This window comes from Oncorhynchus keta, chromosome 8 (genome assembly GCF_023373465.1).
Source record: "Oncorhynchus keta strain PuntledgeMale-10-30-2019 chromosome 8, Oket_V2, whole genome shotgun sequence".
In the NCBI taxonomy this organism is placed as follows: Eukaryota; Metazoa; Chordata; class Actinopteri; order Salmoniformes; family Salmonidae; genus Oncorhynchus; species Oncorhynchus keta.
Genome location: NC_068428.1, coordinates 4,544,001 through 4,763,706, shown reverse-complemented (window position 1 = coordinate 4,763,706; position 219,706 = coordinate 4,544,001). Strand labels below are relative to the sequence as shown.

Here is a 219,706-nt window from a genome sequence, read left to right as displayed (position 1 = left end):
CAAGTGTGTACCAGCGCGTCCAATCCCAGTGGTGTATATCCTGCTATCGCCAAGAACAATAAACACGTCTTTGTGCTGTGAAGAGATCTACGGCAGCTAGACCGTATCACTCCCAGATCTGGTTCACCACCTGGGGATGGAGTCTACCCGTAACAGGTTCCCTCTGGACAACAAGTAATGAGAGAAGTCGTGCGTAATGAGAGGAAGTGTGCCCTGCTCCACAGTCTTGACAGCTAGTCTGTGTCCTTGCAGAGCTAGTGACACCCTGGTGTGTTGATGTATGCCACTACAGTCGTATTGTCTTGTCCTGACAAGGATATGATAATATCGAAGGAAGAGCAAAAAGTTGATCAGTTTGAATAGAACACTGTCAGCAGTTCGAGGTCATTTATAGTGTGGCAGAGCTGTGGGGATCCTCGTGCACTTCACCCCACCCTGTTCATGACGACACTACCCCAAGGGGAGTGCGTGAGAAGAAGATCGAGGGGCTCCAGTTACGGAGCGCTGAGAGACAGTCTGTGACAGTGGAAGCTCCTCAGAGGAGGAAGGGGAGGACCATCCTCCTCAGTGAATCTCATGTATTTATTTATTTTGTGTAACATTTAAAAAGTTAGCCTTTTTAGATAAAATGATACAAAATATATTCACAAATAATTTATTCAAACACGCTGTGTTTGCAATGAAGGTCTACAGTAGCCTCAGCAGCACTCTGTAGGGTAGCACCATGGTGTAGCCGGAGGACAGGTAGCTTCACCCTTTTCCATAGACTTACACAATAATTATGACAACTTATGGAGGACATCCTCCAACCCATCAGAGCTTTTGCAGCATGAACTGACATGTTATCCACCTAATCAAAATATCAGAGAATGAATCTAGTACTAAAAGTACAAGCTACAGCTAGCTAGCACTGCAGTGCCTAAAATGTGGTGAGTAATAGACTCAAAGAGAGAGAAAGACAATGGTTTTGAACAAATTAATCTCTTAAAAAAAGAAGTGCAGTTCGGGACACGAAGTGAACTGTTGGATGCCCCTCACTGCCGCTGGAGACGTACCCCTAGGTAGGACGTCCCTTCTTTCCCCGAGGGAATTAAGTGGGCGGGATCTCAAGGGTGAGGCAGCTCGGGATGGCGCCGCCCCCGGCCTCTGTTTAGAGTCGAACAAGGGTTCGCAGCCTGGTGCGTTGCTGAAGCGTTGGACACAATCCCCCAGCGTTTTTTTACGTGTTATTTCTTACATTAGTACCCCAGGTCATCTTAGGTTTCATTACATACAGTCGAGAAGAACTACTGAATATAAGATCAGCGTCAACTCACCATCAGTACGCCAAGAATATGTTTCTCACGCGGATCCTGTGTTCTGCCTTACAAACAGGACAACGGAATGTTGCAGCGACCCAAGGAAACGACTACGAAAAAGAGGGGAAACGCGGTGAGAAAAGGGCACATCGCGCACCACTTCCCAGATTCTTCTTGCCAATGTCCAGTCTCTCGACAACAAGGTTGATGAAATCTGAGCAAGGGTGGCATTCCAGAGGGACATCAGAGACTGTAACGTTCTTTGCTTTACGGAAACATGGCTTACTGGGAAGACGCTATCCAGGGCGGTGTGCAGCTAACGGGTTTCTCCACGCATGTCTCTGAGGGCGGGGGGCGTAGCACCATGACTTGGTGTGATGAAGGAAACACAGGAACTGTTCACCTGATTTAGAATTCCTCACAATCAAATGTAGACCGCATTATCTTCCAAGAGAATTCTCCTTCGATTATAATCACAGCCGTATATATCCCCCCCAAGCAGACACATCGATGGCTCTGAACGAACTTTATTTAACTCTTTGCAAACTGGAAAACATTTATCCGGAGGCTGCATTCATTGTAGCTGGGGATTTTAACAAAGCCAATCTGAAAACAAGACTCCCTAAATTTTATCAGCATATCGATTGCGCAACCAGGGGTGGTAAACCTGGTTACTCTAACTTCCGCGACGCATATAAGGCCCTGCCCCGCCCCTTTCGGAAAAGCTGACCACGACTCCATTTTGCTGATCCCTTACAGGCAGAAATTAAAACAAGAGGCTCCCACGCTGAGGTCTGTCCAACGCTGGTCAGACCAAGCTGACTCTACACTCCAAGACTGCTTCCATCACGTGACTGTTGTATCAGGCCAGATGGGAATATTGACGAATACGCTGATTCGGTGTGCGAGTTCATTAGAACGCGTAAGATGTCGCTCCCATAGCAACGATAAAAACATTCCCTAACCAGAAACCGTGGATTGATGGCAGCATTCGCGTGAAACTGAAAAGCGCGAACCACTGCTTTTAATCAGGCAAGGTGTCTGGCAACATGACTGAATATAAACAGTGCAGCTATTCCTCCGCAAGGCTATTAAACAAGCTAAGGTCTACAGGGACAAAGTGGAATCTCAATTCAACGGCTCAGACACAAGAGGCATGTGGCAGGGTCTACAGTCAATCACGGACTACAAGATGAAATCCAGCCCAGTCACGGACCAGGATGTCTTGCTCCCAGGCAGACTAAATAACTTTTTTGCCCGCTTTGAGGACAATACAGTGCCACTGACACGGCCTGCAACGGAAACATGCGGTCTCTCCTTCACTGCAGCCGAGGTGAGTAAGACATTTAAACGTGTTAACCCTCTACCAGACGGCATCCCCAGCCGCGCCTCAGAGCATGCGCAGACCAGCTGGCTGTGTTTACGGACATATTCAATCAATCCCTATACCAGTCTGCTGTTCCCACATGCTTCAAGAGGGCCACCATTGTTCCTGTTCCCAAGAAAGCTAAGGTAACTGAGCTAAACGACTACCGCCCCCGTAGCACTCACTTCCGTCATCATGAAGTGCTTTGAGAGACTAGTCAAGGACCATATCACCTCCACCCTACCTGACACCCTAGACCCACTCCAATTGCTTACCGCCCAAATAGGTCCACAGACGATGCAATCTCAACCACACTGCACACTGCCCTAACCCACCTGGACAAGAGGAATACCTATGTGAGAATGCTGTTCATCGACTACAGCTCGGCATTCAACACCATAGTACCCTCCAAGCTGCTCGAGACCCTGGGTCTCGACCCCGCCTGTAACTGGGTACTGGACTTCCTGACGGGCCGCCCCCAGGTGGTGAGGGTAGGCAACAACATCTCCTCCCCGCTGATCCTCAACACGGGGGGCCCCACAAGGGTGCTCTGAGCCCTGTACTCCCTGTTCACTCCACGACTGCGTGGCCACGCACGCTCCAACTCAATCATATCAAGTTTGCGGACGACACAACAGTGGTAGGCTTGATTACCAACAACGACGAGACGGCCTACAGGGAGGAGGTGAGGGCCCTCGGAGTGTGGTGTCAGGAAAATAACCTCACACTCAACGTCAACAAAACTAAGGAGATGATTGTGGACTTCAGGAAACAGCAGAGGGAACACCCCCTATCCACATCGATGGAACAGTAGTGGAGAGGGTAGCTAGTTTTAAGTTCCTCGGCATACACATCACAGACAAACTGAATTGGTCCACTCACACTGACAGCTCCGTGAAGAAGCAGTGGAGGCTGAAGAAATTCGGCCTGTCACCAAAAGCACTCACAAACTTCTACAGATGCACAATCGAGAGCATCCTGGCGGGCTGTATCACCGCCTGGTACGGCAACTGCCCGCCCTCAACCGTAAGGCCTTGTGAGGACTGCACAACGCATCACCGGGGCAAACTACCTGCCCTCCAGGACACCTACACCACCCGTTGTTACAGGAAGGCCATAAAGATCATCAAGGACATCAACCACCCGAACCACTGCCTGTTCACCCCGCTATCATCCAGAAGGCGAGGTCAGGCATCAAAGCTGGGACCGAGAGACTGAAAACAGCTTCTATCTCAAGGCCATCAGACTGTTAAACAGCCACCACTAACAGTGAGTGGCTGCTGCCAACACACTGTCATTGACACTGACCCAACTCCAGCCATTTTAATAATGGGAATTGATGGGAATTATGTAAATATATCACTAGCCACTTTAAACAATGCTACCTTATATAATGTTACTTACCCTACATTATTCATCTCATATGCATATGTATATACTGTACTCTACATCATCGACTGCATCCTTATGTAACACATGTATCACTAGCCACTTTAACTATGCCACTTTGTTTACTTTGTCTACACACTCATCTCATATGTATATACTGTACTCGATACCATCTACTGTATGCTGCTCTGTACCATCACTCATTCATATATCCTTATGTACATGTTCCTTATCCCCTTACACTGTGTATAAGACAGTAGTTTTGGAATTGTTAGTTAGATTACTTGTTGGTTATCACTGCATTGTCGGAACTAGAAGCACAAGCATTTCGCTACACTCGGTTTAACATCTGCTAACCATGTGTATGTGACAAATAAAATTTGATTTGATTTGATTTGATCTGCAAGGCCTTGGCTCATGGAAGGGGAGAGCGGGTTACCCAGATCTTGGGGACAAGCAGAAGTTAAAGGCTTCGCCTACCTTACAAAGATCTTCTGTATCAGTTATGATGGCGACAGGCCTAAACAGTTCCTTCGGTGTGATAGGACTATGGAGGAAATCTGCCTTTTCCTTGTTCGAGAGGCTGGACATGTTGAGCCACAAGGCTCCACCACTGCAAGGCTCATGGCGCGCCCACAACCTTGTATGACGACTCTGGAGGCCCGGAGGTTGAGATCTGCAATGACAGATCTCGTCCCATAGGTACTAGATGACTGTGCCTTTGCCTAAGATATTGCCTAGCAACAAATTGGCCTGGTAAGCCAACAGTAGGGACATTACGTTCAATTCACATACAGAACATGCCGCAGATATGTAGACCTTATGGAATATGGAGGCGGTAAAACGCTTCAGGGAGAGCAGTGCTGGTCATTGACGAGGCACTGGGGCTGAGTTGGTTAGCCAGTGACGGCTCGACCACCGGCGGCTTGTCAAAGCCCTTGTCCTCCTCCACGATCTTGAGTCTGATCACTGTCCGTCTGCAGACATCGATAAGTCCGAATCTGTCTTTGGGTATCCTAGCTCCGCTGAGGTAGGAAGAGGGCCTCAAGCCTGGGGCTTCCTCTTCCCCCTCTTCTTCCTCTGGGAAGATGCCAGTCATTTCCTCGTCATCAAACTTGTCAATGACAAGGTCCCCTTCCCCTTCCCCCGCTGCAAGCTCATCAAACAGTGGTTTGAGGTCCTCTGGGTAACTCTCTGCTACCTCCACCCATGTGGGTTGAGGTTGCGTGGTAGCCTCCTCGCCTGCAGGCTGTGAGGGTGATAGGGCCCACAAAAGGACTGCTCTTCACAGCCTTCACTTGAGGGCGGTCTTGGGAAAGTCCATACCGTGCACAGGGTGCACGGGAAAGCGAGTGCTGACTTAGCATATTACCCAGCTTAGTTAAGTCTTCCGGCGAGAGCTAGCCCGTTGTAGTGTTTTTAGCTAGCTTTCGGGCTCGCTAGACAAGAGACAGGAGCTAGCAATGTTACCTTTGCAGGTAGTAATGCTGGTGTGTTTAACTAACTTTCCAGCGAGCCTTGCGGTGTGGGCTAACTAAGTCTCGATAGCTAGCTGTATACTCAAAGCAAAACTTTTCTTTTGATCAGTACTCAACACCATCGACAGGAGCTGAGGCCCCAAGTTTTGCAGTGTTAACCTTACTGTTCGCTTGAGAACAGTTTAGTAGGAAGACTTTAGTGAGCATAGTGAGCATAGTCTCTTCCGCAAGGAAGAGAGGCGAGAATGACCAGTGGGCGGGCGAGTGGCGCCTTATAAGGAGACCTGTCTGTCTCCAACAGACATTGTGTTGTGTGATTGGTTCTTTGAGCCCAGTGATCAGGCGAGCCAAGTATTTGAAATTAAACCTGCTTTTCCAATGCATTTAGGCTTATCCAATGCCACATTGATATGACATCTGTTTGGAGTTAAGCCTAATTTCAACCAAAACCTGGAAAGGTATATCCTACAAAAAAAGGCTTTACAAAATGTAATGAGGGTGTTTTTATAATGTAATGATAATAACAATTCAAGTGCTCACACATAACAGAGACTCATATCTTTGGTAGAAGCACCAAATAGTGTTTTTAGGGCCCCATGAATGGCTGAAAATCAAGTTGATTAAGATTTTCCTCCTATCAATAGCCCATCATCAGCTGTTGGAATATCAAAACTGACCAGCGGATCAGTAGTATTTCTCTCTATTATGGTTACCTTTGACCAGAAAGATCAGTGAACACAAACGTTGGTCAATAGAGAGCTACAGATCACAGGGTTTTGTTCTAGCCCCGCACTAAGTTAGGTAATTCATTTCAATGAGATCATGAAGTTGATTGGTTGAATCAGGTCGGCAGGAGATGACATGGTAGGCTATCTGCCAGAGCCTACTGTTAGTATACAGTATGTGGTTCAGTGCTGGGCTGCCCCTCCACAATGTTTGGCCTCTGAGGCCCCTCTCAGGGCCCGCTCCTCCTTTAGGTTAGCCTCCTTTAACTCCTCTCTGGCTCTCTGCAGCAGCTCTGGGCACAGCAGCACATCCAGTGCTGTCATGGCCAGGGCCTTGGCCGCCCGCAGGGTGTAGAACTGAGCTTTATCATCACCTAGACAATGTATTCAGAGACACACACAAGTAAGCCTATGTGAAAAATGGTTGAATACTATATTACATAATATACAGTACCAGTCAAAAGTTTGGACACACCTACTCATTGCAGGGTTTTTCTTTATGTGTACTATTTTCTACATTGTAGGATAATAGTGAAGACATCAAAACTATGAAATAACACACATGGAATCATGTAGTAACCATAAAAGTGTTAAACAAATCAAAATATATGTTATATTTGAGATCCTTCAAAGTAGCCACCCTTTGCATTGATGACAGCTTTACACACTCTTGGCATTCTCTCAACCAGCTTCATGAGGTAGCCACCTGGAATGCATTTCAAATAACAGGTGTGCTTGTTAAAAGTTCATTTGTGGAATTTCTTTCCTTCTTAATGCATTTGAGCCAATCAGTTGTGTTGTGACAAGGTGGGGGGTGGGGGGTATATATATAGAATATAGCCCTATTTGGTAAAATACCAAGTCCATTTTATGGCAAGAACAGCTTAAAAAAGCAAAGATAAATGACAAGTGATCATTACTTCAAGGCATGAAGGTCAGTCAATCTGGAAAATGTAAAGAACTTTGAAAGTTTCTTCAAGTGCAGTCGCAAAAACCATCAAGCACTACGATGAACGGCTCTCATGAGGACCGCCACAGGAAAAGAAGACCCAGAGTTATCTTTGCTGCAGAGGATAAATTCATTAGAGTTACAAGCCTCAGAAATTGCAGCCCAAATAAATGCTTCACAAATTCAAGTAACAGACACTCTTTGCACACTCTTGGCATCAAGAGTGTTACACACTTTTTTGGTTACTACATGATTCCATATGTGTAATTTCATAGTTTTATTTCTTCACTATTATTCTAAAATGTAGAAAAAAGTACAAATAAAGAAAAACCATTGGTGTCCAAACTTTTGACTGGTACTGTACCTATATTTTCACTGGACAGCTACTGTAAAACAGGGGTAGGCAAACCTGTTTTTATTTCATACATATTTTTTATTTTTATGCTGCACTCATATTTGCCCTTCTGGGACAATAAAGACTTACTGAACTGAACTGAGATAAAAGTATTTTTTTCTCCACCTAATGGAGTAGACTACAGCTCATTCAGAAAGTATTCAGACCCCTTCCCTGTTTCCACATTTTGATACGTTACAGACTCTAAAATTGATTCAATGATTTGTTTCCCTCATCAATCTACACACAATACCCCATAATGACAAAGCAAAAACAGTTTTTTAGAAATGTTTGCAGATTTATATATATATATATTTTTAAACTTAATTACATAAGTATTCAGACACTTTGACATCAGACTCAAAATTTAGCTCAGGTGCATCCGGTTTCCATTGATCATCCTTAAGATGTTTCTACAACTTGGAGTCCACCCGTGGTAAATTCCATTGATTGGACATGATTTGAAAAGGCACACCTGTCTATATAAGGTCCCACAGTTGACAGTGCATGTCAGAGCAAAAACCAAGACATGAGGTCAAAGGAATTGTCCGTAGAGCTCCGAGACAGGATTGTGTCGCAGCACAGATCTGGGGAATGGCAACATTGAAGGTCCCCAAGAACACAGTGGCCTCCATCATTCTTAAATTAAAGAAGCTTGGCACACAGCCAAGACAGCCACTCCTGCGTTTCGGGACAAGTCTCTGAATGTCCTTGAGTGGCCCCAATCCACCCGGACAGAGCTTGAGAAAATTTGCAGAGAAGAATGGAAGAAACTCTCCAAATACAGGTCTGCCAAGCTTGTAGTGTCATACCCAAGAAGACTCAAGGCTGTAATCACTGCCATAAGTGCTTCAACAAAGTACTGAGTAAAGAGTCTGAATACTTATGTAAATGTTATATTTCAGTGTTTTATTTTTAATACATTTGCTACAATTTCAGAAAACCTGTTTTGGCTTTTTCATTATGGGGTATTGTGTATCGATTGATGAGGGGAAAAAACTATTTATTCCATTTTAGAACAAGGCTGTAACATAACAAAATGTGGAAAAAGTCAAGGGGTCTGAATACTTTCCGAATGCACCGTGTCTACTGTGTTTCTAATTGATTTCAGGTGTATGACAAAGACATACCAGCAGCTACGGTGTATTCCTCTGTGTGGTTTAGAGCATCTGAGCCAATGTAAAAGTAAGGGTGGATTCCGGGAACAATAAAAGACACATTGCCAAAGTCTGTGGAGCCTGTGGAGATTACAAACAAGCAAAGGTCTTTCATTCTACATTACAGCATTACAGTTTCATTGCATAAGAAGAACATTGCCTCCTAGTTCTTCCAATGACCACAATACGGCCTGTGGAAAGCACAGTGAGGGATGCACCATTGAGATGCTGTCTTACCAGAGGTGTTTTTGAGGACATCTTCATCTGTAGTGAATTCCATCCCCAAAGCCTTGCCGTTTACCTCATACAACCCATGCAGGGTGGGATTCCGCAGGACATTGTGAAAGGCATTCCTTGCGAACTCCAGTTCAACCTTTAAAAAAATATATATTTTTGGTGAATCGCTTTGGATCAGGGTTAAGGTCAATTTGGAATTTCTGAATTTAATTATATTCAACTCATTGGCCACACCCAACAGGAATCAGAATTTGAATATCCTGTAAAAGTAACTGCCTCTTTACTGCCGTATCATGTCCCCTAATCTTTTGAATGGGCTTGATGATTATATTCGCAAATTCGTGAAAAACGCAGTCATTGATATACAGTGCCTTCGGAAAGTATTCACAATTCCTTACTGTTAGAGGAAATTATGATTGAAATGATTAATTATGTATACATTATTGATTAGAACCATTTATTCTAATACTATTATGTTATGGTATGAAAAGTAAAAGTTATTGGTTAAGCTGTTACTGAAAATGTAAGCAGAACGAATTAATTGTCTGTGTCTCTTGGGAAGTGAAAAGGGGGAGTGATGCTATGGCTTTTCAGACAGATAAGAAATGTCTGGGAGATGTTCCAGACCTAAAACAATGGGTTCTTGTGAGAATCGGAGAGAGGGTGGGAAACTGATGATGTCATGTTCAGTTTATAACCTGTGGAAATGTGTGTAAGCATTTAGTACTCTCTGGAATTAAACGCTCTTACCTGGCTTTTAAGACTGGTCTCGATCTACTTCATGCATAATTAATGAACTTACACCTCATTAATGAATTGGAAACGAGTGCGAAATTGGTTTTGGCAATTAAAACATAAAGGAATTTAGAATTCCTCTATCAATTTGGTCCTTCGAGGAGCCGGATCTAAATATCTCTACCTGTTATCTGAAGGTAATACGCTGAAAATCGTGCACGGACGAGTTTTTGACTGGTTTTACATTTACATTTACATTTAAGTCATTTAGCAGACGCTCTTATCCAGAGCGACTTACATAGACAACCTGGTGGTCCCGGGCTCCCCCAGGAACACCATATCGATACAGAACTTAGTGTGGACACCTGTTCGACGTAGTGTGCTGCAGCCCAGAGCTCCTCAGCTCACTTGATCCACCAACCTCAGCCTCCCAGTGACTTGGATTACAGGCACATGCCACCGCACCTGACCTTTGAATTGAGGTTAAAATTGAAACATGCCTGCATATTATCACAGAGGACAGAGAGGGTGACTAGATTCAAACGAACAATGCTTATCCCAGTCGGCAGCAGGTAAAGTAGCCTTTATTCTTGAATTTGGGAGGGATTATTTAGGATATTTATTGATTAAAATGTTATGAAGGAGTTGAATTTGATCAATAATAGGTGCTTGAATATTCCGAACAAATAAAATGGGTTTCTACCGGGGTATTAACCAGGATATCGATAAAAGGAAGCAGGTCCGAAATTCACCTGAGGTAAGGTGCGCTACCATCAAATAAACTAGAGCTTAATAAAGCCTGGTTTTGCAAGCCAAGGATTATTAAGGAGTGATATAGTACGCATTGGAGAATTAGGACGCTTGTTCCGTACAAATAGGATGGCCAATAATTCAATAAACATACCTAAATAAAGTTTTTACCTAATAGTCTATCTGTATATGGGAAGCTGACTGCGGAAAGTAGCAGATAGATATGTTAAAACAGGTGAGGATAAATTAGGCTTGGTGAGAAGGCAGGGTAATTCTAGGCGAACAGAATAAATGAACCTGTACAATGCTGAAAGAAATTAATATCAAATGATAAGTGATTAGTCTAGAGTAGTGAGATTTGAGACATTTTACGTTGAAAGTCCCAAAAGGAATATCCTATGGGTGAAATGTGATGTCCGATCAAAAGTCTTCTATGGACGCGGTTCACAGGATGGAAAATACATACTGATTATTTTTAAAGGAACACACACATAGGCAGACAGGATAGTAACTAGAAGTAACTAAGTAACGGTAAATTACAAATGTATAGAACTGCACGCACATAGAATTTAAAATTATATAGAAAGGCATAGATAAGTGTTTAAAGACATTGCTACTAGTAACGGTAAGGATTAAGAATGGGGAGATATGCCACAAAAGAAGCCCCAGAACTAACGGGAGACGAGCGTTACATGGCACAGAAAGAAAAGAGAAACATCGATTTCTGTCTAAGATGGAAAAGGAAATACGATTTTGATGGCCGTCTAAATGTAGAAAAGCTAGAATCCCTTATAAAACAGATACATAAGGAATGTGGTAATAATGTGAAAAAGCAGAATAAACAGGGGTTATACACAGCCGGAGTTTGGCATTCGGAAGCAAAAAAGAGAAAGAGACGCGCAGAAAACGAGAATTCTAACTGAGGGAAAACTTTGGGAGTTAAATTGGGGCTATTTTCTGTTGTCTAGATGTCGGAGTAACAAATACAGATAACTGTAAAAATGGGTATATTTGCGGAGAGTCTCGGTCAAATTCATAGCTCTGGTAGTATAGTGGCGAGCGCAACAGTCTCACCAACGGCAATCCACGGTTCGCTTCCCGGCCGAGCTTCCCGGTTTTAATTACACAGGCGACTATTTCTATTGTAAGGATAAAGGGTTCTTTATGTCTAATATGGTATGACCTTTTGACCTTATCATGACTGGCTTCTGAGGTCTGATCAGCCTCAGGGGAGAGTCATTTGTATAATGAATGGGGTCATATTGAGTTACTAGTGTTAAGGTAAATTCATTAGAAATGAAGCAGTTTTGGTTGAGGGCTTAGAATTACTGTTTGAACCGCAAATGAGAAAGTGGTTCAGGATTCTGTCTTATAACATTAGCTGTGAAGTTTTTTGAATGGGCTATTAGTCATTTGGTATTGTAACAGAGAGAAAGTCATATTTATCATTGAGAATAAATAGGGGAAGATTACATGATAACCAACTTGGGACAGTTCTGGGATTGGAGTAGAGGATATCCTTATAGCATTAGGGAATCCCACAAAGGTGGATAGGTTTTCCATGATATGGGGGAAACCTGGGAGCAATGTTGAACTTTGTAAAGGTGATGAAATCCTACTAACCATCAAAACTATTAAGCTCTCTGATGCAGGCACTTACATCCTCGGACTACAAAGGACCGTGACAGACACGATGGGTGTGTTTTCTATTAAGGTACTGCCAAAACCAGAGGTCCCAGACGAACCAGGGCCAGGCACACTCCTCTACCACCCCTGCCACCACTGTGTTAAAAATCCTATTCAGGTCATTTATGTTAGACTATTCAGCTATTGATCAATTAGGCACGGAGACTGGTTTTGATGGTAGGGACAATTTGCGGCTGTCTTATACAGAATAGACTTGCTTAGGATATGCTTCTTGCTAGTCAGGGGGGGCATCTGCAAGATGTTCGGTGAACAATGTTGTACGTATATCCCTAATAACACCAGTCCAGATGGTAGTATATCTAAGGGCCTTAATGGGCTTGATGCACTATCTGCTGAGATGAGGACCATGGCAGGGGGTGGAGGAGTCTGACTGTTCTTAGTTGGGAGCCTGGTTAGGTAAGTACACTGGTATGGTGGTTACTGGATTTCTGACCCTAATTCTTGTATTATTTGTTATTGATGTGATGTGCTGCTTGCATCATACCGTATTTTAAGAAGTCTGTTACAGATGTGGTGAAGGCTTCAGGCATGATGCCTTTGCTTGATGCTCCAGTTGGAGAGGCTGAGGTGAAGCATGCTTTCAGGGGAGGATGAGACTGACTGAGGATGACCCATGTATGGTTGTTCTCCCTGTCGTGAGGGGTGGCATGGTGCCCACCTGGTGCAGGATAGGAGTAGCTGAGAGGACCAGATGGGTGATAAGAATGCTTTGTTCTGCTTTACTCTGTTTTCCATGACCAAAGTTTTATTCCACACTTTGCAACACATATTAAATCCATGTTATTGTCAGATAGAATACTGAGGGTCCCCAAGGAGAGGGCTTGTTAGTGTAGGAAGGATTTTTAATATGGTTAGCATTTATTAGATTATACGTTTTTAAATAGTATTATATTTAACAGGAATATAGGACATCTATGATGATTTAGGATTATTGTTAGGATTAAGATATATTGATTAAGGAATTTGGAGAAAAGCCGCTCATAGACATGTTTTTTTTCTAAAAGAGGGTCCATGGGTTTGGATGGAGCCAAACAGTGAGACATGTAGTTCAAATTTGGAAAACATGAGAAACATAGCTATAGACAGATAGGGGAACAGGCAGACAGAGGAGCCCTCCCCCGCACTGCAGAGACCTTGAAGGTTGTAGAGCAGAGGAGTTTTAGAAGGGGAGCCAGGATGAGCAAAGATAACATAGTGTGTAGATAAACAGTTACTGAGTGGAGACCAAAGCGAGAATTGGACATGTGGAAAATGAAAGGGACACTCCTAAATGAAAATGTCAGACATAAGGATAATTCACTAAAATCTTACCTAAGTCATTGTGTAAGAATAAGGCAAGGTTGTTACCTGGGCAGAGCCAGGTAACAAAAGGGGGGATGGGTAAATAGTGTTCTAGAATAGGATGTGACCTACGGGATAATTAACTAATACATTTTTTTTAGCTAATTGGTTTGACGAATAAGAAACTGTTTTATTAACCAAACCTGTATGTCCAAGAGTTTATGCACTACAGGTGAACTACAGGTGAAGACACTCAATCCAGTCCTGTGGGCCACCCGGATTCATATCGCACTGCGGGAGGGTAAGATACAATTTTCACTGTCAGAACAATAACAGTGTTCGAGAGGAGAACTGGAATTAACAGAATTCCGGGGGCCATCTCTCGAATGAAGTAACCCTCCCTGTCCTGTCACCCCTGTTTTTGTTCATAGAGGTGAAGATGTGTCTGGCTCTTGCTAAGTGATGTGTTCTCAGGGAAAGGGTGGGGTTTCACATGGAAGCTGTTCGTCTGAGCTGTCTTATCGTGGGTGACATATTCCTGATACAGCACGTCCTACTTGAGTATGCGGAGAGTGGTAATTTGACCCATGGTTTAGACGATGAGGATTTTGTTCCAGAATAAGCATAAGAGATCCCTAGATTTGGGTAGACAGGAAGTTAGAGTAGAGGTTGGGAAGGATCTCTCAGTAGAATTTTGTGTAGACCAATTGGGGTCATTCACTCCTTGGCAGTCTAGAATCATGGGACTCTATGGGAAGTATTTGTGTAAATCACCGTGTAAGTCGTGGAGCCAGGTCATAGCTCACACTGAAAGGGATGGCTACGTAAACCCATACACTCAATTTGGGACCAGGTGGAGTATAGTAAGGGTTGGCATTTTGGACTGTGTTCCCGAGCAGAGGAAGTATTGTATAAAGGTGCGAATTAACATTAAGGTGGTCAATACTCAGGACCTCGGGTTATGGTATGTGGGCTTCGACCAGTTTTCAACTGATACTATGGTACCGTTCCAGGTGGCAGAAGTTAGAGTCGATAAGGAGAATATGATTGGCCGAAGTTCAACCAATCCCTCTAAAACAACGGCTATTCCTAGTGTAATCATCCAGGGTAAAGGAATATTACCACTGACGAGACCATGTCTGATTTGACAGGCTGGTTGAACTCTGGGGATTTCAATATGTTGAAGTGGGCCAGGGCGACATCTGGTGGTTGTGCGGGGGAATGAGTTTGTGGCCAGTATTGCCGACTGATTGGACTGGTTAGGAATGCCTTTTACACTCATACAACAACAAGACATGAAGTTAGACAAACGAGAGAGAAGAGAAGCTCCATCTGGGTCTTTTGACGACAGAGTATATATTGATACCATTGGGGTTCCACGAGGGGTGCCGGATGAGTTCAAGGCAAGAAATCAGATATTAGCAGGATTGGAGTCAAGCATTTTCTGGTGGTCTACTCTCAAATAAGAATGTAGACTGGATTAATTATAGTTACCAGAAGTGTTATTAAAGGTTTTGTAGAACAGACTGAAGCAACCAGCTGGAAGACCTGACAGAATAGAATTGCATTAGATAAAAGGGGGAAGTGGGCGTGGTAATCAGGACCATGTCTTACATCCCGGGTAGCACAGCTCCGGACGAATCAGTGCCCGAAGCCTCAGCTGGTTTGATCACCCTGGCTCACGGGTTGGCAGAAAACTCTGGGGTGAATACTTCCCTGCATAATTGGTTTGATAGTATGTTTGGAAAATGGAAAAATGTTATAATCACTGTGTTATGGACGGCATCCACCATGCATGACTGTTTTAAATTTATGCGGCTGTTGTCTAATTCCCTGTGTGCGAGGCCTTGTTTCCAGGACTCTGGAGAGATCAATGACACTACAGATGGTGCGTTATGGGCCGATTCCAGGTTCTGACCTGTGGAGGACTGAAGGCATGTCTACAGAGGAAGTGGGACGAATCTGGATCTGTCATTTGTGGGGAATTTATGTTTGATGAGGCTAGTGTTGAGATGAAGGGAATTAGATTGTAATTTGTTTCCATGATTAAACTGTTTTTTTAATGAAGGTCGTGACGAAAATTCGGAAGGAGGAGTTATGATTCTGATGTAGGTTTAAAACCAGTTGGAGTTAAGGTTAGATTTGATTAATGATGTGTGAAGAATCTGATAAACCTCTATAAAAAGGTTAGTTAAGTTCGTTTATACTTTTATTTTTATGATTAAATGTAAACTAGATGTAGGTTTGAATGTATAATATTTGATCAAAGGGAGGATTGTTAGAGGAAATTATGATTGAAATGATTAATTATGTATACATTATTGATTAGAACCATTTATTCTAATACTATTATGTTATGGTATGAAAAGTAAAAGTTATTGGTTAAGCTGTTACTGAAAATGTAAGCAGAACAAATTAATTGTCTGTGTCTCTTGGGCAGTGAAAAGGGGGAGTGATGCTATGGCTTTTCAGACAGATAAGAAATGTCTGGGAGATGTTCCAGACCTAAAACAATGGGTTCTTGTGAGAATCGGAGAGGGGGTGGGAAACTGATGATGTCATGTTCAGTTTATAACCTGTGGAAATGTGTGTAAGCATTTAGTACTCTCTGGAATTAAACGCTCTTACCTGGCTTTTAAGACTGGTCTCGATCTACTTCATGCATAATTAATGAACTTACACCTCATTAATGAATTGGAAAAGAGTGCGAAATTGGTTTTGGCAATTAAAACATAAAGGAATTTAGAATTCCTCTATCACTTACTTTTTTCTACATTTTGTTGTGTTACAGCCTGCATTTTTAAATGGATTTTATTGAGATTGTGCCTCTGGTCTAGTCTACACACAATACCCCATAATGTCAAAGTGGAATTTGGTTTGTAGAGAAATTTATTTTAAAAAATGTAACTTAATAATCTTGTGTCAATAAGTATTCAAACTCTTTGTTATGGCCAGCTTAAATAAATTCAGGAGTAAAAATGTGCTTAACATATCGCATAATGAATTGCATGGTCTCATTCCGTGTTCAATAAGTCCAGAGCATCTTATCTGAGTTTGACAGTCGTTTCACTGACTTTGCATCACTTGAGCCTATTGCCACTTATATGTGCTTTCCGTTTGGCACAGACATAAATGTGGAAGTCATTGCCTCCAAAATGGGATCACATGTTCAGTTGGACACAACTATAGCAGAAACTGAAATTCTCATCCTTCAAAATGACATTCAGCTGAACTCCAGGGCAACCACTGAGATGAAGGAAGAGTTCTGGGAGCTACTGCTAGAGAAGTATCCCAACATAAGAAGATGTGCTCTCAACTTAACAGCCCCTTTTGGATCAACCTACCTCTGTGAGTCTGCATTTTCTCACTTTAAGTACAGATCTACTATGACTGATGACCACTTTGTGGCCTGCATGAGACTTGCAACAAGTTGCTACAGCCTTGACAATGAAAAACTACTAGTATCCACGCAATGCCAAAAGTAACACTAAGGTAGGAAATTAAATTAGTTGCACTTATTTGTGGAAAACATGTTATTGGTCCACATTATATTTGGGTATCAAATAGCAGCAGGTCCATGCTCAGTGGTGTGTTGCGTTTCATACATGCTGTTGGTTCGTTTAGATTTAGAGACTGGTAGATCTCATCAGACTGACAAATGAAAAAGTAGATCTCACATCAAAGAAGGTTGAGTACACCTGCTCTACAGAATAAAAATATTCCAAAACATGCATCCTGTTTGCAACAAGGCACTTAAGTAATACTGCAAAAAATGTGGCAACGAAATGAATAGAATGTGGTATGATTGGGGCAAATCCAACACAACACATCACTGAGTACCACTCTTCATATTTTCAAGCGTGGTCGTGGCTGCATCATGTTATGGGTATGTTTGTCATCGGCAAGGGCTCGGGAGTTTTTTGGGATAAAAAGGAACTGAATACAGGCAAAATCCTAGAGGAAAACCTGGTTCAGTCTGCTTTCCAACAGAGACTGGGAGACAAATTAATCTTTCAGAAGGACAATAACCTAAAAGAAATCTACACTGGAGTTGCTTACAAAGACGATATAGAATGTTCCTAAGTGACCTAGTTACAGTTAACATAAATCGGCTTGAAAATCAAGACTTGAAAATGGCTGTTTAGCAATGATATTCAAAATAACTTGACATAGCTTGATTTAAAAAAAAAAAAAAAAAAAAGAATAATGGACAAATATTGTACAACCCAGCTGTGCAAAGCTCTTACTCACCTAAAAAGACTCACAGCTGTAATCGCCGCCAAAGGTGCATCTACAACAAAGTATTGACTCAGGGGTGTGAATACTTCTGTATATTATATATTTCTGTATTTCTATTTTCAATAAATTTGATAACATTTATAAAAACATGTTTTCACTTTCTGATTATGGTGTATTGTCTGTAGATGGGTGAGAAAACAAAAATATTTAACCAATTTTGAATTCAGGCTTTAACACAACAAAATGTGGAATAGGTTAAGGAATATAAATACTTTCTGAAGGCACAATTATATTTGTGTGTGTGGATATCATTCAAAAAGCCTACACCAGTTAAAAGACTAGGAAAATTATGCATCACTTGCTTAGCATATTGAATTTGAATTGAAGGAAGTAGAATTTAATTCAAACCAATTCAAAGAAATCAATGGAGACATGAAGCATGAGTCTCAAACATTTTGCCAAAAGCATCTGCCACTTATTACTGCAAAGAATATAATGTTTGTGTTTTTGCCATGATGTGTTAGGTTGCTCCCTTCAATTCTAGAGTGTTTGATCTAACGCATTCTGGGAAATTATTTTTCCCCATAATATTTTATAACATGTAAGTGAATTATGAATTATTACAGACAACCTACAAAATGTTCTTAGAATTTTCCCATCGGACTGTAATTATTTTAATAGACTTTAGGATGAGTTTTAAATATGAAATGTTTCACGAACATGTTAAACATAGTATTGGTAACCATACATGATGTCAAAATAAACATGTGCGTAATGATGTATGCAATAAATTATCCATTTTAATTTCAATGAATTAAATTCTACTTCCTTTCAATCAAATTCTATTAAAAAAATGCTGCTTCCTGTGGAGTGAGGCCAATTAGAATGTAATTCAAATTCAAGGATTTAATTTTAATTATAGACTAATTCATAACTCAATTCAGAATTGAATTAATTTTCCTACTCTGGAAAATTATGTTGAGGAAATTTGTTCGTTAAATAAAACAATAATTTGTGTGACACGCAAAAAGATAAGTTATTCACATATTTCTCTTAAATTATTATTTTTCTTCTTTGTGGTGATTTTGTCATTGTGCTTACTTCACAGCCAGTTGCCATGGCAGCGGCTCTAAAACACATCTCAGCCTTGGCCTTGATGGTGGGCAAGTCTTTACGTAAGGGAGTTCGGAGATAGTACTCCAGCTCTGTGTAGGCAGGGATGATGTTGGGTTTCACCCCTCCATGCTTGATGATACCTGCACAGGACCACACAAGGAAGCAATGTAGAACTATATTTGGTAAATGTTTGCTGCATAGAGTTTGCAGGCCTCCCATTCCTTCTGCGTAGAGTTTAAAATGGCTCTGAAGTTGTTATTGTGGAAATAAATATTACTCTTGAGGACAAGATCAGGAGGAACATACAGTACGTGTTTATGTTAACTGAGCTGTTCCTCACCGTGGATTCTCCAGTCTGGTTTGAGTTGCTGTCTGAGCACTGAAAGGTTATTGTAGGCAAGGACAGCAGCGTCCAGCGCGTTGACCCCTTCCCAGGGATAGGCTGCAGCATGAGATGCCTTGCCATGGTATCTCACTATGACACTGGAAATAGAAAAATTGTGCCAAAACGTTGGTCTTTACCCATAAAATATTGGGAGCATATTTAGAGTGAGTGTGTGACTATCTGAATATATATATATATTTTTTTTACACAAGTTTACTATTCTATTAGTCAGTACCACTTACAACATTTTTGAGTGTGTATCAACTTATGCCTTTCACTGGTAATGAAACAAGAAACCAGACCTAGGCCTCAGAGTCATGACGTTGGTCTGGTTTATTCTGAGATTCATCAGCGGTATCTCACATGTTGCAACTGGTCTGACTGCAGCCTGAAATAGCACTGCAATGCAGCCAGGGGCCCCAGTACAGAGTTCATGCATATTTTACAAGGGGTTCTCTGCCAACAATGGATTGCACTCTACAACATGGATCTCTACCTAATATGTTTTCCGTTCTAGCAGCCATTAACTATGACAAGTGGGATTATGAAAGATTGCGTACGTTTCCCAAATGTACCCTTTTAGTAGTGGGCTATAGAAGGAATGTGGTGCCATCGGGTGCACACAAAAATACAATTAGACTGTTGTGTGTGAGCCCTTGAAATAACCTTACTCGTGTTCAGCCACATCTGGCAGCCAGGAAGCATCCTCCTGTGAGGGATGAGCCATGAATACCACGTCCATGCCATCAAACGCTCTCTCCCTTATCAGGTCGATTTTACCCCCTCCATCCTCTTCTGCTGGGGTTCCCAACACTGTCACCTGTGGAGGAAGAGTTGGCTGGTCAATGTGTCTGGTCAGGTTCATGCAAATCCTATTTTACAATGCACTCAAGAATGATGCTTCAGGTTATTGGATGTGTAAGGGAGGTTACCCTAGAGTTGGGGGTTTCAGTGAGGTGGCAACAATGCAGAGATGATTTTCTTTCCCAGCATGAGGCTTTTGTTTGCATGTGGAGATAATAGCCAGCTATATTTATAGGCAATTATTTTTTATAAAGACTTCCTCATATGCGTTCTCCTGTTCTATTGGTTTTCTTTCCACGTTCTTTCATTGTCAAGCAGCCAAAGGCATTATCCTAGTCATATTTGCAACCCATGATAGTTGTATCTTCAAATCCCCCCTCTTTCTAACGGATATTTCCATATCTGTCGATGAAACCGCTTGCATGTGCGGTGCGCATTTTAGAACGTGTTTTCCCGCAAATTGCATTTTTGAACATTTACGTTTAGGCCTACTGCCGTGTGTACATTGTTGCGCCTAAAATGTGAATAAATAATAGTTTATCAACATTTTAAGCTAAACATTCCAATCTGTTCTATCAGCCCTATTAATTGATACAGCATATACCTCCACTACACTACATTGATGCGTATCAGTGGAGATTAAGAAGTGAGTTTACACAACGCCCACTGAAACATAAGTGGGTATACAGCGTATAACTGCATATACCCTCCACTACACCAGTGACAGCATGGTTAGTACATAATAATAAACATCATGGCAGCCTATTTTGACTCACTTTAATATACACTTGGTGGCCAGTTTATTAGATACACCCATCTATACTGAACAAAAATATAAATGCAACATGTAAAGTGTCAAAAGATCCCAGAAATGTTCCATATGCACAAAGAGCTTACTTCTCCAATTTTGTGCACACATTTGTTTTTACATCCCTGTTAGTGAGCATTTTGTGTGGCATATAAAGATGCTGATTAAACAGCATGATCATTACACAGCCGCAAACCACACGTAACCACACCTGGGGGACAGCTGATGAAACTGAGGAGTATTTGTCTGTAATAAAGCCATTTTGTAGGGAATAACTTATTCTGATTGGCTGGGCCTGGCTCCCCAGTGGGTGGGCCTATGCCCTCCCAGACCCACCCATGGCTACACCCTGCCCGGTCATGTGAAATTCATAGATAATTAATTTATTTCAATTGACTGATTTCCTTATATGAACTGTAAGTCAACACTCCAAACACCATTACACCCACCACCACCAGCCTGTACCGTTGACACGAGGCTGGATGGGGCCATGAACTCATGCTGCTTATGGCGCACCTGTTAGCTTGCACGATTCGTTCCATCCTCCTTCGACCTCTCTCATCAAAGAGCTGTTTTTGACCCCCAGGACTACAGCTGATTGGATATTTTGTGTTTGACGCACCATTCTCTGTAAACCCTAGACACAGTTGTGCTTAACAAACCCAGGAAGCCCGCCAGTTTCTGAGATCCTGGAGATGGCGCGCCTGGCACAGACGATCATACCATGCTCAAAGTCGCTTTGGTCACTTGTTGTGCCCATTCTAATGTTCAACCAAACAGTAACTGAATGGCTCGATGTCTGTCTGTCTGCCTGTTTTAGCAAGTCACGGCCACTTGACTCAATGTCTGTCGGAACAAACCATTTTCGTGAACGTTTGAGTAGCTAATAAACTGGCCACTGAGTGTACATTATATAACACACTCAGTACCGTTTCTTTACAATAAATATGTTAAATGACTAACAGCAGACTCCCAGGAGGAGAACATGCACCCTCAGGCAGAGGTGGCACCACAGGTCCCAGGGTGGTGAACTTGTTTATATGAATTATATTTCAAAACTAGACTAGGGGGGTTCCTTTACGCAGAGAACAACCGGACAATAGAACTCACAGGGCTGAGCTTGCATTATGCAGGTTTACATCGTGTAGGCCTATGCAACTGCAATTAAAAAAGCAACTCACAGTCTATGCCATCACTGTTGTGTTTTTTTTTTAACATTCAGGTAGGCTAATAATTGTGGATTGAAAAGGTCAAGGTAGCCTAGCCAGCCCAAGTTGAAATATAAACCAAATTCGATCACATTCACATTTTCAGAAAATGAATTGATGTATTTGTGTTTGCGTTAGGATAAAACAATTTTTATCCGAACACAAATAAATTGGCTATAAATACACAACATTACAATGTCTTCATCCTTGCCAGGGGGGACGGGGGGGACGGACGTAAAGTTATACTGTTACATTGATGCTGTTGACCTGGGGGGACGGACGTAAAGTTATACTGTTACATTGATGCTGTTGACCCGGATTACTGGTTGCTGCGGAAAAAGGAGGAAGGTCAAAAGGGGGGTGAGTGTAACGGATGTGAAACGGCTAGCTTAGTTAGCGGTGTGCGCTAAGTAGCGTTTCAATCGGTTACGTCACTTGCTCTGAGACCTTGAAGTAGTAGTTCCCCTTGCTCTGCAAGGGCCGCGGCTTTTGTGGAGCGATGGGTAACGATGCTTCGAGGGTGACTGTTGTCGTTGTGCGCAGAAGGTCCCTGGTTCGCGCCCGGGTATGGGCGAGGGGACGGTTTAAAAATTATACTGTTACATAGGCATACTTTCTCATTCTTGTTAACGCTTTTGAATCAACATTTTCATGAAACTGTGAGCATGCACGTAAAATATATCTTCAAACATTTTACCTGTACAGGGACGGGGAAATCGGGTGTGTTTTCTACCAAAGCTTTTAATCCGATCGCTGCAGCAGCTCCTATTTCCGCAATGAGGTTATGGCCACATGCATGTCCAATGCCTGGCAGTGCGTCGTATTCACTCAAGAAACCAACATTTATGACATTATTGTTCTCCTTGCCACCGACAGGTCCCCATATGGCACGGAATGCTGTCTCGAGCTTAAAATGACTGTCCACAGTCCATCCCTTCTCCTCTGAGAAAAATGTAACTAACCTGTCGTGGGACTTTCTTTCTTCATATGCGAGTTCTGGGCAACTCCATATGTCTTTACTAAGACGATGAAGCCTGTCCTTGGCTTCGTCGATACAACTGCCAACTTTTTGTTTTAGCTCCAGGAGCGTATCTGTAGCGTGCTGAGCCATTTATAACGAGTCGACTGGGTCAGCACTAAACACTGGACTGCAGACAGTAGGGAATCTTCATTTGCTCAGATTGACTGGAGTGACGACTGCATTTCAACACATTTTGCCATGGTGCATTGAAAACAATGTGCTGTTTTATAATGCTATTCTATACATTTTGTAATGAGGCTAAGTGAAAATGCTGCCGTTTTAAAGCATATTTTCTGCAATTATACAGTTTTTTCCATGGGGCAGAGCGTTTTTTGTTGCTATTTTATAGCGCATCTCATGCTTTTGTTCACATTTTGCCATGATGCTGGGAGAAAATGTGGCAGTTTTAAAGTTAATTTCCTGCTAGTCTACACCTTTTGATATCATATATCTGCCCCCCCCTAAAAAAATTAATATTATCCTACATGAAGAATAGCTCTATAGTTGTGGCCAAAAGTTTTGAGAAAGCCACCAATATTAATTTTCACAGAGTTTGCTGCTTCAGTGACTTTAGATATTTTTGTCAGATGGAATACTGAAGTATAATTACAAGCACTTCATAAGTGTCAAAGGCTTTTATTGACAATTACATAAAGTTGATGCAAAGAGTCAATATTTGCAGCATTGACCCTTCTTTTTCAAGGCCTCTGCAATCCTCCTTGGCATGCTGTCAATTATCTTCTGGGCCACATCTTGATTGATGGCAGCCCATTCTTGCATAATCAATGCTTGGAGTTTGTCAGAATTTGTGGGGTTTTGTTTGTCCACCTGCCTCTTGAGGATTGACCACAAGTTCTCAATGGGATTAAGGTCTGGGGGGTTTCCTGGCCATGGACCCAAAATATCAATGATTTGTTCCCCGAGCCATTTAGTTATCACTTTGCCTTATGGCAAGGTGCACCATCATGCTGGAAAATGCATTGTTCATCACCAAACTGTTCCTGGATGGTTGGCAGAAGTTGCTCTCTGAGGATGTGTTGGTACCGTTCTTTATTCATGGCTGTGTTCTTAGGCAAAATTGTGAGTTAGCCCACTCCCTTGGCTGAGAAGCAACCCCACACATGAATGGTCTCAGGATGCTTTACTGTTGGCATGACACAGGACTGATGGTAGAGCACACCTTGTCTTCTCCGGACAAGCTTATTTCCAGATGCCCCAAACAATCGGAAAGGGGATTCATCAGAGAAAATGACTTTACCCAGTCCTCAGCAGTCTAAGCCCTGTACCTTTTGCAGAATATCAGTCTGTCCCTGATGTTTTTCCTGGAGAGAAGTGGCATCTTTGCTGCCCTTCTTGACACCAGGCCATCCTCCAAAAGTCTTCACCTCACTGTGCGTGCAGATGCACTCACGCCTGCCTGTTGCCATTCCTGAGCAAGCTCTGTACTGGTGGTGCCCTGATCCCGCAGCTGAATCAACTTTAGGAGACGGTCCTGGCGCTTGTTGGACTTTCTTGGGCGCCCTGAAGCTTTCTTCACAACAATTTAACCCCTCTCCTTGAAGTTCTTGATGATCTGATAAATGGTTGATTTAGGTGCAATCTTACTGGCAGCAATATCCTTGCCTGTGAAGCCCTTTTTGTGCAAAGCAATGACGGCACGTGTTTCCTTGCGGGTAACCATGGTTGACAGAGGAAGAACAATGATTCCAAGCACCACCCTCATTTTGAAGCTTCCAGTCTGTTATTCAAACTCAATCAGCATGACAGAGTGATCTCCAGCCTTGTCCTTGTCAACACTCACACCTGTGTTAACGAGAGAATCACTAACATGTCAGCTGGTCCACAAATGCAGTGAATTTTTTTTTGTTTTTTTGGGGGGATTCAGTTCATTTGCATGGCAAAGAGGGACCTGCAATTAATTGCAATTAATCTGATAACTCTTCAAAACATTCTAGAGTACATGTAAATTGCCATCATACAAACTCAGCAGACTTCGTGAAAATGTATATTTGTGTCATTCTCAAAACTTTTGGCCACGACTATGTGTGCCAGATCAAATGTTCTTCAGGCTGAGTAAACATGTTGCATAATGATATATGGTCAGAGGGGGCACTCTCATCCATTTACTTCAGTCTAGAACAGCAATTCAGATACATTCAGCCTGGTTGAATTAAACAAGGTTAGTTGCACTGTTCAAAATGGGCACACTGTATTACATTGTCGCTAGTTTATTTTTCACTGTTGTGTAACTTATCCTCAACCACTACCATTAATACTGAAACTAGAGTACTACTCGTTCTCTGATGTTGTATACAGATGTAGGATCTTCATTTGTGCAGGTTTGCAACAGCAGGAAAATAATGCTGCAGCAACAGGAAATGTGAACTATAATTAATGGACATTTTGTAAGGGTTGATACATTTTCATAAGGAAAAATCAAGTCTGAAATTGCAAAGTGGAAATTAAACTTCAGAAGCCTTTTTAAACAAAACCCACACATTTTAAAATGTCCTGCCTTGGAGGAAAGTTCTCCTGCAACAGGGTGATCTGATTAAGAGCCTACATGTGTAATATATATTAGATTAATATAACACATTAGATGTAGTGTAATAAACCCATACATTTATGAAAGACTGACTGGCATTATGAAGTTTGTGCCATCAGCCTTTTCAACCGAGACATTTTCTGGTGAGAGCTGGTAGGGAACAGACACAACATATTGGGGGTAGACAATATTTTAATGTCAATTTAGATATTAAATGCACCCCAAAAATGTTTTTTTCCCCTCTAATTACCATGTGGGGGGGGGGTGTTTAAAAAAAAACATGAATACAAATTTAGTGACTGGACTAAAATCACTTTTCTTTTAACAATTGCAACAACATGAGTCGATCTTCGGTACAGTAATACAATTTCATCATTGTGACATCACTAAGAGTCAAGGAACACGAACTAGCAGCTGCCTGCCTCCAGAGGTCAAATCACCTATCTTGGTCAATGAGAGAAGATTTGAAATAGACAAGATGGTGGCATACACATTGATATAAATTTAATAACGGCACACTTTCTAAATTCAAACAAACCCCCTGCAACTCGACATGGATGTTTAGAAGACACTGGTTGTCAGGAATTGAGGAAGTGTCGCCACGTTAAGGTTGGTCAAAAATTCTCTGTGTTACGCCAAACAGTACCTAATCTGTAACAGCTAATGGAGCATCAGGATCTTATCACATTAGTCCGTTACAATCTGTTAGCTAGGGTCAAAGGTGTTACATAATAATCAAGATCACTTCGGGTAAATATAATTCTGTGCTTTAGATGGGAAAATGAAAGACATGAAATAAAAACACAAAGCATTTAAAAAAACAAAACAGAAATGAGTCGGCGCTATAGATTTAAAAGAATAAGCACTCAGTGCTGAATGTCTGTTTTCTGCAGCAGCAGTTGTCCTCTTCAAAGGTAATCACTGATTCTGAGACTTTCACATTGCCACTCCATCTTCTTAATCTCGCCCACCCAGCCAGCTCAATCGGCCGTTGAGCTGGCAAGATTATTTTTGTACTACAGGACGAAAATGTGTACTGTAGTACAGGAGTTGTGAAACAATCTTCCTTCTAGAGAATTCTATCCTCTACAGTGCTTTGAGGGCAATAGCAGCCACAACAGGTGGGGTGAGGTTCACAGAACCCCAAACCGTCACAACTCTATGCTCGCCGCTATGGGGACCCATGTTTTGTTTTTCAGTCAGTTTTGTGCAAATTTGTAAAGTTTTCTTACGTTCAATGCCCCTTAAAATGGGAAATGCAGCCCATTATTTACAGTAAAAAAGTGCACCCATTCATTGTGAACATTATTTTGGGCTTCAGTAACAAAACTATACTTTCTGTTAAAATAACATGAAAAATATAGTAATTTTACATGTTTACAGAAGTTCATTAAAAATCAAATAAAAACAAGCCTGCTTGCTCAAAACTATGTGAAATTGTATTACAGATCAAAAACTCATTACATTCGGTTGCTGTTAAGTTATCGGTCCAGTTTTTCAGTGCCAAATGTGTTGTCATTGATCGGGTATAGAAGGATCGTTCCAGGTTTCCATCCATTGTGATCATGGTTTATCTTCAACCTTCAGCAAAGACTTCAAATGAAAAGTCATTTTCTCACGGCTGTGGTCGGAATGTTGGGGCACAGTTTCACCAACCCAGTGACTGGGTGGTTTGGGCAGGACACTTGGAGACGGGGGCTCGCTGAATTTAGCTCCAGCATAGATCTTCTCTCCGTCTTTGAGCTCCTCCTCGGGTACAAGCTCAGCTGGGGTTACATTCACGATTTTGGCACTGTCAGCTGAGTTGAAGGACTTCTTCTCCTCTCGACAGAGGAGCTGGAAGGTAGCAGAGGGTGGCTTCTGGTGGCAACTGCTGTGGTTTTTCATTACTGAGAGAGCATTGCCAGGTGCATTAGAATGCCTACTCCTATGGCTCCGGGTGTTCAGATTCTGGGCATCTTGATTGTGTCTATTGAGGTTGTGGACAGACTGGCCTGCTGGTCCTGTGGCTCTCTCCACTCTCCCACTTTTTGACTTCAGTAGCTGGGAGGAAAGAAAAACTCAATTACATTCTCACAAGGGTCAAAACCATTCTAACACTGTTATGCAAATTGATTGCTAAGAACACTTGAGGAAAGAAACAATTGCCAGTTCCATCTAATTTTTTTTTTTTTGTGTCAATGCCTTTTGTTAACATCTCAGGAACTGGCACATCGCCAGCATATTGAAATCATTCAAAACAAGTAACCTAAATACCCCTAACACGTCTATTCTAGTCTTAAAAAAAAAAAAAAAACAGTGTACAATGTGAACCTTATTCCTATAGGTCCACTGGTAATATTACCAGTGCCCGATTCCAAACATGTACACGCCGTTAGAAGTAGAGTTAACGTACGTCATTTTTTCCCATTCAAAGTTGGCAGGCAGTCTCGTTTGACTCTGCCTAGTTGTCGTTCATAATCACTCTGGTACGTTAACCTTGTGAGTGCACTACTTTAGAACTGGGTCGTTGGTTGAATATCAGTGTAAATATACAAACGTTGAGTTTTTTAGCCGTCAAAAATAATGTAGGGGAAGGACTCCATCCCACTGCTTCAAGCGAATTTGTGTAATACTTACACTATGAATGGTGGTTAATGGATACAAAGCGGCATACTATTTCATTAAGAATAAACAAATAAAACGACATACAAATGTACATGTACAGAATAAGAACGAAAACAATCTCGTTCTCAAATTAACTCAATTGTATACCTCTTTCTTTGTTCCCTGCTTACGATTGTGAAGGGTCAACGCAGTCGCCTGGGTCCGGTTGGTCGCGAACTCGGCACTCTGCACTGGGGATTTCGAAACTGCGACATTGTTGTCTGTCAGGTGCATGGGGTTGATCCTCATCGGTTTTTGCTGGTGTGTCCGCTGTAACCCCAACGTTGTCGAACGCAATTTTCTCCCACCTTTCTTCAACATTGCTTGCTTTGGTTTGCTTAGGCTGGCCCCGACATGGTGGGATGTCAAAACGGATGGCTTATTGTTTTTAATAGGGTGACTTAGTGATTCGCCCAACATGACTTCAAAGTCCCGTGAAGGTGGCGAGGGAGGACACATCGACGAAATTAGAGAACTTTTGAAAAATAGTCAGGCAGCGTTAAGTTATTTACCTTACCACTTCGCTAACAGTAGCTAAAGTTAGTCTCTAGCTCGACGCTGGCGGAACTGAAGTCTGTCCAAAAACCTCTCTGCAGTGTGTTTTTGATAATACATTGGAAGACGAGTTCAACGATGTTGATGGCGTAGCTAGTTTCCCAATTCTACGCGAGGTTTTAGAAGACTCGAGATGGCGAAGAAGCGATGGACATCGCGCATGACAACTTCCTAACTACACGCTACTCGCAAAACCCCGGATGTAGGTAGCCGCCACCATTTTAACTGGATAATGCAGGAGAAGCACGAAATTAGCTAGCTGGGGGGGAATGTCTCATCACATGAGCAGACCCTCTGTGATTGGTCATCCTGATCAACATTTTTTCCATCAAATTTTCTTTTCACACGTACACACACAGATATTATACAATGAGTGTTAAGATTTGGTGGTCTGATGTACACTCATAGTATAGTAGACAGCTGTCCTGGTCACATTTCCCCTAAATTAAGGGAATTCAAATTAATCCTATCATGGGCATATTTGTGCTCTACTCCTCTGCTTCATGAGCATGTGACATTTTCAACCTCTCCCTGACTGAGTCTGTAATACGTACATGTTTCAAGCAGACCACCATAGTCCCTATGCCCAAGGAAGTGAAGGTAACCTGCCTAAATGATTACCGCCCCGTAGCACTCACGTCAGTATTCATGAAGTGCTTTGAAAGGCTGGTTATGGCTCACAACAGCATCCTCCCAGATACCCTAGACCAACTCTAATTTACATACTGCCTCAATAGATCCACAGATGATGCAATCTGAATCATACTCCACACTGCCCTTTCCCACCTGGACAAAAGGAACATTGACTACAGCTCAGTGTTCAACACCATAGTGCCCATGAAGCTCATTACTAAGCTAAGGACCCTGGGATTAAGCACCTCCCACCGCAACTGGATCCTGGACTTCTTGGTGGGCCACTCCCAGGTGGTAAGGGTAGGCAACAACACGTGGGCCACGCTAATCCTCAACACTGGGGCCCCTCAGGGGTGTGTACTTAGTCCAACCCTGTACATCCCTGTTCACCTACGATTGCGTGGCCAAACAAGACTCCAACACCATCATTAAGTTTGCTGACGACGCACCAGTGGTAAGCCTAATCACCAACAACGATGAGACAGCCTATAGGGAGGAGGTCAGAGAACTGTTAGTGTGGTTCCAGGACAACAACCTCTCCCTCAATGTGAGCAAGACAAAGGAGCTGATCGTGGACTACAGGAAAAGGCGGGCCGAACAGGCCCCCATTCTCATCACCGGGGCTGTAGTGGAGCGGGTCGAGAGTTTCAAGTTCCTTGGTGTCCACATCACCAACAAACTATGGTCCAAACGCACCAAGACAGTCGTGAAGAGGGCACGACAAAACCTTTTCCTCAGGAGACTGAAAAGATTTGGCATGGGTCCTCAGATCCTTAAAAAGTTCTACAGCTGCACCATCGAGAGAATCCTGACCGGTTGTATCCCCGCCTGGTATGGCAACTGCTTGGCATCTGACCGTAAGGCGCTAGAAAGGGTAGTGTGTACGGCCCAGTACATCACCGGGGCCAATCTTCCTGCCATCCATGACCTATATAATAGGCGGTGTCAGAGGAAAGCCCATAAAATTGTCAGAGACTCCAGTCACCCAAGTCATAGACTTTTCTCTGCTACCCGCATGACAAGCGGTACCGGAGCGCCAAATCCAGGACCAAAAGGTTAACAGCTTGTACCCCAAAGCCAGAAGACTGCTGAGCAATTAATCAAATGGCTACCGGACTATTACATTGACCCCGCTCCATTTGTTTTGTACACTGCTGCTACTCTCTTTTTAACATCTATGGATAGTCACTTCACCCCTACCTACATGTACACGTTACCTCAACTAACCTGTACCCCCGCACACTGACTCAGTACTGGTACCCCCTGTATATAGCCTCGTAATTGTTATGTTATTGTGTTCATTTTTTATTATTTTTGAATGTTTTACTTTAGTTTTTTGGTAAATATTTTCTTAACTCTTCTTGAACTGCACTGTTGGTTAAGGGCTTGTAAGTAAGTATTTCACGGTAAGGTCTACACTCTATTCGGCGCATGTGACAAATAAAGTTTGATTTGATTTTGATATGCACAACCACACTATTGCACTCAGGTGAGCAACATTACACGATCAGACATGGCTACATCTATGCCTGTCATGAGCTAGGTTATGAGGGATATGGGCAGGATATCTTATTTACATTGTATAATTTACGTGTTGAATGGATCAGATATTGTTTTGGAATCCCTTTTGTATCTACAGTACATGGTAACATCAGACCAATAATATATAATTAATATTCAAATACATACATATGATATGAAGGATGGCATGGAGAGCTGCATGGATGAGGCATGTAGAGATCCTAAAACGGAGAAAGGTTCTTCTCCCTTTGTTGGAAAGTAGTTGGTTGACATTGTTTCAGATTGAGTGGAAAGAAAGAGCAATGAAGAGACACATTTCAACCTTCATAATACAACTATATTGTGTCTTAGAAAAAACTACTTAAGTAGTTCTTTAAACTATTTTTACTTAAGTACTTTACACCACTGTGTTTGTGTCATATTTTATTGCGGTTGTACAATTTCATAATTTACAAAATATTCTTCCACACATTAAACAACGAGGAGTTTTGGGGTTAGTCTACCACCTAATGGTTATTTTAAGTAACTGCCATCTAATGGCAAAACAGCGCGGTGCACACTGGGAGAAATTGAGAATTGGATTTTAGTTCGTTCATGGACATTTATTTGGGTTCTTGAGAAAACTGAGAATTACCTCGACATTTGGACATTGAGCAACCGTGAGTAAAAAACTACACGTGGATAAATGTTCGTATTCCTGTATTAGACCATAAGGACTGGGTTAGGCCCTACATCTAACAAAATCAACCTCATTTTCAAGGCCCCAAATCCGCAGAGCATTGGCGCCCGAGAGCTCGCGGTGAAGGGTGATCACCCAGGAAACTTTACACCGATGTTCAGCTGACGGACTTGCTGTGGCTAACGTTAGCTACATCCTCAGTTTGTGAAATTACCGTAGCCACTCTTGGGCAAAATGTCACACACTGGGCCTCCCCCTCGATGGCGGAATTGTCCTAGAAGAGGACAGCCTGTAGCAGGTGAGTTGCGAAAGCTTGTTGTGTTGCTACAACGTTGGCTAACGTTAGTAGCCACAATACTGGTGTTGTGGCGCACAAGCTACCTAGTTAACATTAACTGTCTCACGTTGTATTTACACAAGTCAATGATTCAGACCTTTTCAAAGCCTTTCGTTTGATCTACTAAGTATGTACTGGACGAGAACCACGCGTTACCTTAGACTAGAGACAAAATCCCTATGCTAACACTGTTAGCTAACGTTTTGTTAGCCCTTGTAGGCTAGTAAATTACATCACGTGTCACAACAAACCAGCATACGCATGTATTCATGTTCAAATGACTTGCCCAACAAGAAAAAAATGACTAAACATGAAGCTAAAGTAAACACTAATGGTCGGTGTTTCTATAGCTACCCCAGCAAAAAAGGGTGTGTGTTTTTGTATTTAGGATTAGCCAGCCAGATTAGGCTACATGAAACGTCACATGCCATTCGTTTAGAATCATAAAAATGAATCATGCTTCTAGAAACCACATCTTCACAAGACGGGAGATGGGTCATAGTAACTCAAACTTGACAATGCTATTTTCATCATCTGTAATGTATACGGACATAACTCACATGCTCCTAATAAGACCCTTTTACCCAATTTACCAGGGAAAGTACAGGATTTAAGCAACAAATACTCAGAGGCTTTTCTAATTATTTTAGGGGATTTTAATGAAACACCTGATGCATCTGCTGATCGTTTTCCTCCTAGAACGAGTCAAAACCCTCAAAATAGTAACATTATCATTACATTATGCAAGGATCTCTGTGTTGAGGATGCCTGGCGTTAATTTCAACCCTGATGCTAAGGGTTTTACCTGGACCAACAAAACTGTCACGTAAATCTAGAATAGATTTATTCCTAATTTCCCCTTTTTTGTTACAGTTTGTTATAGATGTAGATCACCAGTTGGCTCCCATTTCTGATCATCACTTGATTTTCCTGAATTTACAAGCTACTAAAAAATCAAAAGGTACTCGGATATTGGAAATGAAACAACACACTTCTTAAAGATACTACTCTCATCTCATTGAAAACATCATCATTAGCTAAAGATATTTTTGCAAGAAAATACTTGGGTCATGGAAGTAGATGGGAATTTTTCAAATATAAAGTCAGTGGTAGCCATTAAACACACCAAAGAGCTGATGCACTTAAAGAACCTTAGAGAGAAGGAGATGATGAGCAAGTTTGACAGTTTTCTAAAGAAAGATAATCTATCTGAAGAAGAGGAGTCTGTATTCATGTCTTTACAACTAGAATCTGAACAGCTTTACAAGGATCTGGCAAAGGGTGCCTTTGTAAAGACAAGAGCAAAATGGATTGAAGAGGGGGAAAGAAACACTAGTTAGTTTTTTGCACATGAAAAGAGAAACTACAAGAGAAAATATTTTACTGCACTCAAAATTAACAATGTTTTATGCAAAGATCCCATTACAATATCATAATTTGTCAATTCCTTTTATGAAAACCTTTACAGCTCTCAGTTTCAGGAAGATTGTTGTGAAAGCTACATATGCCACATACAGAATTATGTCCCTGTAATTGAGGATGATTTCCACTCAGTTTGTGATTCACCTGTGTCAATTGAAGAAATTAGAGAGGCTCTGAATTCAATGAAAAAAGGGAAATCACCTGGCCCTGATGGCCTGTCAGTTGAATTCTATACACAGTTTTGGGAGTTACTAGAATACCCGATTTTCAAGATTGCATTAAAAATGGGGAAATGGTCTCCACTATGAAACGGGGCCTTATTTAATTGATTCCGATGCCCGATAAAGACTCTTCTCTCATTGACAATTGGAGACCAATTACTTTATTAAATGTTGATTACAAATTGATTGCTCTGCTTTATGACAAAAGATTACAGAAAGGAATATATACCATTATAAATTAGACTCAAACAGGATTTATGAAGGGCCGTCACATTTAGTCTTGGACCTTATAGATTATTCAGATGCAATTGACTCCGTTGTCCTATTTTTGAACTTCTGTAAAGCCTTTGACACAATTGAACATTAATTTCTCTCTAGGTCTCTTAAACTTTTTGGATTTGGTGGAAAAAATGTTAAAGTAATTTGCATGTCTTTCAAAGATATAAATAGTTCTGTGCTACTAAACCTTAATATTTCCAAAAGATTCAGTATCAACAGAAGTGTATGACGGATGCCCAATTTCCCCATTTTTATTCATTTTGGTTGTGGAACTTCTGTCTCTAGATATTCTGAATAATGCAAATTTGTGTAGCTTAACCACTTTTAACAAAGAAATCAAAATGTCCCAACTGGCTGATGATACTACTCTTTTCTTAAGAGAAAAAGACCAGGTCGCCCATGCCCTTAATGCTATAGCTGCATTTTCTATTGCATCATTCAGGATTAATATGTTTCTAAATGTGAAATCTTATATTTATTTGACTCTTATGATAAAGAAATATAAAATATTCCTGTAAAGGACTGTGTTAAATATTTAGGAATACATCTGTCAAAAAACCATTTAGTCAGACAACATTTACATTTCTCTCCTAAAATTAAAGAGAACTAAAAATATATTTAATAATTGGCTACAAAGAGTAATATTCTCACATATGAACAATTTATAACATTGAAAAAGTTTCTAATACCTTTCAGAGAGTTTATTTCTGTGATCAAAGCCGTTCCCAGTGGTCTAACTACACTAATGAAAACTCATCTTAGCTTTGGTAATGATCAAAGTTTATCCAGAACTCGGATTGGAAGGGGTGGGCTTACTTGAGAGAGCTTGTTGTAATAAATATATATAAGACACATTCTTCATTCACAAAACCAACTTACACGGAGAGGAAAGTTTTTCTGGAACACGCTTATTCCTGACATTGGCTGGAAAAATGCATGGTTAAGGCCTTACAAATACTGTATACCAAACAGTTATGGAAGTGCACTTCAACATTTTACATAAGATATATCCATGTAATTCTATGATATCCACATTTGTGGCTATAGATGATATCTGCATTTTCTGTGAAAAAGGTGAGAATCTGTCTCAGTTGTTCTTTGAATGTAAATTTGTGTCAGAATTTTGGGATAACCTTGCAAAATACTTATTTAGCATTATGAACAATGCCTATGTTTTTGACATGAAAGATATAATATCTTACTATTGCAATGACAACAAGACCACTGAAATTATTGTACATTTTTTATTTTTTATTCTTGTTGTCAAATACTTCATACACAAACAAAAATTCTATACCAAAATTACACACTTTTCTGATTGAATTCAACTATCTAAATAAAACATTAACCCTAGTGAATAACAACAAGAATAACATTTTCCTTAGTCATTATAATAAGATTTTTTTAGAGTGAATACAATTGCACTAAGATTTATTTTTATTTTTTGTATGTATTTTCTTGTTAATACCTGTGTTTTTGTTAGACATGTTTGATGTAGCAATGTAAGTAGATTTGTGTATTATAAAAAATAAAATATATCATGCTTACTAGGGGCGCTCCTTTTTACGTTTTATTTAATGCAAATTGGCAATTAACGACGTATGGAAAACACAGGGCAGTGAGTGGTAGGTACTGTTTTCATGGTGTCTGCATATGTTGTGACCTGTCTGCGACCCCTCTTACTTTCACTGTCTCACCAGGTAAATTCCTGCCAATGAAAACTATGTTGGGCCCCAAGTATGATGACAAAGTGCCAGAAGAGAACCGGTTTCATCCAAGCATGCTTTCCCAGTATTTAAAGAGTCTAAAGGTATGTCTTTCCTGATGTTGAAATGTGTTTATTAGTAATTTGTCTCGGTTTGGGAAAATATACTGTCCCTGGGTTTATAAGAGCAGATATCGAGTCTGCCGCTTGAGCATGCTTTTGGGGCACAGTGTGCTGAACCCGGGGCTGGAAGGTTGAAAGTTCGAGACCTGCTCCCTGCCTGTTTCATTACATTGGTGTTAGAAGTGATCGGACTTTCCATCCATGAACGTGCGTGTGCATGGCCAGTGAGTGCATTCCTATCAGACATTGAGATGCAAACTAGTGTGAGGACGTGCTCTTTGAAAAGAGGCAGTTTTGTCACGACCCTGGATTTATAAGCGCAGATATCGACTCTGCTGCTTGAGCCTGCTTTTGAGGCACAGTCGATGGCGCGCTGGACTTTCGGCTTGAAGGTTGAGGGTTCGAGACCTGCTCCCTGCCTACTTCATTACAATACATTTGTGCTCAATTCATCACTGTAGTCTAATGTCAACATATATGTTTTGTGTCTTCTCTAGGTTAAAATGGGTTTGCTTGTTGATCTAACAAACACTACTCGCTTCTATGACCGCAACGAGATCGAAAAAGAGGGTGTTAAATATGTGAAGCTTCAGTGCAAAGGGTACGTATGAGTGACCTGTTTATAAACCCAAGATTAATTGTCTATATTTACACATACAAATGCCACTAGCTCAAAATAATGGTATAATTTCTTGATTGAATATGTTGTGATGAGTTCCTTCCTTGTTTAGCCATGGAGAGTGTCCTTCAGCAGAGACCACTGCGATGTTCATCAGACTATGTGAGAACTTCATGGAGAAGACTCCAACTGAGTTAATAGGTAAGGAATGTTTGTACTAGACCTGTACATTTCTTCTTCGTTGTCAGACAATGTCCCAGGGTCTGGCGTGTTCTTCATGTGGAAAAACATGTTATTTTTGAAATTTTTTGGTGTCGTTTTGGTAAGAGTCGTGAGGTGTAATTCATTTACGTTTTAACCTGGTGCAACAATATCCCAAAGAACAGAAGTCTCCTCTTTGGGGGCGTTGTATTATAGCATATGCCTTCATATCACTACAAAACAGAATTTCAAAGTAAGAGTAGGTCCAAGTTTGTACACTAGGGGGAGCCAGGAAATAACTACCAACAATTTCTCATCTTATCAGTCACCTTCTCTTCCCAATATTATTTCAGGTCTTTATGATATGATGCATTTTGTGTTTGTAAATACTATAAAACAGGTTCGCAAAATGTTATAAAAGTAATCCGATCTAGGTCCTCCCGAGTTGGCGCTGTGGTCTAAGACACTGCATTGTAGTGCTTGAAGCTTCACTACAGACCTGGGTTCGGTCCCGGGCTGTGTCACATCCCAGGCTGTGTGTCATTAGCCAAGCGTCGCCCGATTAGGTGAGGGTTTGGTTGGGGGGTCTTTACTTGACTCATCACGCTCTAGCGACTCCTTGTGGTGGGCCGGGCTCCAGCAGCCAGACTTCTGGCGTTAGTTGGACTGTTTCCTCTGACACATTGGTGCGGCTGGCTTCCGGGTTAAGCAGGCGGTTGTTAAGAAATGCATGTTTTGCATGTTTCAACTATCACAAACAGATGTTCCTACACGACCAGGATGCTTTAAATGATTCTCCTGATGTCTAAATTGTTGCACTGCACTGTTCCCATGGACACTATGGCCGTGTCTGAAATCTGTCTCGCTTACTACTTATTTACACTGCGAAATGTGTACCAATTGTACTACATACTATTTAGATCGTACTGTTTAGTGATTAAGAGCGTTGGGCCAGTAACCGAAAGGTTGCTGGTTAGAATACCCGTGGTAACTAGGTGAAAACTCTGTCGATTAGCCCTTGAGCAAGGCACTTAAATGACAAATCTAAATGTAGTGTAGTAAAAAACGAATATAGTAAGCAACAAATATCAGCATACTAGGATAATCCTACTGAGAATGCGTAATCTAGTGTGCCATTAAGTTAATTCCTGCCACTCGTTCATTTTGGTACAGTGCGTCTCCTCCACTGATTATAAGCTGTTGTCAGACACACGTGGGTCTCTAAAGACGATTCCCTTCCTCAGTAGTGTGCAGCGAATTCTAATAGATGAAAAGCCGAAAGCAGTATGACATCCTGGCATTTAAAGCATACTACATTTAAAATATTTCACATATTATAAGTCTATGTTTTTTGGATACCCAAAATGCGTACTATTTAGAATGCAAGTACGGGTATTCAGGCATGGCGTCTTTTGGCAAAGCTCCGTCCAAGGCTACTGGAGCACTGAGGTGTACTTCCAAGCTGTGACCAGCAGGGGGCTCTGTGGCACTCTGTTGTGACCTCTGGTAGTGCAGTTCCACTGCAACCTGTGTTCCGGCTGCTCGCCTCTCAGTGCCATGTTGTAAATGAAATTGTTGGAACCCCAGAGTAGAATATATGAATGTCATTATAAAAATGTCATCTGTCGGCCACACATTGATATTTATCTGTTCTCTCTGGTATTAATGCAGACGTTGAAATTAAACAGCAGGACTGGTGAATGTAACCCTATTTTTGCTATGAAATTAGCAGACAAATTTGTCATCAAATAACATTTCCTTGCATCATTCCTCCTCAAATAAAAATCCTCATCATTACCGGAGACTTCATCTCCAGTTCCATCTTCCCCTTTAAAGTTGATAGAAACCGCTGAATAACAATGGCCGAGAGAGATGCTTCACAGACTGACAAGGCCTAGAGTCTAAAATCCAACCTGTTCTCCCCCCCCCTCAAATAACATATCAATGCTGATAGATGCTCCGCCACTGACATACGTTTTAAAGAGTGAAGATTTTGTTTGCCCCTATTATACTTCCCTGCTTTGAAAAATAAATGAACCTATTCCCTGTGTGCCCTGGCTGTTTCTCTGTCCTTCCTCCACCCCTCCCCTAACGTTAGATCGGGCATGCCGTTCGTATTCGCAAAGCGACTCTGTGTAAGAATGCTGATCTAGGATCAGGTTCTCCCTGTCCGGTCATTATCTAAAAAAAAGCTTAAACGGATCCTAGATCAGCACTTCTACTCTGATGTAGCATAAACTCCAGACATAGTGTCAGATAGTGGCTGGTGAACTGGTTTTACAGTAACTGTTCAGTGTTTTCAGATTTCTATGAAATATGATCTTTTATTTACTTACAATATGAGTGAAATTGTTGATAATTAAGTATGTTAAAAAGCTGTTTTTCTGTGTTGGAATGGTGTGGGCGTACCCCAACAACAGAATGGTCTGGGTATATACCGGTCATTCAAAATATTTATGCAAGTAGACCGCTGATTGGCCAGCTCATCTTTCTCTAGAGCTCTTATTTGCAAGCTGGTCCTCCTCAAGAAGATGACATCATGTTCTGTTTGATGTGGGGTTATTTGTAAGTTGTTTTTTTCCCTCTGCAATTTATGCTTTGGCCATAAATGTGTTTTGACCCCTTTCTGTGTTTGCAAACGTTGCCGCACAAGGGCAATGCTCGCAAGTTGGTGGCAGAACACGGAAGGGGATCTTATAGGATACCAGCATAAAAAGATAATGAGTGCGTTTCACACTACCTTTGTATTATAATTGGATTTTAAGGCTCGTGTGAATGTCCTGCTTAATATAATGTTTGGTCATTGAAAATCAACTGCTTTATACTTAAAAAAAAAAAACACTTCAATGGCTAGGTTTTTTTTACAGCCTATTTTCAATTAGCATTCTAACTAACAACTACTGCATCCCACATTTTTATTTGTGAAAAGATCACAACCAAATATAATCTTAGCGACTGTTCAAGAAAGAATCAAAACTGTGTACGCGTATCAGAACCCCAAAAAGGTATTTTGTTTAGAAGTAATGCAAACGTAAATCTAGGGTGTGTTGAATGGGCGCAGATGATGATGGCTTTGTTACTGCAGCCAGGAGTCGCACGCATCTCTGCGTGACGTCAGTGTGTTGTGTACTGGAACGAGGTCTATAGGACGAGTCAACATTATTTGGATGTGAGTTAACAAAATATGACCTTTTTACAAGTGAGATTTTCAATGGGCAGTTACTTTAAAACCCCTTAGAGTCGATTGACGCACATGATACAAAATCTCCAATATCCATTAGTTTAAGCTAGAGAGATCTGCTGATGTCTCACTTCTGCATCTGTAGTGAAAGGTGGCAGAGCTAGAGCAGTGTTTGTCAGTCTGTGAGACATCCCGAAAATCGATCTTCTCACGATTTAATAAAATCTATGCTAGTATAGAGAGAGTTGTGCCTACCCCAAGAAAGGTGTTAAATATGTAAATAAAACAACAAATATCTCCTAGAAATTAGACACTTTTTTATGACCTTTTGTTTTTTCATTTTATGAATGTTATTCAATGCGTTTCAATGGGATTTGGTACTAAAGGCCAAATTGAATATTTTATCAATTGAATCAAAAGTTATTTTTTTTTAATGATCCATGGTATGACCATTGTATATTATGTGTAGCCAGGCCACCAGTTCCACCACCTCCTGTCTTGACATATAGGATTCACGTCATGTATGTAATAAGATGGTTAGAAAGTGACAGGGTTGTTGAACTGCCTCATTTGCGTTTTGTTGAATACAAGTGTGTGTGTGTGTGTGTGTGTGTGTGTGTGTGTGTGTGTGTGTGTGTGCGCGCACACCAATTGTAGTGACAGATGGGCACTTTGCTTTATTGACATGTGCAGTGTCTTTCTCTCTTCTCCCACAGGTGTCCACTGCACGCACGGCTTCAACCGGACAGGCTTTCTGATCTGTGCTTACCTGGTGGAGAAGTTGGACTGGAGGTAAGGCCTAGCTATCCCGATCAATCAACACCCCACAGAACTGTGTTTATCACACATGACTTCTGTGTATCTCACTGCCAAATCACATGTTCACGTATTCCAACATTGACCACACAACCAACACAATTCCCAGAGTGGTATGGCTTGCATCACTTCTGTGTGTTCAGGATGGACCCCTGCAGTCCCCTTAGGGGTGGAGCCATGCTGCTGTGGATGCAGACTTAAGCCTTGTGGTTGACCGGGTTGGGTTCTATCAGAGACTTCTATGACAACTATTTCTACCTGCATAAACCACATGATAAGCGCCAATACAAAACTGGCCACTTCATTGAAACAGCTCTGCAATAGAAGTCTCTGGGTTCTATATACAGTACCAGTCAAAAGTTAGGACACGCTGACTCATTCAAGGTTTTTCTTTCTTTAAAAAAAATGTCTACATTGTAGAATAATAGTGAATACATCAAAACTATGAAATAACACATGGAATCATGTAGTAACCAAAAAAGTGTTAAACAAATGAAAATATATTTTAGATTCCACAAAGTAGCCATCTCTTGCCTTGATGACAGCTTGACTGTGTCCCAAATGTAATGTCACAAGGAGGGATGCTGTCAGTGTCAATAAAGTCGCGCTTGGGGAAAGACAGAGGCTCCCAGGCTGGTGGTGAAGAGTCAACTCCACACCTGACACCAGAGGTGCTGAATCATTTACTGCAGTGGAAAAGAAAGGCAGGGGATGATTGTGTCTTTAGGCAGGAAGAGAATGTGTATTTGTAAATGGGTCTAGGAAAGGTTAGCGGAATCTGTAAATTCCCTTGGGCTCAGTGTTGGAGGTATAGGCAGGATGAGGATGAACAACCTCACCCCCCCCTCTCCCATTTCCTCTGGTTAAATAGTCCCACAGTACACGCAGACAGAGAGAGTCTGAGATGTGCATCAGTTCTGGTTCTGGATGACAATATCACATGTGGTTGATATTTCCTTTCTCACACTGTCAGCCACAGAATCAGTCAGCATACATACAATAACTACTCTGCTACTTAGCAGCGATCTGATCAGATACGTTTGTTGAAGGATTTTTGACAGGGTTGGCCATTGGTCAGATAGGACTGTTGAGCTGAGACGTCTAGCACACTGATGGCTCATTGACGTCCTATCTCTAAGGAGGTCTGCTGTGAGGCTAGAGCGCCTGACTGATGTTTTTTTGGGGGGGGGTAAACAATTGTTTTTATTGGATCAAGGTGATGTGGTGGCAACCAGCACTAAACAATACGTTTTTTTGACAGCTGTCAGCGCAGCCAGCCAAACCTTGCATTGTTTCTCGTTCAGCTGCGTACCGCAGGGCCCTACCGTGCGACCATTTTACTTGCATATGCGTCTAAATGTTTTGCTGTGCGACCTGAAATATTAATTTAGGAGCATTAGTGCGCCTAGAAAAATGAAGCATTCTAACTTTAATACCTCCAAATATTTTTAATTGTGCTCCTGAATTTCTTTGTGTGCGCCTTCATTTTTCTACATAGGTGCCCACGTGCTCCTTGTAATAATTTTTTTTTAAAGGTCAGCGTAGAGCCCTGTACCTGAATTATCATTAAGTGGAAGAGGAATTGGTTCAAGGGGCACAGTTCTCAGTCATGTCAGACTGAATAGGTTACACTTTTCAAATCTCATGACAATCCAGGGCCTGACTGATGCTCTGTTGTGTTCCTCTGTTTGTCTCTTGATGTGGGTCAGTGTCGAGGCGGCAGTGGCTGCTTTCGCCCAGGCCCGTGCCCCTGGGATCTACAAAGGCGACTACCTCAAGGAGCTCTTCCGTCGCTATGGAGACGTCGAAGATGCCCCCGCCGCCCCCGCGCTGCCAGAGTGGTGCTTCGATGACGACGACGGCGACCAGGACGACGATGGCAACGTGATTGGCCAAGAGTCTCAGTCAGGCCCCTCCTCCTCTGAGTCGGCGCCGGGGAAACGGAGGAAGGAGAGACTAAAATTTGTGAGACTCCGACTGACTGAGAAAAGAGAGGGCACTGGGGAAATGGGCTGTTTCCAAGTAGAGAGGCTGTGTCCCTAATGGTAATCTAACCCCTATATAGGAAATGCATTGCCATTTGGGATGCAGTCTGAGAGTGACTGGGGAAATGGGCTGTAGCTTAGGAGCTGAGAGAGGATATCCATTGGTTCTGCTCCAGATGACACATAGCTCATGTGGTGTGACTGAGAGCCGCGTGGGACCCTCTGATATTGGCGCTCTCCAAATGTACATCATATGCCTCTTAACTCGGTACAAGAGGAGACTCCTCTGAAGTGATACAAACGAGGGAACATTTGCTTAAAACCCCAGGAAGATATAAAAAAAAGATACGGGGCCCTCATCTATTTTTCAACCTGCATCCCAAATGGCACTCCTATTTAGTGAACTACTTTGGACTAAGGCACATAGCAAACTGGTCGGAAGTAGTGCACTATTATAGGGAATAGGATGCCATTTGGGACATAGTCTGTCACATACCCAATGAGTGCACCACACCATGGAATGATGGCATTAGATAACAGAAAATCTTCCCCTAATGTCATTTCTTGGCTGTTTCCCCGAGCTGTTAGGATTGTGTGTTTTGAATAGGACGTCAATGTATTTTTAAAAATGTCTTCTCCCAAATGTCCAAGTCCCAACCTGTTGTGTGCTCTATCTTTCTCAGGGTGCTATATTCGTGGAGGGGGTCACAGTGAAAGGCGTCACACAGGTCACCACACAGCCTAAATTGGCCGAGATCCAACGGAAGTGTCAGGAGTTTGCGGAATGGGAAAAGTGAGGATTCTTTCTCTCTACTGATCTCTTTCTCAATCTCTCTCTCTTTGTCATATATTCCCTTCTAGTAGCACGGTGTGTGTGTGTGACTCACTCTTACTGGAGATTTTTATAGGCTTTGTACTGTTATAGGCGTCTGCATGCTTCCCATCCAAAACAGTTTGTGCATATTTTTTGGGGTGTATTTTTAGTATATATATTTTCTTACCCCTTTTTCTCCCCAATTTTGTGGTATCCAATTGGTAGTTAGTCTTGTCCTATTGCTGCAACTCCTGTACGGACTCGGGAGAGGCAACGGTAGAGAACCGGTGCGTCCACCGAAACACAACCCAACCAAGCCGCAGTGCTTGTTGACACAATGCTCACTTAACCCGGAAGGCAGCCGCCCCCAATGTGTCAGAGGAAACACCGTACACCTGGCGACCGTGTCAGCTTGCACTGCGCCCGGGCCGCCACAGGAGTCGCTAGAGTGCGATGGGACAAGGATATCCTGGCAGGCCAAACCCTCTCCTAAACCGGACAATGCTTGGCCAATTGTGCGCCGCCCCATGTCTCCTGGTCGGCTGCGACAGACCCTGGACACAAACCAATTTGTGCATATTTTATGATGTTTTGATCTTCAGCAAGGGTTTTCGGCTGTTCGTGCACTCACCATTTTTTCTTGTGGTATGCCGAAGGGTGGTAGCCGAAGTCTAAGGCCCTTTGTTGGTGATTGGTCAACAGTAAGGATTCTTCAATTAAGTGTTTGTCATTCAATGAGAGACTTGTTTTCATTCAATTGAGAATTACTGAACCAAACATCTTAGCTGGAAGTAAAATTGTCCGCTGAACAAAATAACTCAAGAAATCAAGTATATTTTTAATAATCTTAGATGAATTTGGACTTTTTTGATGACGTGTACACTGGCTACGGTGTCTTGAGGGCGAGACTACTATTGCCCCTTTTTGTCTCGTTTTTCAAGATAAGGTCTTAAGGGAGTATGTGAGGCACAGACATTCACTTCGCCAAGCTGAATTCTGCTCGGGGCAAACCGAACCTAGTATGCAGACGCCTTAAGCGGTACAAGGGTAGGAAATGACTGTTCTGTCGTAGGTGTCTTTTTTCTTTACTAGCGATATGGAGGAATTGTGGTGTTTCAGCTCTACAGCATCATGTCTCATATAAGAGAGGAGTTTCATGTAAGAGTTTTATAAAGCCGTCTGAATTTCCAATCGCTGATGTTCTCACCAGGACATTGTTGATAAAAAGGGTATTCTGTGTGTGTTCTTAGGTCCGGGTTTCCAGGTGCTCAGCCCGTGTCCATGGACAGGCGGAACCTTCGCTTTCTGGAACAGAATCCCTACAAGGTCAGCTGGAAGGCCGACGGCACACGGTGAGTCCCTCGTCTTTCGGTGTCCTCTCTCCTCCTATATGACCACAAAGGGCTCACAACAGGTGGGTTAACACACTTGTAGAATTCCTATCCAACTGTGCTTCACTGGAGGACTTGAATATGAATCAATTTGTGCAGTGGATTTGGCTATTTAGCTGTTTTCTCTCCTCTCCCTGGTATTTAGCTTCTAGTCCTCACTGACAATATGCAGGAATATTATAGTGTGCAGCACATGCCTTTTTATATGGCAGTATCTGACTGGGCACTCGGCACTGATCCCCTGGCTTCATTTATCATTCATTTTCCTGGCCTTTTAGTCAGGGCTGTGAGCTGAATACTAACATTGTTCCGGTACACTGCAAACATGGATTTTAATCGTCTTCGATTAGCCCGGTGCACTTGAGTGGCAGCGCTACTCGGTTTGTGTGGAGGTTGGCTTTAATTACAGATTGGCTGGACAGAGGAAGCCACAGGAGTACCCAGGGGCTGTGGCTGTCTCCCACAAATCTCCTTCCCACTGGAATAAGACTCCCAACAGACTAACACAGATCATCTTTCCAATCACTTTTCAGTGTGAATTGTTTTGCCTTCCCATACCCTGGAGGCCAGCGTCCTGTCCAGGGGCTGTACTTGTTTTTAGTATTCTGGCGGCCTGTGCTGAAACACTTCCTCTCTTGAAACACTGGTGAATATTTCATGAAGCAATGCAGTCAATTTGAGAAATTTGACATATCAGTGCTTTCATTTCCTGAGGGAGTGAGGTGAGTGGTCAGTGGAGACCTGGCACCCATCCAAGAAGGAACTACCATGTCCAACCAGCTCTCTTCTCTACCAACCCTTGGTCAATGTCACTGATGGGGGTCCTTGGCGCTCTGGGTCTTTTCGAAGAAAAGCCCCAGACGCTCGTATTTATATAAGTGAGAAGAATCAGGCCTACCTCAATCATTTAGGGGCAATTCCCTTCGTCGGTACAAAGGCGGTCCATAGGCTGATGGCAGGCCGTGCTTAGAGCAGATTTAGGTTTTCCAGAGCCGAGATGGGTTTCCCATCTAAAACTCTTGGCTATGTCCCAAATGGCACACTATTCCCTACATAGTGTGCTACTTTTGACCAGGGCCCATAGGGCTAGTGAATTATATAGGGTGCCATTTGGGACTCAGGCCCCATGTGCTGTTCAGATAAATGAGAGTAACTTGTTTTCTCCTGAGAGCCCAGCCAGGCCTTTTTATTCAATTTGCAACGGCTCGCCTGTGGTGGAACCACTGCCTTCCCGCCCACTGCCTTCCCGCCCACTGCCTTCCCGCCCACTGCCTGCTTGCCTTTCAGCTTTCCTCCAACCACTTCTTACAATGTTCCTTCATCTTATTGCCACTTTAATGCATCTCCAATCGCTTATTGTACAGGAGATGAAACAAGCTCACTCTATGGCTTTTTGCTTATTTGTTTCCCCTGGCCTGCATTCCAAAGTACATTATGAATGAGCCCTTGTGGGTTGGAAGCCATGGTAAATGTTAAAATTGTTGCTCTGTAGTTTTTGTTGTCATATCAATTGGGATTGAGTCGTGCCAGTTCATTCATGCATGACTGAGTAGCGTCATCATGAACAGGTCCCAGTCGTTGTTTAAATGCCCAGTTGGAAGGGAAGCAAAGATAATGGAAGTGAAAGTAGTGGGAAGTCATTGAATAAATGCAAGTCTGTCAGAAACTGACGTTGATCTGTCCTTTGCTGGAGCAAATTGAGCCCTTCACACCAGATAAAGATGTCTTATCACACAATGCACAGTACTGCTCCATCAGTACACCAATAACAGGGCTTAGAGATATAGACGCAATGATACTTCCTGAGATTTGCCTTCGGGGATTGCTTTCTGGCTGATGCAGCTGTCTACCTTTTTTGAGTTTACTTAACCTTTTAACATGCTGTCTGGTATCTATCCAGGTTACAGCTCAATGCTACAAGCACTCTGAGACTCCATTCTCCCCATCCCTCAGAGCTTCTCATCACTCAGCAAGAGGGACCTCTTACCTTAGGTGTATTCATTAGTTGGACATCTGTTGCTAAACCTTTTACTGTTTGCTGTAGGAAGTAAATGGAATGAAACTGGGATGGACCTACCTGAATTTTTTTCCAATAAACTCTTGTCTTTGTTGCAAAAAAAATCTGTTTGATACACCCCTTGATACACCCCTTGACATCTCTTACAGAAGGTGTGGGCAACCCTGGTCCTGGAGTACTGCAGGCACTTCATATTTTTGAATTAACCGACCTGGAAGACCAGGTGTTATGAATTAAGGCAATCACTTAACTGATCAATTGACCAGGTGTGGTGCCCACGTTGGAACATAATCCTGTAGTACCTGTGGCACTCCAAGACCAGTTTTGCCTCCCCCTGTCTAACAGTAACTGTCCAGTGAAGATATGGGTACAGTACCAGTCAAGTTTGGAAACCTACTCATTCAAGGATTTTTCTTTATTTGTACTTTTCTTTTTTTATAATAGTGAAGACATGAAATAACACACATGGAATCATGTAGTCACCAAAAAGGTGTGGAATTTCTTTACTTCTTAATGCGTTTGAGCCAATCAGTTCTTGTGACAAGGTAGGGGGGTATACAGAAGATATCCCTATTTGGTAAAAGACCAAGTCCATATTATGGCAAGACCAGCTAAAATAAGCAAAGAGAAACGACAGTCCATCATTACTTTAAGACATGAAGGTCAGTCAATTTGGAAAATGTCAAGAACTTTGAAAGTTTATTCAAGTGCATTCTCAAAAACCATCAAGTGCTATGATGAAACTGGCTCTCATGAGGACCGCCACAGGAAAGGAAGACCCAAAGTTACCTCTGCTGCAGAGGATAAGTTCATTAGAGTTACCAGCCTCAGAAATTACAGCCCGAATAAGTGCTTCAGAGTTAAAATAATGGACACCTCGACGTCAACTGTTCAGAGGAGACTGCGTGACTGAGGCCTTCATGGTCAAATTGCTGCAAAGAAATCACAACTAAAGGACACCAATAAGAAGAGACTTGCTTGGGCCAAGAAACACAAGCAATGTGTAGACCGGTGGAAATCTGTCCTTTTGATCTGATGTGCCCAAATTTGAGATTTATGGTTCGAACCGCTGTGTCTTTGTGAGACGCAGAGTAGGTGAACGGATGAACTCTGCATGTGTGGTTCCCACCTTGAAGCATGGAAGAGGAGGTGTGGGGGGTGCTTTGCTGGTGACGCTGTCAGTGATTTTTATTTAGAATTCAAGGCACACTTAACCAGCATGGATTCCACAGCATTCCATCTAGTTTGCCCTTAGTTTTTCAACAGGAAAATGACCCAACACACCTTCAGGCTGAATAGGGGTTATTTGACCAAGAAGGAGAGTGATGGAGTGCTGCATCACATGACCAATTGAGATGGTTTGGGATGAGTCATACCGCCGAGTGAAGGAAAAGCAGCCAACAAGTGCTCAGCATACGTGGGAACTCCTTTGACTGTTGGAAATGCATTCCAGGTGAAGCTGGTTGAGAGAATGCCAAGAGTGTGCAAAGCTGTTAGCATGGTAAAGTGTGGCTATTTGAAGAGTCTCAAATCTAAAATATATTTCGATTTGTTTAACACTTTCTTTTGGTTACTACATTATTGCATATGTGTTATTTCATAGTTTTGATGTTTTCTCTATTCTACAATGTTGAAAATAAAAAAAAATAAAAAAGAAGCCTTGAATAAATAGGTCAACATTTGTTTGTGTGTGTGGGGGGGGGTGTAGAAAAAGCATTCATTTTAAGAAAACACTCAGTAAAACCCCACCTCAAACTTTATTTGGAAACAAAACTTTTGCTTTAAACATCGTGTCATCCAGTAGCTTTTTCCTTTTTCTCCCCCAAATTCTCTGGTGGGGAGAAGGAGACTAGGAAGGGCTCAGGATTGCACACTGCACAAGCTGGTTAGAAATCCACAGCCGATGTTAGTTGTATAGGCTTGTGTCCGTTTTGCTATCTCGCAAGTCACTTCCATTTCAAATGATGTGGTTTGTAGGAGACTGCTGGCTGTTTAGAAGCAGTTATCAAGCTAAAGTTAGTTGGCATGTTAATGTTGCCTATCGTGGCTAGCCAACAAGAATAAAGATCCTCCATACAACAACCGTCTCTCCTTTACTTCTATTTTTAATCCTATGGTTTGTAGCTAAAAGTTGGATATCACCAGAAAATCTAGTTCGCTGTTGTTGACTGATCAAGGAAGCACCAGTTTGTTAGCTAGCTTAGCTGTTAGGTGCACACATTATTTGCAAACACAGTATTTGTTGTGTTTAGTGAGTCTGCCAGATCAGAGGCATTTAGGGATGACTACGCGTGAAATTGATAGGTGCGTGAATTGGACCATATTGCTGTCCTGCCTGAGCATTTGAAATGTAACAAGTGCTTTTGGGTGTAAGGTGAAAATGTATGGGAGTGAAAATTACATGTAGTGGAGTAAAGTTGTCAAATATAAATAGTAAAGTATAGATACTACTTAAATATTTTTACTTAGTTACTTTACACCACTAGTTTTGATGTATCTTTTGTTGCGATTACTGTTTTTGCGGGGGCAGGTCTCCAGATATTTTTTCACAAATGCTTAAAAAAAAAAAAAAGACAGCTAAACCCGTTCTTAAAAGTTCCACCGACATGGTCTGCCACATGGCATAAGTAATAACTGTGTGCACTGCATACCATTTCATGCTTATAATATGCCCTGAAGTCTTCTGAAATATACGGCTCTGTGTAATAGAGAGCTTAAATAATTCCAAATCGAAAGGAGGAGTGAATCATTTTATGGGGCATTCAAAGGAGCTAAACTCTTACCTGTGCAGTTTTGGGGGGGAATGGCACAGGGGTGAACACCCCAGTAACCCAATAGGAGCTCATCATTAGCAACTCGGAAGAGTCTCACCGCAAGCTGCTTGGCCAATATCAAAAGTAGAACCCTGCTGCAAAAAAGCTCAACTTCCTCACAGAAAAACTCACCTGGTGACGTCTGACTCAGCGTCTTCTTAAGTTTACGTTCCCTCTAGCAGCCACCGGCCTTCCTCCTTTTCGTTTTGACAGCTTTTAGAGACGAGAATACATCAGTTAGATTATGCTCCGCTGCCTCAGCTAAACTGACATTTTAATGGCTTAGTGGGTTTTTCTCACTTTTTTTTCTTCCTATTTTCATCCAGTGTGCTAAGCTGACAACAGTAATGCCTTAGTCATTGTTCCTTTAGGCCTACATCTAATTCTTCTATTTCTATCCAGGTAGTGTGGAAGGTTCACACTGAGTTGAATGTTGGACATTGGTTTGGGATGCGTGCAGAGCATATGGGATTATTCAGCAATTATTTATAAGATGTTGTTTTTTTGGTGTGGATATTTGCATGATTAGCTGTCTCTTCTTTGGCGGCGGTAGAGCTCAGGTAATGAGTACCGCTGCTCTTGTCACTGGAGGATGGTTGACATTTTAAGGTCTCACGATGATGAAATGAAATTGCGCCTATTTTGTCAATCGGACATTTTTGTTCCGACAGATCGTGTCCGGATATCTTCTATTGTTTGGGGATGAAAAATGGGGCCCATTTGGAAGCCCACTAAGTGGTCATGGGCAATTTCACAACATTTTCAGGGACTTTCATATAGCAAGAAGTTGTAAAAGCACCATTTGTAGCAATGTCTTTTTTTTATTTTATTTTTATGTGAGAGGTTGTTGTCAGATAAGGGGAATATTTATTTCAGAGACATGCTTTGCTGGTTTTCCTGTGTTTTTGTTTGCAATTCTTCTTTCACCTCACACAGTTTAATATATGTTATTTATTAGAAACTTTTATCCAAAACTACTTATGGTAATGCTTACATTTTCACATTGGTGACCCCATAACCTTGTTTGAAGCCCCAACCTCCATTAACTGAGCCACAGGACCACCAGTTTGATGTGTTTGCCTGTTTAGCAAATAACAAGTTCAATATGTGAATTGTGTGTCTGTCAGGTGCGATAAACACGCAGGTGCTGAATAAAGAGCATTGATGATATTGATACACCCCCCTCCTCTCTGGGCCTGGTTAAACGTCCTCTCGAATTAACGATGGTGATGTTTAGCTACATAAAGCCTGAAAAGCAGCACCTCTCTGATCGCCTCCTCTCTCAGGATGCTTCCCACATGACGTCCTATTCTCAATATAGTGCACTTCTTTTGACCAGAGCCCAATGGGCCCTGGTCAAAATGGTCCACGATAAAGGGAAAAGGGTGTCATTTGGGACAGATGGACGCACCCTGGGTCAATTGCTTGTGTGGCGGCGTTGGAGGCGTTCTCTGAGCTGCATATGCTTCCGTGCTATGATGATGAGATTAGTTCGGCCGTAATTAATCACCAGAACAGTTTCATAATAATTAATAAGTGTTCACATTACTGAAATATGAGCCCTCAATGCCAGAAGCAGTTAGAGCTGGGAAATTATTGCCACATGTTGGCGATACTATTTAATTGGAATTTCAAGGATGCTCACGCATATTTCTTCAGGAAGGAGATTTACTGATTGATTGCCAAGGTGCAGTTTGATCTTAATTTATCTTCCCCAGGCCCCTCACGGATTATGCAATGAATTCCTGACTCTTATCTCAGTCGTTACATATCCCACATGCCGCCTAGCAGGGCACATTTTAACTGCTGTATTGGAAATGCGTCTCTGGACTCAAGCTGGTCCTGCAAGATTGGTCAGCTGGAGTGATGGACCGCTGAGGGGGGTCTGAGTAGTTTGGAACATAGTGGTCTTGGTGGAGGGGGGGGGCTCTCCTGGCTGTAAGCAATGGTTTGAGCCTTGTCCTGTTCCAAGGTTTGGAGAAGAGGGAGAGTGACACTAATCAATGTGGTCCCTGGGTCTCCATTATCTCAGCCCAACAGTGGACAAGAGCTTAACTCCTCTTTTCTCCTTCCTCACACCCCCTTCTCTACCCTAGCCACAGTCATTTTCTCAAAATGAGCAATCAATGGGACTGATGGTGTTTAATAAAAAAGAAAGAACTGATGGTGTAAGGCGTTGGATTAGATTGTATCTCTAGGCTTGCTATTGAAGGAGACTTCGACACTGGTTGTTTATCTAATGTTGGCAGTTATTATGCTACGCCTCTCACAAACTTTTTATTGTGTTGATCTTGCCAGATTTTCAATATTCAGATGTAGGATCTTCATTTGAAATGTGAAGCCAGAATCTTTAATAGAAACAATAACGAAGCGGTCACCCCACCTCCCAGTTTTGGTAAAAAGCCTGTCCCCAACAAAAAGAAATGTTGGTTTGACCAAGAGTCATCTTTTAAATGTGTATTTGTCCATATATAGACACATCCCATGTGTTTTAATCAAATCAACTATATTCACTGAGCTTGTCTGATGCTTTTAAGAGAACCGTTTGATTTAAACAATTAAGACACACACAAGCAACTAGAGAGAGTCCGACCGCAATTGATTTGATTGTGCCGGGGCTGGCTGTGTAAAAAAATAAATAATAATAATTACGGCGAGTGACTGTGTGACCAGCACCAGTTCACTCCCTCTTCCCTGCTGCACAGAACATCAACAGTGTTTATTGCGCTGTCTGTGTTGCTGAAGCTGCAACATATACATTTCGGACTAAAAAAATTGTTACCGAAATCCTTCATTTGTTTAGGAAAAACATTCCCTCAACCCTCGCCCTCTTTACGTGACACATGTATGCATCACATGCACGTGACCAATAGGGCCTGACCTATGGCACATCATAATCGCATCAATAAATTGGTTATAACAAACTCTGAACACCGTGACACTTGTGACAGCAAAATGGATGCAGAGGACGTGACAAATGAACGTGGTTGCACAGGAAGTGAAGGGGAAGTCAGATGTGTGGGATACATTTGACTAGTTGTGGGAAATACCGGAGATCAAGGAAAGGAAGGTAAGGAGCAAGCACTGTTCCTGTTAGATTACAATATCATTTTCCTGACCCTTTGGAACAATTTGAACAACACTAAATAAATGATAAAGTTATATCAGAGTGTTGTAAAGGTTTTTTTTTGTAAAGCCTTTATTACAGAAATACCCAAAACGTTCACTTTCATTCGTGAATACAATTTCTGAAATGGAACAGTTTAGGCCTATTGTTTACGTACATTTTTTTTTAATGGTCGCTTTGTCATTTTATTGACATGAATGACTCCTATGCTGTGATGACATGAACAAATCAATTATAGTGTACAGTACATTCGGAAAGTATGCAGACCCATAGACGTGTTCCGCATTTACATCCGTATTCTAAAATCTAAGTTTTTTTTCTTCTTCTACCCCCATCAATCTACACACAAAGTAAAAACAGGTCATTGGAATTTTTTGCAAATGTATTAAAAATGCTAAACTTTGACATTTACATAAGTATTCAGACCCGTTGGCAGCGATTACAGCCTCAAGTCTTCTTGGGTATGACGCTACAAGCTTGACACAGCTGTATTTGGGGAGTTTCTCCCATTCTTCTCTGCAGATCCCCTCAAGCTATGTCAGGTTGGATGGGGAGCATCGCTGCACAGGTTTTTTTTTTAGGTCTCTTCAGAGATGTTTGATCTTGTTCAAGTCCGGGCCCTGGCTGGGCCACTTGGGGACATTGAGAGACTTGTCCCGAAGCCACTCCTGCGTAGTCTTGACTGTGGGCTTTGGGTTGTTGTCCTGTTGGAAGGTGAACCTTTGCTACAGTCCCGGCTGTTGAAAAACATCCCCACAGCATGATGCTGCCACCACCATGCTTCACCGTAGGGATGATGGTACCAGGTTTCCTCCAGACGTGACCTTAGCATTCAGGCCAAATAATTCAATATTGGTTTCATCAGACCAGAGAATCTTGTTTCTTATGGTCCGAAGAGTCCTTTCGGTGCCTTTTTGGCAAACTCCAGGCGAGCTGTCATGTGCCTTTTTGATGAGGAGTGGCCACTACCATAAAGGCCTCAGCTGAAACAATGGCTGTTTGTGCATCATTAGGATCAAAGCGCTGGAGAAATAGACAAGGGAGACAAACTGCCTTTTATAACCTCACTGGAGGACTGGGGCTGCAGGTGGAGAGGGATTTCTGCCAGTATGGATTATAGGTCATTTTGAATTGTAGTAGGGCCTACATTTTGGGGATCCATGATAGTTTGGCACCGGGTATACAGTGTCATTATGATGGCCTGAAAGAGGGAGGGAGTGAGAGAGAGTGGTGGTGGGGGGTGGCTTATCCTTGACTGATGAGGAAGGGCCCTTCAGAGAGTGACAGCAGAGACATGGCTAACTGGCCAATTAGATGGCAGGTGGACCACTTTGGCCCTGCAATAAATGTTTTTTTTTTCCCTCTGTGGGTGTCATCTGCCCACTTCCAAAATATAGATACACTCAATATTTTGTTGTTTTTCCAAGAAAATCAGCCCAATTCAGAGAAAATATAGGGGTGGTGTCTTTTTGAAATTGTACTTGTGTAGGAGAGATTGTCTCGACTCCTCAAACTTCATGTTTTCTGAAGCCATTGTATGCAAGGCCAGGCAGACCTGCATTAAAATCAGTCATTTTCAGTTCACCATAGGGTTCTTTGTCACCTCCCTGACCAAGGCCCTACTCCCCCAATTGCTCAGTTTGGCCGGACGGCCAGCTTGAGGAAGAGTGTTGGTGGTTCCAAACTTTTCCATTCAAGAATAATCTAAGCCACTGTGTTCTTGGGGACCCTCAATGCTGCAGAAATGGTATGGTACCCTTCCCCAGATCTGTTCCTTAACACAATCCTGTCTCAGAGCTCTACGGACAATTCCTTTGACCTCATGGCTTTGTTTTTGCTCTGATACGCATTGTCAACTGTGGGACCTTATATAGACAGGTGTGTGCCTTTCCAAATCATGTCCAATCAATTGAATTTACCACAGCCGGACTCCAAGTTGTAGATACATCTCAGAGATGATCAATGGGAACAGGATGCACCTGAGCTCAATTTCGAGTCTCATAGCAAAGGATCTGAATACTTATGTAAATAAGGTATTTTGAATACATTTGCAAAAATGTGTAACCTTTTCGCTTTGATATTATGGGGTATTGTGTGTAGATTGAGGATGCACCTGTACACACTGTCCTATCCCATCTGGACAACAGTAATACAGTTGAAGACGGAAGTTTACATACACCTTAGCCAAATACATTTAAAGTCAGATGTTCACAATTCCTGACATTTAATCCTAAAAATTCCCTGTCTTAGGTCAGTTAGGATCACCACTTTATTTTAAGAATGTGAAATGGCAGAATAATAGTAGAGAGAATGATTTACTTCACCTGTTATTTCTTTCATCACATTCCCAGTGGGTCAGAGGTTTAAATACACTCAATTAGTATTTGGTAGCATTGCCTTTAAATTGTATAACTTGGGTAAAATCTTTCAGGTAGCCTTCCACAAGCTTCCCACAATAAGTTGTGTGAATTTTGGCCCATTCCTCCTGACAGAGCTGGTGTAACAGTGTCAGGTTTGTAAGGCCTCTTTGCTCGCACATGCTTTTTCAGTTCCACCCACAAATACCTTGACTTTATTGTCCTTCAGCCATTTTGCAATAACTTTGGAAGTATGCTTGGCGTCATTGTCCATTTGGAAGACCTATTTGTGACCAAGCTTTAACTTCCTGACTGGTGTCTTGATGTTTCTTCAAAATATCCACTTAATTTTCCTACCTCATGATGCCATCTATTTTGTGAAGTTCACCAGTCCCTCCTGCCGCAAAGCACCCCCACAACATGATGCTGCCACCCCCAGCCTCACGGTTGGGATGGTGTTCTTCGGCTTGCAAGCCTCCCCCTTTTTCCTCCAAACATAACGATGGTCATTATGGCCAAACAGTTCTATTTTTGTTTCATCAGACCAGAGGACATTGTCCCCATGTGCAGTTGCAAACCGTAGTCTGGCTTTTTTTATGATGGTTTTTGAGCAGTAACTTCTTCCTTGCTGAGCGACCTTTCAGGTTATGTCGATATCGGACTCATTTTACTGTGGATATAACCACGACTGTGGATATACCCACGGCTCCAACTCAGTCAAGTTTGCAGACGACACAACAGTCGTATTCCTGATTACCAACAATGATGAGCACCTACAGGGAGGAGGTGAAGGCCCTGGCGGAGTGGTACCAGGAAAATAACCTCTCCCTCAACAAAACAATGGAGATACTTGTTAGATACTACTGTACTGTTGGAGCTAGGAACACAAGCATTTCGCTACACCCGCAATAACATCAGCTAAATATGTCTGTGACAAATAAAATTTGATTTGAAATGGCATAATTTTCCCCAAAAGTAGTGCAATATTTAGGAAGTAAGGCCATTTAGGATACAGCCCTAGAGACCTGGGTCATTCTCACTGCCCAGTATTGATCCCCTCCAGTGGAGTAGAGATGTGGAGGACTATTACAGCTCCACTTTCCAGGGCGCACCTGGAACCATTTCAATGTAATGATTAGAATGAGATTATACGTCTGGCCCCGACAGTGTTCTAAAAGCAGTCTGTTTACCTAGACGGGTTGTTCGCATTTGTAAATTATCTGTGAAAGAGAAGGTCTATAGCCTATATCCCAACCAAGGCTGAAGGTAATCATGTGCGCCCGGGCCTAAAATTAACTTTTTGGTTCACCAACCACTGTGGCAGGTTTTTGTAGATTTATAAAAATAAAAAAAATAGACCAGACACTCAGATTATATCAGTCAAAATCCACCCAAACAAATGGATGACCGTGCTTTATTTATATTTATTTATTTTACCTTTTATTTAACCAGGCAAGTCAGTTAAGAACAAATTCTTATTTTCAATGACTGCCTAGGAACAGTGGGTTAACTGCCTTGTTCAGGGGCAGAACGACAGATTTGTACCTTGTCAGCTCGGGGGTTTGGACTTGCAAACTTCCAGTTACTAGTCCAACGCTCTAACCACTAGGCTACCGTAGTATTGTTTCTAAAACAAGAAAGGTATTAGTAAGAAGTAATGTGAATTATTGCTCCATTTAATTTTGTGACTCGAGTAAAAAGCTGCCCCTCTAAAGGCGGGAGGTGGAGGTGTGTGTGTGTGTGAGATTTTGTGTGTGTGTGTGTGTGTGTGTGAGATTTTGGATCTGACTTCTTACTAGTAGACAGTCATCACTAGTTACCACAGCCACAAAGTCAAGTAGCCTAGTGGTCAGAGCGTTGAACTAGTAACTGAAAGGTTGCAAGATTCTGTCGTTCTGCCCTATGAACAAGGCAGTTAACCCACTGTTCCTAGGCCGTCAAGAATTTGTTCTAAACAGACTTGCCTAGTTAAATAAAGGTTTATGGTTTATGTTTATGGTTAGGTACAGTCTTCCAACGATCGTGCTTTTTTCGCAAATGCGCTTTTGTTAAATCATCCCCCAGGGTTGCATCGATTATATGCAACGCAGGACACGCTAGATAAACAAGTAATATCATCAACCATGTGTAGTTATAACTAGTGATTATGATTGTTTTTTATAAAACAAGTTTAATGCTAGCTAGCAACTTACCTTGGCTTCTACTGCATTCGTGTAACAGGCAGGCTCCTCGTGGAGTGCAATGAGAGACCGGTGGTTACAGCGTTGGACTAGTTAACTGTAAGGTTGCAAGATTGAATCCCCCGAGCTGACAAGGTGAAAATCTGTCGTTATGCCCCTGAACAAGGCAGTTAACCGACCGTTCCTAGGCCGTCATTGAAAATAAGAATGTGTTCTTAACTGACTTGTCTAGTTAAATAAAGGTATAATTGTTTTTGTTATTTTTTTAATCAGCAAAATCGGCACCCAAAAATCCTGATTTGCGATTGTTATGAAAACTTGAAATCGGCCCTAATTAATCGGTCAACCTCTAATCTCAATGTAAGAAGCATCATTAGAGACACCCTGGTTCGAATCCAGGCTGTATCACAACCGGCCCTAATTGGTAGTCCCATAGGGCCCTGCACAATTGGCCCAGCGTTGTCCGGGTTTGGCCGGTGTAGGCCGTCATTGTAAATGAGAATTTGTTCTTAAGTAACATTGTTTTGTTCACAAGCTTGGTTGTTTTTCAATGTAAATAGCCAAAAAAACAAGAGGACAAAGTGTCACTTTGTAGACTGAGTAAATTAGACAAATGTTTACACCTGTGTGCAGTGCTTCCAAAAATGAATCTATAAGCGGTTAACTCTGGCCGTGCTGCTGTGTGAGTTGGGATATACGAATATTTCTTTGTGCGATTAGCAGCTATGGAACAAAATGGCAGAACCTTTGAAGATAGCTACTGCAGCATTTTTCTGCTGGAAATCACAACTCGCACATGTGCTCATACTTGACTTTTGACTATTTTATTTGCAAATGTGACTGTCATGGTCGCGCTGTAGAGCCCTGCAAATTGACCACCCGCTTACGTGGCTGGTGAAATAGACATTTTTTCCCTCCGCATTTGGCGGGTGGCAGGCGTTTTTAATTTTATGCCCTGATGTCAGTATCAAGCAAATGTTTTTATAAAGCCCTTTTTACATCAGCAGATGTCACAACGTGCCTTACAGAAACCCAGCCTAAAACCCCAAACAGCAAGCAATGCAGATGTAGGGACACGGTGGCTAGAAAGGCAGGAACCTAGAGAGGAACCAGACTCTTTAGTGATTTCTATAATGTACGTCTTGGTGGGGAAAACTCAACTTTCTTTTTAATGCATGCCAACAAAGCCACGACACTAAACACTAAACATATTTTAAAGTGTGTGTCGGTGTCTGACAGTTTGCCTGAATGTGTATTACGGGATACCAAAGAGGCTGTTGTCCAGACTCCTGAGACTTTGTCAGCAGAGTAGATGCAGGCATTGATTCTTCCAGAACAGAGTCTACAGGAGCAGAGGACTGCAAGGCAGGTGTGGCTCACCACTCTTCACTCACAGGGATGAGGAACTCAACCAACATCCTCTCTATGCACTAGTATAGCTCCAGCAGACCTGCACTGTCACACTTTTTTGTCTTTATAATAATTAGGTCCAACAGTTTTTATGGCCCTACTTTGTAGACCTGCACTGTCATTGTAGCTGGAAGATTAGATGCCTTTTACTCTGGCAGCACGTTGTTGACCTTATACGTAAGTAATCCTGTTACAGGTCAAGAGTGAAAGACCGAAACAAGTCACTTTTAGGGGTCTTGATTTGCTATGAGAGTGCATGCTAGTTTCTCATTGGCTGAGAGGTTCTTTAACAGGAGTTCTCTCTCAGGGCCTGCCTCATATTGTTTGAGTCCCAAATGCACCCCTGGGTGCTGGTCTAAAGTAATGTACTCTAAGGTATAGAGTGCCATTTGGGGGACAGCCATTATACCCCACTTCTCAGGGACCTGGATGCCTTCCGGAGATCTCTGAAAAAGCTGTTATAGATGGCAAATTAATTAGGTGTAATCCATATCTGATTCTGTTTTTTCCCCCACCTGCAGGTCTTCTTACTGCTGCTCACGCTGTGGAAATGTAGTGCATTTGCATTTGGAACTACCAAGTGATCTGCCATCTACATTTGAAGTCGGAAGTTTAGCCAAATACATTTAAAGTCAGTTTTCACAATTCCTGACATTTAATTTGAGTAACAATTCCCTCTCTTAGGTCAGTTAGGATCATTACTTTATTTTAAGAATGTGAAATGTCAGAATAATAGTAGAGAGAATGATTTATTTCAGGTTTTATTTCTTTCATCACATTCCCAGTTTGTCAGAAGTTTACATACACTCAATTAGTATTTGGGAGCATTGCCTTTTAAATTGTTTAACTTGGGTCAAATGTTTCGGGTAGCCTTCCACAAGCTTCCCACAATAAGTTGGGTGAATTTTGGCCCATTCCTCCTGACAGAGCTGGTGTAACTGAGTCAGGTTTGTAGGCCTCCTTGCTCGCACACGCTTTTTCAGTTATGCCCACAAATGTTCTATAGGATTGAGGTCAGGGCTTTGTGATGGCCACTCCAATACCTTGACTTTGTTGTCCTTAAGCCATTTTGCCACAACTTTGGAAGTATGTTTGGGGTCGTTGTCCATTTGGAAGATCCATTTGCGACCAAGCTTTAACTTCCTGACTGATTTCTTGAGATGTTTGCTTCAATATGTCCACATAAATTTCCTTCCTCATGATGCCATCTATTTTGTGAAGTGCACCAGTCCCTCCTGTAGCAAAACACCCCCACAACATGATGCTGCCACCCCTGTGCTTCACGGTTGGGATGGTGATTTTCAGCTTGCAAGCCTCCCCCTTTTTCCTCCAAACATAACGATGGTTATTATGGCCAAACAGTTCTATTTTTGTTTCATCAGACCAGAGGACTATTCTCCAAAAAGTAAGATCTTTGTACCCATGTGCAGTTGTAAACCGTAATCTGGCTTTTTTTATGACGGTTTGTGAGCAGTGACTTCTTCGTTGCTGAGCGGCCTTTCAGGTTATGTCGATATAGGACTCGTTTTACTGTGGATATACAGTGGGGCAAAAAAGTATTTAGTCAGCCACCAATTGTGCAAGTTCTCCCACTTAAAAAGATGAGAGAGGCCTGTCATTTTCATCATAGGTACACTTCAACTATGACAGACAAAATGAGAAAAGAAATATTCAGAAAATCACATTGTAGGATTTTTAGTGAATTGATTTGCAAATTATGGTGTAAAATAAGTATTTGGTCACCTACAAACAAGCAAGATTTCTGTCTCTCGCAGACCTGTAACTTCTTCTTTAAGAGGCTCCTCTGTCCTCCACTCGTTACCTGTATTAATGGCACCTGAACTTGTTATTAGTATAAAAGACACCTGTCCACAACCTCAAACAGTCACCCTCCAAACTCCACTATGGCCAAGACCAAAAAGCTGTCAAAGGACACCAGAAACAAAATTGTAGACCTGCACCAGGCTGGGAAGACTGAATCTAGGTAAGCAGCTTGGTTAGAAGAAATCAACTGTGGGAGCAATTATTAGGAAATGGAAGACATACAAGACCACTGATAATCTCCCTCGATCTGGGGCTCCACGCAAGATCTCACCCCGTGGGGTCAAAATGATCACAAGAACGGTGAGCAAAAATTCCAGAACCACACGGGGGGACCTAGTGAATGACCTGTAGAGAGCTGGGACCAAAGTAACAAAGCCTACCATCAGTAACACACTACGCTGCCAGGGACTAAAATCCTGCAGTGCCAGACGTGTCCCCCTGCTTAAGCCAGTACATGTCCAGGCCCGTCTGAAGTTTGCTAGAGAGCGTTTGGATGATCCAGAAGAAGATTGGGAGAATGTCATATGGTCAGATGAAACCAAAATAGAACATTTTGGTAAAAACTCAACTCGTCGTGTTTGGAAGACAAAGAATGCTGAGTTTCATCCAAAGAACTCCATACCTACTGTGAAGCATGGGGGTGGAAACCTCATGCTTTGGGGCTGTTTTTCTGCAAAGGGACCAGGACGTCTGATCCGTGTAAAGAAAAGAATGAATGGAGCCATGTATCATGAGATTTTGAGTGAAAACCTCCTTCCATCAGCAAGGGCATTGAAGATGAAACGTGGCTGGGTCTTTCAGCATGACAATGATCCCAAACACACCGCCCGGGCAACGAAGGAGTAGCTTCGCAAGAAGCATTTCAAGGTCCTGGAGTGGCCTAGCCAGTCTCCAGATCTCAACCCCATAGAAAATCTTTGGAGGTAGTTGAAAGTCCGTGTTGCCCAGCAACAGCCCCAAAACATAACTGCTCTAGAGGAGATCTGCATGGAGGAATGGCCAAAATACCGGCAACAGTGTGTGAAAACCTTGTGAAGACTTACAGAAAACATTTGACCTCTGTCATTGCCAACAAAGGGTATATAACAAAGTATTGAGAAACTTTTGTTATTGACCAAATACTTATTTTACACCATAATTTGCAAATAAATTCATTAAAAATCCTACAATGTGATTTTCTGAATTTTTTTCATTTTGTCTGTCATAGTTGAAGTGTATCTATGATGAAAATTACAGGCCTCTCGTGTTTTTAAGTGGGAGAACTTGCACAATTGGTGGCTGACTAAATACTTTTTTGCCCCACTGTATATGTGTGTGTGTGTGTGTATGTATGTGTATATATATAAATATAAATAATCGACCGATTAATCGGTAGTGGCTTTTTTGGTCCTCCAATCGGTATCGGCGTTGAAAAATCATAATCGGTCGACCTTTAGTTTCCTCCAGCATCTTCACAAGGTCCTTTGCTGTTTTTCTGGGATTGATTTTGCACTTTTCGCACCAAAGTACGCTCATCTCTAGGAGACAGAACACATCTCCTTCCTGAGCGGTATGACAGCTGCGTGGTCCCATGGTATATATACTTGTTTGTAGCGATGAACGTGGTACCTTCAGGCATTTGGAATTTGCTCCCAAGGATGAACCAGACTTGTGGATGTCTACAATTTTTCTTCTGAGGTCTCGGTTGATTTCTTTTGATTCTCCCCATGATTTCAAGCAAAGAGGCACTAAGTTTGAAGGTAGGCCTTGAAATACATCCACAGGTACACCTCCAACTGACTCAAATGATGTCAATTAGTCTATCAGAAGCTTCTAAATACATGAGATCATTTTATGGAATTTTCCAAGCTGTTTAAAGGCACTGTCAACTTAGTGTATGTAAACCTCTGACTCACTGGAATTGTGATACAGATTATGTCACTGTCTGTAAACAATTGTTGAAAAATTACTTGTGTCATGCACAAAGTAGATGTCCAAACTGACTTGCCAAAACTATAGTTTGTTAAAATAAACTTGTGGAGTGGTTGAAAAACAAGTTTTAATGACTCCAACCTAAGTGTATGTAAACTTCTGACTTCAGCTGTATCTCTGTCACCACCACCAGTCTCCTCTCCCCCGGAGAGCTGTTCATCTGTCACTGCATTTTAAAATGGGTTCACATCGCCACCCAATAAATAGGCCAGGCCCACATTTTGTGTTAATTTAGTAGTTTGCATAATAAGCCGGGTGCCATTAGCATTGCATGATTGCACTAATGTCATAAAGTGGTGTAATGGGGAGGCGAGCTAATTTGTTCACTGGTTTAGGATGCGTTGATTAGGATACTTAACCTTTTTTAGGAATAAAACAGGAAATGATACGGAGTTGCTCATTTAAAACATCTTGCTTCACTCAATACTTGGCATTTGCCGATGGAGAGAGAGAGAGAGCGGCGGCCAGTCGGCCTCCTGGAAGCATGTAACTGGATTCGTCAACTCTGTCATGTAATCATTGCCGAGCAGATTTTTTGTGTGTTTATTGTAAGAGGAAATGTGTGTGCGTGTTTGATCACATCCCCTCAGCTCTCCTTGGGAACCTCCATAACCCTGGAATCAGATCAGGCATTTTCATGTTCTGCTGTTGACTTTAATTTCGTTTCATTTTACGCATGAGTTTTCCTGTTGACTGTATATTTTTTTAATTAAATTACCCAAACAGGAGCATTTGGCTTGACAGCTTTTGTTTGCGCTTTGTTCTTTGCCATGCCCCCAATAAAATGGAATCCAATCTGTGATTGCTGAGGTTGTTGGTGCATGTAGCCATTTTTCTATTTCAAACCTCTAACTGAACGAGATTTTGATGAGCTTTGTGTTCGCACCAGCGTGTTGCCCCATATCTTGACAATACCTCTAGATCAGGACTCGCCAAACTCCGTTCCTGGAGAGCCACCATCCTGTAGGTTTTCGCTTCAACCCTAGTCTAGCACACCTGAATCTAATAATTAGCTGGTTGATAAGCTGAACAAGGTTATTTATTTATTTTTTTTTTTTTATTTTAATTTTTTATTTCCAACTGGGGTTGGAGCGAAAACCCACAGGAGGTTAGCTCTCCAGGAACAGGGTTGGAGGACCATGCTCTAGACTCAACAAGAGCAGGTCTTCCCAACTCCAGTCTTCCAGTACCCCCAACGGTACATCTTTTTGTTGTGGTCCCGGACAAGCACACCTGATTCTACTTGTCAATTAATCACTAAGCCCTTGACAATTTAAATCAGATGTTTTCGTCTGGGGCTGCAACAAAAATGTGTGCTGTTGGGGGGTACTTGAGCACTGGAGCTAGGAAACACTGAACTAGAGCACTCAGACTTTATCCCCCTCCACTGCCTCTGTATCTTCCACCCAGATACCCCCACCTTAGTGTCTGTGGACTCTTCCATCCTCTGTGTGTCTGCTATGGGTGATACCATGGGTATCATAGGGGTTGTCCCATCCTTAACATACTGTACGTCCATCCCAAGTCCCCTTTGTCATCACAAACTTCTAATCGGTCTCCACCACCACCACTGTTACCAAACAGACATCCTGTCGGAGACAGTAAGTAAGTGACTCACTGTCCACCCTTTTTAAAAGTAAGAGTTTGTCTGAGTGTAAAAGTTGATGTTTGCAGGTATGTAATTCAAGTAAAGCTTTGTATCCTCCACTTCATCCCTCCATCTGGTTGGTGTGATGGAGGGATCAGACAGTAATCAGACAGAGGTGTGACAGACCGCTAGCAACATAAGTTGGTCTTCCTCTTCACCACCACATTCCACATCTCTCTCGCGAGTCTCCTCTACCATCACCCATTTAAATATGTAGACTGGAGCGAGGGCCGGGGTCCTATCATATTTGCTTAGCAGCTTAAAGAGATACACTGAAATGTCCTGTCTTTCACGCCTCTCTTTCTTGAGGATATTCTAATTAAACAAAGTTCAAAGCAGTAGGATTATCTGGTGTGGTACTGTGGTGATTTGAATGAGGACCGGTGTGTGTGTGTGTGTGTCCCCTATTGTGGCATTGAAAAAGTACTGTTCAAGGCCAAAGAGAAGGAGCGAGATAAGGACACCACTCCTCCTGAATGGCTGGATCAGTGGTGTATGTCCTTGCCTCTAGTCCTGTAGTGTAGATGCAGTCAAAGAGCTTTCTCAAATTTTCTCAGAATAAAAACATTAATATGCATCCACAGTATCTTGATAAAATGGTGAAGGACTGTGTTTGTACTGCAAGCTTATGTGGTCTTCCTGAGGCCAATGATAGTGCAGTGTATTTCTTAATGCAAACTAAGTGCAGTGTATTTCTTAATGCAAACTAAGTCTCGTATCTCACCTGCAAATGCCCGAGGAACTAATTCGGGATTAGTGCCAAAACTTCCTCTATCAGTGAAACAACTCGCCTCGCCACTGCCTGTGAATGTAGCAGCACATTGTGCTATTTGAAGATAGAAATGGCTCTAACTGGTGGCTGGCACATTTGCATTGAAGCAGAGGTGCTTTAGGACATAACATCACAATATATCAGAGCCTGTGATTTTTTTTTTTTGTCATTCAGTTTTGTCAATAGAGGAGAGAATTGGTTTGGAAGTGTCTACGTGCACTAGAATATAATGAGGCTGTTTTTGTAAGTAGGGGTTGAGGTAAGTTTGGAGTTTGATTCTGTGTTGTTCCCCAGATACTCTATGAAATGTTTCACAAATTGCGCTGTCATTTCCTGGTTGCAAAAATTATAATAGTTTGCTTAATTTGAGTTTGTGACAAAACAAGCAGTTGTTGTGTAGAGAAGTATTGTACCATCTAAACTGCTGTGAAATATATTTTCCATAACTGAAAATATATTATTTTCAGCTGTTTGAAGTGTACAAAACCAAAAGTAAAAGACCCCAAAAACTAAACATAACTGGAAGCATAGAAATATGCACATAGAACTGATCTACAGCTTCTTAGACTTGCTTTCAAGGAGTGACAGATCTATAACACCTTTCTATGTGAATTTGCTGGGGTCACCCAAAAAGTTGAATATTGCCGCTTTAAATATTTAACCAGGACTATCTGCATTGACCCTTTTTGCACAAACTTTTTTGCCTCATCACATACTCTTTGTGAATTTGGTCGGGTTGCCAAAAAGTTATATATTGCAGCATTAACCTAAAAAAATATGTTTTTAACTGTAAGAAATGCAGTTGAATCTGCAGCTCGGAGTAATCCAGATGCAGCTGTTTGTCTGCTATAAAATGGCTGTCTGACTTGGTTTTTAATCCATGTAAAAAGCCAATTCCAGTTGGAGTGAAACTTTGCCATCAATTTACAGCATTCAATATGTATACTGCCTCTGCTTTGTATGTTGAATGTTTGCTACTTACTAGTAAATAGTTAACTTAAAAATGTTAAGTAAACTTGTTAAAGAGGGTTTCTTTGCTCTATTTTCCACAGGTATATGATGCTGATAAATGGGAAGAATGAGGTGCACATGATCGACAGAGACAACTCGGTGTTCCACATAGCCAACCTAGAATTCCCTTTTCGGAAAGACCTCCGCGTTCACTTAGCCAACACACTACTTGACGGGGTAAGTCCTTCACTCTGTCTGTGTGTGTGTGTCCTTTATCTTCTCCCCCCCAGGTGATGGGGTGGCGGGTAGCCTAGTGGTTAGCCTAGTGGTTAGAGCATAACCGAAAGGTTGCTTGATCGAATCTCAGAGCTGACAAGGTAAAAATCTGTCGTTCTGCCCCTAAACAAGGCAGTTTAACCCACTGTTCCTAGGCCACCATTGTAAATAAGAATTTGTTCTTAACTGACTTGCCTAGTTAAATAAATAAAAAAGTCTCAGAATGGTGATTCATACTGTCTTTATTCTTCCCACCCGTTGTCCCCTGCCTGACCCCATACCCCTACTCATATCGCCCTGCTGCTCCACCTACACATGACTGACAGCAAAAAGTAGCTGTTGTCAGCCTCCTTCCACACCAGGAGAACCCTGTGGCTCCTATCAACACCTAGGCCTAGAGGAGAACAGTGAGAGCAGTGAGCCTTTCACCCAGTCTGCCACCACATCTACTTTTACAAGACAGGAGGGGAAACACTGTTTGTAAATCATACCAGAAATACCATAGATGCATCCTCCTTTATCCTGCTCTGTATTGTACTGTACTGCGTAGATGCCTTCCTCCCAGGAGGCTAATTGTTAGTGGCTGTCATGTCTTCACCGTGTAATAACAGGCCAATCCAGGCTACTGGAGTTTTTGTACTAGAGAAGGTGTTCATTCCAAATATAGTGATATTCCCTGTTGGCCCTGGTCAAAGGTAGTGCACTATACAGGGAATAGGGTGCCATTTGGGACTTAGCCAGGTTCCAGCACTCCCCAAGCAGCAGGTGCACAAGACACCAGTCATTATCACCCTCCCTAATCAGAACCGGGGAGAGAAGAGGCTGGATGCCATTATGCTTCATGTCGGTGTACAATGGGTCTTCTGTGCAGCAGCCCAATTATGTGGGGGGCTTGTTAGAGAGGTGAGTTTCCTTAGCCATCTTCACTTTTCTCTAAGACGGACGTGTCTTTCATGCTCTGAGCAATATTATTCTCAAGCATCTTCGGTAATTCAGTGACTGATTGAGATGGTGGGTTGTCTCTTTGCTTGGGCCTTTTGTGCAGGGAACACATTAGCAGGCTTTTGAAGCAGCTCCACTCTGCAGATGTGACAGTCTGTCTAGCCTGTCAAGGCTTCTTGGTGTCCTTTTTGTTATTGTGGTGTTTTTGATGACAGGTGCTAACAGAGTCCATGTCCAGAAAGAACCTGTGGCTGAACCATGACTCAGCTATGCTCCGTTTCATCCATAGATTCTTCATAGAATCTTACTACTTACACAAAATCTGCCTCTGCCACAAGGCTTCTCTTGTGTGTTTGGAATTCATGTCATTGTTTTCAGTGAACTCTACCCAGAGACCTATAAAATGTATTTTCATGTTTGCAGATATATTGCCTGTGGAACTGTTGCTGCATACATTCAATCACAAGCTCTTCTGTGGTAGTGGCTCTGCTGCTAGTCACTTTATCTTATTCATACACCCCCACACACAATACATAACAGTTACTGCCTCAGTGTGCTGCACTGCTGCATGTACAGAGGTCAACTCACAGAGATACAACTATATTCATCCCCCAGAGCAATTCACTCTGTTGTCTTTTATTTGTCTGTTTGTACACTCACAACGGAGTAAATATTTTGAGTATGATCCCTTCAAAGGACAAAAACTGGAGTGATATTGTACCATATTAGCTGTAAAGTTCCCTTGATGTTCCTACAGGTAATGTGTCAGAATGGTGATGCGTACTGTATGATGCTTAGCCTACGATATGATACTCATTGGGATATTATTAATATATTTTGTTCTCGCTCTTTCTCGCTTTCTCTCGTTCATTCTCGCTCGTTCTCGCACTATCACTCGTTCGCTTATTCTTGAGATCGCACGTTCTCATGCTCTCTCGCTCGTTCTCGCGCTTTCGCTCGTTCTCGCGCTCTCTCGCCCGTTCTCGCGCTTTAGCTCGTTCCCGCGCTCTCTCGCTCGTACTCGCGCTCTCTCGCTCTTTATCGTTCTCTCTAGCTTCTCACCAGCTCTGAAGTACCTGATTCTCAACTCCACAATGTTGAATGATGAATGTGTAAATATATTGCTCTCTCTGGTTCTCTCTCTTCTATACCGTTCAAAAGTTTGGGGTCACTTAGAAATGTCCTTGTTTTTAAAAAAGAAAAGCATATTTCTTCCATTAAAATAACATCAAATTGAACATAAATACAGTGTAGACATTGTTAATGTTGTTCATGTTAATGAATTTTAGCTGGAAATGGCAGATTTTATTTTTTTAATGGAATATCTACATAGGTGTACAGAGGCCCATTATCAGCAACCATCACTCCTGTGTTCCAATGGCATGTTGTGTTAGCTAGTCCAAGTTGATCATTTTAAAAGGCTCACAAAGTCCTCAACTGGCAGACGCCTAGTTGCATAACGTGGCTGTGAAACCCAGTCATGTGTCAGTTGGGCTTTTCACCAGCTCTGAAGTACTTGATTCTCAACTCCACAATGTTGAATGATGAATGTGTAAATCTATTTCTGCTGCCGTTTCCCATTCCTCTCCCTGGTACTCATCTCTGATGTGTGCCGCAGTCTGCCGTATGTACCCCACAGGAGACACAGCCAGCCCCTTTTTTAAGAGCGCTCAGTTTAAACCCCCCCCCATCGTTTGACGGGCACTTTCCAGCATGCTCAGCTCCTCTCGCTCCCTGTCTGATTGGACCACAAATTTAGAATTATTTCTCTTAGAATGTGTCTCCCGTACACTGTTTTAGTATTATACCCCCCCATCTCTCTTTCTCGGCCTCTGTCTCTCGGTGTCTTTCTCCCTCTTGGTTTCTGTCTGTCCTCATCACTCCCTCTGTCTCTTGTTTCCACAGGAGATGATTATCGACAAGGTAAACGGCCAGCCCGTCCCGCGCTACCTGATCTATGACATCATCAAATTCAACGTGAGTAGTGCCATGCCCGTTCAGCAGAGATCTTGTTGCCCATGAAATTCCCCTACATCCCTGAAGAGGTGCCAGACCTATCAGGTTGCAGTCAGTACGCCCAGGGTCAGTCAGTTAGCAGCCACTCTGCCCCCTGTTTTGACCTTGCTCTGGTCCCCTCTCTAGTCCACAGTGTCAGTCCCTGGTGATCCTGGTTAAGGACAGAATATAAATAGATCATCAGACCAGGGCTGGGCATGAGAGAGAAGCCCTGAGATGAAAACTGTCTGTCGAGTATTTCGCTATCACCATTGTCAGTCCTGCCACTGTTCATGGTGGCAGACAGCAGCCTGTCTGTATGTCTGACTGATTAGTTCTGCCCGAGAGGGGAGAGCAGGAGAGGAGAGCAGCTCAGACTGCCCCCCCTCTCGGCTCGCTGTGCAGTCAGCAAAGCTCAGTAAACCCTGATCATGAAGATCCAGGACACTGTCTGAGACTATCACAAGTGCTACGGTCTGAGGACTGAGCAGCCATTCTGAAATTGCTAAACAAGTTTGCAAAACCATTTTGTGTATATATCTCCCTCACGGCAGTTTGAGTGGCCTCTGACCGCAAGCCTGTTTTATGTTTTGGCTGGCCTGTGACTTTCTGAATGCTTAACTGCATCCGCAAACTACATATTTGTTTTTCTATCTCGCAAGTTCCATTGTATGCACCAACTTCTGAATACACCCAGCTAAGGATCATTGAGCTTGATTTTCTTCTAAACTGAAACTAATTATTATCAATTTACCGCTAATTAGTTGCGGGGGGGGGCGATAATTGCCACAGATGAATTTTCTGAGAAAATTTGTTAAAGAAGTGTAAGACTTCATCCTAAATGGCATCCTGTACCCTACAAAGTGCACTACTTTTGACCAGTGCCCTATGGGCAGTGCAATATATAGGGTAATATTCAGAACGCACCTTGATTATGTATTCTCTGGCTTCATCCTCAGAACTCAATTTCACTGAGCTGTGAGATTGCTGCTGTTTTTTTCTCATGAGAAATGTCCTGTATGCTATTTTAAGAGCCCTAGTAAAACAAGGTGGTGGCAGATAGTGTTCCTACAACAGAAGGTTGGTGGTACATTAATTGGGCAGGATGGGCTTGTGGTAATGGATGGAGCGAAATAGTTGGAATGGTATCAAATTCATCAATCGCATGGTTTCCATGTGTTTGATGCCATTACATTTGCTCCGTTCCAGGCATTATTGTGAGCCGTCCTTCACTCAGCAGCCGCCACTGGTTCCTACTGATGTCTAATGAACTTATAGCTAGTGCTGATGCCTAGGACTAGGCAACATTGCATATATTACACACGTTCAAACGTTTGGGGTCACTTAGAAATGTCCTTGTTTTTGCAAGAAAAGCAACAACAACAAAAATCCCCCATTAAAAAAAAATAATGATCAGAAATAGTGTAGACATTGTTAATGTTGTAAATGACTATTATAGCTGGAAACGGCAGATTGTTAATGGAATATCTACATTTATCAGCAACCATCACTCCTGTGTTCCAATGGCACGTTGTGTTAGCTAATCCAAGTTTATCATGTTAAAAGGCTCACAAGTCCTCAACTGGCAGCTTCATTAAATAGTACCCGCAAAACACCAGTCTCAATGTCAACAGTGAAGAGACGACTCTGGGATGCTGGCCTTCTAGGCAGAGTTCCTCTGTCCAGCGTCTGTTCTTTTGCCCATCTTTTTCTTTTTACTGGCCAGTCTGAGGTGACTTTTTCTTTGCAACTCTGCCTTGAAGGCCAGCATCCCGGGGTCACGTCTTCACTGTTGACTTTGAGGCTGGTGTTTTGCGAGTACTATTTAATGAAGCTGCCAGTTGAGGACTTGTGAGGCATCTGTTTCTCCTCTTTCTATTCTGGTTAGAGCCAGTCTGCGCTGTTCTGTGAAGGGAGTAGAACACTGTGTTGTACAAGATCTTCAGTTTCTTGGCAATATCTCGCATGGAATAGCCTTTCTCAGAACAAGAATAGACTGATGAGTTTCAAAAGAAAAATGTTTCTGGACATTTTGAGCCTGTAATTGAACTCACAAATGCTGATGCTCCAGATACTCAACTAGTCTAAATAAGGCCAGTTTTATTGCTGCTTTCATCAGGACAACAGTTTTCAGATGTAATTGCAAAATGATTTTCTAATGATCAATTAGCTTTTTTTAAATGATATACTTGGATTAGCTAACACAACGCGCCATTGGAACACAGGAAATCAGCCTGTTCTAGCTACAATACTCATTAACATTGTCTACACTATTTCTGATCAATATGACCCCAAACTTTCGAACGGTTGTTTGTGTGTGTGTCACAATATTTTTGTTCACATGTTTTTGAGTAATACAAGTTCTAAATTTGCTTTGAGTTGTGTATGACCCTAGGGTGACAACACACACATTCTAAGTGTTTTCAGTGGGTCTTTCTCTGTTTTTCCGTCTGTTTTATACTGTTCAGTCACAATTCATCCAAAAGTTGATCTCATTTGATATAATTTCCATGTAGGACTGCACGATATGGGGAAAAGGCCTAGGCCTTTTATTTATTTTTTATTTTTAACCAAATATTGCAATTTGACTTTCGATTTAGATCAAAACACTAGGGTTAAATGTTGAAATATAAATATTATTTTAATTTTACAGTTGCAATGTAAAAGTGGGCCCCTTTGAATACAGTGTTTGACATGGCAACGAATAAAAATGCCATGGAGGTGTTCATAGAATTAATAATTAGAATACTAATAGGATCTCTATGTAGGTGTTATTGTGACAGGATAGGAACCAACGTGTTGGTCAGTTTTTCCCAGGGGAATGGGACCCTATAATCTTTGGCTAACATATTCATGCTTCGCCTATTCCTCTGTGATTTAGAACATACTGTTACAAAAACAGGCTGTATTTGCTAGCTACGTTTGCTCTGACTCAGTATATTTTATTATAGCCAGCCTACCTGCGATTAGCATTAGCAGGTAACATGATTTATTTTAACCACAACTTGCTAAGAAAAGACACTAGCTCTTTGCAGACAGTTCTGTACACAAACTAATTGTGTAATTATAGAACACTTGTGGATTCATATTAAGAAGCAAAGTGGAAAGTAACATTGTTGTCGTCAACATGTTGTTGCATCTGCTGCATTGACCATGCAGACTGAAGCGGGAACCATCGGCAAATGATCTTGTGGTCGAGCAACACCAACTGCACTCCTTGAATGACAGGGTGGGTTTGGTGAGGGAGCGAGACAACTGAACTATCAGCGTAAACTATAAAAGCAAAGCGGTGTATCACATTTAACAAACCATACATTGAAAAACTGTTTTATAGAAGGTAAAGTAAAAACCCAAACTGGTCCGCGCATCAATACCGGTGCAGTTGAAGTCGGAAGTTTACATACACCGTAGCCAAATACATTTAAACTCAGATTTTCACAGTTCCTGACATTTAATCCTAGTAAAAATTCCCTGTCTTAGGTCAGTTAGATCACCACTTAATTTTAAGAATGTGAAATGGCAGAATAATAGTGATTTATTTCAGCTTTCATTTCTTTCATCACATTCCCAGTGGGTCAGAAGTTTACATACACTCAATTAGTACATTTACATTACATTTAAGTCATTTAGCAGACGCTCTTGTCCAGAGCGACTTACAAATTGGTGCATTCACCTTATGACATCCAGTGGAGCAGCCACTTTACAATAGTGCATCTAAATCTTTAAGGGTGGAGGGGGGTGAGAAGGATTACTTTATCCTATCCTAGGTATTCCTTAAAGAGGTGGGGTTTCAGGTGTCTCCGGAAGGTGGTGATTGACTCCGCTGTCCTGGCGTCGTGAGGGAGTGTGTTCCACCATTGGGGAGCCAGAGCAGCGAACAGTTTTGACTGGGCTGAGCGGGAACTGTACTTCCTCAGTGGTAGGGAGGCAGCAGGCCAGAGGTTGAACGCAGTGCCCTTGTTTGGGTGTAGGGCCTGATCAGAGCCTGGAGGTACTGTGCCGTTCCCCTCACAGCTCCGTAGGCAAGCACCATGGTCTTGTAGCGGATGCGAGCTTCAACTGGAAGCCAGTGGAGAGAGCGGAGGAGCGGGGTGACGTGAGAGAACAAGGTTGAACACCAGACGGGCTGCGGCGTTCTGGATGAGTTGTAGGGGTTTAATGGCACAGGCAGGAGCCCAGCCAACAGCGAGTTTAATCCAGACGGGAGATGACAAGTGCCTGGATTAGGACCTGCGCCGCTTCCTGTGTGAGGCAGGGTCGTACTCTGAGGATGTTGTAGAGCATGAACCTACAGGAACGGGCCACCGCCTTGATGTTAGTTGAGAACGACAGGGTGTTGTCCAGGATCACGCCAAGGTTCTTAGCGCTCTGGGAGGAGGACACAATGGAGTTGTCAACCGTGATGGCGAGATCATGGAACGGGCAGTCCTTCCCCGGGAGGAAGAGCAGCTCCGTCTTGCCGAGGTTCAGCTTTTAGTATTTGTATTAGTATTTTAGTATTTGGTAGCATTGCCTTTAAATTGTTTGACTTGTGTCAAACGTTTCAGGTAGCCTTCCACAAGCTTTCCACAATAAGTTGTGTGAATTTTGGCCCATTTTCTCCTGACAGTGCTGGTGTAACTGAGTCAGGTTTGTCGGCCATTTTGCCACAACTTTGGAAGCATGCTTGGGGTCGTTGTCCATTTGGAAGACCCATTTGCAACCAAGCTTTAACTTCCTGAATGATGTCTTGAGATGTTGATTCAATATATCCACATAATTTTCCTCCTCCATGATGCCATCTATTTTGTGAAGTGCATCAGTCCCTCCTGCAGCAAAGCACCCCTACAACATGATGCTGCCACCCCCATGCTTCATGGTTAGGATGGTGTTCTTCAGCTTGCAAGCCTCCCCTTTTTCCTCCAAACATAATGATGGTCATTATGGCCATACAGTTAGAAATATTCTCCAAAAGGTACAATCTTTGTCCCCATGTGCAGTTGCAAACCTTAGTCTGGCTTTATTATGGAGGTTTTGGAGTAGTGGCTTCTTCCTTGCCGAGCGGCCTTTCAGGTTATGTCGATATAGGACTTGTTTTACTGTTGATATAGATACTTTTGTACTTTTATTTCCTCTAGCATCTTCACAAGGTCCTTTTGCTGTTGTTCTGGGATTGATTTGCACTTTTCGCACCAAAGTACGTTCATCTCTAGGAGACAGAGCGCATCTTCTTCCTGTGCAGAATGACAACTCCGTGGTCCCATGGTGTTTGTACTTGCGTACTATTGTTTGTAGAGCTGACCGTGGTACCTTCAGGCATATGGAATTTGTTCTCAAGGAAGATCCATAATTTATTTTCTGAGGTCTTGGCTGATTTCTTTGGATTTTCCCATGATATCAAGAAAAGAGGCACTGAGTTTGAAGGTAGGTCTTGAAATACATCCACAGGTACACCTCCAATTGACTCAAATTATGTCAATTAGCCTATCAGAAGCTTCTAAAGCCATGTATAATTTTCTGGAATTTTCCAAGCTGTTTAAAGGCACAGTCAACTGTGCATGTAAACCTCTGACCCACTAGAATTGTGATACAGTGAATTATTTGTGAAATAATCTGTCAGTGAATTATATGTGAAATAATCTGTCTGTAAACAATTGTTGGAAAAATTACTTGTCATGCACAAAGTAGATGTCCTAACCGACTTGCCAAAACTATAGTTTGTTAACCAGAAATTTGTGGAGTGGTTGAAAAACAAGTTTTAGTGACTCCAATCTAAGTGTATGTAAACGTAAAAAAATTAAAATACAGTATAACGCCAAGCCTTAATGATACCTATTGCCTATCTTCATCTTCATATACCAGACGAGCTTAGAGATGAATGATCCGGCAAGAATCAGGCACAGAGGTTAGCAGCACTGCGTGTGTCCCGGAGCCGTCACTAAGTGCTGCAGTATTGATCCCCAGTACCTAGCCCATTATTGGCCTCCTCCATTATCCTAGTCAAGCCGCCCAGACCTGGCTCCACACTGAGAGGACCACCTAGTGTCCTGCCTGCCTGCAGCCCTGTGAGGGAGTTACAATCAATCACCAGTCGCTACTCACTTGTCTGCTTTGCTGCCGGAGTCATTGCTCTTTGTTGTAAAAGAGAATGTGTTCTCAATGTCTTATCTAACCTGATTTAAATAAAGGGGAAAATATAAGTAAAAAGACAAGCGATTCTATTCATTCTATTTCTATGGATGTTTCCCTTTGACCTTATGTGGTGGCTATAGATCGAGGTTACACAGATTTGGTTGAAGAATTTGTGCAGTAGGGTTGAGTCGATTTGGTTACATTTACAATTTTGTATTTCTATGGATTGATTTATAGCTCGTGCTTCATTACTCCATTACGGTTCATAACGCCAAGTCATTCTACACAATGCCACAATGCTGATCCATTGTGTATGACTGGTTTCCTCTTGAAAAATGTAATTTCTTGACCCTAACCACCACCTGGAGTCAAGGAAAGAATGTTTCTATTTTATGTTGTTGCCAGGGGGTTTTAAATACGATTTTATTTTTTTTCCTGGAAAGGTCCTGTCTGTCAACCCCAGAGTTAAACCCTGCCACTCACTGTCAGCCACCAACTGGGGAGGAATCCAAGAGCTGTGTCATGATAAAGACGAAATGTCACAGTAGACTCATCTCCATATTTAATATTTTTCATTTCCTGACAGCGCATCACTGTTTATGCTTAATTGATTTTCTAATGGAAGACATTAAATTGAAGTTAAAAAGCCAATGGCCAAGTGACTTATGCAATTAACATTATGCACAGATTAGGTCAGGTGTGCCATTAGGTGTGATAGAAGAAAAAAATAATGTTCTCATTGTACACTGCGTGTGAACGCTGAGTGATACCGTTGATATTAGCCCGGTAGTCCTTATTGCTGTGTCGTGCCTGCTGAGATAACTGTTCTGCATGCGTGTTAAGCCTTGCCATACCTCCTGTCACCCAGAGGCTTCTGGGTGTGTGTCTGGGTCTGTCTGTTCGTGCGTTTGTGTGCTCCCCTGCAGTTCCCCTGGCTCTGCTCTGCTGCACACCAGCCTAGGGCCACACTGCTGTGGTCTAAGTTTTGACCATGGGGATTTCCAATGCAGGGAGTGTGGTCTTTGTTGTGATGTCACTGATCACTGCAGTCTCCCCATAGTTTGTCAATACTACAAGACATTGGTCTGAGTGGACTGTGCAATTGCAGAGGCAGTGGGGATGGCACAGTCCATCAGTCTGACATTTGCTACTGAAATTGTATATGGTTATATTATAAGAACAATGGTGCAACAAAAATAAAAATATTATTTTATAAGAAAGGCACTTTCTCCCACGTTGGATCGTGTTCACTGTCCGCAGTTCTGAAACATATCAGTGCACTGTGGTATTGGCAGCTTTTCTTAGATGCGTTGCTTTATACATAATAGCAAAGTTAACCAGCATGTTGGTGTGGAGAACAATGCGGCGGAGGCAGCAGCGGAGTTAGGAGACTAGAAAACTGCCGTTGCCTTAATTGTCGAAGAAAAGTGAGGAGAGGGGAAACCCCAACTTAATTAGGTCTAATCTAGTGATGCACCGATATGACATTTTTGGCCGATACCGATATTCAATATTTTCCTTGCCAAAAGAAAAACCCTATAACCGATATTTATAATTTTAGTGTTCTCCTAAGCATTCTACTACAGTTAAATAGTTAACACACACACATGGACGCAGTGGTCTAAAGCACTGCATCTGAGTGTAAGAGGCATCACTAGAGCCCCTGGTTGGAATCCAGGCTGTATCACATCCGGCCGTGATTGGGAGTCCCATAGTGCGGTGCACAATTGGCCCAGCATCGTCCCGGTCGTCATTGTAAATACGAATTTGTTCTTAACTGACTTGCCTAATTAAATAAAGGTGACCCACGCACCACACTGACCAAAAAGTTATTTTGTTGGCATTTACGTATGTCCCCATTACCAGTAAAACATAATCAAAACCTATTTCTTCCACTTACATGCTTTGCTGTTTTGTTGTTAATTTGTTCAGCCGTTTCATTCTCAATCAGGATTTCTATGGAACGCTGTTTGGGTGTTTGCGTGTCAAAAAAGATACATGTCAAATAACACGTCATAATCTGTTTCAGTAGCTATAATTAGGTGTTGTCTAAAATAACCTTCATTTATAAGACCGTTCTTATTTGATTAATGGTGGGCGGACCCATTTATGTGAAGCTAGCCACAATAAGGATTAGCCACAATAGTGGACTTTGAGGTTAGCTGTCAAAACAAAAGTATGGCATAATTCTACTATTTGTATTAATTTGCATTACTGTCAATGACACTTTTATTTTGAAGGATAACTGCAAATACCACTATTGTGCCTACCGTAATTGATGGACTATTAAGCGCACCTGAATATAAACCGCACCCACTGAATTATTAAAAAATATGTATTTTGTACATAAATAAGCCGCACATGTCTATAAGCCGCAGGTGCCTACCGGTACATTGAAACAAATGAACTTGGTCACTATCTTCCTCCTCCTGTGCACTGAAACCACTGAAGTCATCTCCTTCGGTGTCGGAGTTGAATAGCCTCAAAATTGCTTCATCCGATGTTGGATCGTTTTCATTGTCGCTCTCGTCACTTTCATCCGGAGGCAAATACCCCGCTGAGCTCATGCTGCCTCTTCAACACGCAGCAGTCCAGCCTTTGAAACCCGTTGATGATAGTGGATTTTTTGACAATGCTCCACGCTGTCAGGACCCACCGGCAGACTTGACCATAAGTTGCTCTTCGCATGCAGCCCGTTTTAGTGAAGTATTTCTCCCCACTTGTCATCCAAGCCTCCCACTGAACAAGGAGCGCCACCTTAAATGCACGATTTACACTGATGTCGAGTGGCTGCAAATACTTTGGGCCATCTGCTTTTCTTCCCTCAAAGTTTTTGTCTTTTTGCACTGAGTCAGTTCCTCACGCTGCTGTTTCCAACGTCTTATCGTCGACTCATTAAGGCCAATCTCCCGTGCAGCAGCTCTATTTCCTTTTCCAACAGCCAGATCGATCGCCTTCAACTTGAAAGCTGCATCATATGCATATGCGTGTCTTTGCCATGATGAGGATGACAAAATTACTACCGTAATCAGAATGATGGGAAGTTTGAGCGCGCTCGATTTACGTCACATTATGTGACGGTGCTCAGTTTTTTGGCGGCACGAATCTTGTGAAAGCGGGAAAAATCCATAAATTAGCCGCGTCATTGTATAAACCGCGAGGTTCAAAGTGTGGGAATAAAGTAGCGGTTTATAGTCCGGAAATTACGGTAATCCTTATTGTGGCTAACTTCACAACACATAATCCGGTGCAGTCGAGCCTCACTAGCCAGATGAAGTTAGCTGGCTGCTTATAACATTAGCTTTGCGCAACAGGGTTAAGTTGCTGGCTAGCTATTTATTTTCATGAACTGAAGTTCAATTTCAATAGGCGAACATCAAGTGACAACCTAGCTAATACTTACTCACAAGGATTCCTAAATAATTGCTAAGAATAATGAAAATGACTGCAGGTTCTACTGATCATTGTTTTCAGGCTGTTTGTATTGGTGCTAGCTAGGGACCAAGCTAAAGTTAGCTACCCCAGAAGTTGCGGTCGAACAAATGATGCTTTATTACCAACGCGGTATTGTAAATATAATTCGTGGCTGGTGTTTGCTTGTTTGCAGACTTTTTTGTACAGCTTTGACGGTGCTACTGTATATTTTCTGACAAGCAAAGACCCAAATGGCGTTCCATAGTATGAATGTCAAGAAGCTAACAGCAGTGACGCTATTACTGTGTAACTCCGGTAGGGCTGAAAAATAGCACACTTGGTGGTGTGTACCGGTGCTCGACAAGTCGGCGAAAGCCAACATCTCCCACGACCGAGAGAAATTGATTGTCAAGGGCAATGAATTCCATTATCTTGGCTTTAATGGATTTCACCTTTTTGGGTTGTCTCGCCGAAATTTTCTTCATCTTTCAAATGACTGCTCGACTTGTTGACTGCTCGATCCACACAGCAGACATTGTGTGGGCTAATTTAGGAATGCTGTGTTGCACTTATAATGCACCATTTTACATAGCGTCCATTGCGTCATGTACCTACATTATATAGGTTTGCAAGTCAGCTTTGACAACGGTTTTGCACATCGGGGCGTTAAACTAAACATCGGCCGATACCGATGTTGGCATTTTTAGCAAATATCTGACGATTTCCGATATGTTAACCGATATATCGTGCATCCCTAGTCTAATCAATAGTCTAACTGTTAAATGTGCCTGGCTTCATAAATGATCATATCTACAGAAATAAGACCGATCCTGTTTGAGTGTTTTAATAGCCTACTGATTCCGTGAGCAACAAGCCTCATGCAACCACAGATAAATGGTTTCCTGAAGTTGGCTGTTTCTAATCTTTGCTCTGCTGTAACAAAGGCTTTATACTTTTTGTTGTTGTTGTTCGACCAGCCTCTCTGGTATTTATAATGTATTTAGTTTTGTTTACACTGTTCCAAATTGTCAGAAATTATATTTATAATAATAATAACCCTCCTTTTTCCTTGATCTCCTTATTGTTATTTTTATTCTGATATGTAATACTCGACCATTGAATAAATTGCGTAAACAGTATGCCTAAAACGTTCTATTTCGTAAATTGCATTCACGAATAAATGCGACTGTTTTTGTGGTCTTTGCTGTAATAAAGTCTTTACAAAAAAACTTTCACACTTTCTGCTACGCTTTATCATTTATTTAGTGTTCACATTGTTCCAAATGGTCAGAAAAATTGTGTTGTAATTTTACAACACCTGTTTGGCACACATAATATGCTTGCATCACTTGCTCCTGTCCTTTTACTTGAGCTCCAGAATTTTTCACTTGTCAAATTTGTTCCACACATCTGATGTCCCCTTTTACCTCCTGTGCAACCAGTAAACATCCCCCCGTCTCAGGGTTATTTGTCACGTCCTCTGCATCCATTTTGCTCTCGCGTGTTACGGTGTTCATAGTTTGTTATAACCAATTTACTGATGTGATTATGATATTGGTCACATGCAAACATGTGTCACCTAAAGAGAGCAAGTGTTGAGGGAATAGGGATTGTTTTTCCTAAACAAATGAGGGATTTTGGTAACAACTTTTTAGTCAGAAATGGCTGTAGTTGTGTTGCAGCTTCAGCAACAGCGCAATATACACTGATGTTCTGTGGTGGTCGCTGCAGGAGGACAGAGCGACAATGGGTTCTAGTCACACAGTCACTCGCTGTTTTATTTTTACACAAAGCAGCAAGTCTGAGCCAGGCCCAGCACAATCAAATAAATTGTGGTCCGACTCCCTCTTGTCATTTGTGGGTTAATTATTTCATCAAACAGTTTGCTTAAAGCATCAGCCAAGCTCAGTGCATATAGTTGAGATTTGATTAAAACGCATAGGATGTGTTTATATATGGAAAATATGTTTTAAAATTTTCATTGGTCGAAAGAACAGATGACTGTCAACCAAGATTTATTTTTGTCGGGACAGCCCTAGTGAATACACAGCTGTAACTGTCCCTACTCCCCAGCGTTCATTGGAAATCTAAAAATGCTTTTACGACGTAGATGCCTTTCTCTGACTGTTTTATAATTCTTCCTGCTTTTTTAAAGTGCTTCAGAGCCCACAACAACTGTAAAACACTGGTGAGGTCCCATGGGGAACCTAATCATTACGCTGCTAGTGACAACAGGTCACGACTCACACCATTTTAATGTGTTTCATCCCAGATTAGCCAAGAGAGTAGCAAAGTTTGAGTCTGTTGTTGTTGCTGCTTCTCTGAATTTTCAATAATTACTGTATTCCCGCTCCTAATTTCTTTTGTTTTGAAGACATCTTAAATTGTGGTGGTGCACTTCCCTGGTGCATGTTATAGATTTTATGTCTGTGTATTTATAGATTCCTTCCAAGCCCCTCGGTTGAATTGCTCGCTAAGAGCTCGTCTATAATGCACTTGATTGTGGCTTGTCTTGTTCTCAACAGGCTTTTCCTTTTCCACACAAAGCATATTTCCTTCATTGTATCCAGTCCTATCTAATGAATTCAGTGTACTGAGGCTATATGATACATTCTTTTGTGGGATTAATTCATTAATTTATTTTTTTATGGGACAGGTCCCAAGACTCTTGTTATAATGAAAAATAAAAAAATCTTTAATATTTTCCAATACAAAAAGACAGAGATATGAACATTTACTGTAGTGTTGATTTAGAATCACACATTTGGAGGCCCAAACAGAACTTAACTCATATACAGTACCAGTCAAAAATGTAGACTTTTCTACTATTTTCTACATTGTAGAATAATAGTGAAGACTTCAAAACTATGAAATAATACATGGAATCATGTATTATCCAAAAAAGTATTTACAAAAATAAATAAATTATAATAATCAAAATATATTTAATATTTGATATTCTTCAAAGTAGCCACCCTTTGCCTTGATGACAGCTTTGCACACTCTTGGACTTCACCTGGAATGCTTTTCCAACAGTCTTGAAGGAGTTCCCACATGCTGAGCACTTGTTTGGCTGCTTTTCCCTCACTCTGCGGTCTAACTCATCCCAAACCATTTCAATTGGGATGAGGTCGGGTGATTGTGGAGGCCAGGTCATCTAATGCAGCACTCCATCACTCTCCTTGGTCAAATAGCCCTTACACAGCCTGGAGGTGTGTTTTGGGTCATTTTCCTTTTGAAAAACAAATGGTAGTCCCACTAAGCGCAAACTAGATGGGATGGCCTATCGCTGCAGAATACTGTGGTAGCCGTGCTGGTTAAGTGTGCCTTGAATTCTAAATAAATCAAGACCGTGTCACCAGCATAGTACCATCACACCTCCTCTTCCATGCTTCAAGGTGGGAACCACACATGCGGAGGTCATCCGTTCACTACTCTGAGTCTCACAAAGACACGGCAGTTGGAACCAAAACTAAAAAATTTGGACTAATCAAACCAAAGGACAGATTTCCACTGGTCTAATGTCCATTGCTTGTGTTTCTTGGCCCAAGCAAGGTTCTTCTTCTTATTAGTGTCCATTTAGTAGTGTTTTCTTTTCAGCAATTCGACCATGAAGGCCTGATTCACGAAGTCTCCTCTGAACTGTTGATGTGTCTGTTAATTGAACTCTGAAGCATTTATTTGGGATGCAATCTGAGGTGCAGTTAATTGCTGATTTCTGAGGCTGGTAACTCAAATGAACTTATCTTCTGCAGAAGAGGTTACTTTGGGTCTTCCTTTCCTGTGGCGGTCCTCATGAGAGCCAGTTTCATCCTAGCGCTTGATGGTTTTTGTGACTGCACTTGAAAGTTCTTGAAATTTTCCGTATTGACTGACCTTCATGTCTTTGAAGTAATGACGGACTGTTGTTTCTCTTTGCTTTGTCACAACACAACTGATTCACTGAAACCCATTAAGAAGGAAAGAAATTCCGCAAATTAACTTTTAAGAAGGCACACCTGTTTAATTGAAATGCATTCCAGGTGACCACCTCATGAAGCTGGTTGAGAAAATGTCAAGAGTGTGCAAAGCTGTCAAGGCAAAGGGTGGCTACTTTGAATATATTTGGATTTAACACTTCTTTTGTTTTGGTTACTACGTGATTCCATATGGGTTGTTTGATTAGTTTTATTGTAAAATAAAGAAAAATCCTTGAATGAGTAGTTGTCAACTCTTGACTGGTACCAGTCAAAAGTTTGGACACCTACTCATTCAAGGGTTTAATCAGCACAGTTCCTAAGTAATTTCAATGCAGTGTTATGACTGAAAGAAGAGTCTTCAACTATAACGTGTTTTTTTGAGATCTCCTGGCTGTGCTGTTGAGGAACTAGAGCAAGCATGCTTTTTTTTGTTTTTTTTGGACCACAACCCTGCAACACAATTACTGTTGTTGTTTTTTACGCAATCCAACAACAGTCTATTATGAATTGCAATCTGGGTCAGGTGGGCATAATTTGAAAGCCTGTTGTATGGCCGACATGACTAGCTAAGTTATAACATACAACATTAAAGTCTTAGGCCTTCACAATGCATTTCAGGGACATTTTGGTGTGCATAGAAAGGGGTCATGAGGGCATTCAGGTGCTTGTGCCACTGTTCAGAACAAGTCAGGGTATTTTTATTTAACCTTTATTTAACGAGGCATGTCAGTTATGAACAAATTCTGAAAAACATCTCCACAGCCTGATGCTGCCACCCCCATGCTTCACCATAGGGCCAGGTTTTCTCCAGATGTGACGCTTGGCATTTTAGGTCAAAGAGTTCAATCGTGGTTTCATCAGACCAGAGTCTTATTTCTCATGGCCTGCGAGTGCTTTAGGTGCCTTTTGGCCAACTCCAAGCAGGCTGCCATGCCTTTTACTGAGGAGTGGCTTCCGTCTGGCCACTGTACCATAAAGGCCTGATTGGTGGAGTGCTGGTTGTCCTTCCGGAATGTTCTTCCATCTCCACAGAGGAACTCTAGAGCTCTGTCAGAGTGACTATCAGGTTCTTGGTCACCTCCCTGACCAAGGCCCTTCTCCCCTGATTGCTCAGTCTTGGTGGTTCCAAACTACTTCCATTTTAAGAATGATTGAGGCCACTGTGTTCTTGGACCATCAATGCTGCACAAATGTTTTGGTACCCTTCCCCAGATCTGTGCTTCGATATATTCCTGTCTCGGAGCTCTACGGACAGTACTTCCCAGATATAGGTCCAGTGTATTGGAAATTTCAGTTGTGGTGGTGGGCAAATCTGCACTAATCAAATGATTCCTGGAAGTCCTCTTCCCACACGTGTCTCAAGTACGCCAGTTGTAGGGCATAGTAGTCATTTGCTATGCGCTCTGTGGTCTGGCACGTTCTGTCCTCAAGAACGCTCTCATTTTATTGGATCAGTGCGTGTGGCGTAAAAGCTCAGAGTCAGAATGTAGCTATCTCGGACACACGGTGTATGTGTAATGCCAGCAACAATAAACAATGCACTGCACGCCAATGTGTAGCAGTAGTGTTTCAGAACAAAAGTTTAAAAAAAATATATAATACTAATCTTCACAAATGTTCTTTGAAAACCTCATCCATAGAATAATTCATTACATATCCGAGGACCCAAATTTGGGTCGCAACCCACCATTTGAGAATCGCTGGTCTAAGATCCCTCCCGATGTGTTCTCCAATCACAAAAAGTATTTTGTCGTTATCCTTGCAGCGGGATTGAAAACAGTGGATCCAATATTTTGTATTATTTACTTGTTAAACAAAATGTCTTTCTTTTGAGCAATTGTATTAGTTTAAAATAATATGTATGTTTTGAGCATACAATTATAGCTCAGTATGTGTATTATTTTATACAGTCGTTTTCGCTCATCTTTATCAAGGGATCCAATATATCGGGACCCCACTGTGTCGGCCTGGGATAAAACTTGTGTTGTCGGGGTGTATAATATCATAAATATATTATTTAAAACGTTTTGCCAATATTGTTTTGTCAACGCCTTCTATAGCGGCCACAGAGATGAGACCACATCTGTGGCCACTCTTTTTTTCCCCCAATGGTCAGACCTATAGTAGCCTCATACAATGTTTGTGGGACATTTGCAGCGCTAGTCTGGCACAGTACGAATACAATTGTATTATTTATCCATCAGGCCTGGGAGCCTTGTTGTTTGGAATATTGTGCCATCGCTGTACTAAACTTTAGAGGAGATATCAAGGCATCGAGCACAACTGCTGCCCCCCTGTCTAATTTAGGAATTTCAAATTTGGTGAGAAAGCACTTTAATAATTTGTGGCTCAGCAGGTTCACATTTTGATTGATATAGCTCTGAGTAAAACTGTGCAAAGCATTTATTGATTTCCCTAGGTCTGTTACAATTGTACCATTCCGGTCTTTCATTTTATGAATAGCTTGAGTTGTTTGTGTATGCCATAGCTGCCTTGAAAATAATTTATGCGGTTTGTCACCCAGTTCAAAATATATTTTTTCATTCTATCAAGTAAATAGGCTACCTATTTCTAAAGGATGCTGTTGTACTCATATTTCAACACTTTGATCTTCTCAAGGACTTCATTGTTACTCCCCTAACTCTTGTTCTTTCAGCCTGGTTTTGGCGTGTTTCTTCCTCTCCGATGTATATGAAATAATGTGTCCTCTAATCACAGCTTTGAGAGGTTCCCAAAAGATAGTCATCAACATCCCCGTGTTGTTAGCTCAAAGGGAAAATAAGTTATCTGCTCCTTCAAATACTGACAGAAAGCCTCATCATTCAACAGGTAAGCATCTTAGTGCCACAGTCACCGACCTGCAGACATATTTTCCAGTTTCAGCACCATGGAGAGTGGAGAATGGCCTGTGATTTAGAATCAGGTGAAATGTAACAGCCACAGCAAAAAAACGTGCTCAATTCTGGAATATGAGTTATGAACTGGCAAAAAGAAAAAATAATCTGTTGGATGCGCCAGTTTCCAAATATCGGCAATGTTAAGGTTTGTCATTGTATTTAGACAAACACTGACATTTTGATTGTTGACCTTGATAGCTGTATCTAAAAGAGGATCCAAAATACAGTTGAAGTCGCTGCTTACAATAACATTTGTATACAATATATTTGTTTTGGACTTAAATACCCTTTGGAAGAATAATGGATCATCGAAGTTGTGAACATATAAATTAACCAAGGTTATTGTTATCCAATTCAGTGTACCAACTGCAATAATATACTGACATTAGGATCTGAAATCAAGGATGAGTAAATAAAAGGAATAGCTACCCTCCTCGCTTTTGCATCAGAATTTGACTGGTATATCTGACCAATCCAGCCGACTTGTAGTTTTGGTCCGAGCCATGCCTTTTTAATGAGTTTCCTGAAGAAACACCATGACACCGGACAGTGATTTAGGATGGGGGAGAAAACCTCAACTCTTTTAACGAACTGACCTAAGCCATTACAGTTCCAACGTACTATCTTTATTCCACTAGGCCTACTCTGTGCCCGGTCACTATGTGCCGTTACTTGTTTTAGAACAAATTGTTTTTGTCATAAAACCAAAAATGTCCCACCATCCTGGAACTTATCATACCACCTGTACTGAAACTAAATATAAAACAGATTGATTTGATTTGACTACTGAGTGACTTCCTCCAGCAAAGCACCCCTTGACTAACACACAAACCTTATGGTGCCTAGACATATAACCTAACTTAACTCCGCATCTATAGATGCTCTGCAAAAAAAAACAAAAAAAAAACATCTTAACTCTCACAGAGATGATGAGTGGGACTAAAACCTGATTGGCTAAACAATGTTATAAACAATAACATCTCACCAATCATGAGTTCCAATGTTCATCGTAATGAGCATCGGCAAGAAATTCAAACACGGTACTGGCCTATATTTGTCCATTTAGCCGTCTTACACGACAGGTTTGGTTCCTCAGCCAGAGAGCTTGCCAATAACAATTTGGCTTCTTTTGGAGTATCAAACAAGCGCGATGATCCCTCGACTGTCACCTTGAACCTGGCTGGGAAAAGGAATCCATATCGGATGTTGGCTGCCCTGCCTTTTTTGCGCAGCTCATCATAATATTTCAGTTCGTTCTTCACCTCCAAAGTAAGATCTGGGTAGAAGGACACCCTAGCTCTATTATAGTTGAGGGGATCTGCAGGTGTGCGATGAATGGCATTGGTGGTGCGTCCTTGACTGGCTTTGGTGCGGATGATCTGTGTGTGCGATTGGTCAGGATGTGTGTTTTGAAGTTTTCATTCCCCAGCAGGGCCGGTATCATCTCCGATTACAAATTCAGTGGGCCTCCCCTTCTCTACCTGTATCCCAAAGGTTTGGATGTTCTGCTATCGTGAATGTGATTTAAGCATTTCCAGGCAGGTTTTCAGCTGATGTTTTTTTTTTAAGTTTAACGTTTTGCACTGTTTCTCAATGTCCTGTAGCCTGGCCTCGTAATCGTCTGCTCGACCCCATGCACCTTTCATTCACAGTTCCTGTCATAGTTCCAATATTCTTTGAGATCGCAGCCACCTTTGTGTCTACCTCCTCACTTAATTTGTTTATAGCAACCAGTAGGTTGCTCTGAGTGAGTTCTGAGAGGGAGCTCTTGGGAGCAAGCATCTTCAGCGAACTCCTTGTGGGTCGGCGATATTAGCATTGATTCATAGTCCGTCTTGTCCAAAGTACCTTGTTTATTATTTTTGGTGCCTTTTTATCTTGTCAGATAATGTTTGAATTTATAGGTCGTGAGAGATTAAGATAAATATGCTATTTTATTTTTCAAAATTGAGCAGAGCTCTAACAATCCACATTTATCCCATAGCACGCTTTCTAGTTTTTTTTTTATTATTTTTTTTACCTTTTATTTAACTAGGCAAGTCAGTTAAGAACAAATTCTTATTTTCAATGACGGCCTAGGAACAGTGGGTTAACTGCCTGTTCAGGGGCAGAACGACAGATTTGTACCTTGTCAGCTTGGGGATTTGAACTTGCAACCTTCCGGTTACTAGTCCAACGCTCTAACCACTAGGCTACCCTGCCACCTTGCCACCCCTCGTATCCCTCGGGATTAATTAAATTGGGTTATTGAACTTCGTGCATATATTTGTCATGCTTTGTTTAATCTGTCTCTTGTGTCATTTTTGGCTTTTCTGGCTGTATGAACAAAATGCCATGGAATTAATTATGTTAATTGACTCCTATTGATCTTTGTACTTTGCCTGGTCAAGTGAATTTGAATGCGCTTTTCAAACTTTCAAAAGGGCTCCCTTTGAATTTCGATTTTAAGAGCGCAAATCAAAACGTAAAAGGTAAGGTTGGAGAAACTTGGTATTTCTTACCCTAGACTATCTCTGGCAGCAGGCATACTCTGTACCCAGTGAACTGTAGCTGAACAGTCTAGAGGACTGCACATGCCCAGAATAACTGTTTTGAATCACTTGTAGCTGTCTCACACACTTCCACCGTGTTCTTCCCCCTATGACACACAGATGGTGTAAAATTGTTTGGCTTTGATACCAGTTGTTGTTCCAGGAACATTACGCTCTGCTTTGAGTTGCTGTGAATTGGATAGAATTCAATCTTTTCATCCAGTGACGCTGTGTTGTGAAATGCGCAGGAACTGCTTCAACGAGCCAAAGTCTAGCCCATCCCTTTGATGAGGGTGGGGCCCAGAAAAATCTAACCCCCCACGAACAAAAGTGATGGCTAGACTGAGTTGTCAATCTAAAAACAATTATCTGACATGGGCTAATTGACTGTCTGTGACTGACATAACAAGATAAAAATCTGCTGATGCCCAACCAAATTTCGAAATTGCACCATAAGTTAAGATATCGAGTGAACCCCCCAAAAAAAAAATTCTGAAAGCTGCTGTAGTTTAAACACATTCTTAATTGTCGGAAACTTTGAGTCTGAGCATAATTGCACCTTGAGTCTGAGCATAATACATTTGAATTCAAAATGCAATAAATCTTCTTAAAAGAAAATAACTAAACTCTCGCTTTTCGCTCACGGGGTGTTTACATAATCCCCTCTGCCCACCATCCATTCATGTAATTATATTTGTCTTCACAAAGCCCAACCAAAGTTACTGAAGCCTAGCAGGCAGGCGCGGGAGTGTGTGCATCCCAATTGCCACCATATTTCCTATGTAGTGCACTACTTTCGACCAGAACCATATGAGCTCTGGACCAAATTAGCGCACTACATAGGGAATAGGGAGCCATTTGGGACACATTCGTTGTCTTTAGAGGTTGTGTGTGTGAAGATTTCCAGAGTTGGAGGCGAGCCATGTCACCAAGGCGGCTGCATTATACGGCTGCTGAAGTGTCTCATTCTCTAAATTTTTATCAAACAGCACTGTAATAAGCACTCAGAGCAGCACATTTTGAGAAGTGAGGTATTATTCCCTGAGCTGTTTTAAAGAAGTTTCAGTTGATGGTCCTCAGTCCCTACACAGTGATGTTCTACTCAGCTATGATTCCTACTAGCACCCAAGAGGCATAGCCTTTACATAACGGTGCAGCATATACACCAAGTGTACGAAACATTAGGAACACCTTCCTAATGTTGAGTTGCACCCCTGTTGTCCTCAGAATAGCCTCAATTCATTGGTGCATGGACTCTACGAAGTGTCGAAAGCGGTCCACAGGGATGCTGGCCCGTGTTGACTCCAATACTTCCCACTGTTGTGTGTAGTTAGCTGGTGGACCATTCTTGATACACACTGGAAACTGTTGAGAGTGAAAAACTCCTGCAACATTTTCAGTTCTTGACACACTTCAAACCGGTGCGCCTGGCAGCTACTACCATACTCCATTCAAAGGCATTAAAATCTTTTGTCTTGCCCATTCACCCTCTGAATGGCACACATACACAATCCATGTCTCAATTTTCTCAAGGCTTAAAAATCCTTCTTTACTGGTCTTCCCCCCCCTTCATCTACACTGGTTTGAAGTGGATATAACAGGTGACAATCAATAAGGGATCGTACAGTAGCATTCACCTGGTCAGTCTATACATGTATACTGAGGTACCAGCCTTTATTTTACTACTTGATGGTTCCCCGTAGATTAGCAATGTATTGATTCAGAGTCCCCCGGTGTTGTGTGGCCACTTTATAGATGATGCCGTCCCATGCGGCCGATTGGCTTGCAGAGAGCGTGTTTTCTTCTTGACGGGGTGTATAAGAAGCTTTAAATGTCAACCAGTTGTTACCCGCATGCGTTTTGTTCTTGTAAAAATTTCCCAACATGAAGTGCTAAAGGAAAAATCCACTCCTTCAAAACCCACTCGTATAATTTACATTTGTGAACAAATGTTTAATTTCGTCGTTATAAGGTTGGTAGCAACTTGTGGAAGTCTGTTGCAGCTCAAGTCGACTACAAAACCTACATTGCAAAGCACTCTATGGGCTGGCTAGCTAGCTAGCGAGCAAACGTAGCTGCACACAATAATACCAAAGTCAATATCAGTAGTAACTAGTCAGCTATAAAATCGCCTCAACAAACTGCACTGTCAATTTAGGAGTCTACAATCTCACCATGTTCAGTCTGACATTCGCAACATGCAATGCACCCTGGACTGAGGAGGCAGACCAATAGGAGAAATGTGTTAGACCCTCTGTTAAATGACAAATGTGTCATAGTAGGAATATCGTTATGACATCGGCCAGTATTGAAATCTGACATGTATCAGATGTTTTCGCAATCTAAAAGTCGTATTCCTATTGACTTGTGTAGTAAGAGCAGCTTTATCGCAATGCTACTTCATACCGGTCAGATTTCTGCCTGCTTGAACGGCAATAGCTCAGATAAACATAAAATGACCCAGTGAATCGATAGAACATCGCTCAGAAATGCAAAAAAAAAACAATATAACCGTCATAATGGGTGAATTTTTACTTTAAGCATTGAGCCGCTCCCCTGGGTACAAACATATGTATGGCCCTGCAAATGACTCCCTATTTAGTGCACTACTTTCGGCCAGGGCATAGGGCTCTGGTCAAAAGTAGTGCACTATTTTGGGTATAGGTTGAAGTGCTGCAGCTTTATCTCCAACCTTACAGGCTGGCTTCAGGCTTGCATTTCAGTATTTCTCAGTTCTGCTAAGAACATTGTCACATCAAGCTTCTGTGTCTCTCTCTTACTCTCTGTGGGTCTCTTTTCTTTCTCTCTCTTTCTCTCTTTCATTTGGAGTGTGATTTCAGCAAGATCTGAAAAGCCACAATCTGTGTCAATGCTGTTTGCATGTAGGCTAGGCTACATCAAATCCTTATGAGAAGTCCAAAGAAAGTAGAATACTGTATATGGCTTAGTCTATGATCATGAGGATGATCATAGTGAATGTTGAAGATGATGTATAGGCTGTGCTGCAATTAACGCTGATCAGCCGCCTGTCAGCCCCTCCAGCAGTCCGTTCCTGCTAATGAGTGACTGTAGTTGGTGTTTTTTAATGAAGCACATCCAAGCAGATAAGACTGCCACTGGATTGCAAATGAAGGCTGCTATTGTCACTCTGCAGCGCTCTAATCTGATTACTACGTCATTGTTTATTTTCCTTCTATTTCGTTCACTAGGGAAAAATATTCTCTGTGCGCTTTTCTTGCTGCAGAATTTTGGTGCCGTTTTGTGTTCTCTTTGCTGTATGAATAACTAAGGGCTTTGAAATTTGAATTTGGACTTGACTTGGATTTGACTTCCCGGAACAAGAACTGAGATCAGTGCCTTTCTTGCTGTATGAAGCGATTGGTTGAAGACACTAAAGTGCTGTGCATACAATTTCTTGAATTTTTATAATCTTAGGTAGTAAACTAATTCTCATTTCTGGAAAAGGCATCAAATAAAGGTTCAAATCCAGGTCGGGTGACATGATTAACCAAAACACAGGTTCCTTATACAGAGAATGGGAGGACAGACTTACTTTCGTAAGTATTAATTGATGACCCAGATGGAGGCACACACTCGTGATATCTGGGCACCAGTCTACATTTTTCTGTTTTTCAAACGCTATATACCTCTTGATTATGATTTATACCTGAATTTGGGTAGAGTAACTGTGTTGATATCAAACTAGAAGAATAAACTACTACTGAATAGTTGCATGGGAGACTTCTGAAACAAACTCTGGCCAGCCACCACTAATGTATACAACTCGGAAAGCATTAAGATACTTTCGCTAAGCGATTGCCCGAAAACACTTGTTTGAAGTTGAAATCACAGCAGGAGACTTGTACTTTTGAGTTACAGCAGCGCACTGACGATATGCAGCGGAAAAGCAAGGGGTCGAATGGGCCTAAATGAAGGGTCAAATAATACATTTTTAGAAGGGGTAGGGGCTGTCTGTGACCAACTTTCTGGTCTTGTGGTTAGTGTCTGCCCTGAGATTGGAAGTTTGATCCCCGTCTGAGTTAACCAAAGACTGTAGACCCAATGTGTCTCAGCATGGCACTCAGCATTAATGAGATGCTGTTCCGGCTCGCATAAGCCAAGGCTCGTGAGATGCTACTTAATTAATTTACTGAAGGGCTTTCTGGCTCTCCTAGGCCTCCAGGTTATGCCGTTATTGGTTCAGTTTGTACTGAGCTGTTTGGTCCCCCAAGAGAGAACGGTGCTCGTGGTCAACTGGTAGGTCCACGGGAGATGTTGCAATCCCAGTCCAATAGTGCATATCACACAGCTTTTTTGGATCTGCTTGCATTAAGACTAATTTATTGATACTGTTTTAACCCCTATTTAGGATGATTTTTGTTTGACTGTCCTTAGTACAGCTGTCTTACCCTCACGGTCTTAGTGTCATTACTTAAAAGGCTTTTGAAAACAATGAACACAATATTGGGATGCAAACCAAGCCATGAGGTCAAAGGAATTGTTCGTAGAGCTCCGAGACAGGATTCCGTCGAGGCACAGATCTGGGGAAGGGTACCAAAAACATTTCTGCAGCATTGAAGGTCCCCAAGAACACAGTGTCCTCCATCATTCTTAAATGGAAGAAGTTTGGAGCCACCAAGATTCTTCCTAGAGCTGGCCGCCTGGCTAAACTGAGCAATTGGGGGAGAGTACTCACTTAACTAATCTTCATTGACACCTGCTGTATACCATGAGAATAAGACCATTTTGACCCATTCGCCAAAGATGTTAGGTGTGTGGCATTATAATATACAGTGCCTTTAGAAAGTACTCAGACACCTTGACTTTTTCCACATTTTGTTATGTTACAGCTTTATTCCCCCCCCGCAAATCTACACACACAATACCCCATAATGACAAAGCAAAAACAGTACTTTGTTGATGCACCTTTAGCAGTGATTACAGCATTGAGTCTTCTTGGGTATGACGCTACAAGCTTGGCACACCTGTATTTGGGGAGTTTCTCCTATTCTCTGCAAACTCTTCAACACTGTCAGATTGGATGGGGAGCGTTGCTGCACAGCTGCATACTTCTGTGTATTGATTTTAAGAAAGGCATTGATGTTTATGGTTAGGTACACGTTGGAGCAACGACAGTCCTTTTTCCGCGAATGCGCACTGCACCGATTATATGCAACGCAGGACACGCTAGATAAACTAGTAATATCATCAACCATGTGTAGTTAACTAGTGATTGATAGATTATTTTTTATAAGATACGTTTAATGCTAGCTAGCAACTTACCGTGGCTTCTTACTGCATTCGCGTAACAGGTAGGCTCCTCGTGGAGTGCAATGAGGCAGGTGGTTAGAGCGTTGGACTAGTTAACTGTAAGGTTGCAAGATTGAATCCCCGAGTTGACAAGGTAAAAAACTCTGTCGTTCTGCCCCTGAACAAGGCAGTTAACCCACCGTTCCTAGGCCGTCATTGAAAAGAACGTATTCTTAACTGACTTGCCTAGTTAAATAAAGGTATTTTTAAAAATCTGCTAAATCGGTGTGTCCAAAAATACCGATTTCTGATTGTTATGAAAACTTGAAATCGGCCCTAATTAACTGGCCATTCCGATTTAATTGGTCGACCTCTAGTAGGGATGGTGCCAGGTTTCCTCCAAACGTGATGCTTGGCATTCAGGCCAAAGTTCAATCTTGGTTTCATCAGACCAGAGAATCTTGTTTCTCATGATCTGAGAGTCCTTTAGGTGCCTTTTGGAAAACTCCAAGCAGTTATGTTATGTGCCTTTTTTTTTTACTGAGGAGTGGTTTCCGTCTGGCCGCTCTACCATAAAGGCCTGATTGGTGGAGTGCTGGTTGTCCTTCTGAAAGGTTCTCCCATCTACACAGAGGAAATCTGGAGCTCTGTCAGAGTGACCATCGAGTTCTTGGTCACCTCCCTGACCAAGGCCCTTCTCCACCAAATGCTCAGTTTGGCAGGCGGCCAGCTGTAGGAAGAGTCTTGGTGGTTCCAAACTTCTTCTCTTTAAGATTGATGGAGGCTGCTGTGTTCTTGGCGACCTTCAATGTCACAAAGTTTTACCAAATAGAGCCCTTGCTGTGGTACGTATTCAGACAAGAATAAATTCTCAGGTCTGGACAAATACACACTGAAGTAACTAGGGATGGATGTGAAGCTAGTCCGCTAGCCAGAGGTACTTTGTGCCTAAAGGTACTTTCGGCCAGTGCCGAAATTCCTGATGTTCCATCACTGAAAGTCACCTTACTGTACCATCTATAGACAACTTATTTTCCCCCATTTGTTTAAGAAATCCATGCTGATGTGACAAAAGGGGGTACGGTGTACCTATATGATAACTGGAAGACTATGAATGGCTCCGTATCTGCCTGGAAGATAATCAGCCTCTGGCTCCGCCTCTCCCGAGTCCGTTCGCTAGTTGCAGGGATGAGACGACTATAACTACAACCAATTGAATACCATGAAATTGGTAGAAAGTTGTGATTTGGACTCGTGCCCTGATATCACTGATGCTACATGAGTCCCAGTACTGACTTGCCTTTGTAGGTATTCATTGAGGACCCAATTAATGTGAGACATTTTGTTGGCCGTCAGGTTCTCTGCAGCCAGTTCCTGCACCCTCATGGACAGTGTTGTTGCAGAGCTTGAAGAACCTGCCACGGTGTTTGTGGAGAAAGCACTGCACCAGTGTCACTGCTCACTGTTGCCTACAGCCTTGCCCATGGCGCGCTGAAGCACTATCCACAAATTCTTGGCGAGGTTGTCCGACAGGCCCTGCACCTTGCCAAAGTAGTTTCTCATGAGGTTAATGTTGTGCATGATCTTGCTGCCCAAGCGACACCGACTGTACATGAGGTCATTCCATGAGCACTCCAGGGTCCTCCCCTTGTGATGGCCCCCCAGCACCTCTGCTTGCTCTATCATTAACGGACTGTCTGCCACCCTCTCAGGCACATCCCAGGAAGGGAGGAGAAATATTCATACATAAATATATTAACTGTACATTGTCATATCAAATACAATGCAAGCCATCAATAATAGTTCCCATTCAAGTGGCATTTAATGGTGCAGCGGAACATACCTGAAAATAAATATTTATTAATATACAAGTTTTCCACAGCTGAGGCTAGCTGACTGTGTTGCATCCCTGCTTATTTGACATCCTTCAGGTTCCTAATGATGTTGATGCTTTGCCTCCAGGCATTGCTGACTTTTGCCAGGGAGTTCTGGATGTCCATCCCGTCTCCCAGGGCATTGTGGAGCTGACGGAGGCCTGAACGGACCTTGTTTAACTGGGAGTGGATTGCAGCCTGAAGAGTGGAGACAGACGATTTTTAAATGGTTTAGATAGGGATTTGCATTAATCAAAGGGCAGTAGCTACAGAATGCAGTCAATGTCTAAAGCTAAACAAATTAGTTTCTACCTTCAGTCGTGCTTCTACTAAAACTTCAGATCTAACTGGGTGATCAATATTCATGGGATTTATGTCTGTTTTTTTGGTCTTAGCAGATTAATGATTACTTTTCTAATGGTTGTGCTAGCTAGCTATGGCTCCATACAAAATCAAGCTAGCTATTTAGCTTCAAAATGGTTTGCAAAATAACTTTACCTAATCGATTTTGGCGAACTCTTAATAACAATGACTTGGACAATAGCTTCCAAAAACAATATTACAGAAGATAAAAGCTTGCTAACTAGCCATAAAAGAATGGCATTTAAACTTACCTGCCATGACAACTAACAGCTGGGCTTCTTTGATGAACAGTCTTTGGTGGATACAAGTGGTAACCTGGTAATGTATGTCTTGATTGACAGGTGTTTGTGCCAGATAACACGGCCCCTTGTGAGCTGTCACCAACCAACCACTGTAGAGTATACTGGTCTGTGTTAACCTCATCTGATTGGTTAGAAGAAAGAGGTCCCACCTCCAATAGCTCCTGCTCTCACTCACTCTCTCTCCTTGCTTGTAAATCTCTGTTTGCACATTTACACACCTTTTTGTCACATAGGGCGCTAAAGCACTGCCAAAAGTCTAAGGGCGTGAAATTGACATGTACAGATGCAATTATTAAGTTACCTGTAGGAGAATGTGTTTACAACTACAGATTATTCTTTCATCTTCATAAGTCATCAGTTGAACACTAGATAATTGTGTACAACTACAAATATATTCTACATGTTCAAATTGCTATGTCAATGATTTACCATAGACCTGGGTCATATTCATTTGGGCGCAAAGAAAAAAGATTTGGCAAGTTCGGTTGTGTAGTCCATCCCTGTTTCTGTCCGTGTTCAGGGTCATATTCATTAGGCACCAAACGGATGTGAACGGACTGACCGTTTAGTGCCTAACGGAAGATTTGTGATCCCTGAGGTTTGGGAGACATACTGCTGTCAGTCTGAAGTGAACCCATCCTTTTCTCAGAAGCTCTGTGTGAAAAACAGGAGTGGAGGACATTAGACGAGACCCGTTGGCATGGCGACCTCACTAAAACGTTGATTGAATACACAGACACTCATTACCTGTGACTTCTGGCTGCCTTAGCGATGCTCTTTATTTGATGGCCCTGGCTGTAACTATCCCAAGAGAACTCAACAATCTCAATCTCTCTCTCAGTCTCCGTCTCATCTTCTCTCTGTCTTTTTGTCTTTCTCTCCCTTTCTCTCTCTTCAGTTCAGCTTATGATTATTCAGACCTGTACACTGTTGCCATGGCACTGGATTGGCAGCTCATAACCTTGTCATATCTAGACCAATCTATCGAGAGGAAGATATGAAAGATTGGATTTCGTTTGAAAATATCAACCAAGTAAAAACATCCAAATGTGTTCATATTCACTGTACCATTGAGCTGTGAGGGAGATATTGGCAATCAAAATTGCCTTTGTATTAGCAAGTCAGGTTTTGCATTAGTTCCTTCTCAAATGAATTATAGAAATGCAATGCCTCACACTGTGTTCAAAGATTATTCATTTGTTTGTCTGTTTTTGTCTTTCAGGGTCAGCCGGTCGGTCAGTGTGATTTCAATATTCGGCTGTTGTGCATAGAGAAAGAGATCATCTCCCCTCGGATGGAGAAGATGAAGACGGGACAGATCGACAAGACAAAGGAGCCCTTCAGTGTCAGGAACAAGCCATTCTTTGACATCCACGCAGCACGAAAGGTAATAAATACACGCATGCATGTGCACAAACTGTGCCAGGGCCAGATCATCACAAGTCTGTGGTGGTCTGACATTCTAGCCGTACATGTTACTAATGCATTATTTAACTTTTCCATCAGTTCAGGGACTCGTCTAAGGCCTAATCAAAACAACAGGATAGATGAACTTTAAATGGCTTCACAGTCGCCGATTTTGTTTTCTCACTTTGAAACAAATATGTATTATTAATCTTGAAGTATTAATGTGCTCTCATAAAGGGTACATTGCATTTTCTTCCCACGCTGTGCTTTTACTGTAGATTGACTGCTTTTGACTGCCTTCGTACAAAGGGCATTGTAGATTCCTCTGTCACCATTAAAGGAAAAATAAATGTGATCAAAGCTTTTTTAATCAGTGGGAATATTCATAAGCCCTGAAAATGGCCTATGTGGCTCCACTACTTACAATCTATAATTGATTATTCACAGATCATGGAGGTATTCTAAGGAGCCTTTTTATATTAGGAATCCTGGCCTACCTCTATACAGAGTTATTTGTGTTTACAGATCATGTGCTTCTACTGACAAGGACAAGAGTGTTTTTATTCACCAAAAGCTATTAAAACTTGCCAGCAAGGCCCTGCACCCTTAGTCTCATAATGGCTCCACCGAGGGACATTGCACAAAAAAACTAGATCTATACTGCGCCAGATCAGTGGGAAACTGTAGCTTTGTACGTTCCATTAAATGCCTGATAACAGAGTAGCGGGAGCAAGGGTTTATGGCAGTCTTCACATTTTTCCCACCACTGTTCATATGGCAGGTCTGGTCATGGCGGAAGCAGGGAACAACTCCAGTCCCAGCTACTATCACTGATCTCTTTGTGCTGGAGCATGTTTTGTCCTGCATGAAATGTTAGCCATGAATGACTGGGTTACCCCCCTGGTAAACCCTGTTCCAACTTCCAACCCCTCCTGTCTGAGGCTTTTATGACAGATTGCCCACTGTCTTGTTAGCAGGATGTAGATTAAGATATTCCAGAAATGAAGTCATTGGAATTACGCCTGCCTCATTCGCTATGTCTTTGTTCCGATGCTGAGGCCATCTGCTCTGCGTACAGCCATATCTCTGTTAGAGACATCATGAAATGGGGGAATAGGAATCTGGTTTATTCATTTGCGGTGGCGCAGCTTTCCACTTCATGGCATGTTTGCCGGAAATTCCTTTTATGATATTTCAATGAGGCCGTGGCTGTGTGATGTTTCCAGCTCCCCTGAATTAACACTAGAACTGCCATAGACCAACGGCCATTGACATTTGATTGTGTAATAAAAGTAATCCGCAATAAAAATCTACGTCCTGCTCTTTCCCTGACCTTTCCTAAATGTTTGTATTTTACATTGCTCAATTTGTCTGAATTTAGAAATCACAGAGAAATATTTAGAGCCCTTTGACCTGTTTTTTTCTTTACACATATTCCCAACGTAACCCTCCAAAACAATGCGCTGTAAAACGTTGGTACCCAGCCAGGCGCTAATGCGTCTATATCTCTCTCCTTACTGAATGAATGAAAGGATAAATAGGTGAAAATTGTGCACGTTGGTTAACAATTGAAAATTAAATTAGGCCCAACCAAATGATGAGGGTGAGGAGGTTGATTTAATTTAGAAAGATAAGTTTCTTATGCCTATTTATCAGTGTTGGCGCTCATGTTTATAGCACATCATTTGACTGCGATCCTTGCGGATTCATGTCATTCTCTTTTACATTTTACTTTGTAAAAATAAGCTGCAACCTGGACTGTTTTATTTACAATAAATTAGATTAGTAATAGATTTATTGTAAGGGAAAATGAAAACATGCTAAGTGTTGCAGTAGGCCTTTAGAGTAATGCCAAACATATCATTGACTCTATCCGAGTTGATGTGCAATGGGAATCAAACGATGCCATCCCACTGAATGAATGACAAATGGATGAACGGGCGATAATTGTGCACATTACTTCACAATCAAATTTAAATTAGGCCTAACAATGATGAGGGTGAAAAGTGATTTAAATTTAGTGCAACAATAGTGTAAGGGAAACTAAAACATGCTACGGGTTGCAGTAGGTCTTTTAGAATAGTGCAAAACATATCCTTGACTTTGTCCAAGTTGATAAGCGAGGGGAAACCATGCCTGTCAGCCTGCACAGCCGGCCAATCAGGACTATACCGAAACTAATTTCACACATAAGACGTAGCCTATAGACAGGATGAAATGTACAATAGTCTGATGAGGGACAATATTATCAGTTGTTAAATTGTAAATGAAGAGATGGGCAAATCTTATATTTGACAGGTGCCGGGAAAGAAGCATCAGTTTATCAAATCCTCCTTCAGTCACATTTCTATATAGTATCAGAAAGATAATATTTTGCAGTTTCTACTTACCTTAGTCACATATCTACAAAATTCAAGAGGTGGAGCTCTATTTCCAAATTTCACTTTTTGCAAGAATATCTGGGCTATCCATGCATTTAGCACATGACCACACTCGCGGCTGCATTGCTCTGGCTACTAAGCAAAGACTAGTAACGTAATAAACTTACCTCTGTTTTCTTTTAAATACATTTTATTTAAACAATATTTCTTTAGAGTTGCTCAAACTAAATTATGGACTTCTTTGTGATGGACTTGAACTAGTGCTTTTTCGTTTGTACTTGTAGCCTAGACGAACATAAACTAATGAAAATGTTGTTATGTTCCTTGAAATAATAGTTTTTCAGTATTCTGTTACCTAAGACCTTTATAAACACAACCAAATTATTATTCATTAGATACATTTAATTTATGCTATTTATTTGACTGGTAGACTGTTGATGGGTCATTGGCTTAACTTCTTGATGCTACCCATCCCGTTAGCGGGATCATTTTCGTCAGCAACCGCTGAATAGCATAGCGTCACAGTCAAATAATATTACAAAAAAATATATTCATGAAATCACAAGTGCAATATTGCAAAACACAGCGTAGCCTTTTGTTAATCCACCTGCCGTCTCAGATTTTGAAATTATGCTTTACAGCGAAAGCAATCCAAGCGTTTGTGTAAGTTTATCGATAGCGTAACATAACATTATGTACACTAAGCATTAAGTAGCTAGGTCATGAAAAGCAATCAAATTAATAGTTTTCCTTTGATGATCTTCAGATGTTTTCACTCACGAGACTCCCAGTAACACAACAAATGTTCCTTTTGTTCCATAAAGATTATTTTTATACCCAAAATACCTCTGTTTGTTTGTCGCGTTATGTTCAGAAATCCACAGGAAAGAGTGGTCATGACAACGCAGACGTATATTCCAAATAATTCCATTCCATAATGTCCACAGAAACATGTCAAACGTTTTTTTATAATCAATCCTCAGGTTGTTTTTAAAATATATTTTTCGAAAATATATCAAACGGGTGTGTAGGTTTTTTAAAAACACCGGGAGAAACAATGGCCGCTTTACTCTGTAGCGCTAAACTCACTCTGAGAGCCCCCACCTATCCACTTACGCAATGTGATCTTTCACGCTAATTTTTCAGAATAAAGCCTGAAACTATGTCTAAAGACTGTTGACACCTTATGGAAGCCATAGAAAAAATTAATATGGTTGATATCCCTTTAAATGCAGGATAGGCATGCATAGGAACAGAGAGCTTTCAAATTAAGAGGCATTTCCTGATTGGATTTTCCTCAGGTTTTCGCCTGCAATATCAGTTCTGTTATATTCACAGACAATATTTTTACAGTTTTGGAAACTTTATAGTGTTTTCTATCCTAATATGACAATTATATGCATATTCTAGTTTCAGGGACTGAGAAATAGGCAGTTTAAAATGGGTACGTTTTTCTTTTAGCCAAAAACGAAAATACTGCCCCCCACACGCAAAAGGTTAAAGTGTTGAAAATTGGCTTTAGGCCTACATTTTTCACTAGGACTTTTGTAGAGTAAAGGATATGTTTTGTATTATTCTATCTAAATAAATAACTATTGTTATATTTTTACATGGATATATTTCACTAATTTCTTTATGCACTATTTATCAATTGTTGGTTCTTATGTTTGCTCACCTCGCAGGTTGATATTAATCTGATGCATATGCTAAATGAGACGCCCGGCAGCGTTCTCTAGCAGTTCTCTTTTCAAATTGGACTATATAGAATTATCTATTTTATTTTGTTCGTGAAATTGTTTTGAATCGGCTGCAATAGCTGGTCTGCTGTTGGAATACAAAGGACTTATAGTTCCTCTGTTTTATTTTATCGTTTTGCCTTTTATTCAGTAAATTGGACGTTGATGGGACTGGTAAATTGACCCCTTGGAGGCAAAAAGCATGTGCTGAGTGGAAGATGAGGCTTTAGATTAGATTTACCTTAGCTCTGGTCTAAATTAAGGGCCCATTAGCAGACTGGAGTATGGGAGAGGGTTCAGATGGAGAGCCCTCTTGTCATTTGAAATGACTGGCAGTAGATGAGCAAAAGATCTGGGCTTAATGAATAGTGTCACTGAATGCTCTTTCACATCAGCTAAATGTGCTCACTCACTGGGTTTAATTAAGCTTTGTGCAAGAGCCCACAGTCAATTACATTTGAGTCATTTAGCAAACACTCTTATCCAGCTCAGTAATAGCTTTTATGAATAGCTTCCCTTATATTTCTCATGCAACAAATACTAACTTACAGTGCCTTCAGGAAGTATTCATACCCCTTTACTTTATTAACATTTTGTTACAAAGTCGGATTAAAATGGATTTAATTGTCATTTTTTGTAAACAATATACACACTGTCAAAGTGGAAGAAAAATTCTAACATTTGTAAAAAATAAAAAAATAAATAAGAAAAAATAGAACACTAATATACAGTAACTTTATTAGATAAGTAGTTAACCCCCTGAGTCAATACATGTTAGTCACATTTGGCAGTGATTACAGCTGTGAAGATTTCTGGGTAAGTCTTTAAGAGCGTTCTACACGGGATTGTGCAACATTTGCCCATTTTATTATTTTCAAAATTCTTCAAGCTCAGTCAAATTGGCTGTTGATCATTTCCAGGTCTTGCCATAGAATTTCAGGATGTTTTAAGAACATTCACTGTCTTCTTCGTAAGCAACTTCAGTGTTGGCCTTGTGTTTTAGGTTATTGTCTTGCTGAAGTTGAATTCATCTCCCAGTGTCTGGTGGAAAGCATACTGAACCAGGTTTTCCTCTAGCATTTTGCCTGTGCTTAGCTCTATTCCATTTCTTCTTCTTTTTTATCCTGAAAAATTCCCAAACCTTAATGATTACAAGCATACCCATAACATGATGCAGCCACCACTATGCTTGAGAATATAAAGTACTCAGTAATGTGTTCAGGACAAAAAGTTAATTGCTTTGACAGTGTAATTAATCCATTCATATATGCTATCACAAAGAGAATCATTTGGTTGTGTTTATGAAGGCTTTGGATAGCATTAGAATACCTATTTTATTTCAAATAACACAATCATTTTCATTAGTTTATGTTACTGTGGTAGGCTATATATAAAAAGACACGAAGTCAAGTGTTCAATCAATTTGATTAGTGGAGTGTCTTTTGTTACAACTATGAAACAGAAAGCATATGTGTTGGAACGTCTTTTTAGAACTACAAAATAAAAAAAAATACCCCAACCACCAAGACACACAGTCAGCAAGACGTGCGATCCAATGATGAAACATCAGTAGCCTAAACATCATTATAAATGTCCAGTGGCCTTGATAAATAAAGCAATGATGGCATTATAATATGTGTCGATATGACAGCAGTCAAAAATAGGCAATTATTGTCAGCTCGTGCTTACATTGTGCATCTTCGGGCAATGGTGTCAGTTGAATTTCATTTATCTGCAGTCCATTGTGCTAACAGTTTACACAAATCTTTGTAACTTTCACTTACTTGACATACTTTGACATACATTACCTTTTGTTTGGTTGTAGTGCGTAATAGTCTCCAGGCTTTCTCTTTTGTGTCCTGTTGTCTTGCCATTCTTCAGCACCGTTGTGGACCACAACGGCTGTGCAGGTGCCTTATTTTGCGCAGAGGGAGGAAGCTCCCATCTCACTTTGTTCATGGTGCCAGCCAGGCTTGTTTTCTTTGCAAGCAACTTGTTCGCCAATGACAGTGAAGTGAAGAAATTGTCCATGGTGACATTTGTCCCCTTGTCAATGTAATATTCCGCAAGCCTCATCTCCGACACTCGCTAACCTGCTGCCCAATGTGGATCTTTTCCCAGATATTGAAAGCCTTTCAGCATGCACAATTACACACTCTCACTGTGTAGCCTACTTCAAGTAGGTCAACCTCATACTTTAGTTAATGTATTTAATCTGTTGTGTGCGAAATTAGTTTCAAAATGGACTACTTTAGCGCTTCTAGTGTTAGTCGTACCATTGGTCTCATGGTGGATATCTGCCGATAGGTGCCCTTCTTTGTGAAGCGTTGGAAAACCTCCCTGGTCTTTCTGGTTTAATCTGTTTGAAATTCACTGCTTGACTGAGGTACCTTTTTAAATTATCTGTATGTGTGGGGTACAGAGATGAAGAAGTCATTCAAAAATCTGCTTAAACACTATTATTGCACTTAGTTTAGTGACTTGTTAAGCACATTTTAACTCCTGAACTTATTTAGGCTTGCCATAACAAAGGTGTTGAATACTTTTTGACTCCAGACATTTAAGCTTTTCATTTTTTATTAATTTGTAAAAAAATATCTGAAAACATCATTCCACTTTGACATTATGGGGTGTTGTGTTTTGGCCAGTGACTAAAACATCTCCATTCAGTCTGTAACACAGCAAAATGTGGAAAAAGTCAAGGGGTGTGAATACTTTCTGAAGGCACTGCATGTGTGTTAACTTGCGAAACAAATACGTACTTATCTCTCCCTGCCGTCCCCACCAGTCTAATGTCCACAACTCATTTATAAAACACAGCAAACCGTTAGTTCAATAAACTGTGCTTAATTGGATCATTAAAGCAGTGTGATCAGTATCAGCAAGTCTTCACCTTGTGGGTCTGAGACCTCTAACCCCTCCAATAACACCAGCGTAATATTAGTCAGATACTGCAGTCCTGTGTGTGTTACACCATGAGTGAGCCACTTTGAGACTTCTAATGCAGCGCACTGGAATTATCTCATCGCACTGGAATTATCTACTGTATTCCGGTTTGGGCCTGGCACTTGTTGCTCTTACCTCTGACTGTATTGCCTGGCTGTATTGGCCCATTGTTGTTTTTGTTGTACCTCAGGACTCATCCAGCCAGTCACAAGTTAATGGATGGTGACGACCGCATGACTGCCTCTCTGTATCCCATCGTGGTTGCATCACAAATGGCACCCTATTCCCAATTGTGTGCACTACTTATGACCAGGTCCCAGCTCTGGTCAAAAGTAGTGCACTATATAGGGAATAGAGTGCTATTTCAGACCAGGGTTTCCATTAGGAAAATGTGGCGTCGTACATTTGACCGGTAGCATTTTAATTTACCTGCATTGGTTGTGTAACCTGATTTAAAACCTCTTAAGGATCCGCCCCTTTAAAAAAATGTTTTTGCTTAAAATGACATATCCAATCCCGTAGCTCAGGATATGCATATTCTTGAGGAAACGCTTTGAAGTTTGTAGAAATGTGAAATGAATGTAGGAGAATATAACATATTAGATCTGGTTAAAGATAATACAAAGGAAAAAACTGTTTTTTAAGGGCGTTTTTATATCGTCTTTGAAATGCAAGAGAAAAGCCAGAATGTGTTAATTCAGCCCAGGCACAATTTAGATTTTGGCCACTAGATGTCAGTAGTGTATGGGAAAAGCTTTAGACTGATCCAATGAACCATTGCATTTCTGTAAAGAATTTTGTATCAAGACTGCCCAAATGTGCCTAATTGGTTTATTAATAACTTTTCAAGTTCATAACTGCACTCTCCTCAGTCAATAGCATGGTATTATTTCACTGTGATAGCTACTGTAAATTGGACAGTGCAGTTAGATTAACAAGAATTTAAGCTTTCTGCCATTATCAGATTTGTCTATGTCCTGGGAAAAGTTATTGTTACTTACAACCTCATGCTAATCGCATTAGCCTACGTTAGCTCAACCGTCCTGCAGGGGGACCCACCTACACTGTAGAGGTTTTAAGGCGTCAACCCACAGTTCTCAGAATGACAGTAATCACAAAGTTTATAGTAATTAATCTTAACAGAACATGCAACTCGAATGCAATGGTGTGCCATTCTTACCAAATTCCAATGTCCATAAGGTTAGGGGAATCTTTCTCCAAAGTAAATTGAATTAAATTATATAGCCTAATTCAGTCAGAAGGCCCCGCAATTTGTGCAGAGTGCGCGGCAAATACCAAATAGATGATTGTTAAATTGCGATTGTCAGTGAAAAGCAGAGACCCAGCCAAGCATATCTCAATATTTAAAAATAGAATTGTGGAAAAACAGTTTGTAAAACAAATGGCTATTGCTGTAAAGAGAAGACAATGAAAAAATTCCAGTCTGTCTTTTAGGTTACTTTTCACTGAGAATTTTTATAACTACGTTATTGGCACCAGCGAAGAACATCGTCCATATCCCCGGTGAGTGTGCATATTCACTGTCCTTATTATTGGGTCAGTGCTACTTTTGTTTGTTTTTGGACAATAACTCCCTCCTCCAGGTTAGATTGGGCGTCATGTTGTGTTTCTCTCCTCTTTTCGTAGGCCTAATACAGTTGAAGTCAGAAGTTTACATACACTTAGGTTGGAGTCATTAAAACTATTTTTTTCAACCACTCCACAAATGTCTTATTAAATAACTATAGTTTTGGCAAATCGGTTAGGACATAGACAGATTATTTCACTTATAATTCACTGTATCACAATTCCAGTGGGTCAGAAGATTACATACACTAAGTTGACTGTGCCTTTAAACAGCTTGGACAATTCCAGAAAATGATGTTATGGCTTTAGGAACTTCTGTTAGGCTAATTGACATCATTTGAGTCAATTGGAGGTCTACCTGTGGATGTGTTTCAAGGCCTACCTTCAAACAAGCTATCCGATCTCTGCAGCTGTACATAGTCCATCTGTAAATATCCCACCCAATCTACCTACCTCATCCCCATATTGTTTTTATTTAATGTTCTGCTCTTTTGCACAGCATTATTTCTACGTGTACATCACCATCTGCTCATCTATCACTCCAGTGTTAATTTGCTAAATTGTAATTACTTCGCTACTATGGCCTATTTATTGCCTTACCTCCTCACGCCATTTGCACACGCTGTATATAGACTTTATTTTTTTCTACTGTGTTATTGACTGTACGCTTGTTTATTCCATGTGTAACTTTGTGGTGTTGTTTGTGTCGCACTTCTTCGCTTTATCTTGGCCAGGTCGCAGTTGTAAATGAGAACTTGTTCTCAACTCGCCGACCTGGTTAAATAAAAAAAACTCTGCCTCTTTGCTTGACATCATGGGAAAATCAAAAGAAATCAGCCAAGACTTCAGGAAAAAAAAGTAGACTTCCGCAAGTCTGGTTCATCCTTGGAAGTAATTTCCAAATGCCTGAAGGTACCACGTTCATCTGTACAAACAATAGTACGCAAGTATAAACACCATGGGAACACGCAGCCATCATACCTTTTAGGAAGGAGGCGCGTTCTGTCTCCTAGAGATGAACGTACTTTGGTACGAAAAGTGCAACTCAATCCCAGAACAACAGCAAAGGACCTTGTGAAGATGCTGGAGGAAACGGGTACAAAAGTATCTACATCCACAGTCAAACGAGTCCTATATCGACATAACCTGAAAGGCTACTCAGCAAGGAAGAAGCCACTGATCCAAAACCATCATAAAAAAATCCAGACTACAACCAACTGCACATGGGGACAAAGATTATACTTTTTGGAGAAATGTCCTCTGGTCTGATGAAGCAAAAAATAGAACTGTTTGGCCATAATGGCCATCGTTATGTTCGGAGGAAAAAGGGGAGGCTTGCAAGCCGAAGAACACCATCCCAACCGTGAGGCACGGGGGTGGCAGCATCATGGTGCTTTGCTGCAGGAGGGACTGGTGCACTTTTAAAAAATAGATTGCATCGTGAGGGAGGAAAGTTGTGGATATATTGAAGCAACATCTCAAGACATCAGTCAGGAAGTTAAAGCTTGGTTGCAAATGGGTGTTCCAAATGGGCAATGACCCCAAGCATACTTCCAAAGTTGTGGCAAAATGGCTTAAGGACAACAAAGTCAAGGTATTGAAGTGGCCATCACAAAGCACTGACCTCAAACCTACAGAGAATTTGTTGGGCAGAACTGAAAAAGCGTGCGAGCGAGGAGGCCGACAAACCTGACTCAGTTACACCAGCTCTGTCAGGAGGAATGGGCCACAAATGACCCAACTTATTGTGGGAAGCTTGTGGAAGGCTACCCAAAACATTTGACCCAAGATAAACAATTTAAAGGCAATGCTACCAAATACTAATTAGGTGTATGTAATCTTCTGACCCACTGGGAATGTGATGAAAGAAATAAAAGCTGAAATAAATCATTCTCTCTACTATTATTCTGATATTTCACATTCTTAAAATAAAGTGGTGATCCTAACTGACCTAGGACAGATACTTTTTGCTCTGATTGAATGTCAGGAATTGTGACAAACGGAGTTTAAATGTATTTGGCGAAGGTGTATGTAAACTTCCGACTTCAACTGTATATGGATCAGAAAATGTTGGTCAGTGTCGGCAGAGTAGGTTGCCCTGCCATTTTTGTTGTATTAATGTTTCTGCTAATGTCTCCGGTCATATAAGGTTTGGTAGAATTACATGAAGTGTATTTATCAAAGGCTGACGTTTTCCTTTGCAAAGTAAAGAGAAGAAATGTAGGCCGTCTGATATAGCTTAGGCCTACTCTATGCCACTACTCTTTTTTTTTGCGAGCAGTGATTAAGTTATATTATTAGCCTTTAGGAATGGAAGGCTAGAAGTCTGAAAATGCGAGAATGCTTTGTTCTAAATGTTAATTTTATGATGATAAATTAGCTTCCCCAAACATGAAACCCACACGCCATGTATGTTAGAGTAACTGTCCACATTTACTTAGGCAATAAGACGAGTAACAAACAGCACAATCACGAGCCTATGTCAATCTACTGTACTCCATAGTAGTTTACCTAAGCTTGTCGGTCTGTGCGAGAAAGAAATAGCCTAATCCAAACAGACTCTGGGACAGTTGTGGGACGATAGATCCTAAATGCATACAACCAATAGGCCTAGGCTTCAACCCCCAAAATATAAAAAAGCAGTGAGGCTCATGCTGCAGATCAGAACTTTTAGCATACACTTTAGATGAACTGTTATTTCTTCACATTTTAAGGCAGTAGGCTACATGCGAATGTTCGTTCCATAATGCAATTAGCAGGAAAACACCATTTGTGAGGGGTTTCATGTGACAGATGAAAATATCCATTAGACATTTTGAAAGAGGGGACATCGAAGTATGCAACAATTAGCATGGCTTGCTAAAATGACTAGGATTGTGCTTTTGGTTACTGGACAATAAAATACATTTGATTTGAAAACCAACAGAACATGAAAGGAAAAAGGCCACTGGTTTCAGTGGCATATGGAAGTCTTCATAAAATAATTGCCTGCACGTTTGGTTGGATTTTGGCTAGGCTACTTGGAAGCAAGGTAAGACATGCCTCATATGTAGTAAAACGTTCAGGTTTCAAACAATTAAGGATATGTTTTCAAAATGCATACTGCCTCCAGCTCATTGCAAAGTGGTATGTGACGCACTGAAGCCTGCCTAGTTGCCTATACACTTGATTGGCGAATGGGAACTGTACTTTAATTACCAGTTGAGAAATAAAACATTAAGCTCTTTTTTAAATCATGGCCCGCCTAGCACCGCTTGCCTGCCCTCCAGCAGCTCAAGGTGAACATGATGGGGACTGGGAGGGAGTCGCAGTCCGGGGATGGAGAAGGAGCGAGTCATGATGGTGTGTGTGTGTGTGTGTGGGTGTGTGTGTGTGTGTGTGTGTGTGTGTGTGCGTGCGCTCAGGAAAGGTGTTCCGTCCTTCCCTTATCTAGGTAGGCTTATTATGTTAAGCAATTCTAAGGTCTTGTCCAGATTTGCCATTTTTTTTTATCAGACGTTTTAGACAATGTTCATTGTTTTTGTTTGTTTTCGTGTTCATGAATGTCATTGGAAGGTGTTCTGTCCTTCCCTTATCTAAGTGTATTTAACAAATTCCAAGGTCTGTCCAGATTGCCTTATTTGAATCAGAAGTTTTGGTCTATGTTTTTTGTGTTTTTGTGTGCAATAACCAAGGCCTTGTCCGGATTGCCGTCTTTGAAGTTTTCGAGAATGTTCAGTGTGCCATTTTGTGAACTCAAACATTACAGAAGTGATATGACCTTTTATTTAATGTAATTAAAAATGTTGATGCTGATTAAATCCCTGCTTCCCCTTATCAGTATTCAATTAATAGCAAACTGTAGAAGCGCGTAATCATTCATTCGCTTGCAGCAAACCTAAAGCAAGTAACCTTTCAGATATGTTTTTCTCCAGCAAAATTGTGTGTTCTCAGAAAATTCTTGTACAAACTTCTCCTGGATTAAAACTTTGAGACTTTGTCTGATAAATAGGCCAAACACAACCAAGAGAAAATGCAAAGAATGTATTGTTGACACTGCCTTAGAACATTCCATCAATACCACCCCCTCCACACCATACAGCAAGTGCACTCAAACACACCATCCACAATGCCCTGCAACACCGTCCTTGGTAACATCGCAGCAATTACCATGGTTGGATTCAAGGACTACATGCATTCTCTCTTCCCTTCAACGGTGCCTTACAAAGAGAAACATGTAGCTTACCTTCTTTCATAAGGGCGAAGAATTGCCAGATCGATGATTAAAAAGGTTTGTTTACCTCCGTTCTTTTGGGAATTAGAAGCTTTCTTCAAGGCCTCGTCTGAAAAAGATTTAAGCAATATGTAATGACGCAGATAAATGAATGTAGTCAATGGTGTATTCTGTGGAGTGATGAGTGTGTGATTGCCATAACAATATATTTTTTGTCTTTAATTTGGCACTCCATTACATGCCCTCCAGGCTTAGAGAGAGCTTGTACACTACAGTTGGAGAGAGCCTTGAGCTCACTGAGTGAAGTCAGCAGGTGTCAGTCAATCTTCAGATGTGCTCAGAAAGCCTGGCTCTCGGTGGTGTTCTGAGCTCTTTTCAATGTTTCAGTCAGACACCACCTCGTCAGACAGGCCTCTGCTCAGCCGCCCTCAGCAGATGACTCATAACGCCCTCCTGGTTGCATCCCAAATGGCACCCTATACCCTTTATACCACTTTTGACCAGGGCCCCTAGGGCTCTTATATTGGCGTTAAACCTCTGAAAAAGACAGGCTCTCTCTCTCTGTCCAAAATCTGTCTTGCCTACTACTTACTAAAACTACGTACGAATTGTACTACCTACTATTTAGAACATACATTTGTGTAACAACTAATGCAGTAAGCTTACCCATCCAGAGAATGTGTAATCTAATGCACAATTGCGTTGATGCCCGACATTATCTCATTATCAGCTATTGTCAAACACACGTGAGTCTAGAAAGATGATTCTCTTCCCCTAAAGTGTGCAGCAAATTCTACTAGATGAAAATACTAAATTTAATATAACATCCTGACATTTTAAAACTAATTTTTGAAATTTCACTTCATATAAAAACATCTTATTGCCGCATACCTAACATGCATAGTATTTTGAAGGCAAGTATGGGTATTCGAACATGGCCACATTCTTCTGTCTGTTGCTGTGAGCTCTGTCAGAAAGTCGTGGGTGAGGACCTTCGTGTCGGGTGCTTTCTGGGAAATGATGCAACAAGCATCATTATCCCTATCATTACCTTTTTCATATGTTAGTTGAACGCACGTGACACACCAGACTCGCCACAAGCTCAGCATTACAGAACTTGAGTGTGCATTGGACCCGAAGTGCTAATTTACTGCTGAATTACACCAGACAGAATTAAGTCCTTATTGGTACCTCCGGCTCCCGTTGCATCCCAGATCGCTTTGCAGTTGTGTAAAATTCAGTGTAGTGTTTTCATTCATCATTAAGCTTATAAGCCAGCAACCACCCTGCCTATATGTAGGCTACATATCTACCTCAAATACCTTGTGCCACTGCACATTGATCTGGCACTGGTACTCCCTGTATATACTGTAGCTTCTTTCTTGTGTATTTTTATTCCTCATATTGTTGTTATATTTTTTTACTCTGCATTGTTGGGAAAGGGCTTGTAAGTAAGCATTTCGTGGTCAAATCTACACCTGTTGTATTTGGCACGTGACCCAAATATGTTTTATTTAATTTTGATTTTAGGTATCACTTTAGGGTTGGAAGAGTGGAGGGTTCAGGCACTGCTGGGGGATATGTTCAGAGGCATAATGGAAATGAACTCTTTGCTCTTATGATGGAGGGAGGGATCGTCTCCCTGCCTACACTCATGTCTGCAGTAAGTGGATGTGCCACTGCCACCACCTTCAATTGAATTTGCAATACAAAATAATCACTCATCTTGAATACTGAACTGTTTGGTATAAAACTCATCCTGAGTCAGCAAGTCTTGGACAGTCACTTGCCCAAGATCAGTTTTGGATACACACGGTGGCATATCATCACTTTCAGTGATCGCTACACTGAACTGACCAAATCAAATATGGCAGTGTGTATACAGCATCTTGCTCATGAATTTCTTTAATTTGATGATGGTTTTATTGAATCCATCCATCAAAGCCAAAAGTCCTCTGCCGCAGCTTCATACATTCTAACCTTGTTTGACTCGAGTCCAGCAGGCAGTAAGTAGCCATTGTTAGCCTTGCCCCATGCTCTCTCATGTCAGCTTGTGTATTTAACAGGGAGGCTTAACCAACTGAGTCTATATTCTTATATAGCAAATGGACTGCCATACCAATTGAGCCACAGGGACCCCATCTTAGTCTGCGTCCCAAATGGCAGTCCAATCCATTTATAGCTCACTTATTTTGACCAGGGCCCTGATCAATAGAAGTGTGCTATATAGGGAGTGGAGTGAAAGTTGCCGGTATGGAAAATTGCAGGTATGGAAGAAATTGAGGCAAAACAGTTTCGCAGTGTAATGAATTCTCCTCATGGTGTACGTGTCGGGATTCTGTGAAAACCTTGGTGGTTTACTCACAGCCGTCAGATGGCTTTTAATGCTGAACATGATTTACTGTGCTTTTACTGATACATTTAAAAAATCCCCTCATTGTGCGTGACGTCTGGATACGTAGTATGTCTCCATATACACTTACAACACTAGAGAAAAGTTACTTTCGGTTTTGTACACCAGATTCAAACAGCTGAAAATACAACATTTGTGGTTATTGAAAATGTATTTCACAGTGGTTTAGACCGTACAATGGTTCTCTGAAATTAGGCGATCTATTCAAATTTTTGCAACACGGACACATTTTTGCACCTTTAACTAAACATTTGGCAGTCTTACGGCTTGGGGGTAGAAGCTGTTCAGGATCCTCTTGGTTCCAGACTTGGTGCATCAGTACCGCTTGTCATGCGGTAGCAGAGAGAGCAGTCTATGACATGGGTAGCTGGTGTCTTTGAAAATGTTACGGCCCTTCCTCTGACTCCACCTGGTATAGAGGTCCTGAATGGCAGGGCCGTACGCCCTACCCTCTGTAGATTAGAGTGGATCTCAGTTTTGCAGTGGGCCTGTGCCACTGAACTACGACCACTATTCTATGGAGAGTTTATCTTGTGTGTCTCTCTATAAGACTGTCCCCTAATCTGACATAGCCAGTGCAGTGCTCCGGGAGCAGCCATTTGGAGCTGCTTTTATGCGCTTCAGAGGAGATTGAGTCATTTGAAAGAGAATAAGGTGTCACTATTCTGTGGTAGATGTGAGCAGCTTGTTTCCATTCCTAAGCTACTGATTTGTGCTCAGTGCAGATATCTCATAAACACCCCCGTTTAACACTTTTTTTTTTTTTTTTACTGAGGTGTGATTTTGTCACTTCAAATGTGAGATTCTCTGAGAAATTCAGTTTTGTATCAGATAGTTAATTAATGAATGTTTTGGGCTGATTCTGCAGTTTTATCTGAGAATGATCCATGATCAATCAGCTCAGGATTAAGAAGGTATTTATTAAGAAGGTGGTGCTGCTGAGTACGGCCGGGGGGGGGGGGTTCCCTGAGGAGGGCAGTGCCCCCCTTTTGGAATCAGAGATTTCTGAGTTTTTGAACACATGTAAATACCATTAAAAAAAATGTTTATGAAAATTTACATAGTGGCACAGTCAGTCCACAAGGTGGCACAGCTCCTCTCTTACCTGCTTTGGGGAGAACCCTGCATAATGATATTAATATTTTGAGTGAAAGATTCTCAGGTGATAACAGACCATTTACATGCAACTGCATTTTTATCATATAGACAGTCACACCAGCTGTGGCTCTGAAATTAAATCATAGCCTTTTTGTTAATTGTACATTCTTTATTGAATGTGTTATATTAAAATCCTCCAACACTTTCACTACTTAGTTCAGAGGCTGGCTGCCAGAGCAGCTTCCTCTGAGAGAAGGCGGGGCGGGGCAGCTAGGAGCAGGGATGTGATCTTGGGTGCGTCCCAAATGGTACCCTACCCCCTACGTAGTGCACTACTTTTGGAATAAGGTTTGTAGGGTGCCCTTGTTTTATCTCTAGAATGGTTGCCAAGCACCATTCCCGGCTCGTTCCCTGTGATTGTTACCTTCACATCCTTTGTAAAAACATGCTTTTATTATATCTGGTACAGCGTAGGAGTTCAGGGTTGATGAGAACCCAACACTCAGGGACAGATCGTTCAATAAAGCATGGAGGTTGCAGTGGTAGCAATTTTTTATTTATTTATGGGAAATGGGTGTGAAGAAGAATAGTGAGCTAGGCATTGTAAATACTACAGATCATCAAGCGCCTTACATGACATTATCACCCACCATTGTATAATATCAATATTAAACGGACCAGCAGGATTGTTGATGGTAAGTTCTTCATATGCGATTTGTTGCGAATGTGTACGCTGATATCAGACCTGTGGTCTGCAGGGAGGGATAGAGAGAGGGAGGTGAAAGAATGCAGGGAGGCCATGCAATTCAGTACTCATCTCTCAAACAAAAGCAATTTCGGTCAAAGGAGTCCATACTAACAAAGGGAAACAGAACAGATAGATCCCAATAAGAACTGTACCATAGAGGCTCAAAATAAGGAAAAACAAAAAAAATTAACTTATTCAACAAAGATCAAGTGTAATATATTAGAATAATAAAGCAAACTGGATGGAATATGGAATGCACCAAATTATTTTTTTAATCTTCTGCATAGAAATGCAACCAAAAATAATTTACTGAAACTTGTTACAAGTGACGGAGTCACCTATGATTCACCAAATTATATTTTGAAAGAGGAAGATAAGTACTTTAAGCATATGTTTTCATTTCTCCTCTAACTGAAGCTAATTGTATGGATTTTTTTCCTATTAATAATGCCAAATTAACAGCCATACAGAAAGACTCATGTGAAGGTGAAAGTACAGAGGAGGAACTTGATGCAATTACAGGCTTTAAGTCTAGGAAAACTCCAGGGCTGGATGGCATACCAGTGGAGGTATACCAAACCTTTTTTGATGTACTCAAAGGACCATTATTAGGATATTTTAACCACTCCTTTGTAAATGGTAGATTATCAGACACTCAACAAGGTCTGATTTCATTATTACTGAAACAGGATACAAGTGGGAAATATAAAGATTGGAGGCTCTTTACACTTCAGTGTTGTGATGCAAAGAATTCTAGCATAGAATTAAAAAAGGTATTGTCGGACATTATTCATTCTAATCAGACCGGTTTTGTACATGGATACATTGGAGATAATATAAAGCAAGTCTTGGAAACAATAGAACACTATGATAAATCTGGGAAACCAGGCCTGTTATTCATAGCAGACTTTGAAAGGCTTTTGATAAAGTACGATTGGAGTTTATATATAAATGCCTGGAACATTTCAATTTAGGAGAATATCTTATAAAATGGGTTAAAATCATGTATAGTAACCCTAGGATTAAAATAGTAAATAATGGCTACTTCTCGAACTGTGAAGAGGAGTAAAACAAGGATGTCCACTATTGGCATATCTATTTATTATGGGCATCAAAATGTTAGCTATTAAAATCAGATCCAACAATAATATCAAGGGATGATAAATACAGATCTTAAAAACAGAGTTGCCATTGTACGCTGATGATTCATGTTTTCTTTTAAATCCACAACTTGGATCCCTCCACAGCATCATAGAGGATCTAGATAATTATTCTAACCTTTCTGGATTACAACCAAATTATGATAAGTGTACTTACTATATTACCTATTGGATCACAAAAAAATTCTTCTTTTACTTTACAATGTAGTTTACCATTAAAATGGTCTGATTTGTGTTTTGGATATACAGTACTTGGTATACATATCCCAAAATAAATAAATGATCGCACTCCAATAAATCTTTATAGAAAGTTAACAATAATTCATAAGATCTTGCTACCATGGAAAGGTAAATACCTTTCTATTTGTGGAAAACACTTTAGTCATATCCCAGTTTACCTATTTGCTTATGGTCTTGCCTACACCTTGCGAACAGTTTTAATTATATGAGAAAAACATATTAAATTTTAAAGTCAGACAAAATTAAATGGGCCTGTTTATATAATGAATATGAATTCAACGGGCAAATATTATTACATATTAAAGCATTAGACCTCTCAATAAAGGCTTCAGTCATTCAAAATATATACTTAAATCCAAACTAGTTCTCTAGCAAATTAGTAAGAATGTCTCACCCTATGTTCAAGAAAGGCCTTTTTCCCTTTATTCAGATGACAACCTCTCACTTTCAGTTACTCATCTCCCAAATATCGCTGTTTTTAAAACAAGCCATAGAAAAATGGTTGCAATTTCAATTTAATCCACCAGAAAGACAGAACAAATAATACAATAAATATCGTGGTAAAACTCAAATATACTAATTGATCAAAATTATATCGTAAATTATATCATAAATACGACTGTTGGAGTTATGTCATACATGTAGCTAACTAAAACATGTCTGCTCTGCCCAAAATGACAACCAACTAGTTGCAACATTACCGCAAAAATGGAAGAGGAAAGTGGAAGGGGGGGGAGAAAGTAAGGAACTTGTCTGTCGGCCCTTCATTAAAGACCATAATTGGTTAAAGAAAATGTTGATAAATAAAAAGTATATCAGTTTAATTTAAGGACCAAAAAATGACAGCTGTGCCACATAGATTGCAATATAGTATGGAAGAGATTTTTGACATACCGATTCCATGACACATGGTTTATAAACTGATATGCAAAACGATGCCGGATTCAAAACTTTGAATTTTTCCATTTAAATTATAACACAGAATTCTTGCAACCAACCTAATGTTATTTATATGGGGGATGCAGCTTTCACAGCTCTACAGATTCAGCTGCGAGGAGGCAGAATCATTAGGTAATTTGTTTTTGTACTGTCCATATGTAGCTTGTTTTTGGTCACAGGTTCAGGAATTGCTGAAGAATTGCAATATTTACCTGGAGCTAACTGGGCTGATAGCACTACTGGGCATTCTGTAAAGTCATACTCAATCGATTAATAATGTATTACTTTAAGCAAAAATGTTTGTTTTCAATTTACAATCTGTAGAAACCATGAGAATAGAAAGGTTCAGAACTTTTGTGAAACTTCACAGCACAGTTGAAAAATATATGGCAAATAGAAATCCAATATGGATGGTGTTAAGAGATAGGTGGGACGGGTTAAATGGAGCTGAAGTTTCGGACTAACAACAAGAACTAATGTAAAACATACATAATGTGCTCGTAAACGGGCATAGGTTAAAACGGGCCTTCTTTAGACTAGTTGAATATCTGGAGCATCAGCATTTGTGGGTTTGGTTACAGGCTCAAAATGTCCAGAAACAAAGAACTTTCTTCTCAAACTCGTCAGTCTATTCTTGTTCTGCGAAACGAAGGCTGTTCCATGCGAGAAACTGAAGATCTCGAACAACGCTGTGTACTACTCCCTTCACAGAACAGCGCAAACTGGCTCTATCCAGAACAGAAAGAGTGGGAGGCCCCGGTGCACAACTAAGCTAGAGGACAAGTACATTATGTCTAGTTTGAGAAACAGACACCTCCCCATTCCTCATCTGGCAGCTTCATTAAATAGTACCCGCAAAACACCAGTCTCAACAGTGAAGAGGCGACTCCGGGATTCTGGCCTTCTAGGCAGAGTTGCAAAGAAAAAGCCATATCTCAGACTGGCAAAAAGAAAGAAAAGGATGGACAAAGAACACAGACACTGGACAGAGGAAGATTGTGAAAAAAGTGTTATGGACGGACACATCTAAGTTTGAGGTGTTCGGATCACAAAGAAGAACATTCGTGAGACGCAGAAATAATGAAAATATGCTGGAGGAGTGCTTGACACCATCTGTCAAGCATGTTGGAGGCAATGTGATGGTCTGGGGGTGCTTTGGTGGGGGTCGAGTGGGAGATTTGTACAGGGTATAAGGGATCTTGAAGAAGGAAGGCTATCACTCCATTTTGCAACACCATGCCATAGTGCCCATCAAGCCAATTCAATTTGTCGGAGGTTCTTCAGGAAGCATGGGGTGAAATCTCTTCATATTGACAACTAGAAGGCCAAAGGTCTGTAAGGCTTTAATTGCTGCAAATGGATGATTCTTTGATGAAAGCAAAGTTTGAAGGACACTAAATTCCTTTTCATTTCCTTTTCATTTCATTTATGTTTTCATGAAAAACAAGGACATTTCTAAGCGATCCCAAACTTTTGCGAACTGAACAATATATGAATCATATATTATAACTAGGAAAATATATTTCATTGTATAAAAAATATTATCGCATAATCCAATGGCGTATAAATTAACTTGTAGTTGCAGTGTGGAAGTTGGAGAGGGATAATGTAAAGATTCCTGTGGCCACTGACAACGCTAGAAATATCGTAAATGCATTTGCACTAGCTGAATTGGGGCCACAGATGGGATGCTTTACTCACGTTATTAATCTGCATCTCAAAAAAGTATGTCAGTGAATCCAATCTCTCGCCTCCTAGCCAAGACCAGGAAGGTGGTATCCTCCTTTCATAAAAGCACAACTGCTGCTCATGTTTTCAAGACACAACAGGAGATGTTGGAGCTGCCAAACCACAAACTAATCCAGGATGTCCCTACGAGATGGAAATCAATTTAAGGGATTTTAAGACTGCTATCAGAGTTAACCTGGAGCCTAGATATGCTGACCCTGGTGTCCAAGACTTCTTACACAAGATCACCGCTTTGGACCCCCGGTTCAAGTCCCCGCTGCACCTGGATGCTGCTGCTCATCTGAGAGTCTACAATGAACTCACAACAGAGATTGTGACCAATATACAACAGGTATTGTATTTATTTTGTTAATATGACATTTATTATTTTATTAATTAGTGATTCAACAATTAATTATGAAGTAATACTTGTAATTGTCTGATTATATATTTCTAACAGCAAATTATATTTTTAAAGCCACTTCAGAGAGAGTAATTTTCATCTCATCATCTAATTTAATTATACAGGGTCAAGCCCTCTCCAGAGATGGCAGATGACAGGGGTTGTCCTCCAGAAAAGAAGTCTGCCATGGCTGAGCTTTTTGAGGAGTTGTTCACGACCCAGGAGCAGGGAACCAAGTCAAAGATCAAGGTCGTGAAGGAGCTGGTGACCTCATACAGGGAAGTGGACTGTAATTCCCCTGGATGCTGATCCACTTACATGGTGGAAGACCTAAGAGTTAATATACTCTCATGTTCCCATTTTAGCAAGGTGCTACCCGGCTGTGCCTGGGACCTCTGTTCCTAGCGAGAGGGTATTCTCCACAGAGGCTGACATTGTCACAGCAAGCCGATCTGTGCTCACTGCAGATAATGTAGATAGACTGATCTTCTTAAAGAAAAACGTGAAAATCTGAGTTGTAATTTTTAATTGTTTTCAAGTAACCAGTCTCAAGTGGTCCTATTTTGTTTACGGCACTGACTGCTATGTGACTTAATTTTGATATATGCTGCTGGACTATGCACTCTTGTTGAAGTTCTGTTTTAAATGACTATTTTATTTCATGTTTTAAGGCAGGCACTGCTGTTTTTTGTTGTCCCTTTGTTTCTATATGCTCCTGGGAATTCAAGCTGCCCTGTTTACTATTATAATAATGGAAAATCTAAATACAAATGACATATTTCTCACGCATTTATTTTGTCGATGTATCGAAACCATACCGAACGGTGACACCACTGTACCGTACCGAACTGTGAGTTTTGTGAACCGTTTCACAATAAAATATATGGGTGATTGGAAGTGATGCAGACAATTACATTGATGGAAGCTACAATCTATCTGCAATATTAAAGCTGATCTACCCACACAACAACAAAAAAGATTGCAGGGAGGATGGCATGCTCGTTGTTGTTTTAATGTTACTCAGCCCTTCTCCGACCCAACTATGATTCATTACTGTGCCACTATGTGAAATTTAACCTTGATGTTCAATTGTAGGGGAGAAAAATACACTGACTTCCATTCCATCACCATGGCATGAAGATGGGTACTACATTTTACCTTTTGTCTCTCCACCGAGTGCAACGCTAGTCATCAGGTACAGTAGTTAATCCCTCCTTCCGCTTGACGTCTCCTGTGGAAGCCTGATAGATCTCCTAATAGGACTGTGTGATTTCATCTTCTCCGCAGGCCTTCCAGGCGAAGGCTTTGTGAATCCTGCCTTAACAGGTTTAGCATGAAAGCCTGGGCTGCTGGGCTGCGGCCCCCTCTCTGTAGCTTCCAAGCAACCATAGCTCCAAGGGAACTTCCTCTATGGAGGTGGGTGCGTCGGTGGAGGTCTCCCTTGGCTCATCTTTCCTCCACCTCGTGTTCACCTCTCCCTGTCTCCCTCTTTAATCTCTCTCTCAGATGGCTTGGAGATGCATTGGAGGTGGTGGGTGTACTATGGTGTCAAAGAACTGAAAGGGAACTCCAGATAGACCAGTGTGCCTCCTACATAGAGTTGCATCATAAAGACAACAGCAGTTATTTTTTGTCTGGCTGGAAGCAGAATAATTGTATTCTTTATATGGAAAGTAGAACTTCAGTATGGAACCGGAATGACTCACTATTATTCCATTCCAGGTTGCCCTGATGCTTCTCTTTAGTGGTAATAGTCACTGTCAAGTACTGTCTTGGGTTATCTACTGCCAGCTGAAGGAACCATTACCACTACTTTATCTAATTTTCCAACTGTGGCAATTGGCAGGTCTTCACCACTTAGCCACCGAGCAGCCATTCTGATAGAGGCTTATTTCATTATTTCCCCCTAACACATTCTTTGCATATTAACGGTGTTTGACATTGGAGAATTTGACTCCCGAAATCAATTGCGCCTCACGATAAAGAAATCTGGCTGGTGCAGGTCTTTTGTGTGTTTAGCTCCATTGTGATGAAACATTGTTTCTAAGTAATAAGCGGATACCTCACATTTCCTATGTGTTGACTGTGCCTTAGGCCACTTGTTGACAGCCTCCTAATCTCACCTTTCCGCTCATCTGTGTTGTTCCATGTCATTTCAGCAAGCCATGACACCCACCCTTTCAGATTGTTCTGAAATCGTTTCTGTAGTTAGAAACGGTAAGATTAGCATACCTGCAACATTATTTTGTTGAAATATAATTTGATTTGGGAAATTAAGCTAATTGATTGCAACCAAATTGGCATTTTTTTAATTATAGGATTCATATAATATTCAACAAAGATGGTACATAACATCTGATTTGGACATGCATTTTTTTTAACAATGAGTAAGACATGAGGATTCCAAAGAAATGGTTCAAAGCCACCAACCGACTCCCCCTTGCCAATCCCAACCCAACAATGAATATACAATATCAGTTCACTATGTTTGAGTAATATAAGTAATATGGAGCTACGGCTTGGAGTATTGTTTCTTCATCTTATGTAATGCATTCTCTGTGAACTTTTTTTATTTCTTGTCAGAAATTAGTCATTGAAGTTCAGTTTATGTCCCATCCTGATCCTACATCCTTATATTACCACCTTCTGACCACTAGATGGTGCTGCTCCTGCTATTAGGTGATTTATTATTTTTTAATCACCCACATTAGAACATTTAATTTTGGTTTCCTTAGCCTGTAAGCAGTCTATTGAAAAGGTATGACAGCAACCCATGTTTTGGTTATGTTTACCTGGCCACTGTTTCAAATGCTAACTTTGTAGCGTTTGTTGCACAAGTCCAATGTAAGTCAATGGTACCTTCGAAACAGTGGCCAGGTAAACAAAATCGAAGCATGGGTTGCTGTCGTACCTTGTCCATAGACTGCTTACAGGCTAAGGAAACCAATATGTCATTTTGTAATTTGGGTGAACTATCTATTTAACATTGAGGGGGTGGGGGGGTTCTTAAAAAATAATAAACTAATAGTAGGAGCAGCACCCTGTAGTGGTCAGAACCTGGTAATGTCAGGATGTAGGATGGGACATAAACCTAACAACTTCAATGATTTTCTCTGAACAGGGGAAAAAAACATCACCAAATTAATTGAGAATGCTTTACATAGGATGAAGAAACAATACTCTGATCCGCAGCTCCATACTACTCGTCAAACAGAGAACTGATACTGTATATTTGTTTGATGGGTTGGGATCGGCGTGGGGGGCCCGTGTGGGGCTTTTGACCCTTTCTTTGGAATCCTCATGTCTTACTCATCGTTAGAATTTTTGGGGATCCAAATCAGATGTTGTTTACTACGTTTATTTAATATATGAATCCTATAATTTAAAATTGCCAATTTGGGTGCAATCAATTGACTTAATTTAACAGAACTAAAAGAAATGCTAATGTTATCTGTTTCTAAGTACAGAAATGATCTCAGAACGATCTGAGATGGTGGGTGTCTCAATCCTCTTGTGCTTTTTGAGGTGGAACGACCTCTCTCCTTTCTTCTCATTCCTCCTCCTGACTTCAGAGTGCAGAAGCGCCATCTGAAGTACCTCTGTCTCCTAGCTACAGGCTCTTGTACCATACACACAGCCTAATCTAACTTAAATGTCAGATTCTGACAATACAGAGAGAAAGACTCTTCATTCTCCATGATTAGACATGATGACTAAGTGTCCCTGACTCCAGTCACTCGGCAAGTTTGACACAGTGATGACTGTTCTGTGTTAATATGATTGTTGTTATGTTCCTGCCTTGTATAATGCTGTTTGTATTTCAGCTCCGACTCCTCTCTCTCCTAGTGGATATGATACCTTAACCTGCCTTCTGGCTAATGCAGGACTGTACTTATAGAGGAGCAATGGCATTTGTTTGTCCGTTATCCCGTTTACCACTCATGTTATAGCACTTATGGCACATGGAGAAAAATAACTCCTGGCTAATTGTTTGTAAACCATTGAGATTGTAAAACTATGGATATGAAAGAGTGGCAAGAAGGACTCTTATGATCTTCCTTTGTTGTTCATCTCTTGGTTGTTTTCATGACTTACGTTGGCATTAATTCACGCTCTGGTTGTTGTAAAGAGACTGCAATGTGACATTTGGAGATATTTTAGCAGCAACGTTGCATTGCTACCACCACCCGTGGTGACATTTTGAAATGTGTCACGCATTTTCGACTGTTTTCAGCGTTTGTTCTGTGTTTGAGTAAAATGCTGTTTGCATAGATAATGAGTATATAATGAGCTGCCATGGCAATGAAATTGAACTCCACTTTAATTTATATTTTACTGTTATTTATGGACATGTAAATGTAGTTGTTTGTTCACAACAATGGTAGTGTTTGCATGCAGGGTACGTTGTCTGTCTGACTTGTCTGAAAGAAAGAATCAGTGGTGGGAAAAGTACACAATTTTCATACTTGAGTAAAAGTAAAGATACCTTAATAGAAAGGGAAAAATAAGTCACCCAGTAAAATACTACTTGAGTAAAAGTCTAAGCGTATTTGGTTTTACTTATACTTAAGTATCAAAAGTAAATGTAATTGCTAAAATATACTTAAGTATCAAAATTATAAGTATTAAATACTTTAAAAAAAATCTATATACAGTGGGGAGAACAATTATTTGATACACTGCCGATTATGCAGGTTTTCCTACTTACAAAGCATGTAGAGGTCTGTCATTTTTATCATAGGTACACTTCAACTGTGAGAGGCGGAATCTAAAAGATCCTGAAAATCACACTGTGTGATTTTTAAGTAATGAATTTGCATTTTATTGCACGATATAAGTATTTGATCACCTACCAACCAGTAAGAATTCCGTCTCTCACAGACCTGTTAGTTTTTCTTTAAGAAGCCCTCCTGTTATCCACTCATTACCTGTATTAACTGTACCTGTTTGAACTCGTTACCTGTATAAAAGACACCTGTCCACACACTCAATCAAACAGACTCCAACCTCTCCAAAATGGCCAAGACCAGTGAGCTTTGTAAGGACATCAGGGATACAATTGTAGACCTGCACGAGGATGGGATGGGCTACAGGACAATAGGCAAGCAGGCAACAACTGTTGGCGCAATTATTAGAAAATGGAAGAAGTTCAAGATGACGGTCAATCACCCTCGGTCTGGGGCTCCATGCAAGATCTCACCTCGTGGGGCATCAATGATCATGATCAGCCCAGAACTACACGGCAGGACCTGGTCAATGACCTGAAGAGAGCTGGGACCACACTCTCAAAGGACCATTAGTAACACACTACGCCGCCATGGACTAAAATCCTGCAGCGCACGCAATGTCCCCCTGCTCAAGCCAGCACATGTCAAGGCCCGTCTGAAGTTTGCCAATGACCCACTGGATGATCCAGAGGAGGAATGGGAGAAGGTCATGTGGTCTGAAAAATAGCTTTTTGGTCTAAACTCCACTTGCCGTGTTTGGAGGAAGAAGAAGGATGAGTACAACCCCAAGAACACCATCCCAACTGTGAAGCATGGAGGTGGAAACATCATTCTTTGGGGATGCTTTTCTGCAGAGGGGACAGGACGACTGCACTGTATTAAGGGGAGGATGGATGGGGCCATGTATCGTGAGATCTTGGCCAACAACCTCCTTCCCTCAGTAAGAGCATTGAAGATGTGTCGTGGCTGGGTCTTCCAGCATGACAACGACCCGAAACACACAGCCACTAAGGAGTGGCTCCGTAAGAAGCATCTCATGGTCCTGGAGTTGCCTAGCCAGTCTCCAGACCTGAACCCAATAGAAAATCTTTGGAGGGAGCTGAAAGTCTGTATTGCCCAGCGACAGCCCTGAAACCTGAAGGATCTGGAGAAGGTCTGTATGGAGGAGTGGGCCAAAAAAAATAATACAATGTGATTTTCTGGATTTTTGTTTTAGAGTCTGTCTCTCATAGTTGAAGTGTACATATGATAAAAATTACAGACGTCTACATGCTTTGTAAGTAGGAAAACCTACAAAATTGGCAGTGTATCAAATACTTGTTCTCCCCACTGTATTAAGCAAACCAGACGGCACCATTTCATTTGGTTAGTTATTTCTTTTTTACGGATAGCCAGGGGCTGTCTCCAACACTCAAAACATAATTTACATATTAAGCATGTGTGTTTAAGTCCGCCAGATCAGAGTCAGTATGGCTGACCAGGGTTGTTCTCTTGATAAGTGTGTGAATTTGAACATTTTTGTCCTTCTACATAAGTGCTTTACACCACTGGAAAGATGAATGAATGAACTGAACTGTGAGTTGAGTTTATTCGTACTTTGAGGCTGATGTACAGTGCCCATATTAATAGCAGATTGGTATTTATTGGGATGACTCATGTACTGCAGGCAGCTCTGTAGGGTAGTCACTAGCTGGCACATTCACAAAGTCATACAATCTTATTTTAAACCTAAACCTAACTTTAACCCGAACATTAACTGCACTGCTAACCTTATGCCTAACTTCAAATTAAGATGGAAAAGCAATTTTTTGTTTTCATGAATTTTTACTTTGCCACTGGCCCATCTAGTAGAAATCGCTCTGCCTCTAGGATAAGATTCATCCCAATAAACTGCATATTCATATTAATACCCGCTCCCTGATGCCCCTATGCCTAGCTTTGGGCTGTATCTGTCTCTCCCATCTGGCAGCTGTCTGTGCCTCTGTTGAACAGCCTGGCTGGCTGCTTGCGTCCCTCCCTTCCTCCTCTAGGCTTTTTACCACAGGGCCCCAGCTTGCTGCTACCTCCGCATCAGGGCCAACATCACTAATAATAATACAGCCAGCCTGCATGTCGCCACAGGCTGCTCCAACTCTGCTCTTTTATATTAGGCCACACAGTGAAACAGCTGATTGTGGATCTTCTACAGATGCACCTTTTTGAGAGCCTTCTGTCGAGCAGCATCACCGCCTGGTAATGCAACTGCACCACCCTCTACCTCATGGCTCTCTAGAGGTTGGTGTGGTCAGCCCAACGCATCACCGGTGGCACACTGCCTGACCTCCCAGGACATTTACAGCACTCTGTCCAAGGAAGGCCAAGAAGATCATTAAGGACCTCAGCCACCCGAGCACAGGCTATTCACTCTGCTACCATCTAGCAGACGGAGACCGAAAGACTGAGAAACAACTTCTGTCACCAGGCCATCAGACTGTTGAACAGCCATCACTAGCCGGCTATCTACAATTAGATTTTTTTTCTTTCTTCTCATCAATCTTCACACAACCAGATAATGACAAAGTAAAAACAGGTTTTTATAATTTTGTTCTAATGTTTTATAAATAAAACATCACATTTACATAAGTATTCAGATCCTTTAATCAGTACTTTGTTGAAGCACCGTTAGCAGTGTTACAGCATTGAGTCTTCTTGGGTATGACACTACAAGCTTGGCACACCTGTATTTGGGGAGTTTCTCCCATTCTTCTCTGCAGATCCTCTCAAACTCTGTCAGGTTGGATGGAGAGCGTTGCTGCACAGCTATTTTCAGGTCTCTCCAGAGATGTTAGATCGAGTTCAAGTCCGGGTTCTGGCTGGGCCACTCAAGGACATTCAGAGACTTGTCCCAAAGACACTCCTGTGCTGTCTTGGCTGTGTGCTTACGGTCTTTGTCCTCTTGGAAGGTGAACCTTCACCCCAGTATGAGGTGCTGAGCGCTCTGGAGAAGGTTTTCATAAAGAATCTCTGCACTTTGCTCCGTTCATCTTTGCCTCGACCCTGACTAGTTTCCCAGTCCCTGCCGCTGAAAAACTTCCCCACAGCATGATGCTGCCACCTCCATGCTTCACCGTAGGGATGGTGCCGGGTTTCCTCCAGATGTGGCTCTTGGCATTCAGGCCAAAGATTTTAATCTTGGTTTCATCAGATCTTGTTTCTCTTCTTTTTTTTTTTTTACATCTTTTTTTTACCCCTTTTTTCACCCAATTTCATGGTATCCAATTGTTAGTAGCTACTATCTTGTCTCATCACTACAACTCCCATACGGGCTCGGGAGAGACTAAGGTTGAAAGTCATGCGTCCTCCGATACACAACCCAACTAAGCCGCACTGCTTCTTAACACAGCGCACTTCCAACCCGGAAGCCAGCCGCACCAATGTGTCGGAGGAAACACCGTGCTCCTGGCAACCTTGGTTAGCGTGCACTATGCCCGGCCCGCCACAGGAGTCGCTGGTGCGCGATGAGACAACGATATCCCTACCGGCCAAGCCCTCCCTAACCCGGACGACGCTAGGCCAATTGTGCGTCGCCCCACGGACCTCCCGGTCGCAGCCGGTTACGACAGAGCCTGGGCACGAACCCAGAGTCTCTGGTGGCACAGCTGGCGCTGCCGTACAGCGCCTTTAACCACTGCACCACTCGGGAGGCCGAATCTTGTTTCTCATGGGCTGAGAGTCATTTAGGTGCCTTTTGGCAAGTCCAAGAGTGCTGTCATGTGCCTTTTACTGAGGAGTGGCTTCCATCTGGTCACTCTAGCATAAAGGCCTGATTTTGGTTGAGTGCTGCAGAGATGGTTGTCCTTCTGGAAGGTTCTCCTATCTCCAAAGATGAACTCTGGAGCTCTGTCAGAGTGACCATTGGGTTCTTGTTCACCTCCCTGACCAAGGCCCTTCTCCCCCGATTGCTCAAGTTTGGCCGGGCAGCCAGCTCTGAGAAGAATCTTGGTGGTTCCAAACGTCTTCCATTTAAGAATGGTGGAAGCCACTGTGTTGTTGGGCACCTTCAATGCTGCACAATTTTTTTTGGTACCCTTCTCCAGATCTGTCTCGGAGCTCTACGGACAATTCCTTTGACATCCATAGCTTGGGTTTTGCTCTGACATGTGCAGTCAACTGTGGGGCCTTACATAGACAGGTGTGTGCCTTTCCAAATCATGTCCAATCAATTGAATTTACAACAGGTAGACTATGATCAAGTTGTAGAAACATCTCAAGGATGATTCATGAAAGTTCAATTTTGAATCTCAAAGCAAAGGGTCTGAATACTTATGTAAATAAGGTATTTCTGTTTTTTATTTTTTGCAAAAATGTCTAAAACCTGTTTTTGCTTTGTAATTATGGGGTATTGTGTGTATAATAAGGCTGTAACACAACAATATGTGGAATAAGTCACTATCTACTTTGGATTGTGTTTTTTTTTTTTTCTTTTTTTTCTTGTATTTGTTGCTAGCCATTCTACTGCACCGTTGGAGCTAGTAACAAAAGCATTTCGCTTCACCAGCTTTAACACATGCAAACCTGTGTCGAGACAAAAACGTTTATTTTAGTTCAAATGTTCTGCAATTGTTGTCACGGTTTTCAGCGTTAGACAGCAGTATTGTGCAGACTTGGGCTTTGTTGTCAGCCAGTGTCACTTCTGTACTTAGATTCATCCCCACAGTGTTTGATTCAACATGGACTGGGTGCTTCTCATCCTCAGGATACAAAGCCTTAGACTATTAGGTCATAGTCCCCACTGCACGATTCATTTTGAGTTTAGGCTATATGCTTACTCTATAATGTAAGCCATGGTCAGATTAGTACTTCAAGGTAAATCTTACATTCTTACTTAGTCCTCTTTGTTCCTGGAGGAACATAGGGTCTGTACTGAAGATTTCCAATGCAAATTCTGTTGTGACCATAAATCTTAAACTAAACTCTCTGGCCTTGAGCTTTAACGCCTAACTTATACCACTCTAAATGTTCTGCTCTTGGCTGTCTTTTATTTGAAGACCATATTCAGCTTGCTGATTATGTAGTACAGCTTAATCTCAGATGAATATAGTTTTCACAGTAGCCTATCTAAGTCTCCTCTCCTGGGGATGCCTCAGCCAATATGGTACTGTAGATTGTCTTTCGCTGAACATCTGTCATCCTTAATCGAGCCTAAGTTTTTATGTGGTCTTTGATTTTTCGGTCATTAACCTAAGCCTAAACTGTCAAATGGTGTGCAACTGTGCATTGATGTTTCCAACTTGATTGATGTGATATCAATCACTGAGATGAGTGCTTGATACTGATACAATAACACGATAGACAATACATTGTGCGTTACTGTATATTGATAGATTGGTGGGTGGAAAAGATAGCCTCCAGCATAGTTCTACAAGGATTGCTTTTCTGTCTTATAATAAAAACCAAATGGTACCCTATACCCTACATAGTGCACTACTTTTGACAAGATGGCCAATAGGGCTCTGGTCAAAAGTAGTGCACTATAAAGGTAATAGGGTGCCTTTTGGGATGCAATCCATGGTTATTTTGTGTGAGCTTATAGGAGGATATAGATGTCATTCTATTAACCAGACTCCAGCTTGTTATTTCCATTCCTTGCTGTACAGTAACTGTCTGTCTGTCCTGTTGCTGATGATATCTCCTGTTGTGTTTTTCCAGCTCCTGGAAGGCAGCTTCACGTCCCAGGTCAGCCATGAAGTCGACGGCCTTATCTTCCAGCCTTGCGGGGTGAGTCTGTCTTAAACACTGTTATTTGTGTCAAAGCACTGGGTTATGTCTACAGGCTAATTGCACAGCAGCACCAAGTTTTCATCGACCTCCCTCTAATAATAAGGCAGCGGGGTAGGACTCCACCTCAGGTTTCTGGAGAAGGTTATTTGTTAGGCTCACTGTCACTGTGAAGGAAGGGATGCCCAAAACTGCACTCACACAGTCCACAGGTCAGACACGTGTGGAACAGCCACTGCCAGCACTGTAAAAGGGTCAAGGTAGGAAGGCCATCTCTGCTTTGTGTTGGTGGGAAATAGCCTTCTCTACCAACACCACTCTTACAATGTTGTGATGATATTATTACAGCAGCGGTCCCGGGGAAGATTACCCTTATATGGGGAATGAATCGTGGACTTCATCATCATCATCATCTGCCTCCCTCAAGGAGGGACAGTGTCCCCTATTTGGATAGTTTGCAGAGACGTGTTTTTCTCTGGAGAGATACAACATGGCTCTGTACATAGTAAATTAATTAGCACAACATCACCTCAGATAACCGATAGTGTCTTGCACAGCGTAACGGAAGGGGTGGCATTTAGAGAGAGATATGTGGTGGAGGTAAGTAGAATCAGAAGTGGTGTGCAGCTGTGCACACCTGCAGACGTTCAGATTGATTGGGCGCAGGGAGGCAGAGTGTTTTACATACAAGTTGCTATTCCGAACTGACTCAACGTCTTCTCTCTGATGCTGCACATTGTGCGACGTGCATCAACCCCGTCTCTTCCAAATACCGTCGGGGTACTACCTTCACGAATTCTCTGGTTTGGCGCCACAGGTGTTAGACATTTATTCTCGTAAAAAATATGCTTTACTCAGTCTGCTTTAGTTAGCTGCTACGGTAGGTGTCAAACAAACTATCAAGCAGTGTCTATGTATTTAACTACTTTTCCCTTTCTTGTGTTGAGGGCTGTTTTGCCCTGACCTCCTCTCTGAGTTCTCATTTATTTGCCATCAGGAGCCTTGTCTTCTTCCTTATGTCTGTGTGTTACAATATTGATTTCATATCCCTGATCCAGCTGTAAATCATTGAGTAGCAACAAGAAAGTGATTGATCATCACTGAAATAGCTAAACCAGGAGATGGGACTATTTGACAAAGACAACACGGATCAATAGACAGGCATAGAAGGGAAGTAAAATACGTAGAACCTTGACCCTAACTAGGAAATGAGGGTAGATTTGGACTCCACCTAAAAATCCAACCTGTTTGCCTATATCCCTTGAGATGAATGTTCATTCGATCAGTTGTTAGTTCACAGGTGAAATATTTATATTCCTTCTTTGGGCTGGAGAGAGAGCTTGTCCAGCCATGCACCTGCTAGAAGAAAACAGCATTTCAACTCCTGTTGTCATTTCCCTATGGGCAAAACAATGGCCATGGGGCTTTTTCTTATGATCCAAGTTGTCAGATTGGATTCTCACTCAAGTGACTGTGCATCAAGGAATCAAGTTTTGCCTCGATAATAGCACTAGCCATTTAAGTCAGTCTATTTTGTCTGAAAGCAAACAGCAGCCTGAGATCACTTACCTGGGTTAATTCAGAACTTTCCCCCAGCGTCTACAACTCATTATTTTGGTTTGCATCCCCCCCCCCCTCCTCGCCGTGAACAGTTTTGGTTTTGCGTTGCTCTGTAATTTTAGAAATAATGATTGAAGAATATGAAAAGCTCCGTAGCTGTCAGGTAGCAGGAGCCAGTTTCCTGGGTGTGCTGGTCTGGGAATGGAATTAGGCTGCAGAGTGCAGGTTTGGCGCGGCTGTAGCAGCCCCGCACTCCACCGGAACTCAGAGTGGCTGGCTCTCCGACGGGAATAGGCGTCTCTTTCAGGGGAGCTAATTGATGTGTCGTTTTATGTTATTAATATCAGTGGTAATTTCCTGTTCCCCCATTATAGCCGGGTACATTGGATGCTCCCAAATGTCACACTATTTCCATTATAGTGCACTACCTTTGACCAGGGCGCATAGGACTCAAAAGTAGTCCACTATATAGGGTGCCATTTGTTACGCAGCCACCATGTTTGCCTCTTTCCCACTTTGTTCTTACCCTTCTTGTTCTCCCTCATAACAATTCCATTGATCGATGATCCTCGCATATTTTCTGAACAGTTCTGGCTTGGAAATTCTTCCATTTTCTCAGAAGCCCTTTTTATGATTGGCTTTGGAGCGTAAGCCCCACTTTAGGAGTAAGTAGGGGCTGTGTGGAAAATACTAATTACGGTCCATTTTCGGTGTATATCTTTTTGCTATTAAAGTCAGGAGTGTACATTGTTGTAATTTATGGCTGTATTTATTTTTTTAAACACGTTAGCTGCATTAGGTACTGTGCTGAGAAAGCCCTCGGGCACAATATGTTCCACATTTAAATAAACATAGAATAAAGAATATGTTTGGGAGCCATCATTGACTTTTCGTCTGTAGAAATAGCCCTGCCTGGCTCCCACAATAAGGTTGTGTCCCAAATCCCACCCTATTCCTCACATAGTGCAGTGGTTTTGACCTGAGCCGTATGGGCCCTCTTTAAAAGTAGCTCACTGTGTAGGGAATAGTGTGCCTTTTGCAACACAGGCTAAGCCTCTGTCTGCATACCCAATGTTTGTGATGCTTGTATTGTTGTAGCCTATCTCAGTTCTGATTAAGAGGCAGATTGGATGCATACTGGACTTTTTTGAGGTTTGGACGCTTATGTGGTGGTCTGATGTAGGACCAGAAATGGCCGAGCTGTCTATAGGCTTGCTGGAGGAGAGGCTGCCAGGCCGGATAATGTTGCTGAATTACCTTCCTCCCTCCTCAAACCAACAGCGAAGTTCACAGTGAAGGGGCCGACGTGAGTAAACACTCACTGCTGTCATCATGAAGTGCTTTGAGCGGCTAGTAAAGGACCATATCATCTCCACCTTACCCGATTCACTAGACCACTACAATTCGCCTATCGCCCCAACAGATCCACGCAATCGCCATTGCACTGCTCACTGCCCTATCCTACCTGGACAAGATAAATACTTACGTAAGAATGCTGTTCATTGACTACAGCTCAGCCTTCCAATGCCATAGTACCCTCCAAGCTCATCACTAATCTCAGGGCCCTGGGTCTGAATTCCTCCCTGTGCAACTAGGTCCTAGACTTCCTGACGGGCCGACCCCAAGTGGTGAAGGTAGGCAACAACACCTCCGCCACGATGATTTGAACACGCAGGCCCCACAGGGGTGTGTGCTCAGCCCCCTCCTGTACTCCCTGTTCACCCATGACTGTGTAGTCACGCACGTCTCCAACTCAATCATCAAGTTTGCTGACGACACAGTAGTGGTAGGCCTTATTACCAACAACGATAAGACAGCCTACAAGAAGAAGGTGAGAGCCCTGGCGGAGTGGTATCAGGAAAATACTTTCCCTCAACGTCAACAAAACAAAGGAGCTGATTGTGGACTACAGGAGACAGCAGAGAAAGCACGCCCCCATCCACATCGACAGAGCTATAGTGGAGGGGGTCAAAAGCTTCCAAGTTCCTCGTCGTGCACATCACTAACAACTTGAAATGGTCCCTTCATACAAAGAGCGTGGTGAAGGCGCAACAACGCCTCTTCAACTTCAGGAGGCTGAACAAGTTCGGCTTCGCCCCTAAGAACTTCACTCACGTCTACAGAGAGAGCATTGAGAGCATCCTTTCGGGCTGTATCAATTTCACCGTAAGCGACCACATGGCTCTCCAGAGGGCACACTGCCTGCCCTCCAGGTGTCTACAGCACCCGGTGACACAGGAAGGCCAAGAAGATCATCAAGTACTTAAGCCACGGCTTGTTCACCACGCTACCATTTAGAAGGAGAAGACCGTAGAGGCCAGAGTAAGAGTATGTGAGCTGGAAGTCTCGCTCATGTCACTCCAGATACTTTCCAACCTCTCCGCTAAAAACCGCTCCAAATTCGCTCCATTCATTAAATTCACAATTTAACCAACATCCATCTATATTTGTGACTACCTGGACCTACCATTTGGTTTTGAATTATTGAAAGCAAACTATATGGATTTGAATGAAAAGTATTTGAATAAACATGAAAAGATGAATGTAAAAAGCAAAGCAATAATTTCCAATAGGCTACATGTCATATTAAACAGCATATAAACACTCTAAATAGGTCAGGAGCCAGACAGGGAGCCAAAGAAAGAACGTAAATTAATTATTTAGGCTCTATTATTTCAAGGCTAAAGCCAACAAATAAATACATTGTGAAGCATTTGCGTGTGTGACACAATAGGCTGGTAGGGACATAAAGCAATAAGCATTTAAATGACTTTTTTGTTGTATTGAATCATTATAGTCTTTAACTTGTGCATATAGCCTGACTAAATAAAACATTTAACAAAAAATGACTTGGTGCCATTGAATTCATTTTTAGAAACACGAATTTGGCCAGTCTGTGGCTTCAGGCTCATGTGATGGTGCCTGGAGAGCAGGCCAGGAGTGGAGAATATCCTCACTCATACTTGAAGAGCCACTGGGGATGCTAAACACTTTTTGGGCCACTCTTGCCAAGCCGAGCAGAGATGCAGAGTTGTTTTTATTTATTTAGGTAGGCCTAAAGGTTTTTGGGCAAAATAAGCCAATCAAAATGGAAAGTCCTTGAATATGCTATGCCTATTGGGCCATAATCAATTATGGCCTATTATATAGAAAATAGAACAATAATGAACTAAATGTTTAAGAGCTCATATTTTTTGTTTATTATTTTTGCTACAATGGCTAGCATGATTATCTACCCACCTCGTTCCTTGCTTTTAGCATGTTCACGTACTGTAGTAAGTACACCATCATGCTTTCGGGTTACGTGTCTTTTCAGATTCCACAATGATTCTTGAGCTGTTGACACTACATCACCGCACGCCTTCTCTTGATTTTGGTCCTCATCTTTTGTAAGTCACCTTGATTTAGCATCTGTGTGTTTTATCAGTTTCTTTATTAAAATATTTAACTCCATGACAGTAGCTAAAGCAAGGGGGCCATAGGAGCGCACAAGTAGACTACACATGCATGCTGGGCGGGCATGCCCTGAGCTCTTCAAGTGAGTGCTTACTGGAGTGAAATTAGATCGGGAGCGAATGCCGAAGCACCAGGTTTTGCGAATCTCGCTCCGCGCTCTAGTCAAGTTGGGCACGATCCACCCCAGCTGCTCTCCGCTCACATACTCCGGTGCAAGTGCTTCAAAGCTGGGACGGAGAGACTGAGAAACAGCTTCTATTTCAAGGCCATCAGACTGTTAAAACAGTTGCCCTGAACCTCAGTCTCTGTTCTAGCGGCTTACCCCCGATACTCTACCCTGCACCTTAGAGACTGCTGCCCTATAAACACTGGTCACTTTAAACATGTTTTACATACTGTTTCACCAATTTAATATATATACATACTGTATTCTAGTCATGGCTCATCTTACAGTATATCACTTTTTTTCTGTGTTTTTTTATTTTATTGTTAGGTATTACTGCACTGTTGGAGCTAGAAACACAAGCATATTGCTTCACCTGCGAAAACCTCTGCAATTCATTTTAATATAATGAGAAACATTCAGTTCAGTAGAACTCTTGATAGTTTGTCTTGATGAGCTATTTTGGAGCATCTGTACTGCCTTTGGTGAACAGCCTGCCGTGATTGCTTTTCATCATGTGCGAATCAAACCTGTCAGTGTGTTTTGAAGCTGTGGGCTGTGTGAAAATGTTCAAGACAAGTACAGGAAACAGGGAGACAGCTGTCCATACCATCCATCTTGTCATCAGGTCTCTTTACGTCTCTGTATGTTAATTAACTTGTAAATTTAACTGATAATTATCACAGCATGATATAAATTGCTTTTCTTATTCAGACTTACCTCACACGTTTAACCAGGGGGCTAATGCATATTCCATGTCTTACTGCGTCAAAGCGCCTCTGTTCAAAGAGAGAGAAATGTTTAAGTAGTGCACTATAAAGGGAATAGGATGCCATTTGAGGTGCAGCCAGGGTGTGTTCTCCAATAGAGCTCTACCTACAGTGGTTCTTCAATTAAAAGTTGCATTCATATTGTGGTATAGCATGCGGGACACCATGGTACAGTATGGTGCGTGCCGTTATTGCTCGTTCGAACCACCAGACGGGAACTTTGAGCATATCTACTCCATTTATTAATCACGGCATTTGAAGTTGAGCAGAGCTCATCGTACCATGCAATTGTGAATACACTTTATAATTACAATTTCATAAAACATCTGTTAATGCAAGTCTTTCAAAAATATAAATATTTGCACAATATTGTGTGAAATAGTCGGATGGTTGAAGGCCGACATTTGGTCATTTCAAATAAACCTGGTCGTTTCAATTCAAATTTGACTGGTTCCATTCTCTTTTATTTACATGTATTTTTGTTTTTAAGAATTCATTTTCTTCCTGAAGAACACCAACCTCTCCTCTCATTCAATTTAGTTTTGATCACCAATTAGCTATTATGAGATTTTTGGCTGGCTATTGTCCAATTTAATGGCTCATCAAGGTGTGTACTGTGGCCAATCACTACTATAAGCCCAGTACTGTATTCTAAAAATAAAAACACAGCATCTACAGTAGTAGAAATATATTATTGAATTAGACGAAGTGCAGATATTGATTAAGCTACTGTACAGTGTCCCTCCCCCTTTTCACTGTGTCATTCTCTGCCAATGCTGCCTGGCACGCCGTCAGTGCCATCTGGCTCTGAACCAATGCATCAGCCATTGCCTGTATCTCTGCCCTCAGAGAATGTTTCTCTTTCTGCTTGTCTCTATTCAATGCCCCAAATAACTCTACATCACAGTTTCTGTTAGCCGGTATTAGCCGGCTTTTGTCCAATTTAAAAATAAATGTATAAACCGATTAATAAAATTTGCGCCGGCCAGTTGTCCGGGAGAAGAAGAAACAATCCCATTGCGAAATAATGCTTTTTAGCCTATTCATTGGTAGAAATAGAAATACATTTGACTGATCATGCTTATTGGTCTATAGGTTAATTTGCATAATTTTGTGGAATAAAATTGGCGCGTGTGTACAGTAGATTTGTTATGTATCTTATTTAATAAAGGCGTACAGCATACAGATACAGAGCCTTGGAGTAGAAAATATGTCAGAGTTGCTGCTGTAGTATCTTATGGTGCTTTCAAGATAACAGTGAACTGAGAAAAATACATGGTCAAATCAGGACATCAGTGATCTTCAGGTTGGAATGTTGGAGCTCTAGAAAGAGGCCTGAGTTCCCAAGTTGGAATTCCAAGTTGGATGACTGTACAAAAAGATTTTTCCCAGTCGGAGCTCGTTTTGTTCCGAGTTCCCATTTCGGAAGTTAGATATTTCCGAGTTCTCAGTTGTTTTGAATGCTGCAGCAAGCGGCAATGGAAGGGTAGGATTCATCAGCACGTCACACACCACTTTGCAATGTACTGGAGGCAGTATGCATTTTGAAAGCATATACACCCCTTCAAATTAGTGGATTCGGCTATTTCAGCCACACCCGTTGCTTACAGGTCTATATGTATATAATCGCGCAAACAGCCATGCAATCTCCATCGACAAACACTGGAAGTAGAATGGCCTTGTTGAAAGTCACTGAGCTCTTCATTGTGACACCGTCATAGGATGCCATCTTCACAACAAGTCTAGAGCTGCCCCGGTCAACTGCTAGAGCTTCCCCGGTCAACTGTAAGTGCTGTTATTGTTAAGTGCAAACGTCTAGGGAGCAACAATGGCTCAGCCGCAAATTGGTAGGCAACACAAGCTCGCAGAATGGGACCGCTAAGTGCTGAAGCGTGTAAAAATCATCACCACTCACTACTGGGATCGACAGCCGCACAAGAACTATTCGTCGGGAGCTACATGAAACGGGTTTCCATGGCCGAGCTGCCGCACACAAGCCTAAGATCACCATGCGTAATGCCAAGCATCAGCTGGAGTGGTGTAAAGCTTTTTTTGTTACTCCCCAAGTTGTATGCTTTAGTACATACTTGGATACATTTTTGAGGTGCTCAAATCACTTTTATCTCCCTTAAGAAATAGTGTCGAACTTGTAGGATCTGGAAAAATCTTGTTTATCCAAGCCATGTTTTTTTACTTAGGTCTTGGAAGTTATCTAGGTCCCCATTCCTTATAATTGTACTGAATGATGTGATGCCTTTCTGCGTCCAATGTTTAAATCTACTGTCCTGAGTTGCAGGGATGAAGCTGGGGTTGTATGCGGGCCAACTCAGCAGTTTGATCTCTGTCTAAATTATTTTGCTTAACTACCATGTCTTAATAAGAGAGAAATTAATCCACTGATTTTGTCTATTGTATATTTCTATTACCATGTCCTTGTTTCCCAAAACTGACGATGGGTATCTCTGTCAAAGTAGTCTCAATGTCTTTCCATTTGGATTCGTATTCTGAATTGCACCAACACACCAGAGGTCTCAATTGGGCTGAGACAAAATTATCTTTTAGGTTTGGTAAGGCCATACCCCCACAGTTTTTTGGTAATTGTAATGTTGCATATCTAATTCTTGGTCTCTTACTGTTCCAGATAAACCTTGATATCCGTTTAACCCATTCCCTAAACTGTTTAGGTGGGATTTCTATGGGCAGTGATTGGAACAAGTACAGTAATCTCGGCTGGATGTTCATTTGGATTGTTTCAATTCTATTACTAAGATCTAAGGGAAGTGAATTCCAACTGTCTAGGTCATCATATATTTTCTTGTTGATGTGATTGTAATTCATGCAATAAAGTTTGGGTGTATCTTTTGGTAGATATACTCCAAGATATTTAATGGATGAAGAGGTCAAGTGGAAGTTGCGCAACAGTGCTATAGACTCTGCAATTGCGTGAGAACAGAGTGAATGCCTCTATTAAAAAGAGAAGGATCCCATCCAGCTTTCTTTCTATAGGTTAGGCCTGCTATATTTATTTCTCAACTTTCCTAATATGAAGCACATTGCTTCTCTTTACAACAGGAGTATAGCCTACCTAGCTGGCATGAAAATGAACCACGGCAAAAGCGTCCTCCATTTGCTATTTCAGTGCATAGATGACATGATGACTCATCTTGTTGGCTGACGAAAAGTAAATGTGGACAGTTCTTCCAATATCTTCAATATGCGCCTCGAAATTGGATAAGGACACACGCAGTTGTCTCCCCGTTGTGTCTGTCTTCACTTGTAGCCTGTAGGAAAGACCTGATCACGTGATGGAGATCCATGTGAGTGAGAGGTGCTTTTGCACGCAGCCGAGAGAAGGGAATTATAATTATTATATTCAGCACAACGGCCACTGGCCGCAAAAGGCATGGATTTTTTGAGGGGGCAAATGCAGCTGGGAAATTCAAGGCATTATCAATTCTTGCCAAAAGGAGAGACTAATGAAGTGTGTACAGCCTGTGCAAAAAAAACAAAGCAGATCTCTTTTCATGCAACTTTTTTTCTAATCATCATTAGTGTCGTATCTTCCTCAGATCCTCAAAAAGTTCTACAGCTGCACCATTGAAAGCATCCTGACTGGTTGCATCGCTGCCTGGTATGGCAACTGCTCGGCCTCCGACCGCAAGGCACTACAGAAGGTAGTGCGTACGGCCCAGTACATCACTGGGGCCAAGCTTCCTGCAATCCAGGACCTTTATACAAGGCGGTGTCAGAGGAAGGCTCTAAAAATTGTCAGACTCCAGTTACCCAAGTCATAGACTGTTCTCTCTGCTACCGCATAGCAAGCGATACCGGAGCTCCAAGTCTAGGTCCAAGAGGCGTCTAAACAGCTTCTACCCCCAAGCATTAAGACTCCTGAACTTCTAATCAAATGGCTACCCAGAGTATTTGCGTTGCTGCTATACTCCGTTATCTATGCATAGTCACTTTAATAACTCTACCTACATGTACATATTAACTCAATTACCTCGACTAACCGGTACCCCCTGTATATAGTCTTGCTATTATTATTTTACTGCTGCTCTTTAATTACTTGTTCCTTTTATTTCTTATTCTAAATCGTATTTTTTAAACTGCATTGTTGGTGAAGGGCTTTTAAGTAAGCATTTCACTGTTGTATTTGGCGCATGTGACTAATACAAATTTGATTTGATCATGCAGCCTTAGAATGTTTTCAAAATCGAAACATATAGCCTAATATTTCTATCATAACTAAAGGTACATAAATAACTCTAAATTAAGCTTATAGGAGTGAGTACCTGTTTCTTTGTTAACCGCTCAACACAGAACAGCCGCATGTCTGCACTCCCTCAAATAGTTTGGAGAGAATATATTTTCTATTTTATTCAGCTGTGTTCAATTGTATTCTTCATGCTATAAAATGCCACAGAATTCTAAACAAATCTTAACTAAATGAACTAGTGTCGCCCACAGCCGTATAGCATAGCCTGATCAGAGCCTACCATAAGGACAACAGAGTATGCTATTCTGTTCTTCTGAAATAGACTACCTTTTCTTCATAACATGCTTCTTTAGACCTGTCTAAAATAAGTAATGGATTATTGTGACATCTGGACATGGATTTAATATACTTTTTAAAAATGTAGATGTTCCAAAGGTCTGCATCAGTGGCTTGACTATGTGTGGAAGCCTGGAGATGCTAAATGTGTTTATGTTAATTAACGGTCATTTACCGTGAGACCGGCAGTTTTTTGCTTGACAATCACCAGGTGACAAAATTTCATGACCACCACAGCCCTAATAGTGCCAACAGTAAAGTTTGGTGGAGGAGGAATAATGGTCTGGGACTGTTTTTCATGGTTCAGGCTAGGCCCTTTAGAAATCTTAGTGTTACAGCCCTTGTAGACTATTCTGTACTTCCAACATTGTGGCAACAGTTTGGGGAAGGACCTTTCCTATTTCAGGGGAAGGCCCTTTCCTATTTCATGACAGTGCACAAAGTGAGATCCGTACAGAAATGTTTTGCCGAGATCGGTGTGGAAGAACTTGACTGGCCTGCACAGAGCCCTGACCTCAACTCCATCGAACACCTTTGGGATGAACGCCGACAGCGAGCCAGGCCTAATCACCCAACATCAGTGCCCGACCTCACTAATGCTCTTGTGGCTGAATGGAAGCAAGTCCCCGCAACAATGTTCCAAAATCAAGTGAAAAGCCTTCCCAGAAGAGTGGAGGCTGTTATTGCAGCAAAGGGAAGGGACCAACTCCATATTAATGCCCATGGTTTTGGAATGAGATGTTTGACGAGCATGTGTCCAAATACTTTTGATCATGTAGTGTACTTAATTGTTTGAAACCTGAAAGTTTTAATGCATATTATAAGGCATTTCTTACCTTGCTTCAAACTAGCCTATTTGATCTCGTCTCCCTTCTAAATGTTCATATCAGTCACATGAAACAGCCCGCATGTACAGTGCCCTGGTGACAATGTTGTTTTCCCTGCTAATTGCTTTCTTTATGGAACGAACATCCGCACGTGGTCTAATGCCGTGTCTGCATTGCTCCGGGTGTGCAATACATATGGGTCTGTTCAATTTCTCAAATTTCCAGTAAATTTAAATGTTGCCAGTCAAATGTCCGGTGCAACATTTTCCTAACGCAAACCCTGCTGTACATGTACTCTACCAGTCAAAGGTTTTAGAACACCTACTCATTCAAGGGTTTCTCTTTATTCTTTTACTATTTTCTACATTGTAGGATAATAGTGAAGACATCAAAACTATGAAATAATACATGGAATCGTGTAGTAACCAAAAAGGTGTTAAACAAATCAAAAAATATGTAATATTTGAGATTCTTCAAATAGCCACCCTTTGCCTTGATGACAGCTTTTCACACTCTTGGCATTATCTCAATCAGCTTCACCTGGAATGCTTTTCCAACCGTCTTGAAGGAGTTCCCACATATGCTGAGCACTTGTTGGCTGCTTTTCCTTGACTCTGTGGTCTGACTCATCCCAAACCATCTCAATTTGGTTGAGGTCGGTGGATTGTGGAGGCAAGCTCATCTGATGCACCACTCTGTCACTCTCCTTGGTAAAATAGCCCTTACACAGCCTGGAGGTGTGTTGGGTCATTGTCCTGTTGAAAAACAAATGATAGTCCCACTAAGCCCGAAGCAGATGGGATCACCTATCGCTGCAGAATGCTGTGGTAGCCATGCTGGTTAAGTGTGCCTTGAATTTTAAACCACAGACTGTGTCACCAGCAAAGCACCCCCACACCATAACACCACCTCCTCCATGCTTCACGGTGGGAAATACTAATGCGGAGATCATCCGTTCACCCACACCACGTCTCACAAAGACACGGCGGTTGGAACCAAAAATCTCAAATTTGAACTCCAGACCAAAGGACAAATTACCACCGGTCTAATGTCCATTGCGAGTGTTTCTTGGCCCAAGCAAGTCTTTTCTTCTTATTGGTGTCCTTTAGTAGTGGTTTATTTGCAGCAATTCAACCATGAAGGCCTGATTCATATGCAGTCTCTGAACAGTTGATGTTGAGATGTGTCTGTTACTTGAACTCTTTGAAGCATTTATTTGGAATGCAATTTCTGAGGCTGATAACTCTAATGAACTTATCCTCTGCAGCAGAGGTAACCTCTGCAGCAGAGGTCCTCATGAGAGCCAGTTCCATCATTAGCGCTTGATGGTTTTTGCGATTGCAATTGAAGAAATGTTCAAAGTTCTTTAAATGTTCCGTATTGACTGACCTTTATGTCTTAAAGTAATGATGGACTGTCATTTCTCTTTGCTTATTTGAGCTGTTCTTGCCATAATATGGACTTGGTCTTTTACCAAATAGGGCTATATTCTGTATCCCCCCTACCTTGTCACAACACAACTGATTGGCTCAAACACAGTAAGAAGGAAAGGAATTCCACAAATTAACTTTTAAGAATGCACACCTGTTAATTGAAATGCATTCCATGTGACTACCTCATGAAGCTGGAAGAGAGAATGCCAAGAGTGTGCAAAACTGTCATCAAGGCAACAGGTGGCTATTTGAAGACTCTCAAATATAAAATCTATTTTGATTTAACAACACTTTTTTTGGTTACTACATGATTCCATGTGTTATTTCATAGTTTTGATGTCTTCACTATTATTCTACAATGTAGAAAATAGTAAAAAATAAAGAAAAACCCTTGAATGAGTAGGTGTTCTAAAACTTTTGACCGGTAGTGTAGGTCTCCTGATTTTGAACCTGATCAAACTTGTTTGGCATCATCTGAAAACATATATTTGTAGCTCTGCCAAGCCTACAAAACAAAGATCAACTTTTGAATGCCATCAAGACGTTTTGGCTAGAGTAACTAACAATACAACAATGCAACAAATACATTGATGATATCATGGTCTTGGCGCTGGGGGGAAGTGCAACTAAAATGTAGTTCAAGTAAACATCTGCATTTTGTATCATTCTTTATTAAGAAAAACCAAAGAGCTTGATAAACAAATACTGTAGATACTCATTTCTATTGAATATACTGTATATAAATCATTACCTATTATAAAGTTGATTTGCTTCATTGTTTAAATTAGAAACTGTAGGCCTTATGTTGTCTGTAGACACGGAGGCACAACTTGTGGCAATTGGGGGGAATTCTTCACACACAGGCCAGGCTAATGCGGCTAATTGACTACCGGTATTTTTACTTTGTCACACTATTGTAAAGTGTGAAAAACTATAATACTGTTTGTTTGCCTGGCTGAGTGGATGAGCTGAAATATTCTGAAACTAATGAAGCTAATGAGGCTTGGTCTATTTAGAAGGATATTTTGCAGCATAAAGCTTTATTTGTGATTTGAAAACCGAGAACAGAAGAGATACTAGTTTCAATGGCATATGAGGAAGTGTTTATAAATTAATTCCCTCAAAGTTTGAATGGTCTGGTTTTGCTAAGCTATTGAAGCAAGGTAAGAAATTCCTCATAAGGTCTATATGGAGTAAAACGTCCACGTTTCAAACAATTAATGGTTTATATTCTGTTTCAGCTTCATGCTTTGAAAGAGGTGCATTATTCCCAACAATTTATAGGCCTACAGCTGAGCTGCCCAACCCTCTTCCTGGAGATCTACTGTCCTGTAGGTTCAGTCCATCCCAAATTTAGCATATCTGATTCAGCTAGTTAAGGTCTTGTTGAGCAGATAATTAGTAGAATCCGGTGTGTTAAATTAAGGTTGGACTGAAAACCCTCAGGCCGGTAGATCTCCAGGAAGAGGGTTGGGCAGCCCTGGTTTGCAGTATGCATAGCCAAATCACTGATACCATCCTGTATTTAAGATTCCTTCCCCTCAGCCCTGCCTCTTTTCTTTGCGCGTTGTCAGGAACTTTGTTGAACTGGTATAAATTGCTAGTTGGGCCATGGTGTGGGGGCATTCCAATGAGTTGTGTCCGGGGCTGTTGGAACCCGGATCTTTTGTGTTTATACCCAGCTTAAACTACACATTCTTTCTGATCGTCTTTGTCTCCTCTCGCTGCAGCTCGTCTCGTATGAGTTATTATGTGGATTATAGTAAATTGACTTATTTTTAGGAGGTATTTTTAGTCAGGGCAAATCAGGTCTGTGATTCTGACTTTACGCGAATGCGGCCTGGCACTCCGTCAATGCTGCCTGGCTCCGGATCAATCCATCAGCCGTCGCACGTCTCTGCCCTCAGAGTTTCTCTTTCTGCTGGTCTGCCTTCAATGACTCGATCTTTGAATCTGATCCATCTGCACCTTCATCAGATGAGCTGAATGTTACTGCCCTGGGCCCCTGATCTTTGCTGTACTGAAGAATTGAAAACATTTTTTCTTTAGAACAGACTAGCTGGGATTGATTATAATTTGTTTGTAAATTATTATTGTATTTGTGTTTACACTGTTCCAAACGGTCAGAAAAAAGACTGTAATCAAACAGCACCTATTTGACACATACTGTAATAAGGACTCAGCGCTCGCTCCTCCTTACCCTCCTTGATTTCCTTATTGTTGTTTTTACTATTATCATTATAGTGATAAGTCATGTCATTATCATTCGTGGGCGTGGTAGACTCTATTCTAACTTTGTTCAGAAGACTGACCACAGCATCTATCTGTAGCCTAAACTGTGGCACAAGTTGGGGGATTTTTCACACCTAGCCAAGCTATTAGACTATCCTTTTGTAAATTAACGGAGGTGTGAATGTTTTGTGCAGCTCCTTTGACTGTTTACCTAAAAATATGTCTTTATGCAAATCATTAGTTAGCTAGATAGCTATCAAATTAATTGTGCAAAAAGATGATGGTTAACATCAGTGTCGCTGACACATGTTTCACTCTATCCCATAAAACATTACATTGCTACCTAGGCTTCAATTAGTTAACACAATTTTAAAGTTTATTAGGAAGTTTAATTATTTTTATTTATTGTTTTACCCCTTTTTCTTACCCAATTGTGGTATCCAATTGGCAGTTAATCTTGTCTAATCGCTGCAACCCCCGTACGGACTCGGGAGAGGCGACGGTCGAGAGCCGTGCGTCCTCCAAAATACAACTCAACCAAGCCGCACTGCTTCTTGGTACAATGCCCACTTAACGCAGAAGCCAGCCGCACCAATATGTCGGAGGAAACACAGCATACCTGGCGACCGTATCAGCGTGCACTGCGCCCGGCCCGCCACAGTAGTGGTGGCTAGTGCGCGATGGGACAAGGACATCCCGGCCGGCCAAATCCTGCACTGCCCCAAGGGTCTCCAGGTCGTGGCCGGCTACGACAGATCCTGGACTCAAACTCAGAATCTAGCGATCTAATCATTGCGATGCAGTCCCTTAGACCTCTGCGCCACTCGGGAGGCCCGAAAGTTGAAATCTCACAAACAACTTTGGTAGGTAGCTAGCTAGATAGCTTGGTTTCCATTTTCCATCAGATTTTTTGGAATCCCCCTGATTGGTCATCAACTGTTACTTGTCTTAGAACTCATGTGTTCACCAGAAATGGCTTCTGGTGAACTGTTTGCCACTGGTGGCAATAAATATTGTTGCCACAGACTCAAATAGAACATTGGGAGAATTGTTTGTCAGAAGAGAAAAAAACTCTGGCGAATTGTTGTGGCAATAAATATTATTGTTGAAAAAGGTCTGTCTCAGATTCACCATTACTGGCAACATTTTCTGACACACTATTTAGATTGCAGTAAGTTTGCCACAAACCTAGAGGTTTGCAACAAAATACATTTTTGTAAAGGTTTTCACAATGTGCATAAATGAGGCCCATTCTGATGACTTGCCTGTAGGTTTTTTGTCGCTCTATTTCATTCAGTTTCTTAATTACATATGCAAAGAAACTCACTTTATATAAACTGACTCTCTTCACACTTAATTTCAGAATTCATTCTTTGTTGATTTTTTTTAGGGAGGGAAACCAAAAGCATAATCAGCGTTCTAACTCCCCCCTGCGATAGTCTGGCGCTATGACGGAAATACGCTGCATCATAAGTTCTACACTTTTAATTGAGGAACCACTTCTCAGTCTACGGTCACCTGCCTCCCCTGTTTATCCTATCACCACTGTTTGCCCTCAGTCTGAAACATCAGCTCCATCAGTGTGTGCATCAATCACCTCCTTTCTCTACTGGTGGCACGGAGAGCCAGGCCCCCTCTTATCCTCCCCCTCGTATCTTTGTCACCAGGAAGGATGTCTGTCCGTCCGATGTTCACTGGCTCCCCTGCGGTAATGCTTCCCAGTGGGACTGTTATCTGCAGCCGCTCAGTCGGATCATAGCACGGCCACTGCCTCAGACACCCCACTGGACCACATATCTATCTGTCACACTGGGGCTACTGACCAGAAGAAAATCAACAGCCCCTACACAGCACCACTGACTGACACCAAGTGTGTGTCCCAAATGGCACCATGTTCCTTCAAACCTGGTGCACTATAGGGAATAGGGTGCTACTTGGGACGTGTCCGATGCCTTGTGTTAATCAGGGATTATGATTTGTGTCTTTTCTATTCTTAGACCAGTCCCTGTCTGTCTCGGATATAAATTAAATCATGTTTTGTAATGATTGTGGGATGGGGCTTTCCAAGAAGCACAATCATGCCTGACCTCATTACTGATTATACAGTATGCCATATCAGAGATGGGTATTTTCTTATTTAGAATTTTCTCTCTCATAACTTAGCTTCTTGAGGTGTAGGTTGACATAAGAAGATGGTCTGTTCACAATTTGTCTGATGTACTGCCAACCATTTGGAGTAAGGTTACTGAGTGATTAAGGTCGTAACGTTGATGTACTGTCGGAAAGATGTGTGTTTTGTTATGTGTGATGTCTTGGTGCTAGCTGGTGTGATGTCTTGGTTAGAATCACCTTTATTCTTTTACACATACAAAGAATGTGGTGGTCCATGTGAAAGCACATTCTCCTCTTGTGCATGACTAGCAGCCTGTCAAACCTGCTGTTCTCTGGAGGTGCTACTGCAACAACAGTCTGTGCTTCCACTGAAAAGGACACTGCAAAGTACTTGTTTTTGTTTAATTGCTTTAATTTGCTTCAAGCCAACAGTGTGTAGAACCTTAAATGGATAGAGTGAGACTAACAATAAAGTCATTTTTCTACTTACCCAGAGTTCGATGAACTTGTGGATACCATTTGTATGTCTATTCGTTCAGAAGTTGCAGATAGTTTCGTGAGCCAGACCAGCTTATTTGCCAGAATCTCACACACTATCCCTTTAAGAACAACAAATGTACTTTTAGAAGCTTAACCCCCATGTGTGGGAGTTTTTTTCATTAGCTTGAACTAAAGCGAGCAGAAGGCAGGGAAGAGTAGTAATTATTACCAAGGTGTTATTTACTCAGCGTAGAGGGATACAACCTCTGACTGTGTTAGCCAATTAAGAGACATCCATCAGAACGATAAGCTTAATAATATGCCATTAGCAGACATTTTTACAAATTCAAATTAGTCATGCGCGCATATGTTTTTGTCTATTTGGGTGGCCCCAGGAATCGAACCCACAATCCTGGCGTTGCAAGCGCCATGCTCAACCAACTGAGCCATACCCCTCCAAACAAACAAATGTCAGGTAGTGTTACCTATGCCCAGTAGAACAGAGCCCCTCACACACACACCTCTCTCCTGGCACCGAAACAGCGATACTACTCCTAATAAACATAGACCTGCCATGGTGGCACGGAGGAATAGCCTAGCTATCACAGACAAAATATTTATTTTGATCTTCAGCGCCATGGGGGGTTCATACCGCCGGGCTCTCTGGCTTTTTGGATTCTGCAAGAAGACGGAATGGAAAAGACTGAGGAAATATTGGACCAGGGCTCAGGATTTATGCCGTGTAGAAATCTCTTCTTTCTGAAGAATGTAATGCTTATTTTTCCTTTTCTGTTAGTCACACTGTATATTCTCCTAGTTTGAACGTGAACTGGGGGTAGACTGGGTGTGTGTCCCAAATAGCATCCTATTCCATATTGCTCTGGTCAAAAGTAGTGCACTACATAGGGAACAGGGTGCCATTTGGGATGCAGACATTTTGGAGATGAACAGAGTATTAAATGCCAGTCGGTGCTTGGATCTGACTGCTAGATGTCCAGGCAGTAATATAATCACAGCAGTGGTTCTTACTCACTGCTCTTTGGTTATCTTGCCCAACACAGTGTTCTTGGGAAATGTTTCTTTGTGTGGGGGGCATTAATAATAACAGAACAGTGTCATTGTCACAGATGGCTAAATAGCAAATGGGCCACCGCTCCAGATGATCTTTGTACAGAGTGTACGAAAACCCATAACACACCCCCCCCATGAACTGTGTTCATCTTAAATAATACTTAATTTCCAATGGAGAAGAAAATAAAATGACGCAAATATATCATGGTGCGGACTCTGGTCCCAATGTGGGAGGGCTGTGGTAGATTGGAGGGATTTATAATGAAATATTGTTGCTTGGATATGATTAGAGCTAATCTTTCACTCAGTGGATAACAGATTAATTTTGTTTTAGAAATGAGCCAGTGCATCCCTTTAAACATCACTTCCTCCTAATACACTCATTCTGCTCATTTTGGGGAAATTGTCCCTGAGATAATTGATATCATCAATTTAGATGGAATGTTTTCATGTTACCTTTCAACTCTGGGCTTATAAATGTATACATCGGTATCTTTGGGCGGTGGCTGTGGACACGTCTCTGCAGGGTGTTTGTCGCATGATTTATGCTGCACTTAGGTTATGCGTGCGTGCTTGCGTGCATATCTGAGCATTGACAGAGGCGGCTCCTCTCCTGGGAGGGGATTTAGTGGAGGGCTCCCTCCTTTGTCTTGATTCCTCAGCAACACTAACAAAGAGCCTGCCGTGGAGCAAACAGAAAGCTGTTATTCAAAGAAGAGAACTCTCTGTGAATATTACTGTGATGGGAAGGGAGTGATCTCTAAGCAATAGATCGTCATTTGACTTATGCTATATTTGACATGTACGCTATATAATATCATTCACAATTCAGCCTTGCCATTTCTGCACTTGTGTCAGATGATGGATTATATTGTAATAGCAGAATACAGCTCTGTATCTTTGCTTTGTAGGTGTCTCAAATGGCACTTGGCACCTTGTGTTCTCTATGGGCACCAGGAACACCTCATTCCAGAGTGACACGTCACCAGAGTCCTCTGATGATACCCCTGACTGTTCCGTCATATTGGCAGTGTGGAGAGGTGATCTTTACATCCCAGCAGGCTAACCGCAGTATAGTGGGCATCACTGGTGCTACTCCTCCACAGTAGGTCCAGATGGCATGGAGAACCGGACAGAAACAGGCCGGAGTATACTCAGCCTTCAGTGCCTTTCCACTGGGCAGCACCCTCGTGTTGTCTGTCCTACTATGGTAAACCCACTGATTTCATCGGCAGTGACAGTTGGCTGTTTATATGCAATGTGCGATCCATCACATATATAAATGGAATTGCTAGATGGAGTGCTATGTGTTCACGTCGAGTGCGACTGCGAAACAACAGTAATAAAACATTTTAAAATTACTTTTCCTTCAGAGAATCAACTCGAAGGTCACCCAGGAGTCTAGAGTCTTGAGGGGTAAGTTAGTCGCCGTGGTTTTTATTGAGGACAGCATAATTCCTTACCTGTATTCATCTAAATCCTTTACACATCCAATGTGTGTGAGGTAAATGTAGGTTCTTATTAGGCATATCTGTGTTCCTTCTGTTCCTGCTGTTATCATTTGTGTCTACAGGACACCATTCAAGTATGTCCAATATCTGTTGTCCTAAATCATGTTTGGCATGAACATTAGTGACAGAAGGAATTGGTGTGATTGCGCAAACTGACTGGCACTCAGACTAGTGATAATGGCGATGGCTGTTGTTTTACTGGCTCCTAACCAACTGCTGTTTTGTTTGTTTTTGTCACATTGTAACTCATTTTGTATATAATGTTGCTGCTACTGTCTCTTATGACAGATAAGTGCTTCTGGACATCTGAACAGCGATTACTCATCTCGAACTGGACAAAGATTTGTTCTTTTAAATAGTCCGACGCGAAGGATATATACTGCTTTTTCTTCACCGTCATCAGTGTGAAGAAAAGATGGAGGAAAAAGGGGAGTTGGGCTGGGGGCCCAGTAATAATTCATCAACGAGTAGGTAAACTACCACTTCCCTCTGTATTATTGGCCAACGTGCAATCATTGGAAAACAAACTTAATCTACTAGTAAGACTATCCTACGAACAGGACATTAAAAACAAATTTTACATTTCACCGAGACGTGGCTGAACAACGACACAGATCATATAGAGCTGGCTGGCTTCTCTGTGCATCGGGCAGGGCTGAGCAGCTACTTCTGGTAAGCCAAGGGGTCGGGGGGTCTATTTGTCAATCACTGCTGGTGCGCGATGTCTAATATTAAAGAAGTCTCGAGGTATTGCTCGTCTGAGGTCACACTAGACCACACTATCTACCAAGAGAGTTCTCATCTATATTATTTGTAGCCATCTATTTACCACCACAAAGTGATTCTGGCACTAAGACCGCTCTCAACTAGCTGTATAAGGCCATAATGCTTGTCCAGAAGTGGCGCTCCTAGTGGCCGGAGCCTTTAACGCAGGCAAACTAAAATCCATTTTTCCTAATTTCTACTAGCATGTCATGTGCAACCAGAGGGGAAAAAACTCCTTTACCACCTTTACTCCACACACAGAGACGCACACAAAGCCTCTCCCTCGCCCTCCATTTGGCAAATCTGACCAGGATTTCTGCTTACAAGCGAAAACTAAAGCAGGAAGTACCAGTGACTCGCTCAATAAGGAAGTCGTCAGATGACGTGGATGCTATGCTATAGGACTGTTTTGCTAGCACAGACTGAAATATGTTCCGGGATTCATCCAATGGCATTGAGAAGTATACCACCTCTGTCACCGGCTTCATCAATAAGTGCATCGACGAAGTCGTCCCCACAATAATGTACATTTCCCAACCAGAAGCCATGGATTACAGGCAGCAACTGCACTGAGCTAAAGGCTAAAGCTGCATTTTACTAAGAGCGGGACACTAATCCGAGCTGCCCAGTGACGTGAGCTTACCAGACAAGATAGATGCCTTTTATGCTAGCTTCGAGGCTAGCAACACTGAAGCATGCATGAGAGCACTAGCTGTTCCGGACGACTGTGTAATCACGCTCTCCGTAGCCAATGTGAACAAGAACTTTAAACAGGTCAACATTCACAAAGCTGCGGGGCCAGACAGATTACGAGGAAGTGTACTCAATGTATGTGCGGACCAACTGGCAAGTGACTTCACTGACATTTTCAACCTCTCACTGACAGTCTGTAATACTTACATGTTTCAAACAGACCACCATAGTCCCTGTGCCCAAGAAAGCGAAGGTAACCTGCCTAAATTATTACCGCCCCGTAGCACTGACGTTGGTAGCCTTGAAGTGCTTTGAAAGGCTGGTCATGGCTCACATCAACACCATCATGCCGGAAACCCTAAACCCACACCAATTCACACACCGCCCCAACAGATCCACAGATGATGCAATCTCAAAAAACTCCAGTGGCTTATTTTTCAAATTGACATGTTTTGTTTCTAAATGTTTGCGCAAGAATGAAGGTTTCCCGCTAGTGAGTAATGGTTAATGTGATTGGATATCAGTTATTTGACTAGGCTACCTGTATTTTACATTGTTGTTATTTCGCTGAACACTAGATGGCTTAATTTTATTTTGGCAGTGGAACGAGGCTACTCGGGCGAGGAAAAGAAACTCACCCAAATGTTTTTTATTTTAATTTTTTTATTTTAAGAAAAGACAAGTGAATCACGGTTTAATTTGGCATACCCCCGACGGCATTGCGCGTATCCCCACCCCATTTTGGGAATACCTATAGTGCATGAAATGGAGTTTGCAAAAGAAATGGCCACAGGAGTGATGCATATAATCATCTTGGTATCATACTGACAGGTAGGCATGGGCCATCAGGCAGTCTTCTGCTTGATGGTAGCCAATCGCATCGCTATATCATTCCCGTTCCTTAATTGTTTCAATCCTGTGACGTTTTACTTCATATTATGACTCATGTCTTACCTTGCTTCAAAGTAGCCTATAGCCAAAATCCCACCATAGAAACATGGAGGCAGTTATTTTTATAACGACTTCCTCATATTGTTTTTTTTTCCACTTTCTTTCATTGTCTAGCAGCCAAAGGCATTATCCTAATCATATTAACAACCCATGATAGTTGTTGCATCTTTAAATCCCCCCTCTTCCTCATGGATATTTCCATCTCTGTCCATGAAACCTCTTGCATGTGCATTTTAGAACGGTATTTTCCCGCACATTGCATTTTTGAACATTCATGCATAGGCCTACTGCCGTGTGTACATTGTTGCGCCTAAAATGTGAATAGATAATAGTTTATCAACATTTTAAGCTAAACATTCCAATCTATCAGCCCTATTAATTGATACAGCATATACCTCCCCTACACTACTTTGATGCGTATCAGTGGGGATTAAGAAGTGAGTTCACGCAATTCCCACTGAAAAATAAGTGGGTATACAGCGTATACCTGCATATACCCTCCACTACACCACTGGGGTGTCGTGATTCAATTCCCAACCTGGCCACATTCCATCATGGCCACCTAATCATCCCCCTCATTCCTAATTGGAATATCACTCATCACCTCTCCACCTGATAGCTGATGTGTGTTGAGCATTCTGGCACAAAAAAATAGTCGCCATGCATCACTGAGGTGGGTGCTACACATTGATGGTGGATGAGGTGTGATTCCTCCTACTATGTAAAGTGCTTTGAGTGCCTCAGTTGGTAGAAAAGCGCCATATAAATCCAATCAATTATTAGTTATTGTACACAAATAATAATGATCACGTCTTTCTATTATGCCTAGGAATATTTGGGAACAGATTTCGAAAAATTTAAATCACTTGGAGCTGAGTTCCTGTTTTTATTTACAGTCTTATGTCCAATAATGAAAATTAGACAAAACATATATATATGTATGTATGGGGAACCCTTCCCTAAGCTAAGATATGGTTGTAATTCTGCATTGCTGTAGCAAGGCTATATTACAAATATCTCCAGAGAATTTTAGAGCTATATTTGTTACGTATGTATTATGCATGTGGTTGTGACTTGAGCTGCAGTCAGACAGAACCTTACAGCCTAGCTGTTGCCACTTCATTCGTATTGATGTTTTTGTAGAGTTGCAGCTGCATAGTGTTAAAGTGCTAAAGTCTGTCCTCGATTGCAGCGATGAGACAAGACTGTAACTACCAATTGGATACCATGAAATTGGGGAGAAAAGGGGGTAAACAAAACCAAAAAAAAAAGTGCTGAAGTCTGGGGACAAATACACATTGTTAAAATTTGACTCAAGTTTTCTTGCTCGTCAAACATCTCATTCCAAAACCATGGGCATGAATATGGATTTGGTCCCCTTTGCTGCTATTATAGCCTCCACTTTTCTGGGAAGGCTTTTCACTAGATGTTGGAACATTTGCTGCAGGGACTTGCTTCCATTCAGCCACGAGCATTAGTGAAGTCAGGCATTGATGTTGGGCAATTAAGCCTGACTCGCTGTCGGCAATCCAATTCATACCAAAGGTGTTCGATGGAGAAGAGGTCAAGGCTCAAACAGTTGCCACAAAGTTGGAAGTACAGAATGGTCTAGAATGTCCTTGCATGCTATAGCATTAAGATTTCCCTTCACTGGAACTAAGAGGCCTAACCCAAACCATGAAAAATAGACCCAGACCATTATTCCTCCTCCACCAACCTTTACAGTTGGCACTATGCATTGGGGGCAGGTAGCATTCTCCTGGCATCTGCCAAACCCAGATTCGTCAATTGGACTGCCAGATAGTGAAGCGTGATTCATCACTCCAAAGAACACTTTTCCACAACTTGTTTCCAAAGTCCAATAGCGGTGAGCTTTACACCTCTCCAGCCCACACTTGGCATTGCGCATGGTGATCTTAGGCGTGTGTGGCTGCTCGACCATGGAAACCAGTTCATGAAGCTCCCGACGAACAGTTATTGTGCTGGCGTTGCTTCCAGAGGCAGTTTGGATCTCGGTAGTGAGTGTTTCACCGAGGACAGATGATTTTTACGAGCTTCAGCTCTTGTCAGTCCCGTTCTGTGAGCTTGTGTGGCCTACCATTTCGCAGTTGAGCCGTTGTTGCTCCTAGACATTTCCACTTCACAATAACAGCACAGTTGACCGAGGCAGCTCTAGCAGGGCAGAAATTTGATGAACTGACTTGTTGGAAAGGTGGCATCCTATGTCGGTGCCACACAAAAGTTATTGAGCTCTTCGGTAAGGCCATTCTACTGCCAATATTTGTCTATGGAGATTGCATGGCTGTGTGCTCAATTTTGTACACCTGTCAACAACGGGTGTGGCTGAAAAGCCAAATCCACAAATTTGAAGGGGTGTCCATATACTTTTGTGTGTGTGTGTGTGTGTGTGTATATATATGTGTGTGTATTTCCCTTTTCTTGTTCAGTTTGGTGAACTATGTGCCCTCCAACAGAATTGCAGAGCCTTTTATACTAGTGATCGGTTCTCATTTTTCTCCACTGACCACGGTACAGAGTTTTCAGACCGAATAATTCACTTTGCTGAGACTTGTTTTGCGTTTGTACCTTAATCCTGTTTATCCACCGTACCACATAACTGCCTTTATTGAAGAATGTTCAGAAGAACATATGTTGGTGGGGTGGAAGTCCTTTAAGAGCGCGGTGCCCTGTTTTTCATGCTCTCTGGCAGCCTCTGCTGAATGGCCATTGTGAAGAAAAGCGCTGGTTTGGGAAAGGCCTCCGCCTACGTGCAGCGCTAGATCAGGGACACAGGAAAAAGAGAAGGACACATTGTTCTCTGCTCTATTTTCATTCTCTTTGGACTGAATGAGACAGGCTTTCACTTAAGTGAACCGAAAATTGCAAAAAAGTTTGCCTCACTGAGCTCCTCTATCAATAAGCTTATTTAATTAAGGTAATGCCTGAATAGCTCAGCACACGTGTTGATGGGGGCTTGGCATTGGAGTGTGTGAGCTGGATAACATAGATCAATTGTCGTTTTAGTTCCAACAAAGTTCAAGCTTCTACATGTTTTTTTTTTGGTATTCCTATGTTGAAGATGTGAAGAATATTTGCTGATCTGTTTGTGTAATGATGAGCAACCAGTTGACACAATTCTGAATTTGCGCATTCAGTTACTGATTAGCATGCGCCCATTAAAACACTGACTCTTAAAACTACTAAACCCTGCGTCTCGATGAGAAATTGAAAAACTGTATGGTTGAGAGGGACGAGGCAAATGGAATTGCAAATAAATCTATCTGGTTCATTTATCACAAAATTGATAAATATTGACAACTACTTGACTGACTTTTTCTTTGGCAAGATTAGCAAACTTACGTATTTCATTCCAACAACAAGCTCTGAACATTCATATCCATGCGTCTGACCAAATAAATGAAGACAAGCAAAGTCATTTTGAATTCTGTGAAGTGAGTGTGGAAGAGGTGAAAAAATGAGTGTTCACCAATCATGACAAAGCCCCTGGTACTGACAACTTGGATGGAAAATGACTAAGGATGGTAGAGGACTATATTGCCACTCCTATTTGCCATCTGTTCAATCTAAGCCGACGGGAAAGTGTGTGAGAGCAGGCCTGGTGGGAAGGGAAAGTAATTCCGCTGCCCAAGAATAGCAAAGCACCCTTTACTGATTCAAACAGACCGATCAGCCTGCTACCGACCCTAAATTAACATTTTGGATTTTTTTTAAATGAAATCGCAGAATTTCAGCATGCTTATATGGAATGGTGTCTATATACGCTGATGGCTTAACGTTATACAGTGCATTCGGAAAGTATTCAGACCCCTTGACTTTTTCCACATTTTGTTACATTACAGCATTATTATAAAATGGACTAAATCGTTTTTTCCCTCATCAACCTTCACACAATACCCCATAATGACTAAGCAAAAACAGTTTAAAAAATGCATAAAAATAAACTTATTACATTTACATACGTATTCAGACCCTTTACTTAGTACTTTGTTGAAGCATCTTTGGCAGCGATTACAGCCTTGAGTATGACGCTACAAACTTGGTACACCTGTATTTGGGTAGTTTCTCCCATTGTTCTCTGCAGATCCTCATCCTCTCAAGCTCTGTCGGGTTGGATGGGGAGTGTCGCTGCACAGCTATTTTCAGGTATCCCCAGAGTTGTTCGATTGGATTCAAGTCCGGAACCTGGCTGGCCCACTTGACATTCAGAGACTTATCCCGAAGCCAATCCTACGTTGTCTTGGCTGTGTGCTTATGGGTGTTGTCTTGTTGGACGGTGAACCGTCGTCCCCAGTCTGAGGTCCTGAGTGCTCTGGAGCAGGTTTTCATCAAGGATCCCGCTGTACTTTGCTCCTTTCATCTTTCCCTAGATCCTGACTAGTCTCTCAGTCACTGCTGCTGAAAAACATCCCCACACCATGCTTCACCGTAGTGATGGAGCCAGGTTTCCTCCAGACATTCAGGCCAAAGAGTTCAATCTTGGTTTCATCAGACCAGAGAATCTTGTTTCTCATGGTCTGAGAGTCTTTAGGTGCCTTTTGGCAGTCATGTGCCTTTTACTGAGGAGTAGCTTCCGCCTGGCCACTCTACCATAAAGGCCTGAAGCCAGGCTTACCAACATTTTTTTTTTTCTTCTTTCGTCTCTGTTTCATAATTTTCCTTCAATTATAAAAAGGCTGAATGTATCTCACAGTAGAAAGCATCCGAGCGAACGAAATAGCGACCCTCTGTCTCTCTACAAGTTGGCAATTACCTGATTTAGAAAGAATATGACATTGTGGCAGCCCATAGCATTGGATGCAAGGGAAGCCAGCGAACATTTGATTAAAAAAAATAATAATAATAAAATAACAAATGTGCTAATCTGAGGGAGCTCAACTGTGAATGGTCTTGGTGCACAACAAAAAAAGTGTTTGCGTTTCGTGTCACTCCTGTTAAATCGCATTGAGTGCATACGTCATTGACAACTTGAATTGTTGCATCTCGTTGCGGTGTTGTCCTCCGGTGGCTGGCTAGCTAGATATACAATTGGCACTTTCCAAAATTAGCCATGGTTGGAGATAGGGATTTGGACTTGTGGTTTTACTTAATTCTCCATGCTGGCAAGTGGTGTACATCTTGGTGGGGCAAAAACAAAAGAAATGTGGGGTGTATGTCAGCAAAGACACAACACAACTCTAAACAATACATTAATTGCACCATACCACTGCTACTCCTGCCTATCAGTGGAGCCTTGTCTGGCAGTGACAGTTAATTCAGCCTCATTTACTGCTTTAAAAAAAAAACATAGCTGATTTGGCTGACTTGCTTCAACAAATGTGGTTTCTACTGACAATTGAGATGTACAAAGTATGGCATGATGAGGGGACGACAAGCGGATAAGAGGCCATCCGTAATTTTTATTAAGACATTAATGAGCGAGCTAGGACGGACATGGTCAATATAACTATTTGTTCAGCACTTTTGAAATGTACAGCGACAGAATTCAGAACATGGGCCGTTCTTATTGTGTTCTCCTTGTACACCAAGTCAGAATCGTAGGATAAATAAAAGGGGCATATAAGCAGACAATAGAAGCTCTTACAATATTCAATTATTACATTTCTCAAAAACAGGTTATAGGCTACATGTGCACCATGAAGTCAGAACGGTTGGTGAAATTCAGAGGTGAAAATAGACCAAATTATTAGGGTGAGGCACTAACAGCTTACTACACAACATACTTACTGTAGTATTACTTTCTTAGCTACAGTGTACATATCTCCCTGACATATTACATAATTTATGCAGGAGCATACATTACACTTTTGGACTCACCTTGTTGTGCTGTGCTCACTTGAACACGAAGGTGGCACAGAGGTCCTTCATGGGCAAATTTTGTCATCAAACTTTGTCATCAGTCTGGTGTTCTCTGTATTTATTGTGCTTTCAAGACAACTGGGAACTCTGCCCCACCTGCCCTGAATGACGGGTCACCACTGATACTGGCCAATGATTTATTACTGCGATTCTGATCCAACCATTAATTCATACATTGTTGTGCCCCTGGCCTGAGAGAATGGAAGTTCAATATGTAGCTAGATGTAGAAGGCTAACGTTGCCCATAAATGGAAGTTAGGCTAGCGAGGAAACATTTTAGCCAGGTAGCCTAGGACAACAAAAAATAAGTGTGTACTATATGACAGAGTGATAGACCGTTTCATCAACATGAAAGAGAGGAGGATGGCATTGGCGTTTCCCTACAAGTAGGGTGAGTCGACATGTTTTTCTACTTGCATACGCACACCGAAATCAGAACCATGGTAAGCCACATCATATTTAGCTTATGTTGACTGGACTGAATTGTTTTTGGTGTCTTAGTTGTCACTGTATTAGCATAAGCACAGGTATTTTGATGTTTGATATTTTATTAGGATCCCCATTAGCTGTTGCAAAAGCAGCAGCTCGTCTTCCTGGGGTCCCACACAAAACATGACATAATACAGAACATCAATAGACAAGAACAGCTCAAGGGCAGAACTACATACCTTTTTTTTGTTTTAAAGGCACACGTAGCCTACATGTCAATGCAAACACACGATATCTACTTCAAATAGGAATGTTGAAGTTGAAACAGTGCTGGAATAGTGGAAGAAGCTCCTTTTTTCTTTGTGGCTTTTTAACTCTTTGTAACTCTCTGTGGTTCTAAGTCAATAGTTGTTTAGTCGTCCGAAAATGTCGAAAACATTAACTTGACCATGCTGTAGATCATGTAACTGTCTGTTAAATGCAGTATGCTTTGTGGCCTTCACCGAGCGTTGGACTAGTAACCGAAAGGTTGCAAGTTCATATCCCCGAGCTGACAAGGTACAAATCTGTCGTTCTGCCCCTGAACAGGCAGTTAACCCACTGTTCCTAGGCTGTCATTAAAAATAAGAATTTGTTCTGACTTTGTTCTGACTTGCCTAGTTAAATAAAGTTAAATAAAGGTTAAATAAAGGTAAAATTTAAAAAATAAAAATAGTAAATACTCTAGTTTAATACTGAGGAACTCAGCTTGTGCCATCAAACCCCTACAATTTATCCACAACGCTGCATCCTGCCTGAGGTTCAACCTTCCCAAGTTCTCCCATGTCACCCCTACCTCCTCACCCCCTTAATACTCGCGCTATATTTTTTTTCCCTTACCAGCTTTGACCTTGCTGATGGCTACTTTATTGAGGAAACATTTATTTATTATGGCGAAATGGGATTTGTTTTGGTTTCTGTCTATATATTCCTATACTTCTCCTTTTAAATTCTTGTTGAAATCCTTGTGCCATCCTTTCCCATGGGGATTGGTTTCTTGGAATTCTCTACTGTACATTCTTCCAGGAAATGCTTTCCTTTCCACGTTCTCTCTGGAATAGTGAGAGTGGGTGGAAATGGAGATGGTGGCACTATGATGCCCATGTGATGCCTTCTTTGAGGAAATCCGTGGAGGCATAGTTCTGTTACCGGGCAATCTGACACTTACACCATTGACACATCTGTTCCTGCCCCGTCACACTGTATGGCTTTACATCCTAAATACCACATTCACACTCTTTACACTAGTTGCATATGAGTTAGATTAAATAAATGCCATGTACCGTATGTATATAAATCTATGTCATGCTAATGTCTATGACAACATGTAGCCTAATCATCAGAACAGAATATATGGCTACTCGTTGTAGACCTCGTCGTAAGACCTAAAGGCAACGTTGAATTTGTACTTCCATTTGCAGCTTTTAATTGGATTCTCCAGAAATTAATTTCTGATTAGTTATGAATTCATGTAGGCTACTCCCGCCCTTTCAATATCTATCTATAAATTGCTCTTGACAAGCTTTCTCTTTTTTAACTACAATATGAGCCTCCTATTTTAGACCTGCCATGGAAGCTTAATTATTATCCATTATGTATAGCCTGACTACCTTACTACTCATTTTTAAGACAGGATTTTTACCCTAAATTGGAAGTGGAACAAAGTCGATGTTCAAGGTTTTGAGCCATTCCCTGAACAATATGACATTTTCAGCTCTCCAAATCGATTACGAATGGAGCTTACCTTCAGACATATTGGCTGCCTTTTGAGAAACGTGGTGATTTTCTGAAGGGAGCTGTGTAAAATACTTGGATTTTCAGTCAATTTCTCTTAAGAGTGTGAAGGTACATACTGTACCTCATGTTATTCTGCCTGTTGAGTCATTTGTTCATGGATCAAGAAATCATTGAGATGAGATTGTACTTTATTAATCCCCAAGGTGACATTAGGATGAAAACATCTTGCTAATGTTTGAGCGTGCCCCAGCACTGAGTGTACAAAATAATATTCCTAATATTGAGTTGCACACCCTTTTTCCCCCACAGGCTAGTCATTACACAGGTGCACCTTGTGCTGGGGGAAATAAAAGCCCACTGGAGTTTTGTCACACAATGCCACAGTGCTACTGAGGAGTATTTCTGCCCAGTCATGTGAAATCCATAGATAAGGGCCTAATGAATTTATTTCATTACATTACATTTACATTTAAGTCATTTAGCAGACGCTCTTATCCAGAGCGACTTACAAATTGGTGCATTCACCTTATTACATCCAGTGGAACAGCCACTTTACAATAGTGCATCTAAATCTTTTAAGGGGGGGGGGTTCAATTTCAATTGACAGATTTTTTTTCTTCTTCTTCTATGAACTGTAACTCAGTAAAATCTTTGATTGTTGCGTTTACATTTTTGTTCAGTAATAAAAGCAATCCAAAACATAGAACATAGACAACAAATAAAAGCTAAATACAGGTGATGTTCTGAGTGCATGCCAGTGTGTTTGGAATGAATGATCTGACATGTAGCTTCCTCCGTTGTGCGGGTGTAGGGCGGGGGTATACAATTAAATCTGACTGTCTACTGTTGTTTGTTTCCTGCTGTGGTCCTATGTGTATTATGCGTGAAATGTGTGCACTGTAGTAAGCTTTTCCGTTTGTATGACAATGAATGCCAATCGGATCTAATATCGGTCTCTCTCTTTGTGTGTCTGCAGAAATACAAAGCTGGGCGATGTGATGACATCCTCAAGTGGAAGCCGCCCAGCCTCAACTCTGTAGACTTCCGCCTCAAGATCACCAAAGTCGGAGGAGAAGGGTGAGTCACTGTTGCTAGGGAAACGCTCTGGCTGCGTGATGATTCCACTGCAAGAACAAGCCCCCATCTCTTAGACACATGCGTGTAGTTTGAGACATCAAACCCAACCACGTACTATAGTAGTAGTGAGTGAGTGTCACCTAATCGCTTTGAACCATGTTTTGTCACTTTTAGACATTTCTGTTTTGTTTTTGTTTGTATCGTTCTTATTATATAAGATGGTTTTTTTCTGTATGAGCTATACCTTGAATCGCCCACAACGACTGACATTATGTTCTGCCACGGGCCCTTATTGAATTCAACTGCAATATCTGTCCAAGACACCATTGGTATTTTGTTGCCACTTCCGATAATGAAGACTGAATAGAAGTCAGCAGGCTTTGCCATTGCCTGGACTGCAGACTTCCATTCCTTTCATTGTACATATGAAAGTCCACAAATGAATCAGATGTTTTCCTACTGATAGGCAATTTCCATCTAGCTCTCTTTTACTTTCTCCACCTGTATTAGGTTAGAACGCCATATTTATCACCAACATATTCTCATCTCATCTTGCCAGCCTGCTCCTGAAATGGTGGGAGTTTTTTCCAGAAAATACCTTTGATTAAATTGACCCATTATTCTCAGTTCCTCTGTACCTACTACCTACCCCAGGCACTGCTGTGCTGTATTGTACTTTACTGGGCTGTAAAATGTTTCCTATAGGTCCACAGCTAATACATCAAACATGCTAAATAAATCATGTTGGGAGTATATTTGAGAAAATGCCTGTTTGCTACCTCATTCCCTCAGCACCTTCCCAGGTACTGCTATGCTCGTCTGTGAGATGAGGTTTCTTAGTTGGTACTCTAAGTAAGACTCACTGCAGTGCGCACAGCCGTTCAGTTCTTTTTTTGTTTTTTTAAGGAGACCAGAATTCCAACCACCTTGTTTATTTATTTTCCACAGTATAGTAGGAAAATCAGAGAGGGAGATGAACACAGAGGGGGATAGACGGGAAAGTGTCCGAGACAGGGCTCAAACACTGTCGCGAGTGGGGCATATAGTCCGTTTATTTCTACATATTTGGACAGATGGATATGTAATGTAATCTTCACTTCAACACTATTGACAGATAAAGGTAACCTAATTTAACCAATTGCACTGAAAGATTATACATTGCGATCATTTCTTAATCAAAAATCAACAGAAAAGCAATTCCATTGTGCGGATAAATGAAGTACCCCCCCCTCCCCCTAGCTTCAATAGCTGGTGTTGCCCCGTTTGGCTGAAATAACTTAATGTAGCCATTTCTTATCACTGTTGATCAGTCTCTTACATCAACTGGGAGGAATTTTTGTCTACTCTTCTTTACAGTACTGCTAGAACTGTGTCAGGTACTGCTAGAACCGTGAGGGCTTTCTTGCATGCACGGCCCGCTTCAATTTCGATAGGATTATTTTTTTGAGCCATTCTCTTGTAGGTTGGCTTTTGTGTTTTGGATCGTTGTCCTGTTGGTTCAGCTTCAGCTCTTTTGACAGATGGCCTCACATTCTCCTCAAGGATTATCTGGTACAATATGGAATTCATGGTTGACTCAATGATGCCAAGTTGGCCAGGCCCTCAAGCAGCAAAGCAGCCCCAAACCATGATGTCACCACCTCCATGCTTTACGGTTGGTGTGAGGTTCTTCTGTTCAAAGGCAGTTTTTTGTTTTTGCCAAACATGGAGTCTGGCATTGCGGCCAAACAACTCGACCTTTGACTCATCTGTCCAGAGAACATTGTTCCAGTAGTTTTGGTCTTTACCCAGGTGTTGTCTGGCAAACGTTAGTCGTGTCTAGATATAATTTTTTGAAAGCAGAGGGTTATTCCTTCCTGCTCTCCCAGGTAGACCACTTTTGTGCAGTCTCTTTCTGACAGTTGACTCATGCACTCTGACATTGACTGTGGCAAGAGAGGCCTGTAGATCCCTTGATGTTACTTCTATGAGCATCTTTCGGTAAGCTTTGGGCTAAAGTTGTTGGAATGACCTGTCCTAGGTAGATTGCCAGTGGTCTGGAATTTCCTCCATTTGTAGATGATCTGTCGAACAGTGGAATTATGTTATTTTAATAGCTTGGAAATGGATTTGTAATCCCTCTTAGACGCATGGGCATCAATAATCTGGGATAGTATGTTGGCAGGATGTGGTAAAGACCAAACCAGACCAAGTTTCTAATCTTTATGGAAGGCTAGAACCTCGCAAGTTACTCTCTAATGATTTTATAATCATTTGCGTTCTGTTTTGGTGCACCTGATTCTAATTTCTGCGATTTTATGTGATGGTAAAGCTAGGGTTGTACTAACTTTTTCTGCAAAACTATATTGCGTTTTTGTTTATTTTAATTACTTAACATGATCTAAGTTTACTTTTTTGTGTGATTCTTTCCAGGGTGTGTACTTACTTTCTTTTTTACATGACTGTATTTGTCAGGAGCTAAGACCGTTACAACGAACTCTGGCACACCAATGATTTTATTTCAGCTCGTGAAACATGGGACTAACACTGTACATGTTGCGTTTATATTTTTTTGTTCAGTGTAGTTCTGATAGTGCTGTTAGCTGGCAGAGTAGCGCTCCTCTGCTTCTCCTCAGAGCCCACTAGTGGTGCAGGTCATTAAGTATGTCTTTGTCTCAGTTAGAGAAGACAGAGAAGGAACAAGTGCTTGTTTATCTGCCCACTCCATCCCTCAGCGTGTCTCTGCTCTCTGTGCTACAGAGAAGAAGCAGCTCACAGTCTCACGACTTTCATCACCTCAACTGAAAAACAGGAGGAGAGGCCGAGAGAAAAGGATGTTTTGGTGGAGGGAGGAAAGGAGGTTAGAGAGAGGGAGCAGGAAGAAGAGGGTGCGTGAGAGAGCGAAGAAGACAGTTAGCGAAAGAGACAGCAAGTAATTAAAGGAGTTTTACCATGTGGGGCATGGAAGAAGTAGTGCTTTGGTTTCTGACATGGCAACTTGATTTATGGATTAATCGAGTTTGGTTTCTCTCTGAAGAGGTTACCTCTAATTGGGCCAATAAAACATTTTCTGCATGAGTCATTGTAAATTCAACCAATCGGGGTGAGACCTGACTGCAGTGCAGCCCCTGTTAAAGCGATATGTGGATATGAATCACGGCAGCCCAGGTGGACTGGACAGGGCCACTCCACAGGGTGCCAGCCAGACGTATTTGATACTGCACCCCATTACAGTGGATTACCTGCTGAATGCTCACAGCTGAATATCAGAAGTCGCAATTAATAAATGTAGGGAGAGAATGCAAACCAGAATAACATTCCATTAAAAACACTGTGTGAATATGAATTACCAAAGCTGAGGCGGAGTGGACATGCTCCACGGGGGCCAGCCATGTCTGGGCCTGTTCTGACTCTGCCTGGCCTCTGTCATATGGGACACTGGTGTTGTTACACCAACTGACAGGTCTGGGCGGAGTTACAGTCACACACTTGCAATAGAACTCGCCAGCCTGTAGTCCTAAAAAATGGAAATGAGTTACCTCTGGTTTGTTCAGCCATTCCTAGGGGACTATTCATGGGAAAATAATCGGGGTTTTGGATAAATACCAAAAATAAGGTCTGGGGTTAGTTAACGGGCTTAGCCTACAGGGTCTGTAGTGACGCCTCTAGCGCTGAGATGCAGTGTCTTAGACTGCTGTGCCACTCGGGAGCCCAATTAGCTAACATTAGCCCATGAAGATTATCTCATATGACAAAACATAGAAACTAAGCCTGTGTTTACCACAGACCTTATTTTCAGCATTTTTCCAAAAACCCTAAACATCGGCTTTGGCCAATGAGGCATGGCGGGATTAGTGCCTACAAAAAAATGCTGTTACTATTGCTCTCTATTAACAGGTGTGTTGTCCTTGGAAAAAGCTTAGCTCAAAACTTCCCACCTCAGTACAGTATATGCATACCAAATGTTCCACCTCGGTAAGCAAAAGGTGAGTAATCTGTGTCCACTTTTATCAGCTGCTGAGCAGGACTCCAGGGAGAGTAGGCTTGATGGCCCTGCAGGAAAGCAGCTTACAGCAGGCAGGGGTTAGAGGCTTTAGTTTACATACCCCCCTCCCAGCCAGCTGCAGTGGCAAGAGACTGAGGCTGAGTCTTAAATGGCACCCTTTTCCCTATCTAGTGCACTACTTTTATGCCCTGGTCAAAAGTAGTCCACTATGTAGGGGAAATACGGTAGCATTTGGGCTGCTGCCAGAGATCCATCTGGTTCCATCCTTCAGCATCTAGAAGGAGATCTGTCAGGGCAATACATGTTCCTTTGGGACTGTATTCTCTCTGTGAAATGACTGTTGTGCATGTCGAACAAGTTATCTGAAATGCACTTGTGGCCCACAGCCCTTGCCGGCAGCTCAGGCCCAGTCCATTTGAAGCTTGTTGGACGCAGGCCGTTTCAATACACTGGAGCTGTATCGTTGACTGTGTCTCTCTGTGATTTGGGGATTCAAACGTAAGTCCTGTTCCCAAATGTGTTTGATTCAATTTGGGTAAGGTAGGCTATAAATGCACGTTATCACCTTTACTCAGTGGATTTTAGGTCGTTTGTACCTCAATTGAGCAATTGTCAGACGTGAAACACTAAGTAACACGGAGTAACCTATTCAGATTGCAGCGGAACGTCAACTTAGCGTCTCACGTAAAGATCCAGTAATTGAAATGACAGAAGCCACAGGCAGACTGTCATTTCACAGTATCGGCCTTAATGACTGTGGTACATTTGGTTATTTTCGGAGCACCATGTCAATAGAATTGTACATTTTGTCATGGTTTACATTTTTGTCAGTGACGAGGGCTTGGTGAATACACAGCCATGCAGTTTAGGAGAGCAAAGTATGCTATTTTAGGAAAGTTGGACGTCGGACAGAGGTCGGGTAAAGAAGCGTGCGAGAGACCTTTTTGGCGGGCGGGCGGGTGTGGCGTGGAACTCTCAGGGTTGCTCTCCAGTTGTTTCCATCAGTTCATGGAAGGCCGGAGGGTTCAATGGCAGTGTTGACGGCTGCTTCCTGCCTGCCCTCTCTTCACCACCGTCATTACAGAGGAAAGGGGAGTGGAGAGGCAGGCCCCTCCCCTTAATTTGTGTTCTGCTCACCCAAATCCATGTATACCCAATAGGTGGTCTCCAACAGGATGACCCAACATGGTGGGTGAGATTAAATCCCACCCACTGTGGTTTGAACATCAGTTCCGCTAGCCCCCTCTTCTCCGCCAGTGCGTCTCACTGATTAAGTGATGCTGTCGGGACAACCAGGAGCAGGAAGCCAGTGACAGTATCATCAGAGACCGTGTTTAGGTCTGGTGGGGGGAGGGTTTGTGTGCGTATCAACTGCAGACGATGGCTGCCCATGGTTATCCCGAAATAACCATGGGCAGCCGGGCTAGGGGGGGTGAGGGGTGTTCAGTGGAGGGGATGAGTGTTTCATTAAGGCCAGCTGTGGAGTGTGCTCCCTGGGATGAGACCCGAAAAGCACATGGCTACAGGAACAGGGGGGCCAGCGAACCACTTGTTTGGGGCCTCACACACACACGAACCCCTGATAAAGCCACATTACGGTTGATAAACTGCTGAGCGCTCACAGCTGGTGATCAGAAATCATAATTAAAATATCTGGCGTGGAGACAGATGGATGATGTATGGAGAGGATGTAAAACCGTTATAACATTCCAGGTAGAAGGTTCTCAGTTTGATGCCTGTGGGTTTTGGGCATAGCTATAATTACCCCCAGATGTGGCATCGTCACCGTCGTGTGTTTGCACTCAGTACCCTACATGTTGAACCTCCAGATGCTCTGAGAAAAAGGCTACATTCCAAACATCTTTCCTTCCTCCCAATGTCTATACTTGTTCCCTTCACTGATTTGAAAGGAAATGACTGGTATAAGAATGAGTGCACACTTCAGTACAAAGCCGGTATTATTGCGACGCACCCAGAGATGGGAGGTGTGATGGTGGATGTTGGCAGAATATCATTCTGTTACTAGCTGGTAATCAGCGGTGTGCAGTAGTAGGCTAACTCTGTTGTCGAGGGAGCCATTGTTCCCTCTCTCTCTCTCTATCTAACGAGCAGACTGGAGGGTGCTGTGTTGCGTTTGACGCTCAGGGTGACCTCAGGGAGTCTTGGGGTGTTAATGAAGATGTTTTGTCTTTGCAGGTTGCTTCCCCAGACTGTTGGATTGCTCTACGTCGGCAGCCATGACATGCCCTTTGCACAGATGAAGGTGAGACAAGAAGCTGGATGTGTTGCTAAATTCAACCCAACACCCACACAGAATGCTGTAAGCCCAGGCCATGAAAAAATATCTGCCTAACAATTCCAAGTGAGCCTGCACCATCTATGACCGATCTGTTTAAGTCAGACACCACCAGCGTTTATGGTGAAAACAGCAGGTACCAGTGAAACGAGAGGAGCCTTTAATGGTGTACACATTGACATACTCCCACATCACCTGCCCAGATAGTGATCAATTTCCCAGGGGAGGGACAGTGTAATGCATCTCAGTCTCATTGTATTATACTTATGTGTGGGTTAATGGCAGTGCTTAATTTTATCCGGATCCTGCCTTAACAGGATCCGGCACCTCTCAGTTTTGGACTGTTTCGTACCGGTAGCTCTCCTGGCATGAACAATTATTTTCACTCTTTGCAATGTAAAACTTCCAATAAAAGCGATCAGTGTAAATTCGAGTTGCATCTTTTCTAATTCTCCTGCCCCCTAAAAAACTTTAATGTGAAAACATGCTTGATTTTCTAAAAATGGATTTGTGTTGGGCCGGCCCGGGTTAATGGTTTGCGCAACATTGTAGCCCAGAGACAGACCAACGCATGGCCGTTAATGTGGTATGAGAGGGAAGGACGCCTGAATCTATCACAACTAGATTCACTGAAAATAAATAATTCAGAAAACTACACCAGGAGTAGACTTATAATTTAGCCACAGAGGATCAATAGCTTATTTTATTTTTTTAAATGGTGTGTAGCCCAATCACGAGGCATGGCCTACAGTCAGGAACACGCGCAAGTCTGTCTGTGAACAGCATGCAGCCAAAACAGTCCTTTCGCAAATATTTCAAATACAATCACAGGAGAACACAGGTTGGAAAGAAAATGGCTCCTGCTGAAAAGAGAAGACGAATCTGCCTGTAGGCTACCAAAAATGTGTTATCTTCCAAATAGGCCTATTGAGCGAACAGCACTGTTTTACAATGTAAAATAAGAGAGCTAAGCTTTTGGCACGAACGCATCTGCCATCACAGGTGAGTGAGCGGCGCGTCATTGGGTGAGTCAGTGAAATTGGAAAGCTGTTATAGGGCTATAATTTCCTCCTCATATCGTGCAATATGTCTGTCTTCACACACCGAGGCAATTATTGGTGGATTCAAGACATGGTTGTTTTTATTGATCTCAGATATTCTTAGTTTGTCAGTAGCCTGGCATTTTGATCATTTGTGCAGCGTTGAAAAAAGATTCAGTCATGTAAAATGATGTCGAATTGCATGAAATGCGTTTATAAAAGGCCACATTTTTCCCGGACCCAAAGCTGCAAAGAAACGTTCCCCCATGTTGGAAACTTCTGCAAGCACCTTTACTCTACTGCTCTATGCCACTGCGCACAATTGATGATACTGCATGCAATGCTTTATTAAAAAGGGGATTTTTCTTTTTTTAATGAGTTCCGGTACCTCAGATCAGAGCCCCCCAGGTCCCCCCCACCCCTCTCTCTCTCTCACTTTTTTTTATCCGGCAACTCCAGATTTCTAAATGAAGCACTAGTTAATGGGACACATTTTATGTATGCCTGTTTGCCTCTAGATTGTTTTGGTAATTTCAGACTCAATTCTTTAGTAATTTTATGAAGAATAATTGACATAAAAGATCTTGATTTGATATGCTTGTTAGGAGTTGTATTTTTGTTCTGTACAGAAGCAACTTCTTATGATTTGCCTGTTTTGTCTTCTTTTAAGGCCCTGGGTATTTTCCAAGTAGATAATTGACTGCTTTAATGCAGACAGAAATCAATATACCCTTCAATCTCTCTCCAAAACGAAACCAATTTGCATCTGTTAATAGTTTTGCGTGGAAACAACAGCATCTCCTCTAGTAGCCAGACATTGACCTCACTTAAGGCACAGTGCGAGACTGTTAACACTCTTCCCATTTAAAAGGTGGCTTGTGTAGAGGCGTTAAGGCACGGCTGCTGTTCTTAACGGAGTCATGTTGTTTATGAGTCAATCAGTCACAGCTGTGACACTATGATGAAGCACAATATCATTTTTTTCCCCCCGTAGCGGAGTTGCTGGTCCTAAACTCGCCATGATTGGAAGAGGGGGGCATGGAGGACAAATTGACGTAGTTATTATATAGTCCAGTTGAAAACACAGAATAATAGATTGGGTTGATAGTGAGTTTTCCTTTGCACGGAGTCTCCTGCTAGATGGCTGCAGGAGTGAGACCATAATGAAGTGGATTTGGACGGATTAAACACCAAGCGGTGGGGAGACGAGGCAGCCAGCATTTCACACACAACTAGGATGGGATCCCAGCAAACAGGACAGACTCCACTCCCTGCCTGACAAACTTGCCTCCTGCATTGTTATTTGGCAGCTCGCCCCGCTTGCCTTTGTGTAACACATTTCTTTGCCCGTTCTGTCACTCCTCCTGAGTTTAGTCTCTCAGCTATTCTTAGGAAGGTCTGGGGGGAAAATGTGTTTCGTTTGGAAATGGAACCTAATCGACAGATCACGACAGCTAAATGTGTGCGTGTTCTCATTTTAATAATGGCGTACTGCGACTTGGCTCTGAGACACTAGTGATTCGGCTAGTGTGAGAGAACGTGTACTCCCTAAGTCTTAAAATGTGTGATTTTGGGTTGATCTCACTTTTTTTTTTTTCAAGGTCATGCTCTCTGTGGTGTGATGTCCACCTGAGCATGTCCCCTCTGTCTCGTTCAAACAAACCCTCTCTCAACACCCTTTTTTTCCCACACACACACACACACACACACACACACACACACACACACACACACACACACACACACACACACACACACACAGCTACCTCCCTTCCCTGTTGAGTACCCAGATGCCCTTCTCTCCATGAGCAATCGGGCTCTTACTTAGGGCTTGGTCTTGCCAGTCAAGGTGTTGTGCTCCTGGCAGGGCTGCCCACTCCCTGGCACCTGCCGCCCCTTCATCTGCTCAGGGGCAGCCTGGCAACGGGCCCACACCAGTCATCTGAGCCCCACCCAGCTTGGGCCTAGAAGTGTGATCTCTGCCCCACTCTCACTCACTCTTCTTAAACACCACCTCACCCATGTAGATGGATATTAAATCATTGAACAGTCAATATCAGTTGAACTTAAGACCAAAGCGATGAGAGCTTCGTACTGAAGTTTGGCTCATCCGATATCACCTTTGACTTTGCATTAGTAGAAGGTGCCTGTTTGATTTGCTGTTAAGGAATCCAGCTACTAAATAGCACAAATGGTAGTTTTTTTAAACAGATTCTAGGTAATCAAGCTCATCACAAATGGGCAACAGATGACACAAATACCGGTCCTGATATGCAGTGTTCAATTGTACATACAGTGTACACACTGTCAAACTGTTACTGCTGTATAATGTAAGTCCCAATATTGTGACCGGAGGACCAGAATTATTGTAGTCAATAATATACTATAAATGTTGACCTTCTCAACCAACCACCTTGACTCTCCTCTCTCCTTCTATAGGCCTCCAAGGAGCTGAAGCAGTATGACAACAAGATCATTGAGTGCTCCTTTAACAACAACACCTGGGTGTTCATGAGACAGAGGGTAGACAAGAGCTTCCCCAACTCTTACGACACAGCCATGGGTGAGTGTGCAGGGTGTTCCCCAAAATGTTTGCCATACAAAAGCAATGCTATTTGGCTGCCAGCTGGTGTTTATTGGACACACTGGGTGAGAGCATGCCTGCCTGTCCTACCTGGCTGCCTGACTGACTGCCTGGCTAGCCCTGGAGCAATCTGTATTAATATCTGCAGCCTCTTTATCTCTGTCTACAATAAGACAATTACTGGGCCTATTAGATTAATGGCTTAGTTCATCTATATTTCAAACACACATCCTGTCTTACTTTAGTGTGTGTGTGTGTGTGTGTGTGTGTGTGTGTGTGTGTGTGTGTGTGCGTGCGTGCGTGCGTGCGTGCGTGCGTGCGTGCGTTGGTTCTTCTATCCTCATGAAGACATCACGAGTACAGTAAAACACGAAAAAATGTCCCACATCCCCATGAGAACAAAGGCTATTTTAATCTTGGGGTTTATGGTTACAATTAGGGTAACGGTTAGGGTAACGGGTTAGTGTTTAGGGTTATGGAAAATATTATTTTGAATGGAAATCAATTTTAGGTCCCTACGAGGATAGAAGAACTGTGTGTGTGCGCCCAAGAGAAAAGAGATTACACTTGCATGTAAGGAGAGCAACTTATTCTCTTTGTGTACGTTGTTCATTATTCTGTTTTTCTTTTATTGTAGCAATGTCCACTGATGGTATACCATACTCTTTCCTTTTGCCTTCTCGGTTTCCCAACTGTTTGTCAAATGCTTGAATTCTGCCAGCCTTCTAGCTGCAAATGTCAAGGGAGCCTAAACATAGAAAACATATATTTTGACATTCCTGAAACTCCCTCAAAGGAATCTGAGTATTTTTTTACCATGTATTAGAGTTGCTGTAATATCGGTTAACCCAGAACTGAAGTCCTGCGTACTTGGTCAGTTTCTCGATTTCATTTGTTGTCCAAACGTGCTAAGAGAAGAGGTAGAACCAGAACGAAGAGCTCCACCCTCTCTCTTTGCAAGTCTGTGGATCCCCCGTGCCCTTTCTGAAATTTGAAAAATCCTAAGACGTGCGAAATCGTGATTTGTCCAAATAACCAGTGACAAAAAAAGGAACTAATGTTGCTCGGTTTCTCAAGCATCCAGTTGTATCATGAAAGATCTATGGTACCATTCATGTTTATGTGGTCTGTCCACGAGAGATTAGAGTTGCTGCTGTACACTTGTGCCCTGGGGTAGGGCATAAAAGGAAAAGGTTTAAAACTACCTGGACTTTTGTTATTTTTTTGTCTGTGTAGCTGCAGAAACGGCCTGATTTCGAGGTGGACCAAGCCCAGGAAGAGTCCATCATCATGTCTGAGCTAACTTCCTGTCTGTGTCTCTCTCTTCTCTTCCAGCTGTGTGTAACAGCATCAAGTATCCTGTCACAAAAGAAAACCTCTATGAGTTTCTGGACCGCTGTGCCCTGGGAGCCCAAGGACAGAACCGGAAACGCCCCTCTGACCCAGACACGGAGCTCATGCCCCCTCCCGCTCCAAAGAGACCAAACCGGGCTGCACCGTAGAGCACCACACAGCGGGAGTGGGCTGGGCCAGTGTAGAAGTGTGTGTATGTGGCTTGCAGAGGAAGGTCCTTCATGGCTACAGCCCCCCGGCCCTCGTCCCGTCGCCGTCCCCCTCAGTGACACAGACATTTGGAAAGCCCCTCTTATCTCTGACCATTTGTTTGTCGGCCTCGAAAAGGCTTTCTTAATTAAAGACTTTAAAAAGATCTGATTGAATTGCTTAGAGATCCCCTTAGGTATCCCCATGTAGCACCCCTTCTCACTGTAATTGCTATGGTACTTTAAAAGGATAAAAAAAAAATACATAATGTTGAATTTTGATTTTATTTTTTTATTTCCCTTTTCTTAAGGATCTCCCAACTAATCTATTGGTCAACAACAGACGAATTGGTATTATGACTACAGCAGCACCTGACTATGCAGATCTTGTAAATGTTATGTCTAGCTATTTGTATTTGGGAGGTTGGTAATCAGATGGGAAACAAACAATCATCTGATGCCTCCTCTCCACACTTTCTCGATCTCCCAACAATGACGTGAAGGAACTCACAAGCACATATTTCAATGTATTGTTTTCGTAGCAAGAGAGGGCTATTCCTCTGACATATTCTGACACATTTAGTAGTTGACAACATTAGTAACCATGACAGGCATTATCCTCAGTGGGTGTGTAACAAACGCACCCTGCCTCCACGTTGCGTTACCATGTCGTCAGACCCCAGAATAAACTCGGCAACCGCTTGGGAAATGTGATGATAGAAGCACGCCGCTCCTCCTGTGTTTTTCCATTTGTGTTTTTTTCTTCTCTAATGTGTGTAGGACAATATTTCAACCCTTGATCCCAACCCCTGCTTTTGTAACAGCTCCTCCCCTTAAGGACTGCCCTGGTTCATAACAGAATATGACTGGTTTACTGCATTTGTTGTTTGGTTTGATCCATTAAAGCAATACATGTGAAAAGGGAACATATTTTCATCAGAACTTGTTCATACTCACTTATTTCCTGCTGATTACAGAAGACTGATTCCATGTTGCTCGATCTTAAAATGAAATACCATTTGAGGAATATTCCTTTGTGTTTCTGTCTCTCTGTGTGACTGCATGTGTATGATGTTTTGCGTATTTCTGGTCTATTTGGTTGTATTGTTGTCTGCCTAGTGTGTGTGTGTGTGTGTGCGTCTGTCTTTCTGAATGTTTCTGTCTGTTTGTGCCCTTCTTGCAGCAGGGGAACAGACAGAGGGGGGGTAGATGAGTTGTACTGCCAAGGCACTTTCCCCTCTTGCAACACATGAAAGCTGCTCAATCCTCATCAAAGCCACACTACCTTTTGTCTTGTATTCGACTGCCTCAGAGATGTAGTCATTCACATACAGCTGGAGGCCCACACACACACACGCACATCAATGATCATTAAGAGGCTTGATTTGGAGGTGATTGTGCCATGGACTATAGACTGAGAAAGAAACCAATCAAGTTGCATTTGTCACATGCTTCGTAAACAACAGGTGTAGACAAACAGTGAAATGCTTACTTAACAACAATGTACAATGTTTTGTTTTTTTATGAAATAGTGGCACAAGGAATAAATACATGAATAACGAGTAAAAATAACATGGGTATAGGCCGTATAGGCAGTACCATGTCGATGTGCAACGATACGAGGTAATTGCCGTAGCTACAGTGGGGCAAAAAAGTATTTAGTCAGCCACCAATTGTGCAAGTTCTCCCACTTAAAAAGATGAGAAAGGCCTGTACTTTTCATCATAGGTACACTTCAACTATGACACAAAATGATAAGAAAAAAATCCTGAAAATCACATTGTAGGATTTTTAATGAATTTATTTGCAAATTATGGTGGAAAATAAGTATTTGGTCACATACAAACAAGCAAGATTTCTGGCTCTCACAGACCTGTAACTTCTTCTTTAAGAGGCTCCTCTGTCCTCCACTCGTTACCTGTATTAATGGCACCTGTTTGAACTTGTTATCAGTATAAAAGACACCTGTCCACAACCTCAAACAGTCACACTCCAAACTCCACTATGGCCAAGACCAAAGAGCTGTCAAAGGACACCAGAAACAAAATTGTAGACCTGCACCAGGCTGGGAAGACTGAATCTGCAATAGGTAAGCAGCTTGGTTTGAAGAAATCAACTGTAGGAGCAATTATTAGGAAATGGAAGACATACAAGACCACTGATAATCTCCCTCGATCTGGGGCTCCACGCAAGATCTCACCCCGTGGGGTCAAAATGATCACAAGAACCACACGGGGACCTAGTGAATGACCTGCAGAGAGCTGGGACCAAAGTAACAAAGCCTACCATTAGTAACACACTACGCCGTCAGGGACCCAAATCCTGCTTACATGTCCAGGCCCGTCTGAAGTTTGCTAGAGAGCATTTGGATGATCCAGAAGAAGATTGGGAGAATGTCATATGGTCAGATGAAACCAAAATATAACTTTTGGTAAAAACTCAACTCATCGTGTTTGGAGGACAAAGAATGCTGAGTTGCATCCAAAGAACACCATACCTACTGTGAAGCATGGGGGTGGAAACCTCATGCTTTGGGGCTGTTTTTCTGCAAAGGGACCAGGACAACTGATCCGTGTAAAGGAAAGAATGAATGGGGCCATGTATCGTGAGATTTTGAGTGAAAACCTCCTTCCATCAGCAAGGGCATTGAAGATGAAATGTGGTTGGGTCTTTCAGCATGACAATGATCCCAAACACACCGCCCGGGCAACGAAGGAGTGGCTTCGTAAGAAGCATTTCAAGGTCCTGGAGTGGCCAAGCCAGTCTCCAGATCTTAACCCCATAGAAAATCTTTGGAGGTAGTTGAAAGTCCGTGTTGCCCAGCAACAGCCCCAAAACATCACTGCTCTAGAGGAGATCTGCATGGAGGAATGGGCCAAAATATCAGCAACAGTGTGTGAAAACCTTGTGAAGACTTACAGAAAACATTTGACCTCTGTCAATGCCAACAAAGAGTAAATAACAAAGTATTGAGATAAACTTTTGTTATTGACCAAATACTTATTTTACACCATAATTTGCAAATCAATTCATTAAAAATCCTACAATGTGATTTTCTGGATTTTTTTTCTCATTTTGTCCGTCATAGTTGAAGTGTACCTATGATGAAAATTACAGGCCTCTCTCGTCTTTTTAAGTGGGAGAACTTGCACAATTGGTGGCTGACTAAATACTTTTTTTGCCCCACTGTATATACATATAGGTACAGAAGGGGTGAAGTGAATAGGCAACAGGATATATAATAGGCAGTAGTAGCAGCGTTTTTGGTGAGTGAAAATGTGTGTGTGGAGTCGGTATCCATGAGTGCGCGTGTTATTTGTGTATCCACTACCATTCAAAAGTTTGCTGTCACTGAGACATGTCCTTGTTTTCCATGAAAACGTGCATGAAAGGAGTTGCAAAATGAATAGGAAAGATAGTCAAGATGTTGACATGGTTATAAATTCTTATTATTTTTAATTGAAGTAATTGTTTTCCTTTAAACTTTTCTTTCATCAAAGAATCCCCAATTTGCAGCAATTACTGCCTTGCAGACCTTTGGCATTCTAGTTGTCAATTTGTTGAGGTAATCTGAAGAGATTTCACCCCATGCTTCCTGAAGCACCTCCCACACATTGGATTGGTTTGATGGGCACTTCTTATGTACCATACGGTCAAGCTGCTCCCACAACAGCTCAATAAGGTTGAGATCCGGTGACTGTGTTGGCCACTCCATTATAGACAGAATACCAGCTGACTGATTCTTCCCTAAATAGTTATTGCATAATTTGAATTTGGTCATTGTCTTGTTGTAGGAGGAAATTGGCTCCAATTAAGCGCCGTCCACAGGGTATGGCATGGCGTTGCCAAATGGAGTGGAAGCCTTCCTTCTTCGAGATCCTTTTTACCCTGTACAAATCTCCCACTTTACCGCTACCAAAGCACCCCCAAACCATCACATTGCCTCCACAATGTTTGACAGATGGCGTCAAGCACTCCCCCATCTTTTCACAATTTCTGCATCTCACGGATGTTCTTTGTGATCCAAACACCACAAACTTAGATTTGTCTGTCCATAACATTTTTTTCCAATCTTCCTCTGTCCAGTGTGTGTGTTATTTTGGCCATCTTAATCTTTTCTTTTTATTGGCCAGTCTGAGATATATGGCTTTTTCTTTGCAACTCTGCCTAAAAGGCCAGCATCCCAGAGTCGCCTCTTCACTGTTGATGTTGAGACTTGTGTTTTGTGGGTACTATGAAGCTGCCAGTTGAGGACTTGTGAAGCCTCTGTTTCTCAAACTAGACACTAATGTTCTTGCCATCTTGCTCAGTTGATCACCGGGGCCTCCCACTCCTCTTTCTGTTCCGGTTAGAGCCAGTTTGCACTGCTCTGTGAAGGGAGTAGCCGTTGTATGAGATCTTCAGCTTCTGGGCAATTTCTCACATTGAATAGCTTTCATTTCTCAGAACAAGAATAGACTGACAAATTTGTTTCTGAACATTTTGAGCCTGTAATTGAACCCGCCAATGCTGATGCTCCAGATACTCAACTAGTCTAAAGAAGACCTGATTTTTGCTTCGTTTCTTTAATCAGCACAATTGTTTTCAGCTGTGCTAACATAATTGCAAAAGGCTTTTCTGATGTTCAATTAGCCTTTTAAAATTATAAACTGATTAGCTAACACAACGTGCCATTGTAACACAGGGATGGTTGCTGATAATGGGCCTCTGTACGCCTATGTAGATAGTTCGTTAAAAAAAACAGCCGTTTCCAGTTACTATAGTCATTTACAACATTAACAATGTCTACACTGTATTTCTGATCAATTTGATGTTATTTTAATGGACAGAAAATGTGCTTTTCTTTCAAAAAACAAAGACATTTCTAAGTACCCCAAACTATTGAACAATAGTGTGTGTTGGGGTGTCAGTGGAGTATGTGTGAGTGTGTGGTAAAGATAAAAAATTGAATAACTTTATAGAGTCCAGGGTGTGAGAGACCAGTGCAAGAGACCCCAAAAAAGGGTCATTGCAGGTAGTCCGGGTGGCCATTTGATCAGCTATTTAGCAGATTTGTTTAGCAGTCTTATGGCTTGGGGCTATAAGCTGTTCAGGGTCCTGTTGATTCCAGACTTAGTGCACCGGGTAGTGTAGGTGTCCTGGGGGGCAGGTAGTTTGCCACCGGTGATGCGTTGTGCAGACCTCACTACCCTCTGGAGTGCCTTACGGTTGTGGGCGGAGCAGTTGCCGTACCAGGCGGTGATACAGCCCGACAGGATGCTCTCGATTGTGCATCTGTAAAGGTGTGAGTGTTTTTGGTGACGAGCCAAATTTCTTCAGCCTCCTGTGTGGGTGGACCATTTCAGTTTGTCTGACTTACCTTCTCCAATACTGTCCCGTCGATGTGGATAGGGGGGTGCTCCCTCTGCTGTTTCCTGAAGTCCACGATCATCTCCTTTGTTTTGTTGACGTTGCGTGTGAGGTTATTTTCCGGACACCACACCCTGAGGGCCGTCTCATCGTTGTTGGTAATCAAGCCTACCGCTGTAGTGTCGTCTGCAAACTTGATGATTGAGTTGGAGGCGTGCATGGCTACGCAGGTCGTGGGTGAACAGGGAGTACAGGAGAGGGCTGAGAACGCACCCTTGTGGGGCCCCAGTGTTGAGGATCAGCGGGGTGGAGATGTTGTTTCCTACCCTCACCAACTGGGGGCGGCCCGTCAGAAAGTCCAGGACCCGGTTGCACAGGGCGGGGTCGAGACCCAGGGTACCGGTGTGGTGGGCCACTGGTAAACTGTAGTGTGTGTGTTAACTCCAGGGTTGGACGATGATCACACTTGGTTCAGGTGTGTGTGTTCCTTTTTGGAATTCTGTAACTCAAACACACACTCATCCCCACAGGAGAAGAGACCGAATGGCAGTTCTGCTCGATATGTATTGTGATCTTGAATATTGCATTTGTTGAGAGTGGTTTGGCATTGGGAACAAGAACCGTAGTCTTTTATTGTGAGTGTGCATGCGTGCTGTGTGTACAATCATTGTTATTATTTAAAAGGGAGCCCAAATCAGGTCTTTGTTCAAGCAGGTGAGAGGAGCAAGCAGGTAGCTAATAACATCCTAACTTTGAATATGATTAGAGATGTGAAATGCCCACTTTAACCGCTCTCCCTAACGTCACAATAAATCTGTCTTTGTAGAACCGATTCAACAGGGCGGTTTGCACTAGCTTTAAGTCAGTCTGGTCTGACCCAATTACCCTCCTGAAATTAAACATTTAATTGCATGTAGGTGGCTATCTGAAAAATGAGTCGGCCCCATTTTGAACCTTCTGTACAGTATGACTTTCTCATCAGACAGACTGCAGTGTCACGGCCAGCCGTTCAACTGGCACAGGTAGGTGGAGTAGATCCTGGGCATCAGAATCGTAGGCATGGCAGGGCCCTTCTGCTCCTGTCACAATGTCTCGACCTCACGTTTCTATCAGCCCCATGCATTCCTTGGCCCTCAGATGTCTGTCTGGTCTGCCAATGCCCAGCCTGGTTGCCAGACTGTTTCTGCTCATTTGCCAACTCTTGATGGAATTGTCATGCCAGCTTGACAATCACATTGGAGTAGGCCAGAGCGCAAACATGTTCTGGGTCCAGGCTATCCAAGTCCTCCAGTCCAGAACAATCAGTCCTTTGTATCTTTTCTGGCTTTCGTAACATGATGAGCCATACAAATGGGTGGGTGCTCATATTTGTCCTATTTCCCACATGTACAGATGTAGGATCTTAATTTGATCTCCCTGTTGCAGGAAAACTTTCCAGGTTTTTTTTATTTTTTTACTTGTACTATATTCAAAGTTTTAAAAGGCTTTTAAAGTTTGTCATTCCCTCTTAAAAAATATCCATTAATGTTATCACATAATAATTCACGTCTTGTTGCAGCCGGATTATTTTCCTACTTTGAGAAATTGATCAAATTTAAGATAGTACTTCAGTAGGATCCCATCTGCCTCCTCCTGTGGAACTTCTACATTGTCAACTAACTTCATGCTGAGGAATAGGTATCATGAATCACTCTGATGCCTAGTGTTATGTTCATCAACAACAACATAAAAAAGCCTTGATTGGTACAGATGCAATTAAACCCTAACGAACGTATTTGCATGGTAAAGAGATTAGCTCTTGATTACACCAACTGTTTAACTACCGGAACGGACATGGTGCCGCTGCGATGCAGTCAGTGTCATTTAGAGTATTGAGATAAGTCTTGGAAAAACATGGACGTAGAACTGAAGACAGCCTCTCATATCTATGTCACTTATACACTGGCAAATGAAATGCTCTGAGGGCAATTTGACTGCAAATATTACAGAATGTGCACTCCAAATCAAATATACTGAACCAAAATATAAATGTAAAATGTTGGTCCCATGTTTCATGATTTGAAATAAAATAAATGTTACCCACAAAAAGCTTATTTCTCTAATTCTTTACAAAAATGTGTTTATACATCCCAGTTCGTCAGCATTTTTCATTTTCCAAGATAATCCATCCACCAGACAGGTGTGTTATATCAAGAAGCTGATTAAACAGCATAATCATTCCACAGGTGCATCTTCTGCCGGGGACAATAAAAGGCAACTCTAAAAGAGAATGCAATTGGCATGCTGACTGCAGGAATGTCCACCTGCGCAGTTGCCAGAGAATTGAATGTTCATTTCTATACCATAATCCACCTCCGTTGTTTTAGAGATTTTTTTTTTATTTTACCTTTATTTTACTAGGCAAGTCAGTTAAGAACAACTTCTTATTTTCAATGACGGCCTAGGAACAGTGGGTTAACTGCCTGTTCAGGGCCAGAACGACAGATTTGTACCTTGTCAGCTCGGGGATTCGAACTTCCAACCTTTCGCTTACTAGTACAACGCTCTAACCACTAGGCTACTCTGCCGCCCCCTGTGGCAGTGCATCTAACCGGCCTCGCAACCGCAGACCATGTGTAACCACACCAGCCCAGGACCTCCACATCTGGCTTATTTACCTTGAGACCAGCCACATGGACAGGGGATGAAACTGTGGGTTTGCACAACCTGTCAGAAACCGTCTCAGGGAAGCTGCTTGCTCGCCGTCTTAACCAGGGTCTTGACCTGACTGCAGTTTGGCGTCATTGCACACTGGAGAAATGTGCTATTCACAGATGAATCCCGGTTTCACTGTAGTGGGCAGATGTCTGACAGCGTGTATGGCGTTGAGTGGGCAAGCGGTTTGCCGATGTCAACGTTGTGAACAGAGTGTCCCATGGTGGCAGTGTGGTTATGGTATGGGCAGGCATAAGCAGACAACGAACGCAATTGCATTTTATCGATGGCAATTTGAATGCACAGAGATACCGTGCCGAGATCCTGAAGCCCAGTGTCATGCCGTTCATCGTCCGCCATCACCTCATGTTTCAGCATTATAATGCACGGCTCCATGGCGCAAGGATCTGTACACAATTCCTGAAATTGTCCCAGTTCTTCCACGGCCTGCATACTCACCAGACATGTGACCCACTGAGGATGTTTGGGATGCTCTGGATTGACGTGTACGACAGCGTGTTCCAGTTCCCGCCAATATCCAACAACTTCGCACAGCCATTGAAGAGGAATGGGCCACAATCAACAGCCTGATCAACTCTATGAGAAGGAGATGTCGCGCTGCATGAGGCAAATGGTGGTCACACCAGATACTGACCTGGGTTTCTGATCCACGCCCTTATCTTTTATTATTATTTTTATATATGGTATGTGACCAATCGATGCCCACCTGTAGTCCCTGTCATGTGAAATCCATAGATTAAGGTCTAATTAATTTATTTCAATTGGCTGATTTCCTTATTTTTTATTTCACCTTTATGTAACCAGGTAGGCCAGTTGAGAACAAGTTCTCATTTACAACTGCGACCTGGCCAAGATAAAGCAAAGCAGTGTGACACAAACAACAACACAGAGTTACACATAGAATAAACAAACGTATAGTCAATAACACAATAGACAAGTCTATATACAGTGTGTGCAAATGAGGTAAGATTCGGGAGGTAAGGCAATAAATAAATAATACAAATTTATCAATTAAACACTTGAGCGATAGATGTGCAGAAGATGAATGTGCAAGTAGAGATACTGGGGTGCAAAGGAGCAAAAGAAAAATAATAATATGGGGATGAGATAGTTGGGTGGGCTATTTACAGATTGGCTGCTCTGACACCTGATGCCTCAAGTTAGTGAGGGAGATATGGCGTCTCCAGCTTCAGTGATTTTTGCAATTCGTTCCAGTCGTTGGCAGCAGAGGAAGGAAAGGCAGTCAAAGTAGGAATTGGCTTTGGGGGTCATCAGTGAAATAGACCTGCTGGAGCACGTGCTACGGGTGCGTGCTGCTATGGTGACCAGTGAGCTGAGATAAGGCGGGGCTTTACCTAGCAAAGACTTAAAGATGACCTGGAGCCATTGGGTTTCATAATATAATAATAATAATATATGCCATTTAGCAGACGCTTTTATCCAAAGCGACTTAGTCATGTGTGCATACATTCTACGTATGGGTGGTCCCGGGAATCGAACCCACTACCCTGGCGTTACAAGCGCCATGCTCTACCAACTGTGCTACAGAAGGACCACCTCGCTTCATATTACGAATATGAAGCGAGGGCCAGCCAACGAGAGCATACAGGTCGCAGTGGTGGGTAGTATATGGGGCTTTGGTGACAAAACGGATGGCACTGTGATAGACTGCATCCAATTTGCTGAGTAGAATGTTGGAGGCTATTTTGTAAATGACATCGCCGAAGTCAAGGATCGGTAGGATAGTCAGTTTTACGAGGGTATGGCAGCATGAGTGAAGGATGCTTTGTTGCGAAACAGGAAGCTGATTCTAGATTTAATTTTGGATTGGAGATGTTTAAAATGTGAGTCTGGAAGGAGTTTACAGTCTAACCCAGACACCTAGGTATTTGTAGTTGTTCACATATTCTATGTCAGAACCGTCCAGAGTAGTGATGCTAGACGAGCAGGCAGGTGCGGCTGTTGAGTCTGACGATAAGAATGCGGTGATTGACAGAGTCGAAAGCCTTGGCCAGGTCGATGAATACGGCTGCACAGTATTGTCTTTTATCGATGGCGGTTATGATATCGTTTAAGACCTTGAGCGTAGCTGAGGTGCACCCATGACCAGCTCGGAAACCAGATTGCATAGCGGAGAAGGTACGGTGGGATTCGAAATGGTCGGTGATCTGTTTTTTAACTTGGCTTTCGAGGACCTTAGAAAGGCAGGGTAGGACGGATATAGGTCTGTAACCGTTTGAGTCTAGAGTATCTCCCCCTTTGAAGAGGGAGATGACCGTGACAGCTTTCCAATCTTTGGGGATCTCAGACGATACGAAAGAGAGGTTGAACAGGCTAGTAATAGGGGTTGCAACAATTGTGGCAGATCATTTTAGAAAGAGAGGGTCCAGATTATCTAGCCCAGGTGATTTGTAGGGGTCCAGATTTTGCTGCTCTTTCAGAACATCAGCTATCTGAATTTGGGTGAAGGAGAAATGGGGGAGGCTTAGGAAAGTTGCTGTGGGGGGTGAAGAGCTGTTGACCGGGGTAGGGGTAGCCAGGTGGAAAGCATGGTCAGCCGTAGAAAAATGCTTTTTGAAATTCTCCAGTTTTGACAGTGTTTCCTAGGTTCAGTGCAGTGGGAAACTGGGAGGAGGTGCTCTTGCAGTGTCCCAGAACTTTTTGGAGTTTGTGCTACAGGATGCAAATTTCTGTTTGAAAAAGCTAGCCTTTTCTTTCCTTAACTGCCTGTGAATATTGATTCCTAACTTCCCTGAAAAGTTGCATACATATACAGTGGGGCAAAAAAGTATTTAGTCAGCCACCAATTGTGCAAGTTCTCCCACTTAAAAATATGAGAGAGGCCTGCAATTTTCATCATAGGTACACTTCAACTATGACAGACAAAAGTAGAGGAAAAAAATCCAGAAAATCACATTGTAGGATTTTTAATCAATTTATTTGCAAATTATGGTGGAAAATAACTTGCACAATTGGTGGCTGACTAAATACCTTTTTGCCCCACTGTATGAACTGTAACTCAATAAAATCTTTTACATTGTTAAATTTAAATTGTTGCATTTATATTTTTGTTGTGATGTGATGAATAATTAATACTAGCCTCACCCCTCTCCACTGATTGCTAATATTTTATATTTGCCATGTTACTGTCTGTGTGCTTGTGTACATAGATGTAGCTTTATGGCTATGTGGTTTCAGTAGGTGGCGTTAGCATAATGTTATAGCCAATCCATGTAGTGATTTGAGATGTAAATTATTGTCTTAATGCGTTTCTAATTGGATGGATGATATGGGTCAGAGTGATTGCTGTAGTGTGACTGACAACCACTGTTGATTTGCCTCCGGTCCGCATGGCAAGAGATGATTGACAGGAGAACAGTGTGTTTATAAACTCAGCAAAGAAGGAACCTCCCTTTTTCAGGACCCTGTCTTTCAAAGATAATTAGTAAAAATCCAGATTTCCTCACGGATCTTCATTGTAAACGATTTAAACACTGTTCCCCATGCTTGTTCAATGAACAATAAACAATTAATGAACATGCACCTGTGGAAAGGTCATTAAGACACTAACAGTTTACAGACGGTAGGTAATGAAGATCACAGTTATGTACACTTAGGACACGACAGAGGCCTTTCTACTGACTCTGAAAAACACCAAACAAAATATTCCCAGGGTCCCTTCTCATCTGCGTGATCGTGCCTTAGGCATGCTGCAAGGAGGCATGAGAACTGCAGATGTCGCCAGGACAATAAATTGCAATATCAGCTGATCATCTTCGCAGTGGCAGGCCACGTGTAACAACACCTGCACAGGATTGGTACATCTGAACATCACACAGGATGGCAAAAACAACTGCCCGAGTTACTGACCGAGTTACACCAGGAACGCACAATCCCTCCATCAGTGCTCAGACTGTCCCCAATAGGCTGAGAGAGGCTGGACTGAGGGCTTGTAGGCCTGTTGTAAGGAAGGTTCTCACCAGACATCACCGGCAACAAAGTCGCCTATGGGCATAAACCCACCTTCACTGGACCAGACAGGACTGGCAAAAAGTGCTCTTCACTGACGAGTCACGGTTTTGTCTCACCAGGGGTTCTGGTCGGATTTGTGTTAGTCGTCGAAGGAATGAGCGTTACACTGAGGCCTGTACTCTGGAGCGGAATCGATTTGGAGGTGGAGGGTCTGTCATGGTCTGGGGCGGTGTGTCACAGCATCACCGGACTGAGCTTGTTGTCACTGCAGGCAATCTCAACGCTGTGCGTTACAGGGAAGACATCCTCCTCCCTCATGTGGTACCCTTCCTGCAGGCTCATCCTGACATGACCCTCCAGCATGACAATGCCACCAGCCATACTGCTCGTTCTGTGCGTGATTTCTTGCAAGACAGGAATGTCAGTGTTCTGCCATGGCCAGCGAACAGCCCGGATCTCAATCCCATTGATCATGTCTGGACCTGTTGGATCGGCGGGTGAGGGCTAGGGCCATTCCTGCCAGAAGTGTCTGGGACCTGTTGGATCGGCGGGTGAGGGCTAGGGCCATTCCTGCCAGAAGTGTCTGGGACCTGTTGGATCGGAAGGTGAGGGCTAGGGCCATTCCTGCCAGAAGTGTCTGGACCTGTTGGATCGGAGGGTGAGGGTTAGGGCCATTCCTGCCAGAAGTGTCCGGGAACTTGCAGGTGCCTTGGTGGAAGAGTGTGGTAACATCAAGAACTGACAAATATGGTGCAGTCCATGAGGAGTTGATGCATTGCAGTACTTATTGCAGCTGGTGGCCACACCAGATACTGACTGTTACTTTTGATTTAGACCCCACCCCCCCCTTTGTTCAGGGACACATTATTCCATTTCTGTTAGTCACATGTCTGTGGAACTTGTTTCATTTGTCTCAGTTGTTGAATCTTGTTATGTTCATACAAATATTTACACATGTTAAGTTGCTGAAAATAAACTTAGTTGACAGTGAGAGGACATTTCTTTTTTTGCTGAGTTTATGCGCTGTTCTATTCATATTCCGGTTTAAAAACACGTGTTTTGGCACAGGGCAACTTTAGTGATTTATTAAGGAGGATGGTACAACAGATACTACTTAACTTTTATGCATTATCTCCATTAAATTCCCCCATATTCAAATGCAAAAATGATAATTTCCTCAAAGTGTTACATTTTGTTATGCTGTAGCTGTGTTATGAAAGGGGTGGGGTGTGGTGGTACATCAAAAACAAAAAGTACAGTACTTTCATCCTGCATTTGCTAAAAGACTAATTGATGTATTTGCATGAAAAGAGGTCCCTTTCACTCATTTTAAACTGGGTGTCAAGCGTTTCTCTCTGAACGTGTTCCTGGTGAAGTACCAGAAGGTAGTCATCGTCGCATAGTTTTTCTGTCTTTCTTTTCTGCTGTTTTCTGTGAAAAATGTGATGTAGTGGTTCCAAGTGTGAAATATTTATGTGTACATATGAAACAGCTGTTACTGGACTTGAGAATGAAACTGAAACACACTTATGAGCCTTATTTGGGGGGGTTGTAGAATAAGCTCGTGATTTTACATATGTCCTGCATTAATGCCGGCTCTTAAGTGGCAAAATACTTCTGTGGATAATTATTGCTCTCTTGTGTTTACATTGCATTCGGGAAAGTATTCAGACCACTTGACATTTCCCACATTTTGTTACGTTACGTCCTTATTCTAAAACAGATTTTTGTTTTGTTTATCAATCTACACATAATACCCCATAATAACAAAGCAAAAACAGGTTTTTAGAAATGTGTGCAAATATATAAAATAAAATAAACAATCATGACAAAGCCCCTGGTACTGACAACTTGGATGGAAAATGACTAAGGATGGTAGAGGACTATATTGCCACTCCTATTTGCCATCTGTTCAATCTAAGCCGATGGGAAAGTGTGTGAGATCAGGCCTGGTGGGAAGGGAAAGTAATTCCGCTGCCCAAGAATAGCAAAGCACACTTTACTGATTCAAACAGACTGATCAGCCTGCTACCGACCCTAAATTAACATTTTGGATTTTTTTTTAAATTGTTTGAAATCGCAGAATTTCAGCATGCTTATATGGAATGGTGTCTATATACGCTGATGGCTTAACGTTATACAGTGCATTCGGAAAGTATTCAGACCCCTTGACTTTTTCCACATTTTGTTACGTTACAGCATTATTATAAAATTGACTAAATAGTTTTTTCCCTCATCAACCTTCACACAATACCCCATAATGACTAAGCAAAAACAGTTTAAAAAAATCATAAACATAAACTGTTATTACATTTACGTATGTATTCAGACCCTTTACTCAGTACTTTGTTGAAGCACTTTTGGCAGCGATTACAGCCTTGAGTCGTCTTTAGTATGACGCTACAAGCTTGGCACACTTGTATTTGGGTAGTTTCTCCCATTCTTCTCTGCAGATCCTCTCAAGCGTTTTCAGGTTGGATGGGGAGTGTCACTGCATAGCTATTTTCAGGACTCTCCAGAGATGTTTGTTCGAAGTCCGGACTCTGGCTGACTCAAGGACATTCAGAGACTTGTCCCGAAGCCACTCCTGCGTTGTCTTGGCTGTGTGCTTAGGGTCGCTGTCTTGTTGGCAGGTGAATCTTCACCCCAGTCCTGAGCTTTCGGGAGCAGGTTTTCATCAAGGATCTCTCTGTACTTTTCTCTGTTCAACTTTCCCTCAATTCTGACTAGTCTCCCAGTCCCAGGCCGCTGAAAAACATCCCCACAGCATGATGCTGCCACTACCATGCTTCACCATAGGGATGGTGCCAGGTTTCCTCCAGACGTGACGCTTGGCATTCAGGGCAGAGAATCTTGTTTCTCATGGTCTGAGAGTCCTTAAGGTGCCTTTTGTCCAAGCAGGCTGTCATGTGCCTTTTACTGAGGAGTGGCTTCTGTCTGGCCACTCTACCATAAAGGCCTGATTAGTGGATTGCTGCAGAGATTATTTAAATTCTGGAAGGTTCTCCCATCTCCACAGAGGAACTCTGGAGCTCTGTCAGAGTGACCATTGGGTTCTTGGTCACTTTCCTGACCAAGGCCCTTCTCCCCCGATTGCTCAGTTTTGCCGGGGGGCCAGCTCTATGTACCCTTCCTCCGATCTGTGCCTCAGCACAATCAAGTCTCGGAGCTCTACGGACAATACCTTCGACCTCATGGATTGGTTTTTGCTCTGACATGCACTATGGGACCTTACATACACAGGTGTGTGCCTTTCCAAATCATGTCCAATCAATTGAATTTACCACAGTTAGACTACAATCAAGTTCTCTCTCTGCAGATGACTTCGTCAACCATTTTGAAAAGAAGGTCGACGACATCCGATCCTCGTTTGCTAAGTCAAACGACACCGCTGGTTCTGCTCACACTGCCCTACCCTGTGCTCTGACCTCTTTCTCCCCTCTCTCTCCAGATGAAATCTTGCGTCTTGTGACGGCTGGCCGCCCAACAACCTGCCCGCTTGACCCTATCCCCTCCTCTCTTCTCCAGACCATTTCCGGAGACCTTCTCCCTTACCTCACCTCGCTCATCAACTCATCCCTGACCGCTGGCTACGTCCCTTCCATCTTCAAGAGAGCGAGAGTTGCACCCCTTCTGAAAAAACCTACACTCGATCCCTCCGATGTCATCAACTACAGACCAGTATCCCTTCTTTCTTTTCTCTCCAAAACTCTTGAACGTGCCGTCCTTGGCCAGCTCTCCCGCTATCTCTCTCAGAATGACCTTCTTGATCCAAATCAGTCAGGTTTCAAGACTAGTCATTCAACTGAGACTGCTCTTCTCTGTATCACGGAGGTGCTCCGCACTGCTAAAGCTAACTCTCTCTCCTCTGCTCTCATCCTTCTAGACCTATCGGCTGCCTTCGATACTGTGAACCATCAGATCCTCCTCTCCACCCTCTCCGAGTTGGGCATCTCCGGCGCGGCCCACGCTTGGATTGCGTCCTACCTGACAGGTCGCTCCTACCAGGTGGCGTGGCGAGAATCTGTCTCCTCACCACGCGCTCTCACCACTGGTGTCCCCCAGGGCTCGGTTCTAGGCCCTCTCCTATTCTCGCTATACACCAAGTCACTTGGCTCTGTCATAACCTCACATGGTCTCTCCTATCATTGCTATGCAGACGACACACAATTAATCTTCTCCTTTCCCCCTTCTGATGACCAGGTGGCGAATCGCATCTCTGCATGTCTGGCAGACATATCAGTGTGGATGACGGATCACCACCTCAAGCTGAACCTCGGCAAGACGGAGCTGCTCTTCCTCCCGGGAAAGGACTGCCCGTTCCATGATCTCGCCATCACGGTTGACAACTCCATTGTGTCCTCCTCCCAGAGCGCTAAGAACCTTGGCGTGATCCTGGACAACACCCTGTCGTTCTCAACTAACATCAAGGCGGTGGCCCGTTCCTGTAGGTTCATGCTCTACAACATCCGCAGAGTACGACCCTGCCTCACACAGGAAGCGGCGCAGGTCCTAATCCAGGCACTTGTCATCTCCCGTCTGGATTACTGCAACTCGCTGTTGGCTGGGCTCCCTGCCTGTGCCATTAAACCCCTACAACTCATCCAGAACGCCGCAGCCCGTCTGGTGTTCAACCTTCCTAAGTTCTCTCACGTCACCCCGCTCCTCCGCTCTCTCCACTGGCTTCCAGTTGAAGCTCGCATCCGCTACAAGACCATGGTGCTTGCCTACGGAGCTGTGAGGGGAACGGCACCTCAGTACCTCCAGGCTCTGATCAGGCCCTACACCCAAACAAGGGCACTGCGTTCATCCACCTCTGGCCTGCTCGCCTCCCTACCACTGAGGAAGTACAGTTCCCGCTCTACCCCAGTCAAAACTGTTCGCTTGCTCTGGCCCCCCAATGGTGGAACAAACTCCCCCACGACGCCAGGACAGCAGAGTCAATCACCACCTTCCGGAGACACCTGAAACCCCACCTCTTTAAGGAATACCTAGGATAGGATAAAGTAATCCTTCTCACCCCCCCCCCCTTAAAATATTTAGATGCACTATTGTAAAGTGGCTGTTCCACTGGATGTCATAAGGTGAATGCACCAATTTGTAAGTCGCTCTGGATAAGAGTGTCTGCTAAATGACTTAAATGTAAATGTAAGTTATAGCAACATCTTAAAGATGATCAATGGAAACAGGATGCACCTGAGCTCCATTTCGAGTCTCATAACAAAATACATTTTTTTGTATAAATTTGCACAAAAAAATGAAAAACCTGTTTTAGCTTTGTCGTTATGGGGTATTGTGTGTATATTGATGAAGGAAAATGTAATTTAATCAATTTTAGAACATAACAAAATCTTGAAAAAGTCAAAGGGTCTGAATACTTTCCGAATGCACTATATGCCTCCTATCTTTATATTTTATACACTTTGACAGCAGTCCTGAGGAGAGGTAGAATATCTTGCTACATAAAATGGAGAGCTGTGGGGCGTTTGTTTCCAATTCCAATCCAACCAAATTCACATTCACAGTTTCAAAATCCCAAATCCCTCTTATGAGCTCTACCTGAGCCAAGGCACACCGAGTCCGGGAGGCACCGTTTCAAATAGACAGCCATTCTTATTGACGTTAATAGTAGTATGCGGCACTGCTTCCAAAGCAGGAATAATAAGAGAGGATGACATCTGTAATGGGACTCTGTAGAGATAAACCAAATATGTGTGCTAATGGCAAAGACCGGCCAATAGGAATGATTAAACAATTAAAAACCTTATAGCCCGGCACAGTAACATACATATAGAGCTCAGTAAATCAGGTGGAGAAATCCCACGTGTATGATGACAAAATACACAGATAACAAGGCATCACTGTGTCAAGCCAAAAGCTAATACAGATGGATTCAAATTATCTGGATTCAAATGAACTTCTACCACCTCTCATTTGTGTCTTGATTTCTCTGCCCATTACTTGCAGCTGTGTTAATAATTCACTTTTTTTTATATCAGCTTTTGTTTACCCTGTCCTACTTTGGAGCTTTGAGTTTGAGAAAATCTCTTTATTAATATAATGTATCACTATTACATTAGAGGGCTTGTGTACTGCTCTGCTAGAGGAGATGAATGAGATGCTTGAGAAGCAGAGTAATAGTTATGTTATTCATGTTACTTCATAGAGATTGCAACCTATTCCCTTATAGTGCACTACTTTTGTCCAGAGCTCTATGGGCCCTGGTCAAAAGTACTGCACTATATGGATAATAGGGTGCCATTTGGGACACAGACAGTGGGCTTCAACAGGGGCCATCTTGGTAACCAGACAGTTATGTCTTACAGTCAACATACCCATCTCTTTTTCACCTCCTCCACCCCAGCCTCTGAGCTCAGGGCTACAGCAAACAAGCATAAGCACAGATATTTATTGGAATGTGAGTGTACACAAAACCTACGACTCACGTTTGGCTTTGGGTCTTGTCTCAGACTGATGTTGTTACTGTGACAGATACAGTGTGATAGGGTCAATTTTCTCTAGCTCCGCAGCGAAGACAACTGGCTCTGTGTGCACACCGCAAAACATTCCTTACTTACACTGTGACCCAATCTCTATGTCCTCGGGGGGGGGTGCTACAGCTCATTTTTATAATGTAAAACATCAGGTGTAGTACGAATAATTACACTATTTTCTTCAGGTTTAAGTCAGAGAGGCTCTCAGGTTACTTTGTACTCATTCACAGGCTTTCCACCTTCTGCAAGCAAAACCTGGCTGTCCGAGGCTCGTGACTCTGTAACCCAATAACACATCCATGGGGTGACGATAGGAACACTGTCTTCGGTTTGAGGGCTGTTCACACCTAGTCACCCCCTCTCCACTGACCTCAACCCTCCCACAGTCAGACACTAGATATCTACTTGTTCTGTACAATCATCTATCTACGGCGGTTTCAGCGAAAGTGTTACTGTATAGTTTAATTTGTCTGAGCCTAGGAGCCCCACCACTCTTCTGTTAGCAGCCATTGTAATGCGGCAAGACTTTTGTGTCGTCTGAGGTTCATCTGATCTCAACGATCACACACTTTGAGAGACAACACTCCGAGTTCCATTTGTCCAACAATGATGTTTCCTTCTTTTCTTTTCTTTTTTCAAAGTTGGTTTGGTTTTCAAAGCCTCCTGCAAATTTAGATTAACATGTTGAAGGTCGAGGGGAGTATTAGAACAATATCCAACTTTGATTAAATAAAATAAATTAAAAAATAAATTTTCAACAGAAAGATTGTTATGTATATGAAATTGTGGACAATGATAGCATTTCAAGGTAAAGCCTTCAGTGATCCGTACAGTATACTGTAAGTCTCTGAGATACTGTGTAATGCTGAGAGTGAAGAGAGACAGATGTTTGAAATTGCCCTCTCTGACTGACATATTTGTAATTATCTATTCCAAGGCTGTGGGGAATTTCCAGTCATGTTTGAGTCGGGGGTTCTTAGGGTGCACGAGAAAAATGAATTCAGAGAGAAAGAGGCATTGTAAAGCCATGTGCAGTGCTTTTGTGTAATTCTGAGCAGAGGCGGCATCAAGCCCTGTGGTTCTGAGTTATGGCATTATGCTGTAATAAGGAATTGGACCTTGAATGCCCTGCTATATTGCCCCTACCCACATCAAAGAGCGTCCTCGTTCTAACCCAATAGCACAGAAAACATATTACTAGTTGCAGCGTCTTTGGTGGTGCTGGTATAATATTTAACGCCAGGCACTGATAAATGTCCCCTGATCATGGGGTATCATGGGAGAGCAGCAACACCTCCCTAAAAAACAACCGATCAGAAAGATGAAAGGAAAATGGAGGAGCCAGGATTTTCTTGAGTACTCGGGGAACACAATCACCTAGCGATTTGAGCTAATGTAACGGCGTTCTTCGTTTGTCGAAAGAGAGTCGGACCGAAATGCAGCGTGGTTGTTACTCATGTTCTTTAATGAAGAGAATGACGATACATGGAATAACTAAATAAATACAAAAACAACAAACGGAACGTGAAACCTAATACAGCCTATCTGGTGAACACTACACAGAGACAGGAACAATCACCCACGAAATACACAGTGAAACCCCGGCTACCTAAATATGGTTCCCAATCAGAGACAACGAAAATCACCTGACTCTGATTGAGAACCGCCTCAGGCAGCCAAGCCTATACTACACACACCCCTAATCAACCACAATCCCAATACCTACAAAAAACCCAATATGACAACACAATAAACCCATGTCACACCCTGGCCTGAACAAATATATAACGAAAACCCAAAATACAATGACCAAGGCGTGACAGCTAAAAGAAGATCAGCCAACGGGAAAAGAATGCAGTCTGAAAGTAATGTAATCATTTGTACAATTACAATTTTTTGGATTCCCAAATTTCACCCTCAAATTTCACCTCTGATGAATTATAATTTTAGTGGCAAAACAGAATTTAAAAAAATCTAAATACGAGTTAAACTCCTAGCAGAGCCCCGAGTCCAATGTGTATATCCTTTGGCCTGTTGATGTTAATGTGTTGATGTTCTACGTATCCATAGCCAGAATGATTTTGCACTGAATGGTGATCGAACATGTTTCCTGTCATATTCATCAAATTATTTTTTACAAAAACATGCACACAACATAATTCATACCTTGGTTTCTGTGGTAAATGTACATTTAAAAAAACTGTTTTGATAATGGTTTTCATACACATACCTTGTCCATAATGTAGAGGCCTATGAGATATTTATTGAAGAGGTAAGGGAGGAAGATGGTAAATATGATCCCCATAACTAATCCCCATACCAAATCAAATCAAATGTTATCTGTCGAATACAACCGTAAAATGAGATGCTTACTTACAAGCCCTTAGCCAACAATGCAGTTAAGAAAAATACATACACAAAAATAAATAAGTAACAAGTAATTAAAGAGTATCAGTAAAATAACAATAGCGAGACTACTTTATATACAGGGGGTACCAGTACAGAGTCAGTGTGTGGGGGGGGCACCGTTTAGTCGAGGTAATGTAGGTAGAGTTATTAAAGTGACTATGCATAGATAGTAACAGAGAGTAGCAGTGGTGTAAAAGATTTTGATTAGAATGTTAGAATGATTAGAATGATGTTCAGAAGTTTTATGGCTTGGGGGTAGAAGCTGTTTAGAAGCCTCTTGGACCAGTACCGCTTGCCGTGCGGTAGCAGAGAGAACAGTCTCTGACCATTTTTAGGGCCTTCCTCTGACACCGCCTGGTATAGAGGTCCTGGATGGCAGGAAGCTTGGCCCCAGTGATGTACTGGGCCATACGCACTAGCCTCTGTAGTGCCTTGCGGTCGGGATGCTCTCGATGGTGCAGCTGTAGAACCTATTGAGGATCTGAGGACCCATGCCAAATCTTTTCAGTCTCCTGAGGGGGAATAGGTTTCGTCGTGCCCTCTTCACGACTGTCTTTGATGTGCTTGGACCATGTTAGTTTGTTGGTGATGTGGACATCAAGGAACTTGAAGCTCTCAACCTGCTCTACTACAGCCCCATCGATGAGACACAGACACAAAAGTGAACAGTTCAGTCACCTGCACCCAATACAGCTTGCCTTCAACATATTATTATAGCCTACATATTCTTGCCTCTTTGTTGATTGATATCCATTGAATTGTGTCCATTTTCTGTCTTACAAAGATTTGCACAAACATGAAAAGATAGATGATATCATCATAAAACAATATTAATTTAGATCATACTACAAGGGGCAAAACTTACCTTAAATTGAGGAGATCTTTACATTGTTCAGTTAAGTTTCTGCACCTGCTGTCCTTTCAAATCCAAGTGGCCAGTTAGGTTTCTGCAAGAACCCCCATCAACTAAGGAGGTTCCTTGATGAACCCCACCTCCTTTGGGGTTCTTGGAAGAACCTTTTGGGGGCAATTTTCAGTGCCAAGAACCTTAAGGTTCTTCAAAGAACTTTGAGGATCTTAGAAAAACCCTTGTTGAACCCCTAATGTTTTGAGTGTAGGACATAAAACTATTTTACAAGATACTGGACAAACCTATGGAGATATGATGCCATTTGTGCATCATAAATATCACTGTTCATATTGATAAAAATTAAGCTGTCATTTACAAGGCTTTTATGACAGTGTAATCTGCCATTCAGAAATTCCCTCAAGATTGCAAGGGGATTTTCCCTATATGAGCTATTTATTTATTTCATGGATTTGAGTCTCATCACTTCTGCACCATAAACCCTGACACATAAGAGTTTAGAGTTCTGAGCCTAAAGACCATACGCTCCTCGCGCAGAGTACTCTCTTGTAGGCAGACAGGTTGCCTCTCACATTAACAATGTTCAAGCGTACACCCTAGGTCTGGGATTTCTGAGACTACGCACGCTTTAGTCCCTGTACTGCTTTGTCCCTGTACAGCTTGCTCCTCAATCAACACTTTCCAGAAGTCCCTTGTCATTAGCTAGGTTTCCATCCAATTGGCAACAGATTTTCATGCAAATATTCTAAAACAGCATAAAAACAATATGCGCATTTTCCCACCAGAGATGTGTTCCCATCAAATTAAATTATGCATAAAAGGATGTGCGCGTTGACGTAGTGCACATACAATACATTTTGCTGTTAAATTCCCATATACCGAATATAAAATACAAGTTAAATGGGTTTCCTTCGCATTTTCAAACCTACTGGTGGTTTTCTCACAACAACAAAAACGTTATAGCGTATGCCCACTCTGGTATCGGCACGTACGCTCTAGTCAACAGTTTGCAGATACCGTGCGGGTATAGTTACATGATGAGATTAGTATGAACAAAAGAGCGAGATTATTTTTATTTGCAAACCGCAACCAAGCATCAATGATCATGTCACCATAAAACCCTCGATATTGATTGGAAATGAGCACCAAGCCCATCAACGTGCGCTTTCACCACTCAGTGAAGTTCATCATAATAATTTCTGTAACCTAATAAACTGCATGCGCAATATCATCCAGTGACGACAATTTTACTTTTATATGTTATTATATCAATATTTTGCGCATAAGGCGTTTCCACCGCAATGTTCCGCATAATTAATATATTACCAACACAAAAAGATCCCACAATGAGGAACAAACAAATTAACTGTCAGCATTTATAAAATTCTACCGAAACTTCCTATTTCCATCACAGCTGTCGTGATCATTTCTATATGGTATGACTTTTATACGGCATGAAACGTGGTTAGCGTGTGTGATGGAAGAACACCAACACCTCATTTGTGGCACTCCTGTCTGGCACCAGAGCTTGGTTGGTCTGTAGTTTGTTTATGCAATGGATGCTGATGTTTTTTTGCTGTGCTTCAACCTTAGTGCTTCGGTCGTATTCCTCTGCTCAACAGCACCGTCACTATCAGTGCAAAATACAATCACTTCACATTGTACTGAACGAGTGTTTCCTTGAAAATGTTGGATGTCTTTCAGACTTCTGACATAAGACGTCTTGTAATTGGCTCTTATTTTAGGAACATTGCACTCAAAGACTTCCTTGTGAAAAATATATTGTATTTCAGCTCTATAATGTGTTTCGTCCTCGTGTGTGTCGTGCAACCAGTCGTCAGAATCCTGTGTGGTTGTCATGCCAACAACATATTCTAGGCGGTTTGTTGAGTAAGCTTGTGGAGTCAAGTGGTGGAGGGTGTCGACAGATATATCCAGTACATGTGGAGAGAGTGAGGAAGAGGTGTAATGGCTGGTGTCGCTCCTCAGACTGGTCTCATAGACGAGATGTAACATAATACATGTATATTCAGGGACATCCAAATTAGTATATTTTACTTTTGGTATGGTTACATAAGATACGGTGCATTCGGAAAGTATTCAGACCTCTTGACTTCTCACACATTTTTTTTAGGTTACAACCTTGTTCTAAAATAGATATATATTTTTTATATATACAGTGGGGAGAACAAGTATTTGATACACTGCCGATTTTGCAGGTTTTCCTACTTACAAAGCATGTAGAGGTCTGTCATTTTTATCATAGGTACACTTCAACTGTGAGAGACGGAATCTAAAACAAAAATCCAGAAAATCACATTGTATGATTTTTAAGTAATTAATTTGTATTTTATTGCATGACATAAGCATTTGATACATCAGAAAAGCATAACTTAATATTTGGTACAGAAACCTTTGTTTGCAATTACAGAGATCATACGTTTCCTGTAGTTCTTGACCAGGTTTGCACACACTGCAGCAGGGATTTTGGGCCACTCCTCCATACAGACCTTCTCCAGATCCTTCAGGTTTCGGGGCTGTCGCTGGGCAATACGGACTTTCAGCTCCCTCCAAAGATTTTCTATTGGGTTCAGGTCTGGAGACTGGCTAGGCCACTCCAAGACCTTGAGATGCTTCTTACGGAGCCACTCCTTAGTTGCCCTGGCTGTGTGTTTCGGGTCGTTGTCATGCTGGAAGACCCAGCCGGACCCATCTTCAATGCTCTTACTGAGGGAAGGAGGTTGTTGGCCAAGATCTCGCGATACATGGCCCCATCCATCCTCCCCTCAATACGGTGCAGCCGTCCTGTCCCCTTTGCAGAAAAGCATCCCCAAAGAATTATGTTTCCACCTCCATGCTTCACAGTTGGGATGGTGTTCTTGGGGTTGTACTCGTCCTTCTTCTTCCTCCAAACACGGCGAGTGGAGTTTAGACCAAAAAGCTCTATTTTTGTCTCATCAGACCACATGACCTTCTCCCATTCCTCCTCTGGATCATCCAGATGGTAATTGGCAAACTTCAGATGGGCCTGGACATGCGCTGGCTTGAGCAGGGGGACCTTGCGTGCGCTGCAGGATTTTAATCCATGGCAGCGTAGTGTGTTACTAATGGTTTTCTTTGAGACTGTGGTCCCAGCTCTCTTCAGGTCATTGACCAGGTCCTGTCGTGTAGTTCTGGGCTGATCCCTCACCTTCCTCATGATCATTGATGCCCCACAAGGTGAGACCTTGCATGGAGCCCCAGACCGAGGGTGATTGACTGTCATTCTTACTGGTTGGTAGGTGATCAAATACTTATGTCATGCAATAAAATGCAAATGAATTACTTAAAAATCATACAATGTGATTTTCTGGATTTTTGTTTTAGATTCCGTCTCTCACAGTTGAAGTGTACCTATGATAAAAATTAGACCTCTACATGCTTTGTAAGTAGGAAAACTTGCAAAATCGGCAGTGTATCAAATACTTGTTCTCTCCACTGATTGGTGTCCACCTGTGGTAAATTCAATTGATTGATGATTTGGAAATAATAATAATAATATATGCCATTTATCAGACGCTTTTATCCAAAGCGACTTACAGTCATGTGTGCATACATTCTACGTATGGGTGGTCCCGGGAATCGAACCCACTACCCTGGCGTTACAAGCGCCATGCTCTACCAACTGAGCTACAGAAGGACCCTAAGACACACACCTGTCTAGATAAGGTCCCACAGTTAACAGTGCATATCAGAGCAAAACCCAAGCCAGGAGGTCGAAGGAATTGTCCGTAGAGGTCTGAGACAGGATTGTGTAATCATGGAAGAAGGGCCTTGGTCAGGGAGGTTGACCAAGAACCCGACTGTCACTCTGGCAGACCTCCAGAGTTCCTCTCTGGAGATGGGAGAACCTTCCAGAAGGACAACCATCTCTGCAGCACTCCACCAATCAGGCCTTTATGGCAGAGAGATCAGACGGAAGCCACTCCTCAGTTAACGACACATGACAACCAAAAGGCACCTAAAGGACTCTCAGACAATGAGAAACAAGATGCTGTGCTCTGATGAAACCAAGAATGAACTCGTTGGCCTGAATGCCAAAAGAGAAACTCCCCAAATACAGGTGTGCCAAGCTTGTTGTGTCATACCCAAGAAGACTCGAGGCTGTAATCATTGCCAAAGGTGTTTCAACAAAGTACTGAGTAAAGGGTCTGAATACTTATGTAAATTTGATATTTACATTTGACATTTGTAAAAATGTCCTAAAAACTGTTTTTGCATTGTCATTATGGAGTATTGTGTGTAGATTGATGAGGGGGGAAAACAAATGTAATCAATTTTAGAATAAGGCTGTAAAGTTACAAAATGTGGAAAAAGTAAAGGCGTCTGAATACTTTCTGAATGCACTTAAGGCAAAACCTGAAAGGAGATCGTTGGGGTGGATGGGTAGCCGTGTAATGTGAATGTCTAGTAACCCAAAGCTTGTGTGTTTGAATCTCATCATGGACCACCTTAGCGTTTTAGCAACTTTGAAACAATTTACTACATTCTAGCTATTTACAATTACTTAGCATGTTAGCTAACACGTCCCCTAACTCTTTAACATAACTTCTAACCTAAACCCCAAGGCTGGCTAATGTTAGCCACAACCAATTGTAATTCGTAACATATCATACATTTAGCAAATTAGTAACATTGTTTGTTTTGCAAATTCATAACATATTGAACAAATTGCAATTCGTAGCATATCATACAAATTGTTGTTCGTAACATATCATACGAAATGGATGATGGACATTCACAAGTTAATACATACCATACGAAATGTAACATACACTACATGACCAAAAGTCTGTGGACACCTGCTCATCTAACATCTCATTCCAAGATCATGGGCATTAATATGGAGTTGGTCCCCCCTTTGCTGCCATAACAGCCTCCACTCTTCTGGGAAGGCTTTCCACTAGATGTTGGAACATAGCTTCAGGGACTTGCTTCCATTCAGCCACAAGAGCCTTAGTGAGGTCGGGCACTGATGTTGGGCGATTAGACCTGGCTCACAGTCAGCGTTCCAATTCATCCCAAAGGTGTTTGATAAGGTTGAGGTCAGGGCTCTGTGCAGGCCAGTCATGTTCTTTCACACCGATCTTGACGAACCATTTCTGTATGGACCTTGCTTTGTGCAGTGGGGCATTGTCATGCTGAAACAGGTAAGGGCCTTCCCCAAACTGCTGCCGCAAAGTTGAAAGTACAGAATAGAATGTCATTGTATGCTGCAGCATTAAGATTTCCCTTCACTGGAACTAACAGCCGACCATTATTCCTCCTCCACCAAACTTTACAGTTGGCAATATGCATTGGGGCAGGTAGCGTTCTCCTGGCATCGGCCAAACCCAGATTCGTCCATCGGACTGCCAGATGGTGAAGCATGATTCATCACTACAGAGAACGTGTTTCCATTGCTCCAGAGTCCATTGGCGGTGAGCTTTACACCACTCCAGCCGACGCTTGGCAATGCACATGGTGATCTTAGGCTATTGTGCGGCTGCTCGGCCATGAAAACCCATTTTATGATGTAATAGGTCTGGGTGTAGCTGGTGCAGAGGAGTCAGGCACAGGACAACAGATGAGTAATACACATACATTTACTCAAGACTTTCAAATACAAGTCGATCATACCGAGCCCACAATACGGACTGTAAATACAACAAACAAACACGCACAAAAACCATTTGGAAAACAGAGGGTTAAATAATGAACATGTAATTGGGGAATTGAAACCAGGTGTGTAAAACAAAGACAAAACAAATGGAAAATGAAAAGTGGATCGGCGATGGCTAGAAGGCCGGTGACGTCGACCGCCGAACATCGCCCGAACAAGGAGAGGGACCGACTTCGCCAGAAGCCGTGACACATGAAGCTCCTGATGAACAGTTCTTGTGCTAAAGTTGCTTCCAGAAGGAGTTTGAAATTCGGTAGTGAGTTTTGCAACCGAGGACAGCCGATTTTTGTGTGGTCTACCACTTCACGGCTGAGACGTTATTGCACTTAGACATTTCCACTTCACAATAACAGCACTTACAGTTGACCGGGGCAGCTCTAGCAGGGCAGAAATTTGACGAACTCACTTGACGGTGCCACTTGGAAAGTCACTGAGCTCTTCAGTAAGGCCATTTTACTGCCAGTGTTTGTCTATGGAGATCGCATGGCGGTGTGCTCAATTTTATACACCTGTCAGCAACGGGTGTGGCTGAATATCCAGATCCACTAATTTGAAGGGGTGTCCACATTCTTTTGTGTATATATATATATATATAGTGTATCATACTTAATATAGTATCTCGGATTTACATAAAGATTCATACGAAATGTTCTGAGGCCATGTTACTCTGCTGCCTGTTAGGGGGGTAAGCGAGGGCCTTGCCAAAAGTAATGCACTGTATAGGGAGTAGGGGGCCTCGGTCTGTCTGGGACATCTCTACACCTCCACTGCTGTTGTTCCATTGCCAGTTTGGAACTGCCAAGTAGCCATATGGCAAAGGCAATACTCTCCTCTGGTGAGACATGTCTGGCATGAGAGCAAAGGACATGGATGGAGGAATGCAATTAACCATCATACACATACTTTCAACATTGTCTCTTAAACCAATCAATTGATCCCCTTGTATAAGTAAAGACCTGCTTTTTAATAGTTGGTTTCCTGTATCTAACCATTAATGGCACTGACTGAATTTGATATAGGCAGAGCACTGGGATTGACAACAGGCATGGCTTCATTTTGGCTTTGTTTTGTAAAACATAAAAAACATATATATATATTCTCTTGTCAATGCAATTGGGAATATTGAAATGACCCCATTTGTCACTTTGACTGAGGATTCATAAAGGTGTGTAAATTACATTTGTGGAGATGTTGGGGAAATATGTTTACATGCACTAAGGGTGCATAGTGGTGTTCATTCATCTGCAAATCCAATCAGTTTTAGCTTTAAGCACTAGCTTTAAGCACCAGCTGTCAGAGCAGCTCACAGATCGCTGAACCTGTACATAGCCCATCTGTGAACAGCCCATCTATCTACCTACCTCATCCCCATACTGCATTTATTTATCTTGCTCCTTTGCACCCCAGTATCTCTACTTGCACATTCATCTTCTGCATATCTACCATTCCAGTGTTTAATTTCTATATTGTAATTACTTCGCCACCATGGCCTATTTATTGCCTTAACTCCCCTATCGTACCTCATTTGCACTCACTGTATATAGACATTTTGTTTTCTTTTGTTCTACTGTATTATTGACTATGTTTTGTTCATTCCATGTGTAACTCTGTGTTGTTGTATGTGTTGAACTGCTATGCTTTATCTTGGCCAGGTCGCAGTGGCAAATGAGAACTTGTTCTCAACTAGCCTACCTGGTTAAATAAAGGTGAAATAAAAAATAAATAATAATAGCATTAATTCAGAAAAGCAGGTAGGCGTTTTGTGGCCATAATGACACCGGGGGGGATTGGTGCATGCAAATAAAATATCAATGATATGTCACGTCATCGCAATTGTACCTTGACGTTCTTCCGGACACAAACATATACATTTAAAATGCACTTGGCAGGTAAAAATAGGAGATATTGCAGATTACTTGCATAATTTTACAACCGTTTGAAAATACTAAAGTTGTGTAACAAACACAGCATCTGTACTGTAAAATGCCGCAGAGATATTCTGGTGGACAACAGCAAGCTGTTTGATCAATCACAGAGTTGTAGAAACAGTCATTTATCAGGAACTGCATAACTGTAAATATACCATAGCTGAAGTGACTATTTATGGACGCACCACATATCAGCAATTTGTTCCTTAGTTCTCCATAATTTATGCGTAAAACACATGATTAAATTTGAGGAGAAAAAATGGTCATGTTCACCTTTACTGCTTACTTGCAAAACAACACAGCAATCCATCCATTTGTTACCAACTTAACAAACAAATGATGAAGCGTTTAAAAAAAAAAAATCACATTTGACTTGTTAACAAACCCTTTATTAGCATAACGTTTATTATGCTCCACAATGATTGCCACAATCACTGCATTGAATTAACTGTCATTATGGTGTGTTCTGTTCCAGGAAATGTGCTGTTTCACTTAGAAGAGGAGTGTGGCAGGTTTCCATGGCTACGTCCCAAATGGCACCCTGTTCCCTATATAGTGCATTACTTTTGACCGGAGCCCTATGGCTCCTGGTCAAAAGTAATGCACTATATAGGGAATACTATGCCATTTTCGACACACAGCCCATGGCCCAGGCTGGGATGGAGGGCTAATATAATTCTCCCCATTAGAGGGAAATCGGGTTGGGGCTGATTATGCAAGCTGCCCGGACAGATCCTGTATGTCAAAGGCTCAGTTAGGCTGGGAGAATGATGAGGTGCTTACTGATTCATTAGGAGGCTGGCACAGTGGAATAAATAAAACTGTGCCTGCCTGTGTAGGCCTCAGCTCCTCCCACACAGAGAGGCTGACTGATCAGACAGAGAGGGAGACTGCATAGCAGTGGAACCCTATTCCCCATATATACTGAATAAAATTATAAACGCAACATGTAAAGTGTTGGTCCCATGTTCATGAGCTGAAATTAAATATCCCAGAAATGTTCCATATGCACAAAAACCTTATTTCTATCAAACTTTGTGCACAAGTTTGTTTACATCCTTTTTAGTGAGCATTTCTCATTTGCCAAGATAATCCATCCACCTGACAGGTGTGGCATATCAACATTTACATTTACATTTAAGTCATTTAGCAGACGCTCTTATCCAGAGCGACTTACAAATTGGTGCATTCACCTTATGACATCCAGTGGAACAGCCACTTTACAATAGTGCATCTAAATCTTTTAAGGGGGGTGAGAAGGATTACTTTATCCTATCCTAGGTATTCCTTAAAGAGGTGGGGTTTCAGGTGTCTCCGGAAGGTGGTGATTGACTCCGCTGTCCTGGCGTCGTGAGGGAGTTTGTTCCACCATTGGGGAGCCAGAGCAGCGAACAGTTTTGACTGGGCTGAGCGGGAACTGTACTTCCTCAGTGGTAGGGAGGCGAGCAGGCCAGAGGTGGATGAACGCAGTGCCCTTGTTTTGGTGTAGGGCCTGATCAGAGCCTGGAGGTACTGAGGTGCCGTTCCCCTATCAAGACACTGTTTAAACAGCATGATCATTACACAGGTGCACCTTGTGCTGGGGACAATAAAAGGCTGCTCTAAAATGTGCAGTTTTGTCACACAACACAATGCCGCATATTTCCACCAGATCTGTTGCCAGAAAATGTAATGTTAATTTCTCTGCCATAAGCGGCCTCAAACGTCATTTTAGAGAATTTGGCAGTACGTCCAACCGGCCTCACAACCGCAGACCACGTGTAACCACGCCAGCCCAGGACCTCCACATCCAGCTTCTTCACATGCGGCATGGTCTGAGACGAGCCACCAGGACAGTTGATGAAACTGTGGGTTTGCACAACTGAAGAATTTCTGCACAAACTGTCAGAAACAGGGAAGCTCATCTGTTGCTCGTTGTCCTCAACAAGGTCTTGACCAGACTGCATTTCGGGTCGTAACCGACTTCAGTGGGCAAATGCTCACTTACGATGGCCACTGGCACGCTCGAGAACTGTGCTCTTCATGGATAAGTCCCGGTTTCAGCTGTACCAGACAGATGGCGTTGTGTGGGCAAGCGGTTTGCTGATGTTACCATTGTGGACAGAGTGCCCCATGGTGGCGGTGGGGTTATGGTATGGGCAGGCATAAGCTACGGACAACAAACACAATTGCATTTTATCGACGGCAATTTGAATGCACAGAGATACCGTGACAAGATCCTGAGGCCCATTGTCATGCCATTCATCTGCCGCCATCACCTAATATTTCAGCATGATAATGCACGGCCCCATGTCACAATGATCTGTACACAATTCCTGGAAGCTGAAAATGTCCCAGTTCTTCCATTGCCTGCATACTCACCAGACATTGACTGATTTACTTATATAAACTGTAACTTATTCACATCTTTGAAATGTTTGCATGTTGTGTTTCTATTTTTGTCGAGTGTAAGTTATGACCAGAAAACTAGTATACTTTGTAGGGAAAAGGGTGTCATTTGGGACACAAAACAATAACCACTGGCTACAGATGGCAATGGAGAAATACATTTCATTCACTCAAATCAACATGATTGATTCTTATCCTGCATGTCACCCTAACGATTGTGATCGCAACAGGACGTTTCCAGTTCATGAGAGCAGTTCATGAAGTGCACTCTACTGAAAATGATATAAGGAATAGTTCATTCCCTGGTGATAGGGCCTTGAATATCTCATTCCATGTTCTGTGTTGTGCTGTATGCTCATCTGAGCCCTGACAGGAACAAAATGTTTGACATGATGTGAGACTCAGACGGCAATGTGTTTCGCTTGTGTCATCTGATTTGCAAACTGTATTGACCAAAAGGATCACACTATATACTATAGTGTTTACTCATTCCTAAGAAATGATGTCGTTCATATGAAGGTTTAGCAGCTTTTTAAATATCACAAAAGCCTGTGTGAGTTGGATAAGGGATGAACAATATTAACATTGTAGATCATGTAGGTACAGTAGTTGTGCATAGAGAGGGCTTAAAAACCTTGGCGTCCATAGATGCTTTTGTGCAAAAATAGTGGCAGAGACTCTCTTCAGTAGTCCATGTGGAAGGACCACCAGAGGGCAGGCTGCTCACACGGACAGTAGCACAGCCCAGCATGTGAGTCAAGGTGATCAGAGGCAATTAAGCACAGCTGACGGTACTAATGAGCTATTCTCTTTCCCCTACAAGAGAGAGGAGGGAACAGGCAGAGAGAGGAGAAAGAAAAGAGTGTTTTCTTCTACAAAGGAGAGGAAGTGCCTGTCGGAAGGGAGAAGAAGGGGACACACCACCTCTTGGGAATGGCCACCACGGATCCGGACGACCACCCGATGGGAGCTCTCCACCGACGGATCGTTGAGGCAGTGACACTCCCGTGATTTATGTTATAGTTTAAAGATACTCTCCTTATGTTATTTGCTCTTGTAAAGAAGGAGATGTGTGTTTTCCTTGGGAGATCATCCTTGATTGTGTTGGAGTGTTTGAGAAGAAAGAAATACCTCAATAGAGAACTTTGGTCAATTAATAAAACCTGCTCCTGACTCGTTTACTCCACCTTTCCGCTTTAGAGCAACCTCAAAGTACTTAGTCCACATTGGCAGAGAATGGAGAATGCGGGCATTAGGTGGACGAGTGACAAGGATAAGTGAGGAAAACGAAAATCTACTTGTAGTCACAGGAACCATTCAAGAAGGATGGAGAACACTCTACTACAACAGTTGATCACGGCACAGCAGACAACCATAGAACTCATGCAACAACAGCTGAGCCGGCGAGAAGAACCGAGAGTGAAGTCGAGAGCGGTTGCTCACGCCATCTTACCTCACCTCTCAAGGGAGGATGATATTGAGACATTCATCATGACGTTCAAAAGGACGGCCACCTTAGTTAGCTCCTCTTTTGACTGGGATTGCCCAGAAAGCTTACTAATGACCTGGACCCCCGCAAAGTTGCTGACTATGGGCGAATAAAAACCGAGATTCTATCCCGGTACCAGCTGACCGCCCGAGATAGAGCTGTAAAGTTCCATCAATGGACCTATATTGTCGACCAACCCGTCCGTGCCAAGATCTTTGCACTCATAAGACTAACGAAACAGTGGCGAAAACCTGCCCGGAAAGGGAGTAGGACATGCCGTAGAGACGCTCATAGTGGACAAGATTTTAAGGGAATTACCCAGGGACTTAAAAATAGTCATGAGGCAAGCAAACCTGTCGTCAGCCGACGACATAGCCCAGGCTGTGGAAACATACTGATCTACATGGGAGTTGTTAAAAGGAGGACCGGAAGGACTCTGCCAAGGCCGTTCCCCGACTAACCCCGGCACGATCGTCACCGAAACACACTCCTGACGTGGTAGAAGTCATCATCCATACAACAGGGTCGGTGCAATAAATGCCAGTCTATGCCCCACAATGTCCCAGAAAGGACGAGTCCATGGCCACCGAGTCATTGCTACCCGTCCCCACGCATCCCGGGCCGAGAGGGCAGGATCATCTCTGTTGATTATTATTACCCCACCGTGAGTCTGTCCATTCTCACCCTGAAAGGAAGGTGTACAGTCAGGGCGGGGAATTTACCCCAGCTGAAGGTGCCATTATTGGTCGGGAGAGACTGTTCCCTATATATGGAGCTTCGGCAGATGATGTTATGCACCAGACAAAGGGGATCAGGTCTCTCTATCACACGCCAAGTGCCGGGCCACCGCAGGGGGGCAGGAAAGCAGAGAAAGAAAAAACCCAAGTCCATGCCCGAAGTAGTAGCCCTACAATAAAACGTAGCCTCAGCCTCGTCCTCTGGGGCAGAGGAAGAAATACAGACCCAACGCCTCCGACAACTGTTCCAGTAAACCTCAGATGAAGACACCTGCGAAGGGTTATACACGGCGGAGGAAGGAAGGAGCAACCAGAGGCTAAGGGCTATATTTGAAGCCCCGTCAGAGGAGGGAACATGGAAGGGATTCTCCTCGGGCATCCCCGACCGGGATGGGGAACAACCTCTCCACCCCTCTACCGACGTCGATCTGCCACAAGAATTAAAGAGACAGTTTGGGACCTCTCAGCATAGAGACCCAGACCTACGGGATGCCATGAGGAAGGTGAAGGTGATCAATGGGAGAAATGTTGATGGGAAGATGAGCCCTCTCTTCCCTACTATGCAATCAGGTGGGGTCTCTTGTATTGGGTCGTGCAACGAAGGGGGGAAAAACAGGAATTACTAATGGTGCCTACAGGGATACTGTCCTACAGCTAGCTCATTCCCACGTCCTAGGAGGACACCTGGCATGGGACAGAATAATCAACAAAATCATGCAGAGGTTCTATTGGCCTCGTGTCACCCGAGATGTTCTCAGGTATTGTAGGACGTGTACTCAATGTCAGTGTACGGCCCCACGGCCACACTTGCGTAATCGTTTGATTCTTCTCCCCATTATAGAGACCCCCTTCAAACGCATAACTATGGCCCTCGTGGGACACCTCCAGAAATCCGCCAGAGGACATGAGTACATCCTGGTTGTCGTAGATTTCGCGACCAAGTTCCCAGAGGCCATACCCCTTCGCAACATGTCGTCAAAGGGAATCGCCAAGGAATTGTTTATGCTGTTCTTCCGGGTGGGCCTTCCCAAGACGATTCCAGCCAACCAGGGAACCAGGGAGTTCACCGTGGGAGAGAAAGTGATGGTACTCATGCCCACGTCCGAACTCTGCTTGCTGGCGCAGTGGAGGGGGCCCTGCGAGGTAACGGAAAGGGTCTCACCGGTCAATTACCTCATCAAGCAACCGGACAGGAGGAAGAAGGTCCAACTCTATCATATCAACCTGCTGAATAAGTACCATGGGAGAGAGTTAGTGTAGCTTTGATGACCGTGGAGGATGGGGAAAAAGAGGAGGCCCTGCTACAGGTGTGCCATGGCCGAACTCTCCTGCCGGAGCAGTTGAGGCGGCTAGACAAGCTGATGCGCAATTCGGCAGGGTATTCTCGCCCTTCCCAGGACAAACAGATGTCCTGTTTCATCAGCCCGGCAAGAAGGTGCATATCCGGCCTTACAGGATTCCTGAGGCCCGCCAAGTCATCGCAAAGAACAAGGTAAGGGAGATGTTCAGCCATCTACGAGTGAGTGGTCCAGTCCCATAGTCCTGGTCCCCAAACCCGACGGTAGTATGCGGCTCTGCAACAACTTTGGGGGTGTAAACGCCAGCTCTACGTTCAACATACATAGACAATGTGGTCATCCACAGCGAGGACTGGGATAGCCACCTCCTGCTACCACAGGCGGTGCTCGTGAGCCTGGAGGCTACAGGGCTGGCAGCCAATCCAAAAAAATGCTGCCTCACAAACCTCATCAAGAAAAACCTGAGTGTGGAAGGATGAGACTTCCAGTTGCTAAAAGATAGCCTGTGCACTAATCCCGTCCTGCAGGCTCCTGACTTCTCCCAAGAGTTCATTGTGCAGGTAGACGTCTCAGATACGGGGCTTGGAGCCATCCTCGCTCAGGGTGAAGGCAAAGCAGAGAGGCCTATTATCTTTATAAGTAGGAAGCTCAGTGATCGGGAACAGAGATATGCTACCTTAGAGAAAGAGGCCCTAGCTATTAAGTGACCTCTCGATTATCTCTGGTACTACCTACTCGGGCGTAGGTTTGCCCTCGTTACTGACCATGCTCCCCTCACGTGGTTGGCCGGTAAGAGAAACAATAACAACAGAATAGCCAGATGGGGACACACCACCTCTTGGGAATGGCCACCACGGATCCGGACGACCACCAGGCGGTAGCACACCCGTGATTTATGTTATAGTTTAAAGATACTCTCCGTTTTGTTCCTTGCCCTTCTAAAGAAGGAGATTTGTGTTTTCCTTGGGAGATCATCCTTGATAGTGTTGGAGTGTTTGAGAGGGGGAAAAAACCTCAATAGAGAACTTTGGTCAATTAAGAAAAGCTGCTCCTGACTCGTTTAGTCCACCTTTCCGTTTTAGAGCAACCTCAAAGTACTTGGTCCGCTCACATCTATGAAAAACCACATATGAGAGTAGCTTTTTTGTAGGTCCACCACAGTGGCGGTTGGTTCCGTTTAAGATGAGGGAGGACAATCGTTTTTTTTTAATGAGCATGGCCTTATTTCTATTACAGCATATTGGAGGACTGTCATTCATATTCCATTCACCTAGTTCAAAATAACATTGATAGGTTCAGGCTACTGCAAATTTTCCCTATACCCATCATAAGGTTGCCACAACCTAGCCTGTGAATTAACATTTACAACGTAGGTGCACACAGGTCCTCTCACATTTTCCCTTGACTTGTGGACTTCAGTGCATAACAAATCAGATATCCGTGACCAGGCGAAAAAACCTTTCCAAGGCAAACCTTTATATCTGTAACGGCTCTTGTTGGTAGAAGGAGACCAAGGCGCAGCATGGTAAGCATACATCGTCTATTTATTGATGACACCAAAATAACAAAGACAAAAAAAAATGAAAGTGCACAGTTCTGTAAGGCTAAGAAACTAAACAGAAAACAAGATCCCACAAAACACAAAAGGAAAAATGACAACTTATATATGATCCCCAATTAGAGACAACTATAGACAGCTGCCTCTGATTGGGAACCACACACGGCCAAAAACAAAGAAATAGAAAACATAGACTTTCCCACCTGAGTCACACCCTGACCTAACCAAACATAGAGAATAATAATAAGGGCGTGACAATATCATAAACGCTACACACAGCCTATATCGTTGTCACAATATTAGCTAAAGTAACATCATAATCACATAGCTAATAGAACTAACTCGTTAGTAAACCCGCTACAATCATGCAGCACCGTGTACAGCCAGTAAGCAGTTTAACAGTTACACCGGCGGGTCCCGGTGGCAATAATTAGTCAAACCAAAAAGCTTACCTTGCCTGAGAAGAGTTACGGTGTTGGATAGTCATAGCTAGCTAACATAGCATCCATCTATTTGAGCCGGGTGTTTGAGTAGTGTAATGAATTTCCTCCTCTTCTTCCGAAGAGGAGAGGCGAAACGGATCAGAGGACCAACACGCGGCGTGGTAATTGTCCATGGTTCTTTTTAATACGTTAAGGTACACATGAACAACTGACTACAAAAAACAAGAAATGTGAAAACTCAAAACAGTCCTATCTGGTACAAAGACAGAGACAGGAACAATCACCCACAAACACACAGTGAAACCCAGGCTACCTAAGTATGATTCTCAATCAGAGACAACTAATGACACCTGCCTCTGATTGAGAACCATACTAGGCCGAAACATAGAAATACCCAAATCATAGAAAAACAAACATAGACTGCCCACCCAACTCACGCCCTGACCATACTAACTAAATACAAAACACAGGAAATAAAGGTCAGAACGTGACAAGTAGGCTAGAACTAGCTAGTTGCATTTGATAGCTAAGTAGGTAAAAAAACATTTTTTTTTGTACAAATTATAGCTAGCGCTCTCTCTCTCTTGCTCCTCCTTCATTTTTGAATCTGTTCAAAACTGTTCAACGATTGTCTTTCTCTCTCTTTGAGTCAGCTCTCACCACATTTTATGCACTGCAGTGCTAGCTAGCTGTAGCTTATGCTTTTAGTACTAGATTCCTTCTCTGATCCTTTGATTGGGTGGACAACATGTCAGTTCATGCTGCAGAGCTCTGAGAGGTCAAAGGAGGTCTTCCGGAAGTTGTCATAATTACTGTGTATGTCCATGGAAGGGGGTGAAAACCATGAGCCTCCTAGGTTTTGTATTGAAGTCAATGTACCCACAGGAGGACGTAGCATAGCTGTCCTCCGGCTGCACCATGGTGCTACCCTGACTGCTGTTGAGGCTTCTATGTACCTTTGTTGCAAAAACAACGTGTTTTAATCCATTATTTGGTGAAAATATTTTGTGTAGTTTTCTCAAAATAATAACTTTTTTAATGTTTCACGATCTTTAGGAAATTCACTGAGGAGGATGGTCCTCCCTTTCCTCCTCTTAGGAGCCTCCATACTCCACTAAGGCTCTACCACAATGTCACGAATGTGTTAATGAAATGCTTAGTACTTACTTTATGTTTAGTTCAATAAAGTTTTGAATTCCGTCTCATAAAAGTTTGACGAGCACACTGGTCGCCCTGGTCCAGAACGTCCAGGTACTTCTCGTTATATCTGTGTGTATAATGAAAAAAGGAACACTAGTAAATGGGTAAAAATGAACAATTATAAACCAAGAGCTCATTTTTTATTTCAGCCTGTCACGGCTAACCTAGCTGTCACCTGCCGCCCACAGCCTATTAAAACATCATTTAGAGCTGTGTTGACTGTAGAGAACATTGCGGACACTCACTACAGTCTCCTGGCCCAGCCACATTTGTGATTAACCCTGCTGTCACAATACTGAGAGAGCCTCTCTCTCTCTATCTCCCTCTCTCTCTCTCTCATTGCTGAAGTGGCAGACAAGGTTGTCACGCTCTGGCGAGGCTGCCTATGGATTCGATGTCCAATTCTGTTTTTGTTCTGTTTTTCATGTCTCCAACCGACCATTCAATTCATTCTTCCGGCTGGTTTAGGATGCAGAATAAAATATAAAATTCCACGCATAAGAGGTTGGTCCACTCAATGATGACAATGAAATGGAAATGAATTGTCTGTGCTTATAATCATGATTAAAGTCATAAAGAGATAAAGAGAGATATATAATTCATTCCAGTTAAATATGTTTTAGATTTCTAATTGGGCAGGCTGTTGAAATCGCAGTGTTTCCTGAAGGAATTTCCATCCTTCTGAGACTCTGTTACAGTATTCTTCCCTGTGCTCAGATCCATTTTAGATGAATGCCCTTTGAGGTCAATATCTACATAAATTGATCTTAAAGACAGACTGAAAATGTGCCCTCCCACCAGCGATGTCCTCAATCAATAACATGACTGTCTGAGAAGAAACAGATAATGTATCTGAAGAATGGCAAAACATGGCCTAATGATGCAAATAGCCCAATGATAGTTTGACATGCTGTGCTACTGAGGAGGTCATTAACAGTGCTCCTATGGCCCAGTTCATGAACACACACTGACGAGGTTACAATGCATGGTCATTTATATGCAGTGTGTTCCACTGTCTTTAAAACACCCCAACAGATCACTCACTGGGATTCACAATCAGCTTGTTTAATCCAAGATTTTCATTCGATAAAGATAGTAATGAACAATGGCTTACCAAATCAACCAAGTTCAATTTCAAGAATATTGTAAATGCCGTTTTTCATTATGACAAATCAATGACAGTGAAATGATGTGAAAATGACTGATTGTCTTATACAAAGCCTATCTGTAAGTGAACCTATTTGAGCCATAATGCACGGAACCTGTAACAGTAGGCTATGTACAGCTGTCCTTTTGTCCAATGGCATGGGCTTTGGGGACTAAAATCCCTGTTTTTATTGTGTCTGCATCCTCCCCTGTTCTTGCACTTGACGGCACCAAAATCCCTGCACTTGGTTATAGAAATCTATGCATAGCGCGTTTCATAGCACGTGATGTGGCTTTCTAAAGCAATGCTTCATAAATACGCACATAAAAAAAAAACTCAGACATCGCAGCAACCAGAACTTTAGACCAGTGCGAAGGGCGAACATGAGAGCGCGGATGCCAAAGGAAATGAGCGCCCATCAAGACACCTTATAAACCAATAAATGACTACTTAGATACTTATATAAATATATTTTCTATATAATGTTAAATGTTTTTACCTTTCCTTGTTTCGACTATTAAACGTATATTTATTTAGTCAGATACAGCGCGTCAAGGTTGGATTAATGATTGGAGACAGTTTGGGTGGAGGGAAGTCAACACCTGAGCGAGCGATGTGAAGGTAAATACATGTTTTTGTTGTATTTCATTTACCGTTTTAATTTAATAAGGAATCATTCCCCCCCCCAAATTACAGCGTCATGTATAATTAAATGTATTGCGATTTATTCGGCTAAAATAAATTATTTAGACCAATGTGTCCTAATTCAGGACTCTCATTCATTTCACAGTACAAAAACGATACAAACAAAGAACATTTGTATTGACATCAACACATTAACCTAAACGTTAACGAAGCCTATACAATGCCATTGAATAGTAGATCTAGAATTAATTTGAAAAATAAAAGGTGAAACCCATTGAAAGAATAATAACCAATTTAAGGGAAGCCTATGGTGGTGAAAGTGAAACTAACGTTTACAAAGTAGGGCATTTAGCCTATTAGTCTAATATTGTGAAATTGTAAATGCAGTTAAAAGTTAATATAATGAATTTAGGACTCTTTAAATACATTTAGTAAAATATAAACCAACGTTAGAAAGGCTTCATTCACTTTTAGATAACAGTACACCCCATCAGTATACCCCATCAGCTTCGGTGTGACTGCACCTGTGTGCACCATCCTATGGCGACTGCTAAGCATGAGAACGATAGCACAGAAGAACAGTAAAGGGAATGTATAACAGGAGCCGTGTTTAGTGATCTCATGTATTCAAACATGAACAAAATCGACTGTCTCCTGTTGCACATGAGTTATCTGACAGGAGTGGAATTTTCTCTCTGTGTGACATGCAGGGCAATAGCTTATCCTTTGCCAAATCCTTTGCCCATCCCTAATGGTTAGCATACTCTATCAATTTTTTTTTTTAAAGAAGGCTGCCCCTCAGGCTAATGATTATCATTAGATAATTATAAAGTAATATAATTTATAGAATGAGATATAGCAGGTTGGAGTTAAAACACCCTGATGATGTTGCTCATTCAAGCAATGTGAGAAAAACCCAATCTAAGACATGGTTTCATTTTGGCCACGGAATATGTGATTCAGTGCCATTCAATGCCAGTTAAACTGTCATAAAAGAGTATCAAATAACATTCGGCTCAGACACCCATACATACCCCACAAGACATGCCACCAGGGGTCTCTTCACAGTCTCCAAGTCCAAAAAGAATTCACGGCAACGCACAGTATTATTCAGAGCCTTGATCGCATGGAACTCCCTTCCATCTCCAATTACTCAAGCAATAAGCAAGACTACCATTACAATTTGTTTTAACAACATCTCATGGAACGGCGTGGACTGTCAGGGGACACACACAGACACTCCAACACACACATCATTGGTTGTTGTTGTATTGTTTGTATTATTATTTGATTTGTTATTGTTTTATTTATTGTGTGTGTATATCATGGAATTTTTTTATTTGTGTGACTGTCCTTGTCTATTAGTGCACCAGTGTTTTGTTACTTGTCATGTGCTGTGTTTTTTGTGGACCCCAGCAAGAATATCTGCTGCCTCTGCAAAAGCTAGTGGGGATCCAAATAACAAAAACAAAAGCATAATTATGTCTGTCCACAACTATTTCTCTCATCATTTCATAGGTTAACCAGGAATCATCTTAAACCGCAGTGTTCACCTCTCAGGCCCAGTCATGAAGTCTGTGCTAGATGGTGTGGCTGACACCACCTTCCGGACTATAACATCTGGACTGCAGTACCTGGGCTCCAACGATGCCATCTATGATGACACCACCATCAACGCTGACTTCACTAAGGGTGGATTGTCCGTCCAGAAGCCTCTCTCTGCTTTCCTCAGTAACTCTTTCCCAGACAAAGTGCCTGGAGATGAGGAACTCATCCTCAAAGGCATCCCATTCTTCCCTACCAATGCCACAGACCTGTTTGGCAACCGGAGTGGCTTTGGAGATGAGGGAACCGGAATCCAGTGTGGGGAGAACTTCATGGATATGGAATGCTTCATGATCCTTACCCCTAGCCAGCAGCTGGCTGTGGCGGTGATGTCACTCACCCTGGGCACCTTCACGGTGTTGGAGAACCTTATCGTGCTGTGTGTGATACTCCAATCCCGCACCCTGCGCTGCCGCCCCTCCTACCACTTCATAGGCAGCCTGGCTGTAGCCGACCTGCTGGGCAGCGTCATCTTCGTCTACAGCTTTCTGGACTTCCATGTGTTCCACAGAAAAGACAGCCCCAATGTGTTCCTCTTCAAGCTGGGCGGAGTCACCGCCTCGTTCACAGCCTCTGTGGGAAGCTTGTTTCTCACTGCTATAGACCGCTACATCTCCATCCACAGGCCTCTGGCCTACAGGCGCATCGTCACGCGGACCAAGGCTGTCATCGCCTTCTGCATGATGTGGACTATCTCCATTGTCTTCGCAGTGCTCCCTCTGCTGGGCTGGAACTGCAAGCAGCTCAACTCGGTCTGCTCAGACATCTTTCCGCTTATCGACGAGAAGTACCTGATGTTCTGGATCGGGGTGACTAGTGTGCTCGTCTTCTTCATCATCTACGCCTACATGTACATCCTGTGGAAGGCCCATCACCACGCCGTGCGCATGCTGAGCCGCACCTCCCAGAAGAGCCTGGTGGTATACTCGGCGGATGGGACTAAGTCGCAGACCATGCGCCCTGAGCAGACGCGCATGGACATCCGCCTGGCCAAGACACTGGTCCTCATCCTGGTGGTGCTGGTCATCTGCTGGGGCCCTGTGCTGGCCATCATGGTCTACGACCTGTTTTGGAAGATGGATGACGATATTAAGACAGTGTTTGCTTTCGCCAGCATGCTCTGTCTGCTCAACTCAACCGTCAATCCAATCATTTACGCCTTGAGGAGCAAGGACATGCGACACGCCTTCCTAAACTCATGCCAGGCGTGCCGGGGCAGTGCCCAGCAGCTGGACAATAGCCTGGAGTCTGACTGCCAGAACAGGCACATTGCTGCCAACAGGGCTGCAGAGAGCTGTGTGAAGACCACTGTGAAAATAGCCAAAGTGACCATGTCTGTCTCCACTGAGACATCTGCAGAAGCTGTCTAGCTGGTCATCATCATGTCACAGCGATATTGCGTCACGAGATGGGGATGGACCTTCCACAGGATGTAATGAATTACACACATAGCTAAATGCTTCAGCGGTTCATTACTTAATTGTTTTATGTTTACGAGGTGTGCCAGTATAGTGTTCCAGTGCCTAAGTGCCAAATAGAATTTTAAAGGTGATGAAAACAGTGGGATGGGGACTGTTGGCCATAGACGTTATGATGATCAAACTGTAGAAGGCTTAGCATATTTTTTTGTACTGTGAATTCAGGTTCTGAACCAATGATATATTCATTCATGGGATAAGGGGCTAATTACGTTTTTGAGATTAGAAGTATGTTTCAGTATGTTATCAAGATGTCAATATGTGTTCCATAAAGAAGATAAATCATTTAGGCTTTGAGAAGCCAGAACAGGCATTGGCTTTGTCCAGGCGTTATGTACAAATAATACAGTGTTGTGTGAAGAGTTCCATTTGATTTACATAAGGGTCTAACTTTAATTTAAATTTACTTAAGACATGTATGATCCATAAAGCGACAGAGGAACCGTTGCCTTTGTATTTTCTTTTTATACCGACCGGTCTGAGTTAATTTTTTTTATACATAAATAACTAACAGGAAATCAAATCTGACCTGACTTTGCGTAGACAGCTCCATTGACTGTTTGAGTCATCTTTCATATAGAAGAAGCTGGATGAATCTGAAAACCACAGTCTTCAATTTAATGAAATAAATGTGCCATTTGAGGCTAAATCTGCTTTAAATACTTATGAGATGTGTTCACAAAGTCAAAAATCTACAATGTCATTATAAGGTATTGTGCCTTTCATATCTTTGTCTCTACTCTTGGGTATAGTGGTATGTTTTCAAAAAAAAAAAATGAATGTATACCAAACAATTTTACAGTGTTACATACAATGCAGTTCCAAAAAATGATTTCATTATGAGTCTCTCTTTAAAACAGTTTGTCAACGCAACAATGTATTGTATGGCTAAAGCTTGAGCACAGGTCATGAAAATTGAAATCTGTTTGCAGTGTGCTGGCCACACTACCATAATAATCATAGAACTACATGCAGTGGATTGAATTCAGATGACTTGTAAGTGGATTTAATTGAATTCAGTACATTTGTGAATAACTTTACAACTTGATAAAAACATTTTTTTTTTAAAATCTACCTTCTGTTCAATACCTCATCAATTTGTGTCAGTGTTACCGTAAACATAATTTAACTTGATTAGGATTATTTTGATATTTGAGGAGATCACAATAGCTACCCTAGAGTAGACATACAGCACAGCTTTTAGATAAACAAAACAAGAAGATAGCCTGTCTGTCAGTTTTTAGGTTGACTGCAGTTCATTCTAATCAAAGGCAAGCCTTTCATTCGTTAGCAGACAAAACATTAGAATGAATCTCTTACCAGTGTTGATGAAAATGGTCATTTTCAATTATATTATATAGGACTTTTAATCTAGAACTATCACTCAGTTAACATTGTTCTTTAGACATTTATCTTGGTGTTAAACTACTACCGACAGCTGTTTACCAGTGTGCTTTGCTGCCTCTTGTAATGTTGAGTGTTGGAAATCAAATGTCAAACTGTTAAGTGGCTTCTGTACTGTGGTGGCATCTGAGAAGTCTTTGGGGGGGGGGGGTCTGCGGTATTCAAAGTTTTTTTTCATATTGCAATGTAATGTTTCCAAGCTTTTGAATAAAGTCACAGCTGGTTATCATGTCTTCTGCCCAAGTTCATGATTATTTGATGAAAAGCTGTAGACTAGTAGGTATAGTATGTTCAGCCTACAAAAGAGAAGAAAATCGCAATAGAACAAATTTGATAAACTGTTAGAAGTGACCCCAAGGTCTTGTTCGAATAGCACCCTTCCTTCCTCTTTTCTTTGCAGTCATCTCTGATAACAAGCAGTTAGATCTGTCACAAATAGGTGTAAGCAGAGATCCACTCATATAACTTATACAACCATACACCCATAGCTTATACACCTACACCAACCATGTCAAGTACGGTATGTTATTACTCCACTCAAGAAGGCAATAAAGGAAGGACACTGAACAGAAATCTATTTTTTCCCCAAGAATAGAACGCTATGATGCAGCCTGCAGGAGTCAGAGAAAATACACCTTTTGGCTTCGTGGAGCCGAGCTGTTGTGAAGGAAGTTTTCAAGGAAGTGCATTTGTGTTTATACAGGACCTTCCGGACCCACCTACCATCAACCAATTATGTGATTGTTGGAGCTATACAGAGCCCTCCGCATTGTTACAAAATTTGAGAGGGCACAGTATGGAGCTTGATTTGGCCTCTGCACCCCTCTAGAGGCGTTGGAATCGCATCACACCCCCATACAAAGCTTATGACCACATTTTTGGATAAAGTATAAGTTGGCTTTAAAGGGAAGCATGGACTCCTGACGCTTTCCCGCCCTCTTGTGGACGATATACAACACTGCCCTCACTGTCTCACATCCACAGGATGGGAATTTCCCAGCAACTCTGCATTGTCCACTTCATAGGCCTTTTTGGAAGATAGTTAATCAGAACAGGCCTGCTGGGATTACAATCCTGCAGGATGAATAATTATAATACAGTTGTTATAATACAATACAATATAATACAATACAATTGTTATAAACTGAGGGCTTTAGGGTTGTATGTATAAAGCACCTCCGATTGAGCATTGATCTCCAATCAGTTCCCACTCTCCATGTAATCTCATCCATTGTGATCTAAAAATGGCAAAACGTATCCTTAATTAGCACTCATACTCTAAGACGCTTGATACATAGGGCCCCCCTACGTGGGACTTTGACAGTGCTAATAGCAGTGCTATGCATATTATAAACAGACAATACTTTTTTTGAACAGTTCAGATTTACAGCTGAACAAAGACACATGAAAGAGGCAATGCTATGAACATGATTTCATAGGATGTCAGTTCAGGTATAATCTCTCGTGGACAGATTTTGCATGCCAGCAAAGTCACTACACAACACGACACTAAATAATACATTAATTGCACTATAACGGTGAAAAACGGTGCCCGCAAACTGTCAGGGCTTGCATACAGCTGTCCCAACAGCAGTGTCGTGTCAGTAGTCCCAACAGCTTATCACTGCTACACCTGGCTATCAGCGGAGCCTTGTCTGGCAGTGAAACTGTTCATTCAGCCTCATTTACTGCCTTTTAAAAAACATAGCTGATATGGCTGCCTTGCTTCAACAAATGTGATTTCTACTGACAATTGAGATGTACATGCTGTTCTGTACCATCACTCATTCATATATCTTTATGTACATATTCTTTATTCCTTTACACTTGTGTGTATAAGGTAGTTGTTGTGGAATTGTTAGGTTAGATTACTTGTTAGATATTACTGATTGTCGGAAATAGAAGCACAAGCATTTCTCTACACTTGCATTAACATCTGCTAACCATGTGTATGTGACAAATACAATTTGATTTGATTTGACAAACTATGGCATAAGGGGACAGACAACAAGTGGATAAGAGGCAATCTGTAATTTCGATTAAGACATTAATGAGCGAGCTAGGACGGACGTAGTCAATATAACTATTTGTTCAGCACTTTTGAAATGTACAGCGACAGAATTCAGAACATTGGCCATTCTTACAGTGTTCTCCCTGTACATCAAGTCAGAACCGTAGGATAAATAAAGGGGGGCATATAAGCAGACAATGAAAGTTCTTACAATATTCAATGATTACATTTCTCTAAAACAGGTTATAGGCTACATGTGTACTAAGAACAGTAGGCGAAATGAAGAAGGGAAAATAGACCAAATTATTAGGGTGAGGCACATGGGCTACAAACAGCTTACTACACAACATAGTAATTAGTATTACTTTCTTAACTACCGTATAGATATCTCCCTGGCATATTACATAATTTATGCAGCAGCATACATTACATGTTTGGACTCAATGTCCGGCATTCTCTGGATTTATGGTGCTTTCAAGACAACTGGGAACTCAGA

The 219,706-nt window shown here is 42.1% G+C and overlaps 4 protein-coding genes across 5 annotated transcripts; 2 read left to right on the top strand and 2 right to left on the bottom strand.

The window, feature by feature from the left end:
* Positions 1-4,461: 4,461 nt before the first annotated feature.
* LOC118386721 (xaa-Arg dipeptidase-like) lies at positions 4,462-23,188 on the bottom strand. Its single transcript, XM_035774474.2, has 7 exons — positions 22,724-23,188; positions 19,878-20,026; positions 19,162-19,304; positions 18,807-18,961; positions 8,994-9,129; positions 8,730-8,837; positions 4,462-6,630 (listed from the first exon to the last, which is right to left on the bottom strand). The coding sequence occupies exons 1-7, from the start codon at positions 23,135-23,137 to the stop codon at positions 6,440-6,442; spliced, it is 1,296 nt and encodes a 431-aa protein (XP_035630367.1). The 5' UTR covers positions 23,138-23,188; the 3' UTR covers positions 4,462-6,439.
* Positions 23,189-25,766: 2,578 nt separating this feature from the next.
* On the bottom strand, positions 25,767-29,028 carry LOC118386720 (proline-rich nuclear receptor coactivator 2-like). Its single transcript, XM_035774473.2, has 2 exons — positions 28,347-29,028; positions 25,767-27,635 (listed from the first exon to the last, which is right to left on the bottom strand). The coding sequence occupies exons 1-2, from the start codon at positions 28,695-28,697 to the stop codon at positions 27,156-27,158; spliced, it is 831 nt and encodes a 276-aa protein (XP_035630366.1). The 5' UTR covers positions 28,698-29,028; the 3' UTR covers positions 25,767-27,155.
* A 2,426-nt stretch (positions 29,029-31,454) lies between these two features.
* On the top strand, positions 31,455-173,400 carry rngtt (RNA guanylyltransferase and 5'-phosphatase). 2 transcript variants are annotated; one of them, XM_035774471.1, is made up of 17 exons: positions 31,455-31,606; positions 31,708-31,924; positions 35,586-35,695; positions 36,211-36,314; positions 36,445-36,533; positions 40,431-40,506; positions 42,240-42,495; positions 43,199-43,308; positions 44,580-44,681; positions 65,892-66,027; positions 68,914-68,985; positions 96,927-97,091; positions 129,119-129,187; positions 160,825-160,925; positions 167,107-167,173; positions 170,686-170,809; positions 172,166-173,400. In XM_035774471.1, the coding sequence occupies exons 2-17, from the start codon at positions 31,861-31,863 to the stop codon at positions 172,330-172,332; spliced, it is 1,812 nt and encodes a 603-aa protein (XP_035630364.1). In that variant the 5' UTR covers positions 31,455-31,606; positions 31,708-31,860; the 3' UTR covers positions 172,333-173,400. The 2 variants fall into 2 exon arrangements, with proteins under 2 accessions (XP_035630364.1, XP_035630365.1); XM_035774472.2 differs by having other exon boundaries at positions 31,473-31,924.
* Positions 173,401-212,395: 38,995 nt separating this feature from the next.
* On the top strand, positions 212,396-217,406 carry cnr1 (cannabinoid receptor 1). The gene is made up of 2 exons (XM_035774470.2): positions 212,396-212,688; positions 214,231-217,406. Exon 2 carries the CDS (start codon positions 214,281-214,283, stop codon positions 215,685-215,687), a length of 1,407 nt encoding a protein of 468 aa, XP_035630363.1. The 5' UTR covers positions 212,396-212,688; positions 214,231-214,280; the 3' UTR covers positions 215,688-217,406.
* The last annotated feature ends 2,300 nt before the right edge of the window (positions 217,407-219,706 follow it).

What these genes read in the sequence shown, in the direction of transcription:
- LOC118386720 (XM_035774473.2), bottom strand. Translation starts at nt 28,697, where the DNA reads ATGTGTCCTCCCTCGCCACCTTCACGGGACTTTGAAGTCATGTTGGGC. An exon ending in AGCAGGGAACAAAGAAAGAG is followed by an intron (nt 27,636 to 28,346) that starts GTATACAATTGA and finishes CTTTCCTCCCAG; the next exon opens with CTACTGAAGTCAAAAAGTGG.
- cnr1 (XM_035774470.2), top strand. Translation starts at nt 214,281, where the DNA reads ATGAAGTCTGTGCTAGATGGTGTGGCTGACACCACCTTCCGGACTATA.
- rngtt (XM_035774471.1), top strand. Translation starts at nt 31,861, where the DNA reads ATGTCACACACTGGGCCTCCCCCTCGATGGCGGAATTGTCCTAGAAGA. An exon ending in CCAACACACTACTTGACGGG is followed by an intron (nt 66,028 to 68,913) that starts GTAAGTCCTTCA and finishes TTGTTTCCACAG; the next exon opens with GAGATGATTATCGACAAGGT. An exon ending in TTATCTTCCAGCCTTGCGGG is followed by an intron (nt 129,188 to 160,824) that starts GTGAGTCTGTCT and finishes GTGTGTCTGCAG; the next exon opens with AAATACAAAGCTGGGCGATG.
- LOC118386721 (XM_035774474.2), bottom strand. Translation starts at nt 23,137, where the DNA reads ATGGCTCAGCACGCTACAGATACGCTCCTGGAGCTAAAACAAAAAGTT. An exon ending in CCAGATGTGGCTGAACACGA is followed by an intron (nt 19,305 to 19,877) that starts GTAAGGTTATTT and finishes TTCTATTTCCAG; the next exon opens with TGTCATAGTGAGATACCATG. An exon ending in TGTCCTCAAAAACACCTCTG is followed by an intron (nt 8,838 to 8,993) that starts GTAAGACAGCAT and finishes TAATCTCCACAG; the next exon opens with GCTCCACAGACTTTGGCAAT.